The following is a 288,358-nucleotide window of genomic DNA, read 5'->3' on the forward strand; positions in this document are numbered from 1 at the left end:
ACAATTTATCCCTCCTGCCTCTGAGACCTATTTAAATATTTTATTTCATGTTATCTTCTTTTTCTTAAGCAGGCAGTCCCTTTATTGTGGTATAGTGCAAGGGCCAGATGGGTGTGTATGTTCAGCTTCTTACTGGGCACTGCTGACACCACCTTTGCAAAAGCAATGCACTTACTCATACTGCTTCATTGCAGTTGGATGGTGTAGAAGTTCAGCTTTCCCCTCTACCCCTTTGATATGTGAAAGCAGGGCACCCTTTTGCTGCCTCTGAATGAGGTGTAAAATCAACACTTCTCTGGTTCCACTGCCCACGTGGAGGGCTGATTCAAATTGCTCTGCTGCTGCAGGTGGAGATAGAAGCTCACCTTCCACTGGAATCCACTGCCTTAGTGGGGAGAGGGAGCAGGAGTGCCCCCTAGCTCTGTTTCACACTTCCTCTTACAGAGTCATTGCTGCTAGATGTATGTGGAGGCTGAGGTTCAGCCCCAGCCCCAGCGCCACTGGGGCTACTCTATTTTGGCAGAACCAGAGTAATGTCTTTTGTAAATGTAATTTTACCATCTGCACATAAATCCATTAAAATATAGCTAGATTTGCCTTTTGATAAACTATATTAATGGAATCATATAGTGTGTATTCTTCTTTGATTTCTTTTGTTCAACATTATGCTTGTGAAATCCATACATGTTGTTGTATATAATTATGATTCCTTTGCTGATATTGCTGTATAGTATTCTACTGTACAAATGTACTACAATTTATCCATTCTACTCTACATCAACACTTAGGTTTCTTCAAAGGTGCTATAGTGAACAATATTATCATGACCATTCTGGTATTTTTATCATGGTGCACAGGTACATTAACTTTCAGGTTATACCAGTTGTTGTGGAATATCTGGGTAATAGGATGTGCATATGTCCATCTCTAGTAAATAATTCAAAACATCTTCACAAAGTGTTTATACCAATTTATATTGTCACCAGCAATATATGAGAGCTCCCATTACTCTATATTCTCACCACCACTTCTTGTTGTCAGGTTTTTTGTTTTTTGGGGTTTTTTTTTTGCGGTATGTGGGCCTCTTACTGTTGTGGCCTTTCCCGTTGTGGAGCATAGCCTCTGGACGCGCAGGCTCAGTGGCCATGGTTCACGAGCCTAGCCGCTCCGCAGCATGTGGGATCTTCCTGGACCGGGGCATGAACCCGTGTCCCCTGCATTGGCAGGCGGACTCTCAACCACTGCACCACCAGGAAAGCCCTTGTTGTCAGGTTTTTAAATATTTTCCAATGTGATAGGCATGCCAGATGTGCAATTTTAAAAAGATCTCCCCAGCTCAATGTGATGCATGCAGTGGAAGGGGCAAGTAGAACCCATCTTCAACAGCAATTTTATGGATGATGTAGACATACTTTTATTTTATTTCAGATTTCATTTACAACAAAGGACATGTTGTGGAAATAGAACTAAGGAAAGACATTTCAGCCAGTGGAGGGAAAAAAGAGGCAGTTACAACTAAGAATGTCCAAGAATATGTAACCATGTGGTTCCTAAATTATGAGTTGAGGTTCTTCAGTGTACCACAGTGAACTCAAACGAGCATGTGACACATTTTAATTTTTGAGGGAAATACAGTAGTACTTGACATCTGTCAGACATCCTGCAAGCTACTAGCTTGAGGTAGTTCAAAGTTTCAACACTTGATTGTGCTACATTCCTTTTGATGGCTGCTGTGATAAAAATCAAGTACTGTATGAAAATCCATATGGAACAAGAAATGAGAGTAATGATGTCCAATCTGATTCAAATGTCTGAGAAGTTTTACACTGCCTGAAATATGACTATTTAAGGTGACATAAAATAATATTTTACTGTATATTAATATGCATATTAATATTTTTCTTTCAATGTATGTGTATTATTTTTGAGCAGCTACTAAGTTATTAGGGCATGAATACTTTTTGACTTGTTTGGACTTAACTGTCTAATAAATGGAACTATTGGATGTTTCTTTTGGCTTAGAGACACTATGAAAAAAAATAATGAGATGCTAAGGGCATCAATAATCAAGAAGAGTTTGGGAACTTCTGATATAACCTGATAAATGAAGAAAATTAGATGGGAAGGTGACCTAAATGCTTCCTCTCTTGCCTATCTCCTTGCTCTGTGTTAGAGGCCACAACACGGCCTGAAGCTTCCTTCCACTTTCTCTTTTCCTGTCTCTAACTTCTCAATGCTGGGGGAGGGGAGAGAGGACTTGAACGAGAATTTCTATATTATCTGACCTGTCTGCAGAAGAAATATTATCTCTGACTGGATCTACAAGTATCTATTATAGTTTCTGAATGGGGAGGGTTCATGGGCCCTAACATAATAATTTTATCTACTCTATATTAATAATACTTTCTCATCTGAAGGAGAGAGATGTTATTTATATGTTCCCAATATCAATGGACAAAATGAACTGATTAACCTACATTTTGAGCTTATTTTATGAGAAAAAAGGCCCACAAAGAAACAGATTACAATCAAAAGAGGAATTGTCATCCAGTTAATTGATAAGGAACATGTAGTAAATGCTATACTTAACACAGATAGGTATATAGGTAGGTAGATCAGTAGATAGATAGCTAGATAGCTAGATAGCTAGATATAGATAGACAGATAGATAGACAGAGATAGAAGTTCTATAAATATATAGATTCATAATTATCCACAGAGGAAAATATTAAACTATTAAATAGTCTCATCAAGGACAGGGAAAAAAAACCTCAAAGGCTAGATAATAATAGAATGTCACGGTAGTAAGGTATCTAGAGACCTTCTGTCCACATTACAAATGAGGACACCAAAGATTTAGCCAGAATCTAATGGGGTAGGGGGGCACAGCAACAGGGCCAAAGCCCTTGTTTGCTAAGGGAACAAGCACATAACAAAAGTTCTAGAATTGCCTTCTTTTTGTCACATGGTCTTGCTTTACATTGCTATCTCTAAAATTTCTTCATCAAAGTCTTAGCAAGTAAAATATCAACATATTATCTATTTTAAAAAATTAGAAACATTCCACTTCAGGAGAATATGTTCAGAGGAAGTTGCTATGTTTCTGGGAGATTCTGAGACCAAGAGAGGAAAAGAACTTTTCAAAGATACACACTCAGGAGTAGAACCCATGGCTCTTGACTAAAAGGCCAAGGCTCTGTCCAGTCAGTCCTAGAGTCCTACCTTTAATCCCAGCACCAGGGGTCAGGAAAGCTATAATACGAACTGGTTTTCTGATTTTCTGTAGGCTGGGGAACTCCTTCAACACAGGCAGCTTGGCTTCTGCATCTGATTTCAGGCCCAGTGCCGAGCTTGCTGTGCTGGGAAACTTCCCAGACCTGTCTGTGACTCTTGGCTTCAATAGCTAAGAACTCAAGGAAAGAGACTGGTGAATCCCTTGAGGTGGCTGGGATTTGCAGCCCATCTGGGAGACCTGCTAGAATGCTTGTTCCTAGCTAGCCTGGAAGGAAATAAGAAAGGAAAGATGAAGAAAAGCAGGGAAGGAGGCAAGGAGACAGAGGCAGGGGGTTGATTTCTCCAAATGTCCCTCCTAGTAGGCACTGGCCAGGACCATTAGGCCCAGCACTCATGGCCTCAGGAAGGCTGGTATCTGAGAATTACTTGCTGGCTGGGTTTTCTCCCCACCCTCTTTTCCCTCCTTCTGCTCTTTGGGTTACGGTGACCCGAAACCATCTCTCACAGTGAGTTCTGAGGCAGCAGTGTCTGAGAATAGCTCGCAGAGCAGCAACACCCACCCTCTGAAAAGATAGGCAGGGGGAAAACTGTGGCACATTCTGCTCACCCTGCTTCAAAGTGACTTGCGGGGCTGAGCACTAGGTGTTGGGGGAATCATGAACTTGTGTTCCTTGAAGTTATTTGATGTTGGTTTTGGCTGCACTCAGGAAATTAAAAGGCATATAAAAAATGAAGCTAATAGAACTGCAGGGCTAGGGAATTGGCCAGGCACAAGCTGTGGGCTCCCAGAGCAGCTGTGGCTGAGCTCTCAGGCCTGACTGGCTCACTATTCTTCCAAGGTGCAGGTTTGGGCCAGGCCAGAGCCAAATGGCAGAAATTAGTCAACTCTGGTGGCCTACCTTATTAGAAACACTGACTAGCTTCACACACACAGGAGGTGGACCTTTAGGCTCCATTTCTGGCATCCATGGGTACAAGACCAAGGTTTCTTTCCTTCCAGGCAGCATTTACTCCATCCAGCCTGGAACAATCAGGGTGCTTCTGCCAGTCTGCCTACCTGGGGACTCTAGATGAAGAATAAGGGTGAGACCTGGTTCTACCCTTAGTGGCATCAGGATGGGAATAAGAAAGAGGGGAGTCTGCTACTTAGCATCTGGTCCAGGTCAGGGAAGACAGTTTATTCAGGAAGATACTGAGAGGCTGAGATCTATGGAGTAACAGTGAAAACAGGAGTCATCAGTACCTGCTCCCTGATCACCTGGGGTGAGGCATGATAACTAAAATAATGCCTAGTGTGAGTGTGAGTGAAAGTTATCTGTAAATGTCTCCTCATCTCCACCATAAGTGGTGGTCTATGTATATATGAAACCAGAAGGGGGCTTTTTGCTACATAGGCCTGACTGAAGTGGAGACAGAGGATTAGGCTTTCCCAGAGGTGCTCATAGTTTCAAGGGCATTGGATTTGGAGTCAGAAAGCCAAGGTCCTGACTCTGTTGCTTCTTAACTATGCGACTTTTCATAAGTTTATCACCTTCTTATCAGCCTTAATTTTCTCATCTGTAAAGTGATTATAGGACACTTTAAATGAGATAACAAAATGTTATGTATTTGGCTGTGTTTAGAATATGCTCTGTATTCAACAAATTCTAGTGCCCCTCTTATTTACTAAAGTATAGGCTAAAAGGACAACTGGAGAGATCTGAAGTCATGTACCCTGCCTAACATAGCCACAAATGTTGGTAAAGAGAGTGTAAATCTGGAGGCCTGGCAGAGCCCCACAAAGGATGGTTCCCATAGCTATTCCAAAGAGTGGAGTAGAGACAGGGAAGAGGAAGGGAGGGAGAAGGATTTCAGCCAGGTGTCAGAAAACTTAACTGACTTAGAGCAGGACAGCTCCCACTTGATGGAGATCAAGGACACTTTCTATTTGACTGTAGGACGTAGTAAAGATGCCGAGTGGGAGATAGGTGACCTCTCAGCTGCACTGGGCATTCTTATAGCTGCCATCTCCTCTCCACTTCCATTTGAGAATGGCCTTAACTCTGGTAATTTTTCCATTCCCCTGACATCCATCCTATCTTCAACCTGGAAGGGGTTACCAGACCCTTGCTCCAATTGTCCAGTAGAAGAGCCAGTTGACCCAAAGCCCAGACTACCCAGCAGCGAAGGGCAAGTGGTGCTATAATCTTGAGATTTACTGTACTGCCCTCTCTTGGTCAGCAGGAGAGAGAGCCGCATTACATTCACTTAACACTGAGAAACCTCAATGAGAATATTGTGATATTATCTTCAGTTTGCAGAAACGTCATCTAGTGATGGAACCATGACTGGAACTTGGGTATGTCTGACTATGATGGAGGCTTCTGGGGGAGAAGAAGAGAAGGGGAGCCAAAGAGAAAGCTCCATATGGAATTAAAATGTAAGAAAGACCTCCCCAACTCTTTTTTCTTCAACACCTGACTCCTTAAGCCATTATTCACAACCTCCCCTTTGGCCAGAACTTTGGCGGGCAAAGCCAGGGCCTCTTGCACTACAAGGACAAATTCTGTCCCTGTAATGACCCACGTGTATGCACTCTGATAGAAAGTTCAAGCCAAACTTCTGGCTATAAAAACTAACCTCTAGTCCACTGTTGAGTTTGGCTCACTCTTTCCCTTTCACCTTCAAAGAAACATGGTTCCTTATGGTAGGTTTGTATGCCACCACCAGAGTTTTGGCTACAACTATCCCTCAGGCAGCTCTTCCAACTCTGATTTATATTCTATCCTTTCCAGTCTGCAGGCCCAGTGTTTCTCCCAAATAATGTTTTACCCAGGCATCTTCTCCACTATTTCCCATTCCATTCTCATTTCATTCCTGCTTAAACCAGCATAGTCTTTGCCTCTAAGCTCACTTTTCAACCTTTCTCACTGGAGCTTTTTGTCCAGTGGCCCTCTTGGGATTCCAAGTTCTCTCTCCTCAGCTCTCCTGGTACCAAACTCTGTGTGCCCCTCTGCTTGTTTGTTTCTCTTTCTTCTTTTCCTTCTAGGCAACATTTACTCCATCTAGACTGGAATGATCAAGGTGCTTCTGCCAGCTAGCCTACCAGGGGACTCTAGCACAGGAATAAGTTTCAATGGCTCCATTATATTTGGAAAGATACTCCAGTTAACACTTAATATACTGAAATACTAAACTTGCATCAGAAGTGATTTCCCACCCCAATCTATGTGTACACAGGAAAGATGATATTCTTCAAACTACCATGGGGGAAGAAGAAGCCCACTTTTGTTGCTCTAAGACACCAAGAAAAGACATAGCAGGGAGTTGGGCCCTTTTGTAACTGACTATCAAATTATGATGCAGGTGAGTGGGTGGCAATTACTGCAGTAAGGGGTGTGTGTTGGAATCATTATGCATCAAAATGAAATATTTGTATGACATTTTTTCTCCCATTTCCAATAAAATTAAGAGCTTTAGGGTCTAAATGCTATAACCTTCAAATGATACAGTCTGAGCGTGGCAGTGTTTGCCTATGCACAGGAATAAAGCTTATAAATTAGAATCTGTCAGTCAGAGTTCCCCGTGGAAAGGTTATGCTGTACCTGAAAAACGTGTACTACCTAATTAATTCCAGTCTGGATTGTGGCCGTAGAAGCAAGATAATGTGGCGGGGGAGAAGATCAGGCTCAGGCTTTCATTTAAGGCTAAACTCTGATTTCTTCATGACTCAGTCACAAGAGTTCCAGGGTCCCCATGACCTTGGTAATGTGGGTCTGGTAGGAAGAAGGTACCCCAGGAGAAGACTGTCCTGACTGCAATGTTGGGGCCCAGTAGATACAGGTAGCCTGGTCCGGGCAAGAGCAGGCAGGGAAGAATTGCAGGCTACTACACATCTTGCATGGTATGTGATGCAAGATCTGGTTGTGGGTAACAGATGGGAGGAATGGAAGGTACAGAAGTGGAAACTGCCCTTCGAAGAGGAAGGCTAAAGTGGGAGGTAGCTACGAGCATGTGTTCAGAGCCCCAGGCCTAGAGATGCATGAAGCAGGATAACAAGGCAGGAGGCCAAGATTATGCACTGGACAAGCATGAGGTGAGGGGACAGAATACTGAAACTTAAGGGTTACATGGATGTTTATGTCTGACTCCTCACCCACCAAATGTCAAATTCAATTAGCACCAAAAAAGACTGGTGGGAGTGGTAGATACAATATAGCAACCCAATGTCAGGTCCCAGGTTTGAGGAGTGTAACTTGTTTCTAGGGTGCATTGACTGAAGGGAATAAAAATTCTAAGATTCTTTCTATCTCGATCAAGACTGGCTCAGGACCTGGGGCAGGAAGAGGTCTGAGAATGAAGTCAAGAGTGTGGCAAATTTGGGTTGGAAAATTGGGCAGGATGGGAGCTGGGACTTATACCACCTGGCCATTCCTCTCCCTTCCAACCTCTCCTTACACCTATTTTACACTTCTACTCTCAGTTTTAGCTCTAGAAGATAGGTATTAATCATTCCCAGCCCAGTAGAGTGAAAATAGCATGGACCTGAAACAAACCTTAATACTTACATGCAGTTGTAGTCATGCTTCCTTTCCTCACTGAACTTCAACACTCAGTTCAGTTTCCTTGTCTGTAAAATGGGAATAATAGCTCCTTATTTCTTTGCAAAGCTGTTGTGAAGAGTCAATGAAATTATGCATAATGAAACTGAGCTTAATGTCTGATATATGTGGTTTCTGTATAAATATTTGTTGAATTGAAATATTTGAAGCAACGTTTGAGATCTCTTTAGTATAGAGATTGGCCCTAGTACAATTCAAAGCTAACTACATTCTTTGGATAGTTTTGCACAGGCACCTAGCGGGAATTGGCAAGATCTTAAAAGACAGGACCTGGGAGAGCTCACAGCTGAAGACTAGGGGAAGAGAGAGAGAGAGAGACTGAGATTGGAGAGAGAGTGAGACTGAACTGGAAGAGTGGAAAGGGGCAGTAAAAATGAAAAAGAACAAGAACATCAAGAGAAGGGAAAACAGAGAGAGAAAGAAAAGATAGAAAGAATGAAAGGAAAAGGAAGAAAAAGAAAAGAAAGAAAATGGTTGGGCAACTGAGAGGGAAGGGGACAGGATAAAGAGACAAAGAAAAGACAGATTGAGAGAAAAAACAAGAGAGAAGGAAAGATAGTGAAAATGAATGAGGGCTTGGAACTAACCAAATTAAGTTGCCATTTGGGCATATCTTACCCTGAGACCTAGAGAAGAGTTGGGTGGAAAGCGAATCATAAAGGGGATTTTGGCAGAAGGCATGTTGTAGGATTTCTGTCCATATGGTGACATAATGGGATGGCAGTAATCAAGAGAATGTAGTACTTGAATAAGGATGGACATATAGAGCAATGGAATATAATTGAAAGTCAAGAAATAAACCTTTATATTTACTGTCAACTGATTTTTGACAAGGGTGCTAAGTAAATTCAGTGGGGAAGGAATAGCCTTTTCAGGAAATGGTGCTGGATCAACCAGATATCCACATGCAAAATAATGAAGTTGACTCCCACCTATCACTATATAAAAATTAACTCAAAATGGATCAAAGACTTAAATATAACTCCTCAAACTGTAAAATTCTTAGAAGAAAATATAATCATAAATCTTTGTGATGATGGATTAAGTAATGATTCCTTAGGTATGATCCAAAGGCAAAAGCAACAAAAGAAGTAATAGATAAATTGGCCTTATCAAAAGGAAGAACTTTTGCACTTCAAAGGACATTACCAAGAAAGTGAAAAGACATTCTACAGAATAAGGGGAAAATTTTGCAAATCATATATTTGGTAAGGGCCTTATATCTAGAATATACAAAGGATGTTACAACTCAATAATAAAAAGACAAGCCAATCTGAAGTGGGCAAATGATCTGAATGGATATTTCTCAAAAGAATATATACAAATGGCCAACAAGCACATGAAAAGATGGTCAATACCATTAGCCATAGAGGAAATGCAAATCAAAACCACAATGAGATACTACTCCACACCCACCAAAATGGCAATGATCCAAAAAAAAAAATGTAACAGGTGCTGGTGAGGATATGGAGAAATTGGAACCCTCATACACTGTTGGTGGGAATGTAAACTGTTGCAGCAACTATGGAAAATAGGCTGGCACTTCCTTAAAATGTTAAACACACAGTTGCCATAATACTTAGCAATTTCTCATCTAGGTATATACCCAAGAGAAATGAAAACAGATGTCCACACAAAATCTTTTACATGAATGTTGTTATCATTAATAAAAAATATAAACAAAAATATAAACAACCCAATTACCCATCAACTGATGAATGGATAAACAAACAAACAAACAAAAACTTACTTGTAAATGTCTCCTCATCCCCACCATAAGTGGTGGTCTATGTATATATGAAACCAGAAGGGGGCTTTTTGCTACATAGGCCTGACTGAAGTGGAGACAGAGGATTAGGCTTTCCCAGAGGTGCTCATAGTTTCAAGGGCATTGGATTTGGAGTCAGAAAGCCAAAGTCCTGACTCTGTTGCTTCTTAACTATGTGACTTTTTATAAGTGTTTCACTTCTTATCATTCATTGTGTTGTTCATCATTGTTTATTTGCTCTTTAGTTCTTCTAGGTCCTTGTTAAACGATTCTTGTATTTTCCCTGTTCTATTTCCAAGATTTTGGATCATCTTTACTATCATTACTCTGAATTCTTTTTCAGGTAGACTGCCTATTTCCTCTTCATTTGTTAGGTCTGGTGGGTTTTTATCTTGCTCCTTCTCCTGCTGTGTGTTTCTCTGTCTTCTCATTTTGCTTAACTTACTGTGTTTGTGGTCTCCTTTTCACAGGCTGCAGGTTCGTAGGCCCTGTTGTTTTTGGTGTCTGCCCCCAGTGTCTAATGTTGGTTCAGTGGGTTGTGTAGGCTTCCTGGTGGAGGGAACTGGTGCCTGTATTCTGGTGGATGAGGCTGGATCTTGTCTTTCATGTGGGCAGGACTGCATCCGATGGTGTGTATTGGGGTGTCTGTGACCTTATTATGATTTTAGGTAGGCTCTCTGCTAATGGGTGGGGTTGTGTTGCTGTCTTGCTAGTTGTTTGGCATAGGGTGGCCAGCACTGGAGTTTGATGGTCGTTGAGTGGAGCTGGGTCTTAGCATTGAGACGAAGATCTCTGAGAGAGATCTCACTGATTGATATTATGTGGGGATGAGAGGTCTCTGGTGGTCCAATGTCCTGAACTCGGCTCTCCCACCTGAGAGCCTGAGCACCCGGCCGGAGCACCAAGACCCTGTCAGCCACACAGCTTACATCCACACCAGGCGGCTGGTCCGCACTGTCCTGGACCCTGCTGGGAACTGATCCTCCTTTTCATTTTTTAGTCTCCTTTATCTATCAGTTCCTGAGTGAAATATGCTAAAATCTCCCACTATAATATCAAGACTTTTAAGTTTTTTGTGTATTTTCACATTTTTCTTTATATATTTTCAGGCTTTTTTATGAGAGGCATATAAATTTTAAATGATGTTATCTTCCTGGTAGACTGGACTTTTTATCAATACAAACATCTATGTGTAGTAATGCTTTTGTCATATAGTTTATTTTGTCTGCCAATAATATAAATAAATAAGATTTCTTTGGTTGGTATTTGCCTAGTATATATTTTCTATTCTTTGACATTCAAACTTTCTGATTATTTTTAACAATATTATGTAGACATTTAACTTAATAAAGTCTAAAGTTCATGAGCAAAGTTCAATATCCATTCATGATAAAAACTCTTAACAAATTAGGTGTACAAGAAACATACCTCAACATAATAAAGGCCATATATGACAAGCCCACAGCTAAGATCATACTCAGTGGTGAAAGTTTGAAAAGTTTTCCTCTGAGATCAGGAACAAGACAAACATATCCACTCTCACCACTCCTATTCAACATGAACTGGAAGTTCTAGCCAGAGCTCTCAGGCAACCAAAAGAGAGAAAAGGCATCTGAATTGGAAATGAAGAAGTAAAATTGTCTCTATCTGTAGATAACATGATTTCATATATAGAAAAATCCTAAATACTGCACTAGAAAACCATTATATTTAAGCAACTTCAGTAAATTTGCAGGCTATAAAATTAACTTATAAAAATCAAAGCTTCTATACACTAACAACAAATTATCTGAAAAAGAAATAAAGCAAACAATCCCATCTACAAAGCATTAGAAACAGTATAGGTTCCTCAAAAAATTAAAGGTAGAACACTTGTGGGAATATATCCAAAATCACTATGTTGAAGAGATATCTGCACCCTCAGATTTATAGAAGCATTATTTATGATAGCTAAGAAATGGAAAAGTGTAAGTGTTTATTGACAAATGAATGGATAAAGAAGTTGTAGTATATATATATATACAATGGAATATAATGCAGCAACAAAAAGTAAAAAAAATCCTGCCTTTTGTGACAGCTGGAATGTACCTTGAGGGCATTATACTAAGTGAAATAAGTCAGACAGAGAAAGACAAATACATCTCACTTATATGTGGAATGTAAACAAAACAAAACAAAACAAAGCAACAACAAAAAATCCCAATGAAACAAACAAAAAACAACCAAACTCATAGAAAAAGAAATCAGATTTGTGGTTACCAGAAGCAGGGAGTGAGGGGCAGGAAAATTGGATGGAGGTGTTCAAAATGTACAAACTTCCAGTTATAAGATAAGTACTGGGGATGTAATGTACAACACGATGACTATAGTAACATTGTTGTATGGTATATTTGAAAAATGTTAAGAGAGTAGACCTTAAGAGTTCTCACCACAAAGAAAAGAAAAACATTTTTTAGTATCTATATGAGATGTGGATGTTAACTAAACTTACTGTGATAACCACTTCACAATATATGAAAGTCAAGTCATTATGTCATCTTAAGCTTACACAGTGCTGTATGTCAATTATCAATATATCTCAATAAAACTGGAAAAATAAAAGAACTGCATAAAAATTAAGTTAATGAGTATCTTTCTCTTCTTTCTCAGCAAATTAAGGACTTCAGTTTTATAACTGTAATAATCCCCTCTCAATATATAAGCAGTTTTCAGATTCTTTAATTCTATCTTGTTATTTTCCCACAAGACTAAACATCACTATATTTTTTGCATATAGTTAATGTATGTTTAGATTTATTCACATGTTTATGAATATCTTTGCTCACTATTACCTCTTGCATCTCAGACCTTCCATCCAAGATCTTTTCCCAAATATCTGAAGTACATCACTTAGAATTTCCTTTACTGAGGATCTGGTTTAAAATATCTTTATTTTAACTTGAAAGATAGTTCTGCTGGGTAGAGAATTCTCTCAGTATATCAAAGTTCATTTTCCACTCTGTTCTGCTACCATTATTATTATTGATAAGTTAATCTTAAGTGTAGTGGCTATTTCATTGTAAATAATGTTTTGTTCTAGTTTTCCCCTCCTCACTGACTGCTTTTGTAATGGTCTTTTTCTTTAGCATTCTGTAAAATCACTGTGATGTGTCTAGTGTGGATTTCTTTTAATTGTCTAGCTTGGGATTTGTCAGAAATGTAGGTCTTAAAGATGAATGTCTTTCAACAATGTTGAAAAATTCTCAGTTATTATGTTTTTGAATATTGCCTTTTTCCTACTCCATGACCATGCTCTGGAAGTCTAGTTAGATATATATTAGATCTATCTGCACTACCTTCTTGTCTCTTAACCTTTCATATTTTCCATTTTATTTCATTTCTGTTCTATATTATGGATAATTTGTTTGCATCCATCTTTCATTTCCCTGATTTTCTCTTTAGTTGCATATATTATGTGTTCTAATCAATCAATATAGATTTAATTCTACTATTCTACTTTTTTAGTTCAAGAAATTCTATTTTATACTTTTTTCTAATATGTTTGGTTGTACTTTATAGTCTCTTGGTCCTTGTATCTATTTCAAGCATTTTATAAATATACTTAATCACTTTAAGTAAAGTTAATTTTATATTCTAAATGTGATGGTTTTATATTCTATAGTCTGTGGGTCTGATTATGTTGTCTGTTATTTCTGAAGACTTTTACTCAGGGTGTCTTGTTTCTTTGTGTGTTTTGTAAATTTTGACTGTGAGATGCTCATTTTCTTTGGACCTTTATGTATAGAAATTTTTGAGGCCTAGATGAGAGTTACATTCTTCTACAGAGGATTTGCTTTTGTCAGTCTCCTGTGAGAATCGCCAATCTGGGATGTCATCTTTTAGTTTTTCATACCTCATTAGTGTCTTGAATTAGAACTAAAAACTATATGAAGGCCACTTATGGTTATAAATTCTCATGAGAGGTTTATTTTTCTCCTCCACCCAGTGCCAAGGTGAAACCAGGCAGGTTTCCTTGCTATCTCTTTCTGTGAAACAGATTTAATTCTTCTTCACTCTTACATTGACTTCACTGTAGTCTTTATCTCATATTCCTTCACCTCTTGCAGTCATCAATGTAGAAATTCAGTCTTCCAGGTCTGGTAAAACCCCTAGGGCAAAATTTGGACTTGATACTCATTTACCTCAGTGTTCCTACTTTAACTTCCTTTTTGGCTGTGGATTTTTTTTATTGTCATACTAATTCAGCAATGAATTTTAAAATACTATTTTTATATTTTACATTATATTTTAATTGTTTTCATTGGGAGGGTCATTCAGGCTATCTAATAAAACACACTGCTAAAAATAGAAGTCTCTAGCCAACTTCTAAAATAACAATGCTTCCTTCCTGTCACATATTTAACTTGGATATTAATAATTCCCGCTGTGCTTTCCTTATAGGGTTCATGTGAGTCTCCAATGAGATAGTTGATATCAAAGTGCTATATGGTATAAAGCACTATTTAAAAGACAGTAAATTTCTATTATAACTAAGTGCAAGCCAAAGCAGTGGTGTGGGCTTAGGGGAAGGATATTCAAAGTTTAAAGGAGAGAAAGCTGATTTCCAGCTGAGGAAATAGGGAAAACATACTGGAGTTGGCTTTTGAGCTGAGCCTTAATGTGTAGGAAGGATTTACCTAGGCAGAAGTGGAGGTGGTCATTTCAAATGAAGGGCACCGCATGAATGAAGGCTAATAGAGTGTGTTGCTCTATTCCCAAAGGGAGGTCTTTTGTCTGGTCTCTTGTTCATTAGTGCATATCTAATGGCACTGCCTGTACTCTGGTTCCTGACCTAGACCATTAATAAAGTCCATACCACGTCCACCTGAGAGATTCCTCAAGCAGTCACAGTTGCCCATGTTTATTCTGTATAAGAGATATATCTAGCAGGGTCTTCGGTCCATATCAAAATTGTCCAGGTACAGAATGACCCAAGAAGCATTAGTAGAAATATACTCTCACCAAGAATGATGGGTGTCTTAGGCAAGATGGCATGCTGTATGGTATAGGCTGTTGTGGAACAACAAGCAATGAAATACTGGTTATGTTGTCAAGGATGCTGGTGACTGGACATTTGCAAGTACAGCAAAAACTATCATTAGTCTTTTCCATGGTATAGATTCTAAAATAGAGGAATGAGATTACAGGCATGGGAGTGAGATAAAGTTGGAAATTCCCAGATTGACAAAATTCTGGTTTTAGCCAAAAGTTTCACAGAATCTAAGAAGGCATATAAGAGCTAGAAGAAACTAGCCTGGTTCTTATCTCCCTTGCTCTACAGATGGGGAGACTGAGGCCCAGAAAGGGGAAAGAGACTGCTAAACTTCACCTGATGGTTAGTGGCAGAAGCTGGTACGCTGATTTCTGATCCAATGCTCTTTCCCCTGCCTGCCTTTATAGACAAATATGCTCATAGGTTTTTTGGACACCCAGTGAACTGCTGTACCCCAGGCACCTCTAGCCAGAGACAGGAAGGGAAAGCAAGAGGCTTGGAAAGACACTTGAGAGATGGTAGGGCTGGAACAGACAATTTTTCCTCCCAAAAGTACTCATCTGAAGTTTGGGGAGTAGGTGGCTGCTCTGAGGAAATCATGGACTCATGTACACCAGACATCTCTTTAACTCCTGGAATGAGTAGTTGTAAAGACAATTCCATTGTGATATCATTCCTTCCTTATTCCTATTTGTAATGCTGCCTGTTTTGAATTCCTTGGGCCTCTTTGCAAAAGACTGAGAAAATCAACCAGCCTTTCAAAAAAGAAACTATACTGCAGTGATCAAAATTGTAGGCTTTGACAACAAATATACTTTAGTTTGAGTTCAGGCTTTATTACTTAGAAGTAACCTTGGGTCTGAGCCAGAAATAATTTGGGACAGGGCCTCCGTTTCTTTCTATTATGGGAGTAATTGTGCTCAACTTATAGGGTTAATATAAGGATTATGTAAGATACAATATAAAGAGCTTTGCTTTAGCATTTCTTGGCACATAGTAAGTGCTCAATACATTTCATACTATTATTATTTTTACTATTATTACTTTGAGTCAATCTCTGTGTTACCATCTACTATATTCTTTCTTATACATGTTTTTTGTTTTTTTTTGTTTTTTTTCTTTTTTTTGTGGTATGTGGGCCTCTCACTGTAGTGGCCTCTCCCACTGCAGAGCACAGGCTCTGGGCGCGCAGGCTCAGCGGCCATGGCTCACGGGCACAGCCGCTCCACGGCATGTGGGATCTTCACGGACCGGGCCACGAACCCGTGTCCCCTGCATCGGCAGGCGGGACTCTCAACCACTGCGCCACCAGGGAAGCCCTCTTATACATGTTTTAATATAGCTTTCAACTCCCCAAACTAATTATGTTACAGCTTTGTTCAAAAATCCTTAGTTATCTCAACTGGTGTTCTGTAATTACTTGTTAGGTGTGGCAAATAATATGTTGATAATATCTTAAACATTGAAATTGGTGGATAATTTTCTTAATATTATACTATAGGAGGTTCAAGTTTTTCCTTTCAATATTGTCAGTCTCACTTGTATTCATATTTTCTCTCTTAAGTGGGAGAGAAAGGGACTAAGTGACAGTTGTGTGTCAGGAATTGCATATAACCCTGGAGGCTCCCTTGAGGGCATGTCACATATGTGGCCATTAGCTTTCCCCTGTTGCGACTGAGAATGACTGGCCTACAGAAGAAATTTCATTTATTTGTGGTACACGCAGGCTTTTCTCAGTAGACCTTAGCCCAGATTCACCTCCAACTATTACTTTCTACTAGTTCCTATTTGCTTTGTCCCAAAGCAGTAGCCATATACTCTTTCCTGGCTGCTCAGCTACCTTTCCTTCCCGTGGAATTTCATCTCACTGTTCAAGGCCTGAGTCAGATATCGTCACCTCTAGGAAGGTGGAATGTTGTATATTCTTCTCCAGCATTTTTTCTGACTCCCTGTTTTGATGAATGAATGAGGCCCCACATCCATACAGCACCAATTTGACTGGCTTCCCATAGCCTCCACTACCCCTTATGGGGTATGAAGCTGCTGGTGATCCTCTCTGGGATGTCCTGTCAGTCATCCAGGAACATCATGCCAGTAAATGTCACTCAGGAAGACCATGGCAGGTATAGGTGGCATAGTAAACAGTATATACTGTCATGACAGAGACCCTTGAATACATTCTAAGGATTATACCATGTCCAGGTTTTTGATAGATTGTTCTAATGTGAGGAGCCTAAAACTGGAAATCAGGAGATTCAGGGCTTCCGGTTCAGACTTAGGGCCATTAATTATTCAGGAGCAGCCTTTGGGCCAATCACTTCACTGTGCTGAACCTCAATTTCCCTATCTGCAAAATGGGCTTGATCCCTGTTCTGCCTGATTTCAGGATGTTATGAGGTTCAGATGAGATCATGTGTCTGGGAACTGAAATGGTGGCAACGATTTCTATAGCTCCCTTTAACCTTGGAATAGAGGCTCAACTCTTTAGTGTGACACAAGGGCACTCACTGGCTTTTGCTTGTGCTTCTTTCTTTACTCTTTTCTCTCACACCCATACCCTTTTTCAAACTTTTCACTCCGGCTAAACTAAGCAACTTGTCTTTTCCCTTACAAGGTTGCTGTCTCTTGCCTGAGAAAGAATGCCTCTTTCTCTACCTTCAACCCCATCTTCACTGAACTTGGGTCACAGTCTAGACTTCTCTAAGAAGCCTTCCTTGACCTTCCCACTAGACCAGGCTATGCATCCTTCTTCTGCACCCCAGCAGAACCTTGCACTTCCCTCACCATAGCACCCATTACATTATAACTGTCTGTGTCTGTCTGTTTTTCCTACTAGACTAGAAGCTCCATAAGGACAGACACCATGTCTGTCTTGTTCCTATGTGGGGTACATAGTGGTTACACAAATAAATAATTGTTGAATAAATGAAAGAACAAGTGAATGAGGGGATAATTGGATACTGTGCCCCCGTGAAGAGTCCCTGCAGTCTTTTGAGGTGGTGGGATTCTCCCACAAGGTTAGTCCAATCCTGAAATTATCTACTCTTGGCACTGTGTATAAGCATCAAAAGGACTTGTTTTCTTTGGAGACAAGTGTCACTGCCTAGGTGGTAAGTGATGTGTCTCTCACAGCACCTTCTTACTCGGTTGGCCTATTTTCTGGTCTTAGATTTGAATTGCTTCAATGGGGATTCAGGGGACAGTTTGCATAAAGTCTGGCTTAAGTCAGCTTTTTTGGTACAGTCTTGCTGATTGGCAGTCAAAGTTTTGCAGACAGTCTTCTCTTCACTTGAAGTACTTTGGGAAAAAAGTTGAGGGAAGAGGGGGAAGTTGTGGCCTGAAAAAAATGGTGGCAGAAGAATCTGAGAATTTGAATCGTCTGCATCTGCCTATTAACTCAGAAAACTAGGTTTTCATACTTCAGTGTGTCTTTTAAATGTTTCTCATTGCTTCTACAGTCCCTATTCCAGCTCCCCCAATAATTCTCTTCTCTCACTCTCCCCTGCAATGGCATGAAAGAAACCTCTGTGAGTGGGTGGTAGGTGAAGTAGGTACTGTGGTTGGAGTAGAGATCCTTGGGCTGTATACATGGGAACCACAGATGAGAAGTGCCGGCTCTCTCACCAAGGCTCTGGACCAGTATGCAAGGGGATGTAAGAGGTTTTCAGGTACTCTGCCACCCTGGCATGCTCCCTGCAAGCATATGAATGGACTGTGAGCTGGGTGTGCTAGAGCTAGTCCCTTGACACAGGTCCTAATTCACAGTAACGTTCAACAAGTTTTATGCTCCGACTTCCTTATGTAAAGAATGCAAAATTTGGGCTAGATGCTAAGATCCCTTCAAGCTCTAAAAGGCAGCAATTAGAAATCAGGGGTTAGGCCGATCTTGTCTGAGGAATAGATGTGGGAGGGTCTGAGGAATAGATGTGATAGGTTGAAGTCCCAGACTGGCCTGGCCTAAGGCATTTAATAGACTGTAAACTCACTGAAAGCATTGACTGTGGCTTAACTCCTACTTATCTCTGCTATTTATGAGATCATCTAAATGGTAAATTATTTTACTTTTGAACAGTATCCCCATCCATCAAGGGGTTGACAGCATTTATTACACAGGACTCAATTTTTGTTTTGACCCTCTGCCCCAGGTGTTTGGTAAATTTTTATTGAGTACAAACATGGGAATTCTAGTTACAAAACTATGTGTTCTAGGGATCATAAAAGGCCCTTTCCTTTTCCTTTTATGTTACAATTTTTAAAAGTGTTGCTGTAGTTTGCAATAACCACAGTGTACACATTGGAAGAGGCTCTACATCTCATCTAGTTCTATTTCACATCTTCAGACACACTCACTTTATAGATGAGAAAACTAAGGTCCAGAAAAGGGGAGAGAGTTGTCCAGTATCATACAGTGAATCAGCAGGTCTGAATCCTAGTTATATACTATATGATCATGATTAAGTCACATATAAGACTCCTGCCTCCAGGCTCTTTTTAATCCACTAGGTGTCCTTTTCCCCCTAACCTCTGTGCTTTTCTACTCCTTGGAAAATCTATGGTGGATGATAACTACCGTGTCACTTTAGGCATGAGCTGAGTGGTCAATGAAACCAAATAGGGTGGCTGTTAGGTCACTCTCTGTAGGTCCAAGAGAAGAGAAGCTAAGCAATGGTGGTCAGAGAGGCCCTTTTGGAGGCAGGCTCTGACTTCCACACACAACCCACAAACATTCAGATGCTCTCTCTCCTTACTTAGACACACATAAACAAACACACATCCTAAGAATCTCTTCGTCTCCTCTCCATCAAGCATTGCTCCCAGGAAAAGTTTGAGAAATCCATCTACTCTGAGGTGGTCAATGATAAACATGGCTCAATGTGGGATCACTCTCAGGGGTTCTGGCATTTTAGCAGGGATCAAAGCCAGAGCAATAAGCCCACCAGTTGGGTCATATGCATTCTTACTGAATCCCCAATCTGGCCCAGTAAAGAGGCACTGTGACAACCCCTATTACAGGTGAGGACACTGAGACATAGAGAACTTTCCCATTATTCCTTAACATGTCTGTCACACTTTGTTGATGGCCTGTATCTCAAGCCCAGAATTCAATTTGGGATCTCATTAAGTATTCACACTGAGAGGAAACAGGAGTGGGCTTTGCTTGAACTTTTGCAAACCCTAAAGAAGGCTGGCTCGGATTTTACCTTGATGGTCAAAGATGATATAGGTCCTCAAAACCAGTGAGGGTGTGAACATGCCCATTCTTTACCGGAAGCTTGGCAAGAACAGGGCAGTGAAGCCCCCACCCATTTTATGCTCCCACGAGGATGAGAATGAGGGTGAACAGCTGGGTTTTGTATATCTTTCTCCTTGTTGACAAACTCAGGCTTTTTGATGAGAAGTTGTAATGGGTGGCCAGTGTCCATCTGTGCTTTCTAGCCCAGACCTTTGATATTTTGGTGGTCCCGGGTCAAACTATGCTAAGGCCAACACAGGACAAATTTATAACCCCGGTACAAAGATTTTTTTTAAATATATGAAAATCAAAGTAGCATTAAAAAGCCACTGGGCATGATACCAATTCGAATTCAATAAAGACAGCCAATAAAAAGAGCTAATTAAAAGCACTCTGATGACATTCATCTGAAAGTTTAGATTGTTTTATGTTTTAACAAATTAACAGTGGTGATAAGAGGATGTTAGCAGCTTTTCTTGGGTCTCTTTGTTAACAATAACTTGAGCCTGCAGCCACAACAGGGGCTGTGGCCAAGTTTTAGCTGGCAGACCAGCAAGGAAGTATTTTACACAAGGGATGACATTTCTGAAAGCAGAGACAGAGACAAACCCAGAGTCACACATGTATTCCAACAAACAAGTTTCTGCCATTTTTAATTGTATTTAGAGCAACAAAAGATTCCAAGATTACAAAAAGTGAATACAACACTAGTGCTTCGGGCTGGTCCTGCTGCCCAGTGGAGGCCAAGTGCCGCTGTGAGAACTGAAGCCCCATCGAACGAAGTTTCAAGCAAAATTAATGTTTCTTTAAAAAATAACTTTTATATGATGCTTTTTTCTTTTTAATTTTTTTCCCTCAACATAAAAATTAATTCTTACATCTGGTTACATAGTCTGCTCCCTCCTGCTGCCACATTAATCTCAAGGACTGCACAAGAATATCATGTCCGAGGCACTCCCTAATCAATGTTCCAGTCTAGGGGAAAGCAGAAAAGTGTCACTGAGTGGTGTGGGGGGGACTCTCTTTTTAGTTTGGGTTATCCCAATGGTGGCTACTCTCAGCACCTGAGTGGCTTATGGGATAGGACAACCCCACATGCACTTCACTGCAGGACAGTTAGCACCAAGGGCTAAGGTTGGGAGAGACTGCAGTCCTGGTCTATCTAAATGTTCAGGGAAGAGAATTCCAAAATGTGAAACATCAGCCCAAGAGGGCACCACCAGAGAAGCAGCAGCATTCCAGAATTTCCTTTCCTTTGGGACATATGTGTGGGCTCCAGTCTTTGGTGGCCAATGGAATCTGTAGCTATGTGAGAGCCTTTTTAAGTATTCATGTGCAAACTGTTTTAGGCCACAAGGGCCACTCAGATGATAGCTTCTCATTTAATTCCATAAAAAGCTGAGACAAGTGGGATAAGGAAAGGAATCAGCACTCCCGCTCTACTGAATTGGGGTTGGAAACCAATCCATGCATATTATCTATTTTCTGGCCAAATCTAATGGGGAGAAATCAAAGATGAGTCAAAGACTGCTTTTCCCTTTAAGACTCTGCCTGCTAAATTACAATATTTACCACTTATTTTTGGAGTGAGAACATTCCGAATGGTTTGTTACCTCAGCTGAAGTGTCTTTAGAGGAGTGACTAATTGTGGATTTTTCTGCCTTCACCTAGAAATGGTTAAGGGTTGGGAGGCTCTGGGCAACAGACCCCAGTGTCAGTCTCTTAAATGAAGAAAAAACACCCCTACCTGTGAGCAGAGATGGACCTGTACCTACAGATAAACTACTTCTAGTACACTGATAAATTTTTTAACAAAGAAAAACACATTTTCATTGTCAAAATCTTTACAGAACGTATCCAAAACCAGAATAGACACCCAGTAGCAAGAGCACCTCAGTTGCAGGTGAGTGAATTGTTTGAAATGGAGCACTTGCTCCAGGTTCCCAAGTGCAGGAAACTGCCCTTTTCTCACAGGGATGGCGAAGAACAAAAAAGTACCCTTCCTTCTTCCAACTGCACAGGTCCCATTAGAGGGTCACTGGCTAATTGCTTGGGTGGGCCTTTGGCCCCAAGTCTGGGCCTTCCCTACGGTAAATCCCAGTCGGTTCCAATGAGACTTCACCACCCTTTACACATTCATCTGTCTTGGGCTAGTAAAGTGCAACACATCATGTACCTTACGCTTTTCCCCCCCTCTGCTCCTTTGCAAAACCTGTGGGTCAGGCCTCAATAGGAGCAGAGATCTCTTGGTTATCTGATCAACCCAGGTGTCTTTTCCATTCTGAGAGAGCTTCCAAAATGTAGCTGTGGCCTCTCTCACAAGTACATGGTATAAATTATGACCTGGAACCAAATATAAAGGTGCAGAGAAAGGTAAAGCTATCAGAACACATTATATCTATATATATAATTCAATTTTGAAACATGGATACAAATACTCATTTACAATATATTTCAACCTTCTGCCTTAAACCACAGAGAACTTTTTTGTGCCATTCAAAGTGGGCAGAAATGAGGATTTCTGCCTGCTGTCCTTCTAGTGCAAAATCTAGTCCTTTAAATGCTCCTCTTATCAGCAAGGGCTTCACATCTTCAGATAAGCTAACATTGGCACTAGCAAACACAATGGCCAAGACAGCTCCACTTGTAACCATGCAATGATGGAGCTTTAAGAATTTGCTCAGCAACTACAACGAAAAGGAAAGCGAGTTCTGCTTATAAAAAGTCACTTACTGAAGGACCCATAATCCCTTTCTTTTCAAAATTATCTTCCACTCTTCTAAACGTGTATATTGTGGGGGAAACCCCACAAAACTCTTATAAGTCAGTCACCAGCAAAGTCCTTTAGTCTGTCTTTGGATAGGTTACCAAAGAGGCACTAATGCTTGCTCCCTCCCTGCCCTTAAAAATTTTGGTATTTTAGCAGATACTATGTAATCTTTGGTTACGTAATGTGATGCTTTCATCTCTTTGTTTTTAAAAACTGCTTTCACAGATTTTCAAAGAGATTAGTGGTGAGAACAGACCTGCCTATAAAAGGCAGCAAGGGTAGAAAGATCCTTTTATAAGAAATTGCACATGCTAAATGGCTTATTTTGACTTTAACTTTGGGATTGGATCTTGTGTTTTAGCATTCCTGGTTCCCATGACCCCCTACATGTGGTTGAGCATGAAGGCCACCCCCTTGGCCCAGTGCCCTCTCACCTGGGCAACTGGTATAAGATAATTAGTAGTCAACCTTTTGTCTTCCCAGGGCCATGTAGGGACCATGCAGGGATACTTACTGGGCTGTCTGAAGAGAGTCTCATGAAATGCAACCTTAGCACAAGACTGGGAAGGGGCAGAGGGAGTGGCTTGGGCTTCTGAGCCATGTCTGTGCTGTGCCTAATGAAACAAACACTTAGAAGCTACTTGATGCTTAAAGTTAGGTCACTTGTGTAGTGTCAGTATCATGTGAATGGTGGGCCTATTTCTCTTAAAGTACAAATAGAATACTTCTTGCTATATATGCATATATGTATTTAGAAGTAGAGTATGAACAGAGAGAGACTCTAGCATCAGCACACTATTTCTCAACCTGGACAGTCACCTCAGCAACTACCCAAAGGACAGAGTAAAGCTTTCCCCCCTCCCTTTTATAGTACCAGTGAACATATATAAAAATATATGTATTACTGATTTTCTTTAAGATATATGACAGAATCCTTCAAAAAAAACCCTTTCTCATTAAAAAAAATAATGAACTCTCCAAGAACAAAGATACTGTCTGTGGCATAGAAAAGCTATGGAACAAAGAACCCAACCCCCGCTTCAACTCAGAGGCCAGGCCTGGGCAAGCTGCCCAATGAACAAGAGCTGAAACTGCCACACGACTCTTTTCTTTGACCACAGAGTTTGTGACACTGGCAGCTGTCTGCTGCCAAACACAGATGGGGCCTTCTCCCTGGTGCTTCTCCTTTTTCTCTTCCTCACTCTCCATCCCCGTTGAGCGCTGCAAACCTTTTTGGAGATAGTCCCCGTCGCTTGTCTGGTGAGTGATACTCATCTTTACGCTCACCAGTTGAGTGGGTGTGAGTTGCCGATCCTTCAAGGGTGAGCACAGTGTACCAACTACATCAACTCTGTTTGCAGAGCAGAGTGCATGCAAAATGAGACTTCTGTCAATTGCACTGGCAGGAACAACAATGGTCAAAAGAAAAAAATAATCCCCCTTTCATCTGTGGGAGACAAAGACAAGCTAAAATCTCCTTTGCTCACTGAAACCCCAGTGCAAAAACAGTAGGCCTAAATTCTTGTTTAGGCCATTTTGTCCTAGTCTTGCCATTCGGAAATTTGGAGTAATCCCGTTGTTGCTGTTTTTAATTACACTGCCATTTCACTGAATTTTGGCTTTCACAAATGAAAAACATATTCATAAAGACAAGAGTCACAATTGGGAAATCCATAAAGATGAAAAACTTGATAGCCAGAGGAATGGAAAGGAGAACATCTAATATTTACAAGGAGAGGTATTAGAATGATATAATTGAATCCATGCACCACAAAAGATGAGAATCATTTCAAAACAGATGTAAAGGAACTATTAAAAAGTGACCTAGGGGCTTCCCTGGTGGCGCAGTGGTTGAGAGTCCGCCTGCCGATGCAGGAGACACGGGTTCGTGCCCCGGTCCGGGAGGATCCCACATGCCGCGGAGCGGCTGGACCCGTGAGCCATGGCCGCTGAGCCTGCGCGTCCGGAGCCGCAACGAGAGAGGCCACAACAGTGAGAGGCCCGCGTACCGCAGAGAAAAAAAAAAAAGTGACCTAGTTTAAATGAAAAAGTAGTGGATTTTTTCTCCTTAAAATAGTTAAAAGTGATCCTGTGACCCTACATAGGCCAAATGGTGTCATAACAAAGAAAAACAGAATTTTTTTATCCTACCCCAGAAACAGAACCTGTCTGCTTTAGTTCTGTCCAACAGTCTTGGATTGGTATAACACCCATCTTAGGTTCCCCTCTCCCTTGTTATTTAAAGAAGCTGTTTTGCAAGTTCATTTGACTATTAATATCAACAGAAATCAGGGGAGGAACCCCGTGTAGGTTATATCATGTCACTCAGAAACTATCTTTTCAACGACAAGGAGAGTGAACCAACTGAAATGGGCAGCTTTGTGACTGGCCATTTCTTGTTCAGCAGATGAATTTAAGAGCTAAGTGAGGAGGCAGTGGCCAAGATGAGAAAGTAGGTGGACATTCCCCTGTACTCGCGACTGGGGGACAGACTCAACAGAACAGAGGTGTTCCAAAGGACTATATGAAACCAGTATCCCAGGAACACACCAAGTTCATGGGTGGTAGCCCATTGGAGCCACACCAACCAGATCTTTCCAACAGAGGCCATGGTTCTGTAGTCTCAATCTTTCAGCTTCCGCTGGCTGAAAGGCAGGAGCAAAGGTGGGGAGTCTGAGTGAGTATGGCCAATGTCAGAGCCCAGAATCAGCAGCAGAGGAGGATGATGAGTAAACTCACCAGATGGTGCCCATCTGGCTTTAGACTTTGCTTCTGAAGACTTTTACTTTAGTAGTCAGTCTTCTCTTGGTTTCTTCTCTCTTCTTCCCATGACTTCTGCAGGTGGATATGGTGGGTGGCAAGGAGAGCATTTACAGAGTTTCTGGTTCTAGTGTCTTCATTCTTCCCACCTTAGTAATTGAGTTTTCTCTTCAACCCTGGGTAGCCCCTTTAGCTGCTCTGAAGGTGTAAGTGGGCATTTCTCCACTTTGTGGGAAGGTGTCATCTCCGGGGGACAAGAGCAAGACGCTCAGCTTATCCAATCCCATTGATGCCTTCTTTCCAGTTTGTCTAAGGGCTCCAGAGATCTGATAGTTGATGACAGACATTTGCTAAGAAGTCTTTGAGCCTACTGGCATCTAGAGAGAGACATCAAGACTGCTGGCTTGCTAGCCTTCTTAGTGGTGGGAGTTCTTAGCAGAGAGTCTGTGAACATGCCCAAGGAAGTGGACAAGCTTCACCACTGTGGCTGCAATGCAGCCTGGTGACGTTCAGGCCCACAAAACACTGAAGGGAGGGTGGATGATGCTTGCAGCTGTATGGAATCAGGCAGAAAACATTCAGGTCTTTTAAAGGTAGGGGCAAAGAGGGATCAAATCTTCAGTGTCCTAAACAGGAAAACAGTCAAGCCACCACTTCCTTTTCCTCTGACTCCAGCCCCAAGCTCTCCCCTGGGCCACAAATGGGAAAGCAGACCTGGATCGGAATGGTGACTTACAAAACATCAGATCTCCCTCTCCCTCTTGCTGGTCTGATTCTTCAGTGGAAGTGGCCAAGTTTTGGCTAAAGAGAACATTCAGTTCAAAGCTCTTAGAAAAGCTATTGAAAGTCAATTTGAGGGTGGAGGCAGAGGATGAGAGAGAAAGGGACTGGTGGGGAGAGGCCATACAGACAAGTTTTCAAACAAGAAGTACACTTTTCAGTACCATGAACTGCGCTGCAGTTGAGCAGTCTAGCCCTCAGGAGCCAAGGCTCTGGGCAGGTACTGGTGATCCATCTGTCCTCTCTGTCCTCTCTTAAATCTGCCTCCCATCCATGTCAGCTCTGGTGTCACCCTGCCCTCTAATGGCAATAGCCATTGGCAGAAAATAAAGTCTCCCAGGGAGAGATGGTTTGGGGAAAAAAAGCAGTGACTCCCCATGGGCTTGCAATTTTCACTTTATTCTAGTTACTGTTGGTCTCTTCAGGGATTTCTGTCTGTTTTTATATTTTTTAAGAGGCAAAACCCTAGCAATTTTTTTTTGTTTTTGTTTGTTTGTCTTTTGTTTTCCCAGATACTCTTAACTCTCTAAACTTCACGTGGCATTAGGTGAGTAAACGTTTGCATGGCTGGCATACAGCACAGTGCTATAAACAAGCACAACTTGACACTGTGCCACAGGATCATCACAGATTTAAAGAAATACCACAGCATTCAAAACACAGATAAGGGCCACAGCAGGGAGCAGAGTTTGAAAGTGCCATGGTGGGTCAGATAGGGAGGCAAAGAAAAGAAAAGAGGAAAAGAGAAAAAAAAAAAAGCCCAGCAAGTAGAACTCAAGAACATCTTCATGAAAGATTGTACATCAATAGAGGAAATTCCCCAAGGCACTGCAGAGAAGTAGTGCAGAGTTAAAACAGGCAGAAGATTTCTGAAAAAGGGAGTGGGGTGGGGTGAGAAAATGGGGGCTTCCAAAGCTTCACTGCGTGTGAAAATATATGGGCTTGACTTTCCCGGAAAGGATCTTGGGCACTTGCACAGAGATGATCTCTGCCATCATTTCTGGAAAGTCCACGCTCACCATGTGGGACTTGATTAGCAGGTCAAAAGTGAATTGATGCAGCTCTCGTGCAATCTGCAGGGGGACAATAAGAGAGGGAGAAAACAGGGTTGACAAGGAGTTGGCTTCTTGTCAGGGTCTATCCCCGCATTCTTTGATTTCCTCCTCTTTCCTTCCATGTCCTTGGGCCTCCCTCTGTGTGTGTGTGTGTGTGCGTGTGTGCGTGTGCACGTGCATGCATGCACGTGTGCGTACACACACACATGCACTAAATTGCCTCCAAGGAGTCATTGGAGGCTCCCAAGAGACCTCTTACACCATTGCAATCTCCCTGACTCAAGACTGGGTGTTCCTTTTCCCCAGCACACACACACACACACACACACACACACACACACACACACACACACACACACTAGCTCTCTCATACACACACACAAACGCACATGACTCGAGGAAAAGGGGGAAAACATCCAGGTCTGTTTTGTCTGCCTAGAGAACTTATCTACTCTAAGCCCCTTCTCTGAGTCCCAACTGCTCTGTTCTCAACTCCTCCACCTCTTTCACAATATCCAGCTGGGACACTGTGACCTGTGTTCCTTTCTTCTTCATTGAATTTTCTTCCTGGACCACACTCAAAGCCAGAGGGGAATGGAAGCACCTCCCAACAGGTGGTGCCAGACCTTAGAAGAGCATATTATCACTTGGCTCTATCAGGCTGCTCTCCCTGACAAAGCACCCTCCATCATTTGCTTACAGGCTGCACAGAGTCCAGGAGCTTGGTGAGCTGGTAGAAGCGCCTTGAGCAGGATGTGGGATTTTTTCTCTTGCATGCAATGATACGATCAAGTTCCTTGATGTAGTTCATTCGAAGTTCATCAAAGAATTTTTGATTTTTCAGCCCATCCACTGGAACTGATGTGGAATGAAGACAGAATGGGGAGGGGAAGCATGCCCACGAAGGAGCATTAGATAAAGCACCAAGTTTTCTGACCACAAACTTGACCCCCACCCCCACAGGGAGAGAACCATATACTTGGTTTCCTGTCACTTGAGGCCTATATGCCTGGGGCCTTCAGAAAGTCTGCAAGGAAGGTCTTAGGGAAAAGGCTAGCTGGACCCAGTGTGTAGGGTATCAAGTAAATAAAATTTACTGAGCTTTTCCATTCTCTAGACTTCTCATCTACACATTTCTTAGGACCTATGGTTTTACGCTGTTCACAGTCTGGCTCTGAATTAGAAAATTAAAACATGTGGTCTTGAATATCAAATTTTGTTTCCTTTCTCCCTCATAGAGTCTAAGCACTCTGCTTAGAAGAGACATTAAAGAAATATTCCTTGGCTGCCAAATAAGCCCTGTCTGAGTTGCTTACACAGAGATTCTCTTTTTGGCAGAAGAGGAAATTCCTTCCAGGAGGCAATCCCTTCTGCCCTACAAGACATATAAGGTGGTCCTTGCCTGTTTCTATGGTAGAAGCTATGGAAAAATTCAGAGACCTGCTAAAACCAGACAAAAAGGCCTTGTACCAGAGAGAGATTGGGGGTAGGTGGGGATCTAATGGAGGTTGAATTCTAGCAAAGAAATTGGTCTCTAGCCATGAAATTCATCCTTGTTAGGAAAAAGGATGCTAAGGGAGAGTGGAGGAGGGAGGGTGAAAGAAGAAGGGAAATGTTCAGGAGCAGGTTTCTTCCCAATAATCCTTTAATGAAAAAAGCGGCTTCCTTCTGATCCCTTATGCCCCTAGGGGCATTCCCTGCCCTTCCAGGCACTTACTAATGCTAAAGAGCAGCAGTGCCTTCATGCACAGAAATTCCTGGGGGGTGATTTGGAGCCATCCAAACTCTTGAGAGAGGTGCTTCATTCGGACACACTGGCTGTACATCCGGGACTTGTGCATGCGGTACCTGGGAAGGAAACACAGAGGAAAAAAGAGGAGTAAGGAAAGGCTTACAATAAACCCAGAGAGAATATCTGTGGTTGCCCTCCCCTTTCCAAGTTCTCCAAGAAGAGCTTGCTGTTTCTCTTGCTGGTGCTTCAGTGACAGGAACAAAGTTGTTCTTTTTTTTTTCCAAAATCGTGATATCCTGATAACTATTCATCTTCCCTGGCCAGGATATGGGTTAGCACATGGAATTTCCAGGTCCCCGTGCCCCTCCTCTTTCCTGATACAGGGACAGGAAAGCCTAACCAAATGAATACAGTGGGCCTGGCACATGCTCTCCCTGACTACAGTCCTAATATCTCAGCTGCAGCCAGAGCCAGAACCTGCCTCACAGACATTCAAACTTGGAGGATTTCTAGGAGACAGGCCTTAGAAATCAACTCTTAAATTAAGGACATCAGGATTCCCAAGTGACCATACTTCCCATATTAGAAATTTAATCATTTCTTTAAAAACTCCCAGAAAAGGAGATTCCCCATTGCCCCTTTAAATGAGCTCCAATGCTTATCAAATCAGCCAGAAAATATTTCTGAATGTCAAATCTAAATGTCCCCTGCTGAAGCGGAGCCTACTCCCTCATACACTGGCTGTTCCTTACCACAGTTTGGGAGTTATAAACACGTGTGAGCTGCTTTTATTATAGTGACTTGTGAACACATCATCACATTATCACCTATAAATTATATAGGGAAGTGGCCAAGGCTTGGACAGATTCTCGAGGGGAGCAACCTCTCTGTTCCATGACTGGCCATGACAAGCTCGTAAGAGAAGATACAGCATCCTCCTGCTAGCAAACCTTCCTGGTTTTCAACACTTCAGAAATTGTGTGTGTGTGTGTGTGTGTGTGTGAGAGAGAGAGAGAGAGAGAGAGAGAGAGAGAGAGAGAGGAGAGGGAGAGAGAGAAATTGATTTTATATCTTGTGGAGAAAGGAAAGGGAATTTGACACTCACTTAAGTGGTGAGTAAAAAGACCTCCCAGATTGGGTCTGAAGCCTGTGGTTTGACATTTTGGTCCCCAAACCACTAGCCTCGTTCACAGGCTAGGCAGGCCTGGTACTGGCTGGGTGGAAGCTCAGCACCCTATCTCAGAGAGATCTTGGATGGCCTAGAGAAAGAGGGAAAGGAAGGGCAGATAGTGTAGAAATATTCAATGCAGGCTGGAACCAAACTGGTAAAAGGAAGCATTTAGATAGTATCACAAGTCAACTGACCAAAACAATGCTGCTCCAAGCTCTTTCGCCCTAAGGAATTTTTTTTTTTTTTTTTTTTTTTTTTTTTTTGCGGTACGCGGGCCTTTCACCGCTGCGGCCTTTCCTGCCGCGGAGCACAGGCTCCGGATGCACAGGCCCAGCGGCCATGGTCCACGGGCCCAGCCGCTCCGTGGCACGCGGGATCCTCCCGAGGAACGAACCTGCATACCCTGCATGGGCAGGCGGACCCCCAACCACTGCACCCCAGGGAAGCCCGCCCTAAGGAATTTTTAAATAATATTTACTGAGCCTTAGGGCATGGCCTTGCTCTGGTCTGTCTGTGCTTCCAAGCCTCTGTTGATGACAACACTGCAGTATTTTTACCATTGAAATTGTATTCCTGACATGAAGGATTGCTGCAATACTGCTGCAGACCCCAGGAACAGAGAAGGTGGAGAAAGGAGGAGAGAAAGGCAAGGGAAGGAATTCAAAGGGGAAAGGAATAAGACCTGAGGAGAAAAGCAAATTGAATAGGGAACAGCTAGAGGAAAGAAAGGGATAGAGTGCAGAAGGTAGAAAGCAAGGGGCAGGAATGGAATTCGGGAGGTGAGCAGAAGTAATTGGGATTAAAAGAGAGTGGAGAAGTGGGAAGACGAACATTGGAAAAAAATGATGAAGCACAGTGCCTGGCACATAGTAATTGCTCAAAAAATGATATGTTGGAAAGTGCCATTATGATTCTATTCACTATTCTACAGATGAGGAGTATAAGCCTCAGAGAAGTTCAGTAATTTACCCAAGGTCACACAGCTAGGGTTCAGGTCCATTACCCTCACAAACTGTGTTCTCCACAAAGAGGGGAGGAGAAAAGAAGAAAGCAGGGTTGATGACAGGGTTTGGTGTCAGAGAGATCAGCAAATGGGTTGGCCCAGAATCCCTGTCTTTTTCTTTAGGCCTCCGTTTCCCCATTGGTACCTTGAGGAGGCTAGCAGCAACTGGTGACTTTCAACTGGAGAGGTACTGCTCCCTTAGTGGGTACTAGAAATGTGTGGGGGCAGTTTGGGCTGTCACAGTGACCAGGATCCTATTTGGTATTTAGTGGGCAGGTACCAGGGCAGTTAAACACATTCCAATATGCAGGAATGTGCTAAACGATGAAAAACTATTCCTCGGAAAATGTCAACAGCATCCCTGCTGAGAAACATTGGTTTAGATGATTCTAGGGACGTTAAGAGCTCTAACATGGTGGGTTCCTATAAGAGGAAGGGGGTCTGCTGTTTCAGGAGCCCTGGGGCTTGACATAGGACCCTGACTCTGTGGGGAATCCTGCGGTACCTTTTGATGAGGTACATGGAAGTGGACCAGATAGCTGAGGTAGGGTGCCACATATTTACACAGAGGTGGAAAAGGAAATGAAGATTTAGAAAATAGCCAATTATCACCTTGCAAAGGTTCATAGGTCTTCAGGCTCTGGATGGGGAGGGTAGTGCAGGTGCCCAGTAGTTGATTTAATCACTGGAGGGCAGCAAGAGGGTGGGTTGAGAGATGAACAGGAAGAGAGCTTTTTAAGGCCTGCTCCAGAAGATGGCATCATGGGTAACTCTTTGGAGATCTGGAAACCACAAAGCAGGTTGTGCCAAAAGCTCAATGGTTATTCTTAGCTTCTGGCTACGAGGACTGGCTGAGTTGGAAGAGGGCAGCTGGGGACGCTTATTTTCCCCCATATGGCACTGCTGTACTGGAAGGAACCACTGGCCTGTAGATTTTATTTTAAGGCTCTTCTGGGTTAGAGGGCTAGAGGGGAGGGAAGGTCAATTCCTTCCTGACCAAAGGAATTCTCTGTGGTGAGACTAGCTCAAAGTTCTTGGGAAGATTTTTCTGGCCAGCTCCATTCACAATACCACAAGGGACCTCAAATAGCAGACACGGAACAGATTATCACTGTTAGGAAAAGAGAGTATCGGAAAGGTACTTCTTTTTTATTTCTTGCCCATTATGGAACAGACATTTCACATCCATTAGCTCCTATTTTAGTTGTCATAACAAAACCATTTAAGAAAGATTTATTTTATTAACAGATTAGGAAACTGCGGATCAAGGAAGGTAAGGGTCTTACCCAAAGACAATGATGTAGGAAATAACAGAATAGAGGTTTCTGTTGAGAAAAGTACAATTTTAAAACCTGAGCTCTTGGCCAAATTCGTGAAGGCTAAATAGAGCTGGTGGCAGGGCAAGCATTTATTAAAACTGTTTTTAAGAGAAGGGAAGTGGCTGGGCCATGGTCACATGGCCAAAAAATGGTGGAACTGCACTTTCTCATCACTTACCATCGGGGGCAGTATAAGAGCTAAGAGTCACACAGCCGTACTTTGAATGCTGTTGCCAACATGCTCTAACTGTTTGACGTTGTTGGGTAAGTCACTTTATTTTGATGAACCTAATTTTCTCCATCCATTATTTTTTTTAAAGGGGAAATCAAGTTCTCATGAGTGCTCAATGAGAAAGGATTAGGGAAATATCTAGTATGGTCCTGGCACAAGGGAGTTTCTCAACAAGTGGTGACTGGTAGTAGCTTTTGATGGTAGCATAAGGGACCAAAGGAACTTCAACCCTCACAACTAGAGTCTCTCTGTTCACTCCCTATGTTTCTCAGAGTGAAGAAAAAGGACCCTGACATGAGGGTCTGAGATAAAGTAAAAGCAGGTCAGAAGCACTGCCAAATTACCAGTATTGAGTCTTTTTTTTTATTAGTTTCTGCTTTATAACAAAGTGAATCAATCATACATATACATCTGTTCCCACATCCCTTCCCTCATGCATCTCCCTCCCTCCCACCCTCCCCATCCCACCCCTCCAGGCGGTCACAAAGCACCGAGCTGATCTCCCTGTGCTCTGCAGCTGCTTCCCACTATCTATCTACCTTACGTTTGGTAGTGTATATATGTCCATGCCTCTCTTTCGCTTTGTCACAGCTTACCCTTCCCCCTCCCCATATCCTCAAGTCCATTCTCAAGTAGGTCTGTGTCTTTATTCCCGTTTTACCCCTAGGTTCTTCATGACATTTTTTAAAATTCCATATATGTGTGTTAGCATACGGTATTTGTCTTTCTCTTTCTGACTTACTTCACTCTGTATGACAGACTCTAGGTCTATCCACCTCATTACAAATAGCTCAGTTTCGTTTCTTTTTATGGCTGAGTAATATTCCATTGTATATATGTGCCACATCTTCTTTATCCATTCATCCGATGATGGACACTTAGGTTGTTTCCAGCTCCGGGCTATTGTGAATAGAGCTGCAATGAATATTTTGGTACATGTCTCTTTTTGAATTATGGTTTTCTCAGGGTATATGCCCAGTAGTGGGATTGCTGGGTCATATGGTAGTTCTATTTTTAGTTTTTTAAGGAACCTCCATACTGTTCTCCATAGTGGCTGTACCAATTCACATTCCCACCAGCAGTAGTATTGAGTCTTGATTGGAAAAAGTGACAGCCTTCCCCTGTTCTCTCTTACCAATTGGCCTTTCAGCCAGGCAAAGCAACCTCAGATTGAGCAGGCTGGCTGGGCTTCTACTGCCTCACCTAAAGGTCAAATGAACCAACTCACACCATTACTTACATTACCATCATCACCACCAACGAGGTCTGTGTCTATGTGAGTTCTGGACACATAAGCACTTACTCATTGAAAACCAGGTCAGGGGCAAAGTAGAGCATCCTGGAGTTGACATTGGTGAAGGACCGCCAGCCCATGGCAAACACCATAAGCCCCATCCAGGAGTACTGAATGACTGCCATCTGGTCGTCCACATGCAAGTTGCGGAAGCCTGGAAATAGGGCAGAGGCAGTGGTCAGACTGAGCACTGATGGGCTGAGTGAAGTCTGGGACTCGGCTGGGCTGAGAATTTCTGACACTTGGGCTGCCCCTGTGGAGCCCCAGGGGCCATCAATGCTGCGGAGCAGGAGGAGAACAAACTCTATGGTGGGGATAACATTCCTTGCACTCCCTACTTCATTGAGCTGCTCAAAAGAAACAGAGGCAAAAAGTGCACTGTCCATTGGAAGAGAATAATAATCTAACAAACACTTAATGACTGCTTACTTTGAATTAACTCTTCTCTAAGCATGTTACTTATATTAATTCATTTAATCCTCACAAGAATCCAATAAAGTATATACTATTATTGTTCCCATTCTGTGAATCAATAAAAGTGAGTCACAGAAGGGTTGAAGAACTTGTCCAAGATCATAAGGCTAGTAATTGGCAGATCAAGTTCCAAAGCCAGTCTGATTCCAAAGCCTTGATCTTCAGAAAGGCTCACTGCCTTTCCAAAGATGCAGTGTAATAATCATTTCTCTCACATGAACAGCACTTTTCACTTTACAAAGCTCTTTTCTAGCTATAATCTTGTTTGTACCCTCTAACAACCCTGGGAAAGGGATACTATTACATATCAGCATGTGGTGGAATGCCTTTGACAGCCATGCCTTCTGCACACCACCTTCAGGTTCCATCTCTTTGCTCTGACTCTTTTCCTGCCTCCCACTTCCTCTCTCTTGTTTTCTATTCAATAAATACCTGGTCCTGCTAGTTTCCTACTCTACTGCCATTCCTGCATACTGCCATTATTATACACAAACAGGCCCTTTATGACCTGCCTTCTTAGACTAATTTCTTACCATTTGCCTTCTCATAATTTAGGTTCTAGCTATTCTGAAAAACCCACAGTTTGCTGAACACACACACACACACACACACACACACATATACATCATGCCTCTAAATCTCTGCTATCTCTGCACAGGCAGCTGCCTTTCCCTAGAATGTATTCTTTCCTCCCCGGGCTTTCCATCTGATAAACACCTACTCATCTTTCAAGTCTTCACTGAAAGGCTACCTCCTCTGTGATGCCTCTTCCAACTCATCCAAACAGAAGACCTAGTGATTCTTCTTTTACCATCTTGCTGAATCTTAAGTAGCTCCGTCCAATTATAGCACTCATTACACTGTACTGGAATTTATCTATGCACATATCTGTCTCCTCCGTAAGACTTAGAACTTCTGGAAGACAGGGACCATTCCCTTCTTATTCATCTTTTCCTCTCTAGTATATAACACAGTTCAGATATTTGAGTAGGCGTTTGAGAAATATTAATTAGACTTAGGACCCTCATTATATTCATTTTATAAAATGAGAATTATAGATGAACTCCAAATTACCTCCCTTAAGCTCAGAGAACAGAGGCTCCCAGATGCTGCCTCCACATAGGTAGAACAGATATGGCTATGTTCTCCTGGAGGTTTCCAAATAGTTGGATACTTAAAGCATCACCTCAGAGCTCATCCCCTACCAGTGCCTCATTTATCTTCTCCCTAACAGATCCAGAATTATCTGAAATTTTGTCTTAATTACATTACTAGGAATGCTTACATGAATTTGGATAATGCTTCTAACTTTCCTGATGATGACCTCATTTAACCCTCACAATTACCCTAGAGTGTGGGCAATGTGACACTAATTTTTCCAACAAGGAATCTGAGGTCCAGAGAAGTTAACTGACTTCCCCAAGCTCATACAGACTGTATGTGGCCGAAATGGGACTAGAACCCAGGTGTTCTAATTCTCTTCTTCAGTGCGTTTCCTATACTACTGCTGAACAAGACAGCTCAAGAACTACCAATGTCATGAGTTTTTTCTTAGCCATAGGCTCAGGTCTGAAGTCTACACTGTCTAGACACATAATTCTGTTTGGTTGGTTCTTGCCACACACACACCCTATTTACCCTTTTTTTCCTTTAAGTCCCAAGACTACCAGACATCAGGATGCTAGAGTTCCTCACATCACCACCCTTGACTGCCATCTTATCTCCCAGGCATGTGCCTCACATCTTCACAGGAGCTAGTCTGCTAACAGACTAGCTGGAGCCTCAGACCCCAGAGTATTTCCTGCCTGAAGCCCTTCTGTAGCAGAGAATACCTGGGACTGATTCTTTCGAGTAGGAGACAAAAAAACAGGGTCAAGCATGGAACATCAAAGAACCTCTTTGGGAGGGGGCCTGGGAGCTTGAACCCTGAACCCCTGGGGTGGGAGGCAATGCGAATCAAGGAAAGCCTTGGTTGGTGAGTGTGTGAATATGAGGGTGCATGGGATGATGAGGATTAAACTGTACAAATACCAAGGAAGCCGTCAATACTGATTATTTTTCCCTCCCTGAGATGCCAGAGAACTAACAAAGAGGAGAAAAAGGGAAAGCTTAGTTTGGCTGTAATACTAATTAACGGTCCTTAGTGACAGCTGCTTAGAAATCAAGCCTAATTACTGTATATGCATCAACAACATAGCTGCTTCAAAAGCTGGGCATTAGAGAACAGAGTTAGGTATTGTAATCAGATTAGACCTATAGGAAAATTAGCCCGCTAATGCCCATCCTTTGAAGCAGCCTGCTCAGATAGTATGGCTATCAAGGGATGACTTGAGGAAGCAGTAGTTCCAGCCTACAGGTTTCCTTCAACATACATTCATTCACTCAACACCTATTTGGCGCTGCATTAGGCTGTTTTGGAGAAACAGAGAGAAGTAATGGTTTCAGGTTATGAAACACACCAAACAGGTTAGGGAGGAGAGGCTAACCTGAGATTCTGTTTTCTCACTAGAATCCAATCAACATCATTTCTTAGCAATCTTCAGTAGAAACCTACAGTCTCATGTCTAGTCTGGAAGAACATACCCAAAGAAAGGTCAATTAGGAAATCTTTGCTGCTTTATTGCACCTGACAGCCAAGGTCTTCAAAGAAGACAATTCATCTATGGGACCCATGAATGAGCTTCTAGGAAAAACTAGTGGCAGCTTAAAATGATTTTAGTGGTTTAGCACTCAAGCTTGATAATAATGACCCACCATTTACAGAGCATCTTCTATGTTTCAGCTATTATACTAGATGTTCTTTATACCTAATTTCTGTGTTGATAACAATCTGCAAGGTATCAATTGTTCTACCATCTCTACAAATGAGGAAACAAGTACTGCAGACATGTGATTTGCTCAAAGTCACACAACTAGTGTATAGCTAAGATTCCAAGCCAGATACACCTGATTATAAATATACTGTGTACATACAGTCTACTCACCCTCCCTCAATAGTTATCATTTACTAATGTACCAGGTGCTATAGTAGGCAATTTACATATACCATCACTGTCACAGAAAACTTCACAACAAAATTGATCTGAGTAGGTACTTAGCACAGTGCCTCTCAAAGGACAGGAACTCAATGTGTTCAATGAGCAAATAACTTGAATTAGTATAGGTGATTACTGATAATATGAATAACAGTTCTAATGAATGTGGTACTTGGCTTTCTTTTGAAACTATTCTTTAAATTACTCAGGGTCAGAGATCATTTCCTTAGACAAGCTAGATGGTGAACTGATATGAACTTGCAGACTTGTTAATATAAGGAAAAGGCTTCCCACCCTGGAGGTTAGGCTGAGGAAATCCAGTGGCTCCCAGTTGTACAAATTGTGCCATAATGCTTTGCACCAGTTTATTGTTAAGACCGTCAAACTAGAACTCAGAGGGTGTGAGCCCAAGCTCTGGCTGCATTTGTTAAGTGCCCAAATGGAACAAGTTAATTAACCTCTCTGAACCTTATAATTTGAAATGGGAGTGAAAGTCCTTATGATTCATAGGACTGCTAAGTGGAATCATATATAAGAAAAGGTTCTATCCTATAAAATGAGACATTAAGCTGTCTGGCAACTGTTTGGAAAGATTAAACTGAATCTCTGTTAGACACATGACATCAGGTCACCCAGCTGAGTAAGTGATAAGAATTAAAGCAACTTTTTCTTTTCTTCCTTTTTTTTTTGTATTTTTTTCTTCCCTGTGTGAACTCTCTGTTTTCGGCACAGTGTATATGCAGCCAGAGTCCTTGGGCGTTCTTCCCAGGGATCTAATTGGCTAGTCAACCACAGATTTCCAAGCTAGGAAGGTGTTAGGGACAATCTGGTAGCTGTAACTGGGCCTTGTGAGTTGGAAAGGCAAAAAGGGGACTTGACAGTCAACGTGCAATGTCTTCCAAGGCAGCAAGTCCACATTATGACCCAACTGGCCTTGGATAAAGTTTTGGTCCCTCACTGTAAAGCCCAAGGCTAGAGAACTACAGGGGTGCTACACAGACTATGGGTAGAGTTGGATGAGGAGGGGATTTGGAGTTAGGAAGGGACGTGGGCTCAAGTTCTGGCCCTGATACCTTCTGAATGTGCAACTGTAGGCAAGCACATCACCTCTCAGAGCTTCAGTGTATTTATCTATAAAACAGGGAAAATAATCCTACTTTACAGGATTCTTATGAGGATCAAATCAGGTAATACATATGAAACTGCTCTGTTCACCATAAATTCCCATCTGATTGACAGTTATTATTAAATGGCAGGTTAATCTTTGACTCCACAAGGAGAGGTTTGGTTGTTGATGTTTCAAAAGAATCTTTCAGTCATGGAAGTTTAAGATTAAGAGAACCCTTAAAGAGTTTATGCTTCTCTTGTTTCCCAACTGTGTTCCCTAGAGCACTAAGATTCTGCAAGAGGGATCTGAGGCTTCTCTAGTGTTAATGAGGGAGAGGCACTGGCTTTAAATCAACCAGCTCCACTTGGATCTGTGTACCATGTTTTTGAGAAATAAAGAGTTTGGTTGCTAAAGGAACGTTTGTGAATTGTTGGATAGAGGATCTCTGGGGCTTCTTTAAGCTCCAATATTTTAATAATCAGACCTTTCCAAACAACAGATGGCCAAGAGAGGAAGGGAGTTCCCCATCACTGGAGGTATCCAGGCAGCAGTTAGAAAAACACTTCATATTTCTTTCACTATCACCTAATGTTTCCTTCCACTATGATGATGCTAAGGTAGTTTATTTAATTTATTTATTTATTTATTTTCTTTTTTGGTCACATGGCGTGGCTTGTGGGATCTTAGTTCCCTGAGTAGGGATCGAACCCATGCCCCAAGCAGTGAAAGCATGGAGTCCTAACCACTGGACTGCCAGGAAATTCCTTAAGGTAGTTTAAAGAGCACAAAGAGTTCCTTGAAGTAAAACTGGAAAACCATCAGTTTAGTCCAAACCACTTTTCACACATTGTACAGATGGAAAAACTGAGACCCAGAAAGGGAAGGGATCACATGAGTTACCAGCAGAGCTAAGACTAGAGCCTAACTGTTCTGACTCCTAACCCCATGTTCCTTCTATCATACCATATTATAAGAGTTCCAATGGTATAGGTTCCAAGTAATATTAAAGACAGAATATCAGTTAGGCTCAGTTGGGGTGAACCTGTGTGTGTACATATAGAAGAGCATCTTAAGGCATATAAGGGTATGTCTATGTGATCCATGATTATGGGAACATTTGCTGACTAAATCTGTGGGTTGAACATAGAAACATGGTTGCTGTGTGCTGATGTGAGGCATGTGGGATACTCGATAATGTTGCTATTCTCCTTGATTTCTGAGTTTCCTTATTTTTAATGTAGGGATTTCTACCAATCTCTTCCCTCACAAGGTTATGGTGAGGATTGCATGAGTTAATGGATGGGAAGCAAACAGACATGGTGCTTGGCCCAAAGGAGCCTTCACTAAATATGATCTCCCACATCCCATGCCCCCACTTTCCTTACCAGGTAAGGCCTTGGCCCACTTGACCACGTGTACAAGTTGTCTTTCACCCAGTTCATTGAGGCTAGAGAGTAAGGCTGCAAAGGAGTCAGGCTGGTTGTTGTCATGTCCAGCACACACCACACCTGGCTCAATGGCTTCCAGGACATTCAGAAAGATGGGCTGACACTCATAGCCTTCAATATGTGACACTGTCAGCTTCTGGGCTGGCTCCTCAGTGGGGCTGGTGGTGCTGGAAGCCTCCCCTTCCTCCTGTAGTTTCAGATTCCCAATTTTCTTCAACTTCCGGGCTATTGGGAAAGAAGGGAAACTTGGATTTATTATCAGTGGCCAAAAACACAGAGCACAGCTACCCTGTTAGAAAAGCTGTTTGAGCTAAGAAAACAAGGATGTTCATTCTCCCTAGTCACAGACTCTAAACTCCTTAAGGACAAGTGCTCAGTTTAAACTGGTTAAATAAATGATTCATCATTCTAAATTCCTCCTAACTCAAACTTTCATATCTCGCTTTCTCTGTGATCCTCTTGCCAGACAGACCTAGTATATCCTTCGATTGGGCTATGCCTAAATGCAGTCTCCAGTATTCATACCTTGGACCTTAAATTAAATCATTTACTAATATATTCATGATTCACTCATTCGTTCATTCAACAGACATCCATTGTTAGGCCTTTGCTTTTGGGTGGTGCAAAGAACATAGGCCCTAACCCAGTTCGGTAGAGGAGAAATAAAGGTCTGCTAACAATTCTAACAATTAGAAAATGTCAAACTTGTGAATGTTACAACAGGAGTATTAACAAAAGAGGAAGAACAACAATCTCTCTGCATAGGTGGGGTCAGGAAATGTTTATGGTGATATATGACCTGGACCTCGAAGAATAGTGAGGATTTCACCAGGCAGAGAGGAATGGAAAGGGCATAAACAAAAGCACTGAGTGTTTAGGGGAAAAAGAGACCAGTGTGGCTGGAGTGTATATTGTATATGTGGGGAGACTGGTTATTTATGAGGTTGAAAACAAAAGTGGGCTTTGACTTTAAAGGAGCATGTATATCATATTAAGAAATTTGGGCTTTATAACACAGATGATAGGCAAATACAGAATGTTTTAAATCAAGGGAAGGTTGTACTTGTGTCTATGTCTAGCATGTCTAGCAGATTGCTAGGGAAGGAGACTAGAAAGGCAGATCTGTTGGAGAAGGACTAGACTTATCATCCTACTTCGGGGTCAATGAATGGGAATTTTCTGGTGTTGCAGCATTTCTCACTTCAACTATAACAGCCCCAGGTATTGTCAGACATTTACACTTCATAGTTGAACATACACTGTAACACATATATTGATTTTCATCTTTAGTAAAGGGGAGAGAGAGAAGCTGAAGTCTGAAATCCCCAACTGTATCAAAGAAATAACAGAATGTCCCTACCTTTATAATCTGCCTGTAAAACGGGAACCATCCATTAAAAAGGATGATAGAAATAACATTATTTTTAAAAAACAAGAATAATCTAAAACCCAAACCTTAAGAACCATCCTCCCCCTGTACTCTCATACACACAATTTACAGGTCCTTGAGCTTCCTGATGTTTACTTTGTGCTATTTTCCTTAGCATTTATATTGGAAGAAATATAAATAATTGAAAAGGTCATAACTCTGAGATCTAGCATAGGCAGTTGCACCGGGACAGACCATAAACCACTTTATCTCTAATCCCTTTAAAATAATAATAATAATAAAATTTAAAAGGTATAAAACAAAGAGAGAAGCTGATTGCTCAATTTTAATGTATAAATACAACAAGACCTGTTGCTGATCTCTTTCTGGCTCCTGCAAATAAGAAGACACTTATCTGGAACTGACTTTCAGCTCTAATTAGGAAAATAAGTCTTGCAATGCAAACTCCAGTCATAGTACAACTCAGTAAATCAATGAAAGAATGAATCACATGTTTGGATCAACAACCAGGGTAGAGGAGGAGAAAATAGAGGGTTTGGTGGTGCAAGAAAAGCCCAGAGAAGAACTCAGGGTAAAATAACAAGGAAGCCTGGAAAATCAACACAGAGTTCAAGATGACCTTGTCCAACAATCACTTCTGCAAGGTTTGGGCACAGTCAGTAATAAGGAGATATGCACACCCACTGTCAACTCCCACCTCCCATCAAGGGCACAAGCTGGAGGTATGGGCAGGACTAAGCTCATCTTGTCCCAGAGCTACTGGCATGGCCCCTAAAATTTTTTGTCATCTGGGGAGCCCATTGCTGACATGGGCTCATGTAGGCAGCTCCACAGACTGGCAGTGGCTTCTGGATCTGCTCCCCTGGTACAGGTTCTAGAGGTAGACATTCTCTTCCCCATCACTGGTACTTTCTGACCTTGGGCTCAGAAGTTGCCAGGCCATGTAGTCCCCCTTTCAGCCTGGGAGAAGACAGAGATATAATTAGCCTTATGCCTGAGGGAACTAAGAGATATAAGGTTAATTATTTTTTCTGAGCCTTCTATGTACTTCACTTCATAAACATATCACTTAATTCCACAATGGTCTTAGGAGGTGAGGAATATTTCCTATCTCTGTTTTGCAAGTGAGTAAACTGAGGTAACACAGCTATCAAGAAACAGAACCTAAAAATCTTAACTTAGTCTGACTATAAAGCCAATGCTCTTTCTACTATATCATACTGCATCCCCAAGGAGTCTGAAGCCCTAAACCCTACTTCTAGCCCAATAGAGTTGAGGAGTAGGGCTAGGGTTATATCCTCCCTGCCTTACACCCTCACCCGTGACTCTAAACTTCAGTAACTAGCATCAAATCCAGAAAGGAAAAGGCAGAAGCTATGAGACTCCTCTAGTCATTTGCCCAAAGTAGAAATAGGTTTGGGGAACTATAGTGGCTTAGAGATTCATAGCATGACAAAATAGGAAGGGTCATTAGAACTCATCACATCCGGGGGTTCACAGAATTAATATACCTTCATTGTCTACACAAGTAATACAGTGTGTGTGTGTGTGTTTATAGGAGAATGGTGGGAACTCTGGTGAAGTGAACTGAATGCTTTACCGCCTTCTTGCCCCCGCAATGCATGTGCAAATAACACACACACACACATATACATACTCCTAGAAGGTGTTCATATAATATTTTAATTTCTTCCTAAAACTCTTCTGTATCCCAAAGTTGAATTCAGGCCTTAGCCATTATTCCAGGACTTCTGTTGTTAATCCAACATTTCAAGTCAAGGATGGAGAGCCTGAGGCCAGAGTGAGTGTGGTCTCCTACTGTCAGAGCAGAGACTAGAACCAGGCTCTTATTCCTAATACAGAGTTCCCTGTACCATACCAGCTCTCTTTTTGAGTAAGTTAGTCATTTCTACTCTATCTCAGTACCTGCCTCTCTGAGCTCCTTCTAGATTTGCACTGTCCAACACAAGAGCCACTAGATGCATGTAGCTACTTAAATTAAAATTAATTAAAATTAAATAAAATTAAAAATATAATTCTTTAGTCTCACTAGCCACAGTTCAAGTGCACAAAAGGCACATGTGGCTTATGGATGCTACAATGGACAGTACAGTTACAGAGCATATCCTTCATCTCACAAAGTTCTATGGAATACTGTTGTGAATCTAGACTGTTCTCTGGGGCAGCTGTCCCATTTGTCATGCCCTACTCATGCTATTGATTAAAAAACAAATCCAAATGAATTGTATATAGAAGAATCCATGGGTTTTTCAAAAAGGTGGAACGACACAGAGAGGAATTGGTGCTGGTGCAATCAGCGTGGTATGCTCTGTCACCTTGACTCTCCCACCAATGACTCAGATCTCAGTGGGCTGATGACTCGTGGACCTAAGCAAACTCATTACAAGAAAGATCAATATGTGCAGAGACTGTGAAGAGAATCTATCAACCTAAAATAATTCTCCTTCTCTGCATAGTGCTAATGAAAACTTGGCTGGTATTTTCATATCCTCCTCCTCTAGACCTATATGGCATCTGCTTGAGAAAGAGAATCCACATTCCCACTTGCCTCCAGGACCTGGGTAACCTGCTGTCCCTGCGGCCACGGTGGCCCAAGCTGCACCAGGTGTTCTGGCCTCTCTGCCTGAAGAGGGTGACTGTACTGAACATAATTGAAATCAGATTCCATTCATTCTGCCGGGGGATCCTCTGTTCTCTCTGTGCAGCAGAGGCCAGCATGTTGATAGACGACTTGGAATGCTGGACAATGAGGCTTGCTAGTCTCAGCTGTTACTCAATGCCCAAGGCCTTGTTTTCATCCATGAAGGCCACCCCCACACCCCTCCTGTCTCCTGCACCTGAGCCCCAGAGTCATATCTAACTCTTTCATGTGAGGTACAGGCTTGTCAGGCCCCTGTGTTACCACAGAGACCCATTGGTTTGCTCAAATTGAGTGATGAAGCCAGGATAAAGGGAACAGTAAAGGTTGATAGTTCTAATGGTGTGTGAGTTGCTTTGCATCTCATCACTGTCTTTCAATTGTAGGTCAAAGCAGTGACAAGAAAGGGACATTGGCAAGGCACATCCTTGTCTGTACCTGATATTTAGGGGAATAGAACCCTTGAAAACATGCCTGGATCCTGCTGTCTGGACCCTATAGGGAACTGACTTTTCAGCATAGTGGCATTAGACTCCTACGAGGGCTGTCTCTACAGCAACAGAGAAAGATTTTTCCAATTAGGTTCAATGGTACATCCCTCAGGAGAAGTAGATGTGATTAATCTGTAGCTTCTATAGCCACTATGACCATTAGGCACTATTCCAGCCTTATTCCTTGCTACCTCAAGACAGAGGTTTTCTCATCCTTGGGCAGGGGAGAGGCAAGGTGTGGTAAAGTTTACAAAGTCTTAGAAAATTCAAGTTCCTCTCCCCAAGGTCAAGGATGTTTCTCTTCCTTGAATCTCACCATGGAATTTGAAGGATAAAAGAATCATTTCCTGTGGTAGGTATACTTGATGGCTACCAATATTCCCAACCCCTCGTGTACACATACCTTCTTCCAGTTATTTAGTCAAACACCAATATAGGTGTTGTTATAAAAGGATTAGGTAGATGTAATTAAGGTCACAAATCAGTTGAATTTTGAGGGTCATTATCCTTGATGGTCCTGACCTAATCAGATAAGACTTAAAAGGGACTGGACTCTTTCTGGAAAGGTATTCACGGAATCAGGGTGATTCAATATAGTGAAGATTCTCTGTTGCAGGCTTTGAAAGTGGAGGTGTACACATGGCAAGGAATGAGGGCAGCCTCTGGGAGTTAAGAGCAGGCTCTGACAGACAGCCAGAAAGGAAACAGAAACCTTAATCGTACAACTGCAAAGAACTGAATCCTGCCATAATCACATGAGCTTGGAAGAGGACTGTGAGCTCCAGATTAGAACAAAGCCCCTGACCAATAGTTTTATTTCATCCTTGTGAGACACTGAGCTGAGAATCCAGTCATGCTGTGTCAGACTTCTTTTATTTATTTCTTTATTTATTTTTAAAATTTATTTATTTATTTTTTACATCTTTATTGGAGTATAATTGCTTTAAAATGGTGTGTTAGTTTCTGTTTATAACAAAGTGAATCAGTTATACATATACATATGTTACCATATCTCTTCCGTCTTGCGTCTCCCTCCCTCCCACCCTCCCTATCCCACCCCTCTAGGTGGTCACAAAGCACCGAGCTGATCTCCCTGTGCTATGCGGCTGCTTCCCACTAGCTATCTATTTTACGTTTGGTAGTGTATATATGTCCATGCCTCTCTTTCGCTTTGTCACAGCTTACCCTTCCCCCTCCCCATATCCTCAAGTCCATTCTCTAGTAGGTCTGTGTCTTTATTCCTGTCTTACCCCTAGATTCTTCATGACATTTTTATTTCTGAAATTCCATATATATGTGTTAGCATACGGTATTTGTCTTTCTCTTTCTGACTTACTTCACTCTGTATGACAGACTCTAGGTCTATCCACCTCATTACAAATAGCTCAATTTCATTTCTTTTTATGTCTGAGTAATATTCCATTGTATATATGTGCCACATCTTCTTTATCCATTCATCCGATGATGGACACTTAGGTTGTTTCCATCTCTGGGCTACTGTAAATAGAGCTGCAATGAACATTTTGGTACATGAGTCTTTTTGAATTATGGTTTTCTTAGTGTATATGCCCAGTAGTGGGATTGCTGGGTCATATGGTAGTTCTATTTGTAGTTTTTTCAGGAACCTCTATACTGTTCTCCATAGTGGCTGTACCAATTCACATTCCCACCAGAAGTGCAAGAGTGTTCCCTTTTCTCCACACCCTCTCCAGCATTTATTGTTTCTGGATTTTTTGATGATGGCCATTCTGACTGGTGTGAGATGATATCTCATTGGAGTTTTGATTTGCATTTCTCTAATGATTAATGATGTTGAGCATTCTTTCATGTGTTTGTTGGCAGTCTGTATATCTTCTTTGGAGAAATGTCTATTTAGGTCTTCTGCCCATTTTTGGATCGGGTTGTTTGTTTTTTTTGTTATTGAGCTGCTTGAGCTGCTTATAAATTTTGGAGATTAATCCTTTGTCAGTTGCTTCATTTGCAAATATTTTCTCCCATTCTGAGGGTTGTCTTTTGGTCTTGTTTATGGTTTCCTTTGCTGTGCAAAAGCTTTTAAGTTTCATTAGGTTCCATGTGTTTATTTTTCTCTTTATTTCCCTTTCTCTAGGACATGGGTCAAAAAGGATCTTGGTGTGATTTATGTCATAGAGTGTCCTGCCTATGTTTCCCTCTAAGAGTTTGATAGTTTCTGGCCTTACATTTAGGTCTTTAATCCATTTTGAGCTTATTTTTGTGTATCGAGTTAGGGAGTGATCTAATCTCATACTTTTACATGTACCTGTCCAGTTTTCCCAGCACCACTTATTGAAGAGGCTGTCCTTTCTCCACTGTACATTCCTGCCTCCTTTATCAAAGATAAGGTGACCATATGTGCGTGGGCTTATCTCTGGGCTTTCTATCCTGTTCCATTGATCTATCTTTCTGCCTTTGTGCCAGTACCATACTGTATTGATTACTGTAGCTTTGACTTACAGAACTGTGAGCTGATAAATGGGTACTAAATATGAGGTAATTTGTTATGCGGCAGTGGAAAACTAATATACTTTCCTTACAAAATTGGGGTATAGACAAGTCTTTGGAATCAGAAAATCTTGGATTCAAGCCCCAGCTCCATCAATTACTAGCTTAATAACTTTGAGCCCATTGCCTAGCTTCTCTGAGATTCAGTTTCCGCCTTTGTAAAATGGGGGAGCCGCTTCCTGCTTCCTAGGTCACTTATGAGAACTAAATGAGAGAGAATGCCTGGCACGTAGTGAGCCCTCCAAAATGATTTTCTTCACTCTCCATACATTCCTAAAGAGTAGAGATTGACTGGATTACAGGGGACCAAACTCAGACATGGGGAAGAAGGGACAGCAGGGTTAGCAGAGAACCAGATATGGCAGAGGAGGGAAGGGAAGAGTGACACATTAGGAGATGAAAAAAAGTAACTGAGTTTCTTCAGCATATAACTGCCTATAAAACTGAATTCAGGTCTTAAGTGTAATTCTAAATGCTAACTAAACACAAAGGTACAATTGGTTCAGAGCTTCAAATTCTTTGTGAAACCAGACTAGGCTGTACTTATGTGAATGTCTGAAATTATGTGTGTGTGTGTGCAGGTGCTTATATATTATAATGCTTAAATGTATGGGTCATGAACTCGAATATCTTCATTAGTCAGGCAGATATGCAAATGATCTAAAACAGCCTAGTGAACATAAATAGGGTGGGCTGGGGACAGGGAAAGTGATTGATGCCCTGCCTAGGGGCAATCTAAGACTGTTTGTACTGGACAAACAATTCTGCAAGTCAATTTTGGCCTGTGGAAAACCAATTTGTGGCCTCTGGCTTAAATCATGCCAACCATCTTTCCATCCACTAGGATTAGAGTCAGGGGATTTCACTGTACAACTTTAGGTTTAGATATTCAGAGGAACACTGGATTAAGATCCAGGGGAGCTCACTGTATGATCTCCAGAACATCCTTTTCCTTCTTTTGCTCTTAGTTTTTTGGTATATATACAAAGGGTAGTAGTTAACAACAAACAGTCTGGAGTCAGACTGTCTCAGTGTTAAGCCTGGCTGTATTGCTCACTAGATGTGTGACTCTGGGCAAGACTTAGCCTCTCTGTACCTCAATTTCCTCATCTATAAATTGGGGATAACATTAGCACCTAACTAATAAGGTTGTTAAAGAGGAATATAGACACTGTGGTGGTGTCTCAGAGTAGAGGGAAGATTCTCCACCACCAGAAGAACCCTCCAAGACTGTAGCATGGTGAAAATTTTCACTGTACTTAAGGAGGCAGCATGCAATGATGACATCAAAGTTCTAAAATGTTATTCACAAGAAAGGGCTTTTTATTATTGATGGTGGTATTCACATTCTTATGGGATGTCTGACCTTGAACATATCCCTTGATTTCTCCTACACCTCAGTTTTCTCATCTGACCTGACTACTGCATAGGACTATTATTTGGAGAAAGTGAGATGATCTCAATGAAAGTACTCCGAATTCTGTAAAAATGTATATCAATGGGCAGGCTATGACATTTTCCAAGAATGAATCTCTAGCTAGAAAACATTCTGAAAAACTGCCTAGGGTGGCAACCTATAAGAAATATTGTCTTCCATCTTGGTCAACTGGTCTCAAGTCAAAGTTTGAGGGCCAAACTGACAGGTTAAACAATCTTAAGATAATTATAGGATCTACCTCACAGAGTTGTTGTAACTTTACCTAAGAGACTACATGTAAGGTGCTTAGCACACAGTAAATTCTGTACATCAATATATGATGCCTCTTACTCTTTCTTGGTAGTTGCTAAACCCCACATTGTTCCACGTCATTCCCTTTATCTCAAGCAGCTGGATTTCTCTCTGAAAAAGGTAACTGATGAAACAGGGAGATCAGCTCGGTGCTCTGTGACCACCTAGAGGGGTAGGATAGGGATGGTGGGAGGGAGGGGATATGGGGATATATGTATACATAGAGCTGATTCACTTTGTTATACAGCAGAAACTAACACAACATTGTAAAGCAACTATACTCCAATAAAGATGTTATAAAAGAAAAAAAAGAAACATATAGAGTTTCCACAGGGATTTAAATCAATTAGGAGAGAGAATCTAATTAGAAGTTTCCCCAGACATCAGTCTAGTACAGTAGTGGAGCCCCAAGGATTTTAAAGGGCCCTGAGAAGAGGTAAAGTAGGCCTGAGAATGTGGCTCCAATAAACCCTCCTTCTTTCAAAGCAGTGCTCTATTCCATATCTTCATTTGGGACTCTGCATCAGATTTTGTTTGAAGAAAAGATTCCATTGCCAAGAAAATGTTTGAAAGCCCCAGATCTTGTCTATTTCTTCCTTTCCCATTGAAACAAATCCCTATTATAAAGATGAACAGACTGAAGGCCAAAGCTAAGTCTTGCCCAAGGTCACACAGCTAGATAGTAGCAAAGCAGGAACTAGAACCAGGTATCCTGACTTTTAGGGTAGTACTCTTTCAATTTTATCAGGTAGGGTAGCATGTTAGTGGGGAGAAGGGTCAGCTGGAAATGAGTGGGGAAGAATTAGGACAAGGATAAGAGACAGGGAACAGAGCCAGTTCTTGGCAGTCATGGAGTGAGAGATTAGTAGGGGTGCATCCAAGTGTAAGTGTACACGAATAAGTGTAGGCCAAATTCTCTCAGGCAAGAAGGTTTCTTGGTCTTTCCTCCCACGCCCGCATTCTCCTCCCAGTCCCAATTCTGAGTCATAGGAATTGCCAGGGAATAGAATATTGAATTTTATCTTTCAAGGTTTATGTTGGACTGTTTAGTCTAATGTTTTTTAGTTCATGGAGGAGTAAACGTAATTAATAATAGAATGATATGCAATTCTGCATATGCTTGCCAAAGCACAGGACCTGGCAGAAACTATTTCCAAGTCTCCTCTCTCTGACTACTGAGCCACAAGAAAGAGGTTCACTGTCCAGATGCCATCCTGGGTGAGGGGCACAAGGTCATTACCAAAAACCTGCTCATGTGAAATTGCAGAGCCTGGAAATGGTTTCGCATATGAGGCTTTTCTACTGGAAAAAGTAACTACGTGAATTTAGAGCATACATGCTTTTACAATTACATTTAAACTGACATTAAAAACAAATGTGAAACAGTCCAAGCCGAACAGGTCAGCATGACCTGGAAAGCAAACGAGAGGAAAAAAAAAAAAAAAGAGAGAGAAAAACGAAAAAGAAAAAAAGGCCCAATGTTAACAGCATTAGTCCTGTCAGTCTGTTGTAAATAAGAAAATACCACTGGTGTATTAACGGCTTTATTAAAGGAAAATTCACTAGCAGAAATATGCAACATTCAAACAAATAGAAAGCAGTTAAAAAATAAACCCCATTAGCCTTTCAATCCACATTAGGGAACCTCTTGTTGGCCTGGAGATTAAAATTCTGCCCCAAGGAGGGGGAGACTCCCTTCCCTCCTTGAAGTCCTTCCTTGGCTTTTCTCCAGAATGTTGCTGAGTCAGGGGAAGGAGAAAGAAGTGTCTGTGTGTGTGTGTGTGTGTGTGTGTGTGTGTGTGTGTGTGTAGATGGAGAGAGGAGAAGGAAGAGGGTGGAAAATGCAGGTCCCAGGCAAGGCTGGAAGAGTGCTTCTGACCCTCATACCTGTCTGCCCCTGGCCTCAAAGACTGCACACCCACCAGAAGGAAACTAGTTTCGATATGGAGGCTCTGAGGAAGAGTCAGAGCATAGCAAGATATTACAAACTCTAAGGAACTCTCCTCTTACATCAATGAAAATGTTGAGGCTGGCTTGGGAGAAAAACAAGGCTTCATACTTGCTGGAGAAGCAAGTGTATGGTGTGAGTGAACAGTGTGGGGCACTAAAGCTAGAAGAGGTAAAGTCTTATCTACTTTCCTCCATCATCTTAACTTTAATAGAAAACAAGAGAGTAGGCACTGGTTCTTGGATTTTGCCTTCCTCCTGCTTTATGAAAAGTTCAAGTGTGTGTGTGTTCCTAAAAGCAGAGTCACATTAACTTTGGGAATAGGGAGAAAATAAATGTCTGACTGTAGTCTCCTGGTCTGTTTGAAGAGAGAGGCTGGCTGGCTTCTTGGGGGTGTTTCTCCAGGAAAATCAGAAATCTGGTCTTTGTTTACTGAACTTCTGTGGATCAGCTACTACCTTCAGCTCAATGATGGAGCCTGAGGTTAAGATCTAGTTCCTTGGCAGTGGTCCAGCAAAATGGAGGTAAGAGGAAACTCATGAATTGCCTAATAACCAAGTGAAAATGCCACAGGAGCCTCAGATAGGCACAGTGGCTTCTTGTTCAAGGTAGCACTTTGAGTCCTATTAGCAAAGCTTCTTCCCAGCAGCAGCACACTGTGGAAAGCAAGTAACTGAGCCAGAGCTTCACTGCATCCACTTGAGTCAGTGCCTGATGCTATCATATACAATCAAAAACAATCAAAGGGCACTCTGTTAATGCCAAGTCATATTACAGAAAACAACAATCATGATGCTCATGACTACATGAATTGGTAACTCTATTATTTAGTCCTCACAATATCCCTGTGAGGTAGGGAAACACCATCAGTCCCACTGGGAGGAGTCATGCACTAAGAGAGTAGCCCCCAGTCCCAACATTAGAGTATCTGTTGAAGAGCAAAGGCTTAAGCCCCTAAGCTTCAGATTCCAGGTGTTTCCAGCTATCCACTAGAGCCCTCTAGAACCCTCAGTCTGAATGAGGCAGGTCAGCCTTTCTTCAGTGTCTGGTCACTTTCAGATGCTTGCAGTATCCAACCTGGATATTTTCCTAATATGAAACAGTGACACTGGTGAACATAGCAACTTAACAATGGGCTAGCACCTAGCAGGCCCAATAATCAGATACTTGAGTCAGATCCTCTGACATAGGAGGCAGCATGCAAAGTTGGGAAGAATGAGTGACTGCCATTTTGGACTGGGGGTTTCCTTGTCTCATTTCCTACCTACTTGTAAGACAGAAGTGAGACTGGGAAATGGAAAATTCTTTACTTGGAGTTTTGCGGGTTTTTTCCCCTTTCTTTTCTACTTTATTGACGAATAAACTAAAGAGCTTATATATGTGTTTGTTATGTGCCTCTTGCTACGTAGTGGGCAAGAATTAAGTGGTGGTGGTGGTTGGGCAGAGAGGATGTGGAGGAAGGGAAGGGACGTGAAATTTAAAGGTCTCATTATAGCCACTCAGAGGCCAATAAAGACTCCTTATTCAGTTTTCTGAATTTCTTGTAGCTGCCAAACAATCCCATAATATTACAAACATTATTACTCAGCTTGGAGATGGGAATGCTTTGAAATTAATGTCTGTGTGCCTAACAGCTCACTAATCAAAGCTTCCATGCCTCATTTTCCACCCTGGTGAGAGTCCTCAGTCTCTTCCAGTTTCATTGTGGCCAGCATGATACACCACACTGTGCAGGCCCAGGCTGGTGACCTTCTGTCTTGGTCAAGATCCAGATTTTCTTTTTAGTTTCAAATGTCAGTCCAAGTTTTCTGCAGGTGATTTCTTCAGGATTGGTGCTTACATTGTTTTAAGTGCTGACTGCTAGAAGTCTGAAATGTCCCTCAACAATCAATTTTCACTTCAGCTACATAACCACTGGTCCAATGGGGTATTAAACAGGAGAAAGAAATACATTTCTATGCCTGGGTTAAGAGATCTAAAAAGTGTAGCAAGAATTAAATGGACTGAAGAGAATGGAACTTGATTCTAAAAGAGGTGATCTAGAGTAGTGATGCCATTTGCAATTTACTTCCTAGATATTTGTTGCCATGGAAATATTATCAATAATAGATAATTTGAAGGCTCTACTGGTTTCTGGGTGGTTGTGTATTTCCCCCTTAGTTCTACTTCATACAAACATGATCCCAAAGGATGTACAAAAGTCTCTAAAAAAGCATCTTTCTCAGGTAAATTGTCTATGTATAAGTTCAGGACAATAGGAAAATATTCTAAACACTTTTGTTAATCTTAAGGAATACATTCTCCAACTTGTAACTATAAGTGGCACTTTTCTTAAATCAAAAGTAAAATGTTTTCAAACAAACCGTTATGTTATCAGTTCATATGAAATTTTTTTCTGAATTTTTATATTTGGAAAATACTTGCCTTTGTATATATGACCTATTGTGGGCTGTGTACTCTTAACTTTCTGCATACTACCTTCAAAAAACATTGCCTATGACATCATTTTACTCTCTCAAAAGCACCTGAGGGAATCTGGAGCACTCACAGCGAAAGTAAACAGCAATAAAATCTTTCTGCTACTATTACACTTTAAAAACTCAAGGATTTTAAGTGGAGATTTTATAAGTTAGAGACTTATTCAAGAACCAGATATGTGGTATCATCAAGTTTGATTATCAGAGAAAATTATTTACCTCTACCATAGTTCTCTAAAAAGAAACATTCAGAGACAGACTACAGCATATATGTGCTGTACCAGATAATTTGGTTTGGAGGAAATAAGAGATACGGTCTCTCATCTCTCCATATACAAGTTCAGTTGAGAACTACAATTAGAGAGAAGTATACCTTTTTCTCTCCAATGTCACCAAATATGTATGTAGCCCATTGGAGGATGGCAATATTGACTCTGGAGGACAGATTGCAAGGGTTAATTCAGGGGAAGTTCAGACAACAGAGAACCAAGGAACCAGTACCATAATCCACACTCCTATAGCAGAGAGAACGGGCTCCATTAGTGACTGGGAGCACACAGACCAATTTTCATCCAAAAAGGGAGGTACAGTGATATTTATTGTGTGCCTACTATGTACCAGATTCTTTAAAAATTTTCCACCATTCTGTAAGGAAAATTTTATTATTCCCATAGTGTAGTTGGAAAACTGAGTTGGGGAAACTGAGAGTCAGAGCGATCTAATGATTTATCCAAGGTCATCAAGGCAGTAAGTGCCAGAGCCAGGACTAGAAACAAGGCTTGTATGTATCCTAGCCCACCAAGCTGTTTTCACTATACACAGGACCTCTTAAAACACAAAACCAAAAGAAAAAAAACAGCAAAACAAAACCAGAAACTGTAAGTGCTGAGCAACATGTTGTACAGGTTGGTGTCAAAATTTATAGGGCAATTCTGCTCCTCTGTGCATGCCTCAGTTGCTGATGTGTAGGAGCACTCAAGTATCTAAGAAATTTGTGTGGGGAGTAGCACTTCTTAGAATTTAGACTTACTGCTTATATCTCCAACCTAGAGACTTTTTGGGCTCTAATCTACAGAGTCCAAGTAGAAGGGAGGAAATTCCATTAACTGAGTTCCACATTGTTGATCCTTTATGATACTCTGCTGCTTGCTGAACAGGGTTTAGAGGGGATTCAATCATTGGGTGGGCAGTTGGACACAAATTCTTCAAATCTGTAATTTCTAGGCCTCCTACATGAGCAATGAGGGTATGTGGTAGCACCATGATGAGGTTCTGGGTGGATGTTGGAATGCTAGTCAGAGAGTACACAGAAGGACTGTTATACTTTAGGGTAGAATGTCTAGATAGCCAAAATATTTATTGATCACTTTGCATGATGCTAGAAGTCATTATATTTCTCAGAAATTATGTATCTAGCATGCTCCTTGGGTCAGGAATATGTACTTGTGGCCATTAGATAACTTGGGCCTGAATTATATCCTATCCTTTGCATATGACAATAATACTATAGACCCAACATGTTTTACTTTAGTGGTTTTAGTAGTCTCTGGTGCATACACTTGAGATGTGGTGAAGATGGTCTGCTCTTGGTCATGAAGTAATTCTTAATTGATTCTCCTGGTGAGCAATATACATGTAGGTATACACATCTATAAAATGGATGACTTGGGCTAGGGGTATTGTCTGCTTATAGGATAGAGTATTTTTCTATAACCAAGTTTTCCAAAGTACATTCCAGAAAACAGTGGTTTTATAGGATATTAACAGGTGCTATGTGAAAACAGCTTTCTGTGCTTGAGTTAAATTTGGGAGTCCTGAATTACCAAGCTCCTCAGGTTACTTTATTGCAATACTTGACAAGGTCTGTGATATGCTAACATGCACTGTAAATCTTCCTGATCAAGACCATAAAATGCAAGTTTTCCTAACTTATTTAACCATAAAAAATAATTTTTCATGTATCATGTCACAGAACTATTTTTCTCAGAACCTATACTGAGAAACACTGGCCTAGATCAAGGCAGCAGACTTGTATAAGGGTAGGACTTATGCACATGGTCAGCACTTACAGGTATCAATCCAAGCAGAGGCAACTAACCCCAGGAACCATGGCTATAATCCTAGGTGTTTAACAAAACCGATGCTAGAAATTTATTTCTCTCTCTCTACCTAGCATACTATCTCTTTTTTATAAAATTTAAGCCCTCATCTATACAACATTCATGCCGTTGCTAATTCTCTTAAAAAACAAACATTCAAATAAACAAAATGGTATGTGAACATGTCTATTCCGTGTCATAGCTCTTCAACTGCATGAAGTTCAAATCTTTTAGCATAATAACCAAGTACATTTTCAGTGTGGTTTCATCTTGCCTTCCCCCTTCCTCCAGATCTGGCCATATTAAACTACTTGTGCTATTCCTCAAAACCTCAATGAATTTTTAAAATGTCTTTCTGCCTTTATTCAAACTGTGCACTTTGCCTTGAATGTCCTTTCCCTCTACCTCACTAAACTTCTTCCCAGCTTCTTCATTTCCTATTTAGCCTTTAAAGTTAAGGTGTATTAGTTATCAAGGTCTGTCTCCCCTTGTTTAAATTTCTGAAGGCAGGGATTGTATCTCATTCATCTATGTTCCCCCAAAATGCCTACCACAGAAACTGGCACATAGTTGGCACTCAATTAATATGTGTTAAAGGGATAAATAGATGAGTGAATGGATGGAAAAATGAAAGGGCTAGCTAGTTGGCTGCTTGGAAAGATGAATGGATAGTTTGATGGATGAATAAATGTTGTGAAACTTGTCCGCTGAAGAACCAAGCCATGAAATGGTAGTTCAGCATTGGAATCACTCTCTTGCATCCAGGGCATGTGATCCAGAAGTAACAATGGTGGGCTGCTCGTGAGCATGGGGAATGATGAAAGAGCTGACGTCAAGGCTCTCTTCAACACTGGAAATGACAAGGACGTTCATAGTGTCCATGACAACATCAGACCAAGCCATCCTCTCAACTAGAGAATCATGGAGGTTGTTAAAACCTGCAGATCTGTTAACAGTTTTGAGTCTCAGATGTGGAATTCAGCCTCCTAGTAAGAACGAGACTTCTCAAATATGCTAGAGTAACCTCTGAAGAAAATGCTGCACCCCTCAGATTCTCACATGCTCTGGGGCTCCATGTTTCTTCTCCTCTTCTGGGGTTTGGCCATTACCTGAAATTCCTAAAAGGCCTACCATCTTCCATGGTTCAGGAGAGGAGGGAGTAGGCAGGGGCCAAAGCCATTTATTAAAGGTTGAGAACTGAAAAGTTGCATAACACAGAAAGAAATAATGTTTAGAGAGGAATAGGAGAGAAAATGAGAAGGAGGGAAGGGTCAGGGAAGAATATGGCGGGTAAAGGTAATTCTTTCTTTCTTATTCCATCTTGGAAACTGGGAGTATATCCTTGAGAAGTGCAGAGAAAAGTAAGAAATGGCTGTGTATTTATTCTAATTATGAACTGTGAAAAAGCAGCAGTTAATTCATCAGGGAGAATGTGCTTCTTTGGACATTTATATTTTTTAAAATTTTCTTAAACAAAAAGTAGGCAAGGAGGTTAGATTACTGAAGCAATTAGCAGCATGTGGTTTTTCAAAAGCAGCCAGAAATGAACCATGTTCAAAGAAAGGCCAATCCTTGTTGTAGATGGGCAGTTGAAAGTCTGGAGGTAGGCTTTAAGGAAGCCACTCTGAGAATCCAACCACCTCCAGGATCCTTTCAGAAACACCAAGAGCTGCTAAGATAACAAGAATCAACAGGTAGATAGGCTTAGAAGCAAAAAGGAAAAGGGTATGTGTTTTAAGTATCTCTGAGCTGAGGAGATTCCATCACCAAACATAGAGGGAACACTAAAGAGAAAGCCAAATTAGAGACCTTGAGGCATCAAGACCAAGCAGCCATCAGCTGCAGAGTGCCAGGTTCTCTAAGATATAAAGACAGTCCTTCTGCCCTCTACTCTATCAATAACCTATCCATACAGTCTAGACACATGCTATATCTTATTTAGGTGTGGCTTGAGGTAGCTAAAATTATTATGCAAGTCAATGCACTCAAGTCTAGACTAATCTATACCTCTGGAACAGTGAATAGACAATCCAAAAAAGGACTGATACATCTACAATCCTTTCTCTGCGACTTTAGACATAGAATCACAAAATGGTAGGGCCTAAAAGGTCCTTGGTGAAGCCCACTACCTCATTTTTGTGATGAGAAATATGAGCCTCAGATGGGAGAAGGGACTTGACCAAAGCTACATTCTTAGTTGCCGTTTTGGAAGATATTATTCAATTTTGAATTGAGTGATGGGAAAAATAAAACAAAATTATCCAAAATCTCCTTCAAGGTGATCAAAATGTTGATGCTAAACCCACATCTTGTGAAAAAGGATGTCTATTACTAATGTATTCAGAAGGATCACTGTATTGATGCTTGCTTTCTTTTTTCCATTGTTTGAGTAAAGGTATAGTATACACTGAATTTGCAAGTTAACAATAAACTGGGAAGTGTCTGCAGCAGGGAAGCAAGGAATGTGAAGATAAGTTTAGCAAAATGGAAAGGTTTGTTTCTCAGACAATGGTGTCTAAGAGGGTAAACATTTGGGTTTTTACTGACGTGGTACTTGAACATAATATATGATTCCCTTAATTACTAGAATCGTCTTCCAAGTAGGATCTTGATGGTACTTTTGTTTTGAGATGATTTCTGGTGATGTTCTGCCTGTTGGAGCTATTATATATTATAGGGTATGCTAAGTAACTCAGGGTTAAAGCCAACTGGGAAGTGCTGTGTACAGCCTTACCAGCTAAATTACCAGTGACCTTACTATTATAATAAGTCCTCACATTTGTCTAGCACTTTGTCATTTACCAAGCATGTTCACATTCATCATGTCATCTGACCCCATCATAGCTCTGTAAGAATGGTATGTCTAAATTACAGATGAAGAAATTGAAGCTTAGAAGGGGCACAGTGAATAATGGAGCTGGGCCTTTAACCTAGGTCTGCCTGACTGCAAAAGCAAGATCATTTACAGGACATCAAGAATCCTTGTATTTTTTGGACATTTCTTGAAGTTTGCCTGCCTGAAGCTCTATTGCCTAGCATGGTACCTTGTATATAGCAGACACTCAGTAAATGTAAAAAGGGAACTGAAACCAAAGCAAGCCGCAGCACTTCTCAGCTTCTTCTCATTGTATTGACCAAGCCCATTCAAATTTGAACACTTTAATAAATCAATCTGAAAACTTACTTTACCACTCTCTTCAAGAAATTAATTTACAGATTTATTTCGGACTGCTATATGGAATAGTGAAATTGTTATACACAAACTTCTTTTCAAAAGAGATTCACTGTAATCATGTCACAGTCTGCTTTATAACAGAGGATGTTAGCTGATACATGAAACTAATTTTACGATTTGGGCCCAAATGTTATGAGGACTTTTGTTACCATTAAACTTTACCTGTGTCAGAGCGGGCTTGCAATTCATATCAGCAGATGGAAAACTAAGGGGCTGTCTACCTGGGAGCCCCCATATCTTATACATAATTCACAGAGGGCTAAATAATTGAGAGTCGAAAATATCAGAACCCTCACCATGGGGTGACCCCCCACCATGAATGTTGTGACAACATTCATATGGAGAACACTTCATATTGTCAACCCTTTTGTCAACTTTCCTGGCTATTTTTCTGCACTCTCCCTCCACACCAAGTCCTGTTTCTTCCTCCCCACTGTAGACCACAATTATAGGATTTTTCTGTAGTAAGCCAAGCAAAGAAGAACAAAGTTGACTTTTCTCATATTATTTGAATCTTATTTAATGTGGTTGCCTGGAAAACCACTCGCAGAGCATCTGCCTGCAATGTCTAGGAGTACTAGACACTACTTGAGAGGCTGTCTCAAGCTGAATCTGCGTCAATTCATTTTTAGTACTTTGGTCTGTTTAAAGACTATCACTAGCCTGTGAGGAGGAGAGGACACAGTTACCCACATGAAGACCCACACATGGTTAGAAAACAACCATGTTGGTTTCTGTAAATATGCACATAGGCAGACAAGGTATTAAGCACCTTGCAGAAAGCCAATGATAAACAAGTACTCTAAATCAGCCTTGAGAAGGGGAGGGGAGAGGGCAGAATTATAGGCACTTGGGTTTTCCAGGCTGATAATAAGTAATCAGGTATGAGGCTACAGTTTCAGGTGTTCAGAAACAGGTTTGCCTTTCTTCAAATTTCCAAATCAAAGTAGACTAATAAGCTAGCTTTTCTCATGAAAGGTGCATGTTTTTGGAAGCAGCAGACAGTAGAGAGGACCCTGGCACTGAGTAGATATAAACATGAAGAAATGAGGAATTTGAAGGGGGAAAATGTAAGTGTCAGCCAAACCTTTCTGTAATGGTGACAACAATCATGGTAGACACAGAATAAAGGACAGAGAGCATTATGATGGGGGATTACCCTTGAAAGAGCTGTATCTTCGTTCTGTCAAGTTACTCTGCTACTAAAAAAACATGCTTTTGGAAATGGTCAATAGATTTGCAAACAAAAGGAAATGATTAAAAAGCCTGTTCATCCCTGGGAGATGTGGGATAGGAAATTGGCTCTGCTTGGCAGCCTAGTCATAGGCTCCAAAGAAAAGCAGCTTCTCATTCCAGGTGGCCAGCTCCACAACACAGGCAGCAGCTAACTGAGGGATATTCCTGGGTTTTCAGGGCCAGCCTGTGCCTGGGTCATCCTGCACCTGTGACTGTTCTGGATTCCTTAGCTCTCTCATCCTAGCCACCACTTAACAACATAAGGTCAGTACCATTATGTCCCCTGGAGAACCCTTCATAGTCAAGTCCACACTCACTCACCCTCTGATGGGTCCTGATCCCTGCTTCACACCTCCTGCTCTTATGCTGAGCCCCAGAGTGCGGTGTGGTATGGTTAAAGATAAAGAAAAGCACCAGCTGGCTGATGGCCACATTGGATATGAAGGGGTCAGCCTGTATCTAGAGCATGGCTGGCCTCCATGGAAGCATCAAAGAGGAAAATCTGGTTTAAAGAGAGAATAAGAGAATGAGGAAGGGAAAGGAAGAAGGAGAAAGAGGAAGAAAAATATTGTACCTCCCAGAGTCATCCCTGCTTCATAGCATTTCCGGAGGCGACAAGATGGACAATTTTTCCTTCGGAATTTATCGATGGTGCAATCATTTCTGCTGGCACACAGGTACTTCTGTTTTCCTGGGAGAACAAATATAAGAGTAGACAGTCCTGTTAATATGCTGCCAGAGTCTCTTTGGAAAGTATTTCTAGGCAGAAAATGTGTGAAGATATACCCTGCCCAATGAGAGAAGTGGATAGAGAATGGTCTCATATGATTTGATCACGAAGACTCTAACTATTAAACAAGGATGGCTTAATTCAATGCTATATTGTTTGGTTTTCATAGGTGTTTTTCAAAGGGATGAACAATTCAGGTCCTGCTGATACCTCCTTTACTAGGATTACATACTGACTTTTTAAATAAGATGCTCTTTACTAAAAGTCAATAATGTCCATGAGAAAATATGGTGGGAATTGTTACTCCTTTAGCATGGCATAGCAGAGACTTGGGCTCAGGCAATGTTCCCTCCTCCTGACTTCTGTAATCATCATAGGATCATACTTGAGCTAATAACATGCTTATTTTTCATAATACAATTAAGGTTTCTATAAAAGAGAACTCCATGTGATTTTTAATTGTTTTTAAAGTATTAGTGATCATACCCTCAATCCTGCAGGTTATAAAAATCAAACAGATAAAGCCCACTCTTTGCAAAGTAAACACAGAAAATGAAAGGAAGTCCTCTGAAGCTAGCAGAAGAAAAACAATCAGTGTCATGCACATGTGAAGTTGTGAGAGATACACAGAAATAAACACACACAAACACACCACACACATTCTCAGACTCAGAAATCCTTAGGATTATAGCTGTTCAAAGAAAAACACGGAGGTCCGCTCAGAAACACATATTTCACTCAATACTTTGTCTCCTTGCTCCTTGCACAGGCCTGGCACACAGTAGGCCTTCAATAAACTGACTGAATGAATACTCAAGTGGAACAGAGAGATCCAGAGGCACATAGGGTCACCAGCAGAAATAGACAGCGGTACATACCCTGCTGCTCTGAAACATGCAGAACTTACACTTATGGCCCTGCCCCCAGACTGAGCCTGTGCATTCCTTCATCGCACCCCTTTTTTTCTCCAAGTCCTTGGTATTTTTTTCTCTCATTTACTTCTGTGCTTTACTTTATGGGATAGACCAAGATTTTAAGGAGGCTTCTTTTGGCAGAATAAGAATGTTTGTAGTAGAGAAAAGGAATAAAAATTGAAGAACAATTGCTATTTGATATCGGGGAAAAGCCCACAAATTAGCTGTAGCTCAGCTTTCCTCTCTCTTCACTCAGTCTAAAATTTACATTACAGTAACATCTATTGTAGTAGGTTATTTTTTGTAGGAGATTCACTGTAACCAGGTTAGCAAAATTTTATTTTCCTTCCTCTCCCCCTTTCTTTTTCCTTCCCTCCCTCCCTCTTTCTCTTCCCTTTGTCAAAGGACTCTGAAATTCTGGGCTTGAAGGAACTATTAAAAATCACCCCAGGACAACATTTTCATTCCAAGGATGAGTTCTGGGGTGGTGACTTGCCTGAAGAACACTGAATTGGAGGCACCTTAAGGAAGAAAAACTACCATTTAATAGGCACTTACTATGAACAAGGCCTGTGTGAGGGGGTTTACATATGCTATTTAAATAAATCGCCTTGGCAATCCTTTGAGGTAGGTACTGTCATCACTTTCACTCAGCAATGAAAAAACTAAGGCCTCTAGGCCAATACCCTTTCTACCATACTGCAGGATTTTATTTGTAGAAATAGAACACATAATTTGCTAACATCTTCTTTCTGCTGCAAACTGAGGACTGTAATATGTTCACAGAATGGATGGTGCTTTGATGATTGCCATATAGCCTTTGGGTGTCAACTCCTAGAAGGCAGGCCCTGTACCCAATTCCAGTGGGTTCATTTCCAGTGCTGTGGTATTCTAGACCTGGGACCCCCCCACAGTTTCAGTGTTGCTGCAATCCTCAAGACTACAGGCAGACCTCAGACATATTGCGGGTGTGGTTCCAGACTACTGCAATAAAGTGAATACGCCAGTAAAGGGAGTCACATGAATTTTTGGTTTCCCAGTGCATATAAAGGTTACATTTACACTCTACTATATAATACCTATTTATTTATGTATTTTAAATAACATATAATAACATAAAATAATAATAAATAAAAACCTAATATAAAACATAATAATGTAAAATAAAAATCCATCCCATTTGATTAGCTTACAAAAGTTAATAAGAATCTTGTACAAATTAAGTATAACAGGGATTGCTATATACCCCATTATACAGCTGAAGAAAATGATACTCATTAAAATGACATTGACCTGCATGGCACCACACAGTTTATTTGTTCCATATCATAGTCCATAAGGTTATGAATTTTACATATTGGAAAGAATTTTAAACACTGGTCACACCACCCCTACTTCTCCATAAAAAGCTTGAATCCCCTCTATAGCATCCCTGCCCCACCTTTTTTTGAATTGCAGCCCACTTCATTTCTGGACTCTGTTATGAGGCTCTTACTTCCAGGAAACTCAGTGTCTGTCTCTTTGTAGCTTTGACCCATTGGTAATAATATATAATAATGATGTATTATTAAAAATAGATAATCTTTGATCTGTAAAGGACTTTAAAAGCCTTCTAATAAAATGTCCCAAAGTAGTGCTTGACTCCTCAGTTATGAAAATGGCCTCAAGGTATTGAAATGACATGCCCCAAATCACAGGAAATTGGTAGAGCCAGCACAAGATCTAGTAAATGCATCCGGTGGAGACATGTTGTGGGTGGGTGTAGTCTTAAGACTGAGCACTCTGAGGATGTTAAGTATCTTTGTTTATTGTCTAGCACGTGTATGGCCTTCTCAGTTGACAAAAGAACTGTGTAAATGGGATCTGGGCCTGCTCCAAGATGGTCCTAGAAGGTCCTCTGTTCCCATGCTGTAGCCAAGGTGACTGACTAATTAACATAGAGAACACAAACTACAACCCATCTTCTTCTCCTCCTCAGATTCTACAAACATTACACCTGGCTCTTTGACACTGTTGACCTCCAACAGCAAAATTTTATCAACAACCTATAATCAGTCTCACAAAAAATGTCATTGTGAAAACTCTGGCAGAATATAAAAACCCCTCTCACATGCTGAAGGAAGTAAGTCCAAACTCTAGAACTACAAACAGATCACACATTTAAATACTTGATAACTCTCTTATTAGAACAGCTCAAACCCTTTATTCCTGTGAATGGTCACATAATGAGCTGATATGAGGTCCTCATATGGTCCTCAACAGCCATGCCAGCTGGCTCTGAAATTCTTGACTGCCTGATAGGGTTCTGCATTTTTCTTCATGGGTCCTATTCTTCCATCATAAACCTTAAGTCTGATTCAAAGCTCCAGCAGAAACAAAGGTCACAGGACAGGCTTCAGATATTTTCTCCAGAGACTCCCCATTTCTGTTGTTTTCTGTCAGCCCCATTGGTGCTGCCATGCAGTATGAGCTGAGGTCAATGTCTGATTAGGTTTCTTTCAATTTGTTCATTGTGAAAAATCCTATATGGAGCTGAGGAGGTAAAGTAGGGGAGTTATCCACCATCTGTGGCACCACATCATGCAAATGAGAAGAGGGTCAAGTCATCGTCTTTATTATGAACCTATAAAGAAGAGTGAAGAAGTAGGACTTCTCATGCTTCATAAATAGAGTGTTAGTTCAGGGCCTATATAAACAAACCTAAAAACAAAACAAAACAAAACTCCTTTATTGAGGTATGTAAAAGAAGACCGGAATTAAATGGAAAGATGTACAGTGTTCCTGGAAGGGAAGATGCAAGACTGCAAGGATGCCAGTCTTTTCCCCAGTTAAGTCTATAAATTTAAATCAACCCAAACAAAATTTTGGCAACATTATCGCAAAGTTTATCTAAAGGAATAAAATGTGTGATATTGCCAAGATATTTTTGAAAAAGAAGAGTAATGAGACTTTTCCTACTAGACATTTAAAGTATTATAATGCCATAATAATTACAACAGTTTGGTATTGACTCAGCATAGACCTATCAGTGCAAGAGACCAGAAAAACCAAAAACAGACTCTGCACATGTAATATGTCATTCTAAATCAGTAAAGAAAGGATGATTTATTCATTAAATGGTGTCAGAACAACTCATTATTCATTTGGAAAAGATAATAAAGTTAAATTACTAGTTGAAACCAAAATAAATTCCAGATGGATTAAATATGTCAATGAAAAAGCAAAAACAAATTATTGAAATATTGTTAGATATTGAAATATTGTAGGTGAACATTTTTTAATTTTTGAAGGTCCAAAAGGGATTTTTAAAACATGACAATAAAGAATACATAAGCAAAAATTCTGACAGACTCGACTAGAAAAAATTTAAACTTTCTTATGTGAAACAAACATAATAATACAATTTAAAGACAATCATGAACTAAAAAATACATATCAGTATCAAGTAGGTAAAAGCAGTGGTCAATTTCCTTGACATATAACGATGAACAATACAACAGAAAGATGGGCAACAGACATGAACAGGCAATTAAAAGAAGAACCACAAAAGATCAGTAAGCATATGAAATTTGTGCAATTTCAATTTTATTAATAATTATAGAAATACTATTTAAATAAGATATCATTTTCACAAGAAAGACTGGTAAAAATTTAATACTAGTTACTGGTGAAAAGGTATTGTTAGTGGGTGTGTAAACTTTTTAGAGAGCAATTTTGCCATATACCTAAAAAAATTAAATTCACATAAACTTCAACCAGTAATTCGACTTTTGGAATGTTTTATAAGAAGATAATAAGTTAAGCACAAAAAAAAGTAGTTCAATGCAGCATTATTTAAACAGGGAATGCAGTCAGCCCTTCATAGTCATGTGTTTCACATCCGTGAATTCAACCAACCATGGATTGAAATTTCAACTGTATTCATTCTATTATGCCAGTTTATTTTTATTATTTATTTATTTGTTATTCATAGTTTTTTTCCCTTTTTCATGGCACTATAGTGACATACAGAATTATATTAGTTTCAGTTGTACAGCATAGTGATTTGACGTTCATATACTTTAGGATTTTATCAGCATGATAAGCCTAGTAACCATCTGTCATCATAAAAAGTTATTACAATATTATTGATTATATTCCCTATGCTGTACATCACAGCCCTGTGACTTATTTTATAATTGGAAGCTTTTATCTCTTAATCCCCTTCACCTATTTCTCCCAACCCCTCACCCTCCTCCCCTCTGGTGACTACCAGTTTGCTCTCTGAATTTATGAGTCTGTTTTGTTTTTTCATTTGTTTTTTTAAAATCCACATATAAGTGAAATCATATGGTATTTATCTTTCTCTGTCTCACTTATTTCACTTAGTATAATAACCACTGTATATATATACCACACCTTCTTTATCCATTCTTCTATTGATGGATGCTTAGGTTGCTTCCATATCTTGGCTATTGTAAATGATGCTGCAATGAACATAGGGATACATATAATCTTTTTGAATTAGTGTTTTCATTTTCTTCAGATAAATGCCCAGAAGTGGAACTGCTGGATCATATGGTAGTTCTATTTTTAATTTTTTGAGGACCATCCATACTGTTTTCCATAATGGCTGCACCAATTTACAATCCCACCAATAGTGCATGAGGGTTCCCTTTTCTCCACATCCTCTCCAACACTTGTTTTTTTGTTTTTATTTTAATAGATCTTTATTGGAGTATAATTGCTTCACAATACTGTGCTAGTTTCTGTTGTACAACAAAGTGGTTCAGGCATATGCATACATATATCCCCATATCCCCTCCCTCTTGATCCTCCCTCCCACCCTCCCTATCCTGCCCCTCTAGGTGGTCACAAAGCACAGAACTGATCTCCCTGTGCTATGCTGCTGCTTCCCACTAGCTAACTACTTTACATTTGGTAGTGTATATATGTTGATGCTACTCTCACTTCGCGCCAGCTTCCCCCTCCCCTCGGTGTCCTCAAGTCCATTCCCTATGTCTATGTCTTTATTCCTGTGCTGCCATTAGGTTCATCAGTACCGTTTTTTTACCTTCCATATACATGTGTTAGCATACGGTATTTGTTTTTCTCTTTCTGACTTACTTCACTCTGTATGACAGACTCTAGGTCCATCCACCTCACTACAAATAACTCAATTTCGTTTCTTTTTATGGCTGAGTAATATTCCATTGTTGTCTTTTTGATGATAGTCATTCTAACAGGTGTGAGGTGATATCTCACTGTGGTTTTGATTTGCATTTCTCCGATAATTAGTGATCTGCATTTCTCTGATAATTAGTGACGTTGAGCATCTTTTCATGTGCTTGTTGGCCATCTGTATGTGTTCTTCGGAAAAATGTCTATTCAGGTCCTCTGCTCATTTTTTGAGTTGTTCATTTTTTTGTTTTTGTTTTTTGTGGGTTTTTTTTTGTTTTTTTCTGTGATGTTGGGTTGTGTGAGTTCTTTATATATTTTGGACATCAACCCCTTATCTGACATATCATTTGCAAATATCTTCTCCCATTCAGTAGGTTGCCTTTTTGTTTTGTCGATGGTTTCCTTCACTATGCATAAGTATTTTAGTTTGATGTAGTCCCATTTGTTTATTTTTGCTTTTGTTGCTTTTGCCTTAGGAGACAGATCCAAAAAAAGGATTGCTAGGACTGATATCAAAGAGTGTACTGCCTTTGTTTTCTTCTAAGAGTTTTACAGTTTCAGGTGGACTACACCATTTTATATAAGGGACTTGAGCATCCACATATTTTGGCATCCACCAGCGCTTCTGGAACCAATCCCCAGCAGATACCAAGGGACGACTGCATTGGAAAAATTTAAATGTGCAACATTAAGAGAATGATTAAATAAATTATTCTATATTCATGCAAAGGAACACTGTGCAGTCAGTGTCTTATTTTTTAACTTGGAAGGATATTCACAATATACTATTTTATTCAAAAAACAATAATGGTGTTATCAAACAATGTATTTTATTGAATCCCACTTTTAAAACTTAAGGCTTTAGAGAACATCCATTCAAGTTATTTTATTCTTTTGTGGTGAACCTTTTTTACAAATGAAACATTACATAGAGTCCCCATATAATGTAACAGATGAAAATTAAACTTAATGTGCCTGAAGCAGGCATAGGAAACTTAGAACTTCTGCTAGACCTCTCCTTTTCTCCCCTTCTCTGCAGCTTTATCACTGTGGTACACCTTAGAGAAACTCTATAGGACTCCCTAGGGCTTTGTGGAAAAGTTTAGAGACCTACATGACTTAGTCCAACCCTCAGTATCTCCTATTTCAGAGACTAAGAAACTTAGACTCAGAGAATGGAAAAAACTTGCTTAAGGTCTTACCATGAGTCGATGTCAAAGTAGCAACAAGAATCCATGTCTCCCTATCTCCAGTCTAGCAGTTCAGTGCTATTCTCACATAAGATAATAGATGTAAAAATAACATAAAGCATAAATCATTATACAGATCTTATCTATTATTATTATTTAAATAATACACTCCTTGAATATCAGAAGAGGCAAGGACCTCTGCAGAGATCAACTAGTCCAACACTCTTATTTTACAGGTGAAGAAATCGAGATCCAGAAAGCAGAGTGCACTTGACCAAGGTTAAACAATGTGTCAATGACAGTGATGGAACTAAAACTCAGGTTTCCTGCCCACAGTGTTCTTTGTACATTTGCTTTATTACTGCAAAATCATTTTCATATTCATTATCTTGCTGAGCTTTTCTTCAAAGTAGGGTGGGTACAGAATGTTATCCTCAATTTATGAGGAAACATGAGATACAGAGTGCCTATTGAGGCCAAAGAATATAGTCCAGTTTCAATCCAGGCTACCATATGCTTTCTACTGAACCACTATAAAACCAAGCAAATATTTTATTGAATATTTGCCTCTCTCCTGACTTATTTGCCCTGTATTTTCTACATATACCCATTGCCTCTTCCTAGTGTCAAGGAAGAGTAATCCTTGACTTTCCTAGAGAAAGCAATGGAGAGAGGAGGTAACCCACTGTGCTTTGGGTACTATTCCAGGTGCCTTTAAAGATGCTGACTCACTTAATTCTTGTCAAAATTCTTCCAGGTAGCTACTATTCTTAATTTAGGGTTGAGGAAAATAAGGCTCAGAGATGCTGAATGACTCACCTACAGTTACCAGCTAATAAGTGGCAGAAGCAGAATCAGAAGCCAGGTCTGTATGACCTGTGATATAGATGCTTGTCTTTGTCAATGTGATATCTTTTCTCATATGGACCCTGACACTATATTTCAAAGAAAGAGGTAGCACAGAATAGTAAAAGATCATAGAGCAGGAAGGAGGAAGACCTGAGGACCAGCCCTGTGGTCTTACTGAATCACTATGTGACCCATATTTCTACTTATCTTTTTCTTTTTTCTTTCTTTTTTTTGGGGGGGGCTGTGTTGGGTCATAGATATGGCATGTGGGATCTTTTGTCACAGTGCAGGCTCTTTGTTGTGGTGCACGGGCTTTTCTCTACTTGTGGCGTGTGGGTTTTCTCTCTCTAGTTGTGGTGCATGGGCTCTGTAGTTGTGGTGTGTGGGCTCTGTACTTTGCGTCAGGTGGGCTCTCTCATTGAGGCGTGTGAGCTCAGTAGTTGTGGCACGTGGGCTTAGTTGTCTTGTGGCATGTGGGATCTTAGTTCCCTGTCCAGGGATCAAACCCATGTCCCCTGCATTGGAAGGCGGATTCTTTACCACTGGGCCACCAGGAAAGTTCCTCTACTTCTCTCTTCATCTTTTTCTCCTGATCTATAACTAGAAAGGAATATGTTAGGCATTAAGAAAATAGTAGCAGACTAAGGAAGGTAGGTTCAGAAGTCTTCTATTCACGTTAGTGTTTGTGATGGAAGTCTTAGAGTCCCTGAGTGTGACTCTAGGAAGGCTGAAGCCAGTCTGCATATCTATCTTGTTTTTCCAATCTCAAATCTCTTGACTTTATGGGCTTTCTCTGAAAAACAAAGACATTACCCTACAGAAAGAAGAAGCTAAGTGCCTCTTCCCTGAGTGACCTACATAGACTGGAAGGAGACCAAGGCCTGTTTAGGGCCATGTATCCTGTGGACATTACTTTCTCTGGGGCTGAGGCAGCCTAGAACATCTGGCCTAATCACCCAAGGTCTCTCTTCTATGAAAAGCAATCCAAAGCCTTATTGATTCCTAGTACTTTTTTTTTTCTCCTAGACTACTGCTCTTTGGCCTGTGGAACAGGCTAGACAACTCTAAACAACTCAGTCTGTGCCCTGCCAAAGGGCAAGTCGTTTGTGAGAAGAATTTATAAGGTAGCTGAGTCCTTGTGATTCTAGGGCTGCAACCATTCCCCCACCTGTCCCACCCACCCAGAAACACAGATGGCCGTTAACACAGTACCATGATGGGCCCTCAGCCAGGCCCCTCAGCTAATGCTCAACAGGAATGCTTCTTGGGAGTGGTTATAAACCCATGATCATTTTTGATTCTTTTGATGTTATAGTTAGCTCTACTTAGGGGGACAGGAATCAAGCCCACACTCCTCTTCTTGGCTTTCTGTACTTTCCACAATCTGGCCCAAGCTCCACAAAATAGAAATGAAAAGAGTACTAGAGTGGCAGTCAGAACAGCAGGTGTCAAATCCCAGCTCCAAATGGCCTCAGGCAAGGCCTTGAAACTTGAACCTTGAACCTTGATTACTCATCTAAAAAATGAGGATATAAATAATGGCATTACCTCCATCCTAGAGTTATACAAAACAAGTAATATAGGATACACGTGCAAGTGACTTGTAAAAGGGAAAATATCAGGTACATTAGATCAGTTATGTATAATGTTACTGAGTCTATCTTGTCTTCTATTCCCCTCCAAGAGCAACCTTCTTATGACTATGCTACTCTCTTCATTGGCCCCTGCCCTGGCCACAAACATTCCATCCTCTGCCTCCTGCCCCCAGTACACACACACATACACTTCTCTGTTAAAGAAAACCCTGCAGTGTTCAGTTCCAGACCACGTTGCCTAGCTATTGCAATGCATATAGACCTCCTGCTTCAAGAGGACAGCAAGTAGTAGGTGAGGCTGACAAGTTTGATGGTGGCTAGGTCACGAATAGCCTTGAATGCAATGCTATGGAGTTTAAACCTTAACACAATGAAATATTTGAATACATCATTGAATTCAACCATAGAAGATGTTTAATAACTATCCTCTGATGGTTAAAGGACAATCTTTGAGTGTATACCTACTATGTTCCAAGCACTATTCTAGGCAACCAGGGAAACAACAGTGAATAATACAATCAAAAGCCTTGCCCTCAAGTTGGGTGATCTTGGTGGAAACAGACTAGTAATAAGTGAGTGATAAATAATAATTTAGATATTTTCAGATGGTGATACATATAATGAAAGAAATAACACAGAGTGCTGTGATAGGAGAGTTAATTTAGGTAGAGTGGGGAAAGATTATGTGAGGATGAGGTTTTGAGCTGAAACTTGAATAATAGCACCAGACATGCAAAGAACCAGGGGGAAAAATTCTCAAGAGAAGTAATAGCAAATACAAAGCCTTAAAGTCATGAATGAATTTGGTGTGTTGTTGGAACAGCAAGGTGGTCAGTGTGACTGGCATATGATAAGGGAGGGGAGGTGGTAGGAAGAGTTGATTCGATGGCAGAACCAAAATGCTTATGCCTGGTTTCACTCCCAGTAGTTTTTATTCAATTGACTGGGGGTAAGTGAGGGCACTATGATTTTTTTTAACACTCCCCTATTGTTTCTAATGTGCAGCTAGGGGAGAGAACTGCTGATGTTGGACCTTGCCGGTGAGTTGACTGCTTATGTAGTTCTGCAGCTGACATCAGGTTAATAACAGGATGAATGTTTGACATTGAAATAGCACCTGACAATTCACAAAACTCTTTGGTTTTTTGCTTCTCGAGAGACTAGTGAGGTTCAGTTCACTCAGATGAACATTATCGGGAGCACCAAACAGATGGGATTTGGAAAGACCATCTTGGAGAAGTACAGGCTCCAACCTCACCAAGGAAAACACTATGAAGAATAGGCAGCTCACTTCTGCCAAGGTCATCTGACATTTGGTCAGACCCAAATTGTATGTTTTCCAGCTGTCTACCCTTATGTTCTGTGCAGCGTTGTGCTGGAGTTGGTTTGTAGTGATTCATAAATACCAATTCTGAGCATCTTCACAATTTCGCATTCAGTGCTGTCATACTGGTAGCTTGAAATTGGTCCTGATAAGAGTATCTACATCATGGAAATTAGTGAACAGTACAAATATCAAGGCTTCCTGCTGACCCCTGCCCCCTCGCAGGCAGAAACCGTTTATTGGCACGACACCAGTCCTGCCCTTGTGGTAGCTTTACTTCCTTCTAGTTGAGTCTGACCCTGTTGTTCTTTTCTCCACACACTTTCACCTGAGCACACCTCTGGGGTTTGGTAATATGATTAGAAGCACAGTTTATGTAGCCTCAATTGCATTTTAGAAACATATTGCCATCTTCACATACTTTACCCAATAGATGTGTTCCTGAACAGTGGTGTATAAGTCACATTTCTTTAAACTGAATTCTCATTTGAGTGTACAGTGGGGATTGATCATTTAAAGAAACACTGTATTGAACAGTTCTGTAAGGTCAAGACAATCATTCTTTTGTAAAATTAACAGTAACTATTTCATTTATAAATTTTGTCAAATACAAATTTTGCATAGTCTTACAACCTTTGTGGGGGACAATTTGGCAAAAGCTTTCAAAATTGAAATGTACATATGCTTTGACCCAGCACATGTTTGCACATGTGTGGCATGACACATATACGAGAACATTCTCTGCAACATTGTTTATAATAGCAGAAGACTGGAAACAACATAAATGCTCATCAACAGATGGAGTCATACAATTCAGCCATTTAAAAATGAATCAGTTCTGTATAAACTGAGTGGAACAATCTCTAAGATATATAGTAAAGTGGGAAAAAATTTGCAAAACAGCACAGAACACAGTTGTCTGGGGAAAAATTGATGTATTTTCTATATGTGTCTATAAATGAATATACTATGTATACAAGGGCACACAAGAAACTAATAAATATTGGTTGCCTCTGAAGAAGAGTACTGCATGCCAGAAGGATGGGGGATGGAATTATTTTTCACACTTTAACCTTTTGTCATTTTAAAATTTTGTACCATGTGCATGTATTGTCTGCTTTAAACATAGATTTAAAATAGTCACAGCTCTGTTAGGCTTCCCTGTTTCCTTGAGACAAATCATTTACCCTTTCTAGGCTTTAGTATCCCTATCTATACAACAAGGGGGTTAAACTCCATACTTCAGAGAGGAAACCAAAACGGGTTGTCCCCAAGCACATCCTAGTCCCCAATTTATTGAGTCACCATTCACAACAGGTGTGTTTCCTGTTCACCATACTGTGCAATTAGGGAAGCTGCTTTTCTAATATGGCCAGAGAAGGTACTTCTGTTATTGACAAAAAATGTTAGTTAACAAATACCTACTGAAAACCCAAATGGTCCAGGGCTTCCCTGCTGGCGCAGTGGTTGAGAGTGCGCCTGCTGATGCAAGGGACACAGGTTCGTGCCCCGGTTTGGGAGGATTCCACATGCCATGGAGCAGCTGGGCCCGTGAGCCATGGCCGCTGAGCCTGCGTGTCCGGAGCCTGTGCTCCGCAGTGGGAGAGGCCACAACGGTGAGAGGCCCGCATACCACACAAAAACCCCCACAAAAACAAAAAACAGAACAAAACAAACAAAAAAACCAATGGTCCAGCCCTGTGCTGAAGTCTGTAGAGGAGAAAGTTATAAATTATAACTTTATAATTATAGTTAAAAATTATAGTTCTTGCCCTTTAGGAGTTTGCATCTAGTGGGAGATGAAATAGCAATAATAAAAAAGAGGATGAGAGAGTTATGGAATGAGGCAAGGAGGTGTAGGTCATGAATTGACTACAATGGCTCACTGTGAGGACATTTCTTTCTGTTGATAAAATGATGGGGGAGCATGAGGAGGAGAATTCAGTAATCTCTCAATAAATTAATATTCATCACAGAGATTAAGAGACTATAACATAGACTGTGAAATTTCTATTACCTGTTCTTAGCTATTTGTTAATTGGCAAAGAAGTATGGTGTGGTGGCAGGAGCAAGAACTTAGGAGTCAGAGGGACTGGGTTACGAGTCCCAGCAATGTCACTTACTAGTTATGGTAAATAGCATAAACTTGGGCAAACAGCATAAACCTCTTTGAGTCTGTTTCCTCCTTTGTAAAAAGGGTATCATATCATCCACTTTTGCAGAGCCATGGACATTTAAAATAACTTCTATAAAGCATCTGACAAATTTTAGCTACTTGGTAAACAAGAGCTGTTTGAATGGTGTGCATTCTTCTGGAATCATGTGGAATGCGAAAAGAACTGACCAAGGCTGAAGTTACTGCTGAAATCTTTATTGTGCAGCATTCAAGGACTGTACTTAATGTTATTTATTTATCAAGTACTCCACAATAAAAAGCTTCTATAAAATTTCTCAGATTTTTCTTCCTATATATTTCTAAAAACAAAGGTCATCTAAGATCAAATTTGAAAACTGAAATTTAATCTGCAGCTCAAACATACCCTCATTATGCTCCCTTTCTGAGTGCTATTCTGATTTGATTCACTAAAAATTCAAAAACTACTTATCAAGATGATTATAGTGTATACCTTATCAAAACACATGCTTCTTGACAAGATTAATGATGCAGGTGGGGGGAGAAGGAGGGGCAGAGGAGGAGGAGGAAAAAAGGAAGAAGGGATGAAGAAGAAGGAGAAGAGGAAGAGGAGTAGAAGGGGAAGGGAGGAGGCAGGACTAGGAGAAGAAAAAGGAAGATATGAGAAGAAAAGAAAAAGAAAAGGTTTATAGAATGAAACACTCAATCCTGGGCCTCACTAAGGACCTACCGAGCTCTGTGACAGCTTCAAGAAAAGTTGAAGAAAGCATTACCACCCTCCACCAAGTGCTGCCTCACTGGGCTCAACATTACCTGTGGTGTCACTGCCATCCCTACTGAGGGTAGAAACATTCCTGGTTGCAGGAGGGAAGATGTGAGCTTGTATCCCAATTATTTCATAGCCACCTTCTCCAAGTCTCTCTTCTTCAAGGATTATTTTGAGTTACTTCCCCTTAGGGAGTCACATTGTGATGGACCCTGAGCACTAAGAAGCCAAAATTCCTTTCTGACTCTAGGAAAGCCCCATAAAGGCACCAACAGATTGATATGGGACACTCATAGAGGAATCAATTGAAACTGTAGAGAAAGGAGCCAGGGTAATAGAGTAGGGAAAAAATAGGGCATTGTATTTCCACAAAAATCCCTGCTTACTAGCTGGAACTTTGGAGCAAGTAACTTGACTTCTCTAGACCTCAATTTAGTGCACTGTAAAATAGAGATAATAACTTATAAGTCTGCTGGGACATGTAAATGAAACAATGTGGGCAAAACAACGAACACAATGTCTGGCCCTCATAGGCATTCACTAAGTATTGAAAGAGAAAGAAAAAGAGAGGAGTAAATGAGTAAATTTTTAAAAAATAGAACCTAGGAGAATATGTACAACTAATTGGGCAAAAGAGAGTAATAGTTGTTATATAACATCATCAGAAGACAAAATAATGGTATGCTAATAAGCTGTATAATAAAAGAAATGCAAACAGCTTGCAAATGTTAAGTTAAACTCCTAAAATGAAATAATTAAGAGTATTTGCATTTCACAGCAGTAATCTTGATGGAAACACAGAATTTTACTATGTAAACAAAGCACAGGTAGAGCATTCCAGGCGGAGGAAATGATGTATTTGAAAAGGCATGGAGGTTGGAAAGAGCCAAGATTGATGGATAAAACAAACTGTGAAATTAATGTCTTGTGGCTCATCAAAAACTAAGATATTCAATTAGTCTTGACCAAACACATTGACTCCATACACTTTTTCTTTTCCTTTCTACTAAAAACAAAGTTTTTTTCTTTTTACAACTTCCTTAAGACAGCCAAATGGGTTTGACTGTTCCTTCCCCCAACCTCTACTTTGGCCTGCATTTTGGTGATTACTACCTGAAAGACCAGTTGTTAGAACTGACCAACAGTCATGGCCAGAAAAATGACATGTGGAGGCTAGTGGGGTACTAGAAGGAATACTGACTACTTACTTAAAGCACTCCTGGGCTTTACTTTCCAGCCATCAGAGCATAAGAAGGCGGTGAGACTACATCCATCAAGAAAGGTCCACCCATACCATCCATTTGCCATAAAGATAACGTCTTTTCCTGTCATATATTGGGTTGGCCAAAATGTGCCTTCAGTTTTTAAGTAAAAATAAAAGACACATTTTTCATTTTTACCAAGAACTTTATTGAACAGCATATTCACCTTTTTGTTCCACTACCTTCTGCCATTTTTCAGGTAACTTCATAATTCCATCTTCCCAAAACTTTTTATATTTTTGAGCAAAGAACTGTTCAGGTACCTTTTATAGTCTTCCAGGGAATTGAATTTTTTTCCATTAAGAGAATTTTGTAAAACCGAAATAAATGGAAATCTGAAGGTGCAATGTCTGGTGAATACAGAGGATGGATCAGAACTTCCCAGGCAAGCTGTAACAGTTTTTTCCTGGTCATCAAAGAAACATGTGGTCTTGCTTTATCCTGATGGAAGATTATACATTTTCTGTTGACTAATTCTGGATGCTTTTCGTCGAGTGCCGCTTTCAGTTGGTCTAATTGGGAGTAGTACTTGTTGGTATTAATAATTTGGTTTTCCGAAAGGAACTCAAATAGAGGACTCTCTTCTAATCCCACCATATACACAACATCACCTTCTTTGGATGAAGACCAGACTTTGGTGTGGTTGGTGGTGGTTCATTTCACTTGGCCCACAGTCTCTTCTGTTTCACATTGTTGTACAGTGTCCACTTTTCACTGCCCATCATTATTTGTTTTAAAAATGGCATGTTTTCATTACATTTCAGTAGAGAATCACATGTGGAAATACGGTCAAGAAGTTTTTGTTTTTTTTTTTTTGCTTAACTTATGTGGAAACCAAATATCAAAGTGATGAACATAACCAAGCTGGTGCAAATGATTTTCAACGCTTGATTTGGATATTTTGAGTATGTTGGCTATCTCCCACATGGTATAATATTGATTTTTCTTAATTAATGTCTTGATTCAGTTGCTATCAACTTCAAATGGTCTACCTGACGATGGAGCATCGTCCAGCAAGAAATCCCCAGCACGAAACTTCACAAACTACTTTTGACACATTCGATCAGTCACAGTACCTTCTCCATACACTGCACAAATCTTGTTTTTTTTTTTCATTTCAGTCGCATTTTTACCTTTCTTGAAATAATAAAGCATAATGTGCTGAAAATATTGCTTTTTTCTTCCATCTTCAATATTAAAATGGCTGCACAAAAGTTCACCGATTTTGATGTCTTTTTTAAAATGCTCACTGATATGACAGCTGTCACATACAATCTAACAAAATTGTTTCAAATGAAGTTAAAGACAACTAAGTGCTACTAGAGCCATCTTATGGGAAAATCTGAACAAACCTTTTGGTCAACCCAATACTTCAGTTCCCCAACAAAACTCTCACTGAAAATGTTGAAATCAACTGAATTACAAACAAAAATAATGGTCTCTAGGGCTTCCCTGGTGAAGCAGTGGTTGAGAGTCCGCCTGCCGATGCAGGGGACATGGGTTCGTGCCCCGGTCCGGGAGGATCCCACATGCCACGGAGTGGCTAGGCCTGTGAGCCATGGCCACTGAGCCTGCGCATCCGGAGCCTGTGCTCCGCAACGGGATAGGCCACAACAGTGAGGGGCCCGTGTACTGAAAAAAAAAAAAAAAAAAAAAAAAAAATAATGGTCACTGACAAAATGAGAAGTCTCTTATTAATCTTAAAATTCCTCTATAATGCAGGACCCAAGAAAAATGAATACATTATTCCTTTCCATATGTGATTTGGAACGTCAGAAGAACACAAAGGTACATGTTGCTATCCTTTCTTTAATGAAAAACAAACCAAAACCAAACAACAATTACAAAACAAACAAAAAAACCCCACCCTGGCCAACTTGAGGAACATGAGCTGACAAACGACTCAAACTTTCTGTTATTTTTTCACTGTCCCAGGGTTCCCTAAGTATCTGAGCGTCTTTGCATTTTGAAGTACATTTTCAGCACCAAGGGCACCAGAGTTATTCATGGGAAACACGGGAGTCATCTTTGGCTCCAAAACATGTAAAATGTTGATAATTCTTAATAATCTAGGGCAAGGAGACTTACAAAATTCCAGTGTTGAAAGATGCTCACACTAAAACATCAGGAATCTAAAATTATTTTCAACTAATGACAGGTAGAGCTGATGTTATTCAGGTTTAGCTCTTCTCACATTGAGTGTAACCCTTCTCTGTTCCCTAAACACTCACCAGTAGGGATCAGTTCATATGTATTCAGCATCTTCCTAAATCATAAACATTTGTATCATCTCTACCTTGCATTTGTTGGTAGCTTTACAACTTACAGATAGTATTCCCATGCATTATCTTGTTTAAACCTTACAGCAATATATGAGCTATTCAGGGAAGTTATTATTATCATTTTACAAATGATGAAACTGAAGCTGAGAATGGTTAACGGAATTGCCCAAGTTCATACAGTTAAGTAAGAGACTAAATCTTTGCCACACAGGGTATTCTCTTATTCCTATAATTTTTTCCATAGTTTTTCAAAATCCAACAAAAATGCTAAATTATAGTCACTCTGCTGTGTTCCAGAAGGCATGAAAACCATTGTACCCATTCCATGAAGAGATATATAAAAATGTTAAAACCTAGACTTCTTGGAGATCAGTTATATGGGAAAGTTCATTTAGGTGGAACATTTCATTTACCTGACAATACTGGAAAAATAAAGGGTTAGAAATGGAGCATAATATTCATTGTGCTACTCAGTGAAAAATGAATATACACCTAATAAATACCAGAATATATACTAAACACATGCCCATGTAACAGATAAAATATTAAGGTAAATCTAGGCAGAATTAATTAATTGAATATCTATTAAATTCAATATTAATTAATTGAATGTCTATTAAATATTTACTCTATGCCAAGCAGTGTTCTAGATGCTAGGGATATATCAATGAACAAATAATCACAAGTTCCTATCTTGACTAACATCCATTTTAATGTGTGTGGGGAAGTGAAAGAGGGAAGGAAGCATAAAATAAACAATACACATAATAAATTAGGAAATTAAATTGTATGTTAGAAAGCAACAAGTACTATGTACAAAAAGCATGGTAAGGGGAATGGGGAGTGCTGAGTGACAATGATTTTAACTTGAGTGGTGAAGGCAGGTTTCATTGAGGTGACACTTGTCCAAAACTTGAAGGAAGTGAGAAAGTGTGCCACACAGTTATCTCAGGGAAGATCATTAATGGCCGAGGGAGCAGTTGATGTAGGTCCCTAATGTGGGAGAATACTTATCACGTTTGAGAACTGGCAAAGAAGGCAGTGCAGCTACAGCACAGAAAATGTGGTAAACGGGGTCTGAGAGGCAACAGCAGAAAAGATCATTTGTGATCTTATAGGTCATTAACTTATAGGTCAAATACTCTTAAAATAAGTGAGATGGGGATACACTGGAGGATTCTGAGTAGAGGGGAAACATGGTCTGGCTTATATGTTTATATCACATGCAAAAAAAATCTTTCCTCTTGCTTGTCAAATGAAAAACAACATTGGGATACGTGACCTCAGGAACAGCAGAAGGATCCTGAAAATCCAATTAACTTTCAGGGTCTTTTTTTCCCTGGACACTGTAGATATTCACTTTTTTAAAGGTTGAGGAGTGCTCGATCAAAACACTTTAGACTGGAGTAATGTCAGAGTAAATGATGAAGTGAGGAACTCCTAAAATTCTCTCCTCCATTAAATAAATTAGAAAACTGGTCAAACGATGGTCAGAATAAACATTTTCAGAACTCTAGAAATTAACCAAATACTTGTAGCAATCTGAGGAGGATTTATTCAAAGCTTTATGACATTTAAACTTGCCCTATTGCCCATCATCCCTTCCCAGCTCCATAGTAACCAAGAAAACCAACAGTCTGCAATGATGGTGAAAACTAGCAGCCTAGTAATCACTGGAGGAGGCAGAATGGGGCTGAGACTCGTTTAAAGCCCCCCTTTCAGAGAACTGTCACTATTTGACCACCTGGGGGTTCCCTGAAAGACTCCATTTTCAGGGCTATGTTTATTTAACCTGACTCAGAGCTTGCCCAGTGTGAATAGCTTTTTCCCTGGGGGAGTTTGTAGAAAATAACAGAGACAAATGTTGAACATCAAGGCTGGCTGAGTTGGTGGTAACAATTGTGGCAAACAATGAGCTAACCAAAAAGCTTAAAAAAGAGGTGGAGAAATGAGGTGTCCAATGGAGGCTTTGAAAAGCTCCAACATATTCCCAGGCATCTAGAATTAGTTTTTTTTTTAAGTCACTAAACAAGGAAACAACTAAAAGAAGAACAAACAGCAGCAATAGCAAACCATGAGGTTTGACAGGTGTAAATCCTGCCTAAGTAATTAAGTGTAATTGGATTAAACACTACTATTAAAAGACTGAGATTTGAGGAATGACTTGGAAAAAAAACATGAGATACAACTATATGCTGTCTACAAGAGACACCTTAGATTCATAGACAAACTCTTTGAAAGTAAAAGAATGGAAAAAGATATTCCACACAAAGAGCAGCCAAAGGAGAGCTGGAGTGGGTATGCTATTATCAGACGAAATAGGCATCAAGACAAAAACTGCTTAGAGACAAAGATGGATGGACATGTTATAATGGTAAAAAGTTGAATCCATTAGGAAGACATACAATTATAAATATATGCATCTAATAACAGAGCCCCAAAAACATAAAGTAAAAACTGGTAGAACTGAATGGAAAATAGGTGATTAAACAATAATAGAAATTTAAAGACCCTACTTTCAATAAAGGATAAAACAAGTAAGCAGAAGATAAGAAAAGGGCAATCATGAACAACACTATAAAAATTAGATTTAACATACATCTATAGAATGCTCCACCCCCAAAACACCATAATGTACATTCTTAAGTGCACATGGAACCTACCTAAGGCCATGAAACAAGTCTCAGTAAGTCTAAATGGACTGAAATCACACAAAGGATGTTCTCTTATCAAAATAGAATGAAATTAGCAATCAGAAACTTTGAGAAATTCACAAATATGTGAAAGTTAAACAATGCAGCCTAAATAATCAATTGTTCAAAGAAGAAATCACAAGGGAAATAAGAAAATACCTTCAGATAAATTGAAATGAAAAGACAACATGCCAAAACTTTTGGAATTCAATAAAAGCAGTGCTTAGAAGGAAATTTATAGTTCTAACTGCTTACATTTACATTATTTACAGCTATTGAGAAAGATCTCAAATAAGTAACATAACCTTCTATCTTAAGACACTAGAAAATGGAGAGTAAACTAAAAAAGAAGCAGAAGGAAAATAATTTAAAAAATAGGACATAAATAAATGAAATAGACAATAGAAAATAAAAGAGAAAATTAGCAAAACCAAATCTTGGTTCTTTGGAAAGATCAACAAACTGACAACCTTTTAACAAATTGACCACGAGAAAAATAAAAAATAAAAACAGGACTTATAAATTATGAAAATCAGGAATGAAAGAAGAGATAATACTACTGAAATAAAGATTATTTATTGCATCATCTTTACTGAATGACATCTTACAGAAATAAAAATGATTATTTAGGAATACTACAAACAATTATATACCAACTAATTGAGTAACACAGATGAAATGAAAATTACTAGAAAGATACAAACTACCCTAACTGTCTCAAAAATAAATATAAATTCAGAATAGACCTATAACAAATAAAGATACTGAATTAATAATAATACTAGTTATAGTAATAAAAAGAATAATTTCCCACAAAGCAAAGCCCAGGGACTCGTGGCTTTATTACTTAATGCTATCAAATGATTCAAGAACTAATACCAATTCTTCACAAATACTTCCAAAAAAGAAAAAGATGAGGGACACTTTCCAATTGATTTTGTGAAGGTATTATTACCCTGGTAACAAAACAAGGCAAAGATAGTACAAGAAGAAAACTACAGATCCATTTTCTTATGAATATCGAGGTAATATCTGAACAAAATACTAGCAAACCAAAAAGCAATATATAAAAAGGATTATTCCCATAACCAAGTGAAATTCACCCCAGAAAGTAAGGTTGGTCCAACAAACAAAAATCAATCAATTTAATATAACATTTTAACAGAATTAAAGACAAAAACCACATGTGATCTGAATAGACACAGAAAAAGCATTTGATAAAAATACTTCAACAAACCAGGACTAGAAGGAAACATTCTCAACCTGATAATGGGTATCTATGAAAAACCTACAGTTAAAACCATATTTAATGGTGAGAGACTGAAAGCTTTCTGCCTAAGATTGGGAACAAGACAAGGATGTCTGCTCTCGCCACTTCTATTCAACATTGTACTGGATGTTCTAGCCAGGACAATTAGACAAGAAAAAGAAATAAAAGGAATACAGATTGGAAAAGAAGATGGAAAACTATCTCTATTCACAGATTGCATTATCTTATATGAAGAAAACTCTAAAAAATATGCAAAATAACTATTAGAGTTAATAAATGAATTCAGCAAGGATGCAGTATAATAGATCAATATACACATATTAATTGCATTTCTAGACTAGCAATGAGTAATCCAAAATAAAATTAAGAAAACAACTCCATTTACAAAAGTGTCAAAAAGAATAAAGTATTTAGGAATAAATTTAACAAAAGGACTGTGAATCTTGTACATTGAAGACAACAAAACATAACTGAAAGAAATTAAAGAACAACTAAATAAATGGAAAGACATCTTGTGTTCATGAATTTGAAGACTTAATATTGTTAACATGACAAAACTCCCCACATTGATCTACAGACTCAGTGTAATCTTTATCAAAAACTCAACTGTCACTTTTTCTGAAATTGATGATGTTTTTCAAAAATTTATATGAAAATGCAAGTGTCCTAGAATAGCCAAAATCATCTTGAAAATGAAGGATAAATTTGGAGGACTCACAGTTCTCAATTTCAAACCTTATTACGAAGCTACAGTCATCAAGATGGTGTGCTGGCTTCATAAGAAAATATATATAGTTCAGGGGAATAGAAGTGAGAGTTCAGATATAAGCTCATATATTTATGATTAATAGTTTTTCAACAAGGATACTAAGACGATTCTATTAAGGAAGAATACTCTTTTCAACAAATAATGCTGGGACAGCAAGATATCTACATGCAAAAAAATGAAGCTGGACTCTCACCTCACATCATATAAAATAAAAATCAACTGCAAATGGATCACAGACCCGAATGTAACTGTTAAAACTACAAAATTCTCTGAAGAAAGCATAGGTGTAAATGTTTGTGACCTTGGATTAGGCATGAAGTATTAGATACGACACCAAAACACAGCAATAAGAGGAAAAATAGATAAACTGGACTTCATCAAAATTAAAGATTTTGTTCTTTAATAGACACCATCAAAAATGAAAAGGCAACTTTACAGAGTGGGAGAAAATGTTTGCAAATCACATATCTGATAAGAGACTTGTATTTAGAACTCATAAAGAACACATACAAGTACATAGTAAAAAAGAAATAATCCAGTCAAAACATGGGAAAAGATGTGAATAGTTATTTGTCTATAGAAGATACACAAATGCCCAACAACCACGTGAAAAGATGCATAACATCATTAGCCATTAGCTAAACACTAATCAAAACCACAACAAAATACCACTTCATACCCACTAGGATGGGTATAAGAGTACTACTACTACTGCTACAAATGTAACATAATAACATGTTGGCAAGGATGTAGAGAAATTCAAACCCTCATACACTGCTGACAGAAACGTAAAATGGTGGAGTCTCTATAAAAAACAAACAAACAAACAAATAAAAATACCTTGGTCCCTCAAAAAGTTGAACGTAGAGTTACCATATAACCTAGCAATTATTATTCAGTCAGAAAAAATAAAATACTAATACATATTAAAACATGGTTTAACCTTGAAAACATTATGCTAAGTGAAAGGATCCAGATACATATGTCACATATTGTATTGTTCCATTTAGATAAAATGTCCGTTATTGACAAATCCACAGAGACAGAAAGTAAATTAGTAGTTGCAAGGGTCTGAGAGGAGGGGAAGTTGGGAGTAAATATCTTTCTGAGATGATGAAAATGTTCTGGAATTAGACAGTGGTGATGTTTGCATGATTTCTTGAACACATTTAAAACCATGAAATTGCACACTTAAAAAGGGTGAATATTGTGGCACGTGAATTATATCTTTAAAAAAATCCTAGCATGCCTTTTGGTGCCAATAATAGGAGTCAGAAAAGAAAATCAAGACTGCCTTGTAAATTGTAGCCCAAATGATCTAATTTAAAAGCATGCAGAAGTCTTTAAAGACACTCCAAATGATTCATGAAGGCAGATCTACTTTTATAAGGTCCTAAAATCAATTTCATACATTTGTAAGCTGTGGTAACATTAGCAAATCCCTTCCTATACATCATCTCACAACATATCCATGAAGTAGAATGAGCAAATACCATTAACAGCTTTGCAGATGCAGAAGCACAAGTCCAGAGAGCTTCAGTGACTTGCCTAGGGTCACATGCTAGCTTTCTTTTTCCTAGTAGTGGTTTACTCTGCCATTATGCATGCATAAAGTATACTCTTCTCTAAAATAAAATGAACACTATAACTATTCCCAACTTCTCATCTCATTCATGTCATTATCACCCATGTTCTTGCTTCCAGTGACAGCAAGATTCCATTACCTGCAGTGCTATGGGGTGAAATTTCAAAATAGTCCTTTGAAACTGCAACCCCAGTATTTCAAAATGGAGGCTTGAGAGTGGTTAGATACACACTCAGTCCTCCTGCCCCTGTCTCAGCTTTTCAATCATTCCCTTGTGTCATTACCATGTAAAGATATCCAGCAGTGTATGAAATGTGACAGATCATTATAAAATGAAGGAATAGCTGTCTTTATTAGATTGTGAAGGAGACAAGGATAAAACTTACTCCTTTTTGTCATTCCTGTGTCTGGCACATAAAAAATATCAACTTACATTAGTTGAATGCATAAGTGAATGAATGATTGGTCTTTTAATATTTTGTTGGCCAAGACATCTCTCTGTAATGTGCTTCTTAAGGAAGCAGTCCAGGTCCTAGAAGATCATTAGGGTTTGAAGCTTTCCTAAAAAGAGTAGTTATCTTTCTAGAGTGAAAAGAATCAACAAAGAGATCACTGTAGTTTTATAAATGTTAAGTCTCATTCCTTCCTTCCATAATTGTTATTTGAAATCCTGGTTCCTCTTCAGTCTTAGTGAGTTTGGTGAGGCTGCTCTATGGAATGCTGGCCTGGAGCCTCTTGGATGATGAATAGGAGGGGTCAAGGGAAGCCAGAGGACAAAGCTCAGTTTGTTGCCACTTCACTGTCAGCCCACCACAGTCACTACTGACCCTGGTAGCTTGGGCATCAAGAGAAAACAAGGAAAAGGACCTTGGAAGCAATTTCTCAAGATTCCTGTGTTAGCCAGGCAGCAATGCCCATGAGCTCAAAGCAAGCATATTAAAGGCTGAGAGACGGCTCTGCTGGGGAAGACAGATAAAGTTTTGAGGGTGATGAAATTGAAAAAGCCCATGTATTTATAAATTACAACAAATAAATTCATTCCAATAATATCACTGCCCCACCCCAATTTGTATACAGCAGCTTAGGAACCTGCCCTGCTGCCAAATGCCAGATCAAAGTCATGTCTGATGGGGATTAAAACACTAAGCAATGAAACAAGGGCTTGCTCTTGTTTGAAGCAAGTTTTGCTTTTGCCACAAACACTGCAACTTACCTGCACAGGCTTTTAGTAACCGTGCAGGTAAGACCCAAAGCTGATCTGTAATAGGAAGGCACTCCTCATGCCTCTCTTGTCCATTTTCTGGCTAATGCTCACTTGCAGGAAGACAATAATTATCTCTATAAATAAAATTATCTGCCTAGCCTTATATCTTGCAAAAGTAGTTGAACATATTGTCAATCAATTTGGAGGTTATCTTTGCGATAGACTGTTTGTGGAGGAATAAAATTCATTTTTGAGGATCTCTGAAAGGTATTTCAAAGAGGTAATCATTCTGGTGTGACTGCAGATTGGAGAAGATGTACCTCATGTTAATAAGCTGTGTATATAGAAAACACGCAAATGAAGGAGTAATTTGCATATTAAACTGTTTCTCCTATAGACAACTCTTTGCAAAGGGTTTCCAGGGTGGTCAGAGGCAAGTATTTATATAACATAGGCATGATTGTCTTGAATGATGGTAAGGAGATCCTCTAGAAATTACTACTCATAGGATACTTTGCAATTTACACAGTGTATTCACAAGCATCGTTTCCTTTAGCTTTTTCAACCACTATATTACTCCATTTTATAGGTGAAGAAACTGAGGCTTAGAGAGGACAAGTGAATTTCCTAAAGGCTAAATCTACCACATCCTAGCTGCTTTAAACATGCCTGAAGCTAATCAGAAGACGGCTTATCTGCAGGTTCTATTCTCTGTACATATTCCCTGGTAATAGTCAGCAAACTTTGGAGTTATATTTCCCAGAACAGTGAGGGTCTCCTTGAAACAATACACCAATCACATTCTGCTCCAAAGAGGGGTCAGGTTACTCAAAGGTGTTCCTAGCAACATGGGTGACAAATGCTCACAGCATCATAAAAGGGCTTGTTATTAACGAGAGACCTTCCTCTTACTGGATATGTGTGTAAATTTTTGTCATTTCCCTAGGACCCCATAGGAGCATAGTGGATGGGTTAACGAACAAGGAAGAAGGGTTACCAAGTGAAGACTGGGCCACGTTGACATGACTAAAAAAGAGCCACGGGAAGGCATCTAATTCTTGTTGTTTAAGAACTAAGTTCTTTATTGTTTAATCTGGGATACCAAGGAATAGAATCCTACTTTTATTTTCTATACTGGATTTCCCATATGTTCTCCCTTAGTATTTACTAATGTGCATTTTGGTGAATGAGAGGTCATCCCTATTGTGTTCTGGGAACCCAAGGAAAGTGCTCTATATTTACACTCAAGGTGAAGAGTGGAAGAACACTAGGAACCAAAGTAAGAGAAATTGAGTCCCAAGGGGGACAAGAAATTCTGGGGGACAGAACTGGAAAATGCTGTCTGACTTCTTACAGAGCACCTCTATCCTTAACCCTGCAGGGTTCTATTTTCTATTCTAACTCAGGAGACCTGTTTTTTTTCCCCACATAGAATATGCAGTTCTGCAGTAGATCTTGCAGTCTCCACCTGAACAAGAAAACCTGAGTATCTGAAAGCTACAACCCCCAAACCATGTCAGTGAATTCAACCAATAGGTAAAAACTTCCTTCCAATTCCTCAGGGTGCCTACCATCCCTGAAGATCTGCCCATCACAGAGGGCAGTGGTAGCTGGCCTCTATCCTGCATTGGTAATCTTAATCCTGTGAGGTAACTGGCGTGCACTTACTTGTATGTGCTGAGTCTGCCATGTTGCCCTGAGTTCCTCTGCCACTGATAGGTTTCTGATATCCAAATGCCTCATGGTTTTCTGATGTCCACAGAAGCTGGCCTGGACTTGGGCATCCCCTTAGGCCTTGACTCCTACAATTCTATCTAAAATCACCTATTGGTTGCCCAGAACTCAGTCATCTCTCCCTAGTATAAACTGATATCACAAACCCAATACAAACCCACAATTCCAAGTCCTGTTAAGTAGGTGAAACCTGTTCATCTCTCTCCACAACTCCTCCTCTGCTTCCCTCTTCCCCTTCTGTCCTTTCATCCTACCGAATGCTCAATGCCTTAATTTGACCCCTGGCTCCTGAGAGCTTGCCACTTTGATGCTCTATCTATAAAGTTTCCTATTCTAGATAAGCACCTTATGCTCAGAACTTGTCCTGAATCCCTTATCCCTTTCAAAATTTATGAGGCTTGTGTTCCTATCCTCCAGAATCCTGCCAAGAAACATACTGACAACCTATGTCCCAACAGCATTTCTTGATAATGGCTGAATGTATCCCAGGAAGCAGTCTTCCAAAACTGTCCTACATATGGCGAGTTTCAGATCCTGTGACAGATCATGTGTGGCAAGATACTTTCAAACAGAGGCACTTTTCATAAATTCTTAAATCATAACACTTTATTTTGGCTGTCTATTCAGTCATCTGTCTCCCTCCAATTCCTCGAATGCATCTACCATTCCTAAAGATCTGCACATCACATGCTCTCATCCCTAACCTCTGCTTTTGATCCAGTATTTCCACTGGTGGAAATGGGTCCTAAGGAAATTTTTAAAAGAAAAAGAGTAAAAGTAATGTACATGAATGCAACCTAAGTACGTGTAAATAATCTAAACATACAACAACAGAGGCCTGAGGGGAAATAATAAGACTATAAATTACGTATGGCTGAGGGCAAGACCTAAAAGAAATGAAGACACATTTTAGTCATTGTTATATTAAGGTAGTAGGCTTTATTAAAAGCTAAGAGTCGAACGTGTTAATCTCCAGATAGGTTATGTAATTTCACATGCTTAAGATTGAAGGGTAAGGCCCACTAGGCACCAATACAATCCAGAAGAGAATTCCAATGAATTTAAAATAAAATCATGGTTTCAGCAAAGTGAATCTTCCACTAAGGAGCTCAGTCTAGTAGAGGAAAAAATATGTGTAAGTACATCACCTAAAGATAAAGCAGGGAGTGGTAAGAACCACAAGAGAGGCACCCATGAAGTGCTGTGGGAGTACGGGAGAGGGTAGAATGCCTTTTTGTTTTGTTTTGTTTTGTTTTAATTTTAACATCTTTATTGGAGTATAATTGCTTTACAATGGTGTGTTAGTTTCTGCTTTATAACAAAGTGAATCAGTTATACATATACATATGTTCCCATATCTCTTCCCTCTTGCGTCTCCTTCCTTCCCAGCCTCCCTATCCCACCCCTCTAGGTGGTCACAAAGCACTGAGCTGATCTCCCTGTGCTACGTGGCTGCTTCCCACTAGCTATCTATTTTACGTTTGGTAGTGTATATATGTCCATGCCACTCTCTCACTTTGTCACAGTTTACCATTCCTCCTCCCCATATCCTCATGGGGTGGAAGCTTCATGGAGGAGCGGGCACTTGAGTGAGGCCTTGAAGGAAGGTGGGACTTAAAAAGCATTTGAGGTAGAGGGATGTAGCCTGAGTAAAGGTGAAGAAAGGGAAAGTGTGGGCATGCAATGGGATAAAGAGATAGTTTAACAGTATAGTTTGATAGTATTTCATCATCCTTCCATGGGAAATAATACTGATCATCCATTTTAGGAATAGAATGAAAAATGGAAAATAACTGACCAAGCCTGAATAAAATTAGATAACACTTTTTTTTTTTATTTTGGGGGATTTGATTTAAATCAATCAGTTTCTCTATTATTAGTAATATTGCTTCTTTGGGGCTTTGATTTAAACCAATCATTTGCTGCACAATCTCTGTCCCATTTTGCACTTATCTCTCTTAGGCCACTTCTCACAGCAGTATACATTTTTTGTTTCCACATTGATATCCCTCAATAAACTTTGAGAGCTTTGCAAGAAGGACTGTGTATCGTTCATCACTGAGTTCACAGCATCAAGCAGAAGGCCTCAAATATATTAGCCTCATTGTGCACTTATTGGTTTGCTCCCTCTGGACTGAGAGTATGTTTTACTCATCTCTCTCTCCCTAGCACTTAGCACAGGCCTGGCATATAAGATGCTGAATGTTTGTTGAACTGAGATGAAGTAGTTCCCTTCCTGTTCCCTTAGTCCTTGAGCATCAGTTTCCCCATTTGTAAAATAAGGGTAGTAAGAGTATCTACTATCTCATAACATTGTTGTGAAGATGAAGTAAGCACTTAGTGTAGTGTCCAACACAGAAAATGTTCAGTAAATATTAGCTGCTATAACTATCATCATCATTATTTTCTGTTGTTGTTGATAAGGCTTCCAGACCTGCTCATGGGAACAGGTCCCTCAAATTGTGCCAGCCTTGGTCAGGGTTGTCCTTGGGTATGGGAAGCTATGCCTGTAGATTTTTCTCTCCCTTGTCTCATCACACTGCTTCTGCTGCACTTAAATACCCTGTGTAGTGTAAAACTGTAGCTGACCTTGGAGGGCACGTCCACCAGACTAGAAGCTCCCTGAGGACAGGGCCATCTCATACTCATCTCTGGGCCCACATTGGGCCTCATACAATACATGCGTGTTAAAAAAATAAATGAGGGAAAGCTACTCACCTCCAGCTCTTCTTCCCTGACACCAGACTATATGAATACAAATGCCTATAATCCAGAGTTCCCTCTAACCAAGGGACAGGTCCCAGGGAGCCCTGTGTTGTCTACCTTAGTGCTACCCCTCATAGCTCTAGCTAATTCCTTTGAGGTCTTTGGTAACTGGGAATGAATACATCTGCAAAGCTGCAAAACTATTACAGTCTGAATTATGTCTGAAATACGTCACATGTCTAAAAATAATTACTATCAAACTATCCATGTAAATAGCAACAGGTGAGTTATTTAATTCATACTTGCATTTCTACAGTGAAATCATGGGACCCCTGGAAACATGCTGAAATTTGACGTGGAGCTGATTTCTCATTCACACATTAAGAGGCATTGTCGAGAGTGTTTGGTTCACATTTTTTGAAAGTCTGGCACTATGTAAGAAAACTTCTACTTGCCTTATCTCACGTAATCCTTAGAATTTCTCTCGTGGTCATCATTATCCCAATTTTAAAAGGCTCATGGAGGACATGTTTTCCCAAGATCACAGAGTCAACAAATGTTGGACTCAAATCAAGTCTTTTACCCCTATATCAATAGGGCTTCTGAGTAGAGAACATTTCAATATTTTTGTAGGGCTCACTACATAGGTGAGAAATCGTTCCACACCTCCAAACCCCTTTCTATTGTTTTCTGCAACTATCTCTGCTCCCATGGAAGCATAATCTGAACCTAAACTTGCTAGCTAGCCTTCATGAAATTGCAAAAGAGACAAGAAAATCTCTTTCCGAGTGACATGGGTTACAGAGGAGTTTCTGGGGAGCCATGGAAGCTATAGAGGTGGGGTGGCAGAAGAGGTGCGGTAGGACAGTGGGAAGTAGGAGGTCTTTAATCATAAGCAACACACATGAAGGATCCTGTCTCTATTCTGAAGCTGAGCAGAGCTAAGGGACCTTAAGGACTGGATACCCACTTACTGATGGGCCCAGGGGGCCTTAGGCAAGGTGCTAACCTCCTTTCCCTACTTAGGATTTTGGACAAAATCTGAAGGTGATTCAGTTAGGATTTAGAGATAAGTAGTATGTTACATGCTGGTTTGGGTTGGCTTTTTTTTTAATTTCCTTTATTTTATTAAGTTAATTAATTAATTAATTTTACTTATTTTTTTAACATCTTTATTGGAGTATAATTGCTTTACAATGGTGTGTTAGTTTCTGCTTTATAACATAGTGAATCAGCTATACATATACATATGTCCCCATATCCCCTCCCTCTTGCGTCTCCCTCCCACCCTCCCTATCCCACCCCTCTAGGTGGTCACAAAACACCGAGCTGATCTCCCTGTGCTATGCAGCTGCTTCCCACTAGCTATCTATTTTACATTTGGTAGTATATATAAGTCCATGCCACTCTCGCACTTTGTCCCAGCTTACCCTTCCCCTTCCCCCCTCCCTGTGTCCTCAAGTCCATTCTCTATGTCTGCATCTTTATTTCTGTCCTTCCCTAGGTTCTTCAGAACCTTTTTTTTTTAGATTCCATATATATGTGTTAGCATACAGTATTTGTTTTTCTTCTTCAGACTTGCTTCACTCTGTATGACAGACTCTAGGTCCATACACCTCACTATAAATAACTCAATTTCATTTCTTTTTATGGGTGAGTAATATTCCATTGTATATATGTGCCAATTCTTCTTTATCCATTCATCTGTTGATGGAAACTTAGGTTGCTTCCATGTCCTGGCTATTGTAAATAGAGCTGCAATGAACATTGTGGTACATGACTCTTTTTGAATTATGGTTTTCTCAGGGTATATGCCCAGTAGTGGGATTGCTGTGTCATATGGTAGTTCTATTTTTAGTTTTTTAAGGAACCTGGTTGGCTGGTTTTTAAAAGGATCAAAATTGAAGAGCGGGCATGGATGTGGGGATATAAAGCCAATATATGGGAGGCAGAATGAATGACGGTACATCACCAGTTTCATTTTATACACAGTGAAGTCACAGGCCATACCAAGGCATTATCCGATTTTTGAAATAAATGCCTGTCCCTCACAAATAATAAACAAAACAATAACACTACAACCAGACTACATTCCTTCAAGGGGTCCAAAGCACTACGAATGTAGGAGACAGCACTCTAGATAAAATACAGTCCAGCTTGGTTTTAAAAAATATCCATCCGGCTTCAGGAAAAGAAGCCTTAAAATTTTATTTACACAGGTGCTGGTTCAGGTTTCTATTGAATTTGGCCCCAACATACTTTTAAGACACGCCTCTGGCTGGATGAGGGAAACCAATCGCTGAAGAATGTGGAAGATAATTTATGACCTCTCTTAGCTTTTCTCCTGGCCTGTGGCTATGGATCTGAATTTACCAGGGAGGTCAGACAAATCTTGTTGAAGACAAAGATACACAGAGAGCTCTGACACTTTCGAGTTCAAAGCCCCAAACTCAAGAGAGGCGATGAACACATGCTTGCTGGGCTTTCTGGGGAATGTTACTCATAGTGCCCTGAGAGGCCAAGAGGAAAGAGGAAGAGATTGACCTTTGCTATGTTCTTATACAAATGCTACTGGCCCTTCGGATCACCAATTAAGTAACACTGAAGATAAGTGGTTGTTTGAGAACCTTACACCAACCCCAACTTAAAGCCTTCTTTATCAGAGAACTACCATAAATACTATCTGCCATCTCTCCTTTCTGCTACCCAGGGGACACCATAAGTCTATGTGTGCCAATGACCAAGGCTTCACTCCAGTAGAAGGAACCAAAACTTATTGGGCACTGGAGCCTTGTTACATATTTAGTTCTTACAATAACCTTGTGATCTATTACTATCTTCACAGAGGCACAGAGAAGTTAAGTGACTTGCTCAAGGCTGCATATCTATTAAGTCTTGGAGTTAAGGATTGGGTTCAGGTCTATTTTCCAAGGCCGATGCATATAAAGTGAACCACTGGCCAACAGAAACATCTGGAATATCTATAAAATTTTAGAGATTTATTGTTAAAGATTTATGTTTTTATAGATTTATTGCTAAAATATTCAAGATCATCTAGTTCAACACTTTTATTATTTAGATGGAGATTTGAAGTGAAAAGAACGAATGAGACATGCCTAAGGCCACATAGTAAGTCAATGGCAGAACCAGAGCCCCATTTGGTGCTCTTGCACTGCATCTTATTCCACTACCTAGATAGCAGTGTGCTTCCAAAGAGCCCAGAGAGTAGAGTAGGACAGTGATGTACAGCTCAGCATCGGGGTGGGGGGTGCAGGTATAAAAGGCTAACTGAAAGCTGGTCAAGGGACCTGATGCATCTGATGAGGTTCCCCTCAACCACTTCTGGACTCCAAGATGTTCCTAAAACAAGCATTCAACTTTCATGCAGCCCTGTCTTTGGCCAGTCCGTTCCTGAAGTCCTGTCTTCCTGAAGTTGACTTCCTACCTTTTGTACTTGGCAAACTATTACGCATCCCTTCAGACCTAAATCAACCCTTAACTCCTCTGTGAAGCTTTCTTAAACATTCCAGGTAAAATAACTCATTCTTTTATTCTGTCTGCTCAGTGGATTGTGTACTTACTTCTAGTACAGCACTTATCTTACTCTATTATGTTGGAAACTCTGTGTCTTATTCACTCCACAGCCACTAACAAGTTATATGACTTTGGGCAAGTCACTTTAACTCTTCTGTGCCTCAGTTCCCTCATTTTTAAATAGGGTTAATGATAATACCTACATCATAGGGTTATTGTGAGGATGGAATGAGAAAATGTCTACAAAGCAACTAATACATACTGAGTGTTCAATGACTAGTTTTTGTTGTTATCTCGTATCCCAGTGCCTGGTATAAGTCTAGTGTACACAATAAGTAAGCATTGACTGTTTGTTGAATAAATGGATGTTATCTGGGGAAAGTGCCAGTCATCAAATAGCAATTTTAGATATCCCTGCAGTCAAGATAAAGGTATCCCTGCAGTCAAGATAAAGGTTTATTATGTTGCCTTACATAAATCTTGGAGGTTCCAAGGCAACAATCTCTGAAGCTCTGCTGATCAGCTGTGAGGCTGGAGAACCCTTCAGACAAGAAACAAGAAATGGCTGGGAGACCCTCATTTCTTCCCTTTATATGTTCTATGAACCTGGAAAAGTCACTTCCTCTCTCTGGGCCTCAGTTTCCTCATCTATAAAATGGCTTGGTCAAATTTTTAGATTTCTGAGTTATCTTCTTTCAACTTTTAACAGGTTAGCATTTAAAGATCCTGTGATTCCAAATACTGCAAATCTTTTAAGTCTTTTCATTAAATAACTCATGGCTGAGTCAACTGCCCAGAAAGTGAAAGAACTTGTGAACATGGGACTATAGAAATGTGTTTATCTAACTTATGGACCTGTAAGAGGCCCACAGTCTCCAGGTCCCATATCCAAGTACCACAGTGAAATCATGGTCCGTCTACACTATGAGGTGAACCAGGAGAGGAAGGACAATTAAAAATTTAAAACCCTGATAAAAGAGAAGATTTCGCCTCAATTTTTAGTTCTGTCATGAAAGACAATATTTTCTTGTTTGTGACATCAAAGAGGAGGGGAATGGAGTTCTCTTGCTCCTGGCCCCATGGAAAACATTCTGTGGCACACTTCTCTGAGAAGGTTCAAAGCAAAGAGTCCAGGAACCATGATTCTACCATTTGTATACATACACCCTGTCTCTGAGTTCTTCCCTTATCTTGGTAGTGAGGAGTAAAATTCTCATGTGCATAGGTGTTAAATCATGCTTCCTGTTCTGTGGTTGTGTGATGAGAGTGAATTAAGAGCTACCAAGCCTGGTTTCATCAGAATCAGAACTTTCCCCCTGAAGAGTAAGAGTTGGCAGAAGGACTATTACTCACATGTCCCTGGCCCTACCTAATGAAGAGTTTTAAGTATTTGGAGCTGTTTTAAGTAGTTGGAGCTTTTTTAGGAAGAAAGTTCCCTGTGATATTGGTGCTACTCATTGGCTCCTTGGTTTCTCCCCACAGTACTTAGGTCTTTCATAAATTCTTCCATTTCTGACTCTATTGTTCCTCTTCACTGTTGTCTTTCTTGTTTGCCTAGGCATTGCACTTTCTTTCTGCTTTAGGTTAGTATGTTTATATATTTGAGGGGTAGCTGTGCTGTAAGAGAGTGACTGCTAGCATTGGACCCAGAAGGCCTGGGTTTAAATCCAGATAGTCCACTTACTACCTGTTGATTAACTGACAAAACCTCAGTCTGCTTACATGGAAAATAAGGAGGATGACCTCTTCCTCTGTTCTAGTTGGTTGGGAAGTTCAATGGAAATTGGATACGATAGCTCTTCATCCACTGAAGAAATTTAAAGGTGTCCAGGGTTATGATCACTAAGTTCCTTCAGGCAGGCTCTGTATCTTGAGTATGTGAGCCTAGTATCTCATGTGTAGTAAGCACCCAGCAAATGTATACTGACTGAATGCATGAGTAGATTAACACCAGGCCTGTTCTTATGAAGTACTCAGTAAAATATAGGCACCAGTCTAGCCAGAAGCTGTGGTGATTTCAGTGGGATGTATCAGGAGTCACAACATGGGCTGGAAGCAAATGGACTGAGAAGTCTAATCTCTTTGCTCCCTTTATAAAGAATCATTTACCTCCAAATCCCAGTTTCCTTTTTTGGATAGGAGGAAGTTTCCTTTTCTGTGCTCTCTTCTGGCAGGTAAAAAGATTACCTGTCTCCTTGGAATGCTGAGGGCAGTTACCTAGCCATGAAGAGAAGGAGCGTGAACACCTGAAAAATAGGTTCCAGAAGTATGCACACATGACTATTATAACTGAAGAGATTGTTTTTTGAAATAACAGCTTCTCCCAGAATTCAGTTATTATGAGGGACAGTGTGTTTCTTGCCATGGGACTAGACTAGAGATCAGAGAAGTAAGAATAACTCCAACCTCTGAAGAAAAAGTGGGTCTAACACCCTTGCAAGAGCAACCAACTGCTAAAATCTACCACCCAGAGTTTCACAATTATCAAGAGATTCTGTGAGGGATTAAAAAAGCTTCTGGCTGCAGTATATGGATGGGCTTTTAAAATATAACACACTGGGGAATAATAAGGCAAGGTGGAGTGAGACAATGGACTAAGAAGATCTTGCAAGTGACACAGAAATTTCATGTTAATCATTGTTTCATAAAATGTACATGCTATAAATAAGCAGCCACAGGGCACTATAGACCAGCAATGGCGAATTCTTGACATGGCTCCCAAATTAGACTCTAATAAGAGACTTAGGTGGGCATCAACTGGAATGAGTTACAGAGCTAAATTACTTATTCTGCAAGCTTGTGGTCTAGTCTTGTGATGAGGAGGACCAGAATTAAGCCAGCAAATGTGTAAAGACAAAGAATCATGGGGAAATATATGGTAGATTCATAACTCAACTGGCCACCTGGGCCTTACTTTCTATGAGACAGAGAGTTTTTCCATAATGCTTAGTACCAGATAGTCCCCAAAGCCCTTCCTCTTTACCATCTGGGGTGTATGTGGCATCCATAAAAACTCATTCATGTATATTTTCCAGTTACCCACATGGTTACAGTACAAATGTCTAAAAAGAAAATGTGTAGAATATTTTCAACTTCTCCTCTGGGTATTGCAAGGGTGAGTGATCTACAAGGTCATCAGAAAAAAAGTATCCTCTTGTAACATTCCTAGATTTGTTTATTTTTCTCCTGTTTAGTGAAAAAAGCTCAGGACCTAGATGCCACCAGACCAGGCATTCTAGGCAAGCAAGGGGAACAAACTTTGACTGGGCAACTCAGAAGAATGTTTAAAATTAGATAATCTAGAAAGTTGCTAAGACACCAGGAGACCAGAAAGAGCAAAATTTACCATGCAGATTTGTAAGCACAGGAGCAAGAGTCAACAAACTACAATTCACAAGCCAAATCCAATGTGCTGCTTGTCTTTCTGTGGCTCAAGGACTTAGAATTATTTTTACATTTTAAATGGTTGGAAAAAATTTAAAAAATAGTATTTAAAAGCATGTGAAAATTAAATGAAATATAAATTTCAGTGCCCATAAAGTTTTACTGTAGTACAGCCATACCCATTAGTTTTGTCTAGGTTTGCTTTCATGCTACAAATGCAGAGTTGAATAGCACAGTCAGAGACCATATAGGCCACAAAGTCTAAAATATTTACTATCTGGTCCTTTATAGAAAAAACTTTGCTGACCCCTAATCTAAAGTCTGGCTATGATATTTAAGAAAACCAGAGACAGATAAAAGATAATAGGAGGGCTTCCCTGGTGGCACAGTGGTTGAGAGTCCACCTGCCGATGCAGGGGACACGGGTTCGTGCCCCGGTCTGGGAGGATCCCACAGGCCGCGAGGGGCTGGGCCCGTGAGCCATGGCCACTGAGCCTGCGTATCTGGAGCCTGTGCTCCGCAGCGGGAGAGGCCGCAGCGGTGAGAGGCCCACGTACGGCAAAGAAATAAAGAAAAAAAAAAGATAATAGGAGCTTTGTGAAAAAATCTCTAGGACTCGTGCAATCAGGATCAGTCAATTTCTTGGCCAAAGATACCTGATTAAGGCTCTGTTGAAGTTGCAAGTAGATCCTCCTAGCAGAGTTAACTTGCCCCTGGGAAATGTTCCTCCGAAGGTCAGGGAGTGAAGGGGACACTGATATGTACCAAAAACTCTCTGCAAGACTCCAAACAAAAAGTAACATTCAATTCCACATGAGTTGAGGTGGGAAAGAGTAGATTTAAAGGACAGAAAGAGTTCAGTGAGGGTTCACTTACATTTCTTCCCTCACAAAAACCTGGGGCAAGAGAAAGAATCAAAGCCATACTTATATAAAATTTGCCAAGGATACTAAATTGGGACATATTGTAAACATCAGTGAGGATGGTGTAATTCTTTGAGTTCAGAATGTAAACTACAGTTTCAATTTTATGATGTGTACCAAACAGTGCTTCATGTGTACAAAACAAATGGATGTACAATCTCCAATGTTTTACTAGAAAATGTCTGAAAAATAGTAAATTCTTGAGCACATAATGCACATGATGAATTAATTAACCCTCTTTGAAACATGATGAGGTAGAGATGAGGATTCATATCCTGATTTTCCAGATGAGAAAATGGAAAAGAAAGGAAGTTATCCAGCCATGGTCATAATGCCGGGAGAAGAGGGAATCTCAGAGTCCTGACTTTTAACCCAGCCCATCCACAGTGCTCTCTCTCAGCTGGCTCTATCCCCATCTGAAGATTGATTTTTTTTAAGAGAATGGAAGCTAGGATTCACCATCTTCTAGGAAGGCAACACCAAACATGCATACAGGTATAAATGCATGTGTGTTTGCTGAAATAACAGTGATGGTGTTTGGAACTTGTAGAATTGTCACAAAAAGTCTAAGCTGAAAAGGCAGTTTAAAAGTATCTAGTTTAACTCCCTTATTTTACAGACAGGGAAAACTGAGGTCCAAAGGGGGAAAATTTCTTATCCAATGTCACACAACTAAATCCCCTCTGAGCCCCTACCCTGATCATGGATATCACCTTCCTTTGACTTCCTGGTCTTTTTGATAACATCTAACATGCCTTCCCCTTTCACCTCCCTACTCATCCCACCCACCCACCACTAACTGATTCTCTACATGCCTGTTTCAAATCCACAGACCATCCACTCAAATGTGCTTACACACACACACACACACACACACACACAGACACACACAGACACACAGACACATTCTTTCGCTAAGTTTCCATCAAGCAGATTTTAGTGGTTTTTACCCCCTTGACCTATTACCATTATTTTTTAATCTCAAAATATTCAGATCCTTCCCTGACTAGCCTCACCATCACCCCGAACTCCCAGCATTACTGACAACGAGAAAATGTGGGGCTCTCTTCTCTTCTTCCTCCTCAACAGGAAAACCTGGCTAGATTACAATTGTCTGTGTGCTGAGCCTTGCACCAATGACAGCATTAAAGCTTCATGGTTTATGAGCTACCAAAGCTAGAAATGGATTTCTGTCTGACGTGCCAGGCTTTTAAGTCTTGTACCTGTGCCCAGTCCAGAGATTTCTGAAACCATGAATAAAGTGGTAATCAACACTCTGAATACTCCATCTGAACTTACTGACAATGACAGATAAATGAGGAAGAAAAGATTTGTGCTCCCACTCCCTCCAAGACAGGTGGAATTCCAAGTTTCAACAAGGCAGATTCACAATCACCTTCAGAAAGGCCATTTGAGCAATAAAGACACATTGTAAAAAAAAAAAAAATCAATAAATGTTCTCTGCAGGTAATAAGACAGCCCCTTGCCTTCAAATAGATATAATAATGGCAGTAAACTCCAGCCACCAAGCTTTACAGATGGGAGGTGAAAGAAAACACCAATAAGGGTTTTTTTTGCTTTGTTTCATGTTTTTTCTTAAACCACATTCTCCTGTCCCTCAAAGGGCTCAGGACTGAACCTGGGGTTCACATTCCAAAGGAACCAATGGGCTCCATAGTTTTGTAACGAATCCACTGGAAATTTTAATATTTCAAGCAGTTGAGAGCATTTGGCTCCATGAGTTCATAGAGTCTCATTTTCTCAAATAAAATATCACCAAGTTTCCCTAACAAGTGATTCTAGGGACTGAAGAATTTTGAGACCTTGATGGATTTCCAAGTGCTCAGTAATGAGTGGTTACCCCTCCCCCCAGCTTCCTTGTTCTCAAATAGTACAAGATCCACATAATAGCAGAGCTGCTCCCAGGCAGCCCTGCCAGCTGCCCTTCTGCCTGCCTCCCTCCTTCAGCCCTAACTTCCTCAGAAAGCTCCCATGTGGAATAGTTATGACAGAAAAATCTTCCCTTTCACAATATGGTTGATCATTCCCACTGTTTTCCAAAAGCAACAATATCATGACCCAGATTTGTAAAACCCAAAGGCAGCATCAAATACAATCTAATCTATCTGACTATTGAATTTGCTTTTTGCTTTCTTTCTTGAACTCTTTTCCCATCTAATATGGCTGCTATTACTGTGGTGCCTGGGCTTGCTGACACATTAGCTCTAGATGGGTGCTGTGGTTCATTCTCTGCTCTATAGATAGGGCCTACCTGATGACAGGATATGGGGAAGAGACAGGTTCTCACTGGAGAAGTTGGGGTGATCTGAAGTCTTTGGAGCTACTCCTCATTTCATTTTCTGACAGCCATTCTTTTGCGAGTACAGTTAAGAAAGGAAGACACTGCTCTCTGTCTCTTTCCAAACTGCCTACGCCTAGGCACTGGCGCCCTGGACTTCATACTGTCCAGTGTAAGCAGTAGCAATGTGCCACTCAAAGCTATGGGTGGGACATGCAGCATATTTTCATTAATACTAAATGCTAGCTGTCTCCTTGTTGCCTGGGGGATTGGAAGAAAACGAAATAGCTTTCCATTTTATAGGTATTCCTGCCATCTGGTTAAAATGGTGAAAAGGCTATCAATAGGGAGACCAGTTAAAGGGCCCACACTTTCTACCTTTTCTGTAGATGCCAAGAACTCTATGGTGCTTCTGCTGTCCTCTGGTGGGTGTCATCATATTCCTGCTGAAAGGTGTGGCCTATATACCTGCCACTTTCAAGACTGTCCTCAGGGATTGTAGCCTTTATATAAGGAAAAGCTGTCTGCTTTGATTCTGACTTGGAACTCAAAACTTTTAGGCCAGTGAGAAGGAAGAAAAAGGTCTTGGCAGGAAGTACTTCCTTTGTGGAAAGTGGAGGCTGGAGTAAATAGTAGTGTTTAGCAAATGGGTCTGCTCCAAGAGCAGAGCATCTCTGTCTAGAAACTGTTCATCAACGTCCCTTTGAGAAGAAAGCTCTTAGTACAGGATGCGGAATGAAGTGGATGGGTAGGAGGCTTAAGCCCAGGGAGATTGGGAAGGAAGGATGCACTAGTATATATAGGAGGTCTGGAAGTGTGAGTTCCTGCTGTAAGATGCAGCCTGAGCTCCTCTGGGGGCTAAGCAGACATTAATTGTTTTAAGCTAAATAATACTAAGGAGCCAGGGTTTGAGCCCACTTAGCCAAATATAAGATTCAACTTAGCTTACGGTTCTGGACCAATGGACAGGGCCTGAGGGCAAGTCTCTGGAGAGAATAAAAATGTTTCATCACTTTGGGTCCTTATCTACCTAGGAGCTATTAATGCAAAGAGGCCCCAAGGATGCAGCAGCAGGAGGGAGCAGGTGCATAGACTGATGGTCTGCTGAACAGTGAGAACACTTCCTTTCTGGGGCCGAGACCAGAAAGCCTTCACGAAGGAACAGTTTTGTATTCACCGCAGAGAACAGGCTGGGTATTCGTTTGGGGTTTCTCCACTTCTAACCTCTCTAATAAGGACAATTTTTTCCCTCACTAGGCAGGAGAATGGAATACAAGCAAGGAGGAAATTAAATCTTTTCAAATCATTAATTTTTCTTTCATTCCTAGGACCCACCAAGCTCCAAGCACCAGCTGGGACCACCTTCATTGCCTACATTGCCTATACTACCAAGGCTGCCAAAGCCAGGGGACCAGTAAGTATGGAAACTGACTTTTTTTAAAGGCTCTTAGGTTCTTTGAACCAGCCCTGCCCGTTACCTTGTCTCAGAGATAATAAAATCCTGGGTCCTGATAGACTGGTGTCTCTTTTTCGAATATAAAGGAGAAAGGGAAACAGAAGTTAGTGTCCAAGACCCTTTACCTTCAGCGGCTCTTTTAAAGAAGACTTTGCAGCTTCCACAAGTGAGAGCTCCATAGTGACAGCCAGAAGCTTCATCCCCACAAATCAGGCAGGTCTTCTGTGGTGGAAAGTAATAGTCGATGGGCGGAACATGGTCCTTGGTAGTCTCCAAACTGAAAAGACCCAAGAGGAAAAATGCAACACATGTCAGTACTTGACAGAAACAGGAGGGTAGAAGTCTGACGTCTTCAGCAGTAAAGTGCATGTGTAAATTATTATTTATTGCTTAACTGAGTCAGGGTGGAGCTGAATTTTCCTTGGACTTCTCCTAGGGATTATGTTTGTAGGGTTTCCTGTCATGTGGATAGAGCCCTTTTGGATCCTGTGAAAGGATGTGAGAAGTTCTCTGGAATCAGCCAATCTCATAGGCTATGTCTACATGAGGGAAGGATGAAGGCAGAAACTTGAGGTTAAGGTCTTTAACTTAAGTTGTTGGTCAGGAAACAATTTCAGAGTAACTAAATGGTATGAACTCAGCCCTAAGACTTTACCTTATCCAAAGGGAGACCTATGGCAAAACCAGACCAAGCATCAAAGCACTTTGATGTGCTTTGCTCTAGTTCTCTAAGCCTCACTCTCATCTGTAAGTAGGAATAATTATCACCCATCTTACCGAGCTGTGTGAGTGGAGGTATGAATCAAACAAAAGTATAAAAAGCTCTTGAAATGAATACAGAAGTGAGGGATCATGATTAGTATTATCATACCATTCTTCTTTGGTCTTTTTCTCCATTCCCTCACTTTCTTTAGGAGTCTATCTAGATCACATGTAAATCCCCCACCCACATTCTATAACATAAAGTAGCAGAATCCCTCTGCCAGATTTTATTGTGAAATGATGCACAATGATGCTGGGAATCTTTCAGGCAACCATCTCAACACTTAGCCATTAGAATACTCAGGTTCCTTGGGCTAGGATGGAGCTTCACAGGTCACCTAGTTTAACCGCCTGTCTCCAAGAGGATCTGTGTCTGTGTCCTTCCAAGTGGACTGAAGGAGAGGGCCAGAAAGCCAATCCTAAAACCTTAATGGAAAGGTAGCTCTTAGTCTCCCATGGTAATTAATTCAAGTTTAAACAAATGGAACATGGTTTGTACTACCCAAAGGTCAACTTTTTTTCTCTTCTATGCCCTAAGTCTAATCATTAAACAAAACGTAAGTGACTTCTTGGGTAAATCTGCCACAGATAGGTTACAACTGCATATTTTCTCATCCAAAGGAATGCAGCCACCGTTTTTATAAATACTTCTTTCTCACTAAGCAAAGAAGGAAGGAAAATAAGCCTGTTCACTGTGTTGGGCGATTTCAACTCCTCAAAACAATTTTGTGAGACATTTTTTTCTCATTATTATATCAGATGAAGAAAGTCAGATTCAGAGAAGAAAAGCTCAAAACTATTTGACCCAAGCCCAGGACTCTCTAACTCCAAATTTAACACAATTTCCATTACCCTATTGTCTTCTCAGTACTCACCTTCATTTTTTACCCATGGCTCTTTGGTTATCATACTCAGCACAGTCATCAGAATCCCAAAAGAGCATGAAAGGTTATCCTCCTCTCAATGCTCAGTGAGCAGCCCTGGCAGGGCAAGACCAAGAAGGCTTTCACTCAGGCTACACTTGACAAGCACTTTATCTCTAAGACACAAATCTTAGCTTTTATTCATATCCAAAGTACAACAGAAAGCACTCAGAAAGTTCTGCTCATATGCAAACCCAGCAGCCGATTATGGCAGCCTATCCCTTCTCCCCATAATCCTTCCCTTTCCTACCTTAACTGGAAAGCCAGCAGGAGTCTGTCCACGAAACCAAGACTAGGAGGGCCACAAGTTCCACAGGAAAAGAGCTCACTTTCCATAAACAACTGGGTCAAAAGCTAAGAATGTCATTCCTTTGGCTAAAAATGTCATTTCCTTGGGTAAAAATTGTGCCCCCATCCTTATTCATGAAACAAGGAGAAGACGCAGAGGGTTTTTGCTGTTGTTTATTTGTTTGTTTTTAAGTGTCTTAATCCTCTTCTTACATTTTATGACCTCTGTAACTAATACAGTTAAAATCTAAAGGACATGTATTAAGGCACTTTATGTGCCAAGCTATTTCAAATATATCATCTCATTTAATCTTTATAACAACCCTGCCAGGTAGTTCTGTATCATCCCTATATTGTAGGAGAGGAAGCTGATGCTCAGGAAAATTAAGTAAACTTGTTCAAGATCACTCCTCTAGTAAGTGGAAATGCCAGGTTACCATCTGAGGTAAGTCTGACTACAAAGTGTGGATTTGTAACCAACGGCTAGCCATGTTATGAGACTGAAGGTCTAGATTAGATAGGTTGATTCAACTCAACTTCTAGCACCTGGCCCTATGGACCAGGTACAGGGCTAAGTGCTTGGGATATAGTGATGATCAAGATATTATCCTTGCCTCTAAGCAACATGCTATTTAGTAGAGAAGAACGACAGGAAGCAAAGAACTGTAAAATAACATAGTAGATGATATAATAAAGTAGAGTGCATGTTGCTACAAATGAGAAAGTACCTCAAAGACAGAAATGCATTTTGAAAGGTATAAAGGTATATATGTGTATATGTGAATGAAATTATTATATGATTGAAGAGTAAATATTAGATAAACAAAATGAGAACCTGCATAAAGTAAATAAGTGGTCTTTTTGGAAAGAGCCTTTAAAAATAGAAATTTTCATCCATAATAAAATTTAAAATACAACACAAATTATTTAAAATAATCTAATTAATCAAATGTATAATCAATACTTAAAGACTGTAGAAAGTTATCATTTTATTTATTAGATATGAATTTAATAAAATACACCTCACACAAAAACAGCTATAAAGTAGGTGGAAGAGTAGGAGAAACAATTAAGGCAATTTTAGAATTTGAATTTTTCCTAATTACAACCCACTTTGGCTAGAGGCCTGAGGTATTTCCTGACCTTACCAGGCCAGTCTCTGCCTACCTCCTCCCTCCTCTCTCTGGCAAAATGATTTGTACAGGATTCCCACTGACCCTGGCCTAGTGTGAACAAAGGGCACATTGCAGTGACTCATGGACTGATTGATCTGCTAGCACTGGAAATGAGAATGGAAACTTCAGTCCCTCTCCCAGGTTTGTATTCTAGAGAAACTTGTGCACATTTGTACAAGGAAGCATATGCAGAAATGGAAATACCAGCTTTGTTTATAGAAGCAGAAATGATAAACATCCACTGAGAGGAGAAAGGATAAATAAATTATATCATACTCATTCAATAAAGTACAATTCAGCAATGACAAGGAAGAGAATATATCTACAAATAGGCGAATCTCACAAGCTAATGTTGCATAAAAGACAATTCATAATAGCATACATACAATATGGTCCCATTACATGGAGTTTGGAAAGAAGCAAAAGTAAACAATATGTAATTTGGGAATATATATATGAAAAGACATAAAATTGCCAGGGAGTGATAAACCCCGAATATAGAACAGTGGTTATCCCTGAGGGGAGGCTGTGGGGTAATGATATAAGGAAGGAAGATACAAACTGATTTATGCATTAATTAAAAAATATTTATTAAGCACCTGCTACATACCTGGCACCATTCTAGGTCCTGGGGTTAGTTAAACTAGTAAACAAAAAATAGTGTTAATGTTCTCATTCCTTAATCAGGGTTCATGAGTGTTTGTTTTATTATTATGCTGTATAAGTAACTTGCATGTTACATGTTTATTGTATGGTTATAACAGAACACAATAAAAAAATTAAAAGAAAAACCTCAGGAGTTTCTAACATCTCCCTACATAAAATTCTAACTGCAAGAACGGCAGAGGTTTGCTTTGAGAATAAGTAAGTGCAGAATTTGCATGCAACATTGTGTTTTTTAACACCTCCCCTGTGTTATGTGCTCACTTATTATCCCAATGCTGGGCATTCAGTTTTATGAAGTCTGAAGCAAAAGCCCTGCCACATAGCATGGAAGTTTTCCAAACAAGAACATAACTTGCTATTCTCCAATGGTTTCACAATTAATTAAATAAAAGTGGTTTACTAGAAGCTATAGGCTTACAAATGCCGGCTCAATAATGAGGAAGTTGGGTTCAGAAACCCTAGGCACCCAGCTGTAATCTCACTCTCTCTCTCTCTCTCTCTCCTGATCTCTCTCTGTCTCCCTCTCTTTCTTTCTCTGTTTCTCTGTCTCTCATACTTGAGGATACTTTAGATAACTTAAGGGGTCTGGCTAATTTAAGCAAGTCCCTCAGTGATTGTGGAACCAGGATGAATTGTAAAAGTCACAGATCAGTTTTCCCTGTTTAGGAGAGAATGTAAACTCAGCAGGGCTTTTGAGCCAGCCAGACCTGGGTTAATATCTTGCCTCCACCACTGAACCTTGGGCCCAGTAATTAGGCTCTCTGAGATCAACTTGCCTAGTCTGGAGAGTGGGGATATTTTCTACCCTTGAGGGCTTTTGTGAGAACTACATTGAATAACAAATGTTAAGCCCTTGCCTCTATGCCTGCCACATGGTAGCTGCATTATAAGTCTAGGATGCCATTACCTTTTGTCTTACCATAAAAAAGGAAAATGTCTTATAGTCTTAAAATAGAAAAGACCATCCTTCTTGGCTATATAGTATTCTTAGGGAAAGGTAAATATAGGTGGAGAGAGAAGGAAAAAAGGCTAGATGTGTAAAAGTATAACATTTTTATACATACCTCTGTACTTTTCAAACAAAAAAGGATTTAGGAAACCACCAAACATCTTTACAGAACATCATATTTTTCCTGATGTTGAGTAATTTAAAAAAAATATTTTTATTAATCACATTGTGGAATATAATGAAGACTTTACATGAATTTTTTAAGATAAAAATCAAAGAGTTCAAAGTTATTTTCTCCTCATAGATCACTTGTGCCTACTTCTTTGGGGGTATAAAGAGTATTTCAATAGAAAAATTGACAAAGTAATGACATAAGACTTGTATCTACTTTTCCCCTGACAGCCTGAGAGTCTAAATTTGATAACTGTCTGTCCAAGAAGAGAATCATGTTTTTTATTAAAAAGTATTACCCGAGCTTATGTCATATCTCTCCAATTCTCTTTAATAATGCCTTTTGTTGAAGTGGGAAGGTATACAGGTACAATATCTGGTTTTCATGGTCATCTCTGCCACTTTCTAACAGAATGACCTTGAACAAGCCATTTTGCTTAAATTTCTTCACATGCAAAATGCATAAAGAAATATAGAACTCACAAAAATGCTATGAAGATTCAGTGAGATTCTGGAGGTAAAGCAGCTCACACCATTGCTGAGAAGTAAGTTGGGATTTTGAGAGAGATGGCCTTGAATCCATGGAAAGTATTACAATCTTAACAATACTAAATCTTCTCACAGCAGGACCCAACTCCACACACCAGCTAGTCAGCACCAGCACCAGACTCGGGGTCACAGAGGCAGCTGCATGAGGGTCCAGCCATCCCCATCCACAGACCAGCACCAGCCCTGGGACACAACAGGATCTGAAGCCAGCTATACCAGGGCCAAGCCCCACCCACCAGGGGGCTGGCATCAGCCCCAGGAACCCTTGGGCCACACAGCCAGCTGAGTCAGGACCCAGCCCCACCCACCATCAAGCCACTGCACAAGGGATGGCCTGGGAGCCAACCAGGCTGGGAACCAACCCCACCTACCAGCATTCCCACAGTAGTCAGCCCTGCCACAAAAGAAGGGCACATGCATGCACAAGGGGGCACCTTCAGAGCATATATCTCTGGTGAACAGAGGGCAGTGTGCTGCTGGGCCTCATAGAACATCCACTATATAATGTCACTTCTCCAAGACTGTGAAATGTAACTGATCTGCCTAATAAGTAGAAATAAAAGCAGAAAATTAGGCAAAATGAGGAGACATAGGACTATATTCCAAACAAAGGAACAGGACAAAACCTCAGAAAATGAACTAAATGAAATGGAGATATGCAATACATCCAATAAAGAGTTCAAGTTAATGATCATAAGGATGCTCAATGAACTTGGGAGAAGAATGGATGAACAGAATTTTAACAAGGAGATAGAAAGTATAAGAACCAAACAGAGCTGAAGAATACAATAATTGAAATAAATAATACACTAGAAGGAATCAACCGTAGATAAGGTGATACAGAGGAATGGATCAGCAAGCTGGAATACAGAGTAGTGAAAATCACCCAGGCTGAAGAGAAAAAAAAATAATTTAAATGAGAACAATTAGAAATACAGCTACACGTGGAACAACTCCTACAGAACACCTACTGAACGCTGGCAGAAGACCCCAGACCTCCCAAAAGGCAAGAAACTCCCCACATACCTGGGTGGGGCAAGGAAGGGAGATTCCCGCGCAGAGGAGCGGTGCCGGGCGGCACTCGCCAGCCCGAGAGGCTTGTCTGCTCCCCCGCCGGGGCGGGCGGCGCTGGAGCTGGGGCTCGGGCTTCGGTCGGAGCGCAGGGAGAGGACTGGGGCTGGCGGCGAGAACTCAGCCTGAAGGGGGCTAATGTGGCACAGCTAGCCGGGAGGGAGTCCGGGAAAACTCTGGAGCTGCCGAAGAGGCAGGAGACTTTTTCTTCCCTCTTGGTTTCCTGGTGCGCGAGGAGAGGGGATTAAGAGCGCCGCGTAAAGGAGCTCCAGAGACAGGCGCGAGTCGCGGCTGAAGGCGCGGAGCCCAGAGACGGGCGTGGGACGCTGGGGCTGCTGCTGCCGCCGCCAAGAAGCCTGTGTGCGAGCGCAGGTCACTGTCCACACCGCCCTTCCGGGAGCCTGTGCAGCCTGCCACTGCCGGGGTCCCGGGATCCAGGGGCGGCTTCCCTGGCAGAACGCACGGCGCGCCTCAGGCTGGTGCAACGTCACGCCGACCTCTGCCGCTGCAGGCTCGCCCCGCACTCCGTGCCCCTCCCTCCCGCCCGGCCTGAGTGAGCCAGAGTCCCCGAAGAGGCTGCTCCTTTAACCCTGTCCTGTCTGAGCGAAGAACAGACGCCCTCCGGCGACCTACATGCAGAGGCGGGGCCAAATCCAAAGCTGAGACCCAGGAGCTGTGAGAACAAAGAAGAGAAAGGGAAACCTCTCCCAGCAGCCTCAGAAGCAGCGGATTAAAGCTCCACAATCAACTCCATGTACCCTGCATCTGTGGAATACATGAATAGACAACAAATCATCCCAAATTGAGTAGCCAGGAGTCAGTGCTGTGCCTCTGAGGTGGGAGAGCGAACTTCAGGACACTGGTCCACAAGAGACCTCCCAGCTCCACATAATATCAAACGGCGAAAATCTTCCAGAGATCTCCATCTCAACACCAGCACCCAGCTTCACTCAACGACCAGCAAGCTACAGTGCTGGACACCCTATGCCAAACAACTAGCAAGACAGGAACACAACGCCACCCATTAGCAGAGAGGCTGCCTCAATTCATAAAAAGTCCGCAAACACCCCAAAACACACCACCAGACGTGGACCTGCCCACCAGAAAGACAAGATCCAGCCTCATCCACCAGAACACAGGCAGTAGTCCCCTCCACCAAGAAGCCTACACAACCCACTAAACCAACCTTAGCCACTGGGGACACACACCAAAAACAACGGGAACTACGAACCTGCAGCCTGCAAAAAGGAGACCCCAAACACAGTAACATAAGCAAAATGAGAAGACAGAAAAACACACAGCAGGAGAAGGAGCAAGATAAAAACCCACCAGACCTAACAAATGAAGAGGTAATAGGCAGTCTATCTGAAAAGGAATTCAGAATAATGATGGTAAAGATGATCCAAAATCTTGGAAATAGAATAGACAAAATGCAAGAAACAGTTAACAAGGACCTAGAAGAACTAAAGACGAATCAAGCATCGATTAAAAACACAATAAATGAAATAAAAAATACTCTAGATGGGATCAATAGCAGAATAACTGAGGCAGAAGAACGGATAAGTGAGGTGGAAGATAAAATAGTGGAAATAACTGATGCACAGCAAAATAAAGAAAAAAGAATGAAAAGAACAGAGGACAGTCTCAGAGACCTCTGGGACAACATTAAACGCACCAACATTCGAATTATAGGGGTTCCAGAAGAAGAAGAGAAAAAGAAAGGGACTGAGAAAATATTTGAAGAGATTATAGTTGAAAACTTCCCTAATATGGGAAAGGAAATAGTTAATCAAGTCCAGGAGGCACAGAGAGTCCCATACAGAATAAATCCAAGGAGAAATACACCAAGACACATATTAATCAAACTGTCAAAAATTAAACACAAAGAAATCATATTAAAAGCAGCAAGGCAAAAACAACAAATAACACACAAGGGAATCCCCATCAGGATAACAGCTGATCTCTCAGCAGAAACTCTACAAGCCAGAAGGGAGTGGCAGGACATACTTAAAGTGATGAAGGGGAAAAACCTACAACCAAGATTACTCTACCCAGCAAGGATCTCATTCAGATTTGATGGAGAAATTAAAACCTTTACAGACAAGCAAAAGCTGAGAGAGTTCAGCACCACCAAACCAGCTTTACAACAAATGCTAAAGGAACTTCTCTAGGCAAGAAACACAACAGAAGGAAAAGAACTACAATAACGAACCCAAAACAATTAAGAAAATGGGAATAGGAACATACATATCAATAATTACCTTAAATGTAAATGGACTGAATGCTCCCACCAAAAGACACAGACTGGCTGAATGGATACAAAAACAAGACCCATATATATGCTGTCTACAAGAGACCCACTTCAGACCTAGAGACACATACAGACTGAAAGTAAGGGGATGGAAAAAGATATTCCATGCAAATGGAAACCAAAAGAAAGCTGGAGTAGCAATTCTCATATCAGACAAAATAGACTTTAAAATAAAGACTACTAGAAGAGACAAAGAAGGACACTACATAATGATCAAGGGATCAATCCAAGAAGAAGATATAACAATTGTAAATATTTATGCACCAAACATAGGAGCACCTCAATACATAAGGGAAATATTAACAGCCATAAAAGGAGAAATCGACAGTAACACAATCATAGTAGGGGACTTTAACACCCCACTTTCACCAATGGACAGGTCATCCAAAATGAAAATAAATAAGGAAACACAAGCTTTAAATGATACATTAAACAAGATGGACTTAATTGATATTTATAGGACATACCATCCAAAAACAACAGAATACACATTTTTCTCAAGTGCTCATGGAACATTCTCCAGGATAGATCATATCTTGGGTCACAAATCAAGCCTTGGTAAATTTAAGAAAATTGAAATTGTATCAAGTATCTTTTCCGACCACAATGCTATGAGACTAGATATCAATTACAGGAAAAGAGCTGTAAAACATACAAACACATGGAGGCTAAACAATACACTACTCAATAACGAAGTGATCACTGAAGAAATCAAAGAGGAAATTAAAAAATACCTAGAAACAAATGACAATGGAGACACGACGACCCAAAACCTATGGGATGCAGCAAAAGCAGTTCTAAGAGGGAAGTTTATGGCAATACAATTCCACCTTAAGAAACAGGAAATATCTCGAATAAACAACCTAACCTTGCACCTAAAGCAATTAGAGAAAGAAGAACAAAAACATCCCAAAGTTAGCAGAAGGAAAGAAATCATAAAAATCAGATCAGAAATAAATGAAAAAGAAATGAAGGAAACGATAGCAAAGATCAATAAAACTAAAAGCTGGTTCTTTGAGAAGATAAACAAAATTGATAAACCATTAGCCAGACTCATCAAGAAAAAAAGGGAGAAGACTCAAATCAATAGAATTAGAAATGAAAAAGGAGAAGTAACAACTGACACTGCAGAAATACAAAAGATCATGAGAGATTACTATAAGCAACTCTATGCCAGTAAAATGGACAACCTGGAAGAAATGGACAAATTCTTAGAAATGCACAACCTGCCAAGACTGACTCAGGAAGAAATAGAAAATATGAACAGACCAATCACAAGCACTGAAATTGAAACTGTGATCAAAAATCTTCCAACAAACAAAAGCCCAGGACCAGATGGCTTCACAGGCGAATTCTATCAAGCATTTAGAGAAGAGCTAACACCTATCCTTCTCAAACTCTTCCAAAATATAGCAGAGGGAGGAACACTCCCAAACTCATTCTACGAGGCCACCATCACCTTGATACCAAAACCAGACAAGGATGTCACAAAGAAAGAAAACTACAGGCCAATATCACTGATGAACATAGATGCAAAAATCCTCAACAAAATACTAGCAAACAGAATCCAACAGCACATTAAAAGGATCATACACCATGATCAAGTGGGGTTTATTCCAGGAATGCAAGGATTCTTCAATATACGCAAATCAATCAATGTGATACACCATATTAACAAACTGAACGAGAAAAACCATATGATCATCTCAATAGATGCAGAGAAAGCTTTTGACAAAATTCAACACCCATTTATGATAAAAACCCTGCAGAAAGTAGGCATAGAGGGAACTTTCCTCAACATAATAAAGGCCATATATGACAAACCCACAGCCAGCATCGTCCTCAATGGTGAAAAACTGAAACCATTTCCACTAAGATCAGGAACAAGACAAGGTTGCCCACTCTCACCACTCTTATTCAACATAGTTTTGGAAGTTTTAGCCACAGCAATCAGAGAAGAAAAGGAAATAAAAGGAATCCAAATCGGAAAAGAAGAAGTAAAGCTGTCACTGTTTGCAGATGACATGATACTATACATAGAGAATCCTAAAGATGCTACCAGAAAACTACTAGAGCTAATCAATGAATTTGGTAAAGTTGCAGGATACAAAATTAATGCACAGAAATCTCTGGCATTCCTATATACTAATGATGAAAAATCTGAAAGTGAAATCAAGGAAACACTCCCATTTACCATTGCAACAAAAAAAATAAAATATCTAGGAATAAACCTACCTAAGGAGACAAAAGACCTGTATGCAGAAAATTATAAGACACTGATGAAAGAAATTAAAGATGATACAAATAGATGGAGAGATGTACCATGTTCTTGGACTGGTAGAATCAACATTGTGAAAATGACTCTACTACCCAAAGCAATCTACAGATTCAATGCAATACCTATCAAACTACCAATGGTATTTTTCACAGAACTAGAACAAAAAATTTCACAATTTGTATGGAAACACAAAAGACCCCGAATAGCCAAAGCAATCTTGAGAACGAAAAACGGAGCTGGAGGAATCAGGCTCCCTGACTTCAGACTATACTACAAAGCTACAGTAATCAAGACAGTATGGTACTGGCACAAAAACAGAAAGATAGATCAATGGAACAGGATAGAAAGCCCAGAGATAAACCCACGGACATATGGTCACCTTATCTTTGATAAAGGAGGCAGGAATGTACAGTGGAGAAAGGACAGTCTCTTCAATAAGTGGTGCTGGGAAAACTGGACAGGGACATGTAAAAGTATGAGATTAGATCACTCCCTAACACCATACACAAAAATTAGCTCAAAATGGATTAAAGACCTAAATGTAAGGCCAGACACTATCAAACTCCTAGAGGAAAACATAGGCAGAACACTCTATGACATAAATCACAGCAAGATCCTTTTTGACCCACCTCCTAGAGAAATGGAAATAAAGACAAAAATAAACACATGGGACCTAATGAAACTTCAAAGCTTTTGCACAGCAAAGGAAACCATAAACAAGACGAAAAGACAACCCTCAGAATGGGAGAAAATATTTGCAAATGAAGCAACTGACAAAGGATTAATCTCCAAAATTTATAAGCAGCTCATGCAGCTCAATAGCAAAAAAACAAACAACCCAATCCAAAAATGGGCAGAAGACCTAAATAGACATTTCTCCACAGAAGATATACAGACAGCCAACAAACACATGAAAGGATGCTCAACATCTTTACTCATTAGAGAAATGCAAATCAAAACTACAATGAGATATCATCTCACACCAGTCAGAATGGCCATCATCAAAAAATCTAGAAACAATAAATGCTGGAGAGGGTGTGGAAAAAAGGGAACACTCTTGCACTGCTGGTGGGAATGTGAATTGGTACAGCCACTATGGAGAACGGTATGGAGGTTCCTTAAAAAACTACAAATAGAACTACCATATGACCCAGCAATCCCACTACTGGGCATATACCCTGAGAAAACCATAATTCAAAAAGAGACATGTACCAAAATGTTCATAGCAGCCCTATTTACAATAGCCCGGAGATGGAAACAACCTAAGTGTCCATCATCGGATGAATGGATAAAGAAGATGTGGCACATATATACAATGGAATATTATTCAGCCATAAAAAGAAATGAAATTGAGCTATTTGTGATGAGGTGGATGGACCTAGAGTCTGTCATACAGAGTGAAGTAAGTCAGAAAGAGAAAGACAAATACTGTATGCTGACACATATATATGGAATTTAAGAAAAAAATGTCATCAAGAACATAGGGGTAAGACAGGAATAAAGACACAGACCTACTAGAGCATGGACTTGAGGATATGGGGAGGGGGAAGGGTAAGCTGTGACAAAGTGAAAGAGCGGCATGGACATATATACACTACCAAACGTAAGGTAGATAGCTAGTGGGAAGCAGCCGCATAGCACAGGGAGATCAGCTCGGTTCTTTGTGACCGCCTGGAGGGGTGGGATAGGGAGGGTGGGAGGGAGACGCAAAAGGGAGGGGATATGGGAACATATGTATATGTATAACTGATTAAATTTGTAAAATAAAAAAAAATAAAAAAATAAAAAAAATAAAAACATAAAAAAATAAAAAAAAAAAAAAAAAAAAAATAAATAAATAAATGAGAACAATTTAAGAGACATATGGGACAACATCAAGTGTACTACCATTCATATTATAGGGATCCCAGAAGGAGAAGACAGAGGGAAAGGGGCAGATAACTTATTTGAAGAAATAATACCTGAAAACTTCCCTAACCAGGGAAAAGAAACAGACATCAAGGTCCAGAAAGCACAAAGAGTCCCAAACAAGATGAACCTCAAAAGGTCCACACCAAGGCAGACAAATAAAATGGCAATAGTTAAAGAGAATCTTAAAAGCAGCAAGAGAAATAAACAATTAGAAAGACTAACAAGACTATCAGCTCACTTTTCAGCAGGAAATTTGCAGGTCAGAAGGGAATGGCAAGATATATTAAAAGTGATGAAAGGGAAAAACATACAACAAAGAATATTCTCCCCAACAAGGTTATCACTCAGATTTAAAGGAGAAATAAAAAGTTTCACTAACAAAAAGAAGTGAAAAGAGTTTACTACCACTAAATCCACACTGCAAGAAAAGACCATTACTAGAAATATGAAAAGTATGTGATAAAAGATTTCATTGGTAAAGGCAAAGATACAGTGAAGGTAATAGATTAGCCACATATAAAACTGGTACCAAGATTAAAAGACAAAAGTAATAAAATCATCTATATCTATCCACAATAGGTAGTTAAAGAATACACAAAACAAAAAGATGTAAAATATGGTATCAAAAACATCAAATGTTTGGGGGGGTGATAAAAATGTAGGGTTGTTAGAATGCATTCAAACTTAAGAGATGATCAACATCAAATCGTTATCATTATATATATAACATAAGGAACACATGCAAAAAAGAGAAATTCGAACATAACACTAAAGAAAGTCATCAAATCAAAAAGGAAGACAGAGGAAGAAGAAAAAAAGTGCAAAAAACACCAAAAAACAATTAACAAAAGGGCAATGAGTAAATAATTACTTTAAATGTAAATGGACTACATGCTCCAGTCAAAAGACATAGAGAGAATGAATGCATCAAAAAAAATAAGACCCATATATATGCTGCCTACAGTAGACTCACTTCAGATTGAAAGACACACACAGACTGGAAGTGAAGGGACAGAAAAAGGTATTCCATGCAAATGAAATGAAAAGAAAGCTAAAGTACCAATACTTATATCAAACAAAATAGATATTAAAAAAATATAACAAGAGATGACTAAGAACATTAAATAATGATAAAGGGATTAATTGAACAATAAAATATAACAATAGTAAATATATATGCACCCAACAAAAGAGCACCTAAATACATAAAGCAAATATTAACAAACATAAAGGGAAAAACTGATAGTAACACAATAATAGTAGAGGGATTTGACACCCCATGTATGTCAATGAAAATATCATCCAGACAGAAAATCAGTAAGGAAACACAGGCCTGAAAGTACACATTAGATCAGATGGACTTAATAGATCTATATAGAACATTTCATCCAAAAGCAGTAGAATATACTTTCTTTTTAAGGGCACATGGAACATTCTCCAGGATAGATCACATGCTAGGCCAAAAAACAAGCTCAATAAATTACGAATCCTGAAATCATATCAAGAATCTTTTCTGACCACAACAGAATGAGGCTAGAAATCAACAAGAAAAAAAAAACTGGAAAAAACACAAACACATGGAGGCTAAAAATATGCTACTAAACAAACAAAGGGTCACTGAAGAAATCAAAGAGGAAATAAAAAATACCTGAAGAAAAATGAAAACACAATGATCCAAGATCAACAGGATGCAGCAAAAGCATTTTGTAGAGGAAATTTTATAGTGATAAAGATAGAAGCCTATCTCACAAAAACAAGAAAAATATCAAATAAACAACCAAAACTTATACCTAAAAGTCCTAGAAAAGGAAGAACAAACAAAACCCAAAATTAATAGAAGGAAAGAAATAATAAAGGACAGAACAGAAATAAATAAAATAGAGATAAAAAGACAATAGAAGATATCAATGAAAGAAATAAATGGCTTTTTGAAAAGATAAATAAATTTGATAAACCTTTAGCCAGACTTATCAAAAAAGAAGTAGAGGGCTTCCCTGGTGGCACAGTGGTTGGGAGCCCGCCTGCTGATGCAGGGGACACGGGTTTGTGCCCCGGTCCAGGAAGATCCCACATGCCGTGGAGCGGCTGGGCCCGTGAGCCATGGCTGCTGAGCCTGTGTGTCCGGAGCCTGTGCTCCACAGCGGGAGAGGCCACAACAGTGAGAGGCCCGTGTAACGCAAAAAAAAAAAAAAAAGAAAGAAAAGAAGTAGAGAGGACTCACATTAATAAAATCAGAAGTGAAAGAAAAGTTACAACTGACACAACAAAAATACAAAGTATAATAAAAGATTACTATGTATACTTATACAAAAATAAAATGGACAAACTAGAAAAAAAGGATAGGTTCCTAGAAACATATAATTTCCCAAGACTGAATAATGAAGAAATAGAAAATATGAAGAGACCAATTAACAATAATAAAGTTGAGTCAGTAATACAAAAATCCTAACAAAGAAAATTCCAGGACCAGACGGCTTCACAGATGAATTCTTCAAAACAGTTGAAGAAGATTTAACATCTATCCTTCTGAAACTATTCAAAAAAATAAAATGAGGAAGGAATGCTTCCAAACTCATCCTATGAAGCCAGCATCACCTGGATACCAAAACCAGACAAAGATATCACAAAAGAAGAAAATTACCTGCCAATATCACTGATGAACATAAATGGAAGAATACTCGATAAAATATTAGCAAACAAAATTCAACAATACATCAAAAGTATCATACACAATAATTAAGTGAGGGAATTCCCTCCCTGGTTGTCCAGTGGTTAGGACTCCATGCTCTCACTGCCGAGGGCTCGGGTTTGATCCCTGGTCAGGGAACCAAAATCCCACAAGCTGTGTGGCATGGCCAAAAAAAAAAAAAAAAAAAAAAGATCAAGTGAGATTTATCCCAAGATACAGGATGGTTTGGTATCTGCAAATCAATCATTGTGATACACCACTTCAGAAACTGAAGGGAAAAAAATCATATGCTACTCTCAACAGATGTAGAGAGAGCATTTGACCAAATTCAACAATGATTTATGATTAAAAAAAGTGGATCTAGAGGGAACATACTTCAACATAATAAAGGCCATATATGACAAACCTACAGCCAACATAATACTCAATGGTGAAAGGCTAAAATATTTGCCTCTAAAATTAGGGACAAAACAAGGATGCCCACTCTTTCCTCTTTTATTCAACATAGTACTGGAATCCTGGCCACTGCAATCAGGTAAGAAAAATGGGTAAAAAATACTCCAAGTTGGAAAAGCAAGAAATAAAGCAGTCAGTGTTTGCAGATAACATGACACTATATATAAAATGTCCTAAAGATGACACACACACACACACACACACACTAAACACTTAGAACTAACACTAAATTCGGTAAAGTGGCAGGATAGAAAATTAAAATACAGAAATATGTTGTATTTCCATAAACTAATAACAAACTATCTGAAAGAGAAATAATAAAAAACAATCCAATCTACAATTACATTAAAATAATAAAATATCTAGGAATAATTTTAACCAAGGCTGAAAGACTTGTATACTGAAAACTAAAAGATACTGATGAAATAAGTTGAAGTCAACACAAACAAATGGAAAGATATACCATGCTCAGGAATTGGAAGAATTAATATTGTTAAAATGAGCATACTCCCAAGGCAATATACAATTTCAAAACAATCCCTATCAATATACCAATGGCATTTTACACAGAACTAGAAAATATAATTCTAAAATTTCTATGGAAACACAAAAGACCCTAAATAGCCAAAACAGTCTTGGGAAAGAAGAACAAAGCTGTAGATATCATGCTCTGTAATTTCATACTATACTCCAAAGCTACAGTAATCAAAACAGTATGGTATTGGATCAGTGAAACAGAATAGAGAGCCCACAAATAAACCCACACTTCTATGGTCAATTAATGGAGGCAAAGGAGGCAAGAATATACAATGGGGAAAAGATAGCCTCTTCAATAAACAGTGCTGGGGAAACTGGATAGCTATAGGCAAAACAATCAAATTGGACTACATTCTCACACCATATACAAAAGTAAACTCAAAATGGATTAAAGACTTAAATGTAAGATGTGAAATAACAAAATCCTGCATGAAAACAGGCAGTATGCTCTTTGACATCAGTCTTAGCATTATATTTTTTATATACCTCTTCAAGTAAGAGAAACAGAAGCGAAAATAAACAAATGGGAACAAATGGTATCAAACTACAGAGCTTTTGCACATCGACTGAAACTATCAAAAAAAAGAAAAGGTAGCTTATTGAGTGAAAGAAAATATTTGCAAATGATATGTCTGACAAGGCGTTAATATCCAAAATATACAAAGAACTCACACAACTCAACATTAAAAAAAACACAACCCAATTAAAAATGGGCAGAAGACCTCAGTAGACAATTTTCCAGAGAAGACAAACAGATTGCCAACTGTCACAGGAAAAGATGCTCAGCATCACTAATCATCAGGGAAATGCAAATCAAAATCACAATGAGACACCACCTCACACCTGTCAGAATGGCTACCATCAAAAATACGACAAAAGGGCCTCCCTGGTGGCGCAGTGGTTGGGAGTCCGCCTGCCGATGCAGGGGACGCGGGTTCGTGCCCCGATCCCGGAGGATCCCACGTGCCGCGGAGCGGCTGGGCCTGCGAGCCATGGCCGCGGGGCCTGTGTGTCCGGAGCCTGTGCTCCGCAACGGGAGAGGCCACAGCAGTGAGAGGCCCGCGTACAGCAAAAAAAAAAAAAAAAAAAAAAAAAAAAAAAAAAAAAAAAAAAAATACGACAAAAAACAACTGTTGGCAAGGATGTGGAGGAAAGAGACTCCTTGTGCACTGTTGGTGGGAATGTATTTTGGTGCATCCGCTAGGCAAAACAATGCGGAGGTTCATCAAAAAATTAAAAATAGAACTGCCATCCAATCCAGCAATTCACTTCTGTATATTTACCCAAAGAAAACAAAAATACCAATTCAAAAAGATATTTGTACCCTGTGTTCATTGCAGCATTATTTACTATAGTCAAGATATGGAAGTAATCTAAGTACCCATCCATAGATGAATGGATAAAGAATATATGGTATACAACCACACACACCACAGTGGAATATTACTCAGCCATTAAAAAATGAAATCTTGCTATTCCTGACAGCATGAATGGATCTAGAGGGCATTATGCTATGTGAAATAAGTCAGATAGAGAAAGACAAATTCTGCTTGTTTTCACTTATATGTGGAATATAAAAGACAAGAAAGGGACTTCCTTGGTGGCCCAGTGGGTATGACTCCATGCTCCCAAGGCAGGGTCCTGGGTTCAATCCCTGGTCAGTGAAGTAGATCCCACATGAATGCTGCAACTAAGAGTCCACATGCCACAACTAAGAAGTCTGCATGCTGCAACTAAGAAGCCAGCATGCCACAACTAAAAATCCTATGTGCTGCAACTAAGACTCAGTGCAGTCAAAATAAATAAATAAATATTAAAAAATAAATAAACAAAACTTAGAAAAAGAGTGTAGTCCTTGGCTATAAAAATAAATAAATAAATAACAAGAAAAACAAACAAGAAAAACAAAACAAAAAATTACTTATAAAGAGAAGAAACGTGTGGTTCCCAGATGAACGGGTGTTGGGGGATGAGGGGAAAGGTGAAGGGGTCGAGAGGATCCAAACCTCCAGTAATATGATAAATAAGTCACAACAATGTAATATGCAGTATAAATAATTTAACAATTTTGTATGGGACAGATGGTTACTAGACATCATGGTGATCATTTCACAATATATACAAATGTCAAATCATTATGTAATACACTTGAAACTATATTAACTATTTTAATAAAAATAAAATAAAGCATTAAATCTTTAGATCAATGAACATAGAATATTATTAAATTGATTTTCACCTTAAATTTAGTTCCATAGTGTTTTATAATTTTTTTTGTAATTGAAGTATAGTTGATTTACAATATCATATTACTTTCAGCTGCACAGCATAGTGATTCAGCATTTTTGAAAATTATTCTCTGTTATAGGTTATTACAAGGTAATGGCTATAATTTGCTGTGCTTTACAAATCTTTGTTGCTTATCTACTAAACACAGTAGTTTGTATTAGTTAATCACATGCTACTCATTTGTCCCTCCCCTCTTTGGTTACCACACTTTTGTTTTCTATACCTGTGAGTCTGTTTCTGTTTTGCATATACATTCATTTATATTATGTTTTAGATTCCATGTATAAGTGGTATCATACAGTATTTGTCTTCCTTTGTCAGACTTATTTCACTAAGCATAATGTATTCTAGGTCCATTCATGTTGCTGCAAATGGCAGAATTTCATTCTTTTTTATTGCTGAATAATATTCCATTGTGTGTGTGTATGTGTGTGTGTATGTGTGTGTGTGTGTATCACGTCTTCTTAATCCAGCCATCTATTGATGGGCACTTGGGTTGCTTCCATGTTTTGGCTATTGTAAATAGTGATGCTATGAACAGTGGGATGCATGCTCCTTTTCAAATAACTTTTTTTCATTTTTTCTGGATATATACCCAGGAGTGGAATTTCTGAATCATGTGGTAGTTCTATTTTTAGTTTTTTGAGGAAATTCCACATTGTTTTCCATAGGAGCAGCACCAATTTACACTCCCACCAACAGTGTACAGGATTCTTTTTTCTCCCCATCCTCTCCAACATTTATTATTTGTAGGCTTTTAGATGAATGGTCATTCTGACAGGTCTGAGGTGATACCTCGTTGTTTTGATATGCATTCCTTTAATAATTAACAATTTTGAGCATCTTTTCATGTGTCTGTTAGCCACTTGTATTTCTTCTTTGGAAGAATGTGTATTCAGGTCTTTTTCACATTTTTTATTGGGCTGTTTGTTTGATATTGCGTTGTATGAGCTGTTTATTTACTTTGGATATTAAGCCCTTGCTGGTCACATCATTTGTAAATATTTTCTCCCAGTCCGTAGATTGTCTTCTTGTTTTGTTGAGAGTTTCCCTTGCTGGGCAAAAGCTTTTAAATTTAATTAGGTCCCATTTGTTTATTTTTGCTTTTGTTTCCTTTGCCTGAGGAAACCAATCCAAAAAAACATTGCTGTGATTTATGTCAAAGAGTGTTCTGCTTATGTTCACTTCTAGGACATTTATGATATTCATTTTTACATTTAGGTCTTTAGATTTTTATTTTATTGTTGCATATAATGTGAAGGAATGTTAGAATCTCATTATTTTACATGTGGCTGTCAGGTTTTCCCAGCACCACTTGTTGAAGAGATAATCTTTCCTCCATTTTATATTCTTGCCTTCTTTGTCATAGATTAATTGACCATAGATGTTTGGGTCTATTTCTGGGTTCTCTATTCTGTTCCATTTATCTACATGTCTGTTTTTGTGCTGGTACCATGCTGTTCTGATTACTGTAGCTTTGTAATAGTCTGAAGTCTGAGAGGGTAATACCTCCAGCCTTGCTCTTTTTTCTCAAGGTTGCTTCGGCAATTTGGGGACTTTGTCATTCCATATGAATTTTAGAATGATTTATTCCAGTTCTGTGAAAAATTTCATGGATACTTTGATAGAATTGCATTAAATCTGTAGATTGCTTAGGATAGTATGGACATTTTAACAATATTAATTCTTCCAATCGAAGAGCACAGGATTTTTTTTTCATTTCTTTGTATAATCTTCAATTTCCTTCATCAATGTTTTATAGTTTTCACAGTATAGTTCCTTCACCTCCTTGGTTATGTTTATTCCTAGGTATATTTTTCTTTTGACACAATTTTAAATGAGATTTTAAAAAATTCTGTTATTTCATTATTAGCATATAGAAATTGAACAGATTTCTGTATATTAATCTTGTATACTGGAAGCTTACTGAATTAATTTCTTGGTTCCAACAGTTTTGAGCTGGAGACTTTACAGTTCCATATATAAAGTATCATGTCATCTGCCAATGGTGACAATTTTACCCTTCCAATTTAGATAACTTTTCTTTCTTTTTTTTTTTTTTTCTGATTGCTATGGCTAGGACTTCCAATATGATGTTAAATAGAAGGGACAAGACTGGGCATCCTTGTCTTGTTCCTGAATAAGCAGGAAGGCTTTCAGCTTTTCACCAATGAATATAATGTTGGTTGTGGGATTGTTGTAAATGGCATTTATTATGTTGAGATATTTTCCCTCTATACACACTTTGATTAGAGTTTTCATCATGAATGGATGTTGAATTTTTTCAAATGCTTTTCCTGCATCTATTGAGATGATCATGTGATTTTTATTCCTCCTTTTGTTTTGCTAATATTAATGATTGATTCGTGAATGCTGAACTATCCTTGCATTCCTGGGATAAATCCAATTTGATCATGGCATATGATTCTTTTTATATATTGTTGGATTCAGTTTGCTAATATTTTGTTGAGGATTTTTGCATCTATATTCATCAAAGAGTTGACCAATAATATTCCTTTTTGTAGTCTCTGTGTCTGGTTTTGGTATCAGTGTAAAGGTGTCCTCCTAGAGTGAATTTGGGTGTCTTTCATCCTCTTCAATTTTTTGGAATAGTGTGAGAAGAACTGGCATTAATTCTTCCTTATATGTTTGTACAAATTCACCTATGAAGACCTTCAGTCCTGATTTTGTATGCTGGGAGTTTTTTTGCTTTTATTAACAAATTTAATTTCACTTTTAGTCATTGGTCTGTTCAAGTTATTGTTTCCTCTTGATTCATTCTTGGCAGGTTGTATCTTTCTAGCAATTTGTCATCCTGAATAAAGATGTTTTTCTTTCTTCCTTTACAATCTGGATGATTTTTACTTTGTTTCTTGTCTAATTTCCTTGGCTAGAACCTCCAATACAATGGTGAATAGAAATGGTGACAGCGGACATCCTTGTCTCGTTTTTGATCTTACAGGGAAAGCTTTCATTCTTTCACTCTTAAGTATGATGTTAGCTCTGGGTTTTTCATAGATATCCATTATCGGTTTGAGTAAGTTCTCTCCTTTTCCTGGTTTGTTGACTGTTTTAATCATGAAAGAGTGTTAGAGATTTTGCCAATGCTTTTCTGCATATATTGAGATGATCATGATGCCTTTATTCTCTTAAATATGGTGCATTATATTTATTAGCCAATTTTCCAACCTTACCTTCCTGAGATAAATCCTAATTTTACATTCTTGATATAAATCCTACTTGGTCATTATAATCCTTTTTATTTGTTGCTGGTTTGCTATCATTTTGTTGAGGATTTTTTTTTAAATCTATATTCAGAACTGATATTGGTCTCTACTTTTCGTTTTTTGTTTGTTTGTTTGTGTGTGTGTATGTGTGTTATCTTTGGTTTTGGAGAACCACAACATTTTGGGGGAAGTGTTTTCACTTCTATTTTTTGGAAGTTTGTGAAAGACTGGTATTAATTCTTCTTAAAACATTTGATAGAATTCACCAGTGAAAACATCTGGATCTGAGTTTCTCTTTATGGGAAGTTTCTTTATTAGTAATTCACTCTATTTACTTGTTATAGAACTATTCAGATTTTCTATTTCCTCCTGAGTCAGTTTGGATAGTTTGTGTCTTCCTGGGTATTTTCCATTTCATCTAGGTTATGTAATTTTTTGGCATACAGTTGTTCATAGCATTCCCCTTAAATCCTTTTTATTTTTTAAGGTAGGTAGTGATGTCCCCACTTTCGTTGCCAATTTTGTAATGTGAGTTCTCTATTTTTCTCATAGTTAACTTAACAGCTTGTCAATTTTGTTGATCTTTCAAAGAATCAACTTTTTATTTCATTGTTTCTATTGATTTTTTCTATCCTATATTTCATTTATTTCCACTTTAATGTTCATTAATCTTTCTTCCTACTTTCTTTGTTTTTATTTTGCTCTTCTTTTTCTAGTTTCCTAAAGTGGAAGGTTAAGCTATTAAGATTTTTTTCCTTGTTAATGTAGGTGTCTTAGTCTGTTCTAGCTGCTATAACAAAATACCTCAGATTGGGTGGTTTATAAATAAAAGAAATTTATTCCTCACAGTTCGGGAGGTGGGAAATGTGAGATCAGGAGGCCAGCATTGTCAGATGTATGCCCTCCTCCAGTTTGCAGACTTCTTGTTGTATTCTTACATGGCAGAATGGCAAGCAAGCTCTCTGGGGCCTCTTTTATAAGAGCACTAATTCCACTCATGAGGGTGCTACGCTCATATTCTCAGTACCTCCCAAAGGCCCCAACTCCTAATACCATCATATTGGGCATTAGGATTTCAACATATGAATTTAGGTGGGGATACAAATATTCAGACCATAGAAATAGGCATTTATCGCTATAAATTTCCCTTTAAGTACTGCTTTAGTGTGTCTGTATCCCCTAGGCTTTGTTATGTTACAATTTTGTTTTTATTCATCTCAAGTATTTTCTTATTTCTCATGTGATTTTTTTGTTTGACCCACTGTTTATTAAGGAGTGTGTTTAATTCTACACATTTGCGAATTTCACAAATTTCCTTCTGTTATTGATTTCTAGTTACTTCCATTGTGATCAGAGAACATACAACAGTTTTACTTGAATAAATTTTCCTCAGATTTGTTGCAAGCCTTTATTTCCTTTCTAGAGATCTGGAAAAGTTCACTTTCACAATTTTTGCTAGTGTGTTTGTTGATTTTAAGAAAGGGTAGATTTATGGCAGTATTCACTTTTCCATTCTAGAAGCCTTGTTTTCCAAGTCAGGTTATATTTTTTTATGATACAAGAATCAGCCCTCCCCCAGTATACACACACTAATCTCCATCATACATCATGAAGGGGAGAAGAGGTTGCTCATACTCTTCATTCATCCATTCAAAAATTCATACTATTCATACATTATGAAGAGACAGCTCTGCTACATGGTGGTTATGTAAAGATGAGGAAGACATAGCCCCTATCCTCTAAGAGCTTTCATGGGTTCATTTTGGGCTATGACAAGTGCCCGAATGGTTAATGCAAGGTATAGAAAGGGAAATACTGTAAAAGGGGTCAAGGTGGTGATTACTGTAGAAACAGAAAATTGTGTGCGTTGTCTGAGGGGTTTAGGGAGGAAAGCCCACCATGTACTAAATCTTATTACTAACCAAACTAGGTGTTTTACATACTTGTCAAACATTTAGAATAGATCAGATGCCCATGTCTCTAACGCATACTCAAGTCTAAAACCTGACATTAAGAGATTGCTTTGCACAATACACACTGAATAGAAAAATACATGTCACTATGCATCAGGCAGTAATAGGCCTACTGCTGATTTCCATTTTCCTGCAGTTTTTATCACTGACAAACATGCTAAAAGAGCAAAACTTTTATCAGTATGGCCCACCAAAATGACAGCTGTCCTTTTCCCCTGAAATCACTCTCAGAAATGGGTCTGAACAGTGAATCCTTACTACAGTCATGTCCTTGTATCTCCCAAGCTACACCTGTTGTATTCTGTGAGCCAAAATCTTTCCAATGGCTTCTGAGCCATCAGAACCAATTGGTCACATAAGAACTAGCCAGATTCCTTTCTGCAGTGTCATCAAATCTGAGGACTGAGAGCCGTTTCCACATTCTTTGTTTCCAGAATCCATTGTCAAGAAAGCAGGAAATGAGAAAACAACTTGATTTTAATTTACTTGTTGAATATTATTGGACCAATATTTTCCTCATATCCTCCATTGGAGATCTGATACTAAAAAGACTATTTACTGAGAACATACTATCTGTTAAGCACTGTTGACAGCGCATAATCCTTACAACTACTACTGCAGGGTATGTAGAATATCTTTATTTTACAATGAAGAGCCAGAGGCATTGAACAATTTCTTCAAGATCACACAGCTAGTAAAGTAGGAGAGTCAGGACTTGAATGCATATCTGGCTAACTCCAAAACCTATGCTTTGTCCACCACGCTATCTATATAATGACCAACATTAAACAGTCACTCAGCTATACTCCAGAACCCTTTGAAAAGATGGTAATAGCATTAAACAGTATAGCAGCCCCCAAAATTGATTTCATCCATTATGAAACTATCCTGTTGCTAGAAAGAAATCAGCAAATATTTACTGAGTGCCCTACTAGGTAGTAGGCACTGTGAGAGGCACTTAGAATACATTAAAGACCCAAAGATACAAATATTGCTGTCTCCTATCCTAAGTCTGAGAAGATTTACTGTCATACAGAGCAAAGGTTACAGCACCCATTTTACAAATGAGGCAAATGAAGCTCAGAGTAAATGATGTTTTCTAGTAAGTTGCATTGTCACAAGAAAAAAAAAAAGAAAGGCTTTGGGGGTAGAGAGACTTGGGTTTGAATCTCACTATTACTGATCACTAGCCATGTGATGTTGGCCACAAGATGAACCTAACCTCCCTACCACCAGTTTCATTATCTACAAAGTGGGGAAAATAATATACCAGCCTCAAAGGAGTTTTGTGACAAATGCATCAGATAATATACAGAAAAAGGCCTGGCACACTTAAAATAAATTATCATTTATCCCCAATTTCCTCATGCCATCCCAAATTCTCCTTGGGACTAGAGTCCAAGGCATCTGACTCCCAGTCCAGTGAGCTCTGAAATACACCATACTGCTTCCTCCTCTGTCAGACACTACTGGTTAAGGCAGAAAAGCAGCAGCCACTGCTATCCTTTTTGCAAAATTTGTGAAAGCACTGAAAAAAACAACTTTAAAGTCATTTTGTGACTTTGTCTGAGTCAGGGAAAACACAATGTAGCTTAAGAAATGTGAAAATATTCAGCAAAGTGTCTGAGGGCTTCAGAAACCCAAAGAAGGAAGATATAACCATGAGAGCAGACACAACATGGGTAGGAATGAAATGCTGATGAGATTCCAAGCTCAGTCCACAACCAGGAAATCCAAGGTTAGACATTTCATGTTGGCCTAAAGAACCTACAGGATCTAGTAAAACAGCCTCATTGAGACACTCACCAGCAAAAGGGCTTACCCTGTTCTCTTAAACACACAAACAGCAAGGCCTGCCCCAAGGCAAAACAAGGCCAGGTATTAACTTGACACTTGGGAAAGTGTTTTGATCCCCAGCATAAAATACTGATTTTGACTGTTGGGAGAGGGGGTCATTGGCAGAGAATAAAAATCCCCTACCCCATATCATTCCAGTATACATCCCAACATATGGCATAATAATAACAGCTAACATTTACTGGGTACTTATATGTCCCAGCTACCATACTGCACTCTATATACCTTAACCTCATTTAATCTTTACAACAAATGTAAGATTATCCCCATTTTATAGAAAAGAACACTGAAGTTAAGCAACCTTAAGCATTCTGCCCAAGGTCCATAGACAGTAAATGATGGCTGCAAGATTTGAACTTAGGTTTCTCTAACTCCAAGATCAATTATTAGACCATAGTTTCTCACAGGGGATGGTAGTCCCCAATGATTCAACCCAGAAAACTATAAGTCACCTTGGACTTATTGTAATACATTTCCTCAATGTATCCCATGTACCATCACTATCCAGTCAATCAGTGACTACTATCTGTTAATTTTACTACCTAAATTGTACCCCCCACACACAAATACACACATACACACACACAACCTTACCTTCAAAATAACTGCAACTCTCTTATTCACATCTTTCTGCCTCCTGTCTGATCCTCTCCAATCCACAAATTACACTGGATCACAGAGGAATCCTATGTAAAATATTTGTTTCCATAACTTCTCTCCTTAAGAGCTCTCAGAACACCCCATGGTTTACAGCAGTGGCCTAATTCACTGATGGATCATAATTCCCTGAAGAGCTACTTAGCAATACAGTTGACCCTCCATATCTGCGGGTTCTGCATCCACAGATTTGACCAAACACAGCTCAAAAATATTCATTAAACAAATTCCAGAAAGTTCCAAAAAGCAAAACTTGAATTTGCTGCATGCTGGAAATTATTTACAAAGAATTTACACTGTATGTACAACAATTTACATAGCATTTACATTGCATTAGGTATTATAAGTAATCTAGAGGAGATTTAAAGTATACTGGAGGATGTGCATAGGTTATATGCAAACACTACACCATTTTATATAGGGACTTGAGCATCTGTGGATTTTGGTATCCACAAGAGTCTTGGAACCATTTCCCTGTGGATAGTGAGGGGCAACTGTACAGAGATCTGATCCCACCTCTACTTAGCCCAGAGTCTTCTGAATCTGAAGCTACAGGTAAGACCTGAGGATCTGTAATTTTATTAAATGTTTAAGCCATCTCCTTGGGCAGGCACTGGAAACCACTTATCCTACAGAATACAAATTCAAAGCACTAGCTTGGTATTCAAGGCTTATTTCTAGCTCTTCCTTTCACCCCTTCCACAACCTTTTCCAAATGACCTTCCAGCAGTACTACCCTATTTCAGTTCTCCAGTCTAACCCAGCTGTTTAACACCCCTTTGTCTTTGCTTACATTGCCATTCCCTTCAACTGGAATGACCTCATCCTACCCCATCCATCTCCCTGGGTGCATCTCAGGTCTCAGCTCAAGAGGCCATCATCTACTCCATGAAGCCCTTCATGACTCTGCATCCCTTACATAGAATATGATCATGTCCCCAACTTGTACAGTTTTCTTTCAGAGCACCTATAATGTTTTATACCACAAATTATCCACTTATGTATGTTGTTCCCATCCATCATATGGCCTTCATTGATGAATTTCCAGTGTCTAGTCCAAACACTGCCAGAGAACTTTCTAATCAACTCTACTCCCTCTTTCTTTGCTCCTCCACTTATTCTTAAGCCTAATAACTTGAAAACCGTCAACGTTGCCTTTCAAATAGTATGTTAATTTGAAGGCAAAGATGGACCCTGGACAACTTTTGAGTTCTAATTAAGACACTGTTAACCTATATCAGATGAATGAAAAGCTCTTTAAAAAAATACCAAAGATTTCACAATATCATTTTTTTTTTCTGAGAAAAAAAAAACAATTATCAGTTTTTTATTCTCAATGGAAAAACAACAAAATCACAAATTGGAGCCATGGAGGTAAATTATGGATGAAATTGAAAACATTCTCTTGTCCCAATCTCCCCTTTCTGAATGCCGCTTTACCATGGGAGTTATTTTACTGGGGCAAACATAAGATCAAATACTGTATCTTTGATCAATTTGGAGTCGCTTACTTCTGTAAAAAGGGGAATAAAAAATTGCCCTTGAATAAAAAGTTGATAAACAAAAAAATAGCAAAATCCTTTAACAAAACTGTAAAGCTCAAAAGACATACTTATAAATTTATATTTTACCAATAAAAGACGGTAAGGGGTTTAAAAAAGAAAAAAAAGATGGCTAGGAACTGGTGCCAAACCAAAGTAAAGGATTAAGTTTTTGGTGCTTTTTCTAAACTCCTGTCCTAAAAGTAGTGTTTTTCAATATTTTTCAAAAGGAAGATTACTGTGAATTCACTCTATCATCCCAATTCATCTCTCCCTCTCCTTGTTTCTCTCCACTCCCTATAAACAAAAGGGAAGCAGAATTCTGCCCAGCACCACTTGGTGGCCTTAGGAGGTGGCAAAGGCTCCTTGCTACACTCAGTTTTAACAAATATAAACAAGGAACAAGATCGTTCTGCAGTTGTGTTTTAAGTCGCAGGTGTGCAACCTGACTTCATGAATTAAACGTCTTATGATAAATAACAGAGTTAAGTCACAATTTTAAAAATAATATTTACTTAAAAGCAAAAAGGGAAAAAGAAAAGCTTCAAAACCAGAGTGTGATGCACTGTTAAGTATGTCTAATGCGCATTCAAAATATTGGAAAGCAGGCAATTTTACCGAAGGGCAATGTCACTAGGACACGTGGGCTATAATTATAAAAGAAAGTTTTGAAACATAAAGGTGCTCGTGGAAAAGAGTAAAGAGAGGAGACAAAGGCAAGGGCACAGAACAATGAGCAGGTGCTTTGAGAGTAAGGCTCTGAGAAATGACTTGGACACTGGCCCCAGGGCTGAGGCAGATGTCTGGCCAACAGTCTGGGGTCTGAGGGAGAAGAATATGATTGGCAGGGTTTGAGAAGAGGGCACCGCTGCAGCCTCCAAACAAGTCTCTAGTTCTCACTCCTAAGTGGATGTGCTTTCTAGACTTTAACAAGGTTTCCTGAGGAGGACTTGCTCTCCGCCGTGTAGTAACGATACAGAAAACCTAAGAGAATAGCACTAATGATGGGGAAGATCCAATATGACCAGTAGCTTTTGCACATATTGTTTTTCAGGGGGTCTTTACTACCACTTCCAGGTTTAAGGTCATTCAGATGCACATCACCAATATAGTACTGCTTGAGCATTTCTCTGGCATCAGAGGAGTGACCTACATCTTCAAAACTTTCAGTTGCATCTCCACCAGCTTGTTCTGGCAGAACCTCTTCTCTGCCAGGATGCTCTTATCCACCACTATCCCGGTTTCCGCTGCCAACTTCCTGCAGGTAGACCTCGCGCTCAGCCCTCCCACAATATCAATTTGATCACAATACTGCTCACATCCTGGCCACAAGTTCTTCCTTATATCTAATCCAAATCCCTCAGATTATTTTTTTCCTTTGTCCTCAATAGAAATAGAGAATAGTTGTTACATACTCTTAGCTTGCTTTATTCTCTTTCTAGATTACAGGTAAACACAAGTTGAACAAAATGTAATCTAGGATAAAACCTAAGGAAGCAAATGTGTCATTCTTGGCATCTTTTTGAACTAGGTAAAAGTGAAGTGGTAAAGAGTTGATGGAACTGTCATTGTTAGATAAACGTAGATAAATATTTCAACTTGATGAACAAGCTCTTTCCATTCTGCAGAGTGATCATGTGGTCTCTGACGTACTACCTTCCTAGTTCCCCTTTGTCATTATGATGAAAAGACAGGAGTCAGCTAGACAGAGCCTGCTTTCCCTTATCCCTGGCCACTATCTACTTTGCTTCAATGTTTCTGCTCTGGAATCTGCCTCAGTATAATAAGACAGGAGTTAGGAGCCTGAGATTCCATTATAAATTCTAATACTAACTTGCTGCATGACCTTGGACCAGTTACCCTTTTTCCTAATTCTCAGTTTTCTCATCTTATAAAACCGATATTTGCAGAGCATTTTAAGATCATAAGGCAGGCATATGAATTTATCTCATGGTATCTGCATTGCCACTCTGTGAGGAAAACTGATGAGTTAAGGGAAGTTTGGGGAGGTTAAGTAACTTGTCTAAAGTGGAACAGCTAGAAACTAGCAGGGTTGTAATTTGAACTCTGGTTTTAATTCCTAATCCAACACTCTTTCTAATATATCAAATTGTCTTCAGAGATCTATAAAACAAGGGGGTTGGATTAGAAATTTTAACAACTATTATATGTATAGCATTTAATAAATTTAAAAATACCTTCATATTCATTATCATCCATTTTGTCAATAAAAATGTATTCAGTACCTACCATAAACCAGTACCTACCAGGCATAATCTGAGTAGGGATATAGTGATGATCAAGTCAGAAAAAGTCACTGACTACCTTTAGAAGGCTTCAATTTTAGGAGAGGTCCATGAAACAAGTATATAAAGAATCAAAAAATAATTTCAGATATTGATAAGTACAGCAGGGTGGGTGGATACAGAGTGACTGAGAAGTATTTTATTTAATCTCCCAATACCCCTGCTATGTAGAGATTTTCATTAACCCCATTCTCCAGATGTGCAAAAGGAGGCAGAGAAGCTAACTGTCTTAGCCAGTGAACAGGAGAGCTGGGCCCAGGCACAATAACTTCTGACTATATGTTCCATGTTCATTCCTTTCTGTTGCCTCACTCCTGCACTAGTTTTCTGAGTTTCCATGATTCAGTCTCCAAATGACTAACTCTTGAGTACTTGGTTTAATAATGTTCTTTCTCTGAAGGAGGATGAGACTTGGGCTAAATGTTTTGTGATCATAAGATTGGGAACACCAGACACTTAGCCTTCAAAACAGGACCAGGGTATGTGATGGTTCATTTTGTTATCTCTATCAGTTCCTTGAGAGTAGCAGAAACTCTGTTTTGTTCACTGTTCTATCCCCGGTGCGTAGCACATGAATTGGCTCTTATATTGTTTGTCAAATATTAATTGAATCTGTGGATCAATTAATGAATGTACAAACCAATGAAAAAACAAATTAACACAGCTTGCAGAAAGCTGGGTTGGTGTGTTCCTGGCAAAGAAGCTAAACTACCCTCAACTTCCTCCTGGAAGCAAGCTTCAGCTGCTTTCTCCCAGGAACAAACAGGCATGGCAAAGAGATAGGTAGGAACTGGCATCTGAGAGGAAGGAGAAGGGAACATCATACTACAAGAAACATAACCAGGTCAGTTGAAAATTAACTGCACCCTCTAAGAAGTTGTTAGAAGAGGCCCATGATATAATTTTCTTCCTCTCTCAGCCCTGGAAAATGGAACTTTGTTTGCTGTACTTACATGATGAGGAAATAGTAGCTCTGAAATGTGGTGGTTCTTGCTTTCTGCACATTTTGGATGCTGAAAAGGACAATATTCCACCCAGGGAGGACTAGAGTGGCCTGGGTACCTTTCATGTGGCTAAGTAATACTGGGCTGCATGGGACCCTGTGGTTCATTTTCATTAAATGTCCTAGTCACAATTTGCCTAGATGCTTGTGCTATACACACATAAAAACAGAGTGGTCTCTGAGCATCTGCAACTGACTTAGATGGAGAGTGGAAAAAAATACCTATGGAAAAGGAAGGTAATATTTACCTAGCATTCACCACATGCCAGCATTGTGATACCTATAGTCACTACAACTATAGTAACAATATCTACCCCCCTGGTTGTTGTATGGATTAAGTAAGCTAGTCCATGTCAGGTGTTCTGCACGGTGCCTGGCATATAATATACATTGAGTAACAAAATGAGCCTCCTCCACTGCCATCATCGTCACCGTCATCTATGTGCAGTGTGTGTTTTCAGTGCTTTCATATCAATTATCATAATGCATCTTCTCCATGGCACTGCATAGTAGAGGTAATAGATGATGAAACTGAAGCGCACTGAGACATAGTCACTTGCCTAAGGTCCTGAAACTAGGAAGAAACACAGCAAGAACTAGCAGCTAGATTCATTTGACTATTCCTTCATTGTATCACACAAGTCCAAAATAAAGCCTGGCATCAACTAGTCACTGATGTTCAAAATTCCTGATTGACTTACACTAATTCCATCTGCACACCAGTGTAATTATATCTTGAGACTCCATTTTTATTCCTTGATAAGCTAGGGGAGGTGGCTAAAACTTAAAAAAATAAAGTCAAAGATATTGCTTGGGATTTGGAAGGGAAAAAAAGCATACTTTTATAAAAGTGTAAATCAAAATGGACATTTTTAATATAAGATATGCTAAAATTCATTTATGCTAATGGAAAAAGCACATTTTCTGCAATGAGCCCCTCTACCATGGAACTGATATCTTATAGATTTGCATATAGATAACTAAACTGCCATATTCTTTTAATTTTAATTTATTTTTTATTGAAGTATAGTTCAATTACAGTGTTGTGTTAATTACTGCTATACAGCAAGGTGACAGTTATACATATACATTCATTTTCATTTTCTTTTCAATTATGTTTTTTTTAATATCTCTATTGGAGTATAATTGCTTTACAATGGTTAGTTTCTGCTTTATAACAAAGTGAATCAGCTATACATATACATATATCCCCATATCTCCTTCCTCTTGCGTCTCCCTCCCACCCTCCCGATCCCACCCCTCTAGGTGGTCACAAAGCACCAAGCTGATCTCCTTGTGCTATGCAGCTGCTTCCCACTAGCTATCTATTTTTACATTTGGTAGTGTATATATGTCCATGCCACTCTCTCACTTTGTCCCAGCTTACCCTTCCCCCTCCTCGTGTCCTCAAGTCCATTCTCTGAGTCTTTATTCCATTATGGTTTATCACAGTATATCAAGTATAGTTCCCTGTGCTATACAGTAGGACCTTTTTGTTTATCTATTCTATATATTCCAAAAATTGCCATATCCTATATTTACTACAACTCATTGTCTTTATCAAAGTCTTCCTACCCATTCAAAAGGTGGCAACTGAATCCTATGAGCCAGTGAAACAGAAAGGAGCAGGCAGCCGACCTTGTCTTTTGAGGCTGTCAGAAGCAAATAGTTATTAAAATGTAACTTGAAAAAATTCAAAAGTGAGAACAATACAGAGTGATGCAAAAACATGGTGGGGGAGGAACAGAGTCATTTTAACAGCTTTATTGATAAAATTTACAAACCATGAAGTTTACTCATTTAAAGTATATGGTTCAATGGTTTTTAGCGTATTTACGGAGTTGTGCAACTATCACCATTATCTAATTCCACAATGCTTTCATCACCCCAAAACAAAACATATACCCATTAGCAGTCACTCCCTATCTTCTCCTCCTCAAAGCCCCTGTGAATCTTAACTACTTTCTGGCTGAATGGATTGGAATATTCTGGACATTTCATATAAATAAAATCACACAATATGTGGCCATTCATGACTGGCTTCCTTTACTTAACATTAATATTTTCAAGGTTCATCCATGCTGTAGCAGATATCAGTACTTTGTTTCCTTTTATGGATGAGTAATATTACATTATATGGATATACCACATTTGACTTATCTATTCGTCAGCTGATGGACATTTGGGTTGTCTCTACCTTTTGTCTAATATTAATAAAGCTACTCTGAACATGTACAAGTTTTTGTGTGGACATATATTTTCAATTCTCTTGATATATATGTAGGAGTGAAATTGCTATGTACCTGTACTTATATATCTAAGAGCGAATTTGCATGTTTAGCTTTTTGAGACACTTCCAGAATGTTTTCCAAACCAGCTGCAACATTTTACATTCCCATCAGCAGTATATGAGGGTTCCAATTTCCCAAATTTCTTGCCAACACTTGTTATTTTACATGATTTTATGATTGTGATTATTACTGCCATCCTAGTGGGTATCAAGTGATATTTCACTATGGTCTTGATTTTCATTTCCCTAATGTCTAGTGATATAGAGCATTTTTTCATTTGTATATCTTCTCTGGAGAAATACCTATTCAAAGCCTTAGCCCATTTTAAATTGGGTTGTCTTTTTATTATTAGTTTGTAAGAGCTCTTTATATATTCTACATATAGGTCCCTTATTAGATACATGATTTTCACACATGCTTTCCTATTCTATAGGTTGTATTTTCATTTTATTTATTGTAAAATTTGCAGCACAAAAGGCTTTTCTTACACTGTATTATATAGTCTACTCTGGAAAATGTTTCATATTCACTTGAGAAGGTTTTGCGTTCTGCTATTGTTTAGTGGAGTGCTTGATAAATGTCTGTTAGGTCCAGCTGCTTCATAGAGTTAGTCAAGTCTTCTATTCTTTGCTGATCTTCTGTCTAATTGTTCTATATAATGGATAGAACTTTCCAATTATTATGTTGAACTATTTCTCTCTGCTTCATTTATTTTAGGGCACTGTTGTTAGGTGCATATGTTTATAATTTTTATATCTTCTTGATGGATTGATCCTTTATTATTACAAAATGTCTTTTATCTCTAGTAATTGCTTTGACTTAAAGTCTATTTTGTCTGACATTACTAGGAGCCACCCCAGTTCTCTTTTTTTGTTTTTTTGTTTTGTTTTGTTTTTGCGGTACGCGGGCCTCTCACTGTTGTGGCCTCTCCCGTTGTGGAGCACAGGCTCCGGATGTGCAGGCTCAGCGGCCATGGCTCACAGGCCTAGCCGCTCCGTGGCATGTGGGATCCTCCCGGACCGGGGCATGAACCTGTGTTCCCTCCATTGGCAGGCAGTCTCTCAACCACTGCACCACCAGGGAAGCCCCCAGTTCTCTTTTGATCATTATTTGTATGGAATATCTTTTCCCATCTTTTCACTTTTCACCTACTTGTGTGCTAGAATCTAAAGTGAGTCTCCTGTAGGCAGCATATACTTGTATCTTGTTTTATTTATCCATGCTGACAATCTCTACTTTTTTATTTGATTGTTTAATTCATTCCCATTTAATATTATTACTGGCATAGTTAGAGTTACCTTTTCCATTTTGCGTTTTGTTTTCTATATTTCTCATTACTGTTTGTTCCTCTGCTCCTCTCTTACTACTGCCTCTTTTTCTAAAGTAGATATTTTCTAGTGAACAATTTTAACTATGTTAACTTTTGTAAACTATATTTTTGAATTATTTTCTCATTGGTTGCTCTGGGGCTTCTAACATACATTTTAAATGATCAAAATCTATCTCAGATTTATACTAAATTCCAGGAGGTCATAGAAATTTTACTCCTCTACAGATCCATTCTCTCCCCTTATATAATAACTGTTTAGCCTAATTTGTCTATATATGTAATCAACCAAACAATACATGCTTACAATTATTGCTTTATATAATCCTATGTCTATTAAAGAAGCTAAGAAAGGGGAGAACAATTTATAGAGGTTTTTATGTTAATCTTCATATTTACCATTTTTTATTATTTTTTTCATTTCTTTCTGTAGATTCATTAACTGATACCATTTCTTTAATTTAGCTTGGTTCCCACTCTGCTCCTTTGCATTTTATTGTCAAATATATTACATTTCTATATGTCATAGACCCGAGTACAATCTTACTGATATTGTTCATACTACTGATCTTTATTGTTAAGAGAAAAAATTTAAAAATATATATAATTATAATTTTTATCATTACCGACATAATTCCCTTTACTATAGCTTTTTGTTTTTTCTTGAGGATTCAAATTATTGTCTGATGCCACTTCCTTTCAATATTTCTCTTTTTTTAGGTTTTTATTGGAGTATAATTGTTTTACAATGTTGTGTTAGTTTCTGCTGTACAGCTTTGAATATTTCTTGCAAGCTATGTCAGCTGGAAACAAATTCTCCCAGATTTTGTTTATTTGGGAATATCTTTATTTCTTCTTCACTTTAAAAAAGTTTTGCTGGATACAGGACTATTAGTAGGCAGATTTTTCTTTCAGCACTTTGTGCTATAACCCTGTCTTCTGCCCTCTCTTATTTTCAATCAGAAGTCAGTTGTTAATCTTATTTTGTTTTCATTGTCATTTTCCTTTTGCTGATTTCAAGATTTTCTCTTTACATTTGTCCTCAACATGTTGACTGCGATACATCTGGATGTCAATCTCTTTGCATTTTTCCTTCTTGGAGTTGACTTTCTTTGATGTACAGACTGTTTTTCATCAAATTTGGGAAGGTGTTACCCATTATTTCTTCAAATATTCTTTCTGCTCTTTTTCTTCTTTCCTTCTGATACTACCATTACATGTATATTGGTGCACTATTTAGGTGTCCCACATTTCTCTGAGGCTCTCTGTTCATTTTTCTTCATTACTTTTATTTTTCTGTTCTTTAAAATGCATAATTTTATTAATATATATTCAAATTTGCTGATTCTTTCTTCCACCAGCTCAAATCTACTGTTAAGTCTCTCTAGTGAATTTTTCATTTCAATTACATATTTCAGCTCCAGATTTTCCATTTGGTTCTTCTTCATAATTTCTATCATTTTACTGATATTCTGTATTTGTTGAGAAATTGTTCTCATATTTTCCTTTAGTATTTTATAAATGATTTCCTTTGGTTCATTGAATACATTTAAAGTAGCTTTAAATATATTACTCTGTCTGGTAAGTCCAATACCTGGGTTTCCTTGTGGGCAGTGCTTGTTGACTGCTTTTTTTTTTTTTCCTGTGTATGGGCCATACTTTCCTCTTTCTTTGCACATCTCAATTTTTTTGCTGAAAACTGGATTATTTCAGATACTAGATTGTAACAACTCTGGATGCTGACCTGCCCCTTTCTAAAGCTTGTTGCTCTTATTTTCTGCTTGGTCATTTGTTTGTTTAGTGACTTGGAAGAACTAATTCTATGAAGTCTATTTCCCCCACATTGTGAAGCTTCTAATGTCTGTTCAGATACATTTCCTTATTATCTTTTACACTGGCCTTCCATAGGTTAACCCTGGATGTACATAAACCCCTTTTTGGTTAAAGGCTGCTGTTTAAGCCCCTTAGCCAGTTAGATTTGTGCCCTTTACCATTGAACATGCACGTGGTTTGGAGACTACATTCACAGTTCAGGGAGTTTAGGATTTTGCCCCACATCCAGCCAGGGACAAGTATCTCAGATGTTTTCTTCTCTGTTCACTCTTCAGAAGGTACAGCTTTGGACATTGTTTTACATTCCACTAAAGACAAGTATTTTATTATTAAGCCTAGCTTCCTAGGAGTTGCCCCAGGGTCAGAGTAGCATATGTAGCAGGCAATGTTTGCTCAGAGGTTGTACTTAAGCATCTTCAGCCTTAAGCCTTCTGCATTTTACTAATGCATTTTGCAGATCTGTGTGTGGCTTGAGGAATGTTTCAAAGTGTACCCCACCTCTTGCTCTCATTTCTGCTTAGTGGGTACAGCCTACCACATGTACACAGTGCTCTACAAACCTAGAAATGAGTATGATTCCACAGGGCCTCTTCTTGGCTGTCCTTTTTCCTTCTCTCTGGTAACCTTCTGGCTGGTGTGATGTTTTAATTGTTGCAACTACTGATGGAAATATCAATCCCCTTCTTTTTTTTGCCACACCACATGGCTTAAGGGATCTCAGTTTTCTGACTAGAGATTGAACCCGGGCCATGGCAGTGAAAGCCCAAATTCTAACCACTAGGCAACAAGGGAACTCCTTCAATCCGTTTCTAATTGCTTATCTCCAGATCTCCATTATTTTTGACAATGCTCTTAGGCACGAATTTGTCCAAGCTTTGTTCCAAATAAAGTCAGTTCCCTCGGGCAGACCTGTGGAGCTCTCCATACTAATGGCCTGCCTTCTCCACTTTGCAGAAACTCTGTCACTGCAGTAGAGTTGGGGAACAGAGACAGTGACCTGCTTCTCCCAAAGTGACTTCTCTGCTATAGGTGTGGACCTTGGGGAGTTAAATTAGTCCCTAGTCCTCTTGGCTTGCCTTTCCCAACCTTCACCCTTTGTATGAACTGGGTTGTCCTGACTTACCACCACTGGGGTAGAGTCCTCATGAGTGGAAACTAGATGATGGGAGGGATCTCTAGTCATCTCAGCTGTGTCTGCCTAGAATAGTGCTTCTGCAATACAGGGCTAAAGGGTCTAAGAGATGCTGATGAACTGCCCCTTTGGGTTAACTATAGCTCTAGAATAGGAGTTGGGGGAGAGGGATCCCTCATCTTCTTGGCTGTACCTATCTGGAGAACAGTTTCCATCACATGGAGCTAGGGTGAGGATGAGAGTAGGTCATGGCTCAAATACCATAGACTCCTGCTGTTCTTACTGAGATTTAATTATTTCCTTGAATAAATGTTTCTCCCTTTGCTTTATGCCTTTAGGGAAATTTCCAGAGATATTAAATGGTTGTTTTTATTAATTGTTACCAGTTAAATGGCTGCTTCGCTGGGTAAAGGATGCACCATGATGCTTGAATTGCCACTCCAGAAGTCCTGACTATATGAAAACTTAGTCTTGGGGTGAAAAGATTGGAAAAGCCTTCACAAGAAGTAGTAGAAATAATGTTTACTTAAATTGGTTTTGTCAGGCAGGCAGGTGGGGAACAAAAACGTTGCCACAAACAGGGAAACAGCATGTATAAACAGAAGTGTAAATAAGGCTGGAAGACTACGCATAGGTGCTAGAGGTCAAATGGCTACAGTAAGTTTGGCTATGGAGCTTGGACCTTATCTTACAGGAAATGAGGAGCCATGAGAGGGCTTTAGAATAGGGAATGCTCTGCGTAGATCTGCATTCAAGATAGGTCACAATGGCTAAGGTCCCAAATAATTGAAAAGGAATTAGATTTCATTCCAGGCTTTGTCAAAGCAGGGAAAGGAAGGTGAGAATGCAGTTAGCAGCCAAGCCAACAGTTCAGTTCTCATCTCTATCAGACACAGTGCATTTCTGTTCAAATAAATCCACATTTCACACTTGATAACTGAGAAAGTAAAAAACAAAACAAAACCAGATATGCTCTTTTGGTTAGAATTTTTGCACATTTGTTCAACTAAATACCTAAAGCACATACATGATTTATTTTTAACTGAAAATATGCTGATGTTTCTCTAAGTAAAAATTAATTGAAAAATAAAATGAATCTTTGTTTTAAAATGTGCTGTGTACTTTCTTAAAAATGAACTCTATCTCTAAGTTGTTTAAATATGTGTTTTTTTTTAAGTAAGAAAACTCTTTTTATGAAACAATCTGGTTAAACTAAATTGATCACTGGAATAGGCATCAGGAGCCCATCATTCCAGTCTACATTTTTACCATTAGCTTGCTATGAAATCTTTAAAGTCCATTCCCTTCACTGGGCTAAATTTCTTTTCCTCTGCAAAGAAAAATGTAAAATATATGAGGAGAGGAAAGTTGAATTATGCAACCTCTAAGATCCCTTCTAGTTTTTACATCCATAATTAAGCCTTTTTGGCAAAAATACTTCCAGTATGTGATTTAAATCAAACCCACCTAGAAAGAGTTTCTAAGCATGACCTCCAAACTTAAAAGCCATAAAGGAAAAGAATGATTAATTTAATTATATAATTTAAGACTGCTGGACAGAAAAACATATAAACAAAGTTGAAAGATAAATTGGGAAACATATCTGTAACACATAGGACAAGGAACCAAATTCCTTTATATACAAAGAGCTCTATAAATCAATAAGAAACAGATGAAAAGCCAAACGACAACAACGAATGGGCAAAAGCCAAGAACAGGCAGTTCACAGGGAAAGAAATATAAATGGCCAATAAACATGTGAAAAGATACTCATGCTCACTCATAATTAAAGAGAGGAAACTTAAAATAATGATAAGCTGCTTTTTTTCCACCTATCAGGTTTAAAAGGTTAAAAAGTTTAATAATAGCCAATGTTTGCAGGGGTTTTTTTTTTGGCAAGGAAAGGGGTAATATCTACCAGCATTTAAAATGCATACACTCTTTTATCCAATTATTTAATAACTACGAATTTATATTTGCAAAAGTATGCTAATAAAGGTATACAATCATATTAACTAACGATTGTTAATATTTTCCATGTGCCTGGCACGTAATGTATAAATATTTAAGTTCTTAATGTGTATTGTTAACTCATTAAATCCTCCTAACCATCTTATGGGATAGAGATTATTATTATGTTAATTTTTTCACAAGAAGACACTGAGGCAGAGACAAACTAAGTAACTTGTCCAAGATCATACAGTAAGGAGGTAGCAGCACCAACATTCAAATCAAAATAGCCTGCTCCAGAACCATTCCCCTTAAGCACTGTATATACTGCCTCTTGAGGATGTTAATTACAGTACTAATTTTAATTTAAAAGGTTAGGAAAAAAATATCCATCAGTAGTGGGAAATGACAAAATAAATTACAACACATCCATACAAGTGAATTTTGTGAAGCCTTTATGAAAATTAATAGAGCTATATATACTGATATGGAAAAGTGTGTAAGATCTATTAAGTGAAGAAATCAATTTGCAGAACAGTAATTGTAGTGTGATAGCATTTTTGAAAACTAATATGCATGTATTTAACTATATAAACAAGTTTTTATATGCACAGAAAATCTCTGGAATCATATACAAGAAATTGGTCACCATGCTTACCTCTGAGGAGTGAAACCGGGAGGGGGGATGGAGAATAGTAGGTAAGGTCATGAGTAGGACTTTTATCCTTCCATATACCCTTTCATAAGGTTTGATCATTCTTCCATGAGAATGTATTACTTTTATTATTTAAAACAACTAATAAAAAAATCATGCCAACTTTAGGCACTCTACCGCAAGTTTCTATTTGCTGATTTTCCTCCTGTCAGGAGAGAGACCTTTGAGAAACTAACCAGTGTGATGTTCTCTACTACTTAGCTGCAATTCCACTGACTTCCCCTTTGGGTCTCCCAGACATCAGGTCCAGGACTTCAAATGATTCTGGACGTTTTCAGGACTGGCCCTTATGAATTAACACAGTGTGTTCTTTTGGGTGGTTGCACCTCAGAGTTTCAGATGTGCCTTAAGTAGAGGGAGCAACCATCTAAGCCTAAACTTATTTAAGAGCCTGAAGCTGCTAAGTCTCATTACAGATTAGGGAGTTGGGGGAAACTTACAAAATTATAAATCCTGCCTTCCTTTCTGATCTGTAGAAATCTGCATGTCTCTTGTATTTCCCAAGAGTTAAACACTCTTTATTGAAAAACGATTTAATTCTCACTGTCTCTTTTTATGACCCTTAAATTAACATTTAAAAGTGATATAAAAACAATCTTTAAAAACCTTTAAATACTTCAGTGCTTATTTAAATTTTTCTAGCATTTTGGAGGATACATTAAGATTATATTGTGTAAAAAACAAATTTTTAAAGATTATATTGGTGGAAAATTTGATATATGTTATAAAGACTTCATTCAACTGATAAGGAAAGTACTAAGAAATCAAAATATAAATGAGGAAAGATGTAAATATACAATTCCATGCAAGAAAAAGTTAAACTATGTAGGAAACCATGTTATCACCAATAATAAAAGAGAATGTAAATTCAATCAAACATAAGTTATCATTTAATGAAAAACAGGGTAGAATAAAAACTTAAAATTGATAATGTCCATTGTTGTGGACATTGCAGTGAAACTAGTACAATGATATGCTACTCAAAGCACTTTTAAGCTGATATAAACCTTCTTGAAAAGACTATGGCAATACACTACAGGTTCTAAAAAAATCGTGTTCATACTCTTTGACCCAATAACTCAGTTTTTGAAATTGATCCTAAGAAATAATTAAACCAAAGCAAATAGCTACATACACAGATATATTCACTATCAAGTTATCCATAATATATAAAAATGAGAAATAATTAGATGCCCAATAATAGAAAAATGGTTTACTACATTATGGCATGTTTACTCTATGGCTTTGCTTCCCTATAGAACTTTCTCTGTTGATGGAAATGTTCTATATCTCCACAGTCTAAAACTGTAGCTGCTAGACACATGTGGCTACTGAGCCCTTGACTTGTGGCTAATGAGATTGGGGAACTGAAATTTTAATTTACTTTAAGTTTAATTAGCTTAAACATAAATAAAAATAGCCACATGTATTGGACAGTGCAGCTCTATGGTATGTCAAGAAGCAATTAAAATAAAAAAATACTATGTATAATATGTCCATAAAAAGACAAAATATAAAAGAAATAACCCATGACAAAAAAAAAACATGTTTTATATACACCAGATAAAGAAACACAGGTTACATGGATAAATATAGAAAATTAAAATGGTTAAATGTTTGTATAAACATGAAAATGAATTTTGACAGGGTGATTAGGTAACTAGTGATACATTTTACTTGTCTTTAATTTTCTTTCATTATTTTTCCATGTTAAATCTTTTTAAAAGATTAAATTACAGGTTGGAATTTCAACTCTGATGGTACAAAATTCTTGAATATGCATTAGATTCACTAATACTGACTCATGAATTCAGCCAATAGAGCATCTGTTTAAACGATCTAATCTTCTTTGCCAAGAGTAAAGAGACAAGGAATCAGCATCTTCCCAATGTCTTGTCCTCAAAAATAGCAGTTTGAAAATATGACATGATCCGTGAAAAGCCAGAGCATCTTAAGCTCCACTGAAATTAAAATAAGAGAATGGAGAGAGAATTACTACACGGCTTCTGTTGACTGCTGATGAAATGAACAATGGCATAGAAGAGTTTGAAGTTCTCTTTACCTTAGAATTTCAAAGGTGAGGGTGGAAGCTGCTCTGATTTTTCACCTCTATCCACCATCTCATAGACACCAAAGGCAGAATTTCCATGTGGCTGTTAACTCCACTGGAAACAACAAACCATGGTGAGGTCTTCTTGGTAAGGTATTTCCACTGATCACAAGCAATAGATTTCCAGATCATGCCTGGTTTCATGGTGTTTTCTGCCCAGTGAAAACCTGTGGCCCTGCTAGGCACAAAACTTGAAGATTGGTATCTGGTCAATTGAACGGAAGTAAACTTGGGGGTTTCTGTTGGATCTGAGGGCCTGTGCCCAAATTCAGCATGCACATGGATCTAAAGTAACTGAATGTGGGCACGATGTTGGTGACAGCTCATGTAAAATGGGTGTTCTGTTAGTCCCAGAACCAAACTTTGACAGGAAAGAAGCCAATGCATAGAATCTTTTGGTCCCATTCAATTCTGTTACGTGTGGGAATCCATCCTGTGAAAATTAAGTGGAGATTCATCTGCACAGTTCTGAATGAGTACATGAGTCACAGTGAAGACAGAACATATGGATGTAGAATTAACTGTTCTCTTTTATTATTATTATTTTTTAACATCTTTATTGGAGTATAATTGCTTTACAATGGAGTGTCAGTTTCTGCTTTATAACAAAGTGAATCAGCTATACATATACATATATCCCCCTATCTCCTCCCTCTTGCTTCTCCCTCCCACCCTCCATATCCCAGCCCTCTAGGTGGTCACAATCTTTTATTATTTTTACTAATTCTTAATATTGAATCACACTTAAAAGTTAACAAAATGCTTTCAAATCTATTATTCCATTTGATGGTCATAACAACTCTGTGAGATAGGCACAGTACTAAGTACATTAAATCACAGCTGCCAATATTTGGCAGAACCAATATTTGTATAGCACACTCTTTCACGTGTATTATCTCAATTGTTCCCCGTAACTCTAGGAAGTAGCTAGCAAGTTTCAAACTCCCATTTTATAGTTAAGGAAACTTTAAAGAAGAAGAGCAAGATTCCTATGGATTCACAGCTAGCTATGCAGTAGTGTCAGGGCCTGAACTCTAATGTTCTAATAAATCCAAGCTCCAAGTCCTTTCAAAAACACCATGTGGTTTATTTGTATTCATATATGTTAATTATATGCCGAGACTGTTTATTCAAATTTAATGTATTTGAAATCTCTAGGACCATCCAATAAACATACTGCACACCCTTTTCTGCCCATATACAGCCCAGTTTAGGCAGTGGTCTCCTGAATGATCTCACTATCTCTAGTTTCACCACTGCATAGTGCTCTCAAAGCCCTCATTCTAAAATGCAAATTCTCAGGGTCACCCTTCTAGTTAAAATCCTTCTAAGGAGAGGCAAACTAAAAACTACCAAGCCTCAATGGGGAAAACTAATGTTAGAGAAGGCAATACTCACTTCATGCACAATGCCTGGTACATAAGAAGTGCTCAATACTATTTTTTGTATTAATTAACAAATTATTTTTAAATCCTTCTAAGACTGTGTCCACAGGACAAAGTTCAAAACCTTCACAATGACATCCAAGGCCTCTTGTAACCTAACACAGAATATTAACAACTACCTGTACTCTGCTTAAGCAACACTGGACTATTTGCCATTCCCTCGAACTCAGTGTACTAGCATGTTTCTTTGCTAGTCCCTCTGTCTGGAGTGCCTTTCTTCCCTCAACTTGACCTCCTCTGAGAACATTCCATTATCACTCTTTTCCCTCAGAATTAATCACCTTTTCAGTACTTTATATTCACATACACTGTGACATTAAAAAAAATAGCAATTTGTTTATATTTGTTCCCTGCTAGACTGAAAACACCTAGAGGACAGAAATTTGTCTCATCTCAGTTAAAAGAATGCCTAGTACAGGTGCCTGGTAGATAGCAAGCATTATGGATTAATCCACCTCAATGAAGGGGTACAAATGATCTGTCAGTTATGTTACCTGAAGAAACAGAAAATCACATGTCCAGTTGGAGCAAATATACAAACCGATAAACTTCAGATTGGTGTTCTTGTACCGTTCCTGAATGGTCTCAAAACAGACAGATTGAAGGAAATCATATGGCTTCCCTGAGTTAATCTTCTGCTGTTTGACAGCCATGAAGATAAGAAGGGGAAAAACTGCTTTTCTCAGGCAAATAAAGAGGCCAGATGACCATTCCATAGCCTGCAGAGTGGCTGTAAAACAAAACAGCAAACCACTCCACAAATGCTTTCTTATAAAGAAGGCTCCAGGGTGGAATGAACACACATGTACAATGAACTGGCCCTCTGGAGAGTCTGTCTGACCACAATGAAAGAGAAACCATCCAAGCAAAAAGGGTGAGTCATCCTACAACCAGGTACCCATCTCCTCTCAAAATTAACAGGCAATTCCAACAGTGTCCTCTGTAATACAGGCCACTTGAAGAATCTTTTGGGAATGCCTGAGGCTGAGACCTTGGTGCTTCCCAGTGCATTGAGATTCCTACCTAACTCAATCCGAAAGAAAGAGCTGCTCTCCTAATTATTTTTGGATTTCATTTAACCAGCTTCAACCCATAAAATTCCCTTTCCCACACTGGTCACTGAGGGACTAAAGTGAAAGAGACTGTTCTAAGGAGGCCAAGACAATCAACCTTGCAAAGAATGTTCAAAAAGCATGCTACAGTTACCATCACCAGGTCAAGCCTCCTCCTCTGGAGGCAGACAATGGTGACTTGCAGTGACAATTATTTTACTACCAGTATAAAAATTTCACAGAAGAGAAATGTAAACAAGAACTTTGTTAGTTTCCTTTAAGGTTAGGACCAAATTTCTTTAGGTAGTGGGTGAATATGCTAACATTAATGTTAACTAGATGTATTCTTGTGAGAGTCACACACAAGTTATTGAGAATCAAGAAAAAAAATTTAACAACAGTAGGGAGCTCTACTCTCATCCTTTAGGTAAATGATTTAAACTTTAACTATCAAACAGGGTAGATGCAGGGAGATATATATCAGAATCTCTGGGAGAAGGTGTCATTCAGAGAAACATATTCAGTATCATAATTACTTTGATTATTCTGGCACAATGACTAATTTATTTGGAGATTTCAAACAACAAATACAAATAAACAAAAGAAAGAATTTTTATGTTTACTGAAAACAGACCCAAGCTTGTTACAAATGTTGATTCCTGAGCCTCAATAAGACTGAAGGTGAGCCCTGGAATCTGCATTTGCAACGTGCACAACAGGGGCTACATATAGGCAGTCCTGAGATCATATGTTACAAATCCTTCCATAGACTATTTGGGAAGCCTCCCAAGGCCTTATGCTATAAGTGCTACATATTTTCCAATGAATCAGGCTGTGCATGCCAGGGGTCAAGCAGAGAGTTAGCAAATCTTTAGAACAGACTCAGAACAAATAAATGTGGATTCCAAAAGTAACCTTCAGGCATTGTGAAATGCAGTCATCCTAAATGAGTGTTTATTATGTGGTGATGCCCGGTGAACTGATCCAAATTTCTACAGACTCTCCATGGAGCAGGCGAGTGCAGGTAGCTCACAGATTTCACTGCAGTGGCCTTGCCTAATCTGCTCCCCACTTTCATTCCCAGAAACAGTGCATGTACACACACATAAACACACTTATATTCCACCCCAACTCCTAGCCTTCAGTCAAAGAGCAGCTGGAGGTTGGATGGGAGTGCAGCTCCTGTCACATTGCATATAAAAGGGTTCTTTTCCTTGACTATTGCTGTTCTCCACACTCTCAGGAGTCAACTACAGTGGTTAAGCAAGAGCTCCACAGCCAGGTTGTCTGGGTACTAAACCCGACTGATAACTTCCTACCTGTGTGCCTTCTACCTATCTCAGCACCTTACAAATTTCTTGAGCTTTGCCTCCTTGCCATGCTATGTCCATTTTACCTCAGTGACTCCTCTAAAACATCATCCCTCTTATTTCCTAAAAGCACTCTCCTAAGTCATGATTTTATCATCTCTTACTTTATTTCTTTCCTAAATTGTCTCACTGTCTCCAGTCTCTGCCTCATCACCTTCCAAACCTCACCAGCAACCCTTATACCCATAGCTGATATAATTTTCTTTCTAAATCACAAATCTGATCAGTTCACTTTTTTGTTCAAAAAACACATGATAATGTCCAAATTCCTTAACACAGAAATCAAGATCTTCTATGATCTGGCCCCAATCTATTCTTCCAAACTCATTTCCTATTATACTTATGCATCTTACACTTCAATTATACTGAACTACTTGTTACTCCCTCATGTAACCTTCTAGGTTATCAATGTCTTTGCTTATGTTCCTCCCTCTAGCTGAAATGCTTTTCCTTTTCTGTCTCCTGCTATTCAAATCCTCACTATTCTTTTTTTTAATTTATTTTTTATTTTTTTATTTTTTTATTTTTTGCTTTATAACAAATTAAATCAGTTATACATATACATATGTTCCCATATCCCCTCCCTTTTGTGTCTCCCTCCCACCCTCCCTATCCCACCCCTCCAGGCGGTCACAAAGCACCAAGCTGATCTCCCTGTGCTATGCGGCTGCTTCCCACTAACTATCTACCTTACGTTTGGTAGTGTATATATGTCCATGCCGCTCTTTCACTTTGTCACAGCTTACCCTTCCCCCTCCCCATATCCTCAAGTCCATGTTCTAGTAGGTCTGTGGCTTTATTCCTGTCTTACCCCTATGATCTTCATGACATTTTTTTTCTTAAATTCCATATATATGTGTCAGCATACAGTATTTGTCTTTCTCTTTCCGACTTACTTCACTCTGTATGACAGACTCTAGGTCCATCCACCTCATTACAAATAGCTCAATTTCATTTCTTTTTATGGCTGAGTAATATTCCATTGTATATATGTGCCACATCTTCTTTATCCATTCATCCGATGATGGACACATAGGTTGTTTCCAGCTCCAGGCTATTGAGAATAGAGCTGCAATGAACATTTTCGTACATGTCTCTTTTTGAATTATGGTTTTCTCAGGGTATATGCCCAGTAGTGGGATTGCTGGGTCGTATGGTAGTTCTATTTGTAGTTTTTTCAGGAAACTCCATACTGTTCTCCATAGTGGCTGTACCACTTCACATGCCCACCAGCAGTGCAAGAGTGTTCCCTTTTCTCCACACCCTCTCCAGCATTTATTGTTTCTAGATTTTTTGATGATGGCCATTCTGACTGGTGTGAGATGATATCTCATTGTAGTTTTGATTTGCATTTCTCTAATGAGAAAAGATGTTGAGCATCCTTTCATGTGTTTGTTGGCAGTCTGTATATCTTCTTTGGAGAAATGTCTATTTAGGTCTTCTGCCCATTTTTGGATTGGGTTGTTTGTTTTTTTGTTATTGAGCTGCTTGAGCTGCTTATAAATTTTGGAGATTAATCCTTTGTCAGTTGCTTCATTTGCAAATATTTTCTCCCATTCTGAGGGTTGTCTTTTGGTCTTGTTTATGGTTTCCTTTGCTCTGCAAAAGCTTTTAAGTTTCATTAGGTCCCATGTATTTATTTTTGTCTTTATTTCCATTTCTCTAGGAGGTGGGTCAAAAAGGATCTTGCTGTGATTTATGTCATAGAGTGTTCTGCCCATGTTTTCCTCTAAGAGTTTGATAGTGTCTGGCCTTACATTTAGGTCTTTAATCCATTTTGAGCTTATTTTTGTGTATGGTGTTAGGGAGTGATCTAATCTCATACTTTTACATGTCCCTATCCAGTTTTCCCAGCACCACTTATTGAAGAGACTGTCCTTTCTCCACTGTACATTCCTGCCTCCTTTATCAAAGATAAGTTGACCATATGTGTGTTGGCTTATCTCTGGGCTTTCTATCCTGTTCCATGGATCTATCTTTCTGTTTTTGGGCCAGTACCATACTGTCTTGATTACTGTAGCTTTGTAGTATAGTCTGAAGTCAGGGAGCCTGATTCCTCCCACTCCATTTTTCGTTCTCAAGATTGCTTTGGCTATTCGGGGTCTTTTGTATTTCCATACAAATTGTGAAATTTTTTGTTCTAGTTCTGTGAAAAATGCCAGTGGTACTTTGATAGGGATTGCATTGAATCCATAGATTGCTTTGAGTAGTAGAGTCATTTTCACAATGTTGATTCTTCCAATCCAAGAACATGGTACATCTCTCCATCTATTTGTATCATCTTTAATTTCTTTCATCAGTGTCTTATAATTTTCTGCATACAGGTCTTTTGTCTCCTTAGGTAGGTTTATTCCTAGATATTTTATTCTTTTTGTTGCAATGGTAAATGGGAGTGTTTCCTTGATTTCACTTTCAGATTTTTCATCATTAGTATGTAGGAATGCCAGAGATTTCTGTGCATTAATTTTGTATCCGACAACTTTACCAAATTCATTGATTAGCTATAGTAGTTTTCTGGTAGCATCTTTAGGATTCTCTATGTATAGTATCATGTCATCTGCAAACAGTGACAGCTTTACTTCTTCTTTTCCGATTTGGATTCCTTTTATTTCCTTTTCTTCTCTGATTGCTGTGGCTAAAACTTCCAAAACTATGTTGAATAAGAGTGGTGAGAGTGGGCAACCTTGTCTTGTTCCTGATCTTAGTGGAAATGGTTTCAGTTTTTCACCATTGAGGATGATGCTGGCTGTGGGTTTGTCATATATGGCCTTTATTATGTAGAGGAAAGTTCCCTCTATGCCTACTTTCTGCAGGGTTTTTATCAGAAATGGGTGTTGAATTTTGTCGAAAGCTTTCTCTGCATCTATTGAGATGACCATATGGTTTTTCTCCTTCAATTTGTTAATATGGTGTATCACGTTGATTGATTTGCGTATATTGAATCCTTGCATTCCTGGAATAAACCCCACTTGATCATGGTGTATGATCCTTTTAATGTGCTGTTGGAATCTGTTTGCTAGTATTTTGTTGAGGATTTTTGCATCTATGTTCATCAGTGATATTGGCCTTTAGTTTTCTTTTTTTGTGACATCCTTGCCTGGTTTTGGTATCAAGGTGATGGTGGCCTCGTAGAATGAGTTTGGGACTGTTCCCTCCTCTGCTATATTTTGGAAGAGTTTGAGAAGGATAGGTGTTAGCTCTTCTCTAAATGCTTGATAGAATTCACCTGTGAAGCCATCTGGTCCTTGGCTTTTGTTTGTTGGAAGATTTTTTTATCACAGTTTCAATTTCAGTGCTTGTGATTGGTCTGTTCATATTTTCTATTTCTTCCTGATTCAGTCTTGGCAGTTTGTGCATTTCTAAGAATTTGTCCATTTCTTCCAGGTTGTCCATTTTATTGGCATAGAGTTGCTTGTAGTAATCTCTCATGATCTTTTGTATTTCTGCAGTGTCAGTTTTTACTTCTCCTTTTTCATTTATAATTCTATTGATTTGAGTCTTTTCCCTTTTTTTCTTGATGAGTCTGGCTAATGGTTTATCAATTTTATCTTCTCAAAGAACCAGCTTTTAGTTTTATTGATCTTTGCCATCGTTTCCTTCATTTCTTTTTCATTTATTTCTGATCTGATTTTTATGATTTCTTTCCTTCTGCTAACTTTGGGATGTTTTTGTTCTTCTTTCTTTAATTGCTTTAGGTGCAAGGTTAGGTTGTTTATTCGAGATGTTTCCTGTTTCTTAAGGTGGGATTGTATTGCTATAAACTTCCCTCTTAGAACTGCTTTTGCTGCATCCCATAGGTTTTGGGTCGTCGTGTCTCCATTGTCATTTGTTTCTTGGTATTTTTTAATTTCCTCTTTGATTTCTTCAGTGATCACTTCGTTATTAAGTAGTGTATTGTTTAGCCCCCATGTGTTTGTATTTTTTACAGACCTTTTCATGTAATTGATATCTAGTCTCATAGCATTGTGGTCAGAAAAGATACTTGATACAATTTCAATTTTCTTAAATTTACCAAGGCTTGATTTGTGACCCAAGATATGATCTATCCTGGAGAATGTTCCATGAGCACTTGAGAAAAATGTGTATTCTGTTGTTTTTGGATGGAATGTCCTATAAATATCAATTAAGTCCATCTTGTTTAATGTATCATTTAAAGCTTGTGTTTCCTTATTTATTTTCATTTTCGATGATCTGCCCATTGGTGAAAGTGGGGTGTTAAAGTCCCCTACTATGATTGTGTTACTGTCGATTTCTCCTTTTATGGCTGTTAGTATTTGCCTTATGTATTGAGGTGCTCCTATGTTGGGTGCATAAATATTTATAATTGTTATATCTTCTTCTTGGATCGATCCCTTGATCATTATGTAGTGACCGTCTTTGTCTCTTCTAGTAGTCTTTATTTTAAAGTCTATTTTGTCTGATATGAGAATTGCTACTCCAGCTTTCTTTTGGTTTCCATTTGCATGGAATATCTTTTTCCATCCGTTTACTTTCAGTCTGTATGTGTCTCTAGGTCTGAAGTGGGTCTCTTGTAGACAGCATATATATGGGTCTTGTTTTTGTATCCATTCAGCCAATCTGTGTCTTTTGGTGGGAGCATTCAATCCATTTACATTTAAGGTAATTATCGATATGTATGTTCCTATTCCCATTTTCTTAATTGTTTTGGGTTCGTTATTGTAGGTATTTTCCTTCTGTTGTGTTTCTTGCCTAGAGAAGATCCTTTAGCATTTGTTGTAAAGCTGGTTTGGTGGTGCTGAACTCTCTCAGCTTTTGCTTGTCTGTAAACATTTTAATTTCTCCATCAAATCTGAGTGAGATCCTTGCTGGGTAGAGTAATCTTGGTTGCAGGTTTTTCTCCTTCATCACTTTAAGTATGTCCTGCCACTCCCTTCTGGCTTGTAGAGTTTCTGCTGAGAGATCAGCTGTTATCCTGATGGGGATTCCCTTGTGTGTTATTGGTTGTTTTTGCCTTGCTGCTTTTAATATGATTTCTTTGTGTTTAATTTTTGACAGTTTGATTAATATGTGTCTTGGCGTATTTTTCCTTGGATTTATTCTGTATGGGACTCTCTGTGCCTCCTGGACTTGATTAACTATTTCCTTTCCCATATTAGGGAAGTTTTCAACTATAATCTCTTCAAATATTTTCTCAGTCCCTTTCTTTTTCTCTTCTTCTTCTGGAACCCCTATAATTCGAATGTTGGTGCGTTTAATGTTGTCCCAGAGGTCTCTGAGACTGTCCTCTCTTCTTTTCATTCTTTTTTCTTTATTTTGCTCTGCAGCAGTTATTTCCACTGTTTTATCTTCCACCTCACTTATCCGTTCTTCTGCCTCAGTTATTCTGCTATTGATCCCATCTAGAGTATTTTTTATTTCATGTATTGTGTTTTTAATCGATGCTTGATTCATCTTTAGTTCTTCTAGGTCCTTGTTAACTGTTTCTTGCATTTTGTCTATTCTATTTCCAAGATTTTGGATCTGGGAAATAGAATCTTGGATCATCTTTACCATCATTATTCTGAATTCTTTTTCAGGTAGACTGCCTATTACCTCTTCATTTGTTAGGTCTGGTGGGTTTTTATCTTGTTCCTTCTCCTGCTGTGTGTTTTTCTGTCTTCTCATTTTGCTTATGTTACTGTGTTTGGGGTCTCCTTTTTGCAGGCTGCAGGTTCGTAGTTCCCGTTGTTTTTGGTGTCTGTCCCCAGTGGCTAAGGTTGGTTTAGTGGGTTGTGTAGGCTTCCTGGTGGAGGGGACTAGTGCCTGTGTTCTGGTGGATGAGGCTGGATCTTGTCTTTCTGGTGGGCAGGTCCACGTCTGGTGGTGTGTTTTGGGGTGTCTGCAGACTTTTTATGATTTTAGGCCACCTCTCTGCTAATGGGTGGCGTTGTGTTCCTGTCTTGCTAGTTGTTTGGCATAGGGTGTCCAGCACTGTAGCTTGCTGGTCGTTGAGTGAAGCTGGGTGCTGGTGTTGAGATGGAGATCTCTGGAAGATTTTCGCCATTTGATATTATGTGGAGCTGGGAGGTCTCTTGTGGACCAGTGTCCTGAAGTTGGCTCTCCCACCTCAGAGGCACAGCACTGACTCTGGGCTCCTCAATTTGGGATGATTTGTTGTCTATTCATGTATTCCACAGATGCAGGGTACATCAAGTTGATTGTGCAGCTTTAATCCGCTGTTTCTGAGGCTGCTGGGAGAGGTTTCCCTTTCTCTTCTTTGTTCTCACAGCTCCTGTGTCTCAGCTTTGGATTTGGCCCCGCCTCTGCATGTAGGTCGCTGGAGGTCGTCTGTTCTTCGCTCAGACAGGACACAGTTAAAGGAGCAGCCTCTTCGGGGACTCTGGCTCACTCAGGCCGGGCGGGAGGGAGGGGCACGGAGTGCGGGGCGAGCCTGCAGCGGCAGAGTTTGGCGTGACGTTGCACCAGCCCGAGGCGCGCCGTGCGTTCTCCCAGGGAAGCCGCCCCTGGATCCCGGGACCCCGGCAGTGGCGGGCTGCACAGGCTCCCGGAAGGGCGGTGTGGACAGTGACCTGCGCTCGCACACAGGCTTCTTGGCGGCGGCAGTAGCAGCCCCAGCGTCCCACGCCCGTCACTGGGCTCCGCGCTTTCAGTCGTGACTCACGCCCGTCTGTGGAGCTCCTTTAAGCAGCGCTCTTAATCCCCTCTCCTCGCGCACCAGGAAACCAAGAGGGAAGAAAAAGTCTCTTACCTCTTTGGCAGCTCCAGAGTTTTCCCAGACTCCCTCCCGGCTAGCTGTGGCACATTAGCCCCCTTCAGGCTGAGTTCTCGCCGCCAGCCCCAGTCCTCTCCCTGCGCTCTGACCGAAGCCCGAGCCTCAGCTTCCAGCGCCGCCCTCCCCGGCAGGCAAGCAGACAAGCCTCTCGGGCTGGTGAGTGCTGCTCAGCACCGATCCTCTGTGCAGGAATCTCTCCGCTTTGCCCTACCCAGGTATGTGGGGGGTTTCTTGCCTTTTGGGAGGTCTGGGGTCTTCTGCCAGCATTCAGTAGGTGTTCTGTAGTAGTTGTTTCACGTTTAGCTGTATTTCTGGTGTATCCGTGGGGAGGAAGGTGATCTCCGCGTCTTACTCTTCCGCCATCTTACCCGGAAGTCTTCAAATCCTCACTATTCTTCAAGGCCAAGTTAGTTCACAGGAAACCCTCTTTGAACTCTCACCAAATTTATCTGTTCATCTCAAGGCATCAAGCACTTCCTATCTTGGCGTATATTAGTGTGACCCCATATTTTCTCTCTTCTACTACCTTATGTGTTACTTGAAGGCAAAGACCATGTCTGATTCCTTTCCCTTTTATATCATCTACAGAGCTTACTACAGTGCAAGGTACAGCCTGAGTTCTCAATCAGTATGTGATATAAATGAACAGTTTTACAGGCTCAATATTTTCTCTGCTACAGTAGAGCTGCATGTATATGGCCTGGTTATCCTAAGATTACGACATGGGAAATTCTACCTAGGGTCAAATTATATGCCTTTACTTCTGTGTGTGTGTGAAAAGGATTTTTACAGGCCTGGGAAAATAAAAATTGTTATTAATAATACCACCCAAATTAATAATATGTCTCCTATCACTGTGGAAGTCACATTTCACAACTACAATTTCAAAGCAGTATAGGTTACTTCCATTATGACAAGCAAAAGGAAACATAGGCACGTGAGATTTGATAAATGGCTTACCTTAGACACATGGTACAAGTTTTAGGTTTTTTTTATTGCTGCATAACAAATTATCACAAACTGAGAAGCATAAAATAACACCCATTTATTATCTCAAAGTTCTGTATGTCAGAAGTCTTGGTGGGTTCAGCTGGGTTCTCTGCTCAGGGTCTCACAAGGCCAAAATCAAGGTGTTAACCAGACTGATCTCTTATATGGAGGTTCTGGGAGAAGAATCCACTTCCAGTTTCACTGGTTGTTGATAGAATTCATTTCTCTGTAGTTCTAGATTTAAGGTCCCCATTTTCTTGCTGGTTGTCAGCTGGGGATCATTCCTAAAGGCCACTCTACTCTCCATGTGGCTCCCTCCATCTTCAAGTCAGTATTAGCACATCAAATCTCTTTCAAGTTTCATATCACTTTCTATTCTGTTAGCAGGTGAAGAAAAGCCTCTGCTTTTAAAGGGTTTGTGTGGTTAGACCCCTCTTGAAGTCAATCATGCCATATAATATAACCTAATCATGGGAATGATATCATATACACATGGTCTACCCATACTTAACTTATTGCCATATTTTTCAGGACAAATTGCTATGGTCAAGCTATAATGCAAAAGGGGATTTGACACTGGTATGAATATCAGCACAGGAAGTTCACTAAAATGGAAGACAAGAGATGTAATTAGGTCCTCCTCTGACTTGCTGTGTGACTTTGAGCAAGTCTCTGCCATTCTGTGGGCCTCAGTTCACCCATCTGTAAAATGAGGGAGTTGGATTAAGTTATCTACAAGCTCCCATTCATTTGAATCAGTCTAAGGTTCTACTTCTCATTCATCTCTCTACATTATTCTTGTGAATTAAAGGTGAACCTTTCAAGAAACTACACTTGCTGGTAAGAGCTGAAAAAAATGCAACCAATGAAGGAGTCAATCGTGTAAACATTTGAATCTGAAAAAGATACTTTTTTAAACAGTTTTTTGCAGGTCTCTAAAGAATAAAATAATAATCTAAATTATTATTAATCTAAAAGCACCTACTGTACAGTAAGACTCAAAAATTCTCCTCTCTGAATAATTAAATAATGACAGTGTGGAGTGCCTTCTCTGTATTTAGTATTTCCTACTGCAGGGGGATTTCAAGTGTCACACAGGTGGGACTGAGTAGATGGCATTTAAGATTTCTTTCAACCCTAATAACCTAAGATTTAAATTCTATATCTTAAATCCTAAATTATAAATTATAAGATATAAATAAATTGTTTCCTAAGATACAGGATACATAGCTTTTACTACCAATAAACTTACAACTATACTGGAGAGACAGGGAATTATTTGGGAAGTAAAGGGGCCCAAAATGTATTTTTATTTCCTAAGTTATGAGTAAATAACAAGAAGAAGGTACAGACTGTGAGCTGCTGCATAACCCCTTATTATCCCATGTATTTTCATGATTATCTGGCTGAAATATCCATTTAATTTACTTTAAAAGCACACAAAATTTATACTTCAAACTTTAACTAAAAATACATAATACATCATTTTACAAAGAAAATGTGCCATTAGAAAATTTATCTTGAACTAAGCAGAATTTGTTGAAGAATCTTCTTTTCCAAGTGACCATTGTTGAACTAATAGACAAATATGTTCCCCAATATACAATTTAACTGGAGATCAGTTTCCTCTTAATTAGTTTTGTTTTGTTTAAAATTTGTATTGACCTGCTCTACTTTTAGTACCAGAATTTTAAAATAATTTTCTAAAAAATTACAAAAGCAGTTCATAATCATTGTTTTAAAAATCAAACAATACAGGGTGTATAACATAAACACTGAGACCCAGGTCTCTTCCATCTTACTGCTCAGGAGGATCCACTTTAAATAACTTGAGATATATTCTACCACAGCTTTTCCTATACACATATAAACATATGAATATATGTTCATTCAAATGCAGTGATTTTATTTTACAAAAGTCAGATGATACTTAACATGTTGATTAGAAATTTGCTTTTTCCACTCAACAATATAGTGTGTCAGTATATGCATATCTGCCTGATTTAATGGCTGCATAATATTCCATATGAGCATACCATAATTTATTTAACAATTTCTCTAGACATTGACATGAAAAAATCATAAGCTTGGGACAAATAAAGTAAATAAAATCAATTCATCATTCAGACTTGACATTTAGCTTCAAACTTATTTTGAAATAATTAATCAGTACTGTGAAATCTCTAAAATGAAAATTGACATGTAGTTCTAAGTAGTAAAAATTGCCTTTACAATTATGTTCCTTTGTCAAATAGTAAACTTCATGGACTATTAATTGTGTTGTAAATAAGTATTTATTGAGCACCTGTTTGGTGCTAGGCACAGGAGAAGAGAGACATGTATAGGTTCAGAGATGAATAAAAATCTGTCTCCCTCCTCAAGGCTCTTACACTGTAGTAACTGGAAGACAAATATAGGCTCTAACATTCAAACACAATATTTGTGATTTAGAAATTGTCCAAAATGAGCTTCCTGAATTAAGTGAACTGAATTCAGTTTCCTAGCCAGCCACTTAAATCAAACCCGATCTCAGAGTCTAATTTCAGTGGTGAACTCACTATGACATGAATCTATCCACTGAGCATCTTGTATTTTCCATGTAGCAAAATAAGCAAATTATCCCCCACTGTCCTGTACTCTATGGATGAGTAGGTATTCAGTGTACATTGCTGAAATATGATAGCTACATAGCAACTTTACCTATATAACATAGAGCTGAGCCTACATCCATCAAAGCCACAAAAAGGTGAAAAGCAGAGTATATAGGAGCAAGTAATGTCACACATATTAGTCACCTCCTTAACGATTTATAGCCCTCTTTTCTAATAAATACCCATTTCTGGTGTACTTGAGGACCTTCCTCTGAATAATTTCCTTCACCTCCTACTCCCACTTCCTTCCTCATTTTTCTATTTGAACTAGTGACATTTCATGAGCTCTATAGTCACATGTCGCTAGTGGCTACATAATGGACAGCATGGATCCAGACTGAGTTCTCTGAGACCAAGGATTCTACTCTGTTCTTTACACAGTTAGGCACTCAGGAAATTGCTCGTCGATAATTTACCATCATGCTTGTCTTAAGATCACAAGAGGATTTTCTTTGCCTCAAACTTTGCCTTGGGTACAAAAAAGTGGAAAGAGATGAGGTGAAGAAGAGAATGTCTAAGAACATTGGCTAAGAGGTTTGTGGTTCCAGTTGGAGCCAAATAATTCTGTATTATTAAAAAAATATATTTGAACTAATGTTCTAAGTTACTGGTACCCTTGTTATAGGTAAACTCAGCAAAGAGCCAAAGATTACTTTTCTAATTAGAATAGAAACTAATTACTACAAAGTGTTGCAAAAAAGAAAAGCAATAAGAGATGGTTATTTAAGCAGTAGATTTTCAGCACTTTTTGGGCTACTGACCCAATGGCCCACTCATCTCAATTATTCCCTCACCTTTACGTGTGGCAGTGCTGGGCACTTTCTCATTCATTATCTCCTTTAGTTCTCAGAAGAACTCTGAGGGATAATTATAATTGTTATCCCCATCTCATGGTTAATAACCTAAGGCTCACAGGGGGAAGTGACTTGCCCAAGGCCATAAACACTGTGGTTAAGCTGGTAGTGAAGTCAGCTAGGACTTTGAAATCTTGTCCAAGTGTTCTGTGCCTGCAACAGGTTGCCTTTCACCTAAAGTGTATTTGGTCTGTTAAGATGATTTTTATCCAAAAGAATCCATGTCCAATTACAAAGTGGTAGTTGGATAATTCTATTTTCCCTCTTCTAGCCAGCCCTGATGGAACACATCTATTCCAAAAGCAAGGGATATCCACAATTTCTATACCATTACTAGCAAAAAGCTCTGTGTAGGAAGGGCAGGGCACCTGCTCACCTTGGAAATAGTTACCAGGGCAGAGAGCAGATACTCATAGGCCACTATAAGCCAACTGTTCTGCGTTCCACCTCAAATAGCTTTCTGGAAAGCCTGTATGTCAGCTTTTGTGAAGGGGCCAAAGGTGTGGCTAGAAGAGAGCAAATCAGAGCAGTGCCTAGTCTGTGGTAAAAGAGTTCAGGAGGTTAACTTCTGGTGATGTGAGGAGCCCAGTGTTTTATGTGTGCTCTTACTAAAGTATCTAATGAAATATTTAACTTAGCTATGCTCCCAAAGGGTGAAAAGGAGGGCAAATGGATATACCAAGCAGGGTCATGGAACCTTAAGGAATGTTCAATAGCAGGGATGGGCAAACTATGGCCTACATGCCAAATTCAAGCTACTACCTTATTTTGTAAAGTTGTACTGGAACACAGCCATACTCGTTCATTTGTGTACTGTCTATAGCTGCTTTTGTGATACAACAGCAAATTTGAGTGTTTTGACAGAGACCGCATGGCCCACAAAGCCTAAAATATTTACTATCAGGGCCCCTGCAGAAAAAGTTTGCTGATCCCTGCTCAAGAGAGATATCAGAAGCTTTTCCTACATTTTGATGAAATGGCTTTCTTAAAAATGAGTTATAATTAACATAGACTAGAATATTAGTTTCAGGTGTACAAATATCAAATTGATGAAATGACATTGTGAAGAAGTTTCCACACTGAGCAAACTACTTCTTAGCTGTGTAATTTGGGGCAAGTCACTTACCTCTCTGTTTCTTTCCCTGTAAAATGGGTGCGATGTTGCTTAAGGCACAGCATAAAACCTAGCTATTGTTTTAATGCATAGAACAATGGTTGGCATATGGTACCAAGAGAGACAGGGAGAACCAGAACAGCTGCTCTTAAAGGAATCATTACTTTTCAGTACAAATTAGGGACCACTTTAGTTTTTGAACTGCCTGAGAAAACATCCCCACATGTGGCTTATTAAGTGATATTTCTGTAGGAATGACACAACCAGTTTCTCTGGAGAAATGCCATGTAATATGTGGTGCTCACTAATCTACATATGCCTAAAATGAGTGTGTGAAGATTGTGTGCCATGATAATCTAATTATCCATCTGACTAGCTTCTTACAGGGTTGTGTGGGAGAACTGAATACACACAGCCTGGACACAGGCAGAACCCTCAAAGCAATATGCTTAAAGTGTGTTGTTTGTTTAATTGCATATGGAGGACAAGGTAGAGTTGTAAACCATTTTAAAAATCAGATATTCAAAATAATCAAAAATAGGACTTTATATTTCAACTGCTTTGTGTAAAATAGATTTTAAAATGCTTTAAAGATATCTAGATAGATAGATATCTTTATATATATTAGTTTGATTTAAAAATAAAAGTTAATTGAAAAACAAAGTAAATAAGTACATCATCTAGAAGGCTACCCAAACAAAGAAAAAATTGGAGTCACCAAGGAATCCTTCTTTCTGATAACAAAGAGACCACCATGAGGTTTCATAGGTTTCTAAGCTTTGGATGCTGAAAAATTCTTTAAAGATCATGTAACTCAATCTATCATTTTGCAATGAGGAGACTGAGGCCCAGAGAAGTGTTAAATGATTCGATGGTTAGTAGGAGAGTTGAGACTAGACTCCAAGTTTCCTGGATTCCATTATACCAGGTTTCTCAGTCCCCACACTATTGACATATGGCAGCAGATAGTTATTTTCTGTGGGGGCCTGTTTTGTGCATTATAAGATATTTAGCAGCATCTTTGATCTCTACACTAGATGCCAGGAGCACTCCAGTTGTAACTAAAATGTCTCCAGTCATTGTGAAATGTCCTGGGAACAGAGGGGGCAAAATTTCCTTCAATGAGAACCACTAAACTACATGATGCAAATAGTAATATTTTTTCTCCAGCTCTAATGAGATATAATTGACATATAACATTGTGTATGTTTAAAGTGTACAACAAGATGATTTGATACATGTATATATTGTGAAATGATAACTACAGTAGGGTTAGTTAACACCTCCATCTCCTCACATATTTTTTCTTTTAGTGAGATCATTTAAGATCTACTGTCTTAGCAATTTACAAGTAAATAATACAGTTTTGTTAACTATAGTCACCATGCTGTACATTAGATCCCTAGAACTTATTCATCTTATCACTGGAAGAAGTTTATACACTCTGACCAACATCTCCCAATTTTTCCCACCCTTCAGCCCCTGGCAACCAGCATGCTACTCTCTGTTTTTTACAAGTTACGCTTTAGATTCCACATATAAATGAGATCATACAGTATTTGTCTTTCTCTGTCTGACTTATTTCCCTTATGCTGGTAGTAACTTAGTAGTATTTTATTCCCTTTCTTTACATCTTGAAGAAAAATAAGAGACATTAAAAAAAAAGAGTACCCAGGAGCAAAACAGGAAAAAGAGTGGAGCTTCCCCAAATCCATAGGATTAGTAAAGCACAAGAAAATATAAGATTTTATATACAGTAATTAGGATAAACAGACAAAGTGTTTCACTGTTTGAATTTAAGTGAATAGGTGGAAAAGTTGCATCTCTGAAATCCATCACCAAATCAGAAATTTCATGACCTAATGAAGTCAAAAGTCCTTCTCATAAATTTTAAAATTCCATGGGCAACTTACAATAAAATAATAAACAAGGATAAAAAGGATAATTTAGATTTAAAAAAATCTTCATCTGAGTTAGCCTGAAGTATAAAGACAGAATTATGAAACTAGGATTATACCTTCCATTGTACAGAATTTATAAATAATATGGTCCATAACCTTTATAAAAAGGTTAAAAAAAAACTGGCTGTGGCAGGCCATGATTCTTTTCCTCAAACTCATGCTAAATTTTTTGATAATCAGTATGAGGGTTTTCTAAATCTTTAATTACCAGAGTTAGCTGTGACACAGTATCCATCAACAATCCTTCCACAGTAATTTCTGAAGTGTTCAAGCTAAGACCTTTCAAGTAATCTGTTTGCTCAGAATGTTTTAAGAAAGACAGGTTTAAGCACTGGTGTGGCTCATTTTAATTTAACAGATATTCTAGTCTAAATCAAAGCCACAACTTGTGCAGATTTGAAATGGTAACTGTCTTCCTTTGGAATTTATCACATGCTACATTGGGAAATTATTTAGGAATTTAAAAGATAGGGGAGTTTTTCATTTCCTAATTATCAGTAGATAGGAAGAGGAAGATGCATACTGAATGGTCCCATAAGCCGATATTTTACGTTTTTCACTACCAATTTATGTAGTGATTTTTGTTGTTGTTGTTTTTGAGGTTTAAAAAACTAACACAACTGTAAGGTTTTTGTCTGGTTTGGTTTGGTAATGCTAAACCACAGATGCTTGCCTAGTTAAAACATTTATGTTTGTTGTTCAACATAAAATATTTTCTCCATTTCATTAAATAAAATTATTACAAAGACCAGCTTGTTGGGGGGAGCTGTTGTTTACTATATAAATTATGGCAAAAACAGCTCCAATTATCCATAATTTGCCCATTACATTGGAAAATGTTCTCTTCCCAAAGCTTAACAAGATCTAAAATAACCAAATAATTCCTCAGTTCTCTCTGATTAATGGCTTTTGATGCCTGGAGTTAAGTAAATAGAATCAGTTACCTTTCTGAAAATTAATATGAAAAAAATTAACTACTTCCTTAAATGTATTATGTACCTTCTAAAATTAAACTCACTATTAGTTGCAAAAATATGTTCAATGTTATAAAGACATTAGTTGACTTTTTGAGGAAAAATCCACGTGTATTTGCTTTATGAAATGGTTTAGCATTCTGTTGCATAACAAAATAGTTTGGATCTTTAAAAAGAAATCAGACTACTAAGAAATCACTTAATGAAAACTTATTACTGGGACCAATTACAGAAGACCCAAAGCCACCAGTCTAAGAAGTTCAGAAATTCAGGTAAGGAAAATAATCCAGAGAAGAAACTAAAGATAAAGGTATTTCCAAAAAGATGATTTCAACTTCAATGAAAAAGTAAAAGTTTCAAAAAATATCAAATGTGAAAGAAGCTAAGGACATTTAAGATGCTGTGCCTTTTAAAAACTAAAGTTGCAATTAAAACAATTGTCTTAATGTGATGAAACATTAGAACTTTGATTCCTAAATCAGCTGGGAATGGCCTGAAGTAGAGTTAGAATAGCATTATCAAAGTAAATGAGTTATATTGTAGACTTTTGGGGTAGTTAGGTTATATTATTTTTCTCTAGTACTATTTATTTTAATAGAAATACTAGAGTGGCATTCCTTTGGGCTTTCTTAGTTTTCCACTTATTCACACTGCTAAGCTATCAAAACAAGAGGCACCAAAATCAGTTACTAGTAATGACTCAATGAAACACAGTTTGTAGAGGTAACTATTCCCTTTAGTATATGCTCAAAGCTCTGCAGTGATAAGAATATCACAAAATCTTTATAAGTAGTTGATAATGGCTTAATTTAAACAGATTCATCTTCAGTCTTATCCATCATACCTAGTACATTAAAAAAAAGTTTTCCTTAGGAATATTAAGACAAGAAATCAATAAGAAACATGATGTTATAGACAATAAATTAATTTTACAATCTCTCAAGAATGCCAAATGTATAAATGGAAGCACATTTCCTCTATAGGTTGCAGAATTATGTGTTTTTAATACAATTCCTAGAAAGGTAAATGTACCATTTCAACCATATTTGAAATGTACTCAGGGAGCTTCCTATTTAAAATGAGTCATATTCAAAATCTTTTAAGGAAATGAAAATGAGGATAATCGTTCCCTAATTAATCCTTTGTGTAAATCTTGGTTTTCCTTTATTGTGTTTGCTTAATATGAGAAGTATCTGTAGTTTGCACTCTTACTTATTGTTTAGCCAGTGTCTCTGCCAGCTCCAACCTGCAATGGAGGCTGCAGTTGGTGGACACAGATCCACACATCTCCACATAAAATTAAAGTGGCTGATTTTAATGAACACCCAAACTACAAGTTCTTTCTTTATTAATAAACGTATAGTCTGTCAAATAGAGCAATAGGGCTTCCAGAGGGCTCTACATTAGTAAAGAATCACTGTTGAATCTATCACCTTAGTTTCATATTTAGATATAATATTGCCTTTTAAATTCAGCATGTACCTCCTAGCTTGATTACATCTCTTCCCAAATCCTCTAATCTACCTCTGAAAAGAGAATCATCCCTTACATGAAGAAAATACTTTCACTGAGGGTTATTCTAGAGAGCTCTTCTTTGGTTATATGGAGGATTATACCTTCTGCTTATTTAAGAGAAGACATTATTTTACAAGTAGTGTCAACAGTTGGAACAAAGGAGAGGTGATGACAACTCAAAGGGAAGTTGGGGAGCTGGCACTCTTGCGAAGATGCCCTTCTAGCCTGGGGTTTTCATCTCACAGCTCTTTCCGAAGCAAGCCCCTCTGAGGACTTTATGTTTGGTTAATCAATTCTAAGAGATGATTTTCCTTAACTACCTTCATGTAATATACATGTATCCTCAGGAGCTTCCCTCCTCAGAGAGCACTGTTAAGCCTTACTGGGGGTGTGGAGGGGTTACAGTGCTCACCAAGGGGTACAACCTATCCAGCAAGCCCACCTTAAGGATTCAACTTTCATCTGCCATAGAAGGGAACCAAGTCTGCTTCATTTAGAGTAAAAAATAGGACTACTTTATCAAAAAATATATTCAGGAGAACGCAAAATCTCCAGTGGGGCTTCCCTGGTGGCGCAGTGGTTGAGAGTCCGCCTGCCAATGCAGGGGACACAGGTTCGTGCCCTGGTCCGGGTAGATCCCACATGCCACGGAGTGGCTGGGCCCATGAGCCATGGCCACTGAGCCTGTGCATCCAGAGCCTGTGCTCTGCAACGGGAGAGGCCACAACAGTGAGAGGCCCGCATACCCCCCACAAAAAAAAATCTCCAGTGTATGTCTCACAATCTAGCCTGTGATGATCCTATTATCTGAAAACTAATTTTTCTATGTGTTTTCTTTTATTTCATATTCTTCTTTTCTCAGCTTTACAGAGACATATATTTTGACCCTATTCTCTCTAATTTCTTCCACCCAGCCAGCCAACAAAATTTTCTACCAACCCATCCCACACTCGCTGGTGTCAACTATGACAAGCTGACAGGTCACTTTTCCAGGCCCAGAGCTGTGGTCTCAATTTTTGTTTTTAATCACATACTTGCTTCTTGCCCACAGCTTTGACTCCCCTCCCCAGGATAGTTTCTTTCAGGCCCATGGCCCATACAGATACACATGGCTGGCTTAAAGTTTAACCTGATACCTGGAAGAAACTCCAACGTAAAATGCAGAAGCAGGAGAATTCTGGGATAAGTGCGAAGTTGCAGAAACAGCAAATCAAAGGTCACAGTGACCATTACAGGCTTATTGTTACCCCAAGCAAGAATAGGATTCAGAACCCGGCCAATTTCCTCTCATTTGCATTTTACTATTTATTTGCACAATGGTCAGACACCAGAACTTAATGGAGGAGCACTGTTTCCAATTACATTTTAAGAGACATTATCATGATTGATGAGTTCCAGATTTCTACTCTGTCTTAAAAGATGATTTTTCAACTTGGGTTAATATGGAAGGGTGGGAAAAAGCATAGTTTACAAACTCTAAAACTAGGAGAGAGTCTTAGAAGTCACCTAGTCCATCCCTCTGTCCCCAATCACATCTAAATCATCCATGCTGTACAGGAGGCAAGAAAATTGGAATGTTGGTAGAATAGAGTATGAAGTGAAAATAAGAATAGCTTTTTATATCATAATATCAGTTTGCCATTTACAAAGTGTTTCCTCATTCTTTATCTGACTTAATTCTCTCCTTACTGAAGTAGTTATTTATCATCAACTCCTATGAGGTAATAATTATTGTCATAATTTCCATTTCACAGATGACGAAAACTCAAACTCAAAGAAGTTAAATCACATGCCTGAGATCGTTAAATAGTGCAGCAAGGCCTTGAACCATGATCTTCAGATGAGAATATCTGAGCAATTGTTATTAAAGCAAAGAATTATTGTTTGTCAGTGATATGTGTGGCAATTCAAGGCTTTCACTCTGAGTTCTTAGTTCTTTCTGCTTAACCTTGAAGGGAAAGAAGCCTTTACCTCCCCCACTACAACCTAGTCCTTGAGTTTCCATATTGCTTTATAGCCTAAACCAAACACCTGGCCAGAAGGAGCAACTATGAGACTCTTGTTGATCATCAAACACCTGGGAAGAGGAAGGAAAGAAAACAAGAAAAGAATAAGAGTTTTGATAGTGTGAAAGCTGTGGCTTTAAAAAAACCTCAAAAATCAACTTGAGGGGGAGAAAAGGTTCCTTCAAGACTCAAGTTTCTCTTTTAAAAACATGAAACTTTAAATGAGGGTGCCAACCCCAATGTGTTCTAACTTCCTCTATAGGAATAGCAAATAGTCACCCAGCCAGGGCCAGAGGCAACTGGGCATGCTCCACAGTCTAGCTCCTCCTCCAGAAGCTTGGCTCCACCTCTCATCTATGTAAGCAAGGGAGGAAAAAGAGGAGAAACTGGCTGCCTGTATCCCACCCACCTGCACACCAAAAACACAGCTGGCATGTCTAATTTTAGGCCTCTCTGCCTTGAGAGCAGTCCTATAATTCTCTTATTAGCAAGGCACAAGCAGTGATATCTGATAGGCAGATGGGAAAGGCTCAACCAATTCAAGTTTAGTCAGCTCTCAAAAAGCTATCAATGACAAACTTTCCCCTCTGGGACTCAGAGGGACTACAACAGGAAAAGAAGACTCTATTGGTAGTCAGAACAAAAGCCAGTGCAAGCCTAGTCTCAAACACAAACCAATTCGAAGGTCTAGGGGAGGGGAGTTGATTTCATTTTAACATACATACTCTTTGCAGGGACTTGAGTGAAAGTTTACTCTGTGGGATATGAAAATGAACAAGGTAACCTACAAATGGTGGGGGGTAGTGGAGGGGAGGAGTCAGGAGATACGATACAAACAATGGAGTTCTTGAAAACTTATTAACTTGTAGTTAACAAACATTTTTTGAGGGTTGACTTTATGTGCCTAGGAAGTACTAAAGATAGGAGAGGTGAACAAGACGACATAGCCCTTGCCTTCATGAACCTTAGTGTAGTAAGAAAATTTGCACAAGTAGTTACAAGTGTGTTGAGTGCTACTAAAGGGAAAGAAGCTCAGGGCACTATTGCCGTTTCACTTCCAAAACTTTCCTTGTGGTAAAAGCAACAGTGTGATGATGAGGAAAGAGAAAGGTGGACAGAATAGAGATCACCCTAAAATGATACACTATCGGGCTTCCCTGGTGGCGCAGTAGTTGGGAGTCCACCTGCCGATGTGCGGGGTGCGGGTTCATGCCCCGGTCTGGGAGGATCCCACGTGCCGCGGAGCGGCTGGGCCCGTGAGGCATGGCCGCTGAGCCTGCGTGTCCGGAGCCTGTGCTCCGCAGCAGGAGAGGCCACAGCAGTGAGAGGCCGGCGTACCGCAACAAAACAAAACAAAATGATACACTATCCACCACTTGGCTGACCTTTTCCTGAGAACATATTGGAAATGGGGAAGGGGGAAGAAAAAGAAAGATGGAAAAAGAACAGATGAGAGAAAAGGAGGTGAAGGACAAAAACCAATCATGAGGCCATGCCTATTTGGTCAGTGTCTTGAGGCATTACCCTGGCATCAGCTTCGCACTATCACATTCTGCTTTTTGATAGAGGCAAATTCGCCTGAGCTGGTTACTCAGGTGAAATTTGAAGAGCCAAGGGCACTTTCACAAAGGGTACATAGGGAAACTGCCAGCTAACATTCCCTCCCTCTCTGCTCTTCCAATAAAAACAGGCTTGATGATCCCAGGCTAGGCATGACTAATTGTTAAGTGTTGGGTGGTGGCCGTTGTACTGGGCTGTGTGGCTTTGGTGCTTGTCACATTGCCTTGCAAAGTGCTTTGGGATACTTTGAGAACAGAAGGCACCACCAATCACTCTGATTCTACCCTATATAAATAAAGCCCAATGAGTCTAAAGTGCCCCCCTTTAATCAAATGGTGTGGGGACAAGGGCAGCTTCGGAAATCTACTCCCTGGACAAGTCTGAGCCTGGTCTTCTCACCCTTGAGATGGATTTGGGTACAAGAGGCAGTGCAATGCATGATGCATATGTGGGCTCCAGGACATGGAGTGTACCTTCATATGGAGCATGCGAAGAGCAATTGGGAGTCCTGACCAGGAGAATGAGTAACGGCCTCTGATACTCTTCAGAACATCCTGTACCTACCCACTTTGGGAGCCCCTAGAACTGGGGGGAGGACATAGGGGACCCTGGAAGAAAGAAAAATAGATAATCAGTCCTTGCAAGAACTGTGAATTTCAGCATGAAGCAGTAGGCCAACCTCTAAATGCATGCCTGTGGGTAACTAATGGCTGGGAGGATAGGGCTGCGGTGTGGAGAAGGAGCGAAATAGTATTTACCAAGTGGCTTCTATGTACTGAGTACTGGATCTCATTTTCATTCCCACAACAGTCAGGCAAGATGGGATTTTTTTAATTCCACTCAAAGGATAAGAAAAGTGAACTTCACAGAAGTTAAATAATTTACATAGGGTCACACTGTGAGTGACTATAAACCAAATCTAACTAGTCTTAAAGTCCATTGTTTTTTCCATCATTCCAGGCAGCCTTCCCAGAAGCATTCTAGTAGAATTCCCTATACTGCTAAATGTGGTGATGATGCTCAAGAGTATCTAAATCAGAAATACTCTGGGACCCAAAAATATTTTCAGAATGTTTTGGAAAATGCCCATTCGTGTAGATTCAGTAATGAAATCAAATGTATATTAGAGCCATATTCTATCACCAATAAGTATGTTTTTCAAATAGGCAACCCACTTTGAAGGAAAGCATCCAAATTTTATGGCTGTTTGTCTACACTTGCCCTAGCTTGCCTTCCCCCTGGGAAGCATATGGGTAGCCAAATGAATGAAATGAAAATTACTGAATACTCATTCAGCATAAATCATGACTGCCTTCCAGCAGGGATGTACACATTTAGGCAAACATCACACATGGCACTCCATTCCACACCTGATTTTACTGTCCACTTGCTGATCCAGTGTGGTCCAGTAAAATGAGCAATGGACCAGAAGGTAGGACAATCTGGATTAAACTTCTGCCTCCTCCACTTCCTAGCTGCATCATTTTTAACAAGTAACTTCACCTAGCTGAGCCTCAGTTTCCCCATCTGAAAAACTAGAATGCCTATTTTATAGAGTTGTTCTAAGTGTTAAACAGGATAACAGGTATGGAAGGATCTTGTAAGTGACAGAGCTACAGAGAAGTGCAGGAGTGTTAATATTCTCACTAGGCAAGCCAAAGAAATCAACAAATGAACTGGAATTGACATTGGTGAATTCCTACCCTTTAACAAGGCATAAAATAGGGCAGTGTCATTTCTTATCTCAGCCTTAAAGAGAAGCAATACAGTAGGGATCAACTCTATAACAGCTGGGTCTAGTGTGGGCTTTACTATGTTTGAGGCCAATCTAACATTGTATTCAATATAAAAAAAAAACTATGTAACTCCATAATGCCTGAATAACAGATGGTCTCTGCATGCACATATTAACAATCTAACTTCATCCTCCAAAATTAGTTTTTCATTTGGCTCTTCTTTTTTGGAGGGTAAACTGGGCACCTTAAAGGGTAAAGGTCATCTGTTAACTAATTCACTCAACCTCCAACCATTTACAGAGTGCATCCTGTATATCAGGGGCATTCCCAGAGTGGAGAAGGCAATTTCTTCTCTTGTAGAAGTATAGCTCATGAGTGAATAGACTCAACACAAAAGGAGGTGTGATAACGGAAGTATGAACAAAGATGGTATAGATAAGTAAAGTGATACTGAACTGGGATTTTGCCAGGTGAAAAAAGGGAAAGAACTGGCTAGGTAGAAGGAACAGAACATGCAAACCCACAGAGAAGTAAAAGGAAGTAGAAGTTTTGCGTGACTGAAGCAGAGAATGTGTGTGTGTCTGGATGTCTGTGGGGAGGGAGGAGCAATGGGAAGGAAATGAAATGCTCTTATGTGGAGGTAGAAAAGGCTATCATCTCCAGCCATGATTTGAGTGGTACATGAAGATTCTCCTCTCTCAAACTATCTACATTCACACACTTGCTAATTCCTAAAATTCCAACTTTAGTAATTTAGTCTTTGGGATCTTGAGTTTTCTCTCTCCTTTAAGAGTCCCCTATTAAAATATAAGTACCCTGGGGAGAATCCACCAGGAGCCACAACAGGAATAGTGGATGGTCAGCTGAGGGCAAGGAGGACTTGCAAGAAGGGAACAAAGGGAAGAGTTTGGAGATTTGGTAGGAATGTGTGTAGATACCAAAGATGAACTTCACTAACATTCTCAGTTTTTCACAGAAGACAAGCTCTGATGCAGAATTATAGAGTGTCTGTTGTCATCAATACAGTGTAGGTGTTGATTCACATGTTTTGGTACAAAAGAGCTGTACAACAGGCTGTACTGTGGGCTAATCACTGCCCATGGGCTACTGTGACCTATTCACACCTTTTCCCCATATCTAAATACTTGGGACCACTACTGCATGTGATTTCTAAAGTTGCTTATTGGTGGCAGGTGTAGGCTGTGGTCATGGAGCAAAAAAGGAGTGAGGTATCTCAGGCAGGACTCAAAGCCTTGAATGACCCTGGCCTCAATAACCAATGTACTGTTACCTCAGTGCTAAGAAAGCTCAGACTCAGACATTTCACTCCAGGGTTATGCCTTTATATGGACAATGAACTGACCAGGCCAGTCATTTGAGTCATACTAATGTTCACTATGGATTGCCAAGTGATTGGTAGAGTTGAGTTAATTGATAATGTTTATAAAAGAAGCGAAATGACTAGTTATATCACACCATGATCAATTTCACTGTTCCACCCCTCAGAAACTCAATTCTTATTGCTTATTGTTATTGCTAATAATGCTGATACTAAGTGATAAAGTATTTTGAGACCCGTGATATGGATAGACATATTTTTCTATCAACTCTTGTACTTTTTCACAGGGGAGATAACTTCTCAATGCTGAAGTGACCCCAGTGAGACTACTATGAGTTAATGTCCTCCAAAGTCATCTGAGAACTAGAAGATATTGCTGCTCACAGTCTAACACATAAGGCATAGGAAAAAGACCTACTCAACTCAAAAGGAAATACAAAAGACAGTCTTGCCAACAAAGAAGCCTGGGAGAGTTGAAAGACAACATGAGAAAATATAGGCATATGTCTCTTTGTTTCTTACATTTTCCCCAACCTCTCTACCTCCCGATTCCTGAGAAAAGGTTATCAATGGTTCCCAAGTTATTCAATGAAGGGGGACCACCTGACAATAGGAAAGCAGGGAAGTTAATTTTCTTGGATTCAAGCATTTTTTTGAGTGTTTGGCCCATAAATGATCTGATTTCAAAACAATCCTTACCTAAGTTCTTTTAAGTGGCAAAGCCAGTAGTCAAATGCAGATCTGTCTGAATCCAAGTCAGGTACTCTTTCAATAAGAGTCCACAGGAGTTCCCTCTGGGGCAAGATTCCAACCTATTTTTCTGAAATGTCATCTCCAGAACTCCTTACTCAAAATCTCCTCCTGAGCCTATCTGATTCACTTTCCTCTATGCAAACCATGGCCATGACCTACGAAGAACCTGACCTTCTCTTATACCTCTTGCCTTGACATCTATCTCCAAACTTTAAAGTATAGCTCAAGTTCTCCCTCTTCCATGAACTGTCCCCTGGATCTATGAATGTGGAGAGTGATGGAGATAGGAGTTTGTGAGTGGGGAGGAGGTCTGGGTGAACAGTGGACATAGACACTATGTATTCTCTCCCAGAATCCCCAGTAACTAGCATCTGCTAGAGTTATTGAACACCCAGCAAATATTCATGGAGTGACTGGACAAGAGAATTGGCCCATTTTCCATTTATTTTGTATCTGTTAATTCATTTCTCCTCGATCCTGGACACAAACTAATCCTATGCCTTGCAGGTGCTATACAAATGGGCAGAAAACAGCAGTAATCTGTGGGCATGTCCTAAACATTAAGAAAAAATTAACACCAGAAAACTCCACCAGGATTGCCTAGGGAACAGGCAATACCTCAACATGTATAGGTCAGATGTGCATTCCTAAATCCTACCTGCAAGATGTAGGATGCTGCTAATGAACAATATATTTTTCCCCACTCTTCCTTGGTATTGGGGAGTTATATACCACCAGCGTCTACACTCTTGACACACTTCTTGAACTTTAATTGTTTTCACTGTGGTTGTTCAATATATCTGGTGTGTACCATGATTAAGCCACAAATTATATAAAGACCTGAATTTGAATAGGTCTCTATCTAAAGGAGAACTGGAGTGGTTAGCAGAGTGACAACTGGCAAACAGTATTCAAAACCAACCTCTTGATTCACAGTGGAGACCTACCTCCCAGATGACTCCATTAATGTAAACACAGATTCATTCAACAACAGGCAAAAAGATCAAGCACCTGCATGGTCTTGTAGTCCCATGGCAATCTGATGGCTGTGCAAATACCAAAGAGCTGTTGTGGCTCTTTGTTGTAGAAAATGTTGTATCATTTTCATTCTATGACTCCTGACTTTTGCAACAGAACTGGAGATCACTGCCTTGTAAAGGAATTCCACTTGAACAGTTTGGCTATTTTTACATAAATCAAACTAAAATGAAACATTTAGGTGGAATGTTTTTCTTCTGGAGATATCTGCAATAGAAAAAACTAATAAATGGCTCTACTGAAGAAAGAAGTAATTCTCTTACTCTTCAAAACCTCAAGCTGGGACTTCCCTGGTGGCACAGTGGTTAAGAATCTGCCTGCCAATGCAGGGGACACGGGTTCGAATCCTGGTCCAGGAAGATCCCACATGCAATGCAGCAACTAAGCCCGCATGCCACAACTACTGAAGCCCGCATGCCTAGAGCTTGGGCTCCACAACAAGAGAAGCCACTGCAATGAGAAGCCCGCACACCACACAAAGAGTAGCCCCGGCTCACCACAACTAAAGAAAGCCCACACACAGCAACAAAGACCCAGCACAGCCAAAAATAAATAAATAAATAAATTTATTTTTAGAAAAGACCTCAAGCTGGGGAAAGAGATTCAACAGTAGTATATGGCTCAGAATTAAATCACCTTTATAAGCAGAGACGTGTATAAAGGTTTCCGTACAAAGGAATTTCAAGTTGGTGCACACCATCTCTTTTTTCTTTACACATTGGGCACTGCTATCTGTTTTGTCCAGAGATAAAGCTTCCACTTCTCTCACTGGGAAAAAAAAAATCCAAGTTTTTGCAGCTCTCATATTTTTGCAACTTTTTCTTCCAAATTCCCTCCACATGGAAAGTCTTCACTTTCTACTCATCTTTGCATATTAAATCTATACCTATTCTTCAAGACCAAGCTTAAATGCCACCTTAGGGAAATATTGCAGGGTGTGGGAGAGTGAACAACTTCAACCACAGGTTTTCAATTATAGCTGTGTGTCAAAATCACTGAGTAATTTTATTTTTCTTTTTTTGCGGTACACGGGCCTCTCACTGTTGTGGCCTTTCCCATTGCGGAGCACAGGCTCCAGACGTGCAGGCTCAGCAGCCATGGCTCACGGGCCTAGCCACTCCGCGGCATGTGGGATCATCCCAGACCGGGGCACGAACCCGTGTCCCCTGCATCGGCAGGGGGACTCTCAACCACTGTGCCACCAGGGAAGCCCCATCACTGAGTAAATTTTAAAAGTATAGATTCCTGGCCTTCATGACAGACCAAATGAATCAGAACTTCTGGGGAAAGGAACCAGTATAATTATTTTTGATTTCCTAGGAGATTTTGAAGTGGTCATGACTGGGAATCATCATCTTCAGTTTTGTGTAACTAGCCACAAAATAGATGTACAAGCCTAAAGTGTCCATTCCCTCAGGATGACCTGAGCATGAACAATAACAGAAACAGATGAGGTGAAAGGTCACTCTGTCTACTTAGAGTTGAGTCCACAAGCTTTCTTTTCCCAAAGCCAACACATAATCAAGCACTTTCTTCCTATGGAGAAAATATCAACTGCTCCTTCCTGATAACCAGGAAGAAGTCCTCATCCCAGGGCTCTGGAGATGTCAAATCTCCTGATCAATGTGATGCAGAGATAATGTTAAAGACGAAAGCTCTGACTGTCAGCCGAAACAGTCAGGAACAAAAATGAGAAAAATTGCTTCTTGGATTGGTAAGTATATTGTACCTTTACTCCAAAGAGCCCATTGTATTTGCACAGCCCAGAAACATCAAAGAATAAAAAAAGAGAGCTCATATGAGCGAATGTGGATACATTTATTACTACAGCTTTGCAAAATAGATGTTATATTAAAAAGTTGTAAGGAAATTTTAACTGAATCTGGTCTTGACTTAAATTACAAAATTGTGAGGACAGTCTTTCAAACAAATGAGATCAAGCACAAGGGTTAAGATGAGTAGTCTAAACTCCAAGGCAAGCCAGGTACTGGTACTCTGAAACTCACTTCAGTGGCTGGAAACTGTACCTTTCTAGGAGGCTTGTAAAATTGGACTATGTTTTTAACAAATCCCTTCTATCACTTCTACTGCACAGGGTAGGAAAAGGGGAAACTTAATGAAGGCTGCTTCTTTTCCTCACACAACCTAACCTGTCTGAGATCAGTTTCTTCATTTATAAACTGGGGATAATATTAACTATCTTGAAGATTGACTGACTTATTGATTATAAGGAGAGAAGAGGAGAGGAGGATTGACTTTGATTGACTGACTGATACTAATACTCAGTGAGTGCCTGCTATGTGCCAAACAACAACAACACTGTGAGCTATTATTTCCATTTTTACAGATGAGGAAACTGGAGGCAGAGATAAATAACGTGACTTGTTGAAATTCATCCAGCCAGTAAGTTGATTTTACACTGTTAATAAGCGGTTCTTATCTCTGGAAATGCATTAGAGTAATTTATGGTCCTTTTAAAAAATAGACATTCCCAAGTAGACCTGGAATACATTGGGGTGGCCTTGACATTGTTTTAAAGTTCTATTAAAGATTCTCATGTGCAACCAAGGTAGAGAATTCTTGGCCTAGATTTATTCAACTAAGAGAATATCAACTCTTCCTTATGATTTATTCATTCAATGAATATTTACTAAGCATTTTCTATGTGCCGAATACTCTGATAGTGCTGGGAATGTATACAGCAGTGAAAAAAAGGATCATGGTCTCTGCCTTCACTGAGCTGACAGTCTAGTGGGGAAGGTAGATAATAAGCAACTGAGTGAACAAACTAATTTATAATGAGAAATCAGAATACGTGCTTCAAAGGAAACAAACAGGATACTATGACAAGGATTACTGAGAAAGTTAGCTTGAAATAGAGTGGACAGGGAAGGCCCATCTGAAGAGGAGGCTTTTAAGGCAAGACCTAGAGTCCAAAAGACCATGGAAAGTCAGGCAAAGACAGTATCTTTAGATTTGGCAAAAAAGTACAATGAACATTCAGGTTATAGATTAGTAATTAGGGACAAACCCTCCATCCTTTGGCCAGAATAATAGTAACACTTTAAAGTTGACTTTATAAGTTTCAAAATTATGGGGTAAAATTATTACAAAATTAGTATTCGTAGTTGTTCTTAAACCATAGTTGAGTGGTTTATAATAAAGAAATCTAAAACTCTGTATATTTTTGACAAAAGATACCACTACTTGTTAAAGTCATTATTGCGTACAATATAGTCATTATTATTAGGTTATACATCTCCCTAACCACAATAAAAGGCAAATGGAAGTAAAAGGTTTTGGTTAGCGTTTGGGAACAAATTTCTGTCAGGACTGTGAGGCACTAGATTTCCCCTGGAGATGCCTTTTTTTCCTTGGGGATCTTTAGGAAAAAGACAGACAGCTATCTGCTTAAGATGAATTAAGAACTCCTGTGGAGTTAGGGAAGTAGGCTATACGACAAATATGTGTGAGAACTGTTGAGTGGTGGCTGAGGAAAGGCCCAAAAAGACAAAAAATGGCCACCCTACCTTTACTGTCAGGTTTATGTGCCAACTTTAAGAAAAAGGAGCAAACTGACGACTTATGGCAACACTCACAGAAGGAACTAATCCAAATTTTCCAATCTTCTGTGTGCTGCCATTTTGTTTTGCAAGGGGATGAACTAACAGATGAAAATTACAAATGTTTGCATTGATGACATCTGAAGGAAAACAAACTTGTTTGTTGTTTTTAACCGAAAAGAAGGAGAGTGAGAGCAAGAGTCAGAACAACAGCACAAGCATGCAAGCAAGAGCCAGTGTGAGCTCTAACCAGATTAAATATGCTTTGTTTAATAGCTATGAAGAAACCTGAAGCTCATAAATTCTCCTTCATGTGCCCAGGACGACAGAGAATTGCAGAGGATTGAAGATTTATGAGCTTCGTGTTAGAAATCTGTAACAGTATCTTCTACATTATACAAGGTTTGTTGAAATAGCATTCCAAGGACTGCTTGCTAGACATTAAAGAAAGTAATGCAAGGGAATCATCAACCACATTTTCACCCATGCTTACAGTCTTTTCTTCATTTAAAGTGTCTATTTTGGGGCTTCCCTGGTGGCGCAGTGGTTGAGAATCCGCCTGTCGATGCTGGGGACACGGGTTCGTGCCCCAGTCCGGGAAGACCCCACATGCCGCGGAGCGGCTGGGCCCCTGAGCCATGGCCGCTGAGCCTGCGCGTCCGGAGCCTGTGCTCCGCAACGGGAGAGGCCACAGCAGCGAGAGGCCCGTGTACCACACACACACACACACAAAAGTGTCTATTTTGATCTCACAACACCCTTCTGAAGTAGTGCTTTTAGGTAATACAATGTAGCTTTGCAAATAGCTTCAGTAGGAAGTCTACCAGCCCTAAAAATGATGTCTGGGCACCTACTCTTCTGCAGTCCTTTCCAGTTTTCAGTGTCCTTCTAAGGGCAAAGGTGTTCACCAGGACCACCTGGAGTATTAAGATATTCAATGACAATTCTATAGGTACACTAACAGACGTGGAACCGTGAAAAATCTTGCCCGAGGAAGGCCGCTGAAAGGATCTTCAAGATAACAAGCTGGCAAAATAATGCATTCCCACTATGTATAACATAATGGGTAGAAAAAGAACTATGTTGGGAAATAATACTTGTAACTCTGGTTCATATCCTGTCACTGAACTGCTGGGTGAATTTAAACACATCTCTAAATGTTTCTGGGCCTCAGTTATTTCATCTGAAAAATGTAATTGATACTGACTGCACACCTGCTTCAGAGGCTGTTTATTAGAAGACAGTGAAATAAGGAGCATTAAGTACTTCTAAAAACACAAAACAATTTATAAACGTAAGAGATTATTATTACAAGAAAGTCCTGCTGGCTAATAGTCTCCTCAAAAAGTCAGAAAACCAGGAGAAGAAACTGTCAGTAGCTACCGAGCACTTATGCCTAGATAAAGGAGAAAATAAATGCTCAAAGTCTTTTCATTTTTCCAGGTTATTCTGTTTTATGGACTCTCTGCTACCATCCCAGATTGAACTATACCACCAATGTACAGTTTCCCATTAATAAACCCACTTGTCCCTATCCTCAAATACAAAAATAGTTGCTAGCTTATTGGGCACATATGTGCCAGATACTTTACATACATTATCTTATTTAGTCCTCACAGTAATTTGAGAAGGTAGGTTTTCATCTATATCTCATCAATAAAGAAATGGAGATTCAGAGAAGCAAAGTAACTTGGGTAAGGACACAGCTAAGAAATAGAAAAAACAATATTTGAAACTCAGGTCTGTGGGATTACAAAACTATTTCTTCTTACGTGGAGTTCTATGACTTTCCACTTTACATTATTTTATTTTTAAATCACCAATATAAATTGATAAAACAAAGGGGGGATATTCTTCATGTCCCCTGTTTCATACACAAGTACATAGAAACCATACATAAAGCAAATACACGTTTGTGTATGTCTTATTGGTACTTCAAAGTATCCCAGAGCTTAAAATGAGAGACTTCTTCAGCCAACTGACCTGTCACACAAACCAACATAAATATGCTGATTTGAATAAAACCTAAACACTTTTCTATCACAATTTCTCATGCCCTTCCTTCTCTGTTCAAGTCTGCACAAGGCAAAACAAAAAGAAAAGGTCCCAGACCCAACCAAGCTAAAATAAAAAAAATAAAACAACAACAAAAAATACAGACCTTTAAATGTAGATTCTCCTTGTCCCAGATAAGGGTGGGGGTGGAGGGATTAAGTGCCAAATTTCTGATACATTTCTGATAAATTTCTGTTCCTGGGCTGCATTCTCAGCAGGAAAGCCAAGGTCACTCAGATTTTACTGGCATTCATACCCAGGAAAGCAGCTAATGCAGCTAAAATATGTAACACCAATAAAACTACACAAATGACCACTAGAAAATATCATATAACTGTAAAATACTATCCTTAAAAAGACAAACATACCAAAATATATTTTAAAAATCTTACAACTCAATAATAAAAAGACAAGTAACCCAATTAAGGATCTGAATAGACATTTCTTCAAAGAAAATATATAAACAGCCAGTAAGGACATGAAAAGATGCTCAACATCATTAACTATCAAGGGAAATGCAAATCAAAAGCACAATGAGATACCATTTCACACCCACTAAGATAGCTATTAACAACAACAACAAAAAACTAAAATGGACAATAACAAGTGTTGTCTAGTATGTGGAGAAACTGAAATTCTCATAAACTGCTGGTGAGAATATAAAATGGTGCAGTTGCTTTGGAAAAGTCTGGCAGTTCCTCAAAAGGTTGGACACATAATTACCATATGACACAGCAATTCCATTCCTAGGTATATACCCAAGAGAAATGAAAACAGATGTCCACACAAATATACACAAATATTCACGACAGCATTATTTATAATAGCAAACAAGTGGGAACAGCCCAATGTCTGTCAACTGATGAAAGGATAAATAAATGTGGTGCATTCATACAATAGAATAGTATTCAGCCATAAAAAATGATACATTCTACAATGTGGATAAACCTTGAAAACATTATGCTAACTGAAAGAAGCCAGATGCAAATGGGCACATATTGCATGATTCAATTTATATGAAATGTCCAGAATAGACAAATCAATAGAGGACACCTAGGGCTGGAGAAGATAGGGAGAAATGGGAAGTTACCACTAATGGGTACAGAGTTTTTTGGGGGGTGATGAAAGTATTCTAAAATTGACTTGATAATGGTTGCACAACTGTGAATATACCAAAAAACTGACTTGTACACTTTAAATAGGTGAACTTTATGGTATGTACATTTTATATCTACAAACCTATAAAAAGACAATATGCCTCATATGAAAATCCACCATCAAGTATTTTCAGAGAGGAAAAGTAGAAAAGAAAATAAAGGTTACACAGCCAGATGTTACAATGAAGAGAGAACTAGAGAAGGACGCTGAAATTTCCAACAGCAAACATTCCCCTTTAGTGCATTTGCCTGAGAAGAACCCTCTCTACTGGCTCTCAGCTCACCAGCTCCAAAAACCAGACTCTGTAAAATAAAATCCTCCACTGCTGGGGGCCACTTTGCTGAAAACATGACCTATGAGACTGAGACCAGGTTATCCCAGCTTGGGTAAGTATTGGGAGGAGGGTTCTTGCCAGCCTGTTTTTCTACATTTATGCATTTTTCTTTCCAAAGAGAAGTTTTGCTAAGTAAGGGAAATAGTAAGTATTTAAAGCATAGCTCCTAAGGCACCAGCTCATTATTTAATTTATCAACACGATTCCCTAGCCTTATTGTCCATGTATATACTCAATACGGCAGCTCATCAGCAGGCACAGCAGAAGATGAGTATAATGCCAAGGAAGTTAGGGCTGGGTTAAATTAACAGTGAGCTCTATTTGTCAACTACACAATGCAACTAAACAGAGGTACGGTTGTCACCTCTTTTCACAGCAACAATCAAAAAGAAAAAAAGAGGGCTTCCTTGGTGGTGCAGTGGTTGAGAGTCCTCCTGCTGATGCAGGGGACACGGGTTCGTGCCCTGGTCTGGGAAGATCCCACATGCCACGAAGCGGCTGGGCCCGTGAGCCATGGCCACTGAGCCTGTGCGTCCGGAGCCTGTGCTCTGCAACGGGAGAGGCCACAACAGTGAGAGGCCCGTGTACCGCAAAAAAAAAAAAAAAAAAAAAAAAAGGAAAAAGAAAATTTAGTGGAGTACCACTGAGGGACTGAACTAAAAGCCTGCTCTAACCAGAGATCCCAAAATACCCATATTCCAGTTCTCCGTGAAGACTATGGTCTGCAGACATATTGCTAACATAGAAAGGCAATTATTTTTCTTTCTGAAGATAGAAACGTTTTTGGTATACATTCGAAGTCTCCTGGCCTCTGGTTTGGCAACCAGGTGACAGAAAATCTTTCCTGTGTAATATACATAAAAACCCACAAGTTTCTTGGACATTTGAAATAGGTTTCTTTTACTCTCTTTGTTCTTTCGTTCTGCTTTGACAAGGTGTTCTTCTCTTCCTTGCATCTTCATGTGAAGCTTAAACAAATAAAGCTTTAGTTGAAAAATGAGTTGATATTTACCAAAATAACACACACACACACACACACACACACACACACACCAGTTTCCTATGCAAGCAAAAGCAAATCACATAAACAGAATGGTTAGTACTGCAGTGCATCCCAAATAGACACCCAAGTGTTAAGGGGTAAAGGAGATAACATCTGAAGTCACTATCAAGCTAAGACGTTGGCAATTACATTTCTGATATGCTAATGGAATTTCCATATGCTTTTCAGTTTGACTTACAAGGAGAGGAGAGATGATGGCTCTTCCATATTAAGCCCTTCTCATTATCTCAGTATAGCATTGAAATTTCTAAAAGTCCTTATTGCCTTCTTTTAGGTACCGGACCACAGGTATTCCATTTCTTCTTTTAAACAAAAACACTATCATTTGCAATGCTATTCCATTTTGATAACTCATGGAGTATTTGGCATAGCCACACATTGTATAAATTCAAACAGATCCTAAAGGCATAGTGCAAAAGTTCTGCCCTATGCCAGAGATAAGCTACCCACAGTTATTTCTACATCTTCTCAACATTCTGCAACAGAAAAGAGAACTCTCTGACCTCTACAATTGTCAGGGGGAAAAAAACAAACACTTATCATGTTTAAGAAGTCAAGGATTTCTAAGGATTTTTGGATCTCTTTCAAGGTTTCTTTTTAATGGATGGATGACCCAGTTTTTCCTTTTCTTGCTCCCTTTCCTTTTAAAACATAATCGCAAATACTCTTACTAACCCCACCATGCCCCCTCCACTGTCCAGTAAATTACTTCTTGAGGCTTCAAAAATGTGTTAATTCTTGGACCAATTCTCATAACCTCAGCAAATCTTTTTCCTCTACATACATCCAATGAACTTGAAAGTAGGCCCATAAGGATTCCATAAGGACCCTGTGAGTGCAATTAGTAGATATCTCTGCTGTCCACACATTTTTTGGTTACAAAAAAGTCTTTCCCTTACCCTTTCCAATGTCACCAGTCAGACATCATCCCCAAAGAAAGAAAGAAAGAAAGAAAATTGGCTCTATTTTTTGGGTTTATCTTTAGGGTTTCCTTACTTTGCTTAATATTGTTTGGCACTACCAGAAAGTCAGAAACATCAGCTTGTAATCTTTACCTCATATTGAGAAGTAGAATATTCTGCTCTGAGTTTTGCTAGTAATCACAAGGCCTTAGGCTAACTCTTTCTATCCCAGCAGTTCCCACACCTGTATGAAGAAGGAAAACTTTATTGACATCTTTTCCTTTACTTGGATTAATTGTAGCACTTCTGTAAGAGAGTTTATCTTCTAAAGGTTGAGAAGTAATTGGGAGATATCTAGAAGTACTACATTTTACTCAAGCTTTTGTAACTCAACACTACTGCCAAGGTTCTGGGGATGTGAGCCTCTGCTGCAAAGACAGTGAAGGAAAGCTGAGAGGCAATAATTGAGCTATGATGACAGCCATTTCCCAGCTGGGTGACACAAAAGTCCTCAGCAGATTAGGGAGTGGGCCTAAGCTACAACTGAGAGCACAAAGCACACACACGTCTAAACTAGTCCAATGGGTCACTGAGGCACTTGAATATATTTCCATTTTGACAAAAGGTGTTTTCAGGAATACGGTCTTATGGGAAAGTATATAAATAGGTGCTGCCTCTGTTGTTTGACAAGATGGGTGGAGAAAGGGAATGAAAGCCAAATTCAACTCTGAGGAAAAGCTGGAATTCATTACCATCTAGAAGACATGTCAGGAAGGAACACACTTAGTCACTAGTGTTTTTTTCCAAACTACCTTCTACAGGTGGTGTTCAATAGGCCTTCCAGAGCTGAAGTGAAGTAAATCACCACTTAGAAGAATGTATGTCCTAATATGCTGGCAGGAGCTTTAGAGATTATCAACTCTTATCTTTCATACATTTCCATCATGTTTTACAGATGAGGAAAAGAGTACCCAGAGAATGGAAAGGAATTCTATCCACTTCAATATCTGTAAGACTCAGAGCAATGTTTCCTCAACTGCAAAACGTATACTGGTGGTGCCATGATGAGATGAGTTAAGGTGGCACCTCAGTAAACTTTTTTAGTACTTATGCATTCATTTTAATCAGCATGTTAAGAGCACAGGTTCTCACAAACTATTATATGATATTTGGAGATTATTATTATTTTTAGGTGTGGTGATAATTTTATGGTTATGTTAAAAAGAGAAAGTCCTTACCTGTCAGAGACACACGCTGAAGTATTTACAGGTGAAATAAGTCTGAGATTGGCTTTAAAACACTGCAGCAAGAAAAAAAAGTGAGTGGGGAATAGACAAAACAAAAACTGAAAAATGTTGATAATTGGTGAATCTAGGGATGGGTATATGGGAGAACATTATATGTTGTTCTAATTTTGTGTATTTTTGAAATTTTCTATAATCTTTTTTTTAAGTAGGGGAGGAAATCCTGGTTTCTCATGTACAATACTTAAGTAAAAGTTTCTTTTTAGAATAAATTTATTAAGTGAAAAAGGCAAATCAATAAAAAAATGTTAAGTACAGAGTAGTAGAAGTGGTAGGCAGGGTCAAAACCTGTGAAGGTGAAGTTCACTGGGAATGAATGATGTTCAGGAACACTACCCTAGATCAACAGTCCCAAGAGAACTATGAAACAGGAAAGTATTACTGACAAGTACTATGGAAAAGTTCTTCTCCTCAAGATGCTCCTAGATGACAATGACTTATTTTAACGGGACCTTCAGTCACTAATTGGAGCAATTATATTTTAAGTGCTACTTCTAATTTTCCTTTTTAAGACTTTCACAATAAACTAAAACACCAGGGATAAAACCACCTATTCTACAAATTCGAAATACAAATTTACTCTGGCAATAACTAGCTGCGTGACCCTGGGAAAGTCCCTTCACCACTCTGAGCCTCAATGTCTCTGAGCTTCAATGTCTCCTTATATACAATGAGAAAGTATTAAAAACATCTGTCAGGGCTTCCCCAGTGGCGCAGTCGTTGAGAGTCCACCTGCCGATGCAGAGGACATGAGTTCGTTCCCCGGTCAGGGAGGATCCCACATGCCGTGGAGCGGCTGGGCCCATGAGCCATGGCTGCTGAGCCTGCACATCCGGAGCCTGTGCTACGCAACAGGAGAGGCCACAACAGTGAGAGGCCCGCGTACCGCAAAAAAAAAAAAAAAAAACCAACAAAAACATTTGTCAAAGGGTGGGGGCAGGAGCCTCAGTCCATACCCCCAGTGGGTCAGCTTGCAGCCCTGTGCTGTTAATCACAAAAGCAATGGAGATGGTATCACAAATGAATGCTTGGGATCCGATGATCCTGAGAAAATGTCACAGATTTGAAGGGTTGGGAAGGACTTCAAAAAGTCAGTCAGTGCAGCCTTCTGTGCTACCCATAAAACCAATCCATTTGTGCTAAACCTGCTGTCCTCAAACGGAGAAACATCATGGGGCTATTCAGAACAAATAGGACTGTTGGCCCAGACTTCAGAAGAGCATGATAAATAAACACTGATCCAGAGAAGAACTGGTTCCTCCATCTTACTCCACCTTTCTTACACAGAGCCAAATTATCTAAGGTTAATTGTTTCACAAGTACTTTCTGAAGGTGTCGATATGTCTCATCTCTGTTTGCTTTTCCTTAACTTGGGCATTACTAATGGTCCTCTGAAAATATAGACACTTTACCTGAATGGCCTTCCAGTCTCTGCTTTGTAGAATGGTTAACCTCAGAGAGCAGAGACCATGGTTAGTGAACAGACTTCTACATAATCATAAAACAAATATTTATAGGTAGATGACTATGTGCTAGGTTCAAATCCTTACTTCATCACATTTTAGCAGTAGAACCCTAGCCCAGTTCATTTATGTCTTTGAGTCTTAATTTCTTCTTCTATAAAATGGACATTAAGATTACTACCCACTTCACTGGGTCATTGTGAGGATTAAAATGTCAGACCACTTTACACATATATAACTTTGCAATAAATAAGGTAGGATGGTCCTGGAAAGCATTTAAGCACAGCAGAACAAATTTCAGAATGCTGATTTGAGTATATGAACTATTTTTGGCTACCCATGATACAGTGAACTAGCCAAATAAATGGCAGAGTTTCCTCCTTGAAAAGTATTTGATAGACTGGTTTGATTGGTTTTGTTCCTCAAGGCTCAAGGCTTACCTTGCAGTCTAATGATCTACTTACAACGTGAAATCCAGCTTCTATCACACTAGTAAAATAGAAAAAAATAAATTTGGATTGATGTTTCATAGCAAATCACAAGAAGCTGTCTTTTTTCTTTTACATACTAGAATTTTTAATCTAATATTCTATCAATAACTAGACCAACATCTAGGACCTCCATTCTTTTAGAGGATATGAAAAGTATCTTTATAATAATATTCTTGTGAATGATATTTTACTTGATATTCTGATTTGGATTTTTTTTTTTTACAAAAGATTTAAAAGAAAACAAGGAAGTCCCTACACACCTGAGGTCCTAACGCCTGTCCCTTTAATATTTGTTGTTAACAAAATTGGATACTTTATGCCATACATATAAAACATTATTTTTACCATGGATGTATAATCTCAGAAAAGTTATGACTCCCCCTCAACCCAATACTCACCCTCCCTCCCTAGAAAAGGCAGAATTAAACCAAATCAGTATTTTCCCAAACAAAACAAAATGACCAGGGTTTGCCACAAAAGACAATCTCAGAATATTACTTTAACTGAATAAATTTTGTTTTATGAAATATCTACCCACTGCCCTTACATTTTTTATTTTTCCCTAAGTAAGTGAAAAGTTTGTCATATGCAGTCATTTGGTATTTACTGAGATAGTCTTTATTATGACCATATGCAAATGAGGTAATCAAGGTTTGATGTTATCAACGCTGGCTAGAATGTGGAGTCTACATACAAACCTCAATCTTCTGACTGGAATCCAGGACCACAGACTCCTCTGTATTCAAATCAATGTAACAAAAGAAAAACTCAACTGTCTGAATTATAAAATATGATAGACTTTACCCCTTGGTTTTGTTATTTGCATTATCTTACATTCAGTATTTCAAACTAAGAGCGTATAAACAGATACAATTATTTAATCACCATATCAATTGTATATAAATAGTATGTCTAGGTGTTTGATAATTTTTAATTGTCTTAAGATATGTTAATGATCTTTCCTATAATCTTATAGGAGGATTAGATTAAAATACTTATGGAATCTCCTTATTAATCACAAAGCAATTGACTTCTGGATAGATATTCCTTTAGCATAGTACCAAATTAATTTCCTACACCTAGGTAACTTAGATGTTCCCACTGAGCCTAGTCCTCTACTAGTGACCACTTCCTTGTCAAGGCTTACCATAATTGAGAAGGAACTGTACTCTTTAGAATTCTGTATATGCACTAGATAAATGAATAAACGGTGACATCAGAAAAATCATGGCTGCCCCCATAAAGGACCACAGGTACCATGGGAAGAGTGCAAAACTGCCATAAAGGGTCCTTGCCCACATCAATGGATCAATTTGTATGACAGCTGCAGTGACATTTAACAATCTCTCTTTAATATCTTGCAAACAAACAAGTATAATAAGCAGATGAACCACATTTGGAAGTTTCCTTCTTGCAGTGGCAGAACAAACACCAAAAAGAGTATATTAAGCAAAGAAAGAGAAACCAAAAGAACTTAAATTTAAATACAGGAGGTCACCTTCTACCAGGAAAAAAAAACAGGAGGACTGGCCTCCTCCTCATCCCTGCCCCTCCCTCACTGCCTTCCTTGGATGAACACAGCAGCCCAGGACAAGGAAAGATGGGATCCTGCTAAGCTTCTCTTTATGGCCCTCATTGTTCCATTTCCTATGAATTCCATCTTGAGCCCCCAGCTGACTCCATACAGATGAAGAACATGTTCATCCCTCTGTCATTTTTCATTCTCCATTGTGTCTATACTCCTTGTGCTCTAAGTCCACCTCAGAGCCATCTGTAGTAACTCCTCAAAACAAAAAGCCAAACAAAACCAGAGAAGTAACATCTTCTAACCCAGTAATGAACATCACAAATAAGACTTCACAGTACATATAGATGCCTTCTCTACCATCAGTATGCTGAGTTTCTCTAAAAGCATGTAATATCTTATACAGCCAGTCCTTTCAAATTTAATTCACTGACACAGTGAAATTAGCATGAAAAGGTTTACAATTTAAATACCACTCATTTACCAACAATTATCCCCACACACGTGTCCTGTCAATAAAGACACAACATGTACAATACTTAAATTACTCTTTTGACATCATAGTAAGTTCAACACATCTGAGATATCTCACAAAATAATCCAGTGGATTCCTCAAAAAGCAGATGCGCATCTTGTGAGATCAATGGGTACACATGCACAAAGATATAGCCAACAACACAGAAACAGATGCCAACACAGAGAGACAGCTACATGGAAATATCTGGTCACAGAAAAACAGAAAGATACATGGACCATTACATATACAGTCAGATACACACACAGAGACAACCATACACAACAGATTACAAACGTAGACAGTTCTTCCCAAAGCTGATTCACACAAGCTAAAATGAAAGCACATGCACAAAAAAGATGAAGAGGCCAATTCCAACTGATGCATACAGAAACATAAAGAAGTCAAAAAGTACAAGGGCCCAGAAAAGCAAGACACAAGTATACAAGGTCAGAGAAACATGAACTAAGTACACAGATGCATCAAAACGTACACATAAAAAGACACACGAAGACAGGGACACTAAGGGCAAAGAAAAAGACACACAGAGAAGGAGACACACAGGGAAGGGCTAATACATAAACAGAAATGGTCATCTCAAAACTGGCTTGCATTGGCACTCGAAGACCCAGCCAGATGTAGAAATTCATACACTGACAGGAACAAAGAGCTATATACATAGACGCAGTGACGCATGGGCTGGGAGTCAGAGATGTCCACAAAGATAGAAACATGTCCAAAACCAGAGGGAAAAAATACAGGAAAGCACAGAGACACAAGAACGGAAGAATGGAAGAAAAGACACAAGGGCACATTGACTCAGTAAGATGCATGATAACTCGGAGACACAGGTACAAAATAAGAGCCATGGTCCCACTAGGAGAGTACACAGAGTTAGACGCTGTCTCTAGGTCTCTGTGTCACAACTGTTCAGAAATGGATTCAGATAAAGAGAAACACAGAGTCTGGTACACAATTACGTATAAGCATTAAGCCAGAATACATGTGCCAAAACTCACACCTATCCTGTGCACAAAGGCTGAAAACTGGAGGACACTAAGCATGCTGCTTCCTGTCCCTAAGGGTCCTGCAGGCAGGCCAATGTGCATGAGAAAAGCAGCTTTGGTTTAAGTGATAGTGTTTTTTTTCATGTTAATAATAATGAATTGCTCACCCCCCACCACAATCCCCCACCTACACTGTAGTCTTCCTCAAACCACTTAATACTAAAACAGCTTAATAAGCAAGCTAATCTATATGCCTAATAGATAATGGTGTGGCTGCACCCTAGAGGTCACAGTCCAAATCTTACAACACTCACCACTGAGCTCCAAGTTTTCAACCAAAATCTCCCACCTGTGAGGTCAGAGTATCATGAGAAAAAGTGACAAGGAATGTCAGGAGCACTCTGCATTCATTTCCCTGGTACACTTGTACAAAGTCCTGTTCAAAGCAGGCCTCCAGCACCTTGGAGGCAGGCTTTTGCAAAGGCAGTAAGATGAAACAGATGACCTCTGAGGAATCCCTCTCTGCTCTTAACACCTACAGGAGAAGAGAGCAGCTTGGCAAATCAGAGCTGAAAAATTTTATTGGTATGCACAAAGTGGGAGAAGGGAGGGGGCAGAAAGGCAAACATGCCCTCTCCATGCTAATCATTTCTTTGCTAATTCAGAATTCACAAACATGATCTAATGCTGACAGTGGTATTACACATGATAATCACACTTCCTCCATCTTCTAGGTCCCTGAAAAAAACAAAGGGGAGGGGAGGGAAATATTCCCACTTTAGCTAGAGCTGGAATCTCAGATCCCATTGTCCCCAATGTATTATAGAAAGGGTAAAAATCAGGGAGATCACAGAATATCTGAGCTGAAAAAGGCCTTAAAACCATCTAGTACTGATGTGGGAGTAGAAGTCCTTGATTTCCAATCTGAATGTGCTATGATGAGTTTTGTGAATTTGGTCTAATCCCTCTTCCTGCCCAATCCATACAAAAGGGTACTGATTTCCAGAGTCCCCTCTAAATTCTGATAATCTCTGATTCTTTGGTATAAGCTTGACCCCTTTCAACTCTCTGTTTTAATTGATGTCTAGAAGAGAAGCACAATTAATCCTTAGAAGTGGAAAGGTGAGTAATGTTTTTCACCAAGTCAACAAATGCCTGTTACATACAAATAAGGGAAAAAAAGCCCAGATAGACATGCCTACTTGAAACAAGCCTCAGATGCTAAGTCTGAATAAATAAGAGGGGCTTTGGAGAGTGACAGAGGGACTTGGTCTTCTTTACCTGCTGTCTGCTGACCCCTAAATGTGTAACCCTCCTTTTACACTTTCTCAGTGCTTAAGCAGTCCACTGCCCTCAGCCCATAGTTACTACATCTGTAATGTGGCTGGTACAGGGGCAAAGACCCACCCCTTAAGCCACACATGTTCAGGCTTTTAGGAAAAACAGGACAAGGTTTCATCAGTGAAGAATAGCATTATTTTGTGACCATAAAAAAACAACACTTTAAATCTATAAGCCCTTTCTGAGTTTACAAAACACTTTTAGACTTATCCTTTCATCTATAAAATTTGAATTTATGTTCTAATTTACAGATGAGGAAATTCTGACTCACAGCTATTAACTTGTCCAAGGTTACACAGATAGTAACCAACAAAGTCTGGACACAAATCCTGGTATTTGAAGCATACCTTCACTGCTCTTTCATGTACCCCTGCCTTTTCCTTCACTCATCGTCCTCCTAGTAATCATTCAACTTCTCCTCCCACTTTGGTTCAGCGGGAGGAAAAGAAAAACCTGGCATCAACTCAGGGCTGAAAGGAACTCATGTCTAGCTCCCACCTCCATGTCTGCACAGAAAATAGGGAAGCAGGAGGGGGTGTGGCCTTGGCTGAAGGGCTATTGGAAGGGAAGGGAAGGAAGCTTTTCCCCATCATTCTCATTACTACTAGTTCTCAGAGAACATTGTGGGTAAGTTTACGAAGCTAAGGAAGTAAAATAGAGATGACAAGTTGCCAAGGAAATTCACATCCCAAACTAATTTTTCCTGAAGTAGCTAAGACTTTGATTTTCCATTTTACAGTTACTTAAAAGATACTTAAAAGCCAGGATTAAGCTCTGGGCCACAGTACTCATGAAGGTTGTAAAAGCTTTTCTGAAGATTTAAGAACATTCTAGAGAAGAATAATGTTGAAGGGAGGCAAGAAGCTTTGGCTAATGGAGAATAGATTTAATGGTCTCTGAAAAATAAAGCTGAAGTTGTGTGGAATAGTGAAAACAGCAGTGAGGCCAGAGGACAAAAAGCTGAAAACCGAAATTCAAATCCCAAATCCACTAAGTTACTCATTGTATGACCTTGAACAAGTCATTAACCGTTTAGGATCAGATTAAAGATTAAACAAGAAACTACCTTGATATACACCTAGCACTGAGAGGGAGATGCTCAAAATGTTTAATATCTGATCATAATTAGTTTACCCACACTAGGAAAGACACTTAAGTGCCATGTCTTCAAAGCAAGTGAAATAGTGATGCTCTAGTTCTGCTGACTGGTTACTTGGGAAAAGTCTAAGATCAGCTCTTATACAACAATCCTTGTCACCCTGATCCTCTATATAATACATACACACTGGGTTGGAACCCACTAGGACAACTTAACCCGCCCTCATATCTCCTACTTGGCGATCCCCTAGCTCCCATCTATCATCACACATCCAACCCACGGTGTGCGTGCTTGCACACGCACACACGCACACACACACACACACACACACACACTGAAACCTTCACTTTTGTTCTTAGGAAGATAGGATTAGATTAAAAAGCAGTTAGGGGCCTCCCTGGTGGCGCAAGTGGTTGAGAGTCCGCCTGCCGATGCAGGGGATACGGGTTCGTGCCCCGGTCTGGGAGGATCCCATATGCCGCGGAGCGGCTGGGCCCGTGAGCCATGGCCGCTGAGCCTGCGCGTCCGGAGCCTGCACGTCCGGAGCCTGTGCTCCGCAACGGGGGAGGCCACAACAGTGAGAGGCCCGCATACCGCAAAAAAAAAAAAAAAAAAAAAAAAAAAAGCAGTTAGTCATTAAAACTTCATATTCATATACCTAAAATAAAAGACATCCCCATTTTTAGGAGGGCCATACTCACTATGCAAGAGGGATATGACTTGAAATTTTGGTAATGTTATTTCATAAGCATCTGTTCTTATGTTTACTATTGAGATGTCAGTCCCCAGTCTCTGAGATCTTTGAGACCTGAGATGATGTCTTATTTCTCTTTTCATCCTCAGAATCCAGCACAGGGTCAGTTACAAAGTTGGCACTCAGGAAATGTATTAATGAATAAAAGAATGAATTAGTGAATTAATGAATGAAATGTTTATCATTTTACCAGACTGATATTGCTGATAATTAAAATGATGATCCACAAAGGATGGAGCAAATCTTTAACTCAAAGTTGAAAATAATGTTCCCAAATCAAATGTATACTCATTCATTCATTTATTCAAAAGCAAATCTGTATAGTGAGCTTGAAAAAAAATAAGGCTCACAACCAGAAATACATGGTCCAAGTCCTGGTTCTTCCACTTATTGTCTAAATTACCATGGAATGGCCCTCAATTACCTCCAGCCTCAGTTACTTCATCTGTGAAACAAGGATTTTGATCCATGTTGTGCCTACCTCCAAGTTGGTTTTGAGAAGGAAAGAAGACAATGTGCCTGAAAGTACCTGGTGCACTTTCAAGCACTTTATACTTCCCAGGAATTTGAATCATTTAGTCTCAAACATGTCCAATGGCTCCACTTCCATTTTCCAGTCCTCTACCATTTCACATATCAATTGGCTATAACAAAGCCAGCCACCATATCCTCTGAAAACCATCTAAAACTGAATGCAAAAGGGAAAGGATATACAAATATAGAATCATTATGTTGTACACCTGAAATTGACATATATTATACATAAATTATACCTCAATAAAAGAAGGTGGTGGGGAGGAAGGCAGAGGCCTAGGTCTCCTGCCAGTTTCAAGCAAATTTTGGCTTGTCTGATTTCTTCTAGGTCCTGAATATGGCTGTCTGAACAAGTTAGTGCTGCCACTGATAAAAAATCTTAATACCAACCTTTTAAAGTCATCCAAGAAGCATCCCTTTTGGATCCACTCTGGCTCCTATGCCCAGCAAAGTGAAGGGCTGTGAGGAGGATTCTGATGGGAGGGAGATGGCATGATAGAAAGAGGGGGGAGGCTGTGTAAGTCATGGGATACAGACTGAATAAGTAGAAATGGCAAAAGTAGATTAAGGGAGACAGCAATGGACAAAGAAGAGGGCAGTTGCCTTGAAAGAGAAAGGGGCTTGGAGTCTGTGGAACAGGGTTCAAAGAGGCCAGGACCAAGGAGAAGCTCAGGGCTTTACAGGATGAAACCAGGTTTATAGGAGAAAAGCCCAATCTTTACCTACAATGAACCACTTGTTAACTGCCATTTTCTCCACTACTAAATTCAGAACTGCAGTGGTGGACAAAGTATAAAGAATTATACTACCTATAATAGATATATACTACTTTCAGCTACCTATAGCAGAAAGAAGCATTACAATTTCAGACCCACTTGTACCTATAGCAGAAAGAAGCATTACAATTTCAGACCCACTTGTACCTATAGCAGAAAGAAGCATTACAATTTCAGACCCACTTGTACCTATAGCAGAAAGAAGCATTACAATTTCAGACAGCTGACCCACTTGTACAAGTGCTGCCTCCCTCTCATCTTTACTCTTTTATAAACTAAGAAGAAAACCAAAAGTGATAGAATAAGAAGTCTTAATAGATGTTTTCTAGAGTCATGGGGGCTAGAAGTGGGTCACCTTTCCTGTCCCCATTGGAGGAAGTCAGATAGTTTTCACCTCTCAACTTACTCCCCCATAGATTAGGGTATAGTCCTTGCCTCCTGTGATATGCCAGCCTACTCTTCAGTGACTCAGCAGATCTTTAAATATACCCAGGCAAGGAGCTGCTCTGAGACACAGTAAAAAAAAAAAAATGTTTTAATCTGTTTGGGGTGTTGAGAGGCGGTCAGGAAGGTCCTCTGTTAACATGAGGTTCCCAAGCAAATTCAGCATTGCTGTGAAGCTCTCTCTCTATGCTAAGAGGCTTGTTTTTGTTCTGCTGTCTGCTGTTTGCCAACTGTGTAGAGCACAAGAATGAGAAGGGGGATGGTTCCAGGCCATGGAAGGAGTCAAGGAAATGCCTGCCCAGTGATTCTGTGGGGGAAGGGGATCAATGTATGCAATGGAGTGACTTGCTTAAATGTAGGGGCCCCAAACTCACCAAGGGCCCAGACTTTGCACTGGGTCATTCTGTTCCCTGTGGAGGACCATGACCTCTAGCTGAGAGGAGGGGTCTTCTCACTCTCCCTGTCTTCTCAGACCAGCTCAGTCTTGCACTTTGAAACAAGCATCCACTAGTAAAAGATTTCAGCTGGGCTGAGGGAAGTAACTGAATAACTTGCATTACCAAAGCAAATCACGCTCCCGTTATCTGCAATGACCTCACACTTACATTCCGGCCAAAGCGTTTTGGAGACAGAGCTTTGTGGAGGGGAGGAAGGGACAGCAGTGGCCTGAGGAAAGGCTCATGTACTTCAGAGTCTAGCCATGAGTTTTCCCAAGCTCTGCTGGTCTGGTCTAATAATAATAATAATGAGGAGGAGGAAGAGGAGGAGAACCATTTATCAAGCTTTTATTCTAGGCCAGGCACTGGTCAAGATGTTTTACATTCATTATCTCACTTATCCTCACCAGGACCCAATGAGAGAAGTATTAATATCTTCATTATATAAATGAGGAAACTGAAAATAAGATTAAGTGGCCCAGAACACACAGTTGGTAATTGTCAAACTCAGGATTTAAACTAAAATCTGTCAGGTGCCAAAGCTTATTCCTGATGTCAACACATTATATTTTAGCCCTGACCCCAACTTTTTCTCCAAGAGCCCTCATCCTATCTGTTGTTTATTAAAAGTCCCTAACTCTGCGATGTATGTCTAAAATCATCCAGATGGGCATTTTGGAGTTATTGATAGGCTTTTAAATTGTTAGAAAGTGACTGTGGAAATCACCTACTATGAGTTTAAACCTCTTCCCTGTATACATGGTCTCCAACAAGTCCAGCTTCTTCTTGAATGCCTTCAATGAGGGTGAATTTACTACTTATGTGATACTCCCAATGGACATAAAAGGTGCCAAGAATAAGAAGAAGGGAACTAGTATTTCATCATCTACTAAGTGGCATGCCCTTTATCTAGTTGTTTTATTTAGTTTTCACAGTAATGCTGTGAGGAGAGCGTTATACAGATGAAGGAGTTGACATTCAGAGAGGTTAAGTTAACTCACCCAAGGTCATAGAGTTGGTAAATGGTTGTGCCAGAACTGAAAGCCAAGCCAGATATGATTGCAGCATCCCTTGTACTTTTCTTTAGTCCCTCCTAGATGAGGAGGAAAAGCCCTTGGGATAAGGAAGGCTGTCAAGATTTGCCCAGGTCCCTGATCTGACAGAGACGGCAAATTCAAATGCCTAGAACAGTCAAGCAAGTAACTTAAATGAATACAGCAGGTTGTTCGTGTCTGGGTAAACTGGAAAGTACATGCTCCATCTAGAGGAGCACTTGCTTCTCACCTCCAGATGGTTACTGTCATGCAAGAATGTAGTCCCAATAATTCCAGATCTTCATTTCCCAAACTGGAAATCTGAATTTTTACGTGAAACGTTAGCAACTAATTTGATAAACACACACAAACACACACAGACACCCCAAAACTCATTTGGTCCTTGTTGGAAACTTCCAATATAGGGTGAATCCACTATGAGAAAATGTCTTCCTTTTACTGAACTGCAATCTATCCTCATTGGTTTTGCCCTTTGAGGTACTACAGAAAATATCTAACTCCTTTATTCTATGACAGCCCTTCAGATATATTGAGACAATATTTATGTCCATTGCTCCCTACCTCCCTTCCCATACCCAACTCAGCATCTCAGCTTCTCCATGCTTTACAAGGGGAGATGCCTCATGAAAAATTGGGTTGCACACCACATTGTAAATATGGTCTGACCAGAATTCACTTCCTTTATTCTGAATCCCATATTTCTATTAATTGAACTTATAATCCATTATTTGTTTTTGGCACTTAATATGATTGGCTCAGATTCTGAGCCAATAATAAATGTTTGGATAAATAAATGTTTATGGAATACCTCCGGAATAAATAATAATAATAAATAAATGTTTATGGAATACCTGCTATGAGCCAAACGCTAAGCTATGTGTTTTGTATAATTTACACAAATATATCCATGAAGCAACATTTGCCCTAAAAGAGAGTACAATTTAAAAAGATATATAAGGTAAGCATACAAATAATTATAATTTAATAACTAAGTATATATCAGTGGAGAAGGAAAAAAGGGCTGAATCTAAAAGATATTAAGCACTAACTCTTGACTTATACCTGACATCCATCATGCATCACGTCATCTGATCATCTCCTTGCAAAAGTCTTATAATCTAGAGATTTAGAGCACTAGTTTACAGATGAAGAAAACTGAAGCCTACCTTCTTTCAACAATATCACGTCACAGAGATAACTTTCTCAATGGATTAGGGGATGAGAAATTTCATCTCATATGAGACTATATTTGAGCTAAGTTTAGAAAAATAGATGGTATTAAAATTGGGATAGTCTTCAAGGCCAAAGGAATAATAGGAAAAACAACGAGTTCAAAGAAAAAAGGAGTGACAATGGTTTAAGGTGACAGATCCATGTGGCTGGAGTTAAAGATTTCTGTAGAGGAATTATAGGAATTGAGGCTGGAAAAGTAATACAGATAGTGAAAAGCTTTGAACACCAGACTTAAAGAATTCGTATTTTAACCTATAAGCAAATGGAGAGGAGCTGCAATTTCAAACATGCATTACACAACTGCTCAGGAAGCCTTCTTCTGTGCTAAGCATTGAGAATACAGAGATAAATTAAACAGAGTTCTAACCCTCAAGGAGCTTATAGACTAATGGATGTTTAAAGGAAGATACTAACAATATTGTAACTGAGTTTTGGGAAAGTTAATCTGGTAGGATGAATACAATATGAATCAGAGAGCAGCACAGAGGTCTAGGGAGAGCAGGCATGAGGTCACTGCACTAATCCAGGCAAGAGGTGATGAGGACTGGAACTCAGGGAGAGGGAATGACAGAGAAGGCTTCGGTAAACAACAACACATTGTTTCACTACCTTAATTCCAAAAGCTTCCAGTGAAGCTTTTCCCAGACACTGTGGGGTCATCTCTGATAATGGCGCATTTTGAGTCAATCTAGCACCTCAACAAGGCTTAGCAGGTGTCCAAAGAAAATGACATACAAAAATATGAGTATGGTTAAGGTTTTTGGTTTATTATTAGGTAGCTGGTGACTGAAATACCTCAGTATAATTTGGTCCTTTATATTTAAACGCCTGATCAAACAGATTTTTCAAATGAACAACTGGAAACTCCAACAGACTACACACTTGCTAACCTTTGTCTTTTTAAACAAAGGTGAAAGGGAAGGAGGGGTAGGTAAAGTAAACAGACTCAAAATATGTTTTGGAATCCTTTCTGCACCCAAACATCAAAGGAGTTTCCATCTTACTCCCAACTCTCAGTTTATGAGACCTCATCATCTAATCAGAGGTTGGACAATGCTTCAGAGAAGTGGACCAATATGACACTTTTGGAAAGATGCTTTCTCTTATGTACTGCCAATTTTCAAAAGAAGTTCCTAAGTAGTTGTCACTTATATGAGTGGGAAGATTGCACCTTCCTTAAAAAAAAATCTGGAGAGAAGCAGACTTTCATAATGGCTTTCTTACATTTCCACAATAACAAAAAAGTCATCTGACAATTATATTCATGACTTCCTATGGAATCTTGCACAACCAATTTGGGTTAGAAGAACAGAGGTAGCATTTTCTCATACTGGGAAGTTCCCCTTCTTATTTAGGGCAAATCCCATATGCTGACATTTTTTCCTGAAGTTTTTGTTCCTTTTGACAATGGCTGGTAGGACATGGATCCTGATCATTCTCCCATTCTCTGTCCAATCTTGCTGATGCAGAAAGTTTATTTTAAAAAAGTGAGAGGCAGGGCAATACAGAAAGAGGAATAAAAGGAGACAAGTCAGTGTGAGAATGGAAACAGAGTGATAAAATGTAAAGAGGTTTGGCAGTCTGGAGTCTCGAGTTCAGACTCTGGTTCTACTAATTACTCACCATGTGCCCTTGGATAAGTACATTTCCTTCTAAGAGTCCTTAAAAGAAGCTGGTGTTTTGTTTTTTTGTTTTGTTTTGTTTTTTTTGCGGTACGCGGGCCTCTCACTGTTGTGGCCTCTCCCGTTGCGGAGCACAGGCTCCGGACATGCAGGCTCAGCGGCCATGGCTCATGGGCCCAGCTGCTCTGCGGCACGTGGGATCCTCCCGGACCGGGGCACAAACCCAGGTCCCCTGCATCGGCAGGCGGACTCTCAACCACTGCACCACCAGGGAAGTCCAAAACTGGTGTATATTAAGGACAAGAGTTGCTCAATGTTGGAAGCTCAGGCACAATGTTTTTGCATTAAAAAATTCTATAATATGAATAGCACTCATTTCCCTAAATGTAGTGGAAAATAATATAAGTTGAGGAGCAGAGCTACCTAGATTCTAATATAGTCTCTTTCACTTACTGGTTCTATAACCTTGGGCACGTTACTTAATTGTTCTGTTCCTATTCACTCACCTGTAACATAGAAATGATAATCCTACTTACCTCAGGGAGTTATTTTGAGAATTAAATGAATTAACACATGTCAAACACATAAAAGAGTTCCTGAATTCAAGAAATCAGCTATTTTATTTTTCTTACTTTGGTTTCTCTCCTATTTAAGCAGACATTGCATTGCCCAGGTTTGTAATGGGTTTTGAGATTTTCAACCACCTTGGAATCTCCAGGCCTTTTTCAACAATTTCTGTAGTTCTGCTTTCCAATCCCTATTGTAAATGATCAACTTCTTCCCACCACTCTCTTTATGTCCCTCCACCTCCACTTTAATCTCCAGGAACTCAGGTATTCTGTGAGGATCAGTGGACTATATAGGGTCAGTGCATAATGAGGTCACCCTAGTCACCAGTCTTTTGGGATAGTAGAGGTGAATGGCTAGCTAATCTGAGAACCTGTTGGTACTAAACAGTGGTTAGAACCTCACAGTTACAAGCCAGACTTCTCTTACTTCCTAGCTGTGTGACCTTTGGGCAAGTCACTTAACCTCTCTGGGACTATTTACCAAGGTTTTTGTGAGAATTAAATTAGTTAACCCATGTAAGGCACCAAAATTTGGCACACAGTAAGTGCTATCATTATTACTGCTATTATAATTCTTTGCTCTGAGTGGGGAATCACTTTTCCAACATAGAATTTTCCAAAGGAGCAACAGACAGCTAACCCCCAGAATAGGCTCTGACTAAAAGAAACTAGCTTTCTGTGTGACTTTGTTCAAATTCCTTTCCATCTCTCTGCCTCAGGCACCTCATTCATAAAATGACCAAACTGGACAAGATGGTTTCCCATGTTCCATAGACTCTAATAGCCTACAATCTCAGGCCATTTATGTTCCAGATATTTGTAAGTTTCAGCTTAGATCAAAGCTCAGTGGCCTTTAAAAGTCTACTTACTGTGTTTTTCATGGATAAATTATTTTGGTGTGTAGTTCAGTAAAAACATAATAACAATATTTTGGTTCGATTGAAGGCAGCAGCCACTTTGCGTGGTGTTCTAGGTTTTTATTCATTATTTAGTTTAGTTACCTGGTTTAAGGTTTGGGCAAGAAGAAACTCACACCACCCCAAAATGAGGTCTCAGAATAATGCTAAGAAGCACCAAGCTGGAATCCAGGAGAACTAAGCTTGTGCTCTAGTTATGTTGCCAGCTTGTTGTTTCGCCCTAGACAAGACTCCACTCCTCTCTAGGCCTCTATAAAGCAAAAGGAGAGAAGTGAGAAGGCACCAAAGATCTAGGTAGTCTCTAAGGTTTTAATCTCCTTGAAAAGCAGAAAGCTAAGGGCACTGCATGAAAACTAAGAAGAAGCTAACAGGATGTTCACCAAATAACTGAAACTTTATACATCAAAAATCAAACTCTTGATTCCTACCCACCCCTACACACATACTGGCTTTACCTACAATATTCATCATTTCAGTAAATGGTAATCACATTTTTCAAATTGCTCACATCAAAAATTTGGCAATCAGCCTTTACTTCTCTCTTTTTCTCACAATGAGTATCTAATCTGTCAGTAAATGCTGTAGGATCTACCATGAAGACACATCAAGAACCCAGCTACTTCTCATCTCCTCTACCAACAACCCCTGGTCTAAACCACCATCATCTCTTACCTGGATCACTGCAGTAGCCTCATCTCCTTGCTTTCCCCTTGCTCTTACAGTGTTTTCTCCACACAGACAATCAGTAAACAAACAAATGTATAAAATATCAAAGAGTGGTGGATGTTCTGAAGAAGAGAATCTGTTAAAATATCAGTCAGATCATGTTACTCCTCTATTCAAAATCTTCCAATGACTCCCCATATCGGAGTAAAAACCAAAGTCCTAAGGAAGACCTGAGATGTCCCTTATTAACTCTGATCTCATCTCTTATCACTCTCCATTTACTTAAACTGCCATACAGGCCTCTCTGCTATTGTCCGTCATAAAAAGTATGCTCCTGCCTCAGGTCTTTTCTATTTGTGGTTGTCTGTATCTGGAATATTCTAACTCCAGATATCCCTATGGCTCTCTTCCTAATTCCTTCAGGTCTCTGCTCAAATATCACCTTCTCAGTAAGGGCTTCTCTGACCAACAGATATAAAATAGTCCTTCCCACTATCAATCACTATTCCCCACACTCTGCTAAATTATTCTTCATGACATTTATCACCATCATATATATTCTACATGTCTCCTTTCAATAAACTGTAAACTCCATGAAGGGAGGAATTTTTGTCTGCCTTGTTCATTGCTGTGTCACAGGTGCTTAGTATAGAATTTGATATATAAAAGGCTCAGTAAGTATTTGTCGAATAAATGCAGTCTATAAAGTAGGATGGCAAGACTGTTGGCAATTTGAATGTCCACACAAGCCAATCCATCAGTCCAGTAAGTGGGTAAAAGACCCAGAAGCCTTAAGAGCTTCATGAATTTCTACTGATACTAGTTAAGGTTATTTTGCCTCTCTGACTCTCCTATTTCCTATCTATGAGGTGAGCAACCTGTGTGATAAAAAAGGAACACTTGATTTGAGGAACAAAGAGTGGGCCTGAAATCCCAGCTTCGCCACCTTGAAGCTGTTTGACTTTAGACACGTCACCTAACTTCTCTGAACATAATATATACAATGGGAATGACAGTATTATAATAGTATGGAGAGTATTAAAACACAGTAAACCTGGCTACTTGTATATGGTAGAAATGTGGATGAAATGCAGTAATGGAAACAACTCTGTAAACTGTAAAGTATTACTGGAATATGTCCAATGTCACTGTTCCCTGCGCTACATTCAGAAAAAGGTGTCAAGGAGTCAAATACTCCTACTAAAAATGTTTTGCACTTTGGAAAAGAACATCCCAGATAAAATAGTAAGTACCACTGTAGCTTATTTATTGTCTGGTACTAGGTGGTTCTGGCTCAAGTTATTCTGTGACATGTTGAATCCACCAAAGGAGGCCAACTATTTCCAGGGAAACCTTGTCACAGGACACTTGCAGTCCCCCTAGCAGCCAGATAGTAAGACTACTCTTCCTCAAGCAAGGAACACACTCAATTTTCACAAAACAGAACCCATAATTAAGGGGTTGGCCATTTTAAAGCTACATCACCTAATTCAGCAAAGGCCTTATAAAGAAAAGTTTCCATGTTCCCCTTACTCCCAGAGTTGTCTGACTTGTGCTCCTTGCTTCTCTCCCTTAACCAACACCCTGAAACTCCACTTATACAGAACCTCAAAGCAAGCCACCATGATCAATGGAAAACTTGAGAGCAGAATAATAATTCTTGATCTGACTACCACACTGGGCATCTTTATTGGCTCTCACGCCAAACTTAGACCCATTAATCACCTTCAATTTTAATTAATTTCTCATATCTTGCAGACTTGTATAGTCAAAGACATCAAAACATGTTCCCAGCAAGTGCAACAATATAGCCAAAAATGAGAAAGTAACTAGTAACTGACTTGACTGGGGTGGCACTGTTGGAAAAGGAGAAATAGATTCCAACCCCTTACTTGAGTTCACTCTTCATTGTCTCTCCAGAAATACTACCTTCTGGTATCTGAAATATTCATCAAGACCTATAATCTATTGCTTGAGTTAAATCATGTCCCAACCTCATCCATAAGGATAAAAAGCAGCCACAGATAATATTGTTGACCACTTCCACCTATGTTGATCCATTTCTTTTTTGGATATCTGCATTTAAAAAATGCATACCATACAATCCAGCATCTCATCATACTGGCATCATGGTGTTGCCATTCTGTTTTGTTTTTATTTTTGTTTTAATAGCTATAAGCTCCTTGAGGGCAGTGATCTCAAAATTCTCCCTGAATTGTGTTCCCTTTACCCTGATCTCTCTCTAGTACACAGATGGGCATATATCAGGTGTTTAATGAAATGTGGTTGATTGATGAATACTTTTTAAAAATCACTTTATTAGGGTCATCTCTAAAGACAACTATGTCACAAGAGGACCTTTTGTTCAGTGGCCTGCCGTTCACTTACCATTTTCAGGACACAATAGCTATAGCTGATTAGATATGACCCTTAGCCTAGAGTGTTAATAAGACCAAAGTTCAATCCCTTTATAGGTAAATTTTACCTCTTCTTTACGGTTATAGAGTACACCCCTGAAAAAGAAGCCCAAATTATATGAGAGTAAATGGACCACTTCTTCATCTACAAATACACACCAGAAGGAGTGGTGGCATTTACCTTATCTAAAGGACAACATATAAAAACATAAAATTATGACTCCCGCTGCTTACACAAACCTAAACATAAGCCAAATACAGCTAACTAGTGATTTCTTTGGCTTAGTTTGCATCTGTTACCTCTTCATGTTAGTTTAGTGCATAGAAATTATTATTCCTCATCCCCTTGCTAGTAGTTCCCAAATCCAAATACTAAAAAGAGGACTATTAACTGTATAAACCTTATTAATATGTTTCTTCTCTACTGTTCTCTGAAGACCTGAAAATTTTAGAGACACTCTTCTATTCATCCAGGAAGGGGCTGGCATTACCAGTTCTAATTCACAGTTGAGGAAAATTGAGAACAGTGTCCTTATGCAGCTTTCATACAGGATGAAACAAAGTATGCTTTAACTTTCAACACAGCAGCAGAAACCTTTTGCCTCTTAAGTCCCACAGGGGTTCAAAACTCAGGTACTTTCAGCGAGGTTGCAGGATACAAGGTCAATATACAAAAAATCAGTTATATTTCTATATACTGGCAATGAACAATTTTAAAGGATATTAAGAAAATTCCATTCATAGTAGCATCAAAAATTAAAATATTGAGGAACTAATTAAACAAAAGAAGTGCAAAAATTTATACTCTTCAAACTACAAAACGTTGAAAAAAGTGAAAATGACATAAATAAATGGAAAGACATTCCATGGCCTTGGATCAGAACACTTAATGTGGAGATGACAACACTCCCCAAATTGATCTACAGATTCAATGCAGCCTCTATCAGAATCCCAAATGGCTTCCCTGTAGAAACTGACAAGCTGATCCTAAGATGCATACAGAAATTCAAAGACCCACAGCAGTCAAAAACAATCTTGAAAAAGAATAACAAAATTGGAGGGCTCACACTTCCTCATTTCAAAAGTTATTAAAAACCTACAGTAATTAAGACACTGTGGTATTGGTATAGGATCAATGTATTGTAATTTAGCCCAGAGTCCAGAAAAAAACATTTACAGTCAACTAATTTTACACAAAGGGTGCCAAGACAGTTAAATAGGGGAAGAATCAACATATGGTGCTGTGGTGACTAGATATTTACATAAAAAATAATTCAAAATTGATCAAAAACCTACATTTAACAGCTAAAACTATAAAACTCTTAGAACAAAAGCTAAGTGTAAATCTTTGTGACCTTGGATTAAGCAAAACCTTCTTAGATATGATACAAAGATCACAAGGTACATACAAAAAGTACATTGGACTTCAAAATTTTTAAAGCATGTTCTTCAATGAATACCATCAAGAAAGTGAAAAGACAACTCAGAGTATGTGATAAAATATTCACAAATTGTAATTTCTTATAGGATTTGTATCTAGAATATATATTTTTTAAACTCTTACAACTCAATAAGACAAATAATCTAATTACAAATGAGCAAAGACCTTGTTTGCAAAGAAGATATACAGTCAATAAGCACATAAAAAGATGCTTAATATTATTAGTCATTTGAGAAATGCAAATCAAAACCACTTTGAGATACCACTTCACATCCACTGTGATGTCTATAATTAAAAAGACAATAACAAATATTGGCAGGATTTGGAGAAACTGGACTCTCATACATTGCTGGTGAGATTGTAAAATGGTGTAGCCACTTTTAAAAACAGTTTGGGAGTGCCTCAAAAGGTTGAACACAGAGTTACTATATGATCCAGAAACTCCACTCCTAGGTATGTACCCAAAATAATTTAAAAACATGTTCATAAAAAAATATTGTACATAAATGTTCATAGCAGTATTATTCATAATAACCAAAAGGTTGAAACAACTCTAATGTCCATCAACTGATGAATGGATAGATAAAGTGAGGTACATCCATAAAATGGAAAGTATTGAGATGTGCTTCAACATGGATGAACATTGAAAATGTTATTCTACATGAAAGAAGCTAGTCACAAAAGGTGACATATTGCATGGCTCCATTAATATTAATATTAATATTAATGTTAGAATAAGCAAATCCATAGAGACTGAAAGTAGACTGATGGTTGATAGTTGCTCAGGGTTGGGGTGGGGTTTGACTGCTAAGTGGTTAAAATGTTCTAAAATTGATTGCGGTGATGGTTGCCCAACTCTGAATATAATAAAAACCATTAAATTGTATGTATACTTTAAATGGGTGAATTATATATTGTGAATTATGTCTCAATAAAGCTGTTGATTAAAAAAAATAAAATTCAGGTACTGCATGATCTAAATTGGCAGCATTCTCAAGTAACCAGTACTTTAGAGCTATACGCTTATCTAGATGAGCCACTCTCAACACTGCTCTGCCCTGTAGGTTGGCAACAGGAATTGGTGTAAGAGAGAAGGGATGGCAGCATTCATGAGTGTGCAAGGAACTGTGCATAAATCACAGCAGCAGTCACTTAAAGTAGCCCTTACTGAGCAAAAATCTAAAACATCATCTGTCAGGTGGGAAAGTTCAAGAAAAAAAGTTAGGAAGTGTCACTCTGGAGAGGTTTCCCTATGGTAAACAAACGTTATAGAAAATGCAACAACTTCTACTCCCTCAACTAGCAAAGGGAGGTTCACTAAGCACCCTCCTGGCTTACTCAAACTTACATGAGTGCTAGTGAATAAACTGGAAGATGCTGGGTCTTTTCTTTGAAAAGAGTCCTATATAAATATGAGATTTCATATTTCACATTCTCTTCAATATGGCAAATGCCAACCAATACTGATAACTGTATGGAGCTTTACGAGCAATGAGGGAAAAAAAGTCAACTTTGTGCCTAGGATGAGGATAACTTATTCTGAGTTCAACATCTCAGAACTTGATGTAATGCTGGCAGGCAAATTCTGAGGCTGAATAATTTCTTCAATACCTTTCTTTTTTTTTAAATGATTAATTCACATATAGCATCACCATATTAGCCCAGCCAGATAATTCTAGCAAGCACCGTCACATATAGATCAGGCATTTGTGAAAGCACTGCAGAAGTTTGATCCATACAGAGCTGTCTCAGAGGCGAGAGGGTCCAGTTATTCTCAGGTTTTGAGAAAACGTTGCCAAAATAGCCAGTAGACAGAGAGAGACAGAGAACAAGAGACAGAGACAGCAGCCAGCAAAATACTTCATTAAATCACCAAGTCCTCAAGCCATCTAGTTCAGCTCCCTCAGCAACTGTTGAATCAGTCTCTAACCTTAAGGTAAAAAAAGCCCAGCTATTCATTTTGCAATTTCTTCAAGTTATCTAGTCTTAAAAGAAAGGTGCTGAGGTTGATCTGATCTGTTACTCTCCAGATTAAAAAAAAAAAATTCTTTAGGAGCATGCCACAGGTGTAATGAGAAAAAATATCCTGAAAAGTAGAAAAAAAAGTCTATAGTCCAATATCAAAAGCCTGAAGGGAGTAGAAAGAAAGAAAACCAGGTACAGGCAGCACTTAAGGAAGCTGCGGACAAAGAGAAAATGGTGGAGAAAGGGGTGGGGAGAGGTTTCCTTTTCCCTCTCCAACCAACCTCACAAAACTTGATTTTTATTTGCTTTCTATTTTTCAGAATCATGATTTCAGGTTTGGTTATAAAATAAGCCCCTTGTTTACCACAACCAGCTGGCATTCTGCTTTCTGCTTAGCACAGTTCTGAATGAAACTGGTGGTCTTGATATCACCGTACATAACAATAATAATAAAATTGTCCATGTCCCTAACTCCAACTCACATAATCCCACCAAGAGCAGCCACAGTACAAGTAAGAGCCGGGAGACCAAAGAATTGTTTGGTTTAAATGCATATATGTATACCAGATGAGAAAATTACTACAGGGAGGTAAAACATTTAAAAAAGAAAATGAAATGTGCCAGCAAATTCAATATATTAATATCAAAGTTTACAGCCTAAAAAGAATGGAAGTCTGATGAGGCAAAATTAGCACTGACAAGAAAGCTCCCTTAAGTGGCCCTGCAACAGGAAAGCTTCAAGCTTCTTCAAAAATGTCTCTCACTGATGTTAACCTTTGGCCAAGATGAGAGAAATACTCTGTGGACAACCAAGAGAAGAATTCCATCACTATATCTTGCACATATTTTCAAATGGGGTACCACCCAGTGTGGCTATCTGGTCCTCCGGTTCTGATTACTGGTACCCAGACAGAACTCACCAGTTATTTGCCGACCGTGAAGAAAGGATGCTTCTTTCCAACATATTGACCCTGAAGGCCTATGGACAGAGAGCGTCATTCTGAAAGCAAAACTCAGATTTACAAAAAAGACAAACTGCTCCTTGCAAGATAGTCATAAAAAGTCACTTGATAACTGTGGAGAGGAGAGGAGATGGAAAGGGGAATTAATAAAATGACTTCTTTTGAAACAACTAATGGAGAAAGGCAGGATTTGCCAATTTCAAAGCACTACTAAAATACTACCTATTATGAAGACCAGAACAAATTATCAAGAGAAAAATTAAAATGTTCTTTTTGCATCTGGATAATTTATTTAAACCCCAACTCTAATTCCTGAACAGGCTCCCCTTGGTCTCATCTCCCAAGAATAAATATTTGTCATATTATTACGCTGTTTGCTGGCATATAAAGGGCCCTACTTCTGTCAAGTGACACAGTGGCCAATTAACAAAGTTGTAGTCTTATTTGATCTTGGTGGAAGACAGCTCCATAAAATATTATCAGGGTTTCACACAAGCCCTATCACTTTTTATTATTCCTTCAACTCATACCACATGCTAAAATAAGTAAAAAAAAAAAAAAAAATTAAAGGGCCACCTTAGGCCTCTCTCCTCTCAGCAGAAATATTGTAGATGTATAAGAACACAGAGCTATTCCAGAAATTATTAAGTTAAAAAAAAGACCCTACAATTAAATAACGTGTATGAGCACACACACACACACACACACACAATTGGAAAAGGGAGTAATCCAACAGATTACTGAAAGTCTCTAGAATGTTGAGATTTTTACCTCAAAGCTGGCATATAATGCATGCAATACAGAGAGGGTGGAAGCTCTAGCTTTGGCTTAAAATAATTCCTTCTCTTTCACCAAACTGTGCCCCTACAAAGTGAGGGAAAGAAAGAGAAAGTAAGAAAATACCAACTTTTAGATTGGGATTGGTTGAATTCTGATGAAATTGATAAATTTTCAAAAACCTGATTCAAGGATTTTCTTTGTCCTAGAAATGAAAAATCTTTGTCAACACACAAGACAGGAATGCCAGTTTTCCCTTTCACTAGATTCCTATAACCAGTGCAGCAATCACAAACCAGGAAAGATTAAATAATCTTGTACTTTCTTCGGGTACTGCTAATGTCTCACTAGTTGAGGTCATTAATTTATGCAGGTTTTAGAAATAGAGAAGTTTTTCCATGAAGACCTGGGATAAAATCACCTAGCTTACTGCACACCTGATGGGAAGAACTAATTAAAAGCTCTCTAGCCACTTTCTGAAAATTTCAGGTTATGTCTTTGAACACACACACACATCTCTTAACAAATTTGTGGAATCATTCATCTCCCTCCCTGTTAACTGAGTTACTTGGGTGTTGGGGGAGGCATAAAGAAGTGTGACAGGATGGTTCCAGTGACTGGGCAGGTCATGAAGCACCTTATACATTCCCCTCAACCCCGCCAAAAAAAAATAGTTCATAGTAGAAGAGAGCTCCGCTGACTAGCAACCGCCCTAGGGAAAAAAAAATACTCTAGAAAGTAAATCTGTTCTTATAAAATGAAGACCTTTTGTCCCACAGTATAACCACATTGCAAAAATTAAAAACAAACAAACAAACTTCAAATTAACTAGAGAAGACTGACAATATAAATGAAGCCTTTGAAAATCCTGTAAGCCAAACCTTAAGAACCTAAAAAATATAAAGCCTGGTTAGAAGCTGTTTCTTCAGTAGCCCAGAAAATAATATTTTATGAAATCCTATCCTCTTCTTTCTTTTCTAACACTGTGCTATCAACATTCCAAGAACAGAAGCATCAGTGAAAGGAAGCAAATTCTTGGATTTAAGTCTCCAAACAAAGATGCTAAGTCTAACAAATTTTGAAAAGTCACAGGTAAAGAAAATAGCTACAGAAACACGGAACAAGACATCAGCGTCCATGAGGACATCAGCACCCAGCAGATCTGAGGAGTTAGTTCCCCAGTCAATATTCCCTCCCTCATGGAGATAAACTAATATCTTAGTTTTCTGGAAAAAAAAATCTTTAATGTGGTCTTCAAAGTGCTCAATTGTGGTAAGTAAGAATTTTTAACACGCAAGATGAAATTGACCGCCACTTTTCTCATGTCCTAATGAAAACTCTTGGGCAAGATTAAGGCTCATAGTTCCCTAACAGTTCTTACTTAATTTGTTAGAGGTAACATATCATGTTTTAAAATGCAAGCATGTCCTTAAAATGAAGGAATATATTGAAAAGCCCCATTCCTTTTGTAAACCCTACTCTCACAAAAGCAGATTTCTATGCACACTGGAATAGCAGGAAATCCTTTAAACTTTTTTTCCCAACACTTTTGTAAGTCAGACTCAAGCCTGGTTAAATTGTTCATTAAAAGAACATTCTCCTCTTTATAGAGCTAATGCAAACTCAAAGTAGGAACTGTGGATCTGCTGTAATCCATAGAGCAAATAAACACTTTACAAGAGAAAACCAACACTACCATCTAGTTCCAACATTGTCAACCTGTGAGGGCAAATCCTGCCCATTGTTTATGGGGAAAGGGGTCATTTGGCTTTCTCCTACCTTTGCCTGCTCTAATCTTGCCTGACCTCCAACCCTGGGGCAAGTCCTCTTTGTTGCCAGCAAAGGGACTTCACGCCTTCTTCACACAGTGGCCCTCAGAACCCAGAGAACACCTTCTTCCAGTAATCCCATACTCCATTTCATCTCTTTGGAGGAAGCGGGTTGAGAAAAGCTTGGGTCAGTTATTTTGCCTCTAACCTGACAAGACCAGCCACAGGCCGGGGGGCAATCCCTAACAGACCTCAAGAGGAGAAATTGCCCATATTTCTTGTCCAGGTTCTCTGATTTGGGGGCGGGGAGAAGGAGAAGTAGTGGAGGGCTTAAGGGCTTTATTTCGGAAGATGGCCCTTGCAATTGGATTTAAATTTGGAGTCAGCGGGACATGGAGTACCAAGTGGCAGGGAAGATTTTTGGAGGCTGGTGGGGGGCGGGGGGTGTCAAGGAATCTGGAAGGGCTTGCAGCAGAACCCAGGGCTCACAGCGGTGGGGACTGGAACACACAGTGGGGGTTCAGAGCGCAAAGGTAGAATCTTTAGTAGGCCAGGAGTCCAGGGAAAGGCTCCAGATTTAGGGCGGCCCTTTCTGTGGAAGCTTGTTCAGCTCGCCCAAGAACAGAGCGTTCGTGCGGGGAGGAGACGGCTGACTCTAGGCTTAAAGACATTTTTAGGAGGAGAAACTTACCGCATGTCCCCATAAGGTCCAGAATAGCTCTCCATCCAGGGGCCCATTTCGCTTTTGACACAACTTGGACTTGGATAGGGCACTCTGCTCACCACGCCGCCGGGATACCACACATCGGGTGGGGGGAAGTCACCTTCTTGGCCCGCCAGCCCCTGAGGTGGCCGAGTGTAGCCGTATGGGGCTACAGCCCCTGCCTCGCCCGCGCTGCCGCCCCCGCCTCCGCCACAGGGCCCATAGAGCTGACCTTCTTCGGCTGCGAAGAGAGTGTGCCAGGAAGAGGAGGCGGCAGCTGAGGGTGAGCCTGAGCCCGGTCCTGCTGCACCCACGCCGTGCAGGCTCGCCAGATCCCCATAGCGGAATTGTGCCGCCGCGGCCGCCCAGGCGCTGCCATAGTCCAGGGGGCTCTCCAGCTTGATGCGGGCATGAGGATGGGGAGGCGGCGGACGGGGCGGCGGCCCGGCCAGGGCTAGTGGAAAGTTGTAGTAGTCGCGACTCTGATAAGCTGCTACCTCGTCCAGTGCTCCAGACTTGTACAGAGACAGGGCGGATGGCAGCCCAAGTGTTCCGGAGCCCCCTGCTTCGCCGCTGCCAGAGCAGCCCAGGCTTTCACTGTCCAGTCCTTTGGTGTAACCTGCCTTGAAAGGGGAATACTCAGCAGTCTCTTCGGTGCCCTTGCTCGGGCCATCATCCAGCAGAGAACCTTTGCATTCAGCCAACGGGGCACAAGGAGTGGGACGCACAGCTGGTGTACCTCCCAGGAGCGGGGCGTACATGCAATCCCCCCGAAGCTGTTCCCCAGGACTCAGATGCTCCAATGCCTCCACACCCAAGCCCATGGAAACAGACACTGCCTTACACAACTCTTTGGCGCTGTCCGAGATGGTCGAACTGCCCCCTAGGTAACTGTCCTTGGAGGAGATGGGAGCCCCAGTGGCCTCCCTCGCTCTCCCGCTGCTGCTGCTGCTGCCTTCAGATACCGCCTCCTGCTGCTGCTGTTGCTGCTGCTGCTGAAGAAGTTGCATGGTGCCGGCCTCGCTCAGGATGTCTTTAAGATCGGTGGAGCAGCTGCTTAAGCCGGGGAAAGTAGGGCCCAGCACGGACAACGTGGATGGGGCAGCTGAGTCATCCTCTTCCGGAGGTGCTGGCGGCGGCTGCTGCAGCCTCTTGCCGGCTGCCGAGGCAGCTCCCGGCTCTGGGACGCAGCCGCTCTCCGGGGGGCCCTCAGGAGCTGACTGCTGTTGTGAAGACTGCTGTCCCTCGTCCAGGGCCAGGTAGCCTGTGGGGCCTCTGCTCTGGACTTGGGGAGAGCCATCCTCACTCTGCTGCTGCTGGGGACTGGTCTCCTGCTGCTGCTGCAAACGGGCGCCGGGAGGTGCTGCACTCGCGGCCTCAGGGTGCCGGGGACCCGGGTTCTGGATCACTTCGCGTACACTCTGGAACAGGTTCTGGAAAGCTCCTCGGTAGGTCTTGGACGGCGGCCGGGGGTAGACCCTCCCCAGACCTAATTGCACCTCCATCCTTAAGCTTGGGCGAATCTTCCACCCAATTCTTTTATCCTGCTCCCCTTCTCTTGCTGAGAAGAGTTCAACAGGCTGCTATGCGTAGTTGCTGCAGCTAGTTGCCCACCTGCAGGAAGCTCCTGGGGAGGAAACTTGCGGGAGTAACAACTCCAAAGAATTCTGACAGCCTCAAAGTCTCGTGCAGAGGAAACACGCGCTGGACACGATCTTCCCTGGTAGACTCACAATCTGCTCCTGAATACTTGGAGGGTAGATTCAAAAGATGCTCGAATCTTGAAGCGGGGTGGGGAGGAAAACCCTCTGCCTTCTGAATTTGGTGTCCACTGAAGCAGGTGCAAATAAGAACCAGGTTATTTTCTTTTTGTTTTGTTTTGTTATGGGTTTTGCTATTGGGTTTTGTTTGTCTGGGTTTTGTTTGTTGTTGTTTTCTTTTTTGGGGGGGGCTACTGAAGTCCTGACTGCCTTTTCATCCTTTGATCTCTGGCCCCACAAACTGGTGGGAGGGGGAAGCGGCGTGCAGGGGGAGGTGGAGAGGGAGTAAGAGGAATCTGGGGGTCTGCCCTGCTTACCGCCTAAAAAGCCAGATTCTGGCTGCAGTGCTGAAGCGGCTCCCCGGTCTCCTGGCACCCCAGAGCCGTCTTTGCAACGTGCAGCTAGCTCTCCCGCTCGCAGCCAAAGGGAGTTACCTCTCTGCAAACTCGGGCTGGCTGCGCTGGGCTGACTGCAGGGGGGTTGAGGGGGCTTGAGAGGAGCAGGCGGAGGCAGCAGCAGGACAGGCGACCCTGGAAGGGGGGCGGGGTGGAGGGGAGGAGGACAAAGGCAGCCGTCAGTCCTACCCGGCACTTTCCTCGCTTCCTCCGAGTCTCCAGCAGCTTTTAAAAACTTCACTGAAGAGGAAAAGGCAGCTCCGGAGAGGCGGCTTCGAAGCCGCTGCGGCGCAAGAGGCGTTGACTGTCGCCAGAGCCGGCTGGGGTTGACGCGGTGCGTCCCTTCGGCTCCTGAACCACACCGAAGCAGCTAGCTCGGTCGCTTTCCCTTCGTCGCCTCCTCTGCCTCCAGGCTTGCTCCGGACCCTCTGGCTCTCGCTGCACGCTGGCTCCCCGGGATCTCGGAGGGGGCAGTGGGAGGTGGAGAGCAAATGCAACAGTTTGCGAGTCGGGTCCCGCCCCCGCCGGGCCGGCCTCCTTGCCTTCCCACCTCCTTTCTCCCTCCCCTCCCCTCTGATTTTCTCTCCTCCCCTCACCGTCCACTAAAGCCGGGTGGCTTTGGAGAAACAAGTGCTGGCGCAGCGTGGGTGAGGGCAGGAGAGGTTTGTTCTAGCCCAGGAGCACCCCAGCTCCCCGACTACCTCCTGCTTTCCTGGAGCAGGTTTTAAGCGTCGGGACTGAAGCTTTAACCCGGAGCTTTATTTTGACGACAGGGCTACCGAACTCTCAGAGGACCGTACTGGCCAGATTTGGTTCTGAAGTCCAATTTCAAAACAGACCCTGTGCACGTGTGGGAGGGGGGAGGGAGTGGGAAAGGGCAATGGAAGTATAGAGGAAATAGATCTCCTTCAGTGAGGGACTATGTTCAGGGAAGGCAGACCGAAGAGCGCAGATGGGAGGGTCTCCTACAAACTGAGGAGCAAGCAATGGCCAACCAGCCTATACTTGTTGAAACCTTTCAGATTTCTCCATAGGGGTAGATTGGGTCTCGTGGCCCTGTATCAGCGGCTCTAGGAACCCTCTGCCTGGGAACCAAAGGTAATCTCTATCCTCTTCTCTTTCCTTTTTCCTGTCTGGAATTGCCTCTTACCACACACTTCTCACCTATCCCGATGTACAAAGGAAAATCACCCAGAAAAGCAGGCGAACACGTAAACTCCAGAAACACTTGTCATGTACATAGAGACCTTGATTTTGTCCAGGGTTTTGCAGACATTTGCTTATATACAGGCACTTGCTTTTCCAAGTTGCCTTTGCATAGTTGAAGCTTGCAAACTGCAGTATTCAAGGAATGGAACCTATATAGGACTGCTTTTCTTCCTCTTAGTAGACAACCAGGAGTGGAAGGTCATGTGGGCTATTGCAACTGTTCTTTTGTGGAGGAGGTCTCATCTCCCCTGTGTAAAGATGGAGAGACAGTTGGGAATGGAAGAGTAGAGAAAATTAAAGGGGAGATCTATAGGGAAGGAGGTGTCCCTTGGTATCAGCAGGGTCCCTGGGCCTCCCTAGCTTTTAAATTCCTTAGACTTCTGGATCTGGGCAGGGTCTGTCTGTCCCAGAGGACAAGTGGAGTTTTTCCACGTGGGTGTGTTCTGCTTTTTACAGGTTTCTACAGAATCTTATCTTGTTTACAGCCAAGCATAATGGAAATTTACTTACCATGTCCAAAGGAAGTAACTTAATACTAAAGGCAGGGAAGAGTGGGTATGATCTGCTCTATTTTCCAGATGAAGACATTGAAGCAAGGACATAATTTGTTCTATGTTCCACTTTAGTAGAACCTAAACTAGTCTTCCATCTCATTGCTATTTTAGCTAGACTCATCAATGTCAAGAGAACTTAGAAAAGGGCTATAAATGAAATTTCCAGAAGCCTGAGGAGCTTTTCACCTGGGGAGGTGAAAAATTATCTTCTGGGATTTTAATGATTTCACTCCTGCCTGAACATATCCCAGATATACACCCTTTGTTGGTAAAGAATCTCACAAAATACTCCTTATGGTAAAGAAGCAGTCTTATTCGTAGAGACCTCAAATTGTAACAGGGCTAATTCTCAATTCCTTATTGTCATGGAAAACAAGAATATGTAATTGAAATGCACAGATACTTTGAAAACCTTATTTAAATAGTCATCAAAACCTTTAGTTCCACCAAAGCTTTTAACAAGGGTTCCTCAAAGGGAATTAAGTAAGTTGGGCTGGCAGGAAAGTGAAATGGAAATAACATAGGTCTCAAAGCCAGAAGTTTGTCTACAGATTAACAATGAAATGAATCTCTTCCTCTACATAAGCTTCGGTTTCTTGCTCTGTGAAATGGGGAAGGGAGGGAATAGAAGCTGGACCCGACAGTCTTTCAAACACTGACAATTTAGAGTGCTGTGACTGACGTGAGTTTTCTTCTTATCTACACTCCGTAGAGGGTGGGTATGAAGGTGGATATGGAGGGTGGGTATCTACACACCATAGAGGGTGGGTATGGAGGGATATCACTATTTTTCACTAGTGATAGTGAAAAATCCAATGGACAGAGGTGAGGAGGGTAGTTATAAGCAAAGAAGCCTGAAAAAATATAAGGTGAGAAATAATTCCTCAGAGTTGCCCGTTGAAGAAATGGCATCCCAACAGACATTCAAACCCAGGTCTGAAGAATTCCAAAATTCATGTTGCTTTCACATCACCAAAATTGTCTTCAAAATTTTCTTATAAAATTCTGGCCAATAATATGTACCCTTAAAAGGCTGATGTGGTAATTAAAGGAGATCACGTGTATGGAACAACTTTATGAACAGGAAAGCATTGAACAAATCTGAAGGATCACCTTGTTATGTTATATTTTTAAAGGTGGTGCTATCTACATTTATGTTATTGTCAGGAAAGACTAACTACTGTGAACATAACAGGAGCTTATACTTTATTTTGAATTTTGAGTTCTGATCCCCAATCTCAAATCTTATTTTTCTCCCATTGCTTTAAAGAAGATCAAGAGACACTTTTGGAGACTATTACATAAATTATGTGCTTGTACCATCTTTTTCTTTTTCTTCTTTGCAATTTTTAGCAACCACGTAAGTAAGCAGTAGTGTCTTCTCAGGACATTTGAGTTGAGGGTATGTTTTTGCCATGGGCTTCCTCTGCAATTTCAAGGCGGCTTTGTTAATAGAATTTTCCCTAGTTCCTTGCTCTGGAAAGCCAGGATGAGCTGACCTTTGGAAAATGATGGACATTCGCCAGGTCCTGTGGGCTTTATTTCCTAAATATCTCACAAATCTGCCTACTTCTCTTCATTTCTGCTACTGTCAGCCTAGTTCAAAGCACTGTCCTTTCTGACCTGGACCACTGTAAATGGGCTTTCTCCTTCCACTCTTACTTTCCTGGAGTCAGTTCTGCATTGAGCAATTAGAGGGACTTTTTAAAATTAAAAAAAAAATTAGAACAATTTAATGTCACAACAAAACTGAGGGTAAGGCACAGATATTTCCCATATAACCCCTGTCTCCATACTTGCATAGCCTCCCCCATTATCAACGTTCCCACCAGAGAGGTACATTTGTAACAATTGATGAGCCTGCAGTGATACATCATAATCACCCAAAGCCCATAGTTTACATTAGGGTTCACTCTTGGTGTTGTATATCTATGGGCTTGAACAAATGTATGACATGTATCTAACATTATGATATCATACAGAGATTTTTCTCTGCTCTAAAAGTCCTCTGTGCTCCAACTATTCATCTCCCCCATCCCCAGACAACCACTGATGTTTTTACCGACTCCATAGTTTTACCTTTTCCAAAATGTCATATAGTTGGAATTATACAATATGTATTGTATTAATCATACAATATGTAGCCTTTCAGATTGGCTTCTTTCACTTAGTAATACACATTTAAGTTTCCTTCGTGTCTTTTCATGACTTGATAGCTCATTTCTTTTTAGTACTGAATAATAATCCATTGTCTGGATGTACCACAGTTTATCTGTTCATCTACTGAAGGACATCTTAGTTGCTTCCAAGTTTTGGCAATTATGAATAAAGCTGCTATAAACATCATGTGCAGGTTTTTGTGTGGATATAAGTTTTCAACTTTTTTAGGTAAATACCAGGGAGCATGATTGCTGAATAGTATAATAAGAGTGTGTTTGGTTTTGTAAGAAACCATCAAACTGTCTTCCAAGGTGGCTGTACCATTTTGCATTCCCACCAACAAAGAATGAGAATTCCTGTTGCTCCACATCTTCACTAGCATTTGGTGTTGTCAGTGTTCCAATGTTGGCCATTCTGGTAGTGGTATCTCACTTCTGTTTAAATTTGCATTTCCTTCATGACATATGATGTGGAACATCTTTTCATATATTTATTTGCCATCTGAATATCTTCTTTGGTGAGGTGTCTGTCAAGATCTTGGCCCATATTTAATCCAGTTGTTTGTTTTCTTATTGTTGAGTTTTGAGAGTTATTTCTATATTTTGGATAACAGTCCTTTATTGATGCATCTTTTACAAATATTTTCTCCCAGTCTGTGGCTTGTCTTCTCATTCTCTTGACATTGTCCTTCAAGAGCAAAACTTTTAATTTTAATGAAGTCCAGTTTATCAATTCTTTCTTTCATGGATTGTGCCTTTGGTGTTGTATCTAAAAAGGCATCACCACACCCACGGTCATCTAGGCTTTCTCCTATGCTATTTTCTAGGGGTTTTATAATTTTGCATTTTACATTTAGGTGTGATCCATTTTGAGTTAATTTTTATGAAGAGTGTAAGGTCTGTGTCTAGATTCATTTTTTTACATGTGGATTGCCAGTTTTTCCAGCATCATTTATTGACAAGACTACCTTTGCTCCATTTTATTGCCTTTGCTCCCTTGTCAATGATCAGTTGACTACATTTATATGGGTCTATTCCTGGGCTTTCTATTCCAGAGGGATTTTCTAAAACAACCATATTAAGGTATTATTGACATACAATAATGTGCACATATTTAAAGGTGTATAAATTGATAACTTTGCCATATGCATACACTCATGAAACCATCACCCAGTCAAGATAGTGAAAATATTCATCGCCCCAAAAATTTATTTTGTGTACCTTTTTACTTCCTCTCTCCACCCTTCCCCACACTCCCCTCTGGCAATCAAAAGTTTGGATTTTTGTCACTATAGATTAGTTTTCATTTTCCAAAATTTTATATCAATAAAATTATCATCTTTTTTTGTCTGGCATCTTTCACTCAGAATAATACCCTTGATATCCATCCAAGCTCTTATGTGTATCAGTAATTTGTTCTTCCTTATTGCTAAGTATTATCCCATTGTATGGATGTACCAAAATTTGTTTATCCATTAGCTTGTTGATGGAATTTGTGTTCTTCACAATTTTTGGCTATAACGAATAAAGCTTTTATGAACATACATACATACATCTTTGTATGGACATATGCTTTCATTCCTCTTGATTGTATATTTAGCAGTGGAATGGGTGGGTCACAGAGTAGGTATATATTTGCCTTAATAAAAAAACTGCCAAGCTGTTTTACAAAGTAGTTTTGCCATTTTATATTCCCACCAGCATTTCCTCCACATCCCCACCAACACTTGGTATGGTCAGTCTTTTTAAATTTAGCATTCTAATTTGACGTGCAAGCATTTCTCATTTAATTTGCATTTCTCCAATGAATAATTATGTAGAGCATTTTTCATGAGTTTATTTGCCATTTGTATATTTTCTTTGGTAAAGATTCTGCTCAACATTTTTGCCTATTTTTTTTAATTGGGCTGCTTGTATTTTATGGAGTTTTTAGAGTTATTTATATATTCTAGATACAAGCTCATTATCAGAAATATGACTCAGTAGTATTTTCTCTCAATTTGTAGTTTGTCTTCATTGTCTTATAGTTCTATTTTAAATTAATTATTTTATTTTATATTTTGGCTGCATTGCGTCTTTGTTGCTGCGTGTGGGCCTTCGCCAGTTGCGGCCAGCGGGGGCTACTCCTCCTTGCAGTGCATGGGCTTCTCATTGCAGTGGCCTCTCTTGTTGCAGAGCATGGGCTCTAGGCACGCGAGCCTCAGTGGTTGCAGCCCCTGGGCTCAGTAATTGTGGCTCGCGGGCTCTAGAGTGCAGGCTCAGTAGCTGTGGAGCACAGACCCAGTTGCTCTGTGGCATGTGGGATCTTCCCGGACTAGTGCTCAAACCCATGTCCCCTGCATTGGCAGGCAGATTCTTAACCACTGCACTACCAGGGAGGTCCTTATAGTTCTTTTTAAGAAGAGAAGATTTTAATTCTGTGAAGTTCAGTTTATCAATTTATTTATTTATGGATTAAGCTTTTGGTTTCAGATTTAAGACATCTTTTTTTTTTTTTTTTTTTTTTTTTTGCGGTACGCGGGCCTCTCACTGCTGTGGCCTCTCCCGTTGCGGAGCACAGACTCTGGACGCACAGGCTCAGCGGCCATGGCTCACGGGCCTAGCCGCTCCGCGGCATGTGGGATCTTCCTGGACCGGGGCATGAACCCGTGTCCCCTGCATCGGCAGGCGGACTCTCAACCACTGCGCCACCAGGGAAGCCCCCTAAGACATCTTTTTCTAACCCAACATCACAAACTATGTTTTTAAAAGCCTGTGTTTTTTTTTCTAGAAGTTGTATAGTTTTCAGTTTTATACTTAGAATGATCCATTTTGAATTGATTTTTGTATATGGATATCCAGTTCCATTTGTTCAAAAGACTATTCTTTCTCCTCTTAATTGCCCTTAGACTTTTGTTAATAGTCAACTGTCAATATATGATTGTGAAGAGTTTTTTTTTTAAGTTGAATCTTATCATATCATTCACTCACTTACATTCTATCTCTGGCTTCCCATTGCTCTTAGTATAAAAGTCCAAATCGTTAATGAGACACTATATGATCTGGTGTCTCGCCACCTCTCTGATTTTATCTCGTACCACTTTTTCTCCTGCTTTCTGAGCTCTGCTCACACGGGCCTTTGTTTAGAGCTCCTCAAATGCCCAATAATCCTTCGTGCCTTTCCATATGCTGTTCCTTGTACCTGAAATGCTGGCTATCCTTCTCCCTGCTCATGTAGTTAATGCCTATGCATAGAGCACTTCCATAAAGACTTCCTTGACCTCCTAGGCTAGCTCAAGTTCCCCACTCACCCGCCTTTTAACATGTTTTAACAGTACCCAGTATTTCTCCATTGGAGGTCTTCTCACAAATACAATTATAATAATTGTGCATTTAGTTGTTTAATATCTATTTTCCTCATTAGACTGTTTCCTCATTAGACTTTCCTCATTCCTGATAGCAGGGACCATGTTGGTTTTGTTTATCATTGAATCCTTAAGACTCAGCCTGGTGTGGCACATGGTCAGTACTTAATAAATATCTGTTGAATAAATGGATGGATTCTATTTTCACAGAATTAAAACTCTATTTCCAAACTGAGAGCTTGGCTTTAGGGGTTTGCAGAAACCCTTGCGGTTTCAGCATGCTTAGGCATGCAGTAAACCTTCTCCACCTAAAGTAGAGAATCTCTCCAATTCATGCATTGAATGGGTATCTATTAAGCGCTTACTTCTTGCCAGGCTCTGTGCTAGGCACTTGGGATTCACTGATGAATAGGATACTGTGGACTGTGTCTTTGAGAGCTTATTCACAGTCTAAGAAAGAGAGTGAAAAATCATTTAAATACCTGTATTTGAGTTGGGCTGGAAATGAGGAGTGGGGCTTATGAATAAACCCTTAGAGTTTTTCATTCTGCTGATTTGTAGATGTTTGCTATTTCCTCCACTTAGAGGGTTATAAAAGACTACTTTCTCATCTCATATTTTCTTCTTTCCCCCTAAATATTGGAGCCTCCATCTTATCTTATCCTTCTCCACAGCTACAGCCCTAATTTCTCCCCTGACCACCTTCTTCCAGGCTATCTTCAACAGAATCAGAATCAGAGGGTCCTTTATAAAACGATAACTCTGATAGCATTGTTTCTCTTCTCTATAAACTTCAATTGCCTATACTAGGGGTTTCAAACCTGAACGCTTCCTTAAACAAAAGTGAGTGAAGAGAACATGGTATTAAAGAGAGAAAAGGTTGTGGTGGTAGAGGCTGTGGCCAACTAGAGAACAGATGCCCCATCTAAAGTGGGCAGCCTCCCCTCAACTCCAACTGGTTGGTGCCAGGCAGGAATGAAGTCTCAGTATTCCTGATGTTCCATTATTTTTAGGAACAGAATTCCAGACTTTAATGTGAAATCTCATGAATTTTTTAAAAGGTTGGCAACTAATTCAATTGGTTTAAAAACATCATACAGGTCAACCATTCTCAGACCAAAAAAACCATGTCTGTGGACAAAAATTAGTCGTGGGCTGCCAATCTGCAACCTCTGGCCTGCAGGTGCAAGTCCAAGTTTCATAGCCTAGACTTTAAAGTTTATCACAGTTATGTCCTAATATCTCTCTGCAGCCCCTTCTCCCATCTCATTCTCCTGCCAATCACCCACCTCCTCAACCATATCAGACTTCCTGGGCTCCCTCTTAAAATATCCTACACTCTATGGCCAGCCTACCTTTGGGTCAGTCTATTGTCTTTTACAGAAATGTTATTCCTTCACTTCCCTCATGACCAAATTCAACTTAACTTTCAAAACACAGCTCAAATCTTGAGTTTTCTGGGAAGTATTTTTGGATTTATTAATCATAATTTATATAGCTCTTTATTCTTATCACTTTTAAAACACTTATCACAACCTGCTATTTATATAAATATATCTGATATAAAAAGTTCCTCCTCCACCAGGAGGTATCCCACACCTTGTGCATTCCCATTCATTAATTTTTCATTTTTTCAACAAATGTGTGGAACTCCTACTGTGTGTCAGGCACTCTACCAGGCACTATGACTAACCGCTCTAGATGTTCCGTTTAACCAAAATATAGGTATAAAATTTTAAATGCAAGCAGATTACAAAAGTATTATGAAAAAGAGAGAGGTTTGTCCACACTTCTGCTATTTGACTGCTAGTAATGATAATTCAGTAAGAATCCACTGACATTGCAGGACATTGATAATCACTTTTGTATAACAAACCAGATGAGTAGGGGTTACCTGTATTTTGTAGAGGGGGAAACTGAGGCTCAGAAATATTAAGTAATTTGCCCAAGGTCAGACAGCTGATAGCAGACAGGGCTAGCACAACTATGAATTTAGATGTTCTATCACAAAGCAACTGACTTATTACCAGTATGCCCCAGCTGCCTCTCTAATGCTCTGGTGAGGTGCCCTATCCATCCATAATATGCATGCCAAACATTAGATGAGCATGGGCAGTACTGAATCTATGGTAGAGCAAGGCATTTCATAATAGGATTTATAGTGACATTTGATGAAGAATTAAAATACTTTCCCCTACAATTTATGTGCTATGTGACCTCTGGTAATCTCCCAGTTTGGGCCGCCCTTTACTTTTTTATAAAATGGAGATAATAATTTTCTTCTTCACAGTTTGTTGTGAAAACCAAAAAAAAAAAAAGAAGAAGAAAAGAAGAAGAACTCAAAGAGAATATGCAATAAGGATTATTATAATAATCTGTCCATTAAGTGCTTACAACAGTTCTCCAAGAGAAGCATTATTGTTATTATTCCCATTTTAAAGATGACAATATTGAGGCATAGCTAGAATTTGAAGCTTGCTCTCTTTGACACAAAACAGAATGTCATCTTTCCTCTCATGCATTAGGCAACAGCTAATTACTGGTATCATCTGTATACTGCTATTTACTTTTCAAAATGCCTAAGGATATTTGACCTCAAGTTCAGGTGCCAGGAATAACATTTGGGATTCAAAGTTTAAACTCCACATTTAAAAGGTTTCAAAACATGTGAAGCAGAGGTCGACAGTTGGAAATCATTTCAGCAAGAACTTTCTTTCTTCCTACCCACATCTCACCCTTCCCCAGCAAAAAGACCCTATCTCATTCTGCTCTAGAAATGTCCTTGGCAGCATTTGTTGTGAAAAACCCATTTGAATATGGAAATATGCAGAGAATCGTGGCTCATATTTGTTTCTGCTTTACCAGGTAAGGAGGAGGGAATCAATAGCTGCCAAAAGGAAAAAAATGACAATCAATCAGAGAACATATATCACCTATGGGCCTTTAAGAATAGAAAGGCCTGTAGGTGATATGTGAATACTCTGGGAAAACCAGAGTAAGGCTAAAAGATGCACTTGAGATCATTTCTATCTTTTATAGTAAGAGAGCCTCCATATAGCATTTAAAGCTAGGAGAGATGCTACTTCCTTGGTGCTCCAGTGGTTAAGACTCCGTGCTCCCAATGCAGGGGGCCAGGGGGTCGATCCCTAGTCAGGGAACTAGATCCCTCATGCTGCAACTAAGAGTTCTCATACCACAACTAAAAGATCCCACATGCTGCATGCTGCAATGAAGATCCCACATGCCACAACTAAGACCCAGTGCAGCCAAATAAATATATAAATATTAAAATAATAATAATAATAATAAAGCTAGGAGAGGCGAACAACTGAACAACAGCTATGGTGTCCATGTTATTTCTCTAGATTAACAAAAAGGGGGGTGTCTTCACCCTATCGCATGGTGTCTCTGCAGCTTTGGGCCCTGACAGCAGTGAGTTTTGCATAGGAAAATATGATTCACAAAAATATTTGCATATAATACCTCAGTTTTCATAGCAACTTTTGGAGTTAAGTAGAGCATGCACAATTAACTCTGTTATACAGAAAAGGAGCCTGCCCTCTGAATCTGAAGTGACCTGTCCAAGGTCATTCAGCTATTCAGATGAAGAGAAATATGGGGCCAGCATTCTCCTTTGTCAGAGTTCTTTCTTCCACTCCAGAATTTTAAGTGATTAGTTCCCCTCAACAAGTGATCCCCTGTTCCCAGAGACACACACTATTTGAAGCTAACTGAAAACTTTGTTTAGGGTTGGACTAGCTCTATCTTGAAATTGGAACAAATTCTCTGGAGTCTACGATCCTGGCAGCTGCTTTCAGGCCTGACTGACAGTGAAGACACAATGGGGTAGAGCTGAGGATGGGTTATAGATAGAGTTCTATAATCCCTTCCTCAATACACATCCCTCTCAGAGAAGTATGATTTATCTCACAAGTCCCTAAGAAAATGCCCCAACCACTTAAGTTTTACCCTGACCAGGGAAGCTAACTCCTTAGACTATCATGAATCAATCTGTGAACATCAAAATTTTCTTTAATTTCTGGCTGAGTTGAAATGTAAATCAATGAAAAATGAAAGGAAGGGGCATCTTTCTCTTATACCTTGGAAAGTAGAGAGATATTAGTAGGAATTCTTATACTTTACCGAATGAATCACAAATAGTGCTCTGATATTTGTCAGTTGAAAATCTGTTACTTTATTTAGATAGATGATTCAGGTTTGTGTATACTGGAATTGTGAGTTATTATGATCAAAGCCATAGAGAAAAGCAAACTGTATTTTCCAACAGACCAAAACTGGTTACATTTTTGTAGAATTGCAAACAATACCAATTCTGGTTGTTTTCATTCTTGAACCAACTTAAACCTGGGACTAAAGCAAATTCAAAACTGAAGATCAAATACTAGCTTATCAGCAATAACTCCTTTGTCTCCTAGACAACATTATCATTCCTTAGTCAACTTCTTCCCAATGCTGGCCAAAATGCAATTGAACATACTACAGCAGTGCCTGGAAAACTTGTCTGTAAAGCTGTTAAACGCATCACCTGTTACAGATAGCAAACCAGGACAGGAATATGGATACAAAAGTAATATAGTATTGCAAGAGCATTTGGATTGTGTAACCAGATTGAAACGAAAGGGCCTCATCTAGTAATAGCCAGGTTGTAGTTCCCTTATCACCAGAGTCTATGCAATGGACTATAATAACAGTTAATATTTATTACACACTTACTGTGTGCTAACCATCCTTTTAAAAGAGCCCCACATGAACTAACTCATTTAGTACTAAAAGCACATACTCTGTGTTCAGCCATTCGTCTAACAGCTTTATGTGAATTAAATCATTTAATCCTCACAACAATCCTGTGAGAAAACTATTATTATTACTCTTATTTTACAGATGAGTAAATAAAAGCTTGGAGAAATACAGCAACTTATCTGAGGTCAAACAGCTAGCAAGTGATAGAGTCAGGTTTAGAACCCCTGACACCTGGCACTATTACTTATGCTATCCTGACTACTAAATGATATTTGCATATCATCTGCCTGGTCCTTTTCTTATTGACAAAATCCCAGAAAGTCACAACAAGTAGCTGACCTTTTCTCAGCACCTACTATGTACTAGGCATACCATCAAGAAATTTACAATAGAAAAACAACCAAGCCCATTATTTTCAACATTAGTAGAATGAACTTTCATTTTGTTAAAAAATCAAAACAATTAGGACATATTCAGCATTTTAGAATTTTCAAAGCCTTTTTCCCCACCTAATCCTAACAACGCTGTGAGTTCAGCTAAGGACGTATTTCTCTTCACATTTCACAAATGGGAGAACTGAAGCTCAGAGAGTCTAAGTTACTTGCTTAGGACCACACAGTTTGAAAGTTATACAGATGAGATTCAAACATCTTCTGACTGTACAAATTGTGCTCTTTTAACTACTATATGCCATAGTGCTTTAAGTGAACGTGTCAAACACCTTGGACTCAGAATGACTATACTCACATGCTATAACAGCTTCAGGCACATAGATTCTGTCATTCAAGTGGTTAGAGGATGCCTTTTGGCTTTTTACCCTGCCCTTTTTATGGCATTCTCACTGGTATAAAGCCAAGGCAGCCCAACTTGGGCTGAGACAATGAAATTCATGAATAATCCAAAATCATAATGCTTTTATATGTGTTATAGCTCTGATATTGACCCTAGATAAGTCTTTGCCTTGCTTTGAGCCCCAATTTCTCTAGGTCTCTTAACCATGCAAATAGCACCTGGCCTACAAGTTAATTAAAAAGTCATATGTGGGGGATGGAAAAAGGTATTCCATGCAAATGGAAATCAAAAGAAAGCTGAAGTAACAATGCTCATATCAGACAAAATAGACTTTAAAATAAAGACTGTTATAAGAGACAAAAAAGGACACTGCATAATGATCAAGGGATCAATCAAAGAAGAAGATATAACAATTATAAATATATATGCACCCTACATAGGAGCACCTAAATATATAAGATGAATACGAACAGTCATAAAGGGAGAAATCAACAGTAACACAATAATAATGGGGGATATTAATGCCCCAATTTCATCAATGGACAGATCATCCAGACAGAATATCAACAAGGAAAGCAAAGACCTTAAAAGACACAATAGAGCAGATGGACTTAATTGATATTTATAGAGCACTCCATCCAAAAGCAGCAGAATACATATTCTTCTCATGTGCACATGGAACATTCTCCAGTATTGACCACATGCTTGGCCAGAAAGCAAGCCTTGGTAAATTTAAGAAAATTGAAATAATATCAAACAATGTTTCCGACCACAACACTATAACACTAGAAATAAACTACAAAAAAATAAACCTTTACAAACCACAAACACGTGGAGGCTAAACAACCTCCACATGCTACTAAACAACCAAAGGATCACTGAAGAAATAAAAGAGGAAATTTAAAAAATCCTAGAGACAAATGAAAATAAAAGCACAATGATCCAAAGCCTATGGGATACAGCAAAAGCAGTTCTAGGAGGGAAGTTTATAGCAATACAGTCTTACCTCAGGAAACAAGAAAAACCTCAAGTAAGCAACATAACCTTACACCTAAAGCAACTAGAGAAGGAATAACAAGCAAAACCTAAAGTTAGTAGAAGGAAAGAAATCATAAAGATCAGAGCAGAAATAAATTAGAGACAAAACAATAGCAAGGATCAATGAAACCAAAAGCTGGTTCTTTGAAAAAATAAACAAAATTGATAAACCTTTAGCCACACTTGTCAAAAAAAAAGAAGAGAGAGAGAGAGAACTCAAATCAATAAAATTAGAAATGAAAAATAAGTTACAACTGATACCACAGAAATCCAAAAGTTCATAAGAGACTACTACAGGAAACTGTATGCCAATAGAATGGACAACCTGGAAGTAATGGACAAATTCTTAAAAAGGTACAATCTCCCAGGCACAACAAGGAAGAAATAGAGAATATGAATAGACCAATCACAAGTACTGAAATTGAAACTGTGATTGAAAAACTCCCAACAAACAAAAGACCAGGACCAGAAGGCTTCACAGGCGAATTCTTTGTTTTTGGCTCTTATTTACTTTTATTTATTTATTTATTTATTTATTTATTTACAACAGGTTTTTCTTAGTTATCTATTTTATACATATTAGTGTATATATGTCAATCACAATCTCCCAATTCATCCCACCACCACCACCACCCCGCTTTTCCCTTTTGGTGTCCATACTTTTGTTCTCTACATTTGTGTTTCTATTTCTGCCTTGCAAACGTTTCTTCTGTACCATTTTTCTAGATTTCACATATATACGTTAATATACAATATTTGTTTTTCTCTTTATGAATTACTTCACTCTGTATGACAGTCTCTAGGTCCATCCATGTCTCTACAAATGACATAAATTCATTCCTTTTTATGGCCGAGTAATATTCCACTGTATATATGTACCACATCTTGTATATCCATTCGTCTGTTCATGGTGATTTAGGCTGTTTCCATGACCTGGCTATTGTAAATAGTGCTGCAATGAAAATTGGGGGGCATGTGTCTTTTTGAATTATGGTTTTCTCTGGGTATATGTGTAGTAGTGGGATTGCAGGGTCATATGGGAATTCTTTTTTTAAATTTTTTATGGAACCTCCATATTGTTCTCCATAGTGGCTGTATCTATTTACATTCCCACCAACAGTGCAAGAGGGTTCCCTTTTCTCCACACCCTCTCCAGCATTTGTTGTTTGTAGATTTTCTGATGATGCCCATTCTAACTGGTGTCAGGTAATACCTCACTGTAGTTTTGATTTGCATTCTCTAATAATTAGTGATGTTGAGCAGCTTTTCATGTACTTCTTGGCCATCTGTAGGTCTTCTTTGGAGAAATGTCTACTTAGGTCTTCTGCCCATCTTTTAATTGGGTTGTTTTTTTACTATTGAGCTGCATGAGGTGTTTATGTATTTTGGAGATTAATCCTTTTTCCGTTGATGCATTTGCAAATATTTTCTGCCATTCTGAGGGTTGTCTTCCATCTGATTTATGGTTTCCTTTGCTGTGCAAAAGCTTTTATGTTTCATTAGGTCCCATGTGTTTATTTTTGTTTTTATTTTCATTACTCTAGGAGTTTGGTCAAGAAGCATCTTGCTGTGATTTATGTCAAAGAGTGTTCTTCATATGATTTCCTCTAAGAGTTTTATAGTGTCCAGTCTTACATGTAGGGCTTTAACCCATTTTGAGTTTATTTTTGTATATGGTGTTAGAAAGTGGTCTACTTTCATTCTTTTTCATAGAGCTGTCCAGTTTTCCCAGCACCACTTACTGAAGAGACTGTCTTTTCTCCATTGTATATCCTTTGTCATAGATTAGGTGACCATAGATAGGTGCATGAGCTTATCTCTAGGCTTCCTATTCTCTTGCATTGATCTATATTTCTGCTTTTGTGACAGTACCATATTGTCTTATTTACGGTAGCTTTGTAGTATAATCTGCAGTCAGGGAGCCTGATTGCTCCAGCTCCATTTTCCCCCACCCCCAAGATTGCTTTGGCTATTAGGGGTCTTTTGTGTCTCCGTACAAATTTTAAGATTTTTTGGTCTAGTTCTGTAAAAAATGCCATTGGTAATTTGATAGAGATTGCATCGAATCTGTAGATTGGTTTGTGTAGTATAGTCATTTTCAAAATATTGATTCTTCCAATCCAAGAACATGGTATATCTCTCCATCTCTTTGTGTTATCTTTTATTTCTTTCATCAGTGTCTTATGGTTTTCTGAGTACAGGTCTTTTACCTCCTTAGGTAGGTTTATCTCTAGGTATTTTATTCTTTTTGTTGCAATGGTGAATGTGATTGTTTCCTATTTTTTTCTTTCTGATCTTTCATTGTTAGTGTATAGGAATGCAAGAGATTTCTGTGCATTAATTTTGTATCCTGCATCTTTACCAAATTCAGTGATTAGTTCTAGTAGTTTCCTGGTGGCATCTTTAGGATTATCTTTGTATAGTATCATATCATCTGCAAGCAGTGACAGTTTTGCTTCTTCTTTTTCAATTTGTATTCGTTTTATTTCTTTTTCTTCTCTGATTGCCATGGCAAGGACTTCCAAAACTATATTGGATAATAGTGGTGAGAGTGGACATCTTTATCTTGTTCCTGATCATAGAGGAAATGCTTTCAGTTTTTCACCACTGAGAATAATGTTTGCTGTGGGTTTGTCATATATGGCCTTTATTATGTTGAGGTAGGTTCCCTCTATGCCCACTTTCTGGAGAGGTTTTATCATAAATCGTTGTTGAATTTTGTCAAAAAAATTTTCTGCATCTATTGAGATGATCATATGGTTTTTATTCTTCAATTTGTTAATATGATGTATTACATTGATTGATTTGCAGATACTGAAGAATCCTTGAAGCTCTGAGATCAATCCCACTTGATCATGGTGTATGATCCTTTTAATGTGTTGTTGGATTCTGTTTGATAGTATTATATTGAGGGTTTTTGCATCTATATTCATCAGTGATATTGGTCTGCAATTTTCTTTTTTTGTAGTATCTTTTTCTGATTTTGGTATCAGGGTGATGGTGGCCTCATAGAATGAGTTTGTGAGTACTCCTTACTCTGCAATTTTTTGGAAGAGTTTGAGAAGGATGGGTGTTAGCTCTTCTCTAAATGTTTGGTACAATTCACCTGTGAAGCCATATGGTCCTAGACTTTTGTTTGTTGAAAGATTTTTAATCACAGTTTCAATTTCATTACTTGTGATTTATCTGTTCATATTTTCTATTTCTTCCTGGTTCAGCCTTGGAAGGTTATACCTTTTTAAGAATTTTTCCATTTCATCCAGTTTGTCCATTTTATTAGCATAGAGTTGCTTGTAGTAGTCTCTAATGATGCTTTGTATTTCTGTGGTGTCCGTTGTAACTTCTCCTGTTTCATTTCTAATTTTCCTGAATTGAGTCCTCTGCCTCTTTTTCTTGATGAGTCTGGATAAAGGTTTATCAATTTTGTTTATCTTCTCCAAGAACCAGCTTTTAGTTTTATTGATCTTTGCTACTGTTTCTATTTCATTTATTTCTGCTCTGATCTTATGGTTTATTTCCTTCTACAAACTTGGGTTTTGTTTGTTCTTCTTTCTCTAATTCGTTTAGGTGTAAGATTAGATTATGTGAGATTTTTCTTGTTTCTTGAGGTAGGATTGTATTGCTATAAACTTCCCTCTTAGAACTGCTTTTGCTGCATGCCATAGGTTTTGGATTATCATATAGTCATTGTCGTTTGTCTCTAGGTATTTTTTGATTTCCACTTTGATTTCATCAGTGATATCTTTGTTATTTAGTAACGTATTGTTTAGCCTCCATGAGTTTGTATTTTTTTATGTTTTTTCCCTGTAATTTATTTCTAATCTCATAGCATTTTGGTCAGAAAAGATGCTTGACATGATTCCAATTTTCTTGAATTTACTGAGGCTTGATTTGTGACCCCAGATGTGATCTATCCTGGAGAATGTTCCTTGTGCACTTGAGAAGAAATTGTAATCTGCTGTTTTCAGATGGAATGTCTGATAAATATCAATTAAATCTATGTGATCTACTGTGTCATTTAAAGCTTGTGTTTCCTTATTAATTTTCGGTCTGGATGATCTGTCCATTGGTGTAAGTGGGGTGTTAAAATCCCCTACTGTGATTGTGTTACTGTTAATTTCCCCTTTAATGGCTGTTAGAATTTGCCTTATGTATTGAGGCACTCCTATGTTGGGTGCATAAATATTTACTGTTGTTATATCTTATTCTTGGGTCAATCCCTTGATCATTATGTAGTGTCCTTCCTTGTCTCTTGTAACATTCTTTATTTTAAAGCCTATTTTATATGATATAAGTATAGTTACTCCAGGTTTCTTTTGATTTCCATTTGCATGGAATATCTTTTCCCATCCCCTCACTTGCAGTCTGTATGTGTCCCTAGGTCTGAAGTGGGTCTCTTGTATACAGCATATATATGGGTCCTGTTTTGGTATCCACTCATTGAACCTGTGACTTTTGGTTGGAGTATTTAATCCATTCACATTTAAGGTAGTCATCTATATGTATGTCCCTATTACCATTTTCTTAATTGTGTTGGGTTTGTTTTTGTAGGTCCTTTTCTTCTCTTGTGTTTCCCACTTAGAGAAGTTCCTTGAGTATTTGTTGTAGAGCTGGTTTGGTGGTGCTGAATTCTCTTAGCTTTTGATTGTCTGTAAAGCTTTTGGTTTCTCTGTCAAATCTGAATGAAATCCTTTTCAGGTAGAGTAATCTTGGTGGTAGGTTCTTCCCTTTCATCACTTTAAATATATCGTGCCACCTTCTTCTGGCTTGTAGAGTTTCTTCTGAGAAATCAGCTGTTAATCTTATGGGAGTCCCCTTGTATGTTATTTGTCATTTGTCCCTTGTTGCTTTTAATAATTTGTCTTTTTCTTTAATTTTTGTCAATTTTATTACTATGTGTCTTGGTGTGTTTCTCCTTGGGATTCCTGCCTGGGACTCTCTGTGCTTCCTGGACTTGGGTGGCTATTTCCTTTCCCATCTTAGGGAAGTTTTGGACTATAATCTCTTCAAATATTTTCTTGGGTCCTTTTTCTCTCTTCTCCTTCTGAGCTTCCTATAATGTGAATGCTGGTGCATTTAATGTTGTCCCAGAGGTCTCTTAGGCTATCTTCATTCCTTTTCATTTATTTTCTTTATTCTGTTCTGCAGCAGTGAATTCCACCCTTCTGTCTTCCAGGTCACTTATCAGTTTTCTGCCTCTGGTATTCTACTATTGATTCTTTCTAGTGTATTTTTCATTTCAGTAATTGTATTTTTCATCTCCGTTTGTTTGTTCTGTAATTCTTCTAGGTGTTTGTTCTTTAGTTCTTCTAGGTCTTTGTTAAACATTTCTTGCATCTTCTCAATCTTCGTCTCCATTCTTTTTCCGAGGTCCTAGAACATCTTCACTAACATTTTTCTGAATTCTTTTTCTGGAAGGTTGCCATTCTCCACTTCATTTAGCTGTTTTTCTGGGGTTTTATCTTGTTCCTTCATCTGGTACATAGTCCTTTACCTTTTCATTTTGTCTATCTTTCTGTGAATGTGGTTTTCATTCCACAGGCTGCAGGATTATAGTTCTTCTTTCTTCTGTTGTCTGCCCTCTGGTGCATGAGGCTATCTAAGAGGCTTGTGCAAGCTTCCTGATAGGAGGGACTGGTGGTGGGTAGAGCTGGGTGATTCTCTGGTGGGTACAGCTCAGTAAAACTGTAATCCACTTGTCTGCTGATGGGTGGGGCTGAGTTCCCTCCTTGCTGGTTGTTTGGCCTGAGGTAACTCAGCACTGTCGCCTACAGGCTCTTTTGTGGGACTGATGGTGGACTCCAGGCAGGCTCATGCCAAGGAGTATTTTCCAGAACTTCTGCTGCCAGTGCCCTTGTCCCCTTGGTGAGCCACAGCCGCCTCCCCTCAACGCTTCTGCAGGAGACCTTCCAACACTAGCAGGTAGGTCTGATTCAGCCTCCTATGGGGTCACTGTTCCTTCCCCCTGGATCCTGTGTGTGCCCTCAAAGAGTGGAGTCTCTCTTTCCCCCAGTCCTGTCAAAGCCCTGCAATCAAATCCCACTAGTCTTCAAAGTCTGATTCTCTGAGAATTCCTCCTCCTGTTGCCAGACCCCCAGGTTGGGAAGCCTGATGTGAGGCTCAGAAGCTTCACTCCAGTGGGTGGATTTCTGTGGTATAATTGTTCTCCAGTTTGTGAGTCACCTACCCAGCCATTATGGGATTTGACTTTATCGTGATTGTGCCCTTCCTACCATCTCATTGTGGCTTCTCCTTTGTATTTGGATGTGGGGTATCTTTTTTGGTGAGTTCCAGTGTCTTCCTGTCGATGATTGTTCAGCAGTTATTTGTGATTCAGGTGCTCTTGCAAGAGGGAGTGAGTGCACGTCCTTCTACTCTACCCTCTTGAACCAAAATCCACAGGCAAATTCTGTCAAACATTTAGAGAAGGGTTAACACCTGTTCTTCTAAAAATTTTCCAAAAAGTTACAGAGGAAAGAAAACTCCCAAATTCATTCTATGAGGCCACCATCACCCTGATGCGAAAACCAGACAAAGACACCACAAAAAAAGAAAATCACAGGCCAATATTATCGATGAACATAGACACAAAATCCTCAACAAAATACTAGTAGTCTGAATCCAACAATACATTAAAATGATCATGGGATCAAGTGGGATTTACCCCAGGGATGGAAGGATTTTTCAATATCCGCAAATCAATCAATGTGATACACCATATTAACAAATTGAAGAATAAAAACCATAAAAAATCATATGTGATTAAGTCATAATAAAAATAAAAACAAAAAAAGAATACTTGTACAGTGGTAGGATTGTATGAATATAAAAGCTCACTAATGACTAGCTTTTGCTTTTGTTAAGTAGGAGGCTTTACTAGTTTAGACGTATGTTTGCAAGTAATGGGAACCCAGTTAAGCTCACTAAGGAAAGAGAGAAATTGAATAATTTAGCATAAATAACTGTTTATAATTAAGCCTATAGGGATGTCTTACAGATCAGAATTCTGCTGGGCCTCAGAAACAATTAGAACAAGAGACTCAGTGCTGTCAGGTCTCTTTTCCTCTTATTTTCTCTCTATACAGACCAATTTCTCCATTCTATGTGCACACTGGAGAAAATGGCTACTGATAACATCTGTACAATTAAAGTTAGGAGCCCAACTGGCCTTGAATCTCCAGGTCCAAAAACCAAGATAAAGACTGATTGTAAAAACTTGGGTTATATGCCCATCCTTTGGTCAGTTAATTGTTACCAGCAAGAGGGAGCATAGTAGAGCTCCCTTTCCCTGTAAGAGCATTGTAGTGTAAGAGCATAGTAGCATAAGTGCATAGTAGCTCTCAGGGTAAGAGCATAGTAAGTGTAAGAGCATAGTAGCTCTCAGTAATATATGAATGGGGATATTCCTTCTGGAAAAAGTGGCAGTTTCCTTCAAAGGGGTTTTCTGGGAAGACAATCAAATGAGTAGATTTTTTTACAGAAGCAAAGAATATATATTTTTGCCAAATAATGCAGCTTGAGTACCTTACTAGTGAGATTTAGAGATGGGTTTCTCTGCATGTGCCAACAGATCTCCCTCAATCCTAACAATGGTTCCTAAAAGATCTGTGCTTTGAGGATTTCCAGGGCTATTGGCCATCAATTCTCCATTCTCTTCTTTTCTAGAAGAATAGATGAATGACTAGTGTTCCAGTGAGCATACTTTGAGAAATCTTTTAGCGCTTACATTTTCTGGTTCCATTATTGTTAAGTCTCCTGTCCACCTGGTTCAGAGGAACCTAAGATTTATTGATACTCCCCAGAATTCTACCAATCAGTGTTCTATTTCTTTATCTTAAGGCTTAGCACCCAATTCAATGTCCCTTTCCTTGGGAGTGGTCATCCATGAGGTATTTTCAGTCACTGACACATTGATATGAATGCATTGACCATATCATTTCCCTAGAGCATATTCACTTACAGGAAGGAGAAGGGGAAAATTTGGGAAGCCAATGGGAATATGGACTTCCTGACAGGGAAGGAAGGAATTTGAGCATAAGAAGAATGGCTAGAGGCCCAAGACAAAGGCTTTCTCCTTCACTATTATAGACAGCCAGACCTCCCTGGCTGTACAAATTGCCTGGGTACCTCCAGCATCTGGCCCTTAATATTGATGACATTCTCATATTCACTCCATCTGGTCAGGCTCTTGATCAGGATTCTATGATAATATGTGGTATGGTACCCATAAGTAGCAACTCATGCTATTCTGGCCAGACTGCTGGTCAGGATTCTGTGATAATGTGTTCTCTTATACCTACAGCTACCAACTTATGCTTTTAGCCCCTCTTTCTATCAAATAGGAACACAACTACTAATAATTTCATTAGTACAATAATTTACAGTTCACAAGAATGTTTCCATATGCATTATATAATCTGATTTTCACAACTTCCTAATAAAGTACGTTGGGCAATGACTATCATTCCTTTGAGCAAACTGAGACTAATGGAATTAAATATTACAGGTACACAGCTACTATATGTGAAAAAGTCTTGGCCTGTACACTCTATAAAAATAAAGGTCTTGTTTTCTTTGTTCACTGTTCTTTCTCCAGCCCCTAGCAATGAGCCTGACACTTAAGATGAACTCAGTTGCAATATGTTGAATGAATTTCACTTCACTTTGGTCTATATCTTCTCTGACTCTCAAAAGTATGCTATATAATGCCAGAGAACCAAAGAAGAATTGATATTTGAGGAACATTCCAGACTTTATAGATACATATTTTATTTAATTCTTATGAGAATTCTGCAAAGTAGGGATTATTTTTTCTCTCTGAGCCTCAGAGAGGTATACGTTCTCATGGCTAGGAAGTGACAGAGCCAGGATTTAAACCTACAAGTCTTAGCTCCACAGCCTTCAAGACTGCCTCTATAGAACTGTAATATTAGTTCTCATCATCTCTCAGAGTCAGAGTGAGATGAAGATGAGTCCACAGAAATAGCTGAAAAGACCAGAGTGCTAGGCAAAGTGAAAGATGATAATTAGTGTTGCTGGCTCATTTTTCTAAACTTTATTTTTCCTTAATAAAGAGACATGTACCACAATGTTCATTACAGCACTATTTACAAGAGACAGCACATGGAACCAAGCTAAATGTCCGTTGACAGATGAATGGATAAAGGAGATGTGGTAATATATACAATGGAATATTACTCAGCCATAAAAATAAATGAAATTGAGTTATCTGTAGTGAGGTGGATGGACCTAGAGTCTGTCATACAGAGTGAAGTAAGTCAGAAAGAGAAAAACAAATACTGTATGCTAACACATATATATGGAATCAAAAAAAGAAAATGGTACTGATGAACCTAGATGCAGGGCAGGAATAAAGATGCAGACATAGAGAATGGATGTGAGGACATGGGGTGGGAGGGGGAAGCTGGGGCAGAGTGAGAGTAGCATCGACATATATACGCTACCGAATGTAAAACAATTAGCTAGTGGGAAGCAGCAGCATAGCACAGGGAGATCAGGTTGGTGCTTTGTGGTGACCTAGAGCAGTGGGATAGGGAGGATGGGAGGGAGGCTCAAGAGGGAGGGGATATGGGGATATATGTATGCATATGGCTGACTCACTTTGGTGTACAACAGAAACTAACACAGTATTTTGAAGCAATTATACTCCAATAAAGATGTTAAAAAATTCACTTTCCCCATAACTCACTTCCTCCAAGAAGTTCACTTTAAGTGTGAAGGACTAACAGTGTCTGAAGTCACCCACCTGCTGATTCAGGTCCTCCTGAACTTCTAATAAGTTCAAAACAATGTGAGAAGAAAGAAAGTTTCCAATTTGTATATTTTCTTTACTTGCCTTTCCTGGAAAGGGCTATGCCTTTTATTGCTTTGTAGAAATGGCCACAACTCAATGATGAAAGTCAGTGATGATTAAATCAAACCACTTACTGTGCAGTCAGTCGAATAGCAATAACAAAAATAACAATAATACTTTAAATCATTTCCATGTGCATTGTAATTTAGTTTGTAAAGTTCTGTCACTTTCAGTAACTCATTTCACAACTTTGGCCTCCCACTTTAATACTTCTTTATCACCCTCTTTCAATCCTCAAAACCAGCTAGGTTTTCACTTATCACATATTGCTCAAAAGTTTGTTTCTTACTGTTGGTACAAACCAGCAATGCCCGACCTGGTTTTGCAACACCTTGGGAAGCTTTTGCTCAAATTATTTCCTCTCCTTGAAATTCTCTCATACTCTCACCTTTCTCTATCAAAGTCTTACTTATCTTTCAAGGCTCAGCTCAAAGCTCACATTTCCTTTGAAGTCTTCCAGGTCCACTAACTCACAATGCTCTTGTCCTTTTCATAAGGCCTGGGAAACTTCTGCCATTCAGTTGGAACTTAACAGAGCATAACCAATGTTATTAATCTTTATGTATACATCCTTCTTACCCAGCAAACAATTGGTGCCCAACAAATGTTTCTTGATCAAATTACTAATGCTCACAATAATATACAATGAATTCTCCCAAATGTATAAAAATAAAATTTACTTTATTTCAATTAAGATATATTGAATGCTTACTCTAAGGGAGGTCTAACATGTAATAGAGAAAGCCTTGGATGTAGAATGATAAACATGAATTAGAGCTCTAAGCTTTCATTTTTCAGCTGTGTGAATTTATCTAAGTCTCTTTATCAAAATTTTCAGTTTCCTCATCTATAAAAAGAGGCTAGAAATAACTTCCCTGCATAGTGCCTGGCAGGTAGCAGATTCTCAAAAAATATTTTGTTAAATAGGGAATCAATATGTATTTCACAGGGTGAGTGTGACTGTCAAATGGGATCATGTATTCAAGAGTGCCTTGCCAACTACCTTTGTAAAGAAAATAATCAGTGATCACAATTACATAAATGAAGAAGGCTTGGTATGGGGTCCTGCCAACCAAGTTGCTGACAAACTCCTTCAGGGAGATGAAACCAATACACAAAATATAGCAACTAGGTAAATACTAGATGGTTCAGAGTAGTATAAAATGACTTCATGGAGTTGTGGGACATGAGCAGAGTGGGGTGGAGAACAGGCTTCAAGATAAAGAAAGGTTTGAAGGAATGCTGAAGTTGGTATGGATGTGGTACCAAATGTGAAGAGGGCACTCTGGTTAAAGAAAAAGAGATGTAGAGGAGGGCTGAGAGAAAAAGTTGGCTGGATATGACAGGGATAGGTTATGGAGGGTCTTGGGTCTTTAGTGATTTGGGCAGAGTGATGTGGAATTGATATGGGAAAGGACAGGAAGCCATTACATATTTTTGATCTGTGGGGTGATATGATGCAGGTGGTCTTTAGAAAGATATGGTAGGCAAAGTTGGAAGATACAGGAAAAATGGAGTCAATGAGACCATTTAATCAGATCTTAATTTGGTCCAGGGCCAAGGTCTTTGTTTTTCTACCACAAAATATTATATTCTAATCATTGTTTTCTTGGTCTCATGAAAAATGGTCTTAGCTGTCAAAGGTTTGAGGTTTCAGGCTTGATCTTGAAACAGGCAACCTAAGATCCAGATAAGGGTCTTAACACCTACCAATTTCTACCAATTCCCATCAGTCTCTTTCTGTTCCTTTATTTACCACTAATTAGGTGCTAATAGCCTCACCATTAGCTTCCAGAATCCTGAGGCCATCACACCCCACTAATTGTCACCTATAAGGGATATTAAAGTTAGTGCCTGTGTTTCTGAAAACCTATGGTGTCCTCATCTGCAAAACGGAACATTATAATATAGTGGGAAGAATACCTATTTTGTAATCAAGGAGACCTGGGCTAAAGTTCAAACTTCTGCTTTCTAGCCGTACAAACTTGGGTAAGTTATCTAACCACTTTGAGATTCATTTGTAAAGGTGAGAAAGATAATACCATTCTTCAATAAATAGTAACTATGCACCTAATATGTACCTGGCTCTGTTCTAGGCACTAGAGATACAATGGGGAGTATGTTAGTTATGGTAAAATAGCTGATATGACAAACCAACCCCCCAAATTTCTGTGGCTTAACATAAGCTTATTTCTTGCTCACATGACAGCCCAATACAGATATTCCTGCTCAACAGACAACATTTCTCCACACAGTGTTTTAGGGATCCAAAAGCCATGCCTAAGCAGGTTTTCTCAACTTTGACTACCCATTAGAATACCCTAGGGGGCTTAAAAATTACTAATGCCTGGGTGTCCACATACAGAGATTTAATTGGCTTGACATGCACTAGAGGTATCAGAAATTTTTAAAGTTTCTGGGTGATTCTAACATCACAGTCAAGTTTGAAAACCACTGCTCTAGGGCCTCAGAAGCCTCTGTATCTAGGCAGGAGAAGTACAAAGAGAAGATAAAGAAGGCACACCTGCTTTTTAAATACTGTGGCCCAGAAATGACATACTTCTGTTTGTATTGCATTAGTAAGAACTGGTCGTACGCACCTTTTCCTTCCCCAAGATGTTAGGAGGGCTGATAAATATAGTCTCTTTCTAGGCAGCCACTTCTCAACAACAACTTTATATTATAGGGCTGTCATAATTAAATGCTCATGCCCACTCATGTAAATTTGTGATTATGATAAGAAACAAAGAACGGTACCAGTGCCATGAGTGTGTAACAGAGAGACTTGACATAGACAATGAAGTCAAGGAAGGTTACCTTGATAAAGAAATCATTGAGTTGAGACCTGAAGCATTCGTAGAACTAGGCAAAGATAGGTGGGAAGAACTATCCAAAGAGAAGCGCATGTGCAAAAGCCCTGAGGCTCAATAGAACATAGTTATTATAAGAATCAAGATTATTTATGCAAAAAATGATTATAACAGTAAAGCACTATGCAAATGTTATCATTTTAAATTGTCCTTATTATTTATCTTCACACTGTGTCCTGGAACCCTGACACTCACTTCTCTGGGCCCCGCCAAACCAACATTGTTCAACTTTGGGAGGACAAATAGGCCAGGGTTATAGAAGTTTGGAAGTAGTGATAAAGGAGTCAGAAAAGCACCTGGGCTCTGTTTTCACATTAAATGAAAAATATGCAAATTAACTACTGACACATCCTATTAGCCATCATTTTGTAGATGTTGTTAAGCTTTTCCCCTTTACTGCCAGGCAGTTAGGAAAGGTCCTGTTAATATGTTTAATTCCTTTTTTTCTCCTTACCTGGCTTGTGCTACTGTGGCTTTGGTTTCACAACCAAATCCAGGAGAACACTATCTTTTTTAGATTGGAGAATATCAGACAGCAGATCTCTTGATGTAAAAAAGCTGCAAATGAATGAGTATGTACCCTATGGAATTTAACTTACAAGGCTCACTTTGTGGAATCTTTTGTATGGGCTTTCATGGGCTACTGCAACTAGGCAAAGTCAACTCAACACAACTCTAAATGCTACTGTACCCCATTCTTTAGATATGAGAGGAAGGAAGGGAAAGAAAGCTGTTTCCATTATGAGATGTTCTAAAGTATCTCCTAGATACCTTTCCCCGTATTCCTCTATCATAGGACTTAACATTTTTTTTTTCTTCTCAACCCAAGTGCTTTATATATCCCATTACCATAGCCTCTGCAGGCCTATAGGATATAGGAATGTGGATAATATGAATAATATTATCTTAGAGAATTAGATCTGGATTGGGAGAGAGATTGGTAACCTTTTAGGAGATCAGTTGGACTAATACATAGCGTGGGACTACTGCAGTACAGAGATAGGAAAAGATGACTACAGTAAGTCAAAATCAGGACATGAAGTGAAATCTCAAGTCCTGTCTCACACCCTACACCTTGGTGATTGGTGCTTTTTCTGCTACACTCCACAATTAACCTCCTACAGTGCCAGAATGATTAGAATGGTCTGTTTCTGACCTTCTGTTTTAACCTGTTGATCTTTAGATTCTTTCAACCAACATTTATTGAGTGCTGACTATGTAAAGTGCTGAGAAAGTAGAAATAAATAAAGCATCTTCTTTGTTTTCAAGCAGCTCATGCCAAGTGGGGAATAATCAGGGAAACAGAGATGTTACAACATTTTGTGATAAAAGCTATAAAGCATGAGCAGGGTCCTATGGGAAGACAGAGGAGGAATAGAGTAAACAGAGGTCAGAGAAGACTTCTCAGAGAAAATGATAATTGCCCTTATTTTCAAAGAATTATTATGAATTCACCAGAGAAGGGAAGCATACAGGGACAAATTAGCAATAAGGAATAGCATGAGCTTTAAATGAGTAAGAAGAGTAAATTTTATGTGGCTACAAAAGAGTGAGTTGAGAATAGAAATTTAGGTTAAAGAAGCCTGAGGAAAACCAAGCAAATGAATTCTGGCTTTTTTCTGTAGGTTCCTGGGAAAACATTGCACATTTTCAGGTAAAGTTGTGACATAGACATGTTTATTCATTCATACATTCACTGCACTCCAAGTGATATTTTAATTGACAGATCTTCCCTGCTTAAAACTCCTTACTGACTCCCCATTGCCTTTAGATAAGCTAAGCTCCTTAAAGTGATATCCAAGACTCCCACGACTACTTCCCCATCCATCTCCCTCTCTATTCTCGTTTCTTACCACTCCAAACCTTGTACTTTAAATTTTAATTTTCTTGACTTTTAATAGTTCCCTGAGCATAAAGTGCTGTTAGACACTCTTTTGCCACTGTTATTGTTGTTCATTTTTTGATGTTTATTTCTCACTTTTTTCTCACTAACTCCTTTGAACCATACCTGTTGAACTCTCCTACAGGAAGAAATCTTCCCTGTTGTCTCTAGCCTGGGTTAGGTGTTTCTCCTCAGTGCCTTCAAGACATCAGGTTCTCAGCTCTTGCCTGTCATTAATCACATTATATTGAAATCATCTGTTTACTCCTCTGGCTTTGTAAACAGGCTATGAACTCCTGAAGGGCAAGGACTAGGCCTCAGTCCACATCGTACACTTAGTTCTTGGTACTGTCCTGGCACAGAGCAATTGGCTCCATAAGTACACGTTGAACTGGACTGAGAGTTAGCCAGTTAGAAGCCTTTAGTAGCCTATCTAGGTTCCCATGACTCTGAAATCAATTCAGCTTTCTAATGCCCCAGAGCCAAGGGCCAAAGGCAATACAGGACATTAAGCCATGCCCGAGAAGCTTCTGAAATCAGATTATTTTAAGAACATCAACTGGTTTTGGTTAAGGTAAGGCTAGCAGCTGATTTTCAACAGTATGTAGGTAGCCAGACATAGCTAAAAAGCCAGGAGCTGAAGAAGCAAAGCGTCCTCACCTTTGCCCCATGACACAAGTATTGAGGTGGCCTGGTTTAGCCTGGTCTACAGTTCACCCAGGAGACAGGTCAGGAAGGTGACACAAGCCATAGGGTTGAGTGGAGATATTTCCAGTCCAAGGCTTGGGCTGAGCCTGGAGCCCCAAGCAGAGCCCAATCTGGCTTACACTGCTTCAGCTCCCTGCTGTCAGGGTACTATTACAAAGAGGGACATTCTGAGTAGTCCACAGTTATACCTTACATGGAATTAAAAGCATAGACTTCTTTCTCCTTCCTTTCAGGGGAGAGGGTGAAGTCCCCTCAGAAGCTCTGGGGGAAATAAGCTCAGAATCAACTTCTTTATTTCCCCACAACTCCCACTTCCAGCTAGGGCCTTCACAGCATCAGAGTAACAGGATAGAAAATGCTAACAAAATCAGTTAAATCAGTCATCTAGCCATAGAAACCAGAGGTATGTGTAAAACTACTGTGATTATTATTTTTGACCTGTGTCTGTTTTTTTCAGGTTTCAGTCAAACCAGTTTCTGTGTGTAGACAAAGATTAAATGTCAGCCCACAGACAAGGTATTGCTGAGCATACTTCGCTTAATAATATGAAGTACTTCCCCACTAAGAACCATCTTCAAAGTATGGTGTGTGTGTGGGGAAGGGAGGGAGGAGGTACTAAAGGCCAGAGAGACAAAACGGCCAACACTTCTCTTCTAAAGCAACTCAGGCATTCAGTATTGAAGCTGGGAAAAACCCCATCAGATGTTATGGTCTCTTTATTTGGCTTTTGCTATTTCACCCAAAGGAAAGTACAGCCACTCAGCTACAACAAATCTGTCAAAGATCACAATGTGCGGTAGTGGCAGTTCTGAGAGGAGGCCCAGACCCCAAAACTCTCTGTTCTATTCCAACTCCAGGGCTTCCTCTACTCACCAAGTATTTCATCTTCAAAGTATTTTTTATAAATATTAACCAGTGAAGGCTCTGACCCAACTGTGTGGGATGAGAAGAGCAGTCATGCACTGGTCCAGTGAATAAATGTGAAGTGGCAAGAAGCCAACATGGGCTGTTAATTATGCTCAAAAGAGATTCTGGTCTTTGCCAGGGAAAGTCAATGAGGGTTACAGAAATAGTATCATTTTAAAAGATTGATAAAAGGTCATTTAATCAATTCCTCTGTGTCTAGTAAGTCACCATCTCAATTAGTAAAGTCTTCAAATGGTTCTTTAGCATCATTAGGAGACTTTTATTTTGTCTTCCTGCAGCATTCCACTATGTAATCATCACATAGGGGACGATAGTTTAATAACCATTATACCTATCAGGTTTTCTGTCAAGGGTCAGCTTGAATTCAAGAATCATGTTCTGGTCTCTGTAAACAGGGAGCAAGGATGGCTTCATGAGTGTGTGAACTGTGCAGTCACAAAGAGCCCCGTATTTAGAAGGACCTAGGATTGGCTTAATGATCTGTAGTCCCCATCATGAAAATTTAATAATTTTAGAAAAGGGTCCCACATTTTTATATGGTACTGGACTTCTGCCAGTCCTGGCAGCTTCACATCCTCCCTTTTTCATGTCTGCATTTCTGAAAACATACCCTGCCAGTTCTGAGCCCATCTAGCATGGGAAATATAGGAACTGGTATTATGAAACTTTAAAAGACATGTCTAAGAACACTGCAAATCTCTCCCAAATTGCATGCTGCCTAGAGAACAGGTGTTGGTAATTTCAATTTAGATACAATTTAGGGAAGTTATGGCCAGAAATGAGGATCTGTAAAAAATCTACCCCAGTGCCTCATATTTAACCTCTAGCCATTCCTATTTTGAATCTACTCAGGGTACATGTTGAAACAAGAAGTACCTAAGTGTCAAGCTTCTAGGCTCTGCCAGGCCTGTGAAAAGCACACATGACTCTTTACACTTTGTAGTTTCATTTGTGGGAATGGTTCTAGAAACTGGTGTTGGCAGAGCTTTGGAGTGGTACAGGAGGCAGAACCCAATCCAACTCACTCTTTTCACAGCTGTCCTGGCTTCTGACAGCTGCAAAAATTAGTTTTTGTCAAGTATGCAGCTCAGACTCTAAACAGGCCTCAGGCAAAACAGGACCCGGGAAAGCCAATTGCGTAGCTTTTAGTTCCTGACCACCAGGCTTCTCAATGGTTGATAGTTCTTCATCAGAGAATGTTCATTCTAAACTTGACAATTAAACTAGTGCTGCTTGGCTTATTTCCTAGGGCAACAAAGCAGCAGCATGAGAGTCTTGGGGTGAGACACAATTAATTCCTGTGGAAGTTTGAAGGTATTTTTCTCTTGAAGTATAGTATATAGGCTTTAGTCCACTTATAGGGAAAGGGGAAGAGAGTCAGCCAGCACTTTCACAACTTTCAGTTTTTATCAGTCTTAATTTATGGTTTTTCTATTTACAAATGTGTCCTAGATAACCTTGAGAGTCTTTTCAGGCCATGCAACCCTGATACTGGCTGTAGAAAATAATCCAGAGAAAACACAACCTGGCTTGAAAAATCCCTGAGTCCACACCCAGGCTTTTCTGTTTGGGTTCCAAGCCATATTTCCAACATTTTAAGAGATCCAGTGTGTGTTCAGGGTTCTGGGATAATCTTGACAAAGGTTACGCTGAAAAGAAAAACCTTATTTCTGTTCATCTTCCAGATAGAGCAATAAGGAAAAATAGAAGACTAGGCTTGTGTCTGGTCTCTGCCCCATAGTAACAATGTGGCTTTTCACCTCTCAAAACCTCAACTTTATTATCGATCAGATGGGAGTGATGACCCTTGTTCTGCCTATGACATCACTTTTTATAAAGATCAAATACTATCATTAATTTTTTCAATAAATATTTATACCTAGTTGTACAAGATACTATCTTAAAAATACAGGGGCTAGGGGCTTCCCTGGTGGCGCAGTGGTTGAGAGTCCGCCTGCCAATGCAGGGGACACGGGTTTGTGCCTCAGTCTGGGAAGATCCCGCATGCCGCGGAGCGGCTGGGCCCGTGAGCCATGGCCACTGACCTTGCACGTCCGGAGCCTGTGCTCCACAACAGGAGAGGCCACAACAGTGAGAGGCCCACGTACCGCAAGAAAAAAAAAAAAAAAAACAGGGGCTAAAGTTAAAGAATTATACAAGAAAGAGATATGAGGCTTCACAGGAGGTAGGACTTATTTTCTGCTGCAGGGATCTTGAAAGGTTTCTTGAGCAGGAGCGTGCAAGCTGACTCTATGACACTGAAAAATGGTCGAGTTTATCCAGGGGGAGATGGGGCAAGTGGGGACTGTGGAAAGAGCAGGCTCTTCTGGAAAGCACAGATTGTGTGTGTGTGTGTGTGTGTGTGTGTGTGAGAGAGAGAGAGAGAGAGAGAGAGAGAGAGAGAGAGAGAGACAGAAATAGAGACATTGGGCAATTCAGATTGAAAAGAGCACAAAGTGAAAGGTCAGACCTACTCGAGGTCCCAAAGCCAATATGTCAGAAACTCTGCAAGTACCCAGTTTTTTCTCTCTTACTGTCTGGATCCCTGGCTTTAGGGAAAACATGAAGCAGAAGTAATCTTGTACCATCTCATAATTCCTATTTTCATCAGGCCTTCCTTTTGCTTGTTTTGCTCAAGCATGTCAGGAGAAGCTGCCTGAGAATCACCTGTTCCTGGCTACTATACCCACAAGGAGGCAAGAAGCCAGGTTGAGTAGTACAATCTATAGTTTCTTAACATCAAGTGAAAAATGGACATTCCCTTGTGAATCTGATGGGTCTCAGAGTACCACTAGCTTCTTCTCAGCAGGCTTGGACCAAATGTCACCTTTTGTCATTCTCTGCAGACGAGAGCAGTATGCAAGTAGTCCCAACTCTGCCTCTAATTCATCATGAGATCTTAGGCAGAATACTTTGCCTTTCTCTGTCTTTGTTGCTCATCTGGAAACCAAGTGTGTTACAAAAGTAAGAGAATGGTTAAGCAAGAAATTCCATTAACGTCTAAATGCAAATGATACGTCAGTATATAAGAATGTGTGTATAAAACAGAGTTGAGGCAACAGCAGTGAAAATATGTAGTTCACTTCAGCCTGACACTGTTAGGTCTTGCGCAAATCCTTCCCCTCTCTGAGCCTCACTGTCCCCATTGTAACATTAGAGTGGGGGTGGGGTTGGGTTTAACTAGAGAATCTCTAAGTACCTCTAAGCACTGACATCCTAATGTTAAATGAAGAAAGCAGATCATAAACTTCACATGTACATTAATAATTCTGTAAATGTGTGTGTGTGAACACCGCCGAGAATCAGAGAACTCAGACTGATTTAATTAACTGTGTTAAAGTCTTTGAGGCTTTTTTCCTACTAAGAGTACAATAATATTAAAAATAAAATTGAATATCTAAGGACACCTTTTGAAAGTTTTGCCCAGTTCAATATTCTAGGATTTAATCTTCAAATACATTTCTTTAATAAAAAATGAGCTGTCAGTATATATATACATTTCCTGATAAGTTTTCAATGCTTTCTCTACCTTGAACCCCTGTTACTATTAGATTTATATTAACACTTTCAATGAAATAGTCCAGGAGTTGGCAAACTTTTTCTGTAAAGGGCTCAATAATGAATATTTTAGGCTTTGTGGCCTATTCAGTCTGTTTCAACTACTCAACACTGCCAGTGCAGCACAGAAACAGACATAGACAATATATAAAAAATGAGTGTGATGGTGTTCCATGAAGCTTTATGTACAAAACAGGCAGTGCCTGTAGGTTGCTAACCCCTGAAATAGTTGATGATAAAATCTAAAAATATAGAATAGTTCAATAGTTATAAATACCATCAATGTCTTTGAGTTTTAAAAACATTTAAAAGAGAAAATATTCTAAATGTATAGTTTTATAGACAGTTCCACATTGTAATTAGGTTCTCTTCTGACAAAATTTCCTGACAGCTACAGGGTGTAATTTATGGTAAAGTTTGCACACCCATACCTAGTCTTGCCTTGTGTGTCATGATCCTTCTGTTATTTCAGGCTCTGGCATATGTGAATTACACAAAATGCCAAGTAGAAGTAGAAGAAAAACATCATTTTCAAAAAGTGCTTGGTATTTCCTGGTGCCCACTCAGGCCAAATAGCCACACTAAACTATATTTCCTGATGAAAGGCTCACTTGTGTCAGTCCAGGAAGTGATTTGTGAATTTATCTCAAAATTAGTCGAAATTAGATTATTGATGTATTTGAGCATATATGTATCACTAAAGTTCTGTGCCACTTTGGATGTGGGAGAAAGGGTTGATATGTGGTTTGGGTGGTTTGGGTGGTATGGTTTGGATTATAAAGTATTTTCTTTTCTGGTACATTTCAGGGGTTTACAGAGACGTTAGGACAGGCTATTAGCAGTCAGGATTATCCTGAATCCCAGTACTCTAGTGACACCGAGTCTTTATATGTTGCTTTATATGTGTTAATCTTTTCTCCTCTGATAGTCTGTAAGACCTTTGAAGGCAAAGACGGTGTCTAATGTTTCTTTTATCCTTAAAAGTGATTAGCACTGTGTGAAGCACATATTGGGTGCTCAATATTTATTTTGGAGTCTACTGAACACGCAAATTATTCCAGTGCCTGGTACATATTTAGGGAAGTTTAGAGAGACAGTAGTTCCATGCACTAAAGCCAGACAGCCTGTGTTTTAATCCTAACTCTATCAGTTTTTAGCTGTGTGACCTTACATGAGTTACATAACCTCTCTTATGCCTAAGTTTTTTTTTAAATCTTTAAAAGAGGATAATAATAGTACCTGTGTCATAGGGTTGTTATATGAAATAAATGAGTTAATAGGTTCAAAGTCCATAGAATGGTATGTGGAACATAGTAGGCGCCATCGGTATTAACTATTATTATTAATATTTGTTGAATAAATAAACAGTGGATAAATGAAGTCTCTAGTACTTATGGAGCTAACATCAACCCTATTATATGTTAAAGGGTGTGGGCTAGCAGTGACTTGAATAACATTTAATCAGTGGGAAAGCTCCTTTAGCCCTAGGATTCCTCAAGACTGATTTACATTTCCAAAACTTAAGTTGTGGCCTGTAGAGAAACAGCAGTTCCAATGAGGGGAAGGTGAAAGGGCTTATATGTGTGTGTAAGTGTGTGTGTGTGTGTTTGTGTGTGTATGTGTGTGTGATTCTTGGAGCAAAGGCCTAGAGCAGTTTAACTGTTGAAAAAGTGCTCTGTGAATACCTGTGGCCAGAGACCAAAAGGTAATCTTCCCATATGCTCAAAACAAGAGACTTCCTAGTTGCTTAATAGATATGTTGTTCACTCATGAAAGGTAGTGATTCTTGAAAGAGCTGTAATTATTATTTTTTTCATTTGAAGGATGAAGGATAGGTGCACGTGTTCTCTATCTCCTTCATAATGGATTTCTAAATGATAATTTATATATCTGCCAGGGTGATAGTGTGGTTTAGTGGAAAGTCCATGGGCTCTGGAATTGGGTTTGAATTCCAGAGCTGTCACTTAATGCCACTTACCAGAGAACCCTTGTGCTTTTTTTTTTTTTTTTTTTTTTTTTTTTTTGCGGTACATTGGCCTCTCACTGTTGTGGCCTCTCGCGTTATGGAGCACAGGCTCTGGACGCGCAGGCTCAGCGGCCATGGCTCACGGGCCCAGCCGCTCCACGGCATGTGGGATCTTCCTGGACCAGGGCATGAACCCGCGTCCCCTGCATTGGCAGGCGGACCCTCAACCACTGCGCCACCAAGGAAGCCCCCCTTGTGCTTTTTGATCCTCAGTTTTATCATCAGTAAAATGACCATAATAAGACGCATTTCACAGGTGTGCTGCGACAATTGAATGTGATGTGACAATCAAATACTATGATGTGTCTGCGTTACACAGGGTAGTGGCTAATAACTTTAGAGTCAGACAGCCAGACATGGGGAAAAGTGATCTACAAGTATTATCTCATTTAGTCCTCACAGAACCTCTATGGGGGAGTGCTATTATTATTGCTATTATACAGAAAATGAAAGGATATGAAAACCTTAACTTGTAAAAGTAACACATGAGGGAATGGTCATTTGTTTCCAAAAATAAGTTTATCTTTATGAAGAACTGTAGCCATAGTCACCCTCCCAATCATGCAACTTCCTTCTTAGAGGGGGTGGCCCAGAACTAAGCATGTAATGTTGGTATGGGCAGATTATCACATAAGATGTAGCTGTCAGCTCTCTCTTTCTGGAAACTGTATCTGTTGAAATGGCGTAACATCACATTACATTTGCTGGCAATAGCACAATGTTGATTAACAAGGCGTTCACCTTATACAGTTATTCTAATTAAATTTCATCTTATTAGATTTAAACTTATTTTTGGATTCTCACTTGGTTATGTAATATCTGTCTGTCTATTATCTATTTATCTGTCTGTCATATATCATCTACTTAGATGCCTACATTCTTTTCTTTTTCCTATTCCTTAATATTAATCAAGTACCTACTCTATACCAGGCATTCTTGATATGGATATTAGAGATCCAAAAATGAACTAAATATCTGCCGCTTTCAAAGGCTTCCCATGTTCTTGGGTAAGACTAATTATACATAATAAATTTGAGAGCACAGAGGTAGGAATCACTAAACATGTCCAGGGTGAGTTGTGAGATCAGAGAAAGCTTCACAAAGCGGATGATGTTTGAGGGCAGATTTTTTTTTTTTTTTTTTTTTTTTTTTTGCTGTACGCGGGCCTCTCTGTGCTGTGGCCTCTCCCGTTGTGGAGCACAGGCTCCGGACGTGCAGGCTCAGCAGCCATGGCTCACGGGCCCAGCCGCTCCATGGCATGTGGGATCTTCCCGGACCGGGGCACGAACCCACATCCCCTGCATTGGCAGGCGGACTCTCAACCACTGCGCCACCAGGGAAGCCCATTGAGGGCTGATTTGATTATGATAATAATAGGCACTATTTATTCCCTCAATATTCATTCAATAAATATTGTCCAATTTATCTAATGACCAATTATTGAATGCTAATTATGTTTCTGGCATCCACATTGAGAGATACAGTGGTAAATCACACAGACCTTGAGCTTATAGTCTAGCATAATTACATAATTATAAGCTATTAAGTAATTTAGTAAAAGTGAGGGACAACATAATATAGTGATATAAAAGCATGGATTCTGGGACCAGACAAGCTGGCTTCAAATCCCCAGCTCTACAACTTACCAGATGTATGGCCTTGTGTAAATAACTTCTCTGTACTTCAGTTTCATCATCTGAAAAGTGGGAATAAAAGTAGGACCCACTTCATAAGATTGTTATGAGAATTGCATTGGACAATAATCTAAAGTGCTTAGTTCCTGGAGAACAGCAAGTGATATATAAGTATTTGTCCATCAAGTGCAGAAAAGAAGAAATAGTGGGAGCCTTGGAAACACATAGCATATAACAAAGAGAAGGGGCAATCTAGTTTGGGGATTCAAGAAAGGTTTCCTGATGATGTGACAATTAAACTAAGACGTGCATCAAGGAAGACTTCTCAGAAGGGATGTTAAAGTTGACACATCTGAAAGAACAGTAGGAGTTTGTGATGCCAGGTCCTTGAGAGCTGGTTTAAAGAGACTGGTCTTTGTCATAAAGAAAATGGGAGGCCATTGACATGTTTTAAGTGGGTTAGTGAAACTTTGCATATTGGGAAAATCACTTTTTTATTAATTTTTATTGGAGTATAGTTGCTTTACAATGCTGTGTTAGTTTCTGCTGTACAGCAAAGTGAATCAGTTAAACATATACATATATCCACTCTTTTTTAGATTTCTTTCCCATTTAGGTCATCACTGAGCATTGAGTAGAGTTCCCTGTGCTACTGATGTTTGAAATAAAAAGAGAGTAGGAGAAAACTAGAAATAAATATACCATTTAAGAGGCAGTGGCAATATACAGGTGAAAGATGATGGTGACTGGGACTAAGGATATATCAATTGGAATGAAGAGGCCTGGAGAGATCTGAGAAATATTCAAGAGGTAGAAATGGCATAAAGAGCTTAAGAACTAAGTAATTTAGTGTGTGTGTGTGTGTGTGTGTGTGTGTGTTTATCAGTGATAGAGGGAGTGATGAGATAGATAGAGGAATTAAGGATGATATCCAAGTCTTTGGTTTTGAGTAACTAGGTAAACGATGAGGCCATTCACTGAGGAAAGAGAACTGTGATGGAGAAGCAAATTCATAAGGAAAAGAGATGAGGAGTTCTGTTGCTGTGTTATTAATATGTGCTAGATACCATGTTATACACTTTACATGCATTATCAATATCCAGCAGCCCTGTGAGATGAGGTTTATCACTTTACACTAATTACTCTTTTTCAGATTATGAAATCAAGGCTTAGAGAGGTTAAATGACTTGCTCAAGATGGCATAGCTAAATAAATGGCAAAATTGAGATGTGAAATATGTTCTCTCTGACCCATTAAGCCCATGTTCATTCCATATTTCTCCATAGTCTCAGAGGATAACTTGGATCACCCTTTTCAACTCCAATCAGCACCAAACACCTGACGTCTTCCTTGCTTTATTTCTCAACATCTGCCTCAATGACTAAAAGAAAGTCCTTAAGTGTAAGTAGGATGTCCAAGATTACTAAGTAAGCTCTGATTTTGCAACCTAGAAAGGGTGGGAAACTAGAGAAACCAAAGTAATAACTTCTCTAAAGAGATAATTCAATACAAATAGCTTTCCTTCCAGCTAACATTGCCCCATCACTGCTACCCAAGTCAGTTTTCTTGCTGGCGCTCTTGCTCCTCTGCTTTTGTCCTTCCATATAACTGGTGACATAGTCATTTTCCTTATGAATAATGATATTTTCCTAATACTGAACTGGCACAGTGTGGCAGAGGGATTTTGTGCTGTGTCCAGTTGTAGAAGGAAGTCTGGTGGGTATATTTTGGTTGCCAAAATTTTGGAATTTCTGGGACATTTTGACCATTTTGGTGGTGTCTGGGGACACAATATATGAAATCAGGACCATTCTTAAAAAAGTCCGTGTCATTTGCTTCCTCTTCCCATATCCATAACTGCAAATTATACCAGTATATCTTCTCAATTTTCATTTAGACCATTGATAAATCAGTGAATGGGCCAAGGCCAAGGCTTTTTAATCAGGTTTATGTCAGCCTGTTATTTAGTTACTCATCCCCTTTCAGAGTTGGCCCTGAATCAGTTGTGAACCCTATCAGTAATCCCCTATGGCCTCTATCTAAAAAAGATTAGAATGAGAGAGCTTACTGAAGTCTCACACTCTATTCTCTTGCATGGATACCTTGTTAACAACACAAATAAAAACAAAGTTGATTTGTCATCACTTGTTTTCAGTGAATGCATGTTGGCTTCAAGTATATACTTTTTATAAGTCATCAAGGATCATTCCTTAAACAAGTCATTGTTTGAATCTCACCTGATTTCAAGAAGTTCATTTGTGGTTTATCAAAACCACCCTCTTCTCCTTTCTGGTAATGCTTACCCTGTTAAACTACCTTCAGCTTTCAAGCTTCACTGCAATCCTCCAGTGCTGTTTAATACCCAGTGGTTTAACCTTTCTCACAATACTTGGTATGTGATTTTTCTGATTTAGGAGCCTTGAACTAATTTAAAGTAATTACATCCTCTTTTACAGTGTCCTCATATCACTTGTATTTCGAGTACTTCTAACCAATGTTCATTTCACTGTGAATGAGGACTATTCTCCTTGTCAATCTATTTAACACTGGTAGTAGGAATTAATTTCTCAGATTAGCAAGTTGTCTCCCAGAAGAGAGCAGTACCCTGAGTTGTGAGATAGTGTAACAAGTCTGTAAAAGCTCTGAGAATTATCTGTAATGATCTATCAGCAGGGCAGCTGCTGCTTCATGCAGCAAAATTTTGTGAATTAGCAAAAGCCATTCTCACACTCTCCTCGACCGCTCATAACCCTAACAGTTCCAGCTCTGCAAGTGAGTAGTTGGAGAGGGAACTATGCCTTTCTGCAAATTAGCAAAAGCTGCCTTCCTTTGGGGAGTTGCAGCTTGAAACCAAGGCACATAGGACAAGAGGAATAGGGGCTGGTTTTCAGCCCTCACTCATGCCCTCCATCAGGCCCCCTTGTGTAGTGAATAACCTGCAAACTGCACATGGTGGGTTCTGTCTATGAGGATAGGAAGAAATACCAGTAGAAAAGACAAGGCCACTGTCAAAACTTCCCTACATCAATGTTGCTAAAGGTTGGCTTGGGGCATGAAATTCAGTTTCCATCTTAATTTCTTGACATTATGTCTGTGCTTCCAGAGAAGTTTCTCTATGAAGGATTTGTCTCATAGGGATTTACAGAAACATTAATTCCATGTGAAATAGATCAACTGATATTGATTTCAAAATTATGATTCAGAAAAGGCCCTTCAGACATAGAAAATGGGACCAGACTGTCCTGTCTGATCAAGATATCTCCTATAATTTCTCTGGCAAATGACTGGAATAGGAGAAATGGTCCCTTCTAGTGGACCCAGTGGTTCAAACCATGGGCTCTTCAGTCAAAATACCTGGATTCATAACTTGTCTCTGCCACTTCCTAACTGTGTAAACTTGAGCAAGTCATTTGATCTCTGTGTTTCAGTATGCTCATGAGTCAAATGAGAATCATATAACACCTACTTCATAGATTTGTTGTGATAATGAAATGAAATGGTAAATGTAAAGTGTTGAGTACAATGCCTGGCACATGGTAAACATGTAATAACTATTACTTATTAATAATAAACAGCAGGTTTCATAGAAGAACAGAATGTCAGACCTGGAACAGCAGAATAATTTAGTCTACACTCTTATACATGGATTGAAAGGAATTCCAGAGAATATGAATTTTCAAACCAGAAAACCCCCAATTGTATAGGAAACTGAGTCTTACTGATGAAAAGAAACTTGTCTTATGTAACTCAGAGGGTTAGTGGCCTCTCCTAACCCAGTGTATATGTCAATACATAATTCTTAACTGGGATTGAAGATTAGGAGGGAAGATGAAGGTGATTATTTAAAAACTATTAAAAAAATGGGCCTGTTCTTTCTCTCCAGTTCTGCTAATGGACCTCCCTTCATACCTTGAAGGAAGACATGACAACTAATAACTTAGTGGTTTCACTGACCCAGAGATGAATAGCAAAGAAAGCATGGAGTATGATGTTCAGAGTCTTGAATTCTAGTACTGATTTTACCACTGAACTAGCTGTGTGACATTGGGACAAGTTGCTTGCCCACTTGGAGTCTCAGTTTCCTCACATGCAAAATGTAGATAACAATAGTTGTCCTGCTTTCTTGACAAAGTTCTTGGGAAACTAAATGCAATAATGTATGCATATGCCAAGTGCTGTCCAAATGCTGATTGATATTTATATTGAATTTATCATGTTAAAGCTGGTCATTTATGAAGCGACCCAGGATGTGTTATTTTTTAATTTTTTTTACTGGCTATTTCTTTTAATTTTTTAATTTTTCTTAATTTTTTTAACATCTTTTTGGAGTAAAATTGCTTTACCATGGTGTGTTAGTTTCTGCTATATAACAAAGTGAATCAGTTATACATATACATATGTTCCCATATCTCTTCCCTCTTGCATCTCCCTCCCTCCCACCCACCCTATCCCACCCCTCTAGGTGGTCACAAAGCACCTAGCTAATCTCCCTGTGCTATGCGGCTGCTTCCCACAATCCATCTATTTTATGTTTGGTAGTGTATATATGTCCATGCCACTCTCTCAGTTTGTCACAGCTTACCCTTCCCCCTCCCCATATCCTCAAGTCCATGCGCTAGTAGGTCTGTGTCTTTATTCCTGTCTTACCCCTAGGTTCTTCATGACATTTTTTCCCCTTAGATTCCATATATATGTGTTAGCATACGGTATTTGTCTTTCTCTTTCTGACTTACTTCACTCTGTATGACAGACTCTAGGGCCATCCACCTCACTAAAAATAACTCAATTTCATTTCTTTTTATGGTGAGTAATATTCCATTGTATATATGTGCCACATCTTCTTTATCCGTTCATCCAATGATGGACAGTTAGGTTGTTTCCATCTCTTGGCTATTGCAAAGAGAGTTGCAATGAACATTTTGGTACACGACTTTTTTTGAATTACGGTTTCGTCAGGGTATATGCCCAGTAGTGGGATTGCCGGGTCATATGGTAGTCCTATTTGTAGTTATTTAAGGAACCCCCATATTGTTCTCCAAAGTGGTTGTACCAATTTACATTCCCACCAGCAGTGCAAGAGTGTTCCCTTTTCTCCACACCCTCTCCAGCATTTCTTGTTTCTAGATATTTTGATGATGGCCATTCTGCCGGTGTGAGATGATATCTCATTGTAGTTTTGACTTGCATTTCTCTAATGATTAATGATGTTGACCATTCTTTCATATGTTTGTTGGAAATCTGTATATCTTCTTTGGAGAAATGTCTATTTAGGTCTTCGGCCCATTTTTGGATAGGGTTGTTTGTTTTTCTGTTATTGAGCTGCATGTGCTGCTTGTAAATTTTGGAGATTAATCCTTTGTCAGTTGCTTCATTTGCAAATATGTTCTCCCATTCTGAGGTTTGTCTTTTGGTCTTGTTTATGGTTTCCTTTGCTCTGCAAAAGCTTTTAAGTTTCATTAGGTCCCATTTGTTTATTTTTGTTTTTATTTCCCTTTCTCTAGGAGGTGGGTCAAAAAGGATCTTGCTGTGATTTATGTCATAGAGTGTTCTGCCTATGTTTTCCTCTAAGAGTTTGATAGTGTGTGGCCTTACATTTAGGTCTTTAATCCATTTTGAGCTTATTTTTGTGTATGGTGTTAGGGAGTGTTCTAATCTCATACTTTTACATGTCCCTGTCCAGTTTTCCCAGCACCACTTATTGAAGAGGCTGTCCTTTCTCCACTGTACATCCCTGTCTCCTTTATCAAAGCTAAGTTGACTATATTTGCGTGGGTTTATCTCTGGGCTTCTATCCTGTTCTATTGATATATATATTTCTGTTTTTGTGCCAGTACCATTCTGTCTTGATTACTGTAGCTTTGTAGCAGTCTGAAGTCAGGGAGCCTGATTCCTCCAGCTCCGTTTTTCATTCTCAAGATTGTTTTGGCTATTTGGGGTGTTTTGTGTTTCCATACAAATTGTAAAATTTTTTGTTCTAGTTTTGTGAAAAATGCCATTGGTAGTTTGAAAGGGAGTAAATTGAATCTGTAGAATGATTTGGGTAGTAGAGTCATTTTCACAATGTTGATTCTTCCAATCCAAGAACATAGTATATCTCTCCATCTATTTGTATCATCTTTAATTTCTTTAATCAGTGTTGTATAATTTTCTGTATACAGGTCTTTTGTCACCTTAGGTAGGTTTATTCCTAGATATTTTATTCTTTTTGTTGCAATGGTAAATGGGAGTGTTTTCTTGATTTCACTTTCAGATTCTTCATCGTTAGTGTATAAGAACGCCAGAGATTTCTGTGCATTAATTTTGTATCCTGCTACTTCCAAAATGGGTAAACCATTAGGCTGACTCATCACGAATAAAAGGGAGAAGACTCAAATCAATAGAATTAGAAATGAAAAAGGAGAAGTAACAACTGACACTGCAGAAATACAAAAGATCATGACAGATTACTACAAGCAACTCTATGCCAATAAAATGGACAACCTGGAAGAAATGGACAAATTCTTAGAAATGCACAACCTGCTAAGACTGAATCAGGAAGAAATAGAAAATATGAACAGACCAATCACAAACACTGTGATTGAAACTGTGATTAAAAATCTTCCAACAAACAAAAGCTCAGGACCAGATGGCTTCACAGGCGAATTCTATCAAACAGTTAGAGAAGAGCTAACACCTATCCTTCTCAAACTCTTCCAAAGTATAGCAGGGGGAGGAACACTCCCAAACTCATTCTACGAGGCCACTATCACTCTGATACCAAAACCAGGCACAGATGTCACAAAGAAAGAAAACTACAGGCTAATATCACTGATGAACATAGATGCAAAAATCCTCAACAAAATACTAGCAAACAGAATGCAGCAGCACATTAAAAGGATCATACACCATGATCAAGTGGAGTTTATTCCTGGAATGCAAGGATTCTTCAATATATGCAAGTCAATCAACGTGATACACCATATTAACAAATTGAAGGATAAAATACATATGATCATCTCAATAGATGCAGAGAAATCTTTCGACAAAATTCAACACCCATTTATGATAAAAACCCGGCAGAAAGTAGGCATAGAGGAACTTTCCTCAACATAATAAAAGGCCATATATGACAAACCCACAGCCAACATCGTCCGCAATGGTGAAAAACTGAAACCATTTCCACTAAGATCAGGAACAAAACAAGGTTGCCCTCTCTCACCACTCTTATTCAACATAGTTTTGGAAGTTTTAGCCACAGCAATCAGAAAAGAAAAGGAAATAAAAGGAATCCAAATTGGAAAAGAAGTAGTAATGCTGTCACTGTTTGCAGATGACATGATACTATACATAGAGAATCCTAAAGATTTTATCAGAAAACTAGTAGAGCTAACGAGGATGCATTATTTAAAATGCCTCATAGGGTGGAGGGGGGAATGGTTGGCTTGCTTTTCCAATTATATAAACATCCTTCTCCTTAACTTGGGGGAACTGTGTTTGATTTCCCCACTGGCTGTTATGAATCGCTGGGGATGTATGTTCCCGTTTTTGTGAAGGATCTCTAAAGTTTAGTATCTCTTTGTATGGTCTTCATCAAAATCTTGGATTCAGGAGCCCAGGGATTCAGACATTTTGTCACAAATATGTATAAAACAATTTCCCACATATAATCACTGTTAAAAGTTTAGGATATTTTCTTCTGACTTGTTTTATCCCTAATACACACAAATAAGTATATGTATATATAAATTTGCATAGTGTTTTCTGTTTACAAGAATGGGGTTATACCATTATAATATATTGTCATTTTATTTATCCACTTCATACATCTTGAATACAGTTCCATTTGAGTACAAAATATTGGCTTTATTCCTTTTAACAAAGGCATAGTATTCAATTTAGTCACTCCCTTATTAATCTATATTTATGTTGCTTCCAACTTTTCACAATGTCAAACAGTTCTGCAATTCAAGATTACTGTGTCCCTCCCCTCTGTGTGTGTGTGTGTGTGTGTGTGTGTGGTGTGTGTGTGTGTGTTTCTGCAATTATCCAGATAATTCTGTAGGGTAAATTTCTATACAATTTTTGGATCAATGTGTGTGGACGTTTCAAATTCTCATAGAGACTAGCATATTGTCCAATTTTCACTCCAATTGTCAGTCAATATGTGAACTGGATTCCACACACTTTTTAATCTATGCATTTGATTGGTGCAAAGTCCAATTACTGTTTTAATTTGAAAATAAAGGTATAAACTGAGCATCTATTCATATATTTAATGGCTATTTCTTTTTGTTTTTTAGGGGTTTGTTTTGGACAAGATCTTGCTTCTGTCCTTTGTCCATTTATCTTTAAAAGTATTAATGATATTTGTTATACAGGTTCCAAACATGCTAAAACTAAAACAAGAGCTGCTCCATGTGAGAGAAAAGTGACACAGACAAAGAAGCAAGAGGCTTGAAGTCCAAGCTCTATATGGACACCAGCTTGATGTGCAACCTTGGACAAGTCAATTAACTTCTCTCTACCTCATTTTCCTCAACTTAAAAAGAGAAATAATGACTTTCATTTTCCTTTGTATAATAGCATTTCTATAAAATCTAATGAGTTTTCTTTAACAAGGTAAGCACTATTGGCAAATAAGGCAGTGAGTCTGAAAAGTGACAGAATAAAAAGAAAAATGTAATTAAAACTAAAAAAATATTTATTTTAGAATATTTTCTTAAAACTCTGTGAGTTGACCTTCAAGATGGCAGAAGAATAAGATGTGGAGATCACCTTCCTCCTCACAAATACATCAGAAATACATCTACATGTGGAACAACTCCTACAGAACACCTACTGAATCCTGGCAGAAGAATTCAGACAAAAGGCAAGAAACTCCCCATGTACTTGGGTGAGGCAAAACAAAAAAGAAAAAGCAGAGACAAAAGAATAGGGAAGGGACCTGCACCACTGGGAAGGATCTGTGAGGGAGGAAAAGTTTCCACACACTAGGAAGACCCTTCACTGGCAGAGACGGGGGCTCAGGCATGGGGGAAGCTTCAGAGCCATGGAGGAGAGCACAGTAACAGGGGTCCGGAGGGCAAAGCAGAGAGATTCTCGTACAGAGGATCAGTGCCAACCAGCACTAACCAGCCTGAAAGCCTTGTCTGCTCACCCGCCAGTGTGGGTGGGGCTGGGAGCTGAGGCTCTGGCTTCGGAGGTCAGATCCCAGGGATAGGACTGAGGTTGACTGCATAAACACAGCCTGAAGGAGGCTAGTGCGCCACAGCTAGCCAGGAGGAAATCCGGGAAAAAGTCTGGACTTGCCTAAGTGGCAAGAGACCATTGTTTCCACGTGCACAAGGAGAGGGGATTCAGAGCACTGCCTAAACGAGCTCCAGAGATGCGAGTGAGCTGCGGTTATCAGCGTGGACACCAGATACGGGAATGAAATTCTAAGGCTGCTGCTGCAGCCACCAAGAAGCCTGTGTGCAAACACAGGTCACTATGCACATCTCCCCTCCTGGAAGCCTGTGCAGCGTGCCACTGCCAGGGTGACCTGATCCAGGGACAACTCCTGGGAAAACACATGGCACAACACAGGCTGTTGCAACATCACACCAGACTTTGCCTCCACAGGCTCACCCTGCATACTGTACCCCCGTCCCCCTGGCCTGAGTGAGCCTGAGCACCCTAATCAGCTGCTCATTTAACTCTTTCCTGTCTGAGTGAAGAACAGACACCCTCAGGTGACCTACACGCAGAGGTAGGGCCAATTCCAAACCTGAACCCCAGGAGCAGAGCTGTGCAAAGAAAGAATATAAAGGGAAATTTCTCCCATCAGATTCTGGAGCAGAGGATTAACTCTCCACAATCAACTTGACGTACCCTGAAGTTGTGCAATACCTGAATACACAAAGAATCATCCCAAAATTGAGGCCGTGGACTTTGGGAGCAATGATATATATATATATATATATATATATATATATATATATATATATATATATATTTTTTTTTTTTTTTTTTTTTTTTTTCTCTTTTTCTCTTTTTGTGAGTGTGTATGTGTATGCTTCTTTGTGTGATTTAATCTGTATAGCATTGCTTTTACCATTTGTCCTAGGGTTCTGTCAGTCTTTTTCTTTTTTTTTTTCATATAGATTTAGTGCTTGTTATCATTGGTGGATTTGTTTTTTGGTTTGCTTGCTCTCTTCTTTCTTTCTTTCTTTCTTTAATTAATATTTTTTATTTTTATTAATTATATTTTATTTTTATTACTTTATTTTATTTTATTTTTTCTTCTTTCTTTCTTATTTTCTCACTCTTCTTCTGAGCTGAGTCGCTGACATGGTCTTGGTGCTCCAGCTGTGTGTCAGGCCTGTGTCTCTGCAGTGGGAGAGCTGAGTTCAGGATATTGGTCCAGCAGAGTCCTCCAGCTCCACGTAATATCACACAGTGAAATCTCCCCCAGAGATCTCCATCTCAATGCTAAGACACAGCTCCACTCAACAACCAGCAAGCTACAGTGCTGGACACCTAACAAGACAGAAACACGATGCCACCCATTAACAGAGAGGCTGCCTAAAATCATACTAAGGTCACAGACACCCCAAAACACCACCGGATGCGGTCTAGCCCACCAGAAAGACAAGATCCAGCCTCAACAATCAGAACACAGGCACTAGTCCCCTCCACAAGGAAGCTTACATAACCCACGGAAACAACCTTAGCCACTGGTGGCAGACATCAAAAACAACAGGAAACATGACCCTGCACCTCTGAAAAGGAGACCCCAAACTTAGTAAAATAAGCAAAATGATAAGACAGAGAAACACACAGCAGATGAAGGAGCAAGGTAAAAGCCCATGTGACCAAACAAATGAAGAGGAAATAGGCAATCTATGTAAAAAAAAATTCAGAGTAATGATAGTAAGCATGAGCCAAAATCTTGGAAATAGAATTGAGAAAATACAAGAAACATTTAACAAACACTTAGAAGAACTAAATAGCAAACAAACAATGATGAACAAAGCAATAAGTGCACTTAAAAATTCTCTAGAAGGAATCAATAGCAGAAAAACTGAGGCAGAAGAATGGAGAAGTGACATAGAAGATAAAATAGTGGATATAACTACTGCATAGCAGAATAAAGAAAAAAAGAACAAAAAGAATTGTGGACAATCTCAGAGACCTCTGGGAGAACATTAAACACAACAACATTCGAATTATAGGGCTCGCACAAGAAGAAGAAAAAGAGAAAGGGACTGAGAAAATATTTGAAGAGATTATAGTTGAAAACTTCCCTAATACGGGAAAGGAAATACTAAATCAAGTCCAGGAAGCACAAAGAGTCCCATACAGGATAAATCCAAAGAGAAACACGCCAAGACACATATTAATCAAACTATCAAACATTAAATACAAGGAAAAAATATTAAAAGCAGCAAGGGAAAAAGAACAAATAACATACAAGGGAATCCCCATAAGGATAACAGCTGATCTTTCAGCAGAAACTCTGCAAGCCAGAAGGGAGTGTCAAGACATATTTACAGTGATGAAAGGGAAAAAAAACACAACCAAGATTATTTTACCCAGCAAGGATCTCGTTCAGATTCGACGGATAAATTAAAATACTTACAGACAAGCAAAAGCTAAGAGAATTCAGCACCACTAAACCAGCTTTATAACAAATGCTAAAGGAACTTCTCTAGGCAGGAAATAGAAGAGAAGGAAAAGACCTACAATAACAAACCCAAAACAGTTAAATAAATGGTAATAGGAACATATATATTCATAACTACCTTAAATGTAAATGGATTAAATGTTCCAACCAAAATACATAGACTGGCTAAATGGATACAAAAACAAGACCTGTATATATGCTGTCGACAAGAGACCCACTTCAGACCTAGGGACACATACAGACTGAAAGTGAGGGGATGGAGAAAGATATTCCATGCAAACAGAAATCAAAAGAAAGCTGGAGCAGCAATTCTCATATCAGACAAAATAGACTTTAAAATAAAGATTATTACAAGAGACAAAGAAGGACACTACATAATGATCAAGGGGTCAATCCAAGAAGAAGATATAACAACTGTAATTATTTATGCACCCAACATAGGAGCACCTCCATATATATGGCAAATGCTAAGAGCCATAAAATGGTATATCAACAGTAACACAATCATATCAGGGGACTTTAACACCCAACTTTCACCAATAGACAGATCATCCAAAATGAAACTAAATAAGGAAACAAAAGCTTTAAATGATACATTAAACAAGATGGACTTAATTGATATTTACAGGACATTCCATCCAAAAACAGCAGAATACACTTTCTTCCCAGGTTCTCATGGAACATTCTCCAGGATAGATTATATCTTGGGTCACAAATCAAGTCTTGGTAAATTTAAGAAAATTGAAACTGTATCAGGTACCTTTTCCTACCACAGTGCAATGAGACTAGATATTAATTATAGGGAAAAATCTGTAAAAAAATACAAGCACATGGAGGCTAAACAATACACTACTTAATAACCAAGAGATCACTGAAGAAATCAAAGAGGAAATCAAAAAAAAATACCTAGAACAAATGACAATGAAAACACAACGACCCAAAACCTATGTGGTGCAGCAGAAGCAGTTCTAAGAGGGAAGTTTATAGCAATATAATCCTACCTCAAGAAACAAAAAAAAAAACATCTCAAATAAACAACCTAACCTTAAACCTAAAGCAATTAGAGAAAGAAGAACAAAACCCCCCAAATTTTGCAGAAGGAAAGAAATAAAAATGATCAGATCAGAAATAAATGAAAATGAAATGAAGGAAATGATAGCAAATATCAATAAAACTAAAAGCTGGTTCTTTGAGAAGATATACAAAATTGATAAAACATTAGCCAGACACATCAAGAAAAAAAGGGAGAAGACTCAAATCAATAGAATTAGAAATGAAAAAGGAGAAGTTACAACTGACACTGCAGATATACAACGTATCATGAGAGATTACTACAAGCAACTCTATGCCAATAAAATGGACAACCTGGAAGAAATGGACAAATTTTAGAAAAACATAACCTTCGGAGACTGAACTAGGAAGAAGTAGAAAATATAAACAGACCAATCTCAAGCACTGAAATTGAGACTGCAATTAAAAATCTTCCAACATACAATAGCTCAGGACAAGATGGATCCACAGGAGAATTCTGTCAAACATTTAGAGAAGAGCTAACACCTATCCTTCTCAAACTCTTACAAAATATAGCTGAGGGAGGAACATTCCCAAATGCCTTCTATGAAGCCAACATCACCCTGATCCCAAAACCAAAGAAGTCACAAAGAAAGAAAACTACAGACTAATATCACTTAAAAACATAGAAGCAAATATCCTCAACAAATACTAGCAAACAGAATCCAACAGCACACTTAAAGGATCATACACCATGATCAAGTGGGGTTTATCCCAGGAATGCAAGCATTCTTCTATATACACAAATCAATCAATGTGATACGCTATATTAACAGCTTGAAGGATAAAAGCCATATGATCATCTCAATAGATGCAGAGAAAGCTTTCAACAAAATTTAGCACCTATTTACGATAAAAACCCTCCAGAAAGTAGGCATAGAGAGAACTCGATTCAACATAATTAAGGCCATATATGACAAACCCACAGCCAACATCCTTCTCAATGGTGAAAAACTGAAACCATTTTCACTAAGATCAGGAACAAGTCAAGGTTGCCCATTCTCACTACTATTACTCAACATAATTTTGGAAGTTTTAGCCACGTCAATCAGAGAAGTAAAAGAAATTAAAGGAATCCAAATTGGAAAAGAAATAAACCTGTCCCTGTTTGCAGATGACATGACATTATACATAGAGAATCCTAAAGACTCTACCAGAAAACTACTAGAACTAATCTGAATTTGGTTAAGTAGTAGGATACAAAATTAATGCACAAAAATCTCTTGCATTCCTATACACTAATGATGAAAAATCTGAAAGAGAAATTATTGGGACACTCTCACTTATCATTGCAACAAAAAGAATAAAATACCCAAGAATAAACCTACCAAAGGAGACAAAAGACCTGTATGCAGAAGAGTATAAGACACTGATGAAAGAAATTAAAAATGATTCAAACAGATGGATAGATTGGATTGGAGGAATCAACACTGAATATAAGCGTACTACCAAAAGCAATCTGCAGATTCAGTGCAATTCCTCAAACTACCAATGACATTTTTCACAGAATTAGAACAAAAAATTTCACAATTTTTATGGAAACACAAAAGACCCCAATAGTCAAAGCAATCTTGAGAAAGCAAAATGGAGCTGGATGAATCAGGCTCCTGACTTCAGACAATATTACAAAACTACAGTAATCAAGACAGTATGGTACTGGCAGAAAAATAGAAATATAGATCAATGGAACAGGATAGAAAGCCCAGAGGTAAACCCACGCAACTATTGTCAACTAATCTATGACAAAGGAGGAAAGAGTATACAATGGGGAAAAAGTCTCTTCAATAAGTGGTGCAGGGAAAACTGGAGAGCTACATGTAAAAGAATGAAACTAGAACACTCCCTAACACCATGCACAAAAATATACTCAAAATGGATTAAAGACCTAAATGTTAGACCAGACACTATAAAACTCTTAGAGGAAAGCATAAGCAAAACACTCTTTGCCATAAATCACAGCAACATCTTTTTTGACCCTCCTCCTAAAGTAATGAAAATAAAACCAAAAATAAACAAATTAGACCTAATTAAAAGCTTTTGCACAACAAGGGAAACCATAAGAAAGACGAAAAGACAACAACCCTTAGAATGGGAGAAAATATTTGCAAATGAAGCAAGTGACAAAGGATTAATCTCCAAATTTCCAAGCACCTCATGCAACTCAATATGGAAAAAACAAACAACCCAATCCAAAAATGGGCAGAAGTCCTAAATAGACATTTCTCCAAAGGAGATATACAAATTGCCAACAAACACATGAAGGAATGCTCAACATCACTACTCATTAGAATAATGAAAATCAAAAGTACAATGAGGTATCACCTCACACCAGTCAGAATGGCCCTCATCGAATAAAGACACAGACCTAATTGAGAATGGACATGAAGATATGGGGAGGGGGAAGGGTAAGCTGTGACAAAGCAAAAGAGAGGCATGGACATATATACACTACCAAACGTAAGGTAGATAGATAGTGGGAAGCAGCCGCAGAGCACAGGGAGATCAGCTCGGTGCTTTGTGACCACCTGGAGGGGTGGGATGGGGAGGGTGGGAGGGAGGGAGATGCATGAGGGAAGGGATGTGGGAACAGATGTATATGTATGACTGATTCACTTTGTTATAAAGAAGAAACTAATAAAAAAAAGATTTAGGGAATGAAAATCAAAAAATATAAATACAGAAGTACATACACTAAAATAAAATATTTCTGTGTTTAAAAAAAAAAAGAATGGCCCTCATCAAAAAATCTACAAAAAATAAGAGCTTGAGAGTTTGTGGAGAAAAGGGAACCCTCTTGCACTGTTGGTGGGAATGGAAATTGATATAGCCACCACTATGGAGAACATTGTGGAGATTCCTTAAAAATCTAAAAATAGAACTACCATACAACTCAGCAATCCCACTACTGGGCATATACCCTGAGAAAACCATAATTCAAAAAGAGTCATGTACCACAATGTTCACTGCAGCATTATTTACAATAGCCAGGACATGGAAGCAACCTACGTGTCCATCCACAGATGAATGGGTAAAGAAGAAGATGTGGCACATTTATACAGTGTAATAGTACTCAGCCATAAAAAGAAACGAAATTTTGATTTTTGTAGTGAGGTGGATGGACCTAGAGTCTGTCATACAGAGTGAAGTAAATCAGAAAAAAAAAATACCGTATGCTAACACATATCTATGGAATCTGAAAAGAAAACAAAAATGGTTCTGAAGAACCGAGGGGCATGACAGGTATGAAGTAAAGACGTAGATATGGAGAATGGACTTGAGGACATGGGGAAGGGGACGTTCAAGCTGGGACGAAGGGAGAGAGTGGCATGGACTTATATATACTACCAAATGTAAAATAGATAGCTAGTGAGGAGCAGCTGCATATACAGAGAGATCAGCTCAGTGCTTTGTGACCACCTAGAGGGGTGGGATAGGGAGGGTTGGAGGGAGATGCAAGAGAGAGGAGATATGGGGATATATGTATACGTATAGCTGATTCACTTTGTTATACAGCTGAAAGTAACACACCACTGTAAAGCAATCATACTCCAATAAAGAAGTTAAAAACTATCTGTGAATTAAAAGCAATTTATCTCTACAGAAACATTTGCACAAGTGCAAACATATATATATATATGTTTAATGTAGCATTCCTTATATTTGTCAAGAATTGGAATTCCTATAAATATTAATGAGAGGTTACTTAAATATATATTTCTCCTCAATGAAATATTCTGCAGCCACTGAAATGGAATAAGACTGATATATGTGTGCTGACAAGGAAAGATGTCTGCAATGTATTATTAAGTGCAAAAAGAAAATTGTAAAACATTAAGTATATATGTTCATACATATATACAATAAACAATAATATGGGTATAGGTGTATATATTAAATTTAAAATATTATGTAATAAATAGATTATATATAATTATCTATAGTAATTGTCCAAAAAATTATATTATACATACAATATATTATATATTTAATCGAGAGCAGGGCTCATCAAATGACAGCCCATGGGCCAAATTCAGCACCACCACCTGTTTTTGTAAGTAAAGTTCTATGACCATTTGTTTATGAATTGTCTCTGGTAGCTTTCATGATATGGCCCTCAAAGCCTAAAATATTTACTATTTGACTCCACATAAGAAGTTTCTTGATTCCTGATCTAGAAAAAGGTTTACTGTACCTTTAACAGTTATGACCTCAGGTTGGTGAAACTATGAGAGACATTTACTTTTTAAGATATGTTTCTTCAAGCGAAGACTGTGCCCTTTATCTGATTTCTTCAAATGGTTACATCTTACATAATTATAATATTGATATCAAAATCAAGAATTTAACATTGGTAGAATGTGTGTATATAGTTCTGTGTCATTTTGTTACATGTGTAGATTTGTATAACCATCACTGCAATCAAGATAGAGAACTATTCCATTACCACGATTATCTCCTTTGTATTGCTTTTTATATTTACTCAGCCTTTTCCTCACCTCACTATCTCTAACCACTGGCAATCACTAATCTCTTCCCCATCTCCATAAGTTTTTTATTTCAAGAATGTTTTATAAATGGATAATAAAGTATGTAACCACTGGAAACTGTCTTCCACTCAGCATAATGCCTTTGAGACTCATTTAAGTTGTTGCATCAACAACACGTTGTTTTTATTGCTGATTGCTATTCCACTGTATGGATGTTCTACAGCTGTTTGTTTACTCACATATTGAAGGACAATATATATACTTAACTGTTCCTGTCTATTCAGAATTAATATTTTACCACTTGTTTTTAATTTTATTGAAATATAGTTGATTTACAATGTGTTAGTTTTAGGTATAAAACAAACTGATGCAGTTAGTTTCAGGCATACAACAAAGTGATTCAGTTATATATATCTATCTATATATTCTTTTTTTAAGATTCTTTTTCCACTATACGTTATTACAAGATATTTAGTATAGTTCCCTGTGCTATAAGGTAGGTCCTTGTTGGTTATCTATTTTATATGTAAAAATGTGTATATATTAATCCCAAATTCCTAATTTATCCCTTTCCCCCTTGGTAACCATAAGTTTGTTTTCTATGTCTGTGAGTCTATTTCTGTTTTGTAAATAAGTTCACTTGTATCATTTTTTAAGAGTCCACATATAAGCAGTATCATGTGATATTTATCCTTATCTGTATGACTTACTTCACTTACTATGATAATCTCTAGGTCCATCCATGTTGCTGCAAATGGAATTATTTAATTCTTTTTAGGGCTGAGTAATAATCCATTGTGTATATATACCACATCTGCTTAATCCATTCATCTGTCAGTAGACACTTAGGCTGCTTCCATGTTTTGGTTATTGTAAATAGTGCTGCTATGAACACTGGGGTGCATATATATTTTCAAATTATAGTTTTCTCCAGATATACACTGAGGAGTGGGATCACTAAATTATATGGTAACTCTATTTTTAGTTTTTTAAGGAGCCTCCATACTCTTCTCCATAGTGACTACACAAATTTACATTTCCACCAGCAGTGCAGAAGGATTCCCTTTTCTCCACACCCTCTCCAGCATTTATTACTTGTAGAATTTTTATGATTGCCATTCTGACCACTGTGAGATGATACCTCACTGTGGTTTTGATTTGCATTTCTCTAATAATTAGTGATGTTGAGCATCTTTTCATGTGCCTTTTGGCCATCTGTATGTCTTCTTTGGAAAGATTTTTCAATATCCTCAAATAAATCAATGTGATACAGCACATTAACAAATTGAAGAATAAAGACCATATGATCATCTAAATAGATGCAGAAAAAACTTTTGATAAAATTCAACATCCATTTATGATAAAAAAAACTCTCCAGACAGTGAGTAGGCCTAGAGGCAACATATCTCAACATAATTAAGGCTGTATATGACAAACACAAAGGTAAAATCACACTCAATGTTGAAAAGCTCAAAGCATTTCCTCTAAGATCAGGAACACGACAAGGATGCCCAGTCTCTCCACTTTTATTCAACATAGTTTTGGAAGTCTTAGCCACAGAAATCAGACAAGAAAAAGGAAATTCAAGGAATCCAAATTGAAAAAGAAATAATAAATCCATCACTGTTTGCAGATGACATGATGCTATACATAGAAAATCCTGAAGATGCTACCAGAAAACTACTAGAGCTTATCAATAAATTTGGTAAAATTGCATGATACAAAATTAATACACAGGAATCTTTTGCATTTCTATACACTAACAATGAAATAGCATAAACAGATATTAAGTAAACAATCCCATTTACCTTCACATCAAAAATAATAAAATACTTAGGAATAAACCTACCTAAGGAGGCAAAAGACCTGTACTCCTAAAACTATAAGACCCTGATTAAAGAAACTGAAGAGGTCACAAACAGATGGAAAGATATACTGTGTTCTTGGACTGGAAAAATCATTATTATTAAAATGACCATACTACCCATGACAATCTATAGATTCAGTGCAATCCCTATCAAATCATCAATGGCATTTTTCACAGAAGTAAAACCAAAAAAATTAAAATTTGTATGGAAACACAAAGGCCCTCTATAGACTAATCAATCTTGAGAAAGAAGAATGGAGCTGGAGGAATCCTGCTGCCTGACTTCAGACTAGACTACAAAACTCCAGTAATCAAACCAGTATGGCACTGGCACAAAAACAGACATATACATCAATAGAACAGGATAGAAAGCACAGCAATAAACCCATGCATTTATGCTCAATTAATCTATGACAAAGAGGCAAGAATGTACAATGGAGAAAAGACAGTTTCTCAAACAAGTGATGCTGGGAAAGTTGGACAGCTACATGTAAAAGAATGAAATTAGAACATTCTCTGTCACAATATACAAAAATAAACTCAAGCTGGATCAAAGACCTAAATGTAAAGCCAGATACTATAAAACTCCTAGAGGAAAACATAGGTAGAATACTCTTTGACATAAATCATGGCAATATTTTTTGGATCTGTTTCCTAGAGTAATGGAGATAAAAACAAACCTAAACAAATGGGACCTAATTAAACTTAAAAGCTTTTGCACAGCAAAGGAAACCATAAACAAAAAGAAAAGACAACCTATGGAATGGGAGAAAATATTTGCAAATTATGTGACTGACTGTGGGTTAATTTACAAAATATGCAAACAGCTCATACAGCTTAATATCAAAAAACAAACAACCCAATCAAAAAATGGGCAGAAGATCTAAATATTTTACCACTTTGAGTGCAACATAAAAACTTTAGCAGCATATAGGTCCCTTTACCCTTCTTTTTTTTTGTTTTAGTTATCATATATATTACATCTATATACATTGAAAACTCCACCAGGTAGTATTCCAGTGTGTGTGTGTGTGTGTGTGTGTGTCTGTGTCTGTGTCTGTGTGTGTTTATCACATAATCTTTATCTGTTCATCCATTGTTAAATGCTTTTAACATTTAAGTTGTTTCCATATCTTAGCTATTGTTAATAATGATAAAATTATTTCACTTATATGTGGACTATAAAAAATAAAACAAGCACAACAAAACAAAACTCATAGATACAGAGAAAAGATTGGTGGTTATCAGAGGGAAAGGGCACCAGGGGTGGGTGAAATGGGTGAAGGTTGTTAATTGTATGGTACATGTGATAAAGTGTCTTGTGCTGATCACTTGTAGTGATTACAAAGATTGATTTATTAAGTTGTATGCCTGAAACTGTTATATACCAATTTTACCTCAACTAAAAAAAGAGAAAAATAGTGTACTATTTTTAAACAGATATTTATCTTTTTGTTGCTCTTGTTTCATTCCTAGTGTTCCAAGTTACTACCTGGACTCATTGCCTTTCTGTATAAAGAACTTCCTTTATCATTTTTTTAGAGCAGATCTGCTGAATTCTTTTATTTTTTATTCATCTGAAAATGTCTTTATTTCATCTTCATTCCTAAAAGTTATTTTTACTGTGTATAGAATTCAGATTGACAGTTGTTTCACATCTTTAGAGATGTCTTCTTGACTCCATGATTTCTGATGAGAAATGTGCAGTCATTTGAATCTTTATTTCCTCATATAAAATGCATTGATTTTCTCTGATTTCAAGATTTTTTTCATTATGTTTGATTTTTAGCAGTTTGATTATGATGTGTCTAGATGTTAATTTATTTGAGTTTATCCATTGGAAATTTGGACAGGTTTCTTGAATCTGTAAGTTTATGTCTTTCGCCAGTTTGGGGAAGTTTCCGGCCATTATTGCTTCAAGCAATTTTTTCTGCATAACTCTCTTTCTTTTTAACCTTCTGGGACTATGATGATATGAATATTATACCTTTTGGTATTGTTCCACAATATCTGAACCTCTGCTCACTTTTCTTTTCTCTCTTTTCTTCAGAGTGGATAATTAATATTGCCTTGTCTTCAGATTCACTAGCTCTTTCCTCTGTTATTTCCAATCTGGTAATTAATGCTTACAATGAAAGTTTTATTTTAGTTATTGTATTCTTCACATCTAAAATTTCCATTTTAGGTTTTCGAGAGAAGATGGTAGAAGAGTAAGACACGGAGATCACCTTCCTCCCCACAGATACATCAGAAATACATCTACACGTGGAACTGCTCTTATAGAACACCCACTGATTGCTGGCAGAAGACCTCAGATCTCACAAAAGGCAAGAAACTCCCCACGTACTTGGGTAGGTCAAAAGAAAAGAGAAAAAACAGAGATAAAAGAATAGGGATGGATTTGGGCCTCCCTGGTGGCGCAGTGGTTGGGAGTCCGCCTGCCGATGCAGGGGATACGGGTTCGTGCCCCGGTCTGGGAGGATCCCATATGCCGCGGAGCGGCTGGGCCCGTGAGCCATGGCCGCTGGGCCTGCGCGTCCGGAGCCTGTGCTCCGCAGCGGGAGAGGCCACGACAGTGAGAGGCCCACATACCGCAAAAAAAAAAAAAAAAAAAAAAAAAGAATAGGGATGGGATCTGCACCAGTGGGCGGGAGCTGTGAAGGAGGAAAGGTTTCCATACACTAGAAACCCTTTTGTGGGCAAAGATCATGGGTGGCTGAGGGGGGAAGCTTCGGAGCCATGGAGGAGAGCACAGCAACAGGGGTGCAGAGGGCAAAGCAGAGAGATTCCCACACAGAGGATTGGTGATGACTAGCACTCACCAGCCCAAGAGGTTTGTCTTCTCACCCACTGGGATGGGAAGGGACTGGGAACTGAGGCTCAGACTTCGGTCGGATGCTGGGATAGTGCTGGGGTTGGCAGTGTGAACACAGCCTGAAGGGGTTAGTGCACCACGGCTAGCCGGGAGGGAGTCCGGGAGAAGTATGGAGCTGCCAAAGAGGCAAGGTACTTTTTCTTCCCTCTTTGTTTCCAGGTGCATGAGGAGAGGGGATTAAGCGCCCAGCTTAAAGGAGCTCCAGAGACAGGCGCAAGCTGCAGCTATCAGAGTGGACCCCAGAGATGGGCATGAGATGCTAAGACTGCTGCTGCAGCCACCAAGAAGCCTGTGTGCAAGCACAGGTCACTATCCACACCTCCCCTACTGGGAGCCTGTGCAGCCTGCCACTTCCAGTGTCCTGTGATCCAGGAACAACTTCCCAGGGAGAGCACATGGTATGCCTCAGGCTGGTGCAACGTCACGCCGGCCTCTGCTGTCACAGTCTCACTCTGCATCTGGACCCCTCCTTCCCCCCAGCTTGAGTGAGCCACAGCCACCAAATCAGCTGCTCCTTTAACCCCGTAATGTGTAAGCGAAGAACAGACGCCCAAAGGCGACCAACACACAGAGGCGGGGCCAAATCCAAAGCTGAACACTGGGAGCTGTGCAAACAAAGAGAGAGGGAAATTTCTCGCAGCACCCTCAGAAGCTGCAGATTAAAGCTCCAAAATCAACTTGATGTACCCTGCATCTGTGGAATACCTGAATAGAAAATGAATCATCCCAAACTGAGGAGGTGGACTTTGAGAGCAAGATATATTATTTTTCCCCTTTTCCTCTTTTTGTGAGTGTGTATGTGTATGCTTCTGTGTGAGATTTTGTCTGCATAATTTTGCTTTCACCATTTCTCCTAGGGTTCTGACTGTCCTTTTTTTTTACTTAAAATTTTTTTTCTTAATAATTATTTTTTAATTTTTATTTTAATAACTTTATTTTATTTTATCCTACTTTGTTTTATCCTCTTTCTTTCTTTGTCATTTTCTTTCTTTCTTTCTTCCTTTCTTTCTCTTTTTTCTCCCTTTTATTCTGAGCTGTGTGGATGAAAGGCTCTTGGTGCTCCAGCCAGGAGCCAGTGCTATGCCTCTGAAGTGGGAGAGCCAACTTCAGGACACTGGTCCACAAGAGACCTCCCAGCTCCATGTAATATCAAACAGCGAAAATATCCCAGAGATCTCCATCTCAACGTCAAGACTCAGCTTCACTCAGACCAGCAAGCTACTTTCCTGTACACCCTATGCCAAACCACAAGCAAGACGGGAACACAGCCACAGCCATTAGCAGAGAGGCTGCCTACAATCATAATAAGGCTACAGACACCCCAAAACACACCACCAGAAGGGGACATGCACACCAGAAAGACAAGATCCAGCCTCACCCACAAGAACACAGGCACTAGTCCCCTCCATGAGGAAACATACACAACCCACTGAACCAAACTTAGCCACTAGGAAGAGACACCAAAAACGATGGGAACTACAAACATGTAGCCTGCAAAAAGAAGACACCAAACACAGTAAGATAAGTGAAATTAAAAGACAAAAAAACACAGCAGATGAAGGAGCAAGGTAAAAACCCACAAGACCTAAAAAATGAAGAGGAAATAGGCAGTCTACCTGAAAAAGAATTCAAAATGATGATAGTAAAGATGACCCAAAATCTTGGAAATAGAATAGAGAAAATGCAAGAAACATTTAACAAGGACTTAGAAGAACTAAAGAGGACACTAGCAATGATGAACAACACAATAAATGAATTAAAAATACTCTAGAAGAGATCAATAGCAGAATAACTGAGGCAGAAGAATGGATAAGTGACGTGGAAGATAAAATAGTGGAAATAACTACTGCAGAGCAGAATAAAGAAAAAATAATGTAAAGAACTGAGGACAGTCTGAGAGACTTCTGGGACAACATTAAATGCACCAACATTCAAATTATAGCGGTCTCAGGAGAAGAGAAAAAGAAAGGGACTGAGACAATATTTGAAGAGATTGTAGTTGAAAACTTCTCTAATATGGGAAAGGAAATAATTAATGAAGTCCAGGAAACAGAGAGTCTCAAACAGGATAAATCCAAGGAGAAACACGCCGAGATAAATATTAATCAAACTATCAAAAATTAAATACAAAGAAAACATATTAAAAGCAGCAAGGGAAAAAGAAGAAATAACACACAAGGGAATCCCCATAAGGTTAACAGCTGATCTTTCAGCAGAAACTCTGCAAGCCAGAAGGGAGTGGCAGGATATATTTAAAGTGATGAAGGAGAAAAACCTACAACCAAGATTACTGTACCCAACAAGGATCTCATTCAGATTTGATGGAGAAATTAAAACCTTTACAGTCAAGCAAAACCTGAGAGATTTCAGCACGACCAAACCAGATTTACAACAACTGCCAAAGGAACTTTTTAGGTAAGAAACATAAGAAAAGGAAAAGACCTACAATAACGAACCCAAAACAATTAAGAAAATGGGAATAGGAACATACATATCAATAATTACCTTATATGTAAATGGATTAAATGCTCCCACCAAAAGACACAGACTAGCTGAATGGATGCAAAAACAATACCCATATATATGATGTCTAGAAGAGACCCACTTCAGACCTAGGGACAGAAAAAGACTGAAAGTGAGGGGATGGAAAAAGATATTCCATGAAAATGGAAATCAGAACAAAGCTGGTGTAGCAATTCTCATATCAGACAAAATAGACTTTAAAATAAAGACTATTACAAGAGCCAAAGAAGGACACTACATAACGATCAAGGGATCAATCCAAAAAGATATAACAATAGTAAATATTTATGCACCCAACATAGGAGCACCTCAATACATAAGGCAAATACTAAGAGAGATAAAAGTGGAAACCAACAGTAACACATTCATACTAGGGGACATTAACACCCCACTGTCACCAATGGACAGATCATCCAAAATCAAAATAAATAAGAAACACAAGCTTTAATGATACATTAAACAAAATGGGCTTAATGGATATTTATAGGACATTCCATCCAAAAACAACATAATACACATTTTTCGCAAGTTCTCATGGAACATTCTTGAGGATAGATCATATCTTGGGTCACAAATCTAACCTTGGTAAATTTAAGAAAATTGAAATCATATCAAGCATCTTTTCTGACCACAATGCTATGAGACTAGACATCAATTACAGGAAAAGATCTGTGAAAAATACAAACACATGGAGGCTAAACAGTACACTACTTAATAAAGAAGTGATCACTGAAGAAATCAAAGAGGAAATTAAAAAATACCTCGAAACAAATGACAATGGAGACCCGACGACCAAAAGCCTATGGGATGCAGCAAAAGCAGTTCTAAGAGGGAAGTTTATAGAAATACAATACCACCTTAAGAAACAGGAAATATTTCAAATAAACAACCTAAGGTTACACCTAAAGCAATTAGAGAAAGAAGAACAAAAACCCCCCAAATTTTGCAGAAGGAAAGAAATCATAAAGATCAGATCAGAAATAAATGATAAAAAAATGAAGGAAATGATAGCAAAGATCAATAAAACTGAAAGCTGGTTCTTTGAGAAGATAAAAAAAATTGATAAACCATTAGCCAGACTCATCAAGAAAAAAAGGAAGAAGACTCAAAACAATAGAATTGGCAGTGGAAAAGGAGAAGTTACAACTGACACTGCAGATATACAAAGTATCATGAGAGATTACTGCAAGCAACTCTATGAAAATAAAATGGACAACCTGGAAGAAATGGACAAAGTCTTAGAAATGCAGAGCCTGCCAAGACTGAATCAGGAAGAAATAGAAAATATGAACAGACTAATCACAAGCACTGAAATTGAAACTGTGATTAAAAACCTTCCAACAGGGCTTCCCTGGTAGCACGGTGGTTGAGAGTCCGTCTGCCGATGCAGAGGACACGGGTTCGTGCCCTGGTCCAGGAGGATCCCACATGCTGCGGAGCAGCTGGGCCCATCAGCCATGGTCACTGAGCCTGCGTGTCTGGAGCCTGTGCCCCACAATGGGAGCGGCCACAACAGTGAGAGGCCCGCATACCACACACACAAAAAAGTCTTCCAACAAACAAAAACCCAGGACCAGATGGCTTCACAGGCGAATTCTATCAAATATTTAGAGAAGAGCTAACACCTATCCTTCTCAAACTTTTCCAAAGTATAGCAGAGGGAGGAACACTCCCAAACTCATTCTACGAGGCCACCATCACCCTGATACCAAAACCAGGCAAGGATGTCACAAAAAAAGAAAACTACAGGCCAATATCATTCACGAACATAGATGCAAAAATCCTCAACAAAATACTAGCAAACAGAATCCAACAGCACATTAAAAGGATCACACACCATGAAAAAGTGGGGTTTATTCCAGGAATGCAAGGATTCTTCAATATACACAAATCAATCAATGTGATACACCGTATTAACAAATTGAAGGAGAAAAACCATATGATCATCTCAATAGATGCAGAGAAGGCTTTTGACAAAATTCAAAACCCATTTATGATAGAAACCCTGGAGAAAGCAGGCATAGAGGGAACTTTCCTCAACATCATATAGGCCATATATGACAAACCCACAGCTAACATAATCTGCAATGGTGAACAAATTGAAACCATTTCCACTAAGATCAGGAACAAGACAAGGGTACCCACTCTCACCACTCTTATTCAGCATAGTTTTGGAAGTTCTAGCCACAGCAATCAGAGAAAAAAAAAGAAATAAGAGGAATCCAAGTTGGAAAAGAAGTATAGCTGCCATTGTTTGCAGATGACATGATTCTATATATAGAGAATCCTAAAGAGGCTACAAGAAAACTACTAGAGCTAATCAATGAATTTGGTAAAGTAGCAGGATACAAAATTAATGCATAGGAATATCTGGCATTCTTATATACTAATGATGAAAAATCTGAAAGTGAAATTAAGAAAACACTCCCATTTACCACTGCAACAAAAAGAATAAACTATCTAGGAATAAACCTACCTAAGGAGACAAAAGACCTGTATGCAGAAAATTATAAGACACTGATGGAGAGGAATACCATGTTCTTGGATTGGAAGACTCAACATTGGGAAAATGACTCTACTACCCAAAGCAATCTACATATTCAATGCAATCCATATCAAACTACCACTGGCATTTTTTACAGAACTAGAAAAAAAATCTCACAGTTTGTGGGGAAACACAAAAGACCCCGAATAGCCAAAGCAACCTTGAGAACGAAAAATGGAGCTCGAGGAATCAGGTTCCCTGACTTCAGACTATACTACAAAGCTACAGTAATCAAGACAGTATGTTACTGGCACAAAAACAGAAATATAGATCAATGGAACAGGATAAAAAACCCAGAGAGAAACCCACACACATATGGTCACCTTATCTTAGATAAAGGAGGCAAGAATACAGAGTGGAGAAAAGACAGCCTCTTCATTAAGTGGTGCTGGGAAAACTGGACAGGTTCATGTAAAAGTATGAATTTAGAACACTGCATTACACCATACACAAAAATAAGCTCAAAATGGATTAAAGACCTAAATGTAAGGCCAGAAACTATCAAACTCTTAGAGAAAAAAAATAGGCAGAACAGTCTATGACATAAATCACAGAAAGATCCTTTTTGACCCACGTCCTAGGGAAATGGAAATAAAAACAAAAATAAACAAATGGGCCCTAAGGAAACTTAAAACCTTTTGCACAGCAAAGGAAACCAGAAAACAGGACCAAAAGACAACCCTCAGAATGGGAGAACATATTTGCAAATGAAACAACTGACAAAGGATTAATCTCCAAAATTTACAAGCAGCACATGCAGCCCAGTAACAAAAGAACAAAGAAACCTGTCCAAAAATGGGAAGAAGACCTAAATAGACATTACTCCAAAGGAGATATACAGATTGCAAAACAAACACATGAAGGAATGCTCAACATCATTAATCATTAGAGAAATGCAAATAAAAACTACAATGAGATATCATCTCAGACCCGTCAGAATGGCTATCATCAAAAAATCTACACAGGGCTTCCCTGGTGGCGCAGTGGTTGAGAGTCTGCCTGCCGATGCAGGGGACACGGGTTCGTGCCCCGGTCCAGGAAGATCCCACGTGCCGTGGAGCGGCTGGGCCCGTGAGCTGTGGCCGCTGGGCCTGCATGTCCGGAGCCTGTGCTCCGCAAGGGGAGAGGCCACAACAGTGAGAGGCCCGCGTACCACAAAAAAAATAAATAAATAAAATAAAATAAAAAAAAAAATCTACACAGTAAATGCTGGAGAGGGTGTGGAGAAAAGGGAACACTCTTGCACTGTTGGTGGGAATGTTTATTGATACAGCCAATATGGAGAACATTATGGAGGTTCCTTAAAAAACTACAAATAGAACTACCATACGACCCAGCAATCCCACTACTGGGCATATATCCTAAGAAAACCATAATTCAAAAAGAGTCATGTACCAAAATATTCATTGCAGCTCTGTTTACAATAGCCAGCACATTGAAGCAACCTAAGTGTCCATCAACAGTTGAATGGATATAGAAGATGTGGCACATATATACAATGGAATATTACTCAGCCATACAAAGAAACGAAATTGAGTTATTTGTAGTGAGGTGAATGGACCTGGTGTCTGTTATACCGAGTGAAGTAATTCAGAAGGAGAAAAACAAATACCGTATGCTAACACATATATATGGAATCTAAGAAAAAAATGTCATGAAGAGCCTAGGGGTAGGACGGGAATAAAGACACAGACCTACTACAGCATAGACTTGAGGATATGGGGAGGGGGAAGGGTAAGCTGTGACAAAGTGAGAGAGTGGCATGGACATATATACACTACCAAACATAGAGTGGATAGCTAGTGGGAAGCAGCCACATGGCACAGGGAGATCAGCTAGGTGGTTTGTGACCACCGAGAGTGTTGGGATAGGGAGAGTGTGAAGGAGGGAGACACAACAGGGAAGATATATAGGAGCATATGTAACTGATTCAGTTTGTTGTTAAGCAGAAACTAACGTATCATTGTAAAGCAATTATACTCCAATAAAGATGTTAAAAAATAAATAAATAAATAAAATTTCCATTTTATTCTTTATTATGATTTATATTTCTCTGCTAAGATGTTCTATCTTTCCATTTATTTTCAGAGTATTCTTCTCTAATTCTTGTTTATAAGAGCCAATTTAAAGTGTTTTTTCTTACAATAGCCAGGACATGGAAACAATCTAAATGTCCATTTATAGATGAATGAATAAAGAAGATGTGATACATATATGCAATGGAATATTACTCAGCTCTAAAATGGAACGAAATTGGGTCATTTGTACAGATGAGGATGGACCTAGAGTCTGTCATACAGAGTGAAGTAAGCCAGAAAGAGAAAAACAAATATCGTATATTAACGTACATATGTGGAATCTAGAAAAATGGTACAGATGAACCTATTTGTAGGGCAGAAATAGAGACATAGACAGAGAATAGAATGTGGACACAGTAGGGGAAGGGGAGGGTGAGACGAATTGGGAGATTAGGCTTGACATAAATACACTACCTTGTGTAAAATAGATAGCTAGTGGGAACTTGCTGTATAGCACAGGGAGCTCGGCTCTGTGCTCTGTGATGACCTAGATGTGGGGGAAGGGGGGAGGGAGGTCCAAGAGGGAGAGCACATAGGTATACATACAGCCGATTCACTTCATTGTACAGCAGAAGCTAACAAAATATTGTAAAGCAATTTTACTCCAATAAAAACATTAGAATTCAAAAAAAGTGTTTTTTCTGATAATTGTAACATCTAGGTCATCCCATGATTAGCATATTTTTAATGTCTTTTATCTTGAAAGTTGTTGAGGTTTTCCTAGTTCTTTGTATGTTGAGTAATTTTTTTTGTAATCTGGACATTTAAAATGGTCTAATTCTTTCAAAAATGCTATTAATTTTAGTTTGCTTTAGTAAGCTTCAATTCTGAAGTTTAAATCCACCTTCTGTGGACTGCAGTTTGAATGTCACTTTAATTTTCGAAGCTTTTGAAAAGCTATTTCAATCTGTCCCATGTATGCACCACCTAATCTCATGTATGCACTGGTCCAGAGACTAATCTGGAACCCAGGCAGTAGTCTACTCTGTAGTTCAGTTCTCAGTGCTTTCATGTGCTTTTTTAGGGTCAGATATTCACATCTACAGCTTGGGTGTAAGCTGACAAATTCGTAAAAAACTTTATGGCCTTGTTTTCCTAAGCTCTTTCTTCTTTGTGATCACCCCAGTACCCTCCAGATCCCAGAGGTCCCCTCTGGTCCTCCGGCCAAAAAGCCAGTGCTTTTTAGTCTCCCCACTATGCCACACACTTCTTGTGAGTGGGTCTGCCTCCAAACTAAGCCATGGGAAGATAAAGAGAAAAGGCAATAGAATTTCCTCCCACATTCTTTGGACGACAATTCTTTTGCTCAAAGAAAAGGAGTCCTCTGCCTGACCACCATAGCTGCTACCACCACCATGACTTTGCACCTTAGAGGTTGGAGCTTGCCTAGAGGCTGCAATCAGAGAGAAAGAAAAAATAAAAATAACATTGGATTTCTTCCACTCTCTCTGTCTCTGTAGGTATTATCATTTCTGGCCCTTGGATCAAAAAAGGAGGGTTTTACTTGGAGTTCTTTTTGACTATACCATTGTGCAGTTCTGGATTTCATTATGTTTTTGAGTCCAGGGTAGGGGGTACAAGAGGATACAATACAGGACATTCACTGTTGGATTAATTGTACTTCAAATTTTGTCTTCTTTTCACAATTCGCCTGCTATTTTTTATTTTGCAATTCTCAGATAGCTCCTCCATGTCTTCTTTACAGGAATTTTAGTTTCATTCAGTGGGAAAGATAGATTGGGGTGTGTTTCTCCACCTTAACCAGAAAAAGGACTTCAATTTTTGGTTGCCTATTTTCTACTACTGTAAGAAATCAAAAGTAAACTAAATATCCAACTTAACTACTATTTGACATACCAACTTCAAGGAATAATATGCGACAATTTCAATTTTAATTAGGAAAACTGAAACACTATGGGCGAATGTTTCTGACATCACATTAGGCTTTTTTTTTAAGTGAAACAAAGATATATATATACACACACTAAGATTACAACCCTGTTAAATAGGTATAGACAGAAAAGATAAAGTTTGCTTAGGGGATCATAGGATTATGGTTTTGTTTATACGTTTTCCTTTTATAAATATCTTTTTATGTTGTTAGAATTATAAAATTATCATTGCTATGTAATAAACTATATCATGATATATCATGGCCTATAATTATTTTACAAGTTTATTTTTAAGATCTTTAGGAGAATAAAATGTATTCTGGTGTTAACACCATATGGAACTTTAAAAGTTATATTCGGGCTTCCCTGGTGATGCAGTGGTTGAGAGTCCGCCTGCCGATGCAGAGGACATGGGTTCATGCCCCGGTCCAGGAGGATCTGACATGCTGTGGAGCGGCTGGACCCGTGAGCCATGGCCACTGGGCCTGCGCATCCAGAGCCTGTGCTTTGCAGCGGGAGAGGCCACAGCAGTGAGAGGCCTGTGTACTGCAAATATATATATATATATATTCTTTTATTCATAATTTTCTAAATCTCAAATCTGCTTCTTTTTATTTTACACATGGTCTAGTTTCTGCATATGGGCTCAACATATGTGACAAAATTCATTTCGTAAATTTTGAGGCAAACCCTGTGTTATTTTGACAACCTACCTCTTTTCTTCTTTATTGTTCCCTGTCAGTCTGAATGGGGAATTTTGTGAGTTTGGCCAAGGGCTCTTCAGGTTCAAGACTGCTACATAATCTAGATAGCTCAGTTTGTGATAATCGAAGTTTTCTCTTACTTGGTTGTTACTGTGTGCTCTGAGTGTCAGGGAGGACAACTGAGTCTCCTAGGTAGAAAAGAGAACCAGGATCCAAGGTACCCATTGTCTCTAGACAGATGCTTCTCAACCGTGGTACTTGTCTTAAACAAAACTATCACTCTCTCAAGGTCATATCTTCCTGAGACCTTGGCAATTTATTTCCACACACATATACTGTTGACTTTGTAAATCTTAAGTTGTGGGTTCCAATTGTTTTTCACCACGCTAAGTATATTTGTTTTCTCCCCTCCCCTAAAAATATACCATTTGAAGAGTATTACTTTGGCAATTAAGATGACAAAGACAAAAGGTACCAATAGCCATGCTAGAGATATGTTTTAGTCCCTTTACACAAAAAGGTTTCCAAGTTCACTTTTTCTCTTCCAAAGAGATGGTTTTGTTAGTTTTATTTTCTTTATCTTCATTTGTTTTAATAGGTATCAGTTACTTAGTTTTATTTCCCACTTGTCCAAGATGCTAGCCTCATTCTGGTTTCATGAAGTAGAGATATTTTGAAATTCAGCCTATGTCAAACGGCTCACTTATTGTCTCTCAAACATGGGGGCACCTAGAACTTGCTGTAATCTGCCTTATATTATATTTATCATGTTTCTGCTCCATTTTATTGGAAGCTTCTTAAGGATAAGTACTGTAACTTACTGCCCTCTGAAATCCCAGGCACATCATACACACTTCCATGGGGAAGACTCATTTATGGGTTTGGGTTAATTTTTTTAATTGACTTTACTTTAAAACTTAACGTTGTGTATTTTTGGAGCAGTTTTAGATTCACAGCAAGATTGAGCAGAAGGTACAGAGACTTCCCATGTACTCCCTGCCTCCACTAGACTTATTTTAAAACTATTTTAGATTTACTGAAAAATTGAGAAGATAGTGCAGAGTTCCTATATTGCCAGCACCCAGGATCCCCTATTATTAACATCTTACATTAGTATGGTACATTTGTTACAATTAATAAACCAATATGGTACATTATTATTAATTAAAGTCCATGGTTTATTCAGATTTTCTTAGATTTTATGTAATGTCCTTCTCTGTTCCAGGATCTCCTTTAGGATATCACATTACATATGTCTTGTCTTCTTAAGTTGGCTGTGACAGATTCTCAGACTTTCTTTGCTTTTGATGACCTTAGTAATTTTAAGGAGTATCGGTTGGATATTTTATAGAATGTCCCTCAATTTGGATTTGAAAAACCATGATGTTTTCATGGTCAAAACTGGGTTTTGTAAAGAAGACACAGAGGCGAAGTACACTTCATAACACATCATATCAATGGTACATACTATCAACTGATGTTAACTGCAATCACCTGGCTGAGGTAGTGTTTGTCAGGTTTCTCCATGTTACTCCCCCCCCCACTTCCATGTTCTCCTCTTTGGAAGGAAGTCAGAATGTGCAACCCATGCTTAAGGAGAGGGGAGTTATATTCTAACTGCTTGAGGGAGGAATTTTAATCATTGAATAAATTAAACACCAATTAGTCTTTATTGATGTAAATAAATAATTGAATAATTAAGTAAATGGGATGGAAGGAATACTTCCTCCTTAAACTTTCAATTATTACATATGGAAAGGAAGAGAGACATAGAACATCACCATTCAGAAAGTACAACAGTAATAGGTATTGCAGAAGAGATCCACTAATGGATGCTAAAATTAGTGGGCAAATATTTGAAGAGAAACACGACTTGCATATTATCAAAGTATTTACCCCAAGATATTTGTCTACTATACAGTATATCAAAGGGAAACACAGTAACTTTATAGTGGAAAAACCCTAAAGACACTAAAGAAATCAACTTAACCTAGTGGTCACAGTAAATATCAACAGCAATAAGACATATTGACATCATGAACCTCTTGATATGAGGCACTGAGAAGGAATTTTGATGGGAATGTAAATGGAATTATTACTTATTTTTTTGAATCTTTGGAATTTTCTACATAGGCAATGATGTCATCTGAAAAGACAGTTTTTTACTTCCTCACAAATCTGTAACCTTTTATTTCCTTTTCTCATATTACTGCAATAGCTAAGACAGGCAGTACAATGTTGAATAGGAGTGATGAGAGGAGACATCCTTGCCTTGGTTCTGATCTTAGAGGGAAAGCATTCAGTGTCTTACATTTAAGTATGATATTAGCTGTAGGTTTTCTTTAGATATTCTTTATCAAGTTGAGGAAGTGTCCAGTTTTCTGAGAATTTTTTAAGTGAATATTAGATTCTGTCAAATGCTTTTTCTGCATTAATTTAAATGATCATAGAATTTTTCATATCCAGCCTATTGAATACCTTGAATGGTCTTTAAATGGTGAACCAGCCTTGTGTACCTGTGATAAATCCCACTTGGTTGTGGTGTATGATTTTTTATACATCGTTTAATTCCATTTTGATAATTTCTGAGGATTTTTGCATCTACATTCTTGAGAGATATTGATCTGTAGCTTTCCTTTCTTGCAATGTATTTATACGGATTTGATATTAGAGTAATGTCAGTTTCATAGAATGAGTAGGGAACTGTTTTCTCTGTTTTATTTTCTGGAAGAGATTGTAGAGAATAAGTATCATTTCTTCCTTAAATATTTGTTAGAATTCACCAATGAAACCTCTGGGCCTTGTGCTTTCTTTTTAGGGAGAAAAAGAAATTTAATGTTTAATTATTTAAAATTACTTACTTTAAATTATTAATTGTTCATTCAATTTCTTTAATAGATAAAACCCTATTCAGATTACTTCTTTAATAGATATAGTACTATTTAAGATATAGATCTATCCAGAGGTTTGGTTATTTGTGTCTTTCAAGGAATTGGTCCATTTCATTCAAGTTATCAAATTTGTGGGCATAGAATTTCTCATAATATTTCATTATTATCCCTTTAATATTCATGGGCTTAGCAGTGATATCCCCTTTTCCATTTCTCATGTTAGTAATTTTGTGTTTTCTCTCTTTTATTCATTGGTTAGCCTGGCTAGACATCTACAGTTTTATTCATCTTTTCTCTATGTTTCTCTATGTTTTCCTACTTCTCCTTGTTTTACTGTTTTCAATTCCATTTCTTTTATTCCACTTGTTTGATGCTTAAATTGCTCTTCCATCTCTAGTTTCATAGTTGAAAGCTTAGATTATCAATTATCATTATCCTTTTTCTTTTCTAATATATGAACTTAATACTGTAAATTTCCCACTAAACGTTCTTTCTGCTGGTTTCCTATATAAATTGTATTTTCATTTTCATTTAGTTCAAAATATTAAAAAAATTATTTGGAGACTTTTTTTGGATCTATACATTATTTGGAGGTGTGTTTTTTCATCGCCAAATATTTTGGGCATTTCCAGCTATCTTTCTTGTTAATTGCTTTCTAGTTTTATTCCTTTGTGCTTTGAGAACATACTATTTTTTTAAACTTGTAAAGGTGTGTTTTATGGCTCAGAATGTTATCTATCATGATGAATGTTCCATGTGAGCTTGGGAAAAATGTGAATTCTGCTGTTGTTGGATGAAGGATTCTACATATGTCAATGAGATCCAGCTGATTAATGCAGCTATTGAGCTCAATTATATCCTTCCTACTTTTCTGCTTGCTTGATTTATCAATTACTGAAAAAGGAGAGTTGAAGACTTGAATTATAGTAGTAGTTTTGCATATTTCTCCTTGCAGTTATATCAGGTTTTACTTTTTGTTTTTGTCTCAAGTATTTTGATGTTGTTTTGGGAGAATAATATGAAGGATTGTTATATTTCCTTGGGGAATTGACCCCTTTAGCATTATGTAATACTCCTCTCCAACCCTGATAAGTTTCCTTGCTCTGAAGTCAGCTTTATCTGAAATTAATATAGCTAATCCAGCTTTCCTTTAGTTAGTATTAGCATGTGTATCTTTCTGCATTCCTTGTCATTTTTTGTTGTTGTTATGGCCGTATACTCACAAAATAAAATTCACCATTTAACCATTTTAAAGTGTACAATTCAGTGGCATTTAGTACACTGACAATGCTGTGCGACCATCACAACTATCAAGTCGCAGAACATTTTCATCACCCCAAAAGGAAACTACTCATTAAGCAGTCACTCCACAATCCCCTCTCCTCCTGGCCCTTGGATACAATTAATCCACTTTCTGTCTCTATGGATTTGTCTATTCTGAATATTTCATATAAATGGAATTATGTAATATGTGGCCTTTTTTATCTGGTTTCTTTCACTTAGCATAATGTTATCAAGGTTCATCCATGATGGAGCATGTATCATTACTTCACTCCTTGCTATTTTCAAGTAGTATCCCATTGCATGAATAAACCACATTTCGTTTGTTCATTTATCTGTTGACAAACATTTGGATTGTTTCTACCTTAAGGTAATTGTGAATAATGCTGCTATTAACATTTGTGTACAAGTTTTTGCTTGAACACCTGTTTTAATTCTTATGGATATATACCTAAGAGTAGAAATGCTGAGACATAGGCCGAGTTTAACACTTTGAAGAACCACCAAACTGTTTTCTACAGCAGCTGCTCATTTTCTATTCACACCAGCAATGTGTGATGGTTCCAGTGTCTTCATGCCCTTGTCAACACTTGTCGTTTTCTATCTATCTATCTATCTATCTATCTATCTATCTATCTATCTAATATATATATATAATATATATAAATATATAATATATATATATATATAAAATATATATAAATATATTATATATATATATATAATATATATATATATATATATATATATATATATATTGGCTGCATTGGGTCTTCATTGCTGCATGCTGGCTTTCTCTAGTTGCAACCAGCAGGGGCTACTCTATGTTGTGGTGCATGGGCTTCTCATTGTGGTGGCTTATCTTGTTGTAGAGCATGGGCTCTAGGTGTATGGACTCAATAGTTGCGGCACACTGGTCCTAGAGCACAGGCTCAGTATTTGTGGTGCATGGGCTTAGTTGCTCCACGGCATGTGGGATCTTCCTGAACCAGGGAACGAACCAGTGTCCCCTGCATTGGCAGGTGGATTCTTAACCACTGCACCACCAGGGAGGTCCCCTATATATATATATTTTTTTCTATTATTGCCATCCTGGTGTGTGTGAAGTGGTATCTCATTGTGGTTTTGATTTCCATTTCCTTCATGACTAATAATATTGAATATTTTTTCATGTATTTATTGGTCACTTGTACCTTTTTATTTTATTGAGAAATGTCAATTCAAGTCCTTTGCTTATTTTTAGATTGGGTTGCTTGTCTTTTTGTTGTTGAGTGGTAAGAGTTATTTATGCTGGATGCTATGCACTTATCAGATATATAGTTTAAAATATTTTCTTCAATTCTGTGAATTCTCTTCTATGTTTCTTGGTAATGTCATTTGCTGCACAAAGTTTTTAATTTTGAGGAAGCCCAATTTATTCTTTTTCCTTTGTTGTTTGTTCATTTGGTGTCATATCTAAGAAGCCATCGCCAAATCCAAGGTCATGAGAGCATATCCTTGTATTTTCTTCTAAAGGTTTTATAGTTTCAGCCCTTTTGTCTAGAATTTTGATCCACTTTGAGAGCTTTTAAAATTGTTTTGTATATGATGTAACGTCAGGGTCCAACTTCATTCTTTGACATGTGGACATCAATTTGTTCTGACAGTATTAGATATTTGTGGTTTTAGCTCTTATATTTAGGTATTTGATCTACTTTGATTTAATTTTTATATGCCATAAGGTGAGGATCCAACATTATTCTCTTAAATCTGTATATCCATTTGCCCCAAAACAATTTGTTGAAGACACTACTTCTTCCCTATTGAATGATCTTCACACCATTGTCAAAAATTAATTGACCATCAATGTATGGGTTTATTTCTGGGCTCTCAATTCTATTCTATTGATCTATGTCTATCCTATTCTGGCATCACACTGTTTTTTTGTTTGTTTGTTTGTTTTTAACTGTGTCTTTAAAGTAAGGTTTGAAATTAGGAAACATGAGCCCTCCCATTTTGTTCTTCTTTTTCAAGAATGTTTCAACTACCTGGGATCCCTTGCAATTTCACATAAATGTTAGGATCAGCTTTTTAATTTCTGCAAAACACATTGTTAGGGTTTTGATAGGGATGGCATTGAATCTGCAGATTGCTTTAGGGGAGTATTGCCATCTTAAAAATATTAAGTCTTCCAATTTATTTATGTAGGCTTTCTTTAAATTATTTCAACAATGTATTATAGCTTTCAGTGTTGCACCTCATTTGTTAAATGTATTCCTAAGTATTTATTCTTTTTGATGATATTGTAAATATAATTGTTTTCTTAATTTTCTTTTTAGATTGTTCATTGTCAGTGTATAGAAATACAATTTATTTTTGCATGTTTATTTTATACCCTGAAACTTTGCTAAATCCATTTATTAACACTAATAGGTTTTTGTGTTTGTACTCTTTAGGATTTCATATATAGGACCATGTAATTTGTGAAGAGAGATAGTTTTTACTTCTTTATTCAAAATTTGGATGTCTCTTATTT

General features: G+C 39.1%; 1 protein-coding gene across 4 annotated transcripts; it reads right to left on the reverse strand.

Annotated features, from left to right (window-relative positions):
* Positions 1-27,095: 27,095 nt before the first annotated feature.
* Positions 27,096-211,999, reverse strand: AR (androgen receptor). 4 transcript variants are annotated; one of them, XM_060086762.1, is made up of 8 exons: positions 210,483-211,999; positions 101,722-101,873; positions 60,408-60,524; positions 39,987-40,274; positions 33,994-34,138; positions 28,951-29,081; positions 27,934-28,091; positions 27,096-27,251 (listed from the first exon to the last, which is right to left on the reverse strand). In XM_060086762.1, the coding sequence occupies exons 1-8, from the start codon at positions 211,997-211,999 to the stop codon at positions 27,096-27,098; spliced, it is 2,664 nt and encodes an 887-aa protein (XP_059942745.1). The 4 variants fall into 4 exon arrangements, with proteins under 4 accessions (XP_059942745.1, XP_059942746.1, XP_059942747.1 ...); XM_060086763.1 differs by lacking the exon at positions 27,934-28,091 and having other exon boundaries at positions 27,220-27,251; XM_060086764.1 differs by lacking the exons at positions 27,096-27,251; positions 27,934-28,091; positions 28,951-29,081; positions 33,994-34,138; positions 39,987-40,274 and adding an exon at positions 56,973-57,034.
* Positions 212,000-288,358: the final 76,359 nt, after the last annotated feature.

Source organism: Mesoplodon densirostris, chromosome X, assembly GCF_025265405.1.
Source record: "Mesoplodon densirostris isolate mMesDen1 chromosome X, mMesDen1 primary haplotype, whole genome shotgun sequence".
NCBI classification, from domain to species: domain Eukaryota; kingdom Metazoa; phylum Chordata; class Mammalia; order Artiodactyla; family Ziphiidae; genus Mesoplodon; species Mesoplodon densirostris.

Coding starts and splice junctions, on each gene's coding strand:
- AR (XM_060086762.1), bottom strand. CDS start 211,999: ATGGAGGTGCAATTAGGTCTGGGGAGGGTCTACCCCCGGCCGCCGTCC. Junction 60,525..101,721: donor CTTTAAAAGAGCCGCTGAAG/GTAAAGGGTCTT, acceptor TTGTTCTCCCAG/GAAAACAGAAGTACCTGTGT. Junction 27,252..27,933: donor TCCTGGACTCTGTGCAGCCT/GTAAGCAAATGA, acceptor GTCCCCCTGCAG/ATTGCACGAGAGCTGCATCA.